The sequence below is a fragment of the Meles meles genome, chromosome 13 (assembly GCF_922984935.1).
Source record: "Meles meles chromosome 13, mMelMel3.1 paternal haplotype, whole genome shotgun sequence".
Classification (NCBI taxonomy): domain Eukaryota; kingdom Metazoa; phylum Chordata; class Mammalia; order Carnivora; family Mustelidae; genus Meles; species Meles meles.
Window position 1 is genome coordinate 78,152,852 of NC_060078.1, and position 256,794 is coordinate 78,409,645.

Here is a 256,794-nt window from a genome sequence, read left to right on the forward strand (position 1 = left end):
GCTTCCAGGACAAACAAAAACTGAAAGAATTTGCAAACACCAAACCAGCTCTACAGGAAATATTGAAAGGGGTCCTCTAAGCAAAGAGAGAGCCTAAAAGTAATAGATCAGAAAGGTACAGAGACAATATACAGTAACAGTCACCTTACAGGCTAATAATGGCACTAAATTCATATCTCTCAATAGTTACCCTGAATGTTAATGGGCTAAATGCCCCAATCAAAAGACACAGGGTATCAGAATGGATAAAAAAACAAAACCCATCAGTATGTTGCCTACAAGAAACTCATTTTAGACGCGAAGACACCTCCAGATTTAAAGTGAGGGGGTGGAAAACAATTTACCATGCCAATGGGCATCAGAAGAAAGCTGGGGTGGCAATCCTTATATCAGATCAATTAGATTTTAAGCCAAAGACTATAATAAGAGATGAGGAAGGACACTATATCCTACTCAAAGGGTCTGTCCAACAAGAAGATCTAACAATTTTAAATATCTATGCCCCTAACGTGGGAGCAGCCAACTATATCAACCAATTAATAACAAAATCAAAGAAACACATCAATAATAATACAATAATAGTAGGGGAATTTAACACTCCCCTCACTGAAATGGACAGATCATCCAAGCCAAAGATCAACAAGGAAATAAAGGCCTTAAATGACACACTGGACCAGATGGACATCACAGATATATTCAGAACATTTCATCCCAAAGCAACAGAATACACATTCTTCTCTAGTGCACATGGAACCTTCTCCAGAATAGATCACATCCTGGGTCACAAATCTGGTCTCAACCGGTATCAAAAGATTATGATTATTCCCTGCATATTTTCAGACCACAATGCTCTGAAGCTAGAACTCAATCACAAGAGGAAAGCTGGAAAGAACCCAAATACATGGAGACTAAACAGCATCCTTCTAAAGAATGAATGGGTTAACCAGGAAATTAAAGAAGAATTGAAAAAATTCATGGAAACAAATGATAATGAAAACACAACAGTTCAAAATCTGTGGGACACAGCAAAGGCAGTCCTGAGAGGAAAATATATAGCGGTACAAGCCTTTCTCAAGAAACAAGAAAGGTCTCAAGTACACAACCTAACCCTACGTGTAAAGGAGCTGGAGAAAGAACAAGAAAGAAACCCTAAACCCAGCAGGAGAAGAGAAATCATAAAGATCAGAGCAGAAATCAATGAAATAGAAACCAAAAAAACAATAGAAAAAATCAATGAAACTAGGAGATGGTTCTTTGAAAGAATCAATAAGATTGATAAACCCCTGGCCAGACTCGTCAAAAAGAAAAGAGAAAGGACCCAAATAAATAAAATCATGAATGAAAGAGGAGAGATCACAACTAACACCAAAGAAATACAGACAATTATAAGAACATACTATGAGCAACTCTACGCCAACAAATTGGACAATCTGGAAGAAATGGATGCATTCCTAGAGACATATAAACTACCACAACTGAACCAGGAAGAAATAGAAAACCTGAACAGGCCCATAACCAGTAAGGAGATTGAAACAGTCATCAAAAATCTCCAAACAAACAAAAGCCCAGGGCCAGACGGCTTCCCAGGGGAATTCTACCAAACATTTAAAGAAGAACTAATTCCTATTCTCTTGAAACTGTTCCAAAAAATAGAAATGGAAGGAAAACTTCCAAACTCATTTTATGAGGCCAGCATCACCTGATCCCAAAACCAGACAAGGATCCCACCAAAAAAGAGAACTACAGACCAATATCCTTGATGAACACAGACGCAAAAATTCTCGCCAAAATACTAGCCAATAGGATTCAACAGTACATTAAAAGGATTATTCACCACGATCAAGTGGGATTTATTCCAGGGCTGCAGGGTTGGTTCAACATCCGCAAATCAATCAATGTGATAGAACACATTAATAAAAGAAAGAACAAGAACCATATGATACTCTCAATAGATGCTGAAAAAGCATTTGACAAAGTACAGCATCCCTTCCTGATCAAAACTCTTCAAAGTGTGGGGATAGAGGGCACATACCTCAATATTATCAAAGCCATCTATGAAAAACCCACCGCAAATATCATTCTCAATGGAGAAAAACTGAAAGCTTTTCCGTTAAGGTCAGGAACACGGCAGGGATGTCCATTATCACCACTGCTATTCAACATAGTACTAGAAGTCCTAGCCTCAGCAATCAGACAACAAAAAGAAATTAAAGGCATCCAAATCGGTAAAGAAGAAGTCAAACTATCACTCTTCGCAGATGATATGATACTATATGTGGAAAACCCAAAAGACTCCACTCCAAAACTGCTAGAACTTGTACAGGAATTCAGTAAAGTGTCAGGATATAAAATCAATGCACAGAAATCAGTTGCATTTCTGTACACCAACAACAAGACTGAAGAAAGAGAAATTAAGGAGTCAATCCCATTTACAATTGTACCCAAAACTATAAGATACCTAGGAATAAACCTAACCAAAGAGACTAAGAATCTATACACAGAAAATTATAAAGTACTCATGAAAGAAATTGAGGAAGACACAAAAAAATGGAAAAATGTTCCATGCTCCTGGATTGGAAGAATAAATATTGTGAAAATGTCTATGCTACCTAAAGCAATCTACACATTTAATGCAATCCCTATCAAAATACCATCCATTTTTTTCAAAGAAATGGAACAAATAATCCTAAAATTTATATGGAACCAGAAAAGACCTCGAATAGCCAAAGGAATATTGAAGAACAAAGCCAAAGTTGGTGGCATCACAATTCCGGACTTCAAGCTCTATTACAAAGCTGTCATCATCAAGACAGCATGGTACTGGCACAAAAACAGACACATAGATCAGTGGAACAGAATAGAGAGCCCAGAAATCGACCCTCAACTCTATGGTCAACTAATCTTCGACAAAGCAGGAAAGAATGTCCAATGGAAAAAAGACAGCCTCTTCAATAAATGGTGCTGGGAAAATTGGACAGCCACATGCAGAAAAATGAAATTGGACCACTTCCTTACACCACACACGAAAATAGACTCCAAATGGATGAAGGACCTCAATGTGAGAAAGGAATCCATCAAAATCCTTGAGGAGAATGCAGGCAGCAACCTCTTCGACCTCAGCCGTAGCAACATCTTCCTAGGAACAACGGCAAAGGCAAGGGAAGCAAGGGCAAAAATGAACTATTGGGATTTCATCAAGATCAAAAGCTTTTGCACAGCAAAGGAAACAGTTAACAAAACCAAAAGACAACTGACAGAATGGGAGAAGATATTTGCAAACGACATATCAGATAAAGGGCTAGTATCCAAAATCTATAAGGAACTTAGCAAACTCAACACCCAAAGAACAAATAATCCAATCAAGAAATGGGCAGAGGACATGAACAGACATTTCTGCAAAGAAGACATCCAGATGGCCAACAGACACATGAAAAAGTGCTCCACGTCACTCGGCATCAGGGAAATACAAATCAAAACCACAATGAGATATCACCTCACACCAGTCAGAATGGCTAAAATTAACAAGTCAGGAAATGACAGATGCTGGCGAGGATGCGGAGAAAGGGGAACCCTCCTCCACTGTTGGTGGGAATGCAAGCTGGTGCAACCACTCTGGAAAACAGCATGGAGGTTCCTTAAAACATAGAACTACCCTATGACCCAGCAATTGCACTACTGGGTATTTACCCTAAAGATACAAACATAGTGATCCGAAGGGGCACGTGTACCCGAATGTTTATAGCAGCAATGTCTACAATAGCCAAACTATGGAAAGAACCTAGATGTCCATCAACAGATGAATGGATAAAGAAGATGTGGTATATATACACAATGGAATACTATGCAGCCATCTAAAGAAATGAAATCTTGCCATTTGCGACGACATGGATGGAACTAGAGCGTATCATGCTTAGTGAAATAAGTCAATCGGAGAAAGACAACTATCATATGATCTCCCTGATATGAGGACATGGAGAAGCAACATGGGGTGGGAGGTAGGGGGATAGGAGAAGAATAAATGAAACAAGATGGGATTGGGAGGGAGACAAACCATAAATGACTCTTAATCTCACAAAACAAACTGGGGGTTGCTGGGGGGAGGTGGGATTGGGAGAGGGGGAGCGGGCTATGGACATTGGGGAGGGGAGGCGAACCATAAGAGACTATGGACTCTGAAAAACAACCTGAGGGTTTTGAAGGGTCAGGGGTGGGAGGTTGGGGCAACCTGAGGGTTTTGAAGGGTCAGGGGTGGGAAGTTGGGGGAACAGGTGGTGGGTAATGGGGAGGGCACGTTTTGCATGGAGCACTGGGTGTTGTGCAAAAAGAATGAATACTGTTACGCTGAAAAAATAAATAAAATGGAAAAAAAAAAGAAAAAAAATACAAGATTTCAGGACATGATGAGGAATCTGAGAGCCAGGCCCACCGATGCTAGAACCTACACTCCCTGTGAGCAAGGCTGTATGTTATTCTAGGAGTAGAGGGTATCATGCAGCCAAGGAAGAAGTGACTCCTTTTCAAGGGCCAGAGATGAGCCAAATCAAAAGTTAGAGTCGTCAGCACTCTCTTAGGCCAGAAGCCTGGAGACATTTATTACCAAAACAAAATAATGGCAATCAGAACAAAACAAATATTCCGTATGGTTTAATCTTTATTTTTACAGGATTTGGCAGGAGCCGTAAGGTCTGGAATGGTGGGTCTTTTGGGGAACTCTGTATTTATTAAAATGGTCTGGACACTGGCTCATATTATTCTTTCTCTTCCTTTGAAGTGGGAATGGAAAGTCTCCTGATAAATGGGCAGCGCGTGGTCCAGATTTGGGTAACTAAATCATCTCATAGTCTTTTGTGCTCTAGTACCAAAATGTACCCCTACAATTTACCTTCTTGAGATTCTAAGTTCTCAGCTACCTAAACTTGCTAAAAATCCTGTGCCAAGTGGAGCACATGGACCGTTGGTCATGTCAACAACAGGACAAAGTTTCACCTGGAAAGTTTCATGTCAAAGAATCTTATAAATATTATAAATTTACTGCAGGGGATCTAATTCATCCTTCTTAGAAGAAAGATGGAATTTATATTTTGTTCTACAAGTTCCATACAGTTTACGAAGTTAACTTCGGCCAAATACTGAAATTCAACTTCATGAAATAGGGCAACAGACACCCAGGTTGCTCTATCATAAAGTAAGCTTAATTTAAAAATTATTTTAAATATTTAACTGTTAAAACACACATAAGGAAACCTACCATCTTAGCCACTGACAATGTACAATGTTGTCGTGTTGCATATAATCACACCGTTGCGCAACCAAATACCCAGGACTTCTTCATCTTGCCAAACTGAAACTCAGTACCCACAAAACAACAGCTCCCCCGTTCGCCTTCCCCAGCCCCCAGCAACCACCATTCTGCTCCCCATCTCCGTGAATTTAACTCTTCTAGCCATATCCGTGGAATCACACGGTATATTTGGCTCTTTGCAGCTGGCTTGTTCCATTCCACATAATGCCCTCAAGTTCATTGATCCTGAACAGGTTCATCTGAGTTGTAGTGTGTGTCAGAACACACTTCCCTTTCAAGGCTGGCCAGTATTCCATTATGTGTCGTCACGTTTTGTTCATCTGTTCATCCACGTGAGGACACTCCAGCTCCTCAACCCCTAGCAACCGTGATCAGAACTCGGCCTACAGCTGTGTCACTGACATCCGGCTTGCGGTTCTTCTGTATGTATAGCCACGAGGGGAATTGCTGGATATACGGTAACCCTATTGACTTGAGACACCCGCTTATAGAAGCACTGTCGTTGTTCATTCCCACAGTGCACAAGGGTTCCAATTTCTGCACATGTTCACCAACACTTGCTCTGTTCTGACTTTGTTTTTACAGTAGCCGTGCTCTGAGGAAGTGGTTCGATTTTTACGTTGAGCGTTTCACAGCGCGACGAAAGGCTAGCTCAAAGAAATATCAGGAATCGGTAAAAAGACGTAGAAGGCATTCTCTTACCTTTTTCTAAGAGTTTATTCTAAAGTATTCTCTTTACCGAACATGGGGCTTGAACATACAACCCCAAAATCAAGAGTCGCACACTCCCCCAACTAAGCCAGTCCAGGCATCTCTAGCTTGTCTTCTTTTAGGAAGGAATGGCCTTTGCCAATTACTCAGCCAGACCGGGCCACTCTGGAGAGCAGACTGAAGCTGGCAGGCCCGCGAGGAGCCTCTTACGCCGGCTGAGGACAAATGGGGCCCACAGACGTTACTAGCATCAGGGGAACGAAACCACCGAGATGCACAAACTACATGGGAGATGAAATGGAGAGGGCTTTGCAAGTGACTCTGTGTCGGACACGAGAGATCAGACTCCATGATCCCGCCGCACCGAGCTGCCGTGAATCAGCTCAAGAACGAAGGTGTCGGCAGGTAGAAGTGGGAGCAGAGAGGAGACGGTGGCAGGCGACCCCCGATGACACCACCAAAGGTGGTAAAAAGAAATCGGGGGACTCGGTGAGAATAAAGGAATTTTGATGCATCTGTCCCACTTGGGCTTGTCCCGCCAACTATGTCGCCCGGAGCAGAGCCAGGGACCCTCCCCAGCTTTGGCCGAAGCGTTCCAGCAAAGGCATCGGCCAGCGCCGGCTGAGTGCTGGGCACACCGAGGAGCGGCTCTTGCCCCGCCGGCTGCAGCCCACACGGGGACGCTCTGCTCCTCCTTCTGCAAAATGGAATCCACCGGGGGCGGCAGGGGGTGTGGGCTGCAGGCCGAGCCCTTCTTGGGAAAGCCAAGCCTGGCTCTGGCTACTGCTCCAGCAGTTGCGGGGCGTGGGGGTCCCTCCTTCTGGGGATACAGGGCGGGCCCTGCCCCTCCTCCCACAGTGAGGACAGGTTGGCAGGGGAAACATCAGAAGATTTGAGGCACCTTCTCTGAGCTGGAAAGGCGCACTACCTTAGACACAAACAACACGTTGTCGACAGAATACAGAATCAGGGGCGCCTGGGTGGCTCAGTGGGTTGAGCCTCTGCCTTCAGCTCAGGTCATGATCTCAGGGTCCTAGGATCGAGCCCCGCATCGGGCTCTCTGCTCAGCAGGGAGCCTGCTTCCCCTTCTCTCTCTGCCTGCTTGTGATCTCTCTGTCAAGTAAATAAATAAATAAATCTTTAAAAAAAAAAAAAAAAGAATACAGAATCAGCTGTTTTCCCACAGAACAGAGTCTGGTGATTAAGTCAGTGATTCAGCCGTAGCAGCAAGGAGAGGATGTGGCGCACAGAAATTGTTTGAATCCTAGCGTTCTGCCTTCTAGAGAACAGCAACAAGCTTCCATTTCACCAACAGCAAGGACCCTTGGCCTATCACACATAATGAATATTTGCAGTGTGTCTGCCTGTCTGTGTGTGTGTCCGTGTGGGTTTGCACGCCACGGCAGACACATTTGGTTTTCATTGTCCTTGACTGACTGGAGGAATAAAAGCTCTCTCCTCCCTGGAGACAAAGTGTGGGTCAGCCCGTACATTTTCCAAGCCCAGCATGTGGTTTCTGTCACATGTCCCTTATTAGAGTCCATGGGAGCTGTGTGGGGGTCGGGGAACGCACGGGCCCCAGCACTTGCAGAGGGAAGGGGGCACTAGGACCGAGTTGGTAGCTAGAGCAACAGACAGTAAGGTGTTCATTCCAGACCCGGTCTCCGTGGTCCTGATGTCAGGGACGGACCAGATCTCCAGCACCCCCCGGGAGCAGGACCTCGCCTATCAATTATGTACTCACGGTCACGCCAAAAAGAGGTGAGCTGAGGACTGGGGCGAGCACGTGCCCTGGGGCAGATGGGCCCTGCTGGCCGGCAGACCAGGGAAAGGCTTGGAGCCCCAACACCAGCCTCATGCAAACGGCCTCAGCGACAATCAGGGCTCCAGCAGAGACGAAAGTCACCTTACACTTAAGAGAGACGTAGGTGGAGATTTTCCGGTTTTGTTCTTACAAAGCCACAATTTAAATAAAAGGAGTATTTGCTTTTTCTTTATCATTGGAAATATGTCCTGGTCACCTTGAGTATCATGTTTCCATATTTCTTTTTTTTTTTTTAAGATTTTATTTATTCATCAGATAGAGATCACAAGCAGGCAGAGAGAGAGAGGGAAGCAGGCTCCCCACTGAGCAGAGAGCCCGATGCGGGGCTCGATCCCAGGACCTTGAGACCATGACCTGAGCTGAAGGCAGAGGCCCTAACCCACTGAGCCACCCAGGCGCCCCTGTTTCCATATTTCTAAAGAAAGAAAGAAAAAGAATCTTCAATGGATATCCATATATATTCTCAAAGAAAAGCACGGAGGGACCTTCGCCGAGAACGCCTAGAATATTAATGCCAGGCATAGAGGGAATTTCACCGGCTGCCTGGCTGGCTTCATTGGTGGAACATGTGACTCTCGATCTCAGAGTTGTGGGTTCGAGCCCCACACTGGGTATAGAGATAACTTTGAAAGAGAAAGAATTTCAAATTTTCCTTGATCCTTTCTCATTTTTATCTTCTTTTTTCCTCTGGTGAGTCCCATTCAGTCATTCACCAAGTGTTCACTGAGAGCCCACTAGGGGCTGTTTGGAGTCTGGTGATAGAGCCGCGGGCAGGCCAGAGCAGACCTCTGCCCCCAGAGCTACCAGTCCACTGATGAGACAGACAGACAGACAGACAGCAGCACGAACAGGAAACACGGTCTGTAGAGGGCAGGCCCCACACAAGAACGCAATGACATTCTCATTGTCATGTCAAAGCCAATGGTTGGGCGCTGATTTAGATAGGGGAACAGAGGCCTCCCCGAGGGGAAGCCAGCAGAGCCAGAGCAGGGAAAACAGCATTCGTGGGGGGACAGACAGTGGGGCCCTGTGCTGTGGGCGGGCGGGTACCTTGTTCTTCCTCAGGCCACGTGAGGGTAGGACACCTGTCCAAGTCCCCAGCTCTCCCGTGTCAGATCCAGGGTGAGAACGAGATCGTCCCCTCATCCCCTCGTTGGCCGCAGGTGGCTCGCTGCCTTCATCCCTTCCCGTGTGTGTGTGTGTGTGTCTGCATGTGCACGTTTTCTTTTTACTATCAAGTCTGTTTTCTTAGCCTTGCCTCCTCTTACCTCCTGTGATGCCCTCACACCTTCCTTCAATTTCGCCTTCCTAATTTCAGTCTTTCCAGATCACTCATCCTACTTCTGTCAACATGTCTTTCTAGGTGCTCACGATCAACGGGCCGCTCTCTTGTGGACTCTTCCCCAGGAACACACCGGTTACAGGGCAAGGGGCCGATGACTGCAGAGCCTGGCTGCAATCACGGTGGCTACTCACCCCTGGAGGAGGAGGGCTGCAGGGACGATGACTCCAGCAGGACCGCCAGAGGAGCTGGTGCGGGGCCGGCAGCGGCTGCTGGGTTTTCTGCCTCTCCCGCCCCCTTTCTCGTCCCCCAGGCCGACAGGTGTTTCTCCGTGGGCTCAGTTCACACGCCCCAGCAGCAAAGACTTCTGAGCCTCATTGTGGACACTGCTGGGCGCCCAGACCCAGAGGCCTGGCGTGCGTGTGGGTCCCAGATGCAGGGCCCTCAGCAGCTCCTCCTACCGCGCTGTGGGGGCGCAGCCCTGGGCTGAGCGGAAACCATCCCACCTGCAAGGTCATTGCCCTCACCTGGCAGGGGGCCGGGTCTGCTGAGCCCAGCCCTGCTCAGTCCCTGGCCTTGTGCCCTCTGCTTCCTCCTTCCCCTTTCCTCAGTGAGCTCCCTCTGTCCAACTACACCCCCTGTCCGAGGAGCCCGGCAGGGCCCTGCGTCTGGGACCCAACGCCCGCCCGTTCCTCTCGCAGACATCGTACTTCCATATCCCATGCACCTGCTCCTCCCCGTCCGCCTCCCCTTCCAGGGACGCCCCTTTCTGCTCTTCGCTTTGATGCTAGCGCCCCCGTTCTTGGGATCCATTTCGTCATTTCCTTCCCTCACTGGTAGCACATGAATTTTGGTTTTTACACTTAACATTCCAAGAAGGAAACGGCAGTTTGCCAAGGAGCAAGGGCAGCCTCCTGCCAACCTCAGGGAGCAGCAGCGGGCTCGGGGGCGGGGAGGGCGAGCTCGGGAAGCCCATGTGCTTATCGAGGTGATGGGCCACAGGTGCTCTGGGAAAGCTGCCGAAGCCCCGGTCAAGGACTGTTCATGCCTTTCTCACGGACTTGTTTTGGACGGGAATTTCTTGGTTTACCAGCCACGTTGGCCGTACACTCTGTTGCATCCTTCTGGGGCTTTTCTTGTGGGGGCCCTGCCTTTCCGTGTGGCCTCCCCCGGGGGGGCTCCTTCTGGGAGAGGCTTAGGACGCTCGCATATTCCTTCCTAGGTCTCCTGGTGAAAACAGCAAACCAGGTTAGCTGATGTAAGCCATAATCTGGCTTGTGCATTTGTGGTGGGTGTTCTTGGTTTCTATCCTGGCTTCTCCTCTCCAGCCATGGCTGCTCCCCACTGCCGTCCAAAGTGGCTCCTGGGGGAGCTGCCCGGGGCGGGGGTGACGATTTCGCACACCATGGCCTGCCAGTGTAGAAGCCCGGCCCTCCCGAGGAGCTTCGCTCTGCCATCTACCCCAGCGCCCATGACTTCCAAATTCTTTATAATTCAGCCAAATGAAAGGGCACCCTGCTCTCTCATGCCCTGTCTTTCTGCCTCCACACCGGGTCTTATTCCATCCCTTCTGCCTGGAACACCCTGACCCTCCTTTCTCAAAAGTGACTGTATGTCAAATCAACTCCCTCCAGAAATGGCTCTGATCGTTTCCGTTAGATGAGAGCTTTCCTTTCTGAGTGTCCCTGGGATTTCGTCTACCCTCTCAGAGCAGTTCTCGTTCTAGTCCATGGGTTTGGGTCAACCCTCCAAGACCGTGGTCTCTGAAGAGCCAAGAACGCGACCACTCTGCCTCTGAGTCTTTAGGATGTCCACGTTCCCCTCACTCAATGACCACAGATTGTCCCCGCTTCCAAAGCCGTCCCTGACACCCTGTCCAAAGCGGCCTTTCGTGTGACCAAACACAGTCCAGCACTCTGACTCCTCTGTTGGCTGCAAACCGTCCGTCTCTCTCGCTGGAGTGAAATTCCAAGAAGACAGGGACTCAGACTTGTTCACGTCTGTGCCACGCGCAACGCTGGGTGCGGGACAGGGGCTCAGATCGCTGCTGGGTGGACAGATGGATCCACCAAAAAACGCACGAACGAAGCTTATGTGTGGGGCTGGGATTTTGCGGAGAACTTTCCGAGAGCCAGCGTGCGGACAGCCCCGGCCTCTGGCGATATCAGGCTGCAGCCCCGTGACATGCCAGGCAGGTGAGGGCCATTCGCCCCGGAACCACCCCTGCCCTCCTGCCAGCTGTAACGGCACGTTCTGCCGCTGGGCAGGCGGCGATTCCCTACAACCGCCGCTGTGTCCTCCCTCTAAGCCGGTCACAATCCACGTGAGCCGAGCAACCCGTGTCACCCTGTGAGTTTCCTGGAGAAGCGGTAGCCTTGTCAAGTCCAGGAAGAATTAACAAAATTTAAGACCAAGTGAAAGGACCAGCAAGGGAATCTTCGAGACGAATGCGGGCCTCATTTCAGCACCTGCACCTGCCCGCTCTTAGGGAAGCCCCCGGCGCCTGAGGTCCCCAGGGCAGGGGACTGGCTCCCCGAGGCACTCGGATGGTGCCGAGGGCTCTCTTCTGCACAGGGACAAGGCCATTTGCGAGGGTTTTCTCCTGCTTTCGGGATCTCAGTTAGGGACAGGCGGGAGGGGACTTCTCCCCTAGTGCAGAGCGCGTCAGGGTGGGTGAGAGGCCCTTTGTGTCCGTTGCAAGAATGTCTCGCCATATGCAAAATGAATTAAGAGGAGAAGTCCAAATTAAATAGGGATTACACTGATCCCCTTTAAGAATTTTCAATTCATATTGGTGCCTTTTTTTTTTTTTTTGGTGGAAGAGTTCTAAACAGAACGGACCTGCCCTCAAGTGCTGGGTCCACAGACCCATTAGGCCAGGAATTCTTTAGACAAAACAGCCAAAGGTCCCCCGACAACTCTTCCCTGAAGGCTCCCCTGCCTGCCAAGACCCGCCTGCCCCCTGGCATGCACATGGGATCCTTTATTCTCTCTCACTGTTCATTCGGCAGCAGGTGACCATGAAGGGAGCTGTCAAGGCACAGGTATCCCCACAAGCAAAATCCTCCCCTCTGGGACAGCTCGTCCCCGTTCACCCCGCCCCCGTGTGAACACGCGGCCGGTGGAACCACGGGCGCATCCCCTGGCGATCACCTTAGTCACCGCCCGTTCCAAGGCAAACAGACTGCGGCTTCTCTAAGGTTATAAAGAGAAACTCTTCACTTCCGTGCATCAAACGTACAGCTCTCCTTCATGGGCATTTCCAGTGTTCTTAATGCGCTAAGAGCCTGCCACGTTCAACCGATCGCACTACGGACCCACAGCTCAGCATTTCCACCCCGTGCTGTGAAGCTGAGTCCGGGGACCAGACTCGTCCAGGGGGCCTGGGAGCCGGGTCTCAGCACCCACCCACCGGACACAGACACACTTTCTCGAGGGAGGTTTCTCCGAGGAATCCGGGCTCTGGCCGGCTCTCTGAGAGCAACGCGCATCATTCCCGTGGCCCGACTTCTGTTGCTTGTCTCGAGCCTTAAGAAAGAATTGTGACTTGAAGAAAAGCCTCGGATATGGTAGACCAGGGGCTCACGGGGAGGTGGCCCCTGGTGTAGACCTTGCAGATTAGAGTGTCTGCAGATGGAAGAGGTTGGAGGTCAAGAAACAGGCAAGAGACGGCCGAGAGTAGGGTTTATGGAAGGGAGATGCAGCGAAGGGTTGGAAAAGGAGTGGGGCATGCCAAGGGGGTGGTTGAGGCTTCATGCGGTAGGTAATGCAGAGCTGTCTGAGGCGGGACCAGGAGAGAGAGACAGATGAGAGTCAGATGTGTGCCTGGCATGAGAACTGGCTGGGAAGGTTGGCAGGCTATTGCAATGATCCTGGTAAAGGGTCTAGGGGCCTGCACTGGCCCAGTGAGGCTAGAGACAGAAAGGAAAATGCTGGAGAGCCTGGGCTGCTGAGTCAGGCCCGGAGATCCTCAGAGCTAAGTCATCCATCAGTATAAAATGCCTTCATGGCTTTCCTTGCAGAAAGACGACTTAATTTGGAGACAACCCAAATGTGAAAAAAATCAAGGATGTGGGAAATAAGAAATACAATTTATATCAAGAACACTGGCCCAAACGGACCAAAGGAAATGTTTACCTTCCCATGCAGAGTTTAGTCCGAGGGTGGCGGGAAGGCAAGAAAGATTCTTTCTGCCCCCTGGTGGCTTCGGGGAGAATTGACTAGGAAGGGCAGAACGGAGAAGGGGGACCCGTTTCTCCACCTTGCGCCCAATGTCAATGGAGCAAACACCGCACCAAACACAAGGAAGACGTTTCAGACGTCCTGACATCTCAGATCTTCCGCCTGAGGTCGGCGAGCAGAGGTCAGGCCCCCGCCAGTGTGGTCTGCTGAGTGTGAGCCTGTGGTTCAGCCCCCCGCCCGGCTGGACAGTGGGGTTGGCCCCAGAGAGCCTAACTCCGCTTGCACTGAGCACTTGCTAGAACGTGACCTGGGAGCAGAGCGTCTCCAACAATGCTCAGGAAACAGCGCCACTGGCCTCCGTGTCGAATCGCACTGGCCCAGGCGCTGGGCACACAGCTCTGCACACAGCAGAACGCACTTTTCATGAGGCTGGGGTTTTCTGGTTTGAGGGGGTGTTTTGGGGAGGCAGTAGAAGAGACCGATCTATTTCCCACTTTCGTCTTCGGGCTCGCCTCTTGTCCCCCACGAGGGCGGCATTCTGCGGTCCTGTATAACATCACTCCTCCTCCACTCGGAAAAATGTGCTTTTGATTTCCTGACCTTTTTGATAACGCTCTTCGGCTAACGTGTGGCCCTGTGAAAAGCCCATTTTAAGAGGTAATGCCTCTTCCAGAATTTGCCTTCATGCAGGGGAATAATGCAGAAGGACGAAGAAAAGCAGGAGCAGTTGGGGGCTGGCTGAAAATAGTCGGTCATTATCACTGAAACTGTAAGTGGATCTGGCAGCCCGCTGTGCGGGGCGTTTGGCCCGGCCTACAAAATGCTGCTGGTTTTCCAGATATCCTGTTGTTTAGTTTTGTCTCAAACAAAACAAACAAAAATGCGCATAATTGTACCGGGCCTCAAAACCCATTTTATTCTCCCAATATACCAAGGAAGTTCTGAATGGTGGCGTCACTGGAGAGCGAGGCCCTCCGTGGGTTCCTCTGAATAATTGTTTATCCACACTCTGTTAGACAGAGGCCAGCCAATAGAAAGCTTCTGCCTCGCTAACATTAGAGCATCCTTTGTGAATGGGCCATTCCAAATGGATTCTAATTCCGTAGTCGCGAAGACCTGTTTCAGTATGGTGCATTTTGCAGATAACTGGAACTTATCCAGTTAACGGAATCTTTGTTACTATCACACTTTTGAATAGAAATATACCCGAATGTGCTTGAACTGTTTCCTCCACCAGTCAGCACTGTCATTACCAAGGTCAACTCTGATTGCCCTGACCGTGTTGTGTGCTCGGGGGCGGTTGAGATGTTCAGGCTTCTAGGCCTTGGATTGGTAGGGTCTACTCTTTCTTTCTTTTTTAATATTTTGTTAAAATATTTCTTCATTACGTTTCTTTTTGTCGTTTCTTCATTACGTTTCTTTTTGTCGACATCTGCTTTGGGCAAGGTGTAATGGGCTGCAGAGCAGGGGCCGGGCGAGGCCACTTCTACAAGGCAACTGTCCTTGACCCCTACCAGTGGGCCCCCCCACCTGCCCAGGTCACCACTCCTGATGAGGAAGCTGAGGTTTGCTTGCCTTCTGGTCCTCGCCTAAGGTGCTACAATTAGTTAAGCGATGCCAGGACTTGAACCTGGTTCAGCTTGTCCCCAGGGTCCAGGTTCCCTCCATGTTTTGATAACCTACTGAGGTTAATGGAAGGAACTGGTTGCTCGTGGAACACGGTCAGAAGGTCACTCTAGGTCTGTGTCGGCCCTCCCTGCTACAGTCCGTCTTCCTTCCTCCAGAACAGGCTCCCAGCATGGCTGTCCACGGGGCGGTGTTGAATGTCAGCGGGCACACAGTAAGAGCTGTCCAGGAGGTGATGTACACCCTGCCACTAACACGCCTCTTCCGCATTTTATCCTTTTCCTTCGGCACCAAAAATTTCTTCTAATGCCACGCGGCCCAAGCGGCTGTTCCATTAATAAGGCATGAGCTCTAGAGCCTGGATTCAAGTCCCATTTTGCTTCTAAGAGGCAAGTTTCTTTCTTTCTTTCTTTCTTTTAACCTTACTTTTGGACACTCTGTTCATGTTCCAGATGGTGGAGAGCCTGGATAAGCAACCTGCAGATAAGGACAGTCGGAGATCATCGTGACTCACAGGGAATGCTGGCACAGGACAGTTTCCATATCTTAACAAAGGCAATAAAGGAGTAATAGAAATGAATAATGCGCTCATTATCGGAAGCTCAAAGTGGTCTCCAGACTTTCTCCTCCCAACGTGAATCCTTTATTACCAAACTTTCTCGACAGCATCTGTGGTGACATGATCAGAAATATTAATTACCGCGAGCGTGAACCACCAGCGGCTGTAGACGGAGAGCTCGTAATTACACACAGTTGGCTACGCACGGATGCTTCTCTGGCTGACTTATAAAAAAGCATATGGAATAGAATTACGCAAATCACAGTATGGCTCTGGAGAAGAGGCAGAGACCCAGGAGACTGGAGACCGTGACCCTTAATTCCTGCAGGCATTGCCCTCACCCTGTGCAGAGCCCCTGGAGGCCGCTGACCAACCTCGGGGGCTCCTGCAGACCTTCCCCCCCGCCCCCCCACCGGCTCCGTTCATGGGTGGCCACAAACAGTCTGGGGAAGTGAATCCAAACAGATGTCTCTGTATCTAAATCCCACGCCTCTGGTGAAATTCCATGAAGATCTCCACGTTGAGGACAATGACAGGCAGTTTGGGTCCGAAGTAGGCTGTACTAGGGGAAAAAAAAGCCAGTATTCAAAATCACCCTTAAAAATACAGTAGTAGGGACGCCTGGGTGGCTCAGTCATTAAGTGTCTGCCTTTGGCTCGGGTCATGATCCCAGGGTTCTGGGGGATCGAGCCCCGAATCGGGCTCCTTGCTCCGCGGGAAGCCTGCTTCTCCCACTCCCCCTGCTTGTGCTCCCTCTCTCGCTCTGTCTCTGTCGAATAAATAAATAAGATCTTTTAAAATAAAATACAATAGTAAAGGCATAAAAAATCTTTAAGGCACCTGTAAATCAATCTAATCTGTCTTCTGGACTTACTCATGGGAGGTAACCACCAGCTGTGGATTCAACAAGACAAGAGAGATGTGTAATGAGGATTGATTTTTCCCATTTTCTTTTGCACACGGGTTCACTGCATTATTTTTTTTGAGAGATGCATATAAATCCTTTTATGGGTACAGATTCAAAGATTTTTATTGATACATTTATAAAAAAATTTTTTTCTACTTGATTGGAATAACCATGTAACTAGAACTAGAAACCTAAAAGAAAAAAATATATATATAAATGGAAATATAAAATGGAAATATAAAAATTGAAATAACAGGGGTGCCTGGGTGGCTCAGCTCAGTTGGTTAAGTGTCTGCCTTGGGCTCAGGTCATGATCCCGGGGTCCTGGGACTGAGCCCCGTGTCAGGCTCTCTGCTCAGTGAGGAGTCTGCTTCTCCCTCTCCCTCTGCACCTCCCCCTGCTTGTGCTCTTTCTCTCTCTCTCAAGTAAATAAAATCTTTTTTTAAAAAAGGAAATAATAGGGCGCCTGGGTGGCTCAGTGGGTTAAGCTGCTGCCTTCAGCTCAGGTCATGATCCCAGGGTCCTGGGATCGAGTCCCACATCGGGCTCTCTGCTCAGCAGGGAGCCTGCTTCCCTCTCTCTCTCTCTCTGCCTGCCTCTCTATCTACTTGTGATCTCTCTCTGTCATATAAATAAATAGAATCTTTAAAAAAAAATAAAATAAAAAAGGAAATAATAGAAGAGCACAAATAATTTAGAGATACTTCTGGATTAATCTCTCAGTCATTCAAGTTATTCATTAAACATTATCTCTACACATATTTTAACTTGAAAGATTTTTTTTATTTACTTGGGGTTGGGGGAGAGGGTGGGAGAGAATCTGACTCGCTCAGCAAAGAGTCTGACCTGGGGATCGATCTCACAACCCTGATATCATGACTAGAGCCAAAATCAAGAGTCAGATGCTTAACCAATGGAGCCACCCAGGCACCCCCATAGTTTAACTTAAATCACAGTGACGTGGCAGTTACATCAAGAAACTGAGGCAGCCTCACGGTAATGAGATACTGAGAATCTGCAAATTCATACATATGGGCAGCAGCACTTACAGATGAGACGAGATCGCTCAACGTGAGTTACACTGAGAAACCAGAAACTGTCAAAGTAAGTTGCCCTAATGTTCCACTGGATTCGCTGCACGGTGCTTGGCCAGGTAGAAACGTATAAAACATATCAAACCATGACATTTTCCTTTTGTTAGATGGCCTTTCTGCAGCACCGTCCACTAGAACTTACAACAGTGGAATCGTTCTGTATCTGTACCGTCCAAGGGGCCACTCTGGTGGGTGCGACTGTGTCCCCCACAGGGGCATGGGGCTGGCTCCGTGGGTGGAGCATGCAACTCTTGGTCTCGAGGTCATGAGTTCAAGTCCCCTGTTAGGCTTGGAGCCTGCTGAAGAAAAAGGAATTGTGTCCCTCTCCCCCCCAAGCCCCTGGCAAAAAGATAGATTGACGTTCTAATCCTCGATGCCTTGCTGACATATTAAGATAAGGTCATATACTACATTACAGTGAGCTCCAAATCCAGTATGACTGGTAATCCTCGTGAGGAGATGACCCAGGGAAACACAGAGACAAGGTGGCCTTGAGAACAGGGAGGCAGAAACTGGGAATGAGGCAGCTGCCAGCCAAGGAACACCAAGCATTGCTGGTAACCAGCCACAGCTGGAAGGCTCCAGAAAGACTCCTCGTGGATCCATCAGAGCGAGCACGGCCCTGTCAATTCCTTGGGTTTGGACTTCCAGCTTCCAGAACTGTGAGAATCAATGTGTGTTGTTTTCAGTCGTGATAACTATTACAGCAGCCCAGGGGCCCCAGAGGGCCCGCTGTGAGCCCCTGAAATGTAGCTAGTGAGGCTGCGAACTGAATTTTAATTGTAACTAAATAAGACAGCCATGGCTCTTGTGGACGGGCAGCTTGATCAGTCTGTCGGACTTCTACACTAGTCCTATACATCGAAACCCTTTTAGTTGACCCGTGAACAACACAGGGGTTAGGGACACCGACTCCCGGCGTGGTCAAAAATCTGACTCCCCCAAAACGTCACTCCTCATTGCCTACTGCTGCCCAGAATCCTTGCTGATAACATACACAGTCGATTAACACATATTTCCCATGTCCTATGTCTCACACACGGTATTCCTACCATCGAGTCAGCGCTCCTAGAGAAGACACAGTGTTCTGTAGAAAATCAAGGGAAGTACATGGCAGCACAGTACGGTACTTATTGCAAAAAATCTGCGGAGAAGCGGACCCATGGGAGCCCGTGTCGTTGAAGAGGCAACTGTATTGAGCTGCTTGTTTGATTTAAAACTGAGAATGATCATACCCTCACGAGTGAGCTTTCATGAAGCACACGCTCTCTCCCACTGTATGTGCGGATACATACGATCTTTGCTTTAATGGTCAGTGAAACAACATCAGCAACGGTTGGCTTCCAGTCTGGCCATCTCCGAACATCCTCAGATGTGCGGATAGTAGATAGAAGGCTCCACATACAACCGAGCTGAGATCCTTAAGCTCTGAATTCACAAACCCCCAAATGCTATTTTTCTTATTTCATGATCAAAAAGCTCCGTGAGCTGAGAGATGCTATTCAGACTCACTGAATACTGAATTAACAAAGTGTGATGAATGGCATTGCGTGAAGTATCCGTGAGTCTTCATGTAACACTAATTAAATAACATTTTATAAAAGGCCAGTGTTAAATGATTTTAAGACCCTGGCACAGACTGACAAAAGCACGAAAAATTAAGGGGCAGGGGAAAACATGATCCAAAAACCACAGAGCTGAATTAGGCAAGCAGGGAGCACAACATTTATACCTTTTTGGTATGATGGCTTTAGCATGCAACCCATAACTGGTTATAGAAGCCACTTTCTGTCTATTGCTTTTAATCAAACTGTAATGATCAAAGAAACAGATACTCGTGCTGGTCACTCGTGGTCTGCTTAATGCATACCAGACAAGTGAAGGATGTCTTTCTCTCCTCCGAGGTGGCTGAAACATGTATTATGGAATTCCATATTAAAGGGTAATTCCTAAAAATCACAAATGCCACATAGCTTTTAAGATTTGCTCTGCTAGGTTTCATTTTTTTTAACAGTACTGGTTTTTTTTTTTGTTGTTGTTTTTTATTTGACAGAGAGAGATCACAAGTAGACAGAGAGGCAGGCAGAGAGAGAGAGAGAGAGGGAAGCAGGCTCCCTGCTGAGCAGAGAACCTGATGCGGGACTCGACCCCAGGACCCTGAGATCATGACCTGAGCCGAAGGCAGCGGCTTAACCCACTGAGCCACCCAGGTGCCCCTAGGTTTCATTTTTTTAAAAAAAGATTTTATTTATTCATTTGAGAGAGAGAGAGAGCACATGCAAGGAGAGGGGTAGAAGGGGAGGGAAAGGGAGAGAAGCCCAAACAGACTCCCCACTTAGCGCAGAGTCTCATGTGGGGCTCTATCCCAAGACCCTGAGATCATGACCTGAACTGAAATCAAGAGTCGGACACTTAACTGACTGAGCCACCCAGGCGCCCCCAGTTTTGTTTTGTTTTTTAACAGCGCGTCCATTTGAAATTTCTTCTTTATATTGCAAGTGGAGAGATCCAGTGAGAAACCCCAGCGATAAAAATCTGTAAGCTATTTTGGAGCTCTCCGTGAATAAAAATTTGGCATACCAAATATATTTAGCAACTTCAGTTCTTGGTCTAATTGAGAATCAGACCGTCAATGGGAAACTATTTCCTGGACAGGACTGGCCTGAAGATACCAACTGTGACAATTAACTGGATACAGAAGCGCCGTTTTACTTAGAATTAAATCTTAAAAAGCCAACATGTTTTTCAAACTAAAAAACTTGGCTGAGCTAACAGTAATAGCCCACCCTTTCCAGGTACCCATTTTGAGGGCCTCTGTTGTATAAAGAATCCGTGAATCAGAACCTGAATTTGTTTTAAATAATCTTAAGCTTTCAAATAAGATATTTTCTAATTGGGAATTTTAGAGGTGTTCAAGCTGTAAAAACGGCAGGACAGTCTCCCAGAAAATATTTAGTTGAGGGACAATGAGAGGAGACGGCACTAACTTTTAAAAGCTGTACCTGGGGGCACCTGGCTGGCTCAGTGGGTTATGCCTCTGCCTTCGGCTCAGGTCATGATCCCAGAGTCCTGGGATTGAGCCCCCCATCGGGCTCTCTGCTCCGCAGGGAGCCTGCTTCCTTCCCCTCTCTCTCTGCCTGTCTCTCTGCCTACTTGTGATCTCTCTCTCTCTGTCAAATAAATAAATAAAATCTTAAAAAAAAAAATTTAAAAGCTATACCTGAACGTTCGAGTTCGGTGGAAATCCCTACTGTCGGGGAAAGGCATTGGATCGAGGAAAAGGAGCGCTAAGATCCACATAAGCCCCGTTTCTCAAAAGATACTAGACACAGCTATTACTGAACTGCCATGAAAACAATTATATTCTTGGGGCGCCTGGGTGGCTCAGTGGGTTAAAGCCTCTGCCTTCAGCTCAGGTCATGATCCCAAGGTCCTGGGATAGAGCCCCGCGTCGGGCTCAGCGGGGAGCCTGCTTCCCCCTCTCTCTCTGCCTGCCTCTCTGCCTACTTGTGATCTCTGTCTGGTCAAATAAATAAATAAAATCTTTTAAAAAATTATATTCTTTATTTATTTTCATGTTCACAAATGGATTAAAATGTTCAAAATTATGAAACAATATACATGACATGATTCCATTTTTATTTAAAAATAAGACAGGGGCGCCTGGGTGGCTCAGTCGGTTAAGTGTCTGCCTTCGGCTCAGGTCATGACTGCAGGGTCCTGAGATCAAGTCCCGCATCGGGTTTCCTGCTCAGTGGGGAATCTGCTTCTCCCTCTCCGCACTACTTGTGTGCTCTCTCTAGCTACCTGTCTCTCAAATAAAAATAAATAAAATCTTAAAAAAAGACATGTAGGTAGAAAAAAGTTTGAGAGCGTACAACATCAAAACATGAATGGCAGGGGTGGTGATTACTGATGGCATGGTAAGTGATTTTGTATTTTCTTCGGTAGATTAAAAAAAAGTCAGCAGGAATTATAACCAACATTTAAATCACTTGGAAAGTAGGATTCATTTTATCCTAAACCTACCAGGGACTCTTTACTGTAAAAAAAGACAAAACGCTTGTAAACGTGTTCCATAAATATACTGTGTACCATTATGAACGATTAAGGCACATTTGCTTTATGGGGTATTTTAAGAGAATTTCTCTGTAAACTAAGCTTTTTAAATTATATTTGAGTTTGCTACCTAAATCCTATGTCTATTTCCTAATTTGTCATGTGAAATCTGGATGTTTTTCTTAAAATGAGATTTACTTTATTTTTTTTTACTCCTGAGAAAGGAATCCATCATGCTTTGATTTAGGTAACCAAATGATCTGGAATTCCCAGAGTTACTGTAAATGAGATTCATACAGCCAATGTTCTACCTCTGTTTTCTGCATATTCATTACAGGTAAAATGTAATAAAAAATTGAGAAGTATGGAAACACATGTCTTTTAAGTATTGATCAGCACAAGCCACTGCAGATAGAAACAGCTTTATTTTTTCATTCAAGATTTATCAAACGGACTGTTCAAAAGGCATACACAAGAGCAAAAAAAATCACATGCAATCAAACTTGTTTTGCTTTAGTCACTGGTTTTCTTTTGGAAAAGAACACACATTTGAGTAACTTCAAACATTATGTTTCCATTTCATTTCCTTCTTTTCTTTAAAGTTAGCAACCACCAAAACCTTCTAGATAACTCGTCATTATATTCTTCCTCATTTTTATTCACACTTAAATAGTACAAAGCCTATACAATCAAGCCATAGACTGCTCAGATATCTGAAAAGGTTCATTTACATAATAGATTCTGCTATGTTAAGAAACCATACACAAGTGATATTTTGCAAAACGGATAAAAAATAGGATACATTGTCTGAAAGCAAAGCTAAACAGTAATGATTTCTTATCTAAATAATTTTAATCAAATGAATAATATATTCATTTGGTAATAGCCTCTTTTATAGAATACTTTAAAAAAAAGTGCTCCGATTACATTTTTTAAAAAATAACAAAAATCTCACAGAACTGGAAGAATTTAAATAATTCTTAAAGAATATTGGCCTGGAAAACCTCGATGACATTTCTGCTCCAGAGACAAGGAAGCAGGTACGCATTTACGTGCATCTGGAAAGGAACTCCAACTCTAAGAGCGTGAATGCGCAGCTTAAAGCCTTGAAAAGATAGAAACTATCTTTGAAATGTTCTCGAGTGTCTTTCTTTGGATGAAAGCCGTGAACATAAAACCAGATTTCTCAGTTAGACTGCACGTCAACCAGCCAAGCTGGGTCACTTGCCTTGCTGTCCTTTTCTAGCACGCTACCAGTACTCAGCCAGGATGCCAAAGAACAAATAATTAACTCATTAGGATCAATACACTGTCTCTTCCCCAAAGAACAGCACATGAATACAGCAACTGAGCAAAAGCATCTTCGTGGCCAGCTCTCTCTGGAGGTTCATTGTAGCCAGCCTTGAACGCCGCCCGCAGGGGCAGGACCCTGGTTCCCAGACACGGACGTGATCAATCACTTTGCTCTGAAGGAACCCGGACTGAATTCTGCAGGAGGAAACCAGAGTCGTGGTAAGATGTGAGTCCGGTTTCCTCTTCATGGGCTACTCAAGAGTTGTGATCTCTAAGGCTGCTATTCCACGTGCCAGTCATGGAGATAAAAGATGGTGTGATGCAGTTGGTAGCATCAAAAACATTCCAAGGCCAAGGGCACCAACGTGCAGCCCCACCCCGCCGACTTTCCTGGTACTCTGATTACTCACACTTCTGAAGTCCTACTTTGAAATTTCTTTCAAAATTCAGCTATGTCCACAACACAGTGTATAGAGCATAATTCCATGTATATTCAAATTAGGTACACAGGTGTGTAGATATATAACAATTCTCTCTTCCTCTAGCATTGTAGAATTTCAGATTATATTTTACCTTCTTATTTATAGTTTTATTAATATTTGAACTGCTTACAGTGAGTACCATTTTGTGATTCTAAAAACATGAAGCTATCTTCTTTTTGGAGGAAAAAGAAAAAAATCTACAGATTCTGAAGGCATTTCCAAACAAGAGTCTATCAAGTACTCTTGGGAGACGACTTTGAAGAACAACATCTCAGAAAAATGCAAAACCCACGCGATCAGAGAAAATGGCTTTCCTCGCTACTCTCACCTCAGCTGGCAAAGTACCTGCGTGTGGCAGGTGTTTTACACACACACACACACACACCCTCTGAATGAATAAATACACCGTTTATTTGGATGTTGAATTTCTAGACATGTGATTTTTAAAATCATTGTTTAGTGACCCTTCTTTTAGCTAACCAAAATTATTTTCTAATGTCTTATCTAAATTCAGTGTACTTAGAAGAAAAGTTTAAAACCAGTAGTAGATTTCAAAGTACTCTGTTTCCTAATACAGTTTTTAAAAAATATTGATAGAAAACAGGCAAAATGGGGAATGGAATGAACTCAGTGGCCAAGCAGCTGGCAGAAGGCCAGGGGTCAGCTGAGAGAGTACACAGAAAACTAACCCTCCTCTGTCATTCGTCGTCTCCAACACAATTCTGTTCTGTGAACCGAGTGGCTGAGTCTCCTTCCTCCCAGCACAGGGCTTGCAACCTTGACCGGGGTGGACAAGGGACATTTGCTGACTGGGTGAGGGGCCGAAAGAAAGTGAGAGGACACGGAGCGAGCATGTGCTGACTCCCAAATCAAAGGGCAAAAAATGGATTGCTCCACCTCTTGCCCTGGAACAGAGGTCAGAATGGCTCCGATTCTTCATTAAACGTGATTTGTAGCACAGCTATAAAAGTAGTTAGATATTAACTAATTTTTAATCAATAACCGAAGACAAGTGTCCTGAGTTCTAAGGAGCGAAAAATTTTGTATATAGTTACTTCTGATGGGTCTTAGGTCAAGGCAGGAGCCAAGATTTTCCTAAAACAGGCAAAAAAAAAGCCCCCAAAACAAAAAGCCAACGAAAACCCCCTCCACAAAACCTCCATTTCTTGGATTTTTAGAAGTAGAACGAAAAATATGTACAACTAGGGTAATCATATTACTTTGCTGTCAAACTGGGATACTTTCGAGAGTAAAATTATTTGAGAGTAAGAATTATTCTAGGAACAGACAATCGTGTCAAGACAACAGACATGACGGCACGGGGGCTGTCGTGGGTAAATGATCCTCTGAGGTTCACAGGCCGCCTTCAAGGTTTGTATTTTCTTTTGCTATCAACTACACAACCTTCGCAGGGATACCGAACACGGAGTGCGCTCGAGAAGAGTCTGCGACTCCCCACCTTCCTCCGCAGCCCTAGGTCTCCTGGCATCAGCCAATGTCAAACGGCTCTGAGCAAAGTCGGCTGTAATTTCTTGGACCAAAAAAGCACGACGGTGATTCAAACGACTTAAGATCCACTTACTCATTTTACTTTCCAAAACATTAACATGAGACGCCGATACCGTATCTTGTTCATAAAACCAACTTCCGGAACGAGAGACCCCCCACGAGGAGGCCAGGTCACGACCCGTTTTTCAAATCTGCACAGGGGCCGGGGATTCTCACGCGAACACTGCCACAAAATGGTTTAGAAAAGCCATAGAAGAGTCAAAATAAAAAACGTCTCGTCTGTGGGCAGGCCGGGGGCGTCCCGGGGGCGCGGGGGGGCGCGGGGCGTGGGGGAGGGGTGTCGGGGGCGCGGGGCGCGGCGAGAGGCGGCGGGGGGCGCGGCCGCCGTCAGTTCCGCAGCAGCAGCATCCGCTCGGCGCACGCCTGCCCCACCAGCCGCGCGTACTGCAGCACCGCCGCCTCCTCGGCCGCGGCCTTGTGCTGCCTCTTGTAGACGCCGTAGGGCAGGATGGCTTTCTTGTGGAACACCTGCAGCCGGTCCGGCTCCTTGCTGCGACCTTCGTCCACTGCAAGGGCAAAGAAGACGCATCAAACCAAGTCACGGTCACGCTACGTTCGCGCCCGAGTGGAACAATTCCCGCGATACGAATGAGGGAGGAAGACGCCGTCCTTCATTCAGCAGGCTGTCCGAGCGGGACGGCCGGGACTGGCACCCGCTGGCAGGAAGAGGCCCTCCCCCGGGGCAGCTGGAACGTCAGAGGAGAACTGTGCGCAGTTAAAACCCGGGCCTTCAACCCGTTGTTTTGTCTGCCGGTCAGGTTTGCCACCGTCCTTCCTGGGTCCGAACTGCACTGACTCTGCGTCTCCCCCAGGCCGATGCCCTGAGGTTCCCCACGCTGCAACGAAGCTTTCTGTAACTCGGAGGCCCGGCGGACCCCAGTGGGGGCAGGTCCTGACCCTGGGGTGTGCAGGGTCTGGGGGTGGAGAGCAGAGCTCACAGCCCTGGGGACCGGGACAGGGCAGGGGTGGCTGGTGGCTGTGGCTCCCGGTTCTTTTTCAGATAAGCAAAGCCCTGGCTTCTACGGGACACACCGGTCGCCTGGAGGAAAGCCTGTGTCCAGCTTCCCCTGCATTGGGTCTGGCCCTGTGACCAAGCTCTGGCCCACGGGACACAAGTGGAAGTGTTCCGTGGAAGTTTCTAGGCATCTTTTAAGAGAACAGCCGGTCTGTGCCCTTCAACCCCTCTTCCCTCATTGTGCTGCCTGCATCATGAAAATCACGGCAGAAGCCCTGACCCCTCTTCCGTCTCTCGCTCTCTCTGTGTCTCTCTTCAGCTTGAGATTAGATTTCCCTTAGGTCAGCAAAAACAAAAGCCAGAAGGAACCCAGGTACCTGAGGACTCCATGTAACACAACTCTAGTCCTGGTCTGCCTATGTAAAGAATTTCATAGAAAAATGAAACGATCTTGTTTAAGCCAACTGACTTTAGATTTTTTTTTTTTTAAAGATTTTATTTATTTGACAGACGGAGATCACAAGTAGGCAGAGAAGCAGCCAGGGAGAGGAGGAAGCAGGCTCCCTGCTGAGCAGAGAGCCCGATGCGGGGCTCGATCCCAGGACCCTGGGATCGTGACCTGAGCCGAATTAGAGGCTTTAACCCACTGAGCCACCCAGGCGCCCCTAACTTTAGATTTCTACTACTGGCAGCTGCTCCTAATTCTAACTAATACAGGGAACAACTTTACACTATCAACTAAAATGTACCTGTCTTTTATCACTGACTCAGCCAGGCCACTTGTAAGAACCATCCTGCAGCTGCGGTTCTCAACCCTGACCACATACTGGAATCATCCGAGGAACCTTTGAAAAATACCAAAAAAGTCCTGGATCCCACCTCCAGACTATCCTGATTTAGGAACTGGTCGGAACAAAACCTGAGCATTGGTATCTTCTCAAGCCTTTTAAAGTGGGTTGAGTTGGGACACCTGGGCGGCTCCATCGGTTGAGCGCCCAGCTCTTGGTTTTGAAATCTCAGGGTCATGAAATCGAGCCCCTGCCCCCCTCGGCAGTCGGCCCGGGTCTTCTTGAGATTCTTTCCATCTCCCTGTCCCTTCCCCTCTGCTCCTTCCCCCACTCGTCCTCTCTCTCTCTCTAAAAAAATGAATAGATAAAATCTTAATAATTTAAAAAATAAGATGGGCTGAGAACAGAGAAACACACACGTCAGTATTTACATGCGGGCATAAGCGTGTTTAGAGCCACACTCAGCGGTACCGAGGACCTGGAAACAATGCACGTGTTCACCAACAGAGAACTGGCCAGATGTGTTAAGGTACAGGCATGTGATAAAATGCTACACAGCTATCAAAAAGACAAAGGAAGGCAGATTGTTAAGTGAAAAAAAAAAAAAAACAACGGAGGCACAAGGTCAACTACTGTTCTTTATAAGCCTAGTATATGCACACAACAAATCAGAGCGAATACGCATCAACATTTTTACAGTTACTTCTCTCCATTCCCTTTGCCTAGAAAGACTCTTTCTTTCCCCCAGAAAAAACCCGGCTCGCTCTCCTGCTTCCTCAGAGGACTTCGGAGATTGGGTCCTCAGGGCCTTCCCGGACTCTATAAACCAGCGCCCAGCTCCCCTTGCTCCTGAACTCCCTTCATTGCACTGACTACCACGTGACATACATAGTTATTGCCTGTTTCCTTTTCCACTAGCAAGTCCTATGGGAATACAAATTAAATGAAAAATCGTGACTGTTTTGCCCACTAATATTTCCTCGGTGTCCAGCACAATGCCCGACGGCTGGTGCTCCATACATACTCGCTGGACGAATGAACGAGTCTACCTCCGGAGGCCGGAGCATGACAGGAGACTTTCACACTGTGGGAAACACACACACATACTCTCATCATTTCTTGGACTTTCTATAATTGGCATAAGGCTTTTATAATTTTAAACAGTTGTTTTTAAGGTTGATTTAGGCATTTAAAAAAATTCATTTGGGTTAGGGTGCTTGGGTGGCTCAGTCGTTGGGCATCTGCCTTTGGCTCGGGTCATGATCCCAGGGTCCTGGGATGGAGCCCTGCATGGGGCTCTCCGTTTGGCGGGAAGCCTGCTTCTCCTTCTCCCACCCCCCCTGCTTATGTTCCCTCTCTCCCTGCGTCTTCTTTCATTTAAATAAATAAAATCTTAAAAAAAATTAATTTGGGTCTTCTGAAGCTGAAAAGTGGAAATGCTAGTTTCCTTTTCAACAGAAGGATTCTTTTAGAAGATTTCTCAGGATCTTTCAGCTATAAACTTCTTCAAATAAAACTTCAAATAAAACTCAGCAAAGTTTCACAACAGAGTTGCTATAAATTCAACATTTTATTGGGTATCTCACAGAAGGCTCTATGTCTTTAAACATTTGAACTGAATTGCATCCCTTTTTTATTGTGAAATTGAAGCAACAATTAAATGTTTATTCTTCCTCAACTGAAGCTGTTTCTTCTACTGGGTATTCATTAATTAGTCTGGATTAATCATCCAGCATCAGTTTCAGAAGAGACAGAAGTCAAACTATGCTTCTGATATCTAAAAGAGAAAGAGACATCACATTTTGGGACTCATAGCATGGGCCAGCTGATCTCAATCAACAGAAAGTGATAAAGTGAGTTAGGGCATTCCAAAATTAAATGCTACATCTGTGCAGAAATTTGTTAGAGGGAGATGCAAGCTCATCGTGTACTATTACCCCCAAAGCCGTTCTCCATTGTCAGAGAACGCCACATTGGTCCACTGAGAACCCCACGTGGGAAGGCACGCAGATGTGAAGGAAAGGGGACACCAATGATGCCAGCCAGAGGGCCTTCATGTCCTCAGAACCAAGTGCCAGTGTAGTTTTAGATTTTCACTTTACCCAGGACACATTTGGGAGAGATCAAGGTGAAGGGGGACAGAATCTGGAGAGGCAGGGATCCAACGCCTCACTACTTGATTTATCTCTAGTGCCATGCCTGGGCCTGTCTGCCCTCCCTGCTTCTACTGCTTGGCTCTGCGCTGTAGGAGGCTGGACCTGGGGGTGGGGGAAGACGGAGCTAGAGTTTCTCCCCCAAACCTGGCCTCTTTCTTTCTTGGCTCTGCTTTTCGGCAGAAGCTCCAGCTACGCTTGAAGTGGTTAAGGTTCCAGTTTCCATTGGTAACCCTGGGGTGGCGCAGGGGTGGCCCAGAAGAGGAAGTGGCTTCCAGCTGTCACTCATCTCTAGGTCACTCTGTCCTTTGCCCGGCTCTCAGCAGCACCACTCTCTGTTATCACCGATCCCCTGCATTAAATGTTCACTGTAGTAAGTACCGGCAGTGGTTTTGGTGATCTGGTTGAACATACCGACTTCAAAATGTGTGTGCTCCATGAAAAAGTGCTCCACATCACTCGGCATCAGGGAAATACAAATCAAAACCACAATGAGATATCACCTCACACCAGTCAGAATGGCTAAAATTAACAAGTCAGGAAATGACAGATGCTGGCGAGGATGTGGAGAAAGGGGAACCCTCCTCCACTGTTGGTGGGAATGCAAGCTGGTGCAACCACTCTGGAAAACAGCATGGAGGTTCCTCAAAAAGTTGAAAATAGAGCTACCCTATGACCCAGCAACTGCACAACTGGGTATTTACCCTAAAGATACAAACGTAGTGATCCAAAGGGGCACCTGCACCCAAATGTTTATAGCAGCAACGTCCACAATAACCAAACTATGGAAAGAACCTAGGTGTCCATCAACAGATGAATGGATCAAGAAGATGTGGTATATATACACAATGGAATACTATGCAGCCATCAAAAGAAATGAAATCTTGCCATTTGCGACGACGTGGATGGAACTAGAGCGTATCATGCTTAGTGAAATAAGTCAATCGGAGAAAGACAACTATCATATGATCTCCCTGATATGAGGACGTGGAGATGCAACATGGGGGGTTAGGGGATAGGAGAAGAATAAATGAAACAAGATGGGATTGGGAGGGAGACAAACAAACAAAGATTAAGTGACTCAATCTCACAAAACAAACTGAGGGTTGCTGGGAGGAGGGGAGGTTGGGAGAGGGGGAGGGGTGTTATGGACATTGGGGAGGGTATGTGCTATGGTGAGTGCTGTGAAGTGTGTAAACCTGGTGATACTCAGACCTGTACCCCTGGGGATAAAAATACATTATATGTTTATTTAAAAATAAATAAATAAATAAAAAATATGTGTGCTCAACAAATTACTTTGTCCAGCTGAAGCAGGAAACCCACATTCTTTAACACAATGAAATATTTTGCATTTGCTAGGTTTCCACACCCCTTATTAGGATAAGTGACAAAGGTAAAGGGCAAGGGCCTGGTTCCCGATGTCAGCTCTGGGAATTTTTATGTCCACATACTGCAACACAAACAACTAACTCCATCACCTGGGTGTAAATGTAGCAAAAAAAAATACGTAGGCTCGAGTACGTTTAGAGTCTAATACAAATAGAAAACTGGTAAAGGTCACTGAGAGCAGCCAAGGAGCAAGAACACCGGCAAAACTGTACAATATCTTCTAAATCTAAAGCCTTTGAATTTTTTAAATTGGAATTTTAAAGTATGTCTGCTGAGAGACAGCAGCAGAAAAATGCTCCCCTTTAGCCCTGAAGGCTGACCTCCAGCCTGCATAGCTCCGATAAGGATCGAATACGTGCCGGTTACTACATTCTTAAAGGGTCTCATGACTGCCTGTACATCTCACCGATAGTTAACATCAGGCTGAATGATAAGCACTGGAGAAACATTGCAGGAGTAGTTTTATGAGTAGAAATTCACGGGTATTTATGATCTAACACTCCCTGCACAGCCCCTCCGCCTTACGCACTAAGCACATAACCAGCAGCTTCCTACAGCAAACACGCACCGCTTACCGCCAAGCCCTGTCTGCTGTCGCAAAAGTGCCTTTTTGCACCAAAATCATCTCATTTGTCAAAACAGAGAGTTCATTTCTCTTTAAGATTACAGGGAACGTTTCCAAATGAAATGGGTGTCAAATCTGGGAGAAGGACTACAAATATGTGAGCTTCAACCACCAAGTTCCACGTTGGCTTGTGACCCCATGCGGCTGCATCCATTGTGAAAACATATATAGTTAATTAATTTTCATAGAACTTCTAAATTAATTTATAGCATTTCAGAGAGCCTTATAGCACAGAAATCAATCAAGCTCCCCAGTTCTTTTTACTCCAAATACTTTTGAGGCCTTGTTGTGAGTCAAAGTAAAAAGTAGGTATGGGGGGGCGCCTGGGTGGCTCAATGCATTAAAGCCTCTGCCTTCGGCTCAGGTCATGATCTCAGGGCTCTGGGATCAAGCCCCACATCGGGTTCTCTGCTCAGCAGGGAGCCTGCTTCCTCCTCTCTCTCTGCCTGCCTCTCTGCCTACTTGTGATCTCTGTCTTTAAAAAAAAAAAAAAAGTAGGTATTGGGGGACGCCTGGTGGCTCAGATGATTGAACGTCTGCCTTCGGCTTGGGGCATGGTCCTAGGGTCCTGGGATCGAGCCCCACGTCAGGCTGCCAGCTCAGTGCGGAGTCTGCTTCTCCCTCTGCTTCTCTCCCTGCTCATGCTCGTCTGTCTCTCTCTCAGAGGAATAAATAAAATCTTAAACATAAAAAGCAGCTATTGACCAGCTATTCCCTTGTTAACATCATATGTGATGACAAAAAAGAGGTAATGATCAATTTCAGAATCCTCTCCTCATCGTCTTTAGTATTACTATACCATGTTATTTGGAGATGCAAATGTATTTGGTCTTGGTGTTTAAATACTTCCGAAGTTTGTGGGGTTAGTGTTAACTGTCATGTTGTTTAACAGGGCGCTGACTCCATCACCAATTCACTTATCTGAAGCTTTTTATTGATTTACTGAAATACAAATAGTTTTCTTAATTGCCTCAATTCTTCAATTTCCCCATTAAAACACTTTGACCTTAAAAAATGCACTGAAATGTGATACAGATAAGCAGCAGCACTAACGCCTTTCTCTCCCCACCTAAAAAAACCTAAATTGCAAGTCAGACTTGAAATGTAACCTAGAATTCTGCCTACCCAAACATGCCAAAGATATGCCTCTAGAACTGTCAGAACAAGGGGATGCAGAGCTACAAGACATATAGTAAGAGAAACAAATCAAAGACACACTTTTATAAATTTTTTAAAACCTGACATTTCGGGGCGCCTGGGTGGCTCAGTGGGTTAAGCCTCTGCCTTCGGCTCAGGCCATGATCTCAGGGTCCTGGGATCGAGCCCTGCATTAGGCTCTCTGCTTGGTGGGGAGCCTGCTTCACCCTCTCTCTCTGCCTGCCTCTCTGCCTACCTGTGATGTCTCTCTGTCAAATAAATAAATAAAATCTTCAAAAAAACAAACAAACAAAAAAAACAAAACTGACACTTCAATAACTTCAACTCATGCAACAAATTTTCTGGGAATTAGTCAACAAAATTACCAAATACTCTAATAAGCACATTCATTCTTAAACTTTATATCTTTTTAATCATAAAAGTAATGCTTGTAAAAATTCAAATAATCTAGAAATAAACAAATAGAGCAATGTCAGCCCTTACACAGAACCCTTTCTCTCCCAACTTCTCCCTGCCTCCCACACTTCCATCCCCATTACCAGCGCTTAACAATTTCAGAGGATGCATTTAGATATCAGGAGTTTGGATCACACTCTATCCATAACTTAGATTAAGGCCAGAAAGTGAAATCAATCACCCTTTCAATGGGTATACTGTATTAAACTTCAGAAACTGGGGGTTCCTTGGTGGCTTGGTGGGTTAAGTGTCTGACTCTTGATTTTGGCCAGGGTTGTGATCTCAGGGTCATGAGATCGAGGCCCACATTGGGGTCCGCACTCAGTGTGGAGCTTGCTTAAAATGTTCCCCTGCTCCCTTCGCCCCTCCCTCCCACTCACATGTGCCTTCTCCTTCTCTCTAAAATAAAATAAAACAAAATAAAAAAACAAAGTCTTAATTATTAAAAAAAACAAAAACAAAAACAGAACACTTCAGAAACCACTGATTATCACAGACATAGACAAAATCGCTTCTGGGCTTAACACTCTGCAGTGTTATTATCACCCGTTAACGTTTGTATTGAAGGCCAATTCTGATTCCTAGCCCATTTATTAAAACCAATTTAAAACCTAAACAAGAAAAATTCTGCCAGATACTTAAAATACCAAAAAAAAGTTATGACTTATTTACTAAAGTTGAAAAAATAAATCCCAATCCTCACAAACCTTGTGTGGCCACACTGACTCACTTGCCTGACAAATGCCATCAATGCTTGTAGACAAAACCCTCCACAGTTCACTCCTATAGCACAATAGGCGTCTTCTTGATAGGATCCCAGAGAGACCAGAAAAACAAGTCATTCTAAGATTAACGACCATTTGCCATCTCATCCAAGGGAAACGGCCAGCTTATTGGGAGGTATTGGAAATGTGTGCCGGGGCGCCTGGGTGGCTCAGTTGGTTGAGCATCTGTCTTTGGCTCAAGTCATGATCCTGGAGTCACAGGATCGAGCCCCACATCGGGCTCCCTGATCAGTGGAGAGTCTGCTTCTCCCTCTTCCACTCCCCCTGCTTAAGCGCTCTCTCAAGTAAATAAAAGAAATCTTGATTTAAAAAAAAAAAAAAAGGAAATGTGTGTCAACAAGGATCTCTTCTACCTTTTCTTTCTCTAATGGATCACAATTTAATTTCGTAAACTAAAAACCAAAGGTAATCCTGTGAACTCTGAGTTGAGCATCTGATCACTGGCAATACAAATGTACTGTTAGATCAATGATGTTTTAGTCTTCAAGGAAACCTCGTCATGAGGGGCCACGACTGCTTTATTTTTAGTCACAAAAGAGGAACGGTGCATCACAGGTATCTTCCAAGGAAAAGAACCTAGAGATCAAGGCTTTACTTCTTCTTATGGGGATTTGACTCGTTCGTTATTCTTATAACATCTACGCTTTCCTGAAAATGATGAAACAGTCTATTTTCCTAACTTCATTATTTATTGCCACGCATTATTACATAAAGATGAAGAGAAGTTACAGACTTAAAGTTTCTCGTGAAGAAGGTGACTCAGGTGGCGGACCTGGCAACGTGAATGAGACTAAATACAGCTGGGGGAAGTTGTGACAGAATGAATGTGAAACTGTGAAGGAAGACATGATAGAACCCAACTCTGAAACCAAACGCAACTCTGGAAAGTTCAAAATCAAATATGATTTGGAATATTCTCAAGTGACAGGAGGTATTAACAAATGTTCCGATCACCGTGGAGGAAGGTGGGGAGAATGTGTGAAAGGAGTGTTCAGTCTGGGGAGCAAAGGGCTCAGCAAGGGAACACGTAGTACCTGTGTAAGAAATGAACTCAGGTCAGTCAGCTAATTCTTCAAGCCCAGCTGGTGGGAGGCTCCAAAAATTGCTTTGAGAATCCCAGCAATCAGGGAGAATTACACATTTTCATCATCCATAAGGAATAATATTGCCAGTCACTTTTTAAAAAAAAGATTTATTTATTTATTTATTTATTTGACAGACATCATAAGTAGGCAGAGACGCAGGCAGAGAGAGAGGAGGAAGCAGTCTCCCTGCTGAGCAGAGAGCCCAACACGGGGCTCGATCCCAGGACCTTGGAATCATGACCTGAGCCGAAGGCAGAGGCTTTAACCCACTGAGCCACCCAGGCACCCCACTTTTTTTTAAAGATTTTATTTATTTATTTGACAGTGAGAGACAGCGAGAGAGGGAACACAAGCAGGGGGAGTTGGAGAGGGAGAAGCAGGCTTTCCGTCAACCAGGGAGCCTGATGTGGGGCTCGATCCCAAGATCCTGGAATCATGCCTGAGCTGAAGGCAGAAGCTTAATGACTGAGCCACCCAGATGCCCTGACCCTTGAATACTCTTAAATATTTCCTATTTCACCATCAGTGTTTAACCTAAGAAAGGTTACATTTAAAAACTGATGACAATATAATGAAAGAAATGTCCATTAAAACACACAAAACATGCCATTACAGAATTTCTCCAAGATAAAGGGGAAGTCGGTTTGCATGGCTGCTGTTGTGTGCAGGGGCTGGGACTGGAGCCAAAGAGGTGGTCTGGCAAGTTCAGGGCCGGCAGGTCTGGGCCACCTCTGACCTGTGTGGTCACGTGATTAGTAACATGCCAGGAACTGGTTATATAAATACATATATTGAGAAAAATGGGAGTCAGATTGCTCTGTCAGAGAAGGGAGAGAGAGAGAGAAGACTAGAACAAATTCTACTGTGTTGGATTAGAACTGGAGGTACTGGCGAGAACTCATGGTTCTTACACATTTTATAGACAAGCAGATGTAAAAATAGAAGGGTGTATGTGTGACACCCGTGCATGCACACACACACACAATTCTGTTCTAGATATGTCTGCTAAGAGGACTTGGAAGCAAAGAAAGCCCTATAGTGATGAGCACACTTGCTGTCCTGATCTTGTTCCGAATATACTGTCCGTGACAAAAATGAGAGCTCCTCCAAGAAAGGCCTGAATACAGAGCTGGATCAGGTGAAGTACGAGACGAGCCTGGAATATCTGGGGCCACAAAGTCGTTAAATGCTCAAACAAGGACGGGGAGATGTGAAAAGAACACAGGAGTCACCTTGAAAAGGTTCCCGCTGGCCAGATCTGAGAAAATGTGCGCATTCACAATAAGTAAAGAGAGCAATGGATTATAATACATTGACTAAAACGCTAGGGTTCCAGGATTCCACACGGATATAAATGAACAAGGAGATTGCTTGTTCATTTATTATTCATTTATTATTATTAAGAATTGCTCTCTCTTCCAGCAGAACGCCAATCAACAGAAGTAGAAGGAATGAAGGAATCAGAAAATCCTCATTCGGCAGCCATCTCAGTAATAAATGATTCAGTAAAGAATCAACGTTAGTGGATGTAAAAACTAGCGACGTAAGTTTGATAGAACAGGATATTTACACTGTCTCAAACTCTCCCAATAGGATATTTATTAGTAATTAACATACGCAAAATATTTACGACTTTAGAGTGGAGACTCTTGGTACCCATTACTTTACCACGGGAGATAAATGCCCGTGCCCAGCAGTGAGCTGGTGGACAGCGTGCACTTCCCACTCCCTGACAGGATGCAGTACGAGCACAGCGCCAGTTCTAGGGCATTCTTGCCAAGACCATGTAACCTACATCTAATTAGGAGGAAACATCTGATGAACAGAACTGAGGAATGTTCTATAAAGTGACTGGAATGTACCTTTGAAAATATCCAGGTAACAAAAGACAGGGGTACATACGAAGAACAGTTCCCAGTTCTGAAAGGAGACTGAAGAGACAGGACAGTAAAGCGGCACACAGTCCTGTCTTGCACCCTGGATTTAAAAAAAAGAAGGAAAGCGGAGAGGAGGTTTGCACGAGTGTGCATGCATTTCTGTGTCATAAAGGACATTACTGGGAAAACCTGGGAAATCGAACCTGGGAAAACCTGGGAAATCGAAAACCTGGGAAAACCTGGATTAGATGGTGGTAACGTAACGCTGCTTGCTACTTTCCTGGTCTGGATGGCTGGTTATGTAGGAAAGTATCCTTGTGTTCAGACAACACACACTGAAATACTTACGGATGATGGAGCAATGTATCTGCAACTTATTCTCAAATAGTTCAGAAAAAAATACAGAATAAAGGAAGGGGAATGAGAAGTCCAGTATTTACAAGTGGGGAATCCGGATGAAGGGTGTGGAGAAGTTCTCTGAATTAGTCTTACGATTTCTCCGTAAATTTGAAATTTCAAAATAAAAAATTAACAGATGCTAAGCTGTTTTCTTTAGCCTCTCATCACATTACACCTGTGGATTCTGAAACCCCAGCCTTACATCTGTACTTTCTAATTGTTGAATTTTGTTCTGACATATTCCCATCACTACAGTCTCTTGAGGTATTTTCAGCTTCTGTTTCTTCCGACATGTTAGAGATCTGGAAATTCAACTAGCAAGATTGAGAATAAAAATCTTAATATTTATTAGATCTGAAAAAAGGCAAAGGAAAGGATAATACTGCTTTTAATGTTAGGCGATACACGGATAGCTGATATTTTGATTATCAAATACACTGAATTAGTTCATTTTATGATCTATGATGTTCAGTTGGTTTGACAAATTAGTTTTTTCTTAATAGCTTTAAATTCCATATTTGACAATTCATGAAAGTTATTACCATGATAACAGGTAATCTCATCGGTAACCTCACTGATATGTGACCTCACTGAGTCATAAAACCATTTACAATGAAAACTAGCCACAATGCTTATTTCCAACAAATGAACCTGGCATTGGGTTCATTCTGATTCCATCCAAGGGACTTGGAATTGAGCTAGAAACTTCCAAAAGTACCTTCAAACAGAGCAAACTTTTGAGAATTTCCAGGGGCATAAAATTCAACTCAAAACTCTAGTATTTTTGCTTTCAGAACAAATACAAATTCTCTTTTCTTTGCCAAAGGTCTCGATCTGGAAAAGTGTCCTCTTCCCCATTCTTGGCCTCAACCCGATCTGCATACAATTGCTGCAAATTACAACATCTCCTGTAATCCATTTTTTTTTTTTTACTAGTTCCTATCTACTACCTTTCACAAAAGCTTAAGACTGCCTTCCAACGGAAACAAACAAAATTCTGTAGTCTCTGTTTACCCTCCAGCTAGTTCATTCCACTTTTCTCTCCTTCTTTAAAGGATATTTACTTAATGGCCATTTCCTCGCCTCCCACTCACTGAACAGTCTATTGCCAAGTGTGTCTTGCTCTGTCAAGTCCACTCTGCTCACTAAGGTCAAAGGTCTCACTGCTCTTGAATATAATGAACACATTTCAGCCTTCATCTCCCTCAGTAGAGTGTAAACTCAGAGGAGCACGTCCTCTTCCCTGAAATCCACTCCAGCCTTTCTGCCAACATGCGCCCCAGGTCTTCTCTTTGCACCAGGCCCGTTCTTCACCAGACCGTCAGATGAGGGGAGACAGACAGTGTTCTGTTCTAGGTCATCCCTGCTTCCCCGCTACACTGTCTTCCTAGGAAACTTCATCCACGTGCATGGATTCAGTTACCATCATTAATCCGACCTCCCAATCCTCAGGTTAGAGCTGAAATCCTGCTCTTGAGCCTCAGAAAGACACAGTAACACCACGTGCAGCTGAGGTTAGGAGGTTGTGGTCTACAACTTGTCTTTTGCCAGGCAAACTCACATGGTCTTAGAGCAATTCTTTTAGGACTGTGTCCTGCAGAAATATTAGTATATGTGCAAAAAGATGTATATTTAAGAGTATGTTGTGGCATTATTCGTAATAGTAAAATACATAAAACTTAAATGTCCATCAATGAGGGTAATGATTACCAATAATACATATCACTGTATATAGCCTTTAAGAAAGTACAGGTAAGGGGCGCCTGGGAGGCTCAGTTGGTTAAGCAACTGCCTTCGGCTCAGGTCATGATCCTGGAGTCCCGGGATCGGATTCCACATCGGGTGGGGAGTCTGCTTCTCCCGCTGACCTCTCTCCTCTAATGCTCTCTCTCTCTCAAATAAATAATCTTAGAAAAAAAAAAATAAAGTACAGGTAATCACACTTATACCATATGGTCCAATAAATATGCTTCTCAGTACTTCCCCAAAAGAGCTGAAAACTTTTTTTCAAAGATTATTTATTTATTTATTTGACAGATAGAGATCACAAGTAGGCAGAGAGAGGAAGGGAAGCAGGCTCCCTGCTGAGCAGAAAGCCAGATGCGGGGCTCGATCCCAGGACTCTGGGATCATGACTTGAGCTGAAGGCAGAGGCTTTAACCCACTGAGCAACCCAGCGCCCCTTCAGTTTTTTTTTTTTAAATAATTTCTGCACCCAAGTGCAGTAGGGCTCAAACTTAAAATGCTAAGATCAAGAGTCCCATGGTCTATCACCTGAGCCCGCCTGCAGCCCCAAGGAGCTGAAAACTTGTGTCCACACAAAAAGCTGCAAACAGATGTTTAAAGCAGCTTTACTTGTAACTGCCAAAATACAGAAGCAAGAGAAATGTTCTGCAATGGGTGACTGAATAAACAAGCCGTAGTACTATCACTCAGTGATGAGAAGAAATGAATTTTCAGGCCGTGAAAAGACATGGAGGAACTTAAAATGCAGATGACTAAGTGTAAGAAGCCAATCTGACAAAGCTATGTGCTACCGTAGGGTTCCAAGTCTATGACATTCTGGAAAGGGTGAAACTGTGGAGGCAGGATAAACATGAGTGGTTGCCAGGGGTTTGCAGCAGGGAAGGGGGATGAACAAGCGGAACACAGAGGGTATTTAGGGCAATGAGACCATTCTGTAGGACACACGTCACTTTATGTTTGCCAAAACTCATACAACGCACAATACGAAGAGTAAACCCCAATGTAAACTGTGGACTTCAGTTGACCATAATGGGTCAATACTGGCTTATCGACTGTATCCAAAGTATCCCATAATGCAAGATGCTGATAATATGGCGAATGGGAGGTGGGAGTTGGAGGGCAGATGGAAACTCTCTGTACTTTCTGCTCAATTTTTCTATATACCGAAAACTGCTCCAAAAAAGTCTATTTAAAAAAAAAAGAATGAGAAAAATGTAAGATACTGACAAGAGGGGAAACTGGGCATGGGGTATGGGAGAAGGCTCTACATTATCTCTGTAATTTTTCTGTAAAGCTACAACTCTTCTAAAAAAGTTTATTTTTATTTTTTTTCCAAAGATTTTATTTATTTATTTGACAGACAGAGATCACAAGTAGGCAGAGAGGCAGGCAGAGAGAGAGGAGGAAGCAGGCTCCCCACTGAGCAGAGAGCCCGATGCGGGGCTTGATCCCAGGACCCTGAGATCATGACCTGAGCCGAAGGCAGAGGCTTTAACCCACTGAGCCACCCAGGCACCCAAAGAGTTTATTTTTAAAAAGAATGAGGAAATCTACTATACAATAATAAAAATTTTTCAAGATAACCTAATGTTAATGTAAAAAACGAGCCACAGGATATTTTTAGAATGATTTAATTTTTATGTATAATTGTATGTTAAATAAATGATATAATTTAAAATTGGAATTAAAAAACATATGCACAGAAAAGAACCCGAGGCCTTCCCACCAAACTTCAGCAGCGCTTACCTCTGCAGAGCCAGGCATGTGGGCGTGTGTGAGCAAGCTCCCTTGCGCTGGGATGCGTTGTGGGATTTTCACTTTCCGCATCATATGTTTAACAATCACAAGCTATTGGGGCACCTGGGTGGCTCAGCGGGTTAAAGCCTCTGCCTTCGGCTCCGGTCATGATCCCAGGGTTCTGGGATCGAGCCCCACATTGGGCTCTCTGCTCAGCAGGGAGCCTGGTTCCTCCTCTCTCTCTGCCTGCCTCTCTGCCTACTTGCGATCTCTAGCTGTCAAATAAATAAATAAAATCTTTAAAAAAAAAAATCACAAGCTATTACCCAATCATGTTTCTGGTAAAAAAAAATTCTTAAACCAAAAGAAGCCACTCAGAGCTCAAGTGCTGGTGAATAAATAAATAGGAAGCATCCAGCCCAGGATGGGTGCTCAGACCAGCAACACAACTGCTACCGCTGATCTCAATAAAGCCGCTCTTCTTAGCACCAACAAGAATGCCCACTTTGGTCACGAAGCCTCTGTTTAAAGAGAGCACTCACATCTGCGCGGCCTTTACCGTGTGAAGCTGTGGGCCGGAGCTGGGTGTGGGGAATGCCTGCTTGCAGAGCTCCTGGAAACGGGAGGGAGCTTCTGAGTCAGCTGACTGGGGCTGCACACGGGGCAGGGACCCCCCACAGGTCCCAGACCGGGACCTGCCTCTGTGGAAAGTCGCCCCTGAGGGCTCATCTAAACTTCCGTGGGAATGAATGGTCCCAGAGGCAGAAGGAAGCGCTGCCAGTCTTCCAAAGAAACCAGGTATCACAGACAGTGAGCTCAATTCTACTGCACTGGCTCTCCATTTTGATGGCATCTTAGAGTCCTGTGCGAGGTTTTAGGGAACTCTGATCCTCAGCATACGCTGTGGGGCCATCAGAGTCTCAGGGAGTGGGGCCCAGAGATAACGGCACAGAAATACCCCATCATGCAGTCAGACAAAGAGGAGATCTTTAAAACACACCAGTGCGTGAATCTAAGGGTATGTGAACAATTTCTTGTAATTGGCTTTAAAAATAGTGCTCTAGGACAGAGAATTAGCAAACTCAAAATCCAACCCCAAAACCAAGAACCAAGACTACAGCAGGGAATTCCAATGCTACCGTCTTCATGTGGCCATTTTTCATTTCTGCTCCCATTAAAGCTTCAGGTTGGAGAGGGTGGACCTCAGGGGTGCCTGGACAACAGCGCAAATAAGAACCTACAAGATAACCCCGTTTGTCTTTTTATATCTGATAGGATAATGTTCTGATCCACTAATTTTGTGTTAGAAGTCAGCAGACTTCCATTTAATTTTATTTGTAACTTGATAAAGTGACTCAGTGAAGACTAAAAAACCCAATACATTAACAAAGATGAGAGAAAAAGAGACATTGATAATTCCTTAAGAACCAGCTTACAGACCGTCAAAACGTGAGGAGTAAGGGTCAGGGGTATCGTCTCTGTAAGTGCTTTGTTACTGTTTAGCTTTATGCTTTTGAAAGTTTTCTTTTCTGGATTTTTAAACCTAAAACTGGTTGCTATAATCTCTCTGAAAGTTCTTACGGCAAGTTAACATTAGTGATACAAATAAGCCTTTACAAAACTTGGATCAGATTTTATCAGGTTTGATTTTTACCAGGTAGTAAATTAACTTCAGATTTTCTCAATTACTCGTTTGCTACATATTAACTACTGGCAGCATGTTTAATATTCTTCCCAATATAGCTGGAAATGCACAGCTAAAATAACAGTAATAGTTTACACATTCCTAACCAGCAAAAAAATAGTTCTGGGGCTTTTTTTTTCTTTTAAATTAAGACAGGAGGACTTCCGCTTCCAGAAGATAATCTCTGCCTACTTCTCCCTCCTGTCCCATAGGACAGAAAACCCTGTACATTATACAACAAAGGTGAGAAGACAGTGAAACGAAAGAAGAGGCAGCCCAGTAGGGACTCTGAGATCTGAGGCACGATAAGGTGAGCATCCTGGGCTTTCCTTTTGCCTCAGGTTTTCCAGAGGGGATACTGGAAAGCTAGCAACCCCGAAGAGCCAGTGCACTGAGACAAAACAAACAAACAAAAAGTAATAAGAAAAACCTCTCTTTAACCAGAGATCCAGGAAAGTGGCAGCCTAGCAAGAAAGGAAACTTTCTGCCAATAATCTCAAAAAAACATAAACTGCCACAACTCACCCAATATGTAAATAGCCCTAAACCTAGTGAAGAAATTGAGTTTGTAATTAATTTTGAAAAAGAAAATCTCTAGGCCCCAATGGTTTCACTGGAGAATTCTACCAAACATTTAAATAAGAATGAAAACCAATTCTACACAAAATCTTTCAGAAAATAAAAGAGAAGGAACCTAAATCAGAGCAAAAGAAAACTGCAAAGCAGTGCCCGTTAGGAATATGGATGTGGAAATCCTTTACCAGGTGTTAGCAAACACAGATCCGGCGGCTGCACGTATTCCCAGGATGCAAGGCCTTGAGTCAGCCTTGAGTCAGTTTTTGAAAGTCTGTCAATATATCTCCCATATTAACAGTTTAGAGAAAACATTTACATAGTCACATCAACTGCTGCGAAAATACACCTCAAGGGTTCAACACCCAACCAGGCATGATAAAAACTCCCAGAAAACTAGGATTGCACAGGGATTTCCTTAACTTGATAAAGAATGAACGCTTTCCCCCTAGGGTCAGAAATAAGGTGGCGCGCCTGGGTGGCTCAGTGGGTTAAAGCCTGTGCCTTCGACTCAGGTCATCATCTCAGGGTCCTGGGATTGAGCCCCTCATTGGGCTCTTTGCTCAGCTGGGAGCCTGCTTCCCTTCCTCTCTCCCTACTTGTGATCTCTCTCTCTGTCAAATAAATAAATAAAATCTTTAAAAGAAAGAAAGAAAGAGAAGGCAAGAACTCGTACCCTCACCAGTTTTACTCAAAATAGTGCTGGAAGTCCTAGCTAATGCAATAGGAACAGAATTGAAAACAGGAACTGAAATGCATGTGGATAGGAAAGAGGAAATAAAACTGTCCCTACTTGCATACGACATAACAGTGTCTGTAGAGAATCTCAAGGGTGCTATAAAACAATCCTCCGAGAACTGTAAATGAGCCCAGCAAAACCACAGGATAAAAGATCAACATACAACAACCAACTGAACTGTAAATCACACACCTCGTAAGGGACCAATATCCCAGATATAAAGAACTCCTAAAACTCAACAACAAAAGAACCCAAATAAGTTGATTCAAAAACAGGCAAAAGACATGAATAGACCCTGGGAAGACATACAGGTGGCCAATGATCATATGAAAAGGTGCTCAACATCACTCATCATTAGGGAAATGCAAATTGAAACCACAATAAAATACCATGTCCCACGCATTAAGATGGTCATTGTCAAAAACCCAGAAAACAGCAAGTGCTGGCAAGGATGTGGAGAAACTGGAATGCTTGCACCACTACTGGTGGGGATGTAAAAGTGTGCCCTCTGGGAAAAACAGTATCAGTCGTTCCTCAAAAAAGTTAGAATTATTATATAATCCAGAACTCCATTTCTGGACATAGACCCCCAAAAATAGAAAGCAGGGTTTTAAAGAGATATTTGGAGGATACCCATGTTCACTGCAGCATTATTTAAACAGCCACAAGATGGAAACAACCCAGGTGTCCATGAATGGTTGAATGGGTAAACAAAATATGGTCTACCCATACAATGGATATCATTCAACCTTAAAAAAAAAAAATGAAGTTCTGGGGCACCTGGGTGGCTCAGTGGGTTAAAGCCTCTGCCTTCAGCTCAGGTCATGATCCCAGGGTCCTGGGATTGAGCCCCGCATCGGGCTCTCTGCTCAGCAGGGAGCCTGCTTCCCCACCTTCTCTCTCTGCCTGTCTCTCTGCCTACTTGTGATCTGTCAAATAAATAAATAAATAAATAATCTTTAAAAAACAAAAAAACAAAAACAAAACAAAAAAATGAAGTTCTAACGCTACAACATGAATGAACCCTGAAGGCATGAATGAACCCAAAAGGACAAATAATGTATGATGCCACTCCTTTATGAAGGACTTAATAGACAAATTCATAAAGACAGAAATTAGACTTGTGGCTGCCAGGAGCTGAGAAAGGAATGGGAGTTATTGTTTAATAGGTACAGAGTTTAGTTATGGGGCCATGAAAAAAGTTCCGAAGACGGATGGTGGCGATGCTTGCGCAACAGTGTGAATGTACTTAATGCACTGAATCACACACTTATGGACTGGAAGATTTTGAGAAAAATATTAATTCTCTCCAAGTTGATACATAGATTTAACACAGTTCCTAACAAAATCTTCGTAAGTACTTTTACGGATATAGGCAAGATTATTCTAAAATTTATACAGGGGGCACCTGGGTGGCTTGGTGGGTTAAAGCCTCCGCCTTCAGCTCAGGTCATGATCCCGGGGTCCTGGGATCAAGCCCCGCATCGGGCTCTCTGCTCGGCGGGGAGCCTGCTTCCCCCTCTCTCTGCCTGCCTCTCTGCCTACTTGTGATCTCTGTCAAATAAAGAAAATCTTTAAAAAAATAAAATAAAATTTATACAGAAAGACTGGGAGAGCTGAAACAACTCTGAAAAAGAATGAAGTTGGAGAAGAATCATTCTACCCAACTTCAAGGCTTGCAATCGAGACCGTGTAGTATTTCCACGGGTGGACACACAGATCCGTGCAACAGGACAGAGGATCCAGAAACAGCACCGCACAAGTCCGGCCAACTGATTTTGACAAAAATGCCAAAGCAATTCGGTGGGGGAAGAGCCTTTGTAATCAGCAGTTTGGGAGCAACTGGATATCCGTAGGCAAAAAACTAAATCTTGATCTAAACTTTCCATCTAAACAAAGGTTAACTCATTAATCATATGTTAATGGAAAAGTATAAAACTAACGAGGGAATATCTCTGATACCTAGGGCTTACTGAAGAGTTCTTAGGATACCAAAAGCATGACTCATAAAAGAAAAAGAAAAAAATGATACATTGGACAGCATCAAAACTAAAGACTTTTGCTTTGTGAAAACCAACAAAGGACAAAAAGACAAGCTACTGAGGACCTGTATTTAAAATACATAGAGGGGGGCACCTGGCGGTCTCAGTTGGAAGAGCATGCGACCCTTTTTTTTTTTTTTAAAGATTTTATTTATTTATTTGACAGATCACAAGTAGGCAGAGAAGCAGGAGTGGGGTGGGGTGGGAAGCAGGCTCCCCGCTGAGCAAGAGAGCCCAACGCAGGACTCAGTCCCAGGACCCCGGAATTGTCACCTGAGCTGAAGGCAGAGGCTTTAACCCACTGAGCCACCCGGGAGCCCCATGCATGCGACTCTTGATCTTGCGTGAATTTGAGCCCCACATTGGGTGTAGAAATTCCTCAAATAACTTTTAAAAACTTTACAAAAATAAAAAAATATATAAACAACTCTTGTAACTCAGCCATATAAAAACAAACAAGACATGGGCTGCATTTCACTGAAGGGAATATGCAGATGGCAAGTAAGCCCATGAAAGGATGATCAACAGCTACTGGGGAAACACAAATTAAGACCACAGTGGGATACTGCTATCCACCTATCAGAACAAAACCAGGAAACCAAAAAACAGTAACAAAACCAATGCCGGCAAGAATGTGAAGAAACACTGTCTTAAATACATGTTGGTGGTAACAGAAAATAGTAAAGCCATTCTGGAAAACAGTTTGGCAGCTTCGTAAGAAATTAAACATATATTTAACCCTACAACCTAGCAATTATATACTCTTGGTCATTTATCCTAGAGAAACAAAAATTAAGTTTACACGAAAACCTGTGTAACAGATGTTTACAGCAGGTTTTTTGGGTGAGAATCCTAAAATGGAAACAAACCAGATGTCCTTCAACAGGTAAATAATTAAACAAGCTATGGTACAACCACGGTCCATACCATGGACTACTTCTCAGCAGTAAGAAGGAACGAATTATTAATACATGAAGAGAGAGAGACACACACACTTATACTCCACCCACCAACCCCAACCGCTCACACATATAAAGAAGGAAAGAGGGAACTCACAAAGGAAATTTAGTTAAACATCTAGAACATCTTATTGGGCCATGTCTTTGTAATTTAGTTATTTTAGCATAAAAATCCCTAGTAATCTGAGATTAGTGGTTAAAGGTAGTATATTTCAGGATTTTACTTATTTTCATAAGCAAAAACAAAACTATAGCATTCTATGTACAAATTTAAAATATTTTCAGGTTTTATTATATATTGTGTTCTTTAAAATTTTCTATCTGCTTTTGAACCTTAAGCTCAATTACTTTCTTCTACTTCTGGTTCAAAGTTCACACACTGCTATAAACCAAATACACTGATCAATAAAGCCAAAGTTCAATAAGTCTGATCTGACTTAATAAAGCAATAACTCATTGCGTTAACTTTTAATAATTTATTTCAAGATGTGTAGGGGATTTATAAGATTATTTCCTTAACTGAAAGAAATGACCATATCAGGACCTTTCATTATGTACTGCAATTAAGAGCAATCTCAAAATGAGACTTTGCACAATCACTGTTTTAAAGAATCTTGAATGAATGAATGAACAGATGTCTAAAACTCCTTAACCATAAAAAACTCAAGTCTAGGCGCCTGGGTGGCACAGTCAGTTAAGCATCTGGCTCCTGGTTTAGGCTCAGGTCATGACGTCATGGTGGTGGGATCGAGCCCTGTGTTGGCTTTGTGCTCAGGGTGGCATCTGCTTGAGATTCTCTCTGGCTCCCTCTGCCCCTCCTACTCATGCTCTCTCTAAATAAATAAATAAATCTTACGACAAACAAACAAAACTCAAGTCTCAGAGCTAACCAGGATATCTATAAGAATGACACTTGCCTCACTGAAGCTCGCAAAAAAATTCAAATAAAGAAACATATAACACTAGCAAATGAAACCAAGGCTGTCAGAGAAAAAAAAGCAACCGAAACAAAACATCAAACTAGGTCCCTCAAAAATCCTCAAAAAAGGCTGAGATAAGTGAAGGCCATCTCTCTCCACTCTAAGTATTGATTATTATTATTTTTTAAATTTTATTTATTTATTTGAGAGAGAGTGCGCACAAGTGGTGGGGAGGGGCAGAGGCAAAGGGAGGAAGCAGGCTACCCACTGAGCAGGGAGCTCGACGCAGGGCTCCATCTCAGGGTCCCGGGATCACAACCTGGGACTTGAGCGGAAGGCAGATGCTTAACTGACTGAGCCACCCAGATGCCCGATTTTTCTGAATATCAAGATAAAGACAATCTGCGGGTTTCGAACCATGCTTAATGCAAACAGAGGCACTGTCTACCTGGGAAGAAAGGCCAGAAGAAGCTCCACTTCTGGCCCCAGATTCACCAGCCATGAACAATCCAGCTATCCTACAGTCCTAAAGCTTTTTCACACTCAAAACACACTTTAGATTTTTTTTTAAAGATTTTATTTATTTATTTGACAAAGATCACAAGTAGGAAGAGAGGCAGGCAGAGAGAAAGGAGGAAGCAGGCTCCCTGCCAAGCAGAGAGCCCGATGTGGGGCTCAATCCCAGGACCCAGAGACCACGACCTGAGCCGAAGGCAGAGGCTTTAACCCACTGAGCCACCCAGGCGCCCCTAGATTTTATTTTTAATCCCAAACAATGGTGGGAATGCAAAGGTCAGTGAACGGGGTTAATGGCCATAATCAAAGTTTCCAAGATCTTTTATGCAAATTAGAGAAAATACAACTTTTTTTTTTTAAATCCTCACCCCATCCATCCCTGGGACCTAAGCCTGCAGGGTCTGATGGAAGCCAAAGTGCTGAGAAGAAAGTGAAACTCTTACATCCTTTTTTAAAAATGCAAAGATTTGCATTTCTATGGATACTGCATATCCATTTCTAATAATTTTTAAATGTACTCACAATTCAGAGACTAAAATGGAATGAGCAATAAATTCAATACTTAAGAAAAATTAGCAATGAGGAAATTGGAGGCAGCATTTTTTTCTACTTTGGCCAACTTTGCCTGGAAAAATGAAATTTAAAACCTCAGCAATTTTGTCCCTGTAAGCCATCTTACTGTCAACTGAGTTTTTCCTTTTATTATGACCACTTAAAAACGGAGCTTTCCTCCACCTAGCTTCACTGAGGTAAACCTGACAAGAATTCGGATCGGGTATATGTAGTGTGTACAGCGTGGTATCCGGATACACGCACACACTGTGAAATGAGTATCACCGTCAAGCTAATTAACACATCTATCAAAAGTGGTTTTTCATGCAGAAAAAGTCTTTTATAGGAAGAGTATTCTGGTTGCGTTTTGCCATTTTCTCTGTGGGTAGCCTGACCAACCTGACCGTAAACTCCCCGAGGGTGGGAAGCAAGTCTCGACTTCTCAGCTGGGGGCCCAGGCACCACATTCCCAAGATGCTGGGGACGCGGAGACACACGCGGCACAGTACTGAGTGGGCATCCCGACAATGTTTGCGGTTCCTGGGGCTCATCTTTCTCCCACTCTAATCCATAGACCAGCAACAGAAGACAGATCTTCAGAGCAACTACCCAGCTTTCATCCGCTTTCTTGTTAATTAGTACCTCATGTTTATTACTCAGTGTCTGAATTCTCCAATTAAATCATTCTTGGATTGTTTTGTTTCTGAATGTGTAATAAATATTGAAATTAATCAGGTCACAAAAGCTTTAAATTGTGTTCTGTGCTAATCCATTTTTAGGACAAGAATGGTATCTGGCATCTTCATAAAATTCCCATTAATTAACCGCAGTAAACTGTACGGAAATGATGTTAACTGCAAACAACCCGTCAAACATGCCCTAGTTTATCTGGAATGAAAGGCTGTGTCTCATGCTCTACATCCTAGTCTAGTCTATGTCTGCTTCTCCAGAGAGACTAAGAATTCTAGAAACAAAGAAACTGTGTGAGGAATACCCATGCTCCAGACCTTTTATGAACTGGCAGAGCTGAACTGATGATTTGTACAAAGACAGGAATCTGGGCCCGAACCCGACAGTGAGCCACAGCCAAAGTGAACAGCGTAAGCAGCATTTAAGGATACTTCTGAGTCAGCCACGAGCTACGAGTTGCTTTGCTACTGCTCAAAGGCCCCGATGCTCAATGGTCCCTAATCCAGTGAGCATAACCTATACCGGAGTGTTTGATTCTACTATCATTGGACACTAGATCAGAACCTGCAATCCACTTTCAGAAAGCAAACTCCCTTTCCTGAGGTGATCAACGAAAGCATGAAACCAAATCAGTTTTGCTGTCTGTTGCTCAGAGGAAGAAATGTTTTCTTTGACCCTCGGAGAGCCACGTAGGTTCCTCTGTTTTTGCTATAATCTTACTAGATCCTTCCACCCCTCTCGTGTGCCAGCGGGCTGGTGGACTCTTCCGTGCACTTCCAGAGCTTCTGCTGTGCTCTCACTGGGTCACATTTGCTTATGATGAAATCCATTTGTTACTTGCTGACTCAGATCTCCCCAAGTGACTTCATGCTCTTGGTTTTCATGTTCTTCACAGTGCACTGAAAAGCTCTACTTTGAAGTAAAATGTTTTAAGAATGAAAATGTGTGCACTATAATAACAACATTAAAACTCCTTTCTTGTCATTAAATAAACTAACCAGCAACCAAATGAGTTAAGGCAAAATTTCACCATCGATACACAGGACCTCTGAACAACAGAACAGAAAAATTCTCTTTTGTTCAGGCCACATTTCAGACTCCTGTGTTCTTCATCAGCTCTGACGGGTCTGACACTGAGTTTTTGTCTTCCTGTTGCTCAGCTACAAGGTTTATTCACAAGCCCCAAAACTTGAGACTTTCTAAAGTCAATTCCAGTTTTTTTAAAGTTTACAATAAATCTCTAAGAACTCTTCCTGTATCCCAACTACTTCTTTTTCTCCTCCTCCTCCTCCTTTTTTAATTTTTTTTAGATTTTTATTTATTTATTTGACAGAGAGAGACAGCAAGAGAGGGAACACAAGCGGGGGAGAGGGAGAAGCAGGCTTTCCGACGAGCAGAGAGCTCGATCCCAGGACCCCAGGATCATGACCCGAGCAGAAGGCAGATACTCAACAACTGAGCTACCCAGGCACCCCCCCAACTACTTTTTTCTAAGACCTGAACTTGTTATAGAACTTTTGAGGGCAACAACACAAGAGGACAGAATCAGAGACCTTTTATAGAACAGTGTCGCTCGGTGCTTTGAATCCAAACATGCTTCTGTTACATATTTTTTAAAAATCTCAACTATTCCTTTAATGTATTTTGAAAAACAAAATAAATAAGTATTGTGACTAAAAATGAATAAAGCAGTGTTACAAAGCACTGTATTTTTAGTCCATACACACTCCTGTCTCTTGAGAACAAATTTGTTTTAAAAAATACAAGCTGATCCTTAAATAATGCATGGGTCCACATATACACAGATTTTTTTTTTTATAAATACAGTACACAACTGTGAATGTATTTTCTATTCCTTATGATTTTCTTAGTATTTTTTTCTAGCTGACTTTGTTGTAAGAATAGACTACACAATACATAGAACAATTATGTGCCATTAATGCTATTGGTATGGCCAAGAGTAGCTCTTACTAGTTAAGTTTTGGGGGAGTCTGAAGTTACACGCTGATTTTCAACTGCATGGGGGGTAGGTACTCATAATTCCTGTTGTCTGAGGGTCCACTGTATTTTCAGAAGTGTGCAGTTAAGAAAAAAATGGCTACAGTGTGTAGTGAAAGCCACGTCTCTGGTTCCAATATTACCTCTAGTACCACTGGCAAATCAGAAAGTGCTCATAAACTGAAAGGTCCCTTCTGATTTTCCTTGCTTTCTTCAATGTAGTTTGAGTGCTTCGAGAACATGTTCGAAATGCCGGGAGGGTGTGGGTGGCTCAGGTGGTTAAGCGTCTGACTCCTGATTTCGGCTTAGCTCATGATCTCAGGGTTACGTTATGAGATCAAGCCTTGTATTGGGCTCTGCACTGGGCACGGAGCCTGCTTGTGATCCTCCCTCTCCCTGTCCTTTGCCTTTTTCTCTCTCTCTAAAAGGAAGGAAGGAAGGAATGGAGGAAGGAAAAAAGTCTCCTATTCAAAACTCCTCATTTTTAAAATGACAATGTAACACAGTAACTGATTAGCAGCATTACGGAAGAGCCTTGGTTTTGTCAAGATTCGCAGTAATGGATTTAACAACAGGGTGTTTTTCAAAAAACATTAAGAAATAAGAGTTCAATTTATAATCACTTTTCTGAAAACAGTATTTTATAGAACAAGGATCGTGCAAATTTAGTGAACTAGCTCAAATCCACTATTTACACTGAGTCAGTACATCACAGCACCTAATCCCCCCTGCTCCCCTTACCCTCTAATTTCGTCGACTTGAAAGGAAGGTTTTCTGGTTTAATTCACAGTTTCGAGGAACTACCTGGCATCACTTTAAGATGCGTATCAAAGCTCCCACGTGGACAATAATTTGCTGCAGGCTGCTAAGGCCTATACAGACAGCAGGTGGAAAAAGTGCCAAGGAGATGTTCAAATCGTACTGGTGTCCTCCCAGAGCCCTCCCAGGCACCTGCAGTGCGGGCGTCCATCAACAGCTGCCACGCTTATAACGGACTCTTCGGAAGAGACAGATCTTCTTTATGAAGGGACTTAACTCAGATCTGAATGTGAAATGAGAACAGAGATCCTGACGCCAAGGCTTAGACCACCGCAGTAAACTGCTGTTGTCTGCTCAAAGAAACGATCTATGCAATTTAACATTAAGTAAGCAACAAAGACATTAAAAGAGGAAAACACAAATGGTATTTATTTAAATTTTCTCTAGCATACGCAAATCAGGTTTACTTAAAGTAAAATACTTTTTAGGGATGCCTGGGTGGCTCAGTCAGTTAAACAACCGACTATTGGTTTTCGCTCAGGTCCTGATCTCATGGGTTGTGAGATCAAGCCCCATGCCGGGCTCCGAGCTCAGTGGGAGTCTGCTTGGATATTCTCTCCCTCTGTCCCTTCCCACACTCACACTCACTCTCTCTCTCTCAAATAAATAAAATCTTTAAAAACACACACACACATAAAATAGAATCTTTAAAAACACACACACACACATATATAAAATACATATATATGTGTTTTTAAAGATTTTATTTATTTGAGAGATAAAGAGAGAGAGATTACAAGTAGGCAGAGAGACAGGGAGAGTTGGGGGGGAAGCTGGCTCCCCACTGAGAAGAGAGCCCAATGCAGGGCTCGATCCTAGGACCTTGAGATCATGACCTGAGCCGAAGGCAGAGGCTTAACCCACTGAGTCACCCAGGTGCCTCTAAAAATATATTTTTTAAAAGGCATCTTTGAGGGGGCACCTGGGTGGTTTGGTCAGTTAAGTGTCCAACTCTTGACTTTGGCTCAGGTCACGATCTCAGGGTCACGAGATTGAGTCCCACACTGAGCTCCATGCTCAGTGGGGAGTCTGCTTGAGATACTTTCTCTCCCCTCCTCCCCATATGTATGCTCTCTCTCTCAAATAAATACATCATAAATATATAAGTAAGTAAATACATGGCATTTTTGCATAATAAAATCAATGGACATAGTATTTCAGTCCAGGGTTTGTCAAGGGCTATAAGCCTACATGGTCACTTCTTCCTCCAAAGGCAGACACATCTGGAGAATCCAGATGCTCGGCAGACAAAGGTAGTTACATTACAAACAAAAGTGAGGAGTTATTTTAAAAATTAGGCATGCAATTGTATAGTTTGCTAAAATACATGATAAACAATAAGATTATTGTATGACACCACATAATACAATTTGGTTTCCTTTTGGACAGTTTTCAGTTAATTATCTAGCTAGGAACATAATCTTTGGCATACCTGACCAGTAAAATTACAAATTTAGACTGTAGTAAAATATAAAAATGTTAGAATCTTGACCAAGACAGTAGACCACTTACAAGAACAGAAAGATCCATGCTAACTCTGTCTGTATGTGCAGCAGCAAAGAGAGAAAAAGAACCAGTTTGTCACTTTGCCAACAAACAAGTGACTTCTCTTACGGAGAGCCCATATACACACGTGGATACACAGAATACAACACAAAATGAAAACCTTGTGCAAAACTGCTGTCTTGGTTACCAGTATCACTGGAATTAAGCAGAGAGAGGCCTGTCAGCCACAGACCAGTTCAAGCTTGTCTAGTTTTTCCTGCCTGTAGCCTAGTTCTCACCTATACTTTCCTCAGGCTTCTGATGAGTGCGCCCATTATTTCAGTCAGGCAAGTTTCATCAGACAGGCTCAAAATATCCATGTAGACCCCCCAACCGAAGCTGTCTAGGGTAGTCACTGGTCATTCAGGGCAGTAATGTGGCTGTGGCGGGCATGTTCCCTGGTCTGACCTCAGTGTTCAGGGATCACTACGTATACCCACCACACACCAATAACACCCACTGGTCACGGTCGCAAAGGACTCTCAATAACCACAACGGTGCGATGTTTACAGAGTAATTTAAAGAAGTCTTCCCCACGACCGATATACTCTAAGATGCCTGCCCATCCCAGCCCCTTTCTATTACTCATCAGTTGTTTGCCTCACGAATATGGGTTTAGAGCAACAGGGTCAGTGTGGGGCTGAAATAAGCATTTAGCACAAAGCACGGACCAACGAATACTAATCACAGCACTCGCTGCTCCCATGGCTCTGTCTCCCAGCTCCGAATTGGAGCACAGCTGGAGCAAGAAGCCAGGGCTTCTCCCCTCCCTCCTCGTCTCTCGGTTGTAGAACAAATAAGAAAATACTAGAGTGCATCACCTGAGTAAAGAGGAGCACTGTTCAGTACTTTTGTTTCAGCTCTGTGTTTGTGGTATGGTCACGGAGGGAAATCCATTTCTTATGGTGGACCACATTCAAGAGTTCTGGTGTCAGCAGTGGGAACAGAGAAGGTGGGTGAAAGAGCGCAGTGTAGCCGTGTAGTGAAATCCAGTGTAGCCGTGTAGTGAAACCCAGAAGGATTACGGCAAATGCTACAATGTCGATACGGTGCATAGCACTTGGTGCTTCAGAATGACATAGCTTCCATTTATGGAATGCGTTCTGGTTTTGTTTTTTTTTTTTTTTAAAGATTTTATTTATTTATTTGACAGACACAGATCACAAGTAGGCAGAGAGGCAGGCAGAGAGAGAGAGGGAAGCAGGCTCCCTGCTGAGCAGAGAGCCCGATGCGGGACTCGATCCCAGGACCCCGAGATCATGACCTGAGCCGAAGGCAGCGGCTTAACCCACTGAGCCACTTAAGCAGTGTGATCCTCACAAAAAATCTTAAAACATTTGGAGGTCACAAAACATACCTTCTCTGAGTGTTGAGTTTTAGAGTTCTTTATATATATTGGACACTAAGCCTTTATTGGATATGTCATTTGCAAATATCTTCTCCCATTCCATAGATTGACTGTGAGTTTTGCTGATCGTTTCCCTTGCTTGCAGAAGCTTTTTACTTTGATAAAGTCCCGATACTTTATTTTTGCTTTTGTCTTCCTTGCTTGGGAGGCATCTAGAAAGAAGCTGCTATGGCCAATGTCAAAGAAATTATTGCCTCTGTTCTCTTCTAGGATTTTTATGGTTTCAGGTCTCACATATATGTCCTTAATCCATTTCGAAATTATCTTTGTGTATGTTAGTGGGAATGTAAACTAGCGCAGCCACTCTGGGAAACAGTATAGAGGCCCCTCAAAAATAGAACCAAAAATGGTTCCTTAAAAATAGAACTACTCTATGATCCAGCAATTGCACTACCCCATATTTATCCAAAGAACACAAAAATACTAATTCAAAGGGATACATGCACCCCAATGTTTATAGCAGTATGATCTACAATAGCCGAACTGTGGAAACAGCCCAAGTGTCCATCAACTGATGAGAGGATAAAGAAAACTGTGTGTGTGTGTGTGTGTGTGTGTGTGTTTTACTCAGCCACTGTTAGTACATGTGCTGCGGAAGCGAGCACGCGTGTTTTACTCAGCCATAAGAAAGAATGCGATCTTGTTATCTGCAATTACACGGATGGAGCTAGAGGGTATCATGTTAACCAAGTAAGTCAGAGGAAGACAAATACTATACAACTTCACTCATATGTGGAATTTTAGAAACAAAACAAACAAGCCAAGGGAAAAAACAGAGAGGCAAATGAAGAAAAAGACTCTTAACTATAGAGAACAACTGATGGTTACCAGAGGGGTGGTGGGTGGGAGGAGATGGGTGAAACAGGTGATGGGGATTAAAGAGGGCACTTGGGGGGCACCTGGGTGGCTCAGTGGATTAAGCCGCTGCCTTCGGCTCAGGTCATGATCTCAGGGTCCTGGGATCGAGCCCCGCATCGGGCTCTCTGCTCCGCAGGGAGCCTGCTTCCTCCTCTCTCTCTGCCTGCCTCTCTGCCTACCTCTCTGCCTACTTGTGATCTCTCTCTCTGTCAAATAAATAAATAAAATCTTTAAAAAAAAAAAAAGAGGGCACTTGGGGTGGGCACTGGGTGATGGGAAGAGCTGAATCACATTGTGTACCTGAAACTAATATAACACTGTATGTTAACATTGGGAATTTAAATAAAAACTTGAAAAAAAAAACAACCCATACTAGGATTCTTAACTTTATGTAGTCTGAATTTCCCACTTCAGAGATAATGAAACTGAGGCTGAGAACTTGTGACCTGTGTGAAGTCACAAAGCTGATGTGTGACAAAACCAGAACCTTTGTCTTTGTATCTCTACTTTAAGTATGCTACTTGGCATTTACACACCAGTTACCTGCTATTCTATGGTAGTAATGGTTAAGTATTAAATATAAAGTTAATAGACTGATTTTGGAAGTTGTTAATGAAGAATCAGAAAATGCTATGAAAGACACTAAAAAGTCAACTGAACATAATATTACTCAACTCTTAATTTGAATGATCCTAAGAACACGACAATGTAGTATGTTGGTCAATATAACAATACCATCGGTTTAGATGGTATTGTTATAGTTAGATGGTAACTTTAGAGTTAGTTAGGAATCAGTGACATAGTTTTTTTAAAAGATTTTATTTATTTGAAAGAGAGAGACAGAGAGAGAGCATGAGAGGGGGGAGGGTCAGAGGGAGAAGCAGATTCCCTGCTGAGCAGGGAGCCCAATGCAGAACTCGATCCTGGGACTCCAGGATCATGACCTGAGCCAAAAGCAGTCGCTTAACCAACTAAGCCACCCAGGTGCCCCCAAATCAATGACATATCTTAAGACGTAAATGCAATGCACACGACAGTCAAGATATACTCTTTGGGGCTTAAGCAATGAAAACTGCAATGAGCAGACAAGAAATTTGCTGAGGAAACACTTGGTCATGGGCTATGTGTCCATCTCTTTGGGATACAGTATCCCTGAAATGGCACTATATAGCTCTGGTGTGTCTTACAACCTGGAAAAACTGAATTAAGAAGGAAAATGTTTGAGAATAAATACTACAGTACTAATAATGGTGTTGAGGAATCTGAGCATATTTGCTATTTTTGGTACTTATAATGTTTGATTGACCTGGGTCCATTAGAATAATACAGATCACTCTCATGATCTCATCTGTCACCGTAACAAACATTCAATCTTCAGTCCGTGAATGTGGCAAATCTCTCCATTATTTAGGTCTCTGAAGGATGTTTTGTAGTTCCCAGACTTGCAGCAGTCTTGATAAATACATATATCTAAATATCGAATATCTTTTATGCTACTGTAAGTCGATTTTTAAAAAAATTCATTTTCCAATTGTTTGTTCTAGTAGGTTAAAAATTCAATTGATTTTTGTATATTAGCCTCATATACTGCTACCTTGCTAAAATTTACTTACTAGTCCTAGTAGATGATTAGTATACTTCTGAAAATTTTCAACGTAAACAATAATTTTTGTCTCCAACAGGAAATGCATAGTTAAATAACTGATTAAGACTTGTTACTTCCAAACTAAGTAAAAATTTAGGTTCATCACCTCTATAAATTTATTATATTTATATCAGAATTTTATTTTAGTCTTCTTTTTTAAAGATTTTATTTATTTGAGGGGCGCCTGAGGGGCTCAGTGGGTTAAAGCCTCTGCCTTCGGCTCAGGTCATGATCCCAGAGTCCTGGGATGGAGCCCCCATTGGGCTCTCTGCTCATCAGGGAGTCTGCTTCTTCCTCTCTCTCTGCCTACTTGTGATCTCTGTCAAAGAAATAAATAAAATCTTAAAAAAAAAAGATTTTATTTATTTGAGAGAATGAGAGACAGTATGAGTAGTGGGGAGGGACAGTGGGAGAGGGAAAAGCAGGCTCCCCACTGAGCATGGAGCCCGATGTGGGACTTGATCTCAGGACCCTGGGATCATGACCAAAGCTGAAGGCAGATGTTTAACGGCTGAGCCACCCAGGAACCCCCATTTATATGAGTATTTTATCAGACAACTGAATTATAGGGAAACAGATTACATTATATTTATAAAAGAAGTTTTAAAATGTTGAAAGATTTAATTAGCATTTTGTAAATACAATCAAACATTATTCAAAAGCCCCTTAAAAAATGATTGCTAAAATGTGCAAAACTTGCACACTGAAAATAAGATTTATAATCTGAGTTTAAATGTCTAAAGAAAGAACAGATGTTATTTTAATAAACTATCACTGTAATGAACAATAAGTTCTGAAATTAAAGTGAACCTTGGCATTGTCTTTCTTGCAAACAAAAATCATGCTCACAGTCACCTAAAACTTACTCTTCAACAGCTGATACCATTATACCCACAAATTTGAAAACCTAATATATAAATCTTTAAAAGCTGAGATAAACCAGTCTTCAAAAATTCCAAGTGGTCATTTTTTAGTGGGTTATTAATCAATGTAGTGGGTCAAGACAGCCTTTTTTTTTTTTTTTTTTGGATAAAATAGTAAAGCAAATGGAGTATATCACATCTAATGAGGCTAAACCTTATTTCATGAAACTTTAGTTTCAACTGCGTATCTGTACGGACGGACACAACACTCGCACGCAGGCACGTGTACAAGGGCTGTGTGCTAGGCGGAGAAACAAATTGTATTTTTCCTATGGGTTGTAGTTAAAACTGTGAAAAAAACAAAGACAGATGTCCTCAACATCACTATCTACACAAAATGAGATTTTTCTAAAAAACAGTACTCTATTCTCGTCATATACTGATGCCTGGGAGGTACTCCCCCCCCCCATGTTTATGTTATTGGGGGCCAGCAGCCTGAGAATTATCTGGTAAATGAAAAGGGGCTTCATTCAGGGACATCACCGCTCCTATATCTAATGGCACCAAGGAATGGAAATCTCTGGCAGGTCCGTCGCTGCTGCACCATGTGGTACAGGCCTCGGCTGTCGTCCTAGTTGAGTCAGTCTTCCTCAGTAAGCCTGTCTTCATTTTACTGTAGCTCCCCAGACCCCAGGCCACAGCCTGACATGCCTCTGGAACTGTAAAACCAGACATTCCTTCTTCTCTGGATGCCATTTCGTATCCTTGATGTGAACTCAGTGAGCCCGTCACCCTGGTTTTCAGAGACGACCAGTCCTGTGACCCTTCCTATGACGTTTTGCTCCATTTGTCCTAGCTTTGGTTCCTTTCTGACTGACTTCAGATGCTTTTACCATATTTCAACCATTTCCCTGTCAACAGCTTTAAATTCTTGCCCTTTCACGGCAACAAACAGCCTGACCAGACGACTGTCTGCCTTCTCCAGGTTGGAGAAGCATCCCATCTCCACAATCACCCTTGCTGATTTTTTTTTTTTTTTTAAGATTTTATTTATTTATTTGACAGAGAGAGAGATCACAAGTAGGCAGAGAGGCAGGCAGAGAGAGAGGGGAGAAGCAGGCTTCCTGCTGAGCAGAGAGCCCGATGCGGGGCTCGATCCCAGGACCCTGAGATCATGACCTGAGCCAAAGGCAGAGGCTTAACCCACTGAGCCCCCCAGGCGCCCCACCCTTGCTGATTTTTAAAGTTGTACTGAAGTAATCTCTAACCCCCCCAACGCAGGACTCGAACTCACGACCCCGAGGTCGACAGGCACATGCGCTTCTGACAGAGCCATCCTGGCCCCCCTCGCCCTCGCCGATCTGGACAAGGACGGGCAACCGGCTCCGTCTCCTGTTCTCGTCCTGCGGCCACCCCCATCACTAGTACCTATTTCACTGGAAAACAAAAGGCATCAGAAGAGAAAGCTTTCAACCTGCTGCCGCCACACTGGTCCGATCATCCTCACCGCACTGAGCCTCTCCTCACCCTCTCCTACAACAGACGAAGCGTCCTTACTCTCTAAGGCTCGCCTTCCCGTCTGTGTGCTTGGCTTTTCTTGTGCTTCATGCCAGAGACCTGCATACACTGGTTTCCAGCCCCTGTTACCCTTACGCTTTCTCTGCCCGAACTCCCGTCCGCTTGTGAAAATACTCAAGTCTCTCTCAGTTCTGAAGGCCTTTAGTCATCAGATTTACCTTTCTGACGGGCGTCTTCAAAATTCAGATTATGTCACCTTCTTAACTTGAACTTCGTTGGGGGGACAGTAGGAGCAGGGGCAGGGGGAGAGGCACAGGGAGAAGCAGGGAGCTCAGTGTGGGGCCTGATCTCATGACCTGAGCCGAAGGCAGATGCCTGACCCGGTGCCCCCTCCCAGGTTTTAAGTCTTGACCCTGCTTCATCCCCCCTGAGCTGAGACAGTTCTTGCTGAGCGACTCCAAAGGTGCTGCTCAAGCCCTGTCAGCAGAATCAGACGCGGCTGCTGCTCCCTCTTCTTGACCAGGCTTCTTGTGACTTCCATGCTTTACACTCTCTTGGCTTCTCCTGACCTCTCTGGTGTCTAGTGGGGCTCCTCATCTATTCGGTCACTCCACGGTGGGCTTCCTCGGGGTTCTCGCCTCAGACCGCCGCTCTTCACTGCAAACAACCGCACTCACTCGTCAGGCTCCTCCGCACGTTCTAATGGCGCCTTCCCAGGCCCTTCATCACTGTCAGGTCTGCAAGTCCAGCTGCCTCCCCGACACCTCGACACCTCGGTTCATGTCTCCAAACACCCTCAACTCAACGTGTCCAAGCTGAGCTCACCGTCCCCCTCCTCCCCCGGATCTGCTGCTCCTTCCGTGTTCCTCATGTCGGAAATGGAGAGTCGGCATTAATTCTGTTCCCGTCAGGCTTGACCACTCTCTTCCCTCACCCTCACCATCGACCATGAACTGGCCAGTTCCGTGTGCCCCATCTCCTGAATATCCTTAGCATCTGTTCGTTCCTGTCCCAACCCCAGCTGTCACCACCCTGGTCCAGGCCACCATCATCCTTCGCTTAGAGCACCGCACGCAAACCCTCATCTCCCGTCTTAACTGAGTCCCGGTCATCCTCCGCATAGAACAGCAATGACAGAACTGCTGATGCTACGCTGCTGCTTAAAACCCTCCCCTGGCCTTCCAGTGTGTTCAAGAGAAACCTCGAAGTGCATCCAATGACAGAGCCGAGCTCTTCACTAGCCGGCTGCCTCTCCCCAACAAGCCCAGCACCCCTGCCCAACTCTAGCTGTGCTCCCCGCGCCGCAGCCCCGACCCAGGCCTCCGAAATATGCCCTTCTCTCTTCCTGAAGCTCTTGTGGTCCCTCCCTTTAAAAATCCCAACAGATCACTTCATCCAAGAAGCACTCCCTGCCCTCCCGTGTCCCAGACTGGGCTGAGGATCCCCCCATGGGAATGAACTGCTTTTATCTCCCCCAATATGCCACTTACACACGTCACTGAACCTGCCGAGGACCTGTCGTCGTCCTCCGCTGAGCTCCCGGGGGGCTGGGATGACTAATTTACGTCGTCCTCATGAAGCACAATACTGGGCTGGATAAACATGTGTTGACTGAATGATTTTATGAATTCCTCCCATTTCTGATTCTAATGCTTGGCTGGCTCCTCCAACTATTTCAAATTAGACTAGCCATTTTTTGTTTTATTTCTTTTTAAATCCACTACTTTCTCCTGTTTGTGGTCCTCACGCTGCCTGTCCCAATTCCACGGACATGGTCAGCTGACACTAGGGATTTGCCATCTCAATACTTCTTCTACGTCAAACACTGCCTGGACACTGCCTCTCATCCCCTGGGCCCCGTCTCTGACTCATGCCATGACTAACGTGCACAGTTCTGCGAAGGGGAGTTGGGCAAGGTCTGTCTTGCTTCCCGCCTTTCCAATGTAGCAGCCTGATCTCCACTCGGACATGTGCAAATGCACAGCGCAGAGACATTATCACCCAGTGAGACCATCATCAGCCAGGGGACCACGAAAGCCAGGGGACACATATGTCTTCCTGCGGTCCTTCGGGCAGCCAATTCTGAGACATCCCTGACGGCTTCCCAAGGGGCTGAGTGCAGTCATGTAAGTGCCGGTCTGCACCGTGCGCACCCACCATTCTGTTATCTCTCCCTCTTCCCTTCACTAGTTCATGGTCTCTGGTCCCCACTCCTGCTCCCGGGAACGCAAGCCCATGTTTCAGGATCTGCTTCTGGGGGAAAGCAGGCTAAATAACTCTTCACCATCACAATTTTTACCCTTGTTTTCTTATTTTGGTAGGGGCTGGTGAAACAGGTAGCTTTACTTCTTTCCCGGTTGTCAACATGTCCTTCCTATTTTCAGACAAATTTCATTTTATTATCACTGAACGCTCCACAGAAGCACGAACAAGTTAAGTTCCCCATAAATGATGTCCATTTCAAATGAATGGCAGCTAGGAAAATACATTTCTTACAAGAACAGGAATTCGACCCCAGTTTCCATGTTTATATTAAAAACATTTTGCTAGCATCACATAAAAGAACACTTATAAAATAAACAGACCATCTCATACCTTCATTTTATAGCTTGCTTATTTTTCTGCTCAGAGCCTGAATATTAACAGACATAAAAGAGAAGCTAAACAGTTTAAAAATACCTTTCAGACAAAGGCAGAGACTTCATTCTTATATTGAAGCTGGGTGTGAATGATATAAGAAACTTTGGATTGTTATGTTTGTCTTTGGGTCAGTTCCTCTAACAGCTAGTAGACACTGTATTATGACTAGCAAATGATGCAGGTTCTGAAATATATCACCAAAATATAACACCACGTATCCTTCAAGAATTTTTTTCAATTAAGCTAATGATTCATGCTCTGTTACTACAGAGGCACAAGTTAAACCAAGAATACTCACTGAAAATCTGCAAGGTTGAAAAATGTTCAGTTAATTGCACATTACTTGGGGCTGATGATAAGCTTGACTGACATCCTGGGATATGATCTTTTGCCCTTTCTTTACTTATTTAATCTTTAATCTTTCCATCATTTGTCAGAGATAATTTAATGGCTAAGCAAAGTTTATAAATTCTCTTTTAGCAAAGTTTTAAAATTTTTAAAATTTGTTTAAAACCAGAATGCACATAAATCATCAATGCTTAAGAAATTTCAGTGCTTTTGGGGTAGTAATAAATTTTTACTTTCATTACAAGAAAGTATCCTTGTGAAGGGGTTATGTGTCTTCTCAAAATTTTCTAAGGTACCTGGGTCAGAGTATTAAAAGAATTCTACTATTATCGTATATCAGTGATAGTAATTTTATTTTTATAAAAAAGCCTTTGAAATCCATGCCTCTCAGCTCTGATACATTAAGTATATGCTCCATTTATAATATACGTAATGCCTAGAATTAAGGTGCCACAAAGCTCCCTAACAAATAAAAACAAGTCTCTCTCACTCTTTTTTTTTTTAAAGATTTTATTTATTTATTTGATAGACAGAGATCACAAGTAGGCAGAGAGGCAGGCAGAGAGAGAAGAGGAAGCAGGCTCCCTGCTGAGCAGAGAGCCTGACTCAGGGCTCGATCCCAGGACCCTGGGATCATGACCTGAGCCGAACGTAGAGGCTTTAACCCACTGAGCCACCCAGGCGCCCCTCTCTCACTCTCTTTTTTAAAAAGATTTTATTTATTTGAGAGAGCAAGTAAGAGAGAGCATGAGAGAGGAGAAGGTCAGGGGGAGAAGCAGACTCCCCGTAGAGCTGGGAGCCCAATGTAGGGCTTGATCCCAGGACTCTGGGATCATGACCCGAGCCAAAGGCAGTTGCTTAACTGAGCCACCCAGACGCCCCTCTCTCTCTTTTTTTAAAAATAGATTTTATTTATGTTTGATGGAGAGTGATAGCGAGAGAGGAAACACAAGCACGGGGGAGCTGGAGAGGGAGAAGCAGCTTCCTACTGAGCAGGGAGCCCAACGTAGGGCTCGATCCTAGGATGCTGGGATCATGACCTGAGTTGAAGGCAGACACTCAAAGACTGAGCCAGCCACCCAGGTGTTCCTAAAAACAAGTCTCTTAAATACTCCATAGATTGCCAGGTGACCCACACCTCCTCTATGTTAAGATTCACATTTTTACACATTCTGATATTTCTGAAACCTCGATGCATCTTACAACTCATGGAGTCATTGTCTAATTGGCAACATTTCTCCTATCTGAGTAGTACATCAAATAAAGGACTGAAATTGACGACAGCTCACGTTGTTCAAAAGGACACCATCGTTCATCCAGCACTTAGACAACAGTACGGGCTTTATTTTTATTCTTTAACTGACACTTTGGACAACCTCTTCATTATATAAAAAATGTCAGTTTTTTACTCAAACAAACCAACAGAGCAGCACTGGAAGACGCCACACAGTACAGCGAGGCTGAATGACCTTTTTATAGTCATGCGCTCAAGCATCACGATCATGTCCAGCTTGCTGGATGGAATGATTTCAAAATGATTATTACTTATTATAGAATTAATTAAATTAAAAACTGGGTGATTACAAAAGGGAATTATTTACTTAAAAAGTTTATCTATTCCATCAGAAAAGAGAAAGGGATCAGAGAAATATTTCTTGAACAACTAATGGAAACCTCAAGTCTACTTCAAACTTCTTCAGAACTACTTCAGTCTGCCTCTGGCCAGGACTCTGGCAACTTCCAGTCATTGGCTCACTGTTCATGCATGCCTTTTTGAGCAAAGACTGGCTGGTAAAAATTTGTAAAGCAGTGTTTTTATAATTTCTCTCATGCAAGACTGGCTTTAAGACACTCAAAAAAAAAAAAAATGAGAACAGTGGTTGCAACTATTGAATTTACTTTAGTAATAAGTCTGTTGCACATTTTTTAGTAGAAAATGCAAATACTAAAATGTTATAATACTTTAGTGATGTGCACAAATATCCTAGGAAAGCCTTGTTTTCTTACTCCTAACCGTCCTCATTAAAAAACCATGTCAAGGGGCACCTGGGTGGCTCAGTGGGTTAAAGCCTCTGCCTTTGGCTCAGGTCATGATCCCAGCGTCCTGGGATCGAGCCCCGCATCAGGCTCTCTGCTCAGTGGAGAGCCTGCTTCCCTTCCTCTCTCTCTCTGCCTGCCTCTCTGCCTACTTGTGATCTCTGTCAAATAAATAAATAAAAAATCTTTAAAAAAAAAAATGTCAACTAGGGAAACCTAGTTTCTAATTTTTAAAACAGGAGTCTTATTAGTGTTACACTAACATCTGGATAAGAAAGATTATCTTTGAAAAACAGGTTAAGTGGGAAAAGACAGAAATAACATAATGAAGTAATATTTTCACATGGATAGAGTGCATTTTGAGCTAATTTTTTTGAAAAATGTAAGGTCTGTGTCTAGATTTAGATTTTTTTTAATTTGGTTGTCAGTCGTTACAGCAACATTTGTTGTAAAGACTGTCCTGGGTGGCTTAGTCCAGTAAGTGTCTGCCTTCGGCTCAGGTCATGATCCCGGGGTCCTGGGATCAAGTCCCACATCAGACTCTTTGCTCAACGGGGAGCCTGTTTCTCCCTCTGCCTGTCGCTTCCCCTGCTTGTGCTTTCTTTCTCTCCCTGACAAATTAATAAATAAAATCTTAAAAAACAAAACAAAAGACTATAACTTTTTATACTTTCCACATCAAAACACATTCTCCGGATTCACCAAATATAAAAGCCAAATTTCCAAAGACATTGGTTCTTTCTCCACCTGGCTACACATCCCAGGACCATCTTACTGGCAACAAAGAATATATGTTTACTAAGTATCCAACAATCAGTATCAAAGTATGTAGGTCAACCCCAAAGCCAGCTTAATTCTATACCTATAATAATTAAAGTCACTGTCCATTTAGCTTTAAGTTCACGCTGCAGCACACTTTTAGGGCCCCTCGGGAGTTCTGGTGATTCTGCTTTCTCATTACGTAGTATTTCCCAGTGATCGGGGGACGCAGCAGCCAAGTCAGGCCCTTTCAAGGGATCACGACCACAGTGTTCAGGAAATGATACCAGGCTCGGAGAAACCAGGCAAGCAGAAACAGGTCAGAGCTCTTTCTCAACCTGATTATTATACACCCGGTCAGAGTGGGACTTGCTCTCTCCATAAGCATATGTGGCAGAGACCCCAAAGGACAGAAAAAGTGCCAGGGACCATGTCAGCAAGAAAGACGAATGGAGTAGAGACAAATGAACGACATAAAATAACAGACTGGAGCCCTGGAACTTCGGAGATCGAACCAGAAGAAAGCTCCTTACACTTGGATTTTCACTAACTGGCTGGGAACTGATCAAGTGTCCTAGAAATTCTCTAACCTGGGGAAAAGCATAAAGCACTAAGACAAAATTAGGTGCCATTATTTTTACAGCATATTTAAATTCAATATCCTTATTATGACTTAGGCAAATTAAGAAATTTCTTACAAACATTTCACATTATGTATAGAAAAGAGGGAGAGAAATCTAGACTAATCTGTGGTAAAACGACTCTACCGCTGCAATTATCAGTAGAGACAGAAATAAAGACCATTCTAATTAGCTCCTTTAAAATCAATACTAAAAATCAGTACTTATAAAAAAGAGAGAACAATATTTGGTTTAAGATTATTTTAAGTCTCTGATTATAAACAAGTATTCAGTGGTATTTTTCCCAATAAATGATATCTGAGGGGGTCGGTGACAAAATATTCCCTCATGTCCTGAGGATCAACTGAGGTCACCCAGGAGGAACCATGGGATGGCACTTGGGAAGTAACATACACTCGGTGATGTCGTCCCTGGTTACAAATTTGGAAGCAAAAGGATTTTACTACCAACAATAAATAACACAACACCTGTACGACATTAAGAGTCAAATCAAACCATAATTTATCATGGTTCTAAAACGAACTCCAAAACATCTGGTTTACTCTGTCAACGACGCTTGTAAATATCCATGTTGGACACAGCCTACCACCCAACTCCTGGCATTTGTCTGCTGAACCCCAAATCCGTGGTCAGGGAGTTTTCGACCTTCCTAAAAGGAGGAAGGAACACACAGCATTCAGTAAAAACAAGAAAAGTGTGAAGGAGGATTCCTGCTGTTTTTTAAAAAATGTACACCAATGTATAGAGAGAAAAAAAGATCAGATGGAAAGCATAAAAACACTGACGTGATTACTGCCATATAGAGAGACGATAGGGTCATTTCAATTTCTTCTTCCCAGGGGTTTTATGCACTTGGATAAATCTACTACTGCTGTTCGCAGCAAACATGTTTAAAAGATCATTTAAAACAAGAAAAGCAAAATCTGTGATGAAGAATTTTTTTTTTAAGATTTTATTTATTTATTTGACAGAGAGAGATCACAAGTAGGCAGAGAGGCAGGCGGAGAGAGAGAGAGAGGGAAGCAGGCTCCCTGCTGAGCAGAGAGCCCGATGCGGGACTCGATCCCAGGACCCTGAGATCATGACCTGAGCCAAAGGCAGCGGCTTAACCCACTGAGCCACCCAGGTGCCCCTGTGATGAAGAATTTTTAAAATTCTATACATATCCAACTATCAATTTAATAAGCAATCTAACAGATTTTTACTCAAAAATCAGGGGAGAAACTTCTAAAATCCTTTCTTTAGAGCCAGCAGAGGTCGTGATTTCAAAAACAAAAGACCAAGATTCATGAACAAAGGGATTTCTTTAGAGTTTTTCAAGTCGCTTGTTTGTCAGCCCCCACCTCCAATATATTAAAGCAGTAAATACAACAGGTTTTTACCATTCTGCAGACTTCCTAGTTAAGCAAATAACCATATAACCCAAACCTCCAAAATGTGGTGGGTGGGGGAGAGGGAGGTTGAGGGCAGGGAGGAATAGCATTTCCAGAGGCTAACAATTCGGGATAGAGGGAAATGTAATTTTTCTTACAAGCGGCCCCGATGCACCTTGTAGCCAAGCTTTGTTTTACAGGAGCCCGCGGTGATCGGCTGTGCCTTCTGCAGAGCACTTTAACTACTGAACAGCTGGGAGAAGAAACAAGATTTAGGGGGCCGGACGGGGAGGGGAGCACCATACCGACTCGCAATGGTGTCCATATTAAGCTCTGTATTTTGTCTGAGTCAGAGTTTGGGTCACATAAGAGTAAAACTGGCCCGAGAGAAGAGAACAGTTTCTCACAGATTGGCGTTTAAATCTCAAATGACCATGTTTCACAGCATGCCCAATACACTCCGGCGTGTAACTGCATTTTAATTTCCTAAAACCACAGGATAGAAGTCTGATTTCAAATAGTGTCTGGACTGTGATATTCAATACTGACAGAACTGTATGGTGTTCTCTGGAAAGTTGCAAAGATTCAGCATATGGAAAAGGATCTTCCTTTTGTTTGAAGCACTATTCTTGGAGAAATTTCCTCCTCTGACTTTTGTAAATGAATTCTAAACAATGAATATTAAGAGCTAAATCTTGTGCCTTAAGAAAGGTAATTTAACAGACTACAGGAGGAGGGCATCCTACATACTCTCCATTCCCCATGGGACTTCAAATTTTGCCGTGAAATGCTCATTTGTGCTAACTTCGGAAAATGAACTTAGAACCTATTAACACGAATGAATCTTTACTTGAATGTCCGTTCAGTGCGTAGAAAGTATTCAGCTACCTTTGCAACTTTACAGAGCAGGGAGAGCCTGTGATGGCCTTAATTTCCAGGCATTATATAAAAGAAGGAAACTTTAAAACAGACAAGAAAGGAAAGAAAAAGGGGAAGGTGAAACTGTGTCTTAAGTTTGGAAGTCGGAAACCAGTTCACGATCACATTACTTAGTTGGAAGGAACTTACACATTTTTGTATGTGAATGTGAAATAATGCAATAAAGATGGTTAGCAGTTTTCACCATAAGGGAACGGCTCTGAGCCACCCTTGAGAAAATTTGTTAAAAAGGAAAAAAAAAAATCTTTTTTGAAGGGACAGTGGATCAAGTATACACTTTCCTCTAAACTACTTATTATTACTGCTTTTCCCTTTGAGCTTGACTCAAATACTAATTGACAAATGCAATAGGCCTGTTTTTAAGCAACACATCTGTTTGATGAGTCTGGTGTAATTTTACTTAGAAAGAAAGGATAAAATTCTGATTAACAACTGAAGGTACAAGAACTGTAAAGCCATGGTTGTTCTATGATCCTAAATACCTAGGAGACCTGGGGGTGACCCTGGGGGCCTGGCCTATGAGTCAAACATCTTCATCAGATTCTAAGCTATAATCATGGGTAAGAAGTGCCCCCTCTTGGTTTTGCAACAGCTTTTGAAGGAGAGACCAAAATACAATGGGACATGAACCAATTTTTTTTAATAAGTAAAAACCTGATTTGTTGGGGGGAAATGGACCCCCTAGAACAGAAGAAATTACTGCATTTCTTTTCTTGTCCCTTTTGTCTTCCTATGTGATTTTCCCATTTATTCCCTTCCCCTCTGCTGGCTTTTTCACTTCTCTTTTCTGATTTTTTCCCCCAAGTTTAGACCATAAATGACTAGATAAAAAATATTTTATTCTTAATTGTGCATCAGGCAATCTCCTCTGGTGGGTTGGGAGGAGTTAGAACCCAGGAAACACCAGGGGAGCACCCAGGCACTTCAGTCTGAGGAAAAACACGCATGGGGACTTGATGCAACCCACGACGAGAGCGTCACAGCTCTCCCGTGCGGAACAAAGTTGCAGTGGAACACAGGGAGGGTGAGGAGGGCCGTGTGGAGGGGGACTGCTGTCAACTGAGGGGGGTCCAGACAAAAGGGAGGTGAGCAGAACTGCACATTTTCTTGGGGACAGGAAATGGACTAAACAAAGGCAGATGCAGACGAAAGCCTATGGTACAGTGTAGGGGACACAGCGGGCTAATTTGCCCAGCAACCAGCAACTCAGCAATAATACGGGGCTATTCTCAGCATGTTTGTCTTACTTTAATCCTCACTACAGCTCAGTAAGATAGGTTCTATTATTATCTTAATGTTGAACGTGATGAAACTGCCTAAGGGCACACAATTTACAGGTCGCTGATGAACCACGAGGCAAATGCAGGCAGTCTGACTCCGGGGCTATACTTCTGGCGTCTGTGCCCACTACCAGTGCACGGAGCGTCCAAATGCGGAATCCCAAGGAGATCAAACATGGCTAGGGCTCTACCGCGCTGGAGGTGGGAGAAGGGACAGGAAAGGAGAAGCACCAGGGATGTATGAAGAAAGTCAACAAAGTATTACACACACACATACACACGAAGAATAAGAAAGCATTTTCACAAAACCCATCCCAGCCTCTTGGCCCTCAGGAAACCCTTCCACAACTTTATGCAATCCAACTGGTCAGTATTTCTACGTTCTTTGCCCTAGCTAAACAATCTAGTGACTAATTTCTATGCACTGTGATAGCTGTAAAGAGAAATAAATGGAAAGTGGGGTCAGCACTCAAAGCATTTAACAACTAGTCACAGAAGAAGACAGGTAGTGAGGAGCAGACGCACAGGTTTCTGCATTTATCTCCGAAAGTGAGAGTGTTGTATGTATGATGCACACGTGTTATCTCCCCGTCATACGCATGCATACACATACACACACACACACACACACACGCACATGTATACACTCATGCACATTCTACAATAGATAAAAAGCTACCCGGACCTTATGAAGAGCCAAAGCCATACCCACGGAACCGAAAAACATTTTCCGGCGAGCTCTGCTCCAAACGTACCTGCTTCTGGGTCCTGGTTGAAGCGGCAGTACTTGGAATTCTCAAGCAGCGACAGGCACTGCTCAATGGGCACCCAAACATACGTCTCAGGACACAACAAATCGGAAGGTCTATACTGACCCTAAAGGAAAGTGAAGGAAAAAAAACCCACAGGCATTACAAACACAGTAACTTCCTGGTTACAAGGCTCCACAGTTCCAGGAAAGGTTTTAATCACCAGTTTAAACAAAGTCAACCAGAAACAGCTTTCTTGTAAATACTAAGTGACTCTCCGAACTGCTTTCCCATCTCAAGAATGCACATTAGATTCCAAAACTCTCCAAAAGTAATGCATCGCTATTTGCGATGCCTGTATTGATCTGGAAGATTCAAGTTTCTACTTTCTTTTTCAAGAAATATTTAATATATGATTCTTGCTTAGCTGATTACAGCGAATACCCAGTTTTGAAATCAAAGTGAAATGTCTTTTCACATATGACAGCATTACAATTTACATCTGGAGCAAACTCTTTTCTGAAATGGAATTTCAGGATGTTTTCATTTGTAGACTCAGTTGATAATACTCATTCCATGGTAATGTATTTAAAAGTTCTGTTTTGTCAAGAAACTTACATGAATAATCTAAACTATTAAATGTAAACAAAGAGAAGTTTAAAAAACATTACAGAAATTTTAGGGAAACTTCTATCATTATAATCCTCTCAAGTTTCTTCCAAAACACCATTTTAGCAGAAATGACTTATACATTTATAACTCAATTATATACCCCAAATCTAAAACAAAGACTATACACTAGATGCTGAAGAAAAAAAATCATTTGCCCATAGGTAATGTAGTAGATAATCAACAGGGGATGGTACAAATTATATGAAATCACTCAGTAAAAATTTTCAGAAGTATCAAAGTTAATTAAAATTCCAAATATCTCTTCTCTAAAAGTCTGAAATTCAAAATTCATTCAAACCCAGTAGTGTTTTCCAACTCTGTTTCGTATAACCTGTAGTAAGAAATACACTTACATGACAACCTAGCAAACACATATGCAAATACAGAACTAGAAACAAACCTTTTGCTATAAAATGTTTACCCACCTTATGTAATCTTTCATTTCCTATCCTACTCTATCTCCTTTTTTAATGACGCTCTTGAACCATAAATACTGCTTTTACAAACAGCTCGTGGGTCACAACCTCAGAGTTTGAAAAACATGATGTGGCACAAAGCCCTTTACAAGGAATAGGGCCACTACAGACCCACGGCCGTTACAGACCCACCGCCGCTACAGACCCACGGCCGTTACAGACTCACGGCCGTTACAGACCCACCGGCGCTACAGCCCCATGGCCGTTACAGACCCACGGCCGTTACAGACCCACCGCCGTTACAGACCTTTTTATCAGACAGGTACTCTGTCACCTGCCTGCTATGTGCAGGTCACTATAGGAAGCCTCACTCAGATACACAAGGAGCACCACACCCTCCCAGCTCTCGAAGTGTCCAGAAGTTCACAAGCGAACGGGGGAGAGCATGCACGAAGAAAGTGTATGCGAATCAGCTCCTGCTGGAGAGGCTGGGAGAGAGGTCAAGGGGGATGCGGAGTTTTACTGGGGATTTAACAGATGACTGGAGTTAAGTCTAGGGCCGGATGAAAAGGAATGAGAACAATCTAGACGAAGGGAACAGGGTAAAGAGGGATGCACAGTGGGGCCTGGTATGAGATCACCCCGAGGAACAGGAAATAGCAGGGCACTGCAGAAATGGAAAGGTAGGTTGGGACAGATTCTGTGAGGCCACAATATTCATGTTTCGGTCTATATTCTAGATGAAATGGGAATGCTTGCTGGCTAAGAGAGAAAGCGTGACAAGAGGGAGGAGACTAGAACTCAGGTGCCTGACCCTGACCTTCCCAGACTGTTTACGGCATTGCTGATGCCTCGAGGTCCCAAGAAGGATAGGCCATCCATAAGGGGAAGCTCCAGGTGGTCCACATATTCATCCAACGTGAAAAATACTAACAGGATTGTTTAGAGATGAGCTAATAATTAAGTAGGTGCAGTAAAGGCTGAGAGTCAATGATACCTATCTTACCAAAAGCAGTGGCATTCTCTCCATTAATTCAGAAACTGTTTTACGGATGGAAAGCAGCAGCATGTGATGCTGACCTCGTTAACAAAGTTGAAAAACTACCACTCTCAAGCAATGGGTCTAAATCTTCTTTATTTTCATTTGGGTCAGAGACCATTTTGAAATCTGCTGAGGGAAAAAGGCTGAACATAAAAGCTAAACATATAAAACTTCTACGAGAAAAAAAAGGAGTAAATTATCTTCACCTTGGAGTACACAAAGACTTCTTAGTGCACAAAAACGCATTAACCATAACAACAACAACAACAAAACCAACAGTAAAAACATCTGATGAGCTGATTTCACGAAAATTATATACTGTATTCAAAAAATTATTAAGAGAATAAATAGGCGGGTGCCTGGGTGGCTCAGTTGGTTAAGAGACTCCCTTCGGCTCAGGTCATGATCCTGGACTCCTGGGATCGAGTCCCACATTAGGCTCTCTGCTCAGCAGGAAGTCTGCTTCTCCCTCTGGCCCTCCCCTTCTCGTGCTCTCTCTCTCTCTCTCCCTCATTTTCTCTCAAATAAATAAAAAATGTCAAAAAAAAAAATAGGCAAGCCAAAGACTAAGAGAAAATATTAACAAAACATATATTGGAAAACAGATGTGTATCCAAAACACATTAAAAAAACTTAACTCAAGAATAAAAAAAAATCCATTTCTTTAAAAAAGGCACCAAATACAGATGAATGCCTAATAAGCATCTGAAAATAAATTCAACATTAGTTATCAGAAATGCCAATTAAAACCAAAACACATCACCGCACACCCACCAGAATGGCTAACATTAAAAAGACTGAATAACAAGTTCTGGCAAGGAACTGGACTATGTACAGCACGGATACGGCGGGTTTACAATGGTATAACCACTTGGGAAAATATATTCTTGGACATTTATCATTTGTGAATATGTTTAGGATAAATTCCTTGAATTGGAATTGATGCGTGTAAGGGTTTTTATGTTTTACAGCACAAAACTATTTTCCATAGAAGTTGTGCCATTTTACATTCCCATTAGCAACATATGGACACAAGTGTTCATTACCCCACTTACTTAGTTAGCAACACAGCGTACAATTGAAACTTTCAATCTCTGCCAATCCAAGAAATGGCAATTCACTGTGGTTTTAATTTGCATCACAAAGCTTTCCATATGTTTAAAGCAATTTGTATTTCCTTTCCCATAATGTTGGCCCACTGTTGTTAGATTTCTGGTCTTATTATTTGAAAAACTCTTTATATATTAAGGAAATTCATCCTTAGTTTGCAAAATATGTTTTACTTCCCTAGTTTATAGGTCTTTTGACTATGCCATTTTCTTTCACCAGGTAGAAATCTGGTAAGTGGTCAAATTCATCATCTTTAAAAATGGTGTCTAAGTTTTCCAACATAATTTTAAAAAGTCACTATCACTCAAATATTATAAAAACATTCACTTTTTTCCTAGTACTTTTATGGTTTCATAATTTTACATTTACATTTATGCTCCATCTGGAATTTATTTTGGAATAAGGTATAAGAAAAGGATCTAACCTAATTTCTTTCAGATGTTTACCAAGTGGCTTCAACATCATTTTAGGACTGTGGTTTCCCCCACTGATTTAAATGTCTTTCTGATAACTTACTAAATTTCCACATACAGTTAGAGTCTTTCAGCGCCTCCCATGTACTTGGATTTACTCACCTGTCTCCTGTGCAGTGCCACACAGCTTTAACTGTTGAAGCCGGACACTGTATTTTAATACCTAGCAGACCTAACCACCCCCCCACCACTGCTCTTCATTTACAGTATTTTCTGGCTCTCCCTGCTTAATTTTTCTACAATTCTGAACTTAGCGGGTACCTGGCTGGCTCAGTCAGTGTGCAACTCTTGATCTCAGGGTTCTGAGTTTGAGCCCCACGATGGGTGTAGACATAACTTATAAAAAATCTTTAAAAATGAATAAATAAATAAAATTCAGTACTTAATACAAAAATGTTACCATTATGAACAATGAAACAGTAATAAAAATGTTATGGTGTGTTTTGTCTACTGTGATGGCAGGACATAAAAGCAGAGAATCCCAAGAATGTTAGTAAAAAGAACATATATGTATCATCTTAACTTTAAAAAAAAAAGGCAACCCAAAACATACAAATGACACCGTTTTCTAATTTAAGGTAGAACTGAATGATGACTGGCTAAGATGCACAGATCAATTATTGGGGGGCAGGGTAGGACGAGGCAGTCAGGCCTCACCTTAGATGTCTTTAAAGATTAAAATAGACAAATTCCCTACAGCTGTGCAAATTCATCCACAGACACCTGAACCCAGTGCCTGGATTTAACAATAACGTTGACATTAAAAAATATTCAGTCAATGAACAGGAAAAGAATCCTCACTATGTGACAGACGCCAGATGCTTGGAATAAAACGATGAAAAATGAATGCATGCCTCTAGATAATTCACCATCTACCGGCAGTGACAGACCCGGACAAAGATGAAATGAACATAAGAACATAGAAAGGGGACGCCTGGATGGCTCAGTCAGGTAAGTGTTCGACTCCTTATTTCAGTTCAGGTCATGATCTCAGGGTCATGACATCACGCCCCACACTGGGATCATGCACTGGGCGTGGAGTCTGCTTGAGATTCTCTCTCCCTTCAACCCACCCCTTCCCTCCCTCACCCTCAATACCTCTCTTAAAAAAAAAAAAAAAAAAAAAAGGAATACAGCAAGTGTAATTGTATACAGTGGTTCAAAGTTCCTAAATTTTCAGAACATTCTTTTTAGGTCATACTTGTTCATAGTGGGTCAGAGACTTTTTTCCTTCTTTTTTTTTTCCCCCAAAGATTTTATTTATTTGACAGAGAGAGACCACAAGTAGCCAGAGAGGCAGGCAGAGAGAGAGGGGGAGACAGGCTCCCTGCTGAACAGAGAGCCTGATGTGGGGCTCGATCCCCAGACCCCGAAATCATAACCCGAGATGAAGACAGAGGCTTTAACCCACTGAGTCACCTAGGCGCCCCCAGAGATTTTCTTTATAACTCCTTAAGTACACTTCATTTATTTCACTGAAAAGTCACAAATATATACACTTTAACTTCTGCTCATCATCTGAAATCAAGTTCCAAAGACTAGCTTAAAACGTTATTTTTCTCTTAGGGTGCATGGGTGGCTCAGTGCTTACCTTTCTTAAGCCTTCTGCTCAGGTCATGATCTCAGGGTCCTGGGATCGAGTACCACATTGGGCTCCCAGGTCAGTGAGGAGTCTCCCTCACCTCTCCCCCTGCTAGTGCTCTGTCTCTCTCTCTCTCTCAAATGAATAAATAAAACAAAACCAAAAAAAACATTATTTTTCTCCAAACTACAGGCTTATCTCAGTGCTTCATATCAAATATTCCCTCATGCCACCAAAGAATACAAAGGGTTTTATGAAATAAATCACTCTGAAATGTTATGTTTTCTAACATTCTAACGTTAACACTAGCTGGTTGAGTGTTAAGAGACCAAAGTGCTTACAGCTCAATTTAAAGTTGCCACCACACAAATGAAAAACGCAGGGGCTTGAAATCTACCCTGCCTTTGCAGCCCGTGTAAGAAAATGAGAAATGTCTGTGTTAAGAATGTAATTACTTAAGGATTTGGACATACTTTCCCATAGCCAGAAGAAAAAAAAATATTTAATCAACTTCTAAGTACATTCATTCATACTGGAACAATGAGGTAAAAGCAGATTATTTCTTTCCTAGGGCGCTGACTCTTTGTAAATAAGAAAATCAGAGTTACCACAGATTTCTCAAGTACTCAAAATTCTGAAAATATAATTGGTCGGACAGGGCTTATCACAATTTTTTTGAGCCTTCTTGCAACTGGATGTACAATTTTAGAAGATGAGCTCCAGACTCTCCACACACCATCTCAAAACCACCACCCAACAAGGACAGCACCCCAGGAAATGTTACGAAGCAAAGGCACCAGTTTCAAGAGGGGGACTCCGGCAGAGGATGACGCAGTTCAAGATTAAGAAGGCTGGGAAAGGTAAAAACAATCTTGTAAAAAGCCTAAAATTAGAAGGAGGAATAACTATTCCTCATTATTAATTACATGTTTCTGGGGAGGGATAACCATTCCATTCGAAGTCATGAAAGGGAGATAAGTTCAGCCACCTCTGTGGTAGGTTCTGTAGCTGTTTACAAACTGTTCTGGACTGGAAAACAAGGGCAAAAACAAAAGACAAAGTGCCTCTAGGTTTTCAGTCGTCAAGGAAGAGGGAGGTTCTGTTCAGAGTGCTCAGTGGCACTCAGTTCAATGATTTTATTCCTTGATTTCATTTTGTTTGAGGAAAACCACTTAGACTACTTGTAAAACCCAAATTATACTTAGACCCCCCACAAAAAAAGGAGAAGAAATTAAAATACAGTCATATTTCTGTCAACTTTACTAGGTTGTCATAGGCTGAAATTCAAGGAAATTCCAAAGTTAAATCTAAAACAGGAAGGGGAAAAAACTAGCTAAATACATTTCCTGCTTTATTTCTATTAAAAATAACTGCTGCTTCTGGAAGAGGAGATCATACAATTGTGGCTTTTGGTCAATGGAATGAAGAGGAATTCCTTTCACTTGCATGCTTTAGGCCATAATCTGAAGAACATTATCATACTGATCTACTTTTCTACCCTATAAAAGAATCACAAAATAAACTAGATGGAGATTAGCTTAGTTTAGCAAAATATATTAATCAAACTTCAACCTAAAAATTACATTCCTCTTGATAACCAGAGGTTAAAAATACGGTGCTTTCCTTTCTTCCCAAATAAGAGTGACACAGCTATATATAAGGGCGCATAAACAGGGGTAAGCATCTGCAAATCCTTAATTTCATAATCATTAACAATTTCAGAAAAGATACTTTGAAACAGATCAACATTCTTTACTTCCAATGAAAACGCAGCCAACGATACTAAAAGTCTTTCCCTTAAGGTATAACTAGTTAGAAATCTGGGTCTTTGAAGGCAAAGCAACATTAAGGAGATGGAGGAAGGGCAAAAAATGGTTCTAGGAAGGCCCCCCAAATCTATCTTTTTGTGTAAATTTTTTTTGCGACACAAATGACGCACCGTAAAATTCACCTTTTTAAAGTGTGTATCTCCACTGTGTTTGGTGTGTTTTGCAGGTTACCCAATCAACACGACGACCTAAATCCACACATTTTTATCACTCTTTTTTTTTTTTTTAAGATTTTTTTGTTTTTTATTTGACAGACAGAGATCACAGGTAGGCGGAGAGGCAGGCAGAGAGAGGAAGGGAAGCAGGCTCCCTGCTGAGCAGAGAGCCTGACGCGGGGCTCGCGGGGCTCGATCCCAGGACCCTGAGATCATGACCTGAGCCGAAGGCAGAGGCTTTAACCCACTAAGTCACCCAGGCGCCCCTTTTTATCACTCTTTAAAAAAAAAAAAAAAAGCCCTGTACCCCGTACCCATTAGCAGTCACTTCCCATGCCCTCTCCCTGCAAGCCCCTGGCAACCATTGCATCTCCTGGCAATCCACTTTAAAACGGAGTATTTGTTTACATTGCCACACTTCCTATTAGAGGCGGAGTAAAACCCAAAGCCACAACACAGCCTACAAGGCCCTAGTGATGTGACCCATGTTACCTTTCTGGCTTGTCCTCCAGGACTTTTCCCTCCTCCCTCCTTCCACCCTGGCCACACTGGCTGCACGATTGCTCCTAGAACAACACATCAAGCCTGCTCCTGCCTGGGGGCTTCTGTCTTCTCTTCTGGCCTTACAGATATTCCTGGGACTCTAAGTTTTCGGGCAAATGTCACGGCAGTGAAGCCCACCTGTCACCTCTACTATTTTTCTTCCATAGGACGTGCCACCTTCTAACCCTTTTGTTAATTTACTTATTTATGAGATCGATAGGAAACTCCTTGCTAGAGCACAGGGTCAGAAGTTTTAGTCTGATGTGTTCACTAACACATCCCAAACCCGCTCAGTGACCACCTGCTGGAGGAACAGTGAACGCAGGACACCGGGCCCACGCCTCTGCCCTGTCTAGACACAGCGGAGGTCACTTTCATACACTTGTCCTGCACGTTAACACGGCACGCGGGGAGCGACCAGTATTTGCTGAACTCGAACTTATGAGGCAGCCCCACCGCATTTTCTCTTCATAGAGACAGTGCCCAACCTTCAGGAACGCTGGGAATTATCACTGAAGACTCACAGTATGTGATCGTGACAGGATCCGAAAGAGTTACTGCAATTAAAAAGGAGGCTCTCATACTCAAGGTTAGAAACTCCTAGTTCATGTCAATACAGCTTTTTCCCCTCAAAGCTGAAAATTTTTCTTTCCTTATTTCACTGGCATATACTTTCTTTTAAAGAAATGCATAGTTCTTCATATTAAGTTTCATTTTAGGAAAGGAGAGCGAAACATGACTTGAGAAAAGGACAACAAGCTCCCCCAGCATTTAAAAACGGTCTTCATGGGGTGCCTGGGTGGCTCAGTTGGTCAAGCATCTCACTGTGGCTCAGGTCATGATCCTGAGGTCCCTGGGATCGAGTCCTACCTCGGACTCCCAACTCGACAGGGGCTGCTTGTCCCTCTGCCTCTTTGCCTTCTCCCTGCTGTGCTTTCTCTCTCAAGTAAATAAATGAATCTTTAAAAAAAAAACCAAAACCATAGTCTTCATAGTCTTCATGATGATTCGCTACCTCCTAGGAGCCCAGTCTCAGAACAGATGACAAAAGTAATGAAAACAGTAATTCCTTCTACGGTGCAGATGAAAGAGTAAGATCATGTAAATGGTAGTGATCTAATGTAATGTTTCTGGAAATGAATTCAACGTAGACACCTGATGCCCATTCTCTTCCTATACCTAAGTTTCAAAATATTTGCAATTTTTAAAAGGATTTTCAGAATAAGTTCTAAAAGCCTTAAAAATCACAACTCACTCCGTTCAACATGCAAAGACTCTGCTCATCATCAAGGATGAAAGAATGGGAAGAGCCTTGTGGTGCCTTCGTGATATGTTGGGGAAAGGGAGGCCGAGAGCGCCAGTAACTTTCGTAGCCAGGGTCAACGCAGGGGCACAGGCACAAGGTCCTATGGAAGCACAAAAGGGCTCTAACATGGCTGTGATATCCGCAGAAACAAGCTGCTGGTCAAACACAAGGAAGATACAACCAGCTCAGAAGAGGTCCCTTCCACGCCGTGTCCAAGTCTGAGGAGCACATTTCCACGTTTGGAGAAAAAGTTAGGCAGTTACCAAAAGCAAAAACAGATCCAAGACCTACATGGCCGGCTCCATCCTGAGCTCCCAAATACATGTCCATCATTATTTTACCAAATAGGAAATGAAATGGAAAATGACCGTTTCAGCTCCACGGATTAGCATGTGGTCCTACGTCTGTGGTTTGTGACGCTTCAAAAATAAATGTCTCCTCAGCCTTGTATTCAAAAGGTTAGGTTAAAGACTAACTCTGTCTGTTCTCTGAACAAATGCCAATTTCCATAAATTCAAATTTCTTACCAGCATTTATCTTTCTTCTTAATTTAGAATGACATATTCAAAGTAACCTTCAAGTTCATGAATGGACCCTACTGTAACTTGGTATTATCTGGAGAAATATTATAAAATTGACAAGTTCAAAATTACATTCTGGGTTTCTTTCATGTTATTATATCTCCTTAGATTCCTACAAAAGCATTTCTTACAACTGAATATACAACTGATCAAAAATAAAAGCTTATTACTAGCCACCCCTTTCTAAATAAATGCACAGTATTAAAAGGTCTATTCTTTGATTATAGCAAATCCAGGAGTACACGATTTTACTAAAGGGCTCCAACATCACTTAAAAGCCTTTTTTTTTTTGCCTTTATAAGACAACATATATGAACTCATATGCATTCAGGACTACAAATGTTTACAAATCTGACATATAAGAATTCTCTTTGAGTACTGCATTTGTCTTTGTATGAGTTTAAACAACATGCAAGTACGAAGTTATTTCTTTAATTAACGTTAAAGGATTTGAGACTTACTTTTCTCAGAAAAAAAAAAATCAGAGAAAAGTAAAGAAATGCTTTCATATGATATTCACCCAAGTTAGCATTCTTGGCTTTTAATTGGAAACATCTGGGGATGGGCTTGGCCGATTGCAATAAAATTGAAGTTACCAATTCACACCCTGCCATTTTTGAGGGTATTTTGTTTTTACAGTTTTCAAATTAAAACCAAACGGACTTTCCTTTGAACTCTGGTCCTGAAGCAAAGATCTCTATGAGATTTCACTCTCAAGAATACTTTATAAATATTTTGAAAAATATGCAGGATTTCGCGCGTATTTGAGGAGAGGATAAACCAGCAGAGTTTATTTTTAAAGTTCAAGTTAAATTAAAATGTAAGAACACTAAAAAGGCAATATTATTTAAATACACACATGCAAACACACACACAGACTAAGCCCCAGCAGCACTGAACCAAGATTCACCAGACTTATTTAAATCTTTTTATCAGGCAAAGTTGATATCAGTATCCTACTTTTCTATGATAAATCTACTGATTTTAGTAAAACCAATTGCTTAAAGAGAAGTTCTAATGCTACATAAACAAAAATAGTTCGAAATAATCCATTAGAGTGGGCTGTACCTCCAGAGAAAGCAAGAAAGAACAAGGGCTTATTAAATCCAGTCTTTTCCCTGAAAGACAACACCAAGGCAATCCCGTCCACAAAGTACTACAGCAGACCCCTTGCTCCCTGATTTCATTACATAAACAGAGATTGACTTTATCAGTCCCCAAGAGAGTGCTTGAGAGGTAACTCTAGCTGCTCTGTTTTCAGAAACTGTGTTTGGATTGTGCCACACTCAGTTGGCGAGGTGAGCAGAGACCAGGGAAGACAAAGGGCCTAAACATCTGAATCCATTTGTGTTCCCCAAATTCTGAAAGCCAACAGATGTACTCCATGTGCTGCAAGGCTAAGCTTTGAAAATTTAAAAATACATATTTTTTCCCCTGACAAACAGAAAGTGATGGTATTCTGTGTTTCTTTAATTAAAATCCAAGGGTTCCAAGGGTTTGCAAAAGGCTCTGGGACTTACTTTAAAGCTTCCTTAAGTCTAGGCTATTTATTTTACTATTAGCAAATAATAGGGAATAAAGATTCTAATTCAGTTTTAATCACAATCTTTGCTTTTATTTTGGAAACCCTGGGTTAATCTTTTTTCTTCTAGAAAATACAAAGAAAGCTTGTGAAGAAAAGATTCAGGGAGTCAACTTACAGCCCAAATTTAATTTCAAACTGAAGGGTCATAAGTTGAAAAGGATGAAGAAAAAAAGAGAATGAAAGACGAAGATAAAGAAAATAAAACAAAAATGAAAAAGTAAAACCCAAAGCTGCTTTAATTTCTGTTAAAGATTAGATATTCATATCAATATTTGTGTGTATGTGTATATTAAATCTGGCCTTCCCCATACTAGGAAGAAGTATCAGGTTAGGTGTTTCCTTTGTCAGGCTTAAGGCTCTTGTGGGAGAAGCAGCAGGGACCGTCACTGGTTCTGCTCCTGCCCAAGATGGAGCCATCCTCACTTGGGGGCAATGGGGGACTCCAACTTCTGCACTGAGTCCATCCATCCTCCTACTGCCAACAGAATAAGAACGACTGCCTCAATGCTCCACTTAAAACCCCTTACTGGCTCTCCAATATCTATAGTAAAGCACGATAATCCCTTCTTAAAGTAAAACAAAACAAAACGAACCTTTGTAAGATACTCCTGTGAGTTTAGTTAGAGCTGATGAGAAATTACATAAGATCAAAAGCAGTACAAATTCATAAATGCTTTTCAATGAGTTTGGATTTTACTAAGGACAACAGAAACTATGTGTTTGCACACTCATCATACTGTACTCATGTGTTTATTAGTCTGCATGCACTATGCGTATAGACTCAGTCTGCTTGTTCCCTGGTGTGGACAGATCACGTACCCTGAGTGCAGGGCCCAAGGCCTACTTATCCTCCTCTCTCCCCAGGCGCACTGACATCTAGGCACCAGGCTGAGGACTCCCTTGGTCTAAATGCCTCCTCCTCTTTGTCTCCCAAGGTCTCCTCAGACTGTTTCCCTCATCACCAGCTGCTCTCATCCTCAGGCAGGATCATCCCCCGCACTTTCTATCCCATAAGTCAGTGGGTAAAATTATTAAATGCCTACTGTCTGCAAGGCTCTATGCTAAGGTCCTGGAAACACCATGGTGACAATTTCTTGTCAGTTTCAGTTCTCAGTTCTCAGGGACCTTCCAGTCTAGAAAGGGAGGTGGCTTTAAGAAAATAATCATACAGAATTTTATATCATTACAAAATGTGGCAAATACTATGAAGAAAAAAACATCAGACAGTACGAAGGGAGGCCTAATTTATTTTTTTAAACATTTTTTTTTAAAGACTTTATTTGACAGAGAGAGAAATCACAAGTAGGCGGAGCAGAAGGCAGAAAGAGAGAGGGAAGCAGGCTCCCTGCTGAGCAGAAAGCCCAATGTGGGGCTCGATCCCAGGACCCTGAGATCATGACCTGAGCCGAAGGCAGAGGCTTAACCCACTGAGCCACCCAGGGGCCCCGGGAGGCATAATTTAGATAGGGAGACTCAGGGTTGGTATCTTTAGTGGATATCTGGGTTTCTACAGAAGTCTTTTCTAGAAGTTAATACAATCTATTAGAGTTGTCTGTTGACATGCTGTTTCTCTCTTACTACTGCAATCCCCCATACCTCCTTCCCCAATCTAAATTTGGGAATTTCCAGACAGCTGGGAGTATAACATTTCTTTGCATTCCTTGTGCCTAGACAGAATTCCTAATATGAACTGAGTTTTCAATAAATATTTATTGAATATTTATCCAATTAAACTGAATGTGGCAAATTGTATTTCTTAAAAATAGATAATTTTATTATTTTTTAAGATATTATTTATTTGAGAGAGAGAGAGAGGGAGAACACAAGCAGGGGGAGGGGCAGAGGGAGAAAGAAAGGGAGAAGCAGACTCCCTGATGAGCAGGGAGACTGACTCAGGGCTTGATCCTAGGACCCAGGGATCATGACCTGAGCTGAAGTCAGACACAAGCGACTGAGCCACCCAGGCGCCCCAATCAGATCATTTTAAAACTAGAAGGGCTGTAGACCTCCCTAGTTAGCATCTAGATTCATTTTAATATTTAAAAAGGGAAGGGGGACTAAACTTAAAAAGCTAAGTGACTTAAGGCCACTTACTGGTAAAGCCAAGATCAGAAGCTCAATCTCAGTATTTTCTGTTAAAATTTCCAAGCTAAAACCAGACCTAAGTATGAACACCTAAAGTGTGTCAGCAACATCCTACGTTACCATTTATGAAAATGTGCCTCATCAGAATTATTTAGCATCTGGACCCGTTAGAAATATATAACTGGCTTTACTTTTCAACATTAAGTTGATATGCTGAGTCAAACAGACGCTAAAAGCAGTTCATGACAAATACATAGCTTTAATAAAGTCAGTAAACTGTATCTGATTGATCATGTCTCTGACTGAAGCTATTATTTTTTCCCAGTAAACATTTTTCAATGCCTGAAAACCTTAATCGTAAAAGTCTGTTTAATTACACCCCTGAGGGAAATAAGAAGTTAGCTATAACTTCATATTTACCCCAAGGGTGTGATCTTTGGTAATCATTCCTTTTTTTCTGCCTGATGGAAAATACATCACAAATGACTTAAATGCTCCTAGTTTAAGGATAACCTTTCCCCTCTCAACTGTAGCAGTAGGAGTCCTGGTAGAATTTACATCCTATCCCCTTGGAAGTCGTCAGTATTCTGCGGCTCTCCAAGGCAGGACTTGGTGGAAGGTTCACATCACGGCTACGTGAAGTGCCCACACTTCAGCTGGCTCAAACACATCCGGTCAGTATGTCTTCCTTTTCTAAACGGTCAGCTCTGTAATGACGATGAACGCAACCCCTTTTAACTTAACCAGTTTTTCACAGGGTGAGCAAATGAAGTCCAGTCACAGAATTTTAGATAAATTACTGTGAACAATTTCTTCTGTTACAAACACCAAATAATCTCTGGCTATGACCTGAGAACCCTAAGTTCTTCATTTCTTCTAAGACTTTCGGCCTAAAATATCATTTTGGTCCAAACTAACCATACTGTTAGAATAAAATTTAGAGTGACAGAGCTCTCCGGGAGCACAGTAATCATCGATGTTCCTGTGAATGTTATACTTTTATTCATTTTTTAGCCCATTACAAAACCATATATGCACCATACACAAAAAATCTTGATGATGTGATAAGAATATTTCATCTTTTTACACATCTTCTGAAAGTGTTATTTAGAACTCAATTTTAAAATATATGCATAGAAAGTGAAAAGTGGACAACAGTTAAACCATTAAAATTCTTCTTTAATGGTATCTCTCACTTTATACAAAAAATATATTATCTTAAAATTTTAAGGAGCTAATCATCACCTTTCTATCAATAACAGTTTGGTGAAATCAAAACAGCGTAATTATCTTGTCAGTTTACCATGTCAGAACTCTCTGGAAATAGTATAAATAAAATTAAACCTGAAATCTACAACTTCCAGATGTGGGAAAGTATAGTTTTGACAAGTTACTATTAGGCAGAGCCTGAAATTGTGCTATCTGTATGGTTTTGAGCCTACAAGTGTGGAACACTGAGGACGTTTGGACGCTATGAATCTACAGACAGGCTGTCAGCTTCTGGCGATGCGGTATCTGGGTAATACAACGTGGGACACAGCACAGACTCTAGCAATGATTCTTCTGTATCTTTACGAGCTCCCAGGTCTAAAGATATTTAATGTGTTTCAATACACTGCAGTTATCCTTTCTGTTGCTCAAATTGTCCATATTTTGGCCAGTGGGAGTCAATTTCAGTCGGCCCCTGAGAGCTTTTGATAAAATCTTCGTGGTTAACAATGACACTTGCTAACTTCATTTCATCCTCACACAGACTGTTTACTAAAGGAGTTTTTATGATCCTCATACTTCACTTTGTGTTTCTGAGCTATAGATTTGAAAAGCTATCCCTGAATAAATTAAGCTTTCATCCAATTATTTAACTTCAGTCTTGGGGTACAGTACAGTCTCTAAGCCTTTGAGCCTCCTTCCCGTAGTAACAGTATAAAGCATTTATAAGATGACTGCAAAGAACCACACAAGACAAAATTAAATGTAAGTTTTCCAAAGCAATTTTAATAAAATATCCACCTTTAACTGAAATGCATAGTAAAGTTGTCTAAAAGCTAAAATAAATGCACTGGGAACAAAAAGGAAACTAATTATATTTTCAGACCAACTTTGATCAAAAGAACTAAACAAATGTTTAATTTTTTCTTTCTATAACCAGAAGTCACTAATTTTTTGTAAAGATTGTATCTACATATATAATTAAATAATGTTCCTATTACTGAAAATCGTCTTAATAACCTAGTACTATGAGTTGGGCACTACACCAACTGCCCTACATGTACTACCTCATTAATCCTCACAATCAACCCATAAGGAATTAGTATTAGTATTAATATTAATTAATATTAATTAGTATTCCCATTTTACAGAGAGAGACACTGAGGCTTAGTCTGTACTTACAACAAGGCATGAAACCAAGATATCTGTGGAGACTTGATCTTAATTCTGCTTTCTCCTGATGAAATGGTAATTAATGTTTAAATTCTGTAAGGAAATATATTTCTAGTTCAACTTTCAACAGTATTTCATTAAGAAAATGCATAAATAAATTTTAAATGTTTGTTAAAAACTGGAATTTTGGAATATGTTTTTTAAAATCCTACTGTTCATAAGAAATTGTGAAAAAGAAAAAGATTCTATCCCTGGGTAAAAGGTTGGGAGAAAAGGATATTCAGTCTCTCTGACCCCACAGATCATCACTCACAAACTGCAAAGGGGAAAATGCTGCTCCATGGACTTGTGATGACTGACACAGCATCAACTTGGTACTAGCCTGACTATAAAGTTTTACCTGAAGAAAATTATGAAGGAATAATTGCAAATTCAAATTATGAGACACTGAACTCTTCCAAAATCCCAGCGGCGTGAAAGGGGGAAAAAAAGCAGTTATAGTCCTAGATTAATTGACTCTTTAAAAAATCCGTAAAACTAAATGAAATCTAAAACCTTTGATAAGATTGAGGCAAAAAAATAAAGGGTATGACTGGAAGAACTGGGAAATCTGAATATTAATTCCATATTTGAATATGAATATATACATATTTGAATGTATTATTGCAAGATTATTAAATTTCTTGAGCACAATCACAGTATATAGTTAAGTACAAGAGTTTCCTTGTACTTAGCAGACCCATGCTGAAAAGCTGAGGATAAAGTATCATGATCTTTGAAACTAACTTTAAAATCACTTAGCAGAAAAAATACACACACACACACACACACACACACACGAAGTCACATATGTATACATATAATGAGATAAATGTGGCAAGATATTGATAACTGGTTGCTCTAGGTAAAAGTGTATTCTTTCAACTTTTCGGTAGGTCGGAAATTCTCAAAATTTGGCAGGAGGGAATCAGATTCAATAAATACATACTTCTCTCCACCAAGCATCTGTGCACACTCTCACAGTGCTCTGCCCCTTTCTTCTAGAACGTGCCACACTTGATCTGGCAGGATAATTTTGTAAGTGTTTGTTTTGTCGAAAACCCCCTTGCAGACAGGATCTACCTCGTCAGGACCAGTAGAGTAGCTCACTCACTGAAGACCCTCCATGTACCTCATTCAAAGTGAGTCTAGGGAATGCGGGCAGGATTAAATATTTGTTTCTTCAGATATACTACCATGTGGGTGACAATAAGAGGTTTTAAACAATACTGAAAAAGACTCACAACAGAAGTATTTCATGGTTGATATACTATACTATATAATCCCTTAAACTTAGAATCATTTAAAAACTATTAAATATCTGAAAAGCTAAATTAAAAAAAAAAGAAAGCATAATCAAAGAATTAAAGAATCACCATTACAGAAGTTTAGTCTAAAAACCACTATGGAATAACTCATGGTATTACCTCATATAGTCTAAGTTTACATTTATGGAGGTAAGAATGCATTTTAAAATTTGTATCCCAAGTTGGTAATACGTATTCTAGAGACAGCAGGGTCATTTTACCATTGAACTTCACATTCCAAATGGTCCCAATAACTGGGTTTCGTCACCTCAGGAGAATGGCTATTTTGTGCTCGATGATGAGATGATGAAGAGGACAGTGACGTTAATTCAGATGGTATGCGCTGGCTCAGCAGGACCACAAAACAGAAGCAGGTTACTGCATCCTGTAAAGCAGGGGTCAGCAAACCACGGCCAGGGGCCCAAACTGGCTTGCTGGTCATGTACATTCTTAGGCCCACAATCTAAGAATGGTTTTTTACATTTTTAATGGCTGAAAATAAGTCAAAAGAAAAATAATACTTTATGATGGATGAAAATTATATGACATCCGACTTTCAATGTCCTTCAATAATGTTTTACTAGAGCAGAGCCAGCCATGCCTGTTTGTTTATGTGTTTTCTGTGGCTGCTTTTGCTACAAAGGCAGACCATATGTTCTGTAAACCTAAAATTTACTATCTGGCCCTTTATAGGATAAATACCAGAGAAAGAAATTTCAATATCCAGTAGATAATGAGGACCCATGGGTATGTTTATCTTGTGATGATAACGGTGCGATACACTTCTGTGGACTTTCTACGTGTACGGTATGCCTCAATAAAAAGGCATCTTAAAAAAAAAAAAACGCTATTATAATGAATGGTATGGGTGTGTGAAAGAGATAACATTTCCACGTTTCCAAAATTAAAGATATAAAATAGTGACTTTCAAAAGGTGCTGTCAGAACCAAGGTTTGACCTGTGGCAAAGAGTCCAGATTACGGATGGCCAGATAAAGGCAACTCAAGAGATTAACCAGAGCAAGTCGGTTAAAGACTCTCCAGAAACTAAAAGCAGTCCAGGCAAATAGACAGTAACAGCAGGACCTGACTCAAGTAACAGACACACCGACGTAGTCTGCGGTTTAACAGGAAGACGCTGGGATCTAGGAGGACTCGAAGAGTGAGGAGAATTAATATGGTTTTGATTTAACACTTAAATGGCAACTATGAAGTATCTGAGCACGAAGCCATGTCCAACTACTCTCCAATCTTACTCAGACGCCAAGACTGAAGGCTTCTGAACTCTATGGCAATGCTTACTGGTTAGACCTATTTAATTACAATTGGCTTGAGTATCTTCAACTATAAATATTACAGAATAATTTACAGCAAAAGCCACCTTATCCCAAGTGAACCAGAACTAGTGGTGAATTAACTGAAAATGCCCTTACAGTGTGTATATGGGAAAACGCATACAAACATGCAGACCCTTAACGTTTTACTGTTTATATCACTCATTCTTTGATTTAGGACCAATCCCTTTCTTTGGAGATGTGTCATTTTGACTTTCAGCTACTGGTTCTTTAAGATACAGTCAGAACTGGGGTGACTGGATCGGTTAGTTGAGCACCCAGCTCTTAATTTTGGCTCAGGTCATGATCTCAGGGTCATGAGATCGAGCCCTGTGTCAGGCTCAGCCCGGTGTCTGCTTGTCCCTCTCCCTTTGCTCGTGCACGCTCTCTAAAATGAATAACATCTTCAAAAAAAAAAAAAAAATACAGTGAGAACTTAAGATACTTATGGAAGTGTAGAATCTTTCCAGATTTTTATGGATTATTTTTTTCCTCAAACTCTTTTAGTTATCTCATCTATGACAAATTTGGCAGTGATTTATATGATTCATCTTTGAGTCTACCTAAAGCATTTAAATTAAGTTTGATGCAAATACTACTTTTAAAAACATCATTCGTCAGTTGACTTCATATGTAATTAAATTATATCATTTCAGTAACAAGTAAAATTGTCATTATGGATAAAAACAGATATGCATGTGTACTAAAGTGGACTCTTCCAGCCATGAACATGAGACTGCCATGGGCTTCACACTGGTAAGTTTTATGGAGGGAATGGACGGCATCAACAGATAAAATGAACACATAAATAACAGGTTCAAGGCACTGGGCAGGGAGAAGCAAGCCAGAGCCGGGGCTCTGACACCAGGGCCCAGCGCTGACCTACGCACACGGTTACCGTGTTCTTAGGTTCCATGGGCTGAGCGTGACACAGCCGACAAGGGGCATGTGCAGATCAGTGACCCGACTTAGGGGTTGTCAGGGAAAACTGGAGTCGTCAGGACGGAGCCACTGCTGCCTGTCGATGGCCTGAGAGGGAATAAAGCTAAAGAAGGGAGAAAACAGAACAAAAATGGCAAAAGACAATGACCTTACTTTCATATTGTTTGATGCATTCCTCATTTGTTCTGGCAGACTGTCCCCGTCAGAGGAATACATTTTAAAAATTTTTATTTTTTAGCTTTTATTTACCTTATTACAAAGAGGGCTGACATCCCCGAGCTATTCCATTTTTCTTATAATCCTCCTGAGGACTTGCAAACTAAGGCTGGGAAGTACTGAAGGAACAGAAGTCACCTTCAACTTGAAATCAAAATAGCCACAAGAGATCCTAAAAGGTAGTACAAAACACACCAGCACCTAGAGAGATCCACGGTGGGAATGGGGGGATTAACTTAACATTTTATCAACTTACAAAAAGAACTAAAGGCAATCAAGTCAAGTGAATTTTTTTTTAAAGATTTTATTTATTTATTTGACAGACAGAGATCACAAGTAGGCAGAGAGGCAGGCAGAGAGAGAGGGAGAAGCAGGCTCCCTGCTGAGCAGAGAGCCCGATGCAGGGCTCGATCCCAGGACCCTGAGATCATGACCTGAGCCGAAGGCAGAGGCTTTAACCCACTGAGCCACCCAGGCGCCCCCAGTCAAGTGAATTTTTAATGTAAAAGTTCAAGAGAAACAGAAAAATTGGAATAGGAAGTCAGCTGGCTTATTTTTCCTGAAACAAAGTGATCTTTATTATATTCCTGTGCACGTATATGAGTCTAATTTTAAGCAGCTTCTGGTATATGACATTCTTCTACTCTCCGTGGAAGAACATTTCCCAAATGAATAGACCCACAACATGGACGGGTCCCTTACACTTAGGACCGTACAGAAGAACTAATTCTGTGATAATATCTCAAAAGAAATATGCAAAAAGACGTTTGCCATGTATTATCCGGAACAAAAAAGTGGAACAAACTTCAACGTACAGTGAGTAGCTCTGTAAGTTATGGCACATTATTATAACATTTACAGTCACTTAAAATGAGGGGTAAACAAAAGATTTAAGGAGAACAGGAAAATACTAGTGGGAAAAAGGTAGAAAAGAAAATTGTATATATCATCTACTAACTGTGAGGGGAAAAGAACCGCATGCATATTTACTAAAGCCTAAGGAAATACCGTAAAATGTCAACCGTGATTAGCTCCAGGTGAGAGAACTGCAGGCAATTTTTATTTTTAATACTCCCTTTATTCCCTTTTCCACAAGAGGAATTATTTTTAAAATTAAAAAAAAGAAAGAAAGAAAAGAATAAGAATAGAATGAGGGAACAGCATATAGAAGGAAGCCAGAAATAATCATTTCAGGGAAGGTGACTCCGAACTGCACAAGCTACTCCACTCGGTCACCTTTCTAATTCTCACAACCCCAGAAGTCAGAACAAATTCCAACAGGAAGGGGATCTGAGATGTCTTTTCAGAAATATTTATATACTTTACTCATGAAAGTTTAGCATGTCTGGACTTCACACACGTCTACAATATTAAATAAAATGCAAGAGCCCCTCCACCCTTTGGAGCCGCTAATCCCAGTATCATCTTCCCTTTCAGGTGGGAAGTGGAAGACACAGACAAGACACACACACACACACACACACACACACACACACACACACGCACGCACGCCGGTGGCCACCACTGAAACAGTGTCCAAGCACACCACCAAAATAGCCACCAAGTTTGCACGCTCCAGTACATAATGACAACTATGTCACCATCCACTATGTAAGACACACTCCGGAGATTTTAAAATAAAAATGAGAAAGAAGTGCATGTCCCAGAGAGGCTGAGATATAGACTTCTATGGCCAGTGATGACTCAGAGGGCTTTTGAAACCTACACCAGTCTTCACACTGGAAGTTTGCTATGAGGGAAGCAGTGCAGCACCGCAGAGCCAGGGATGGCTTTAGCTTGTGTCTCCCTGCGTGCAAATTCTCCGCCATTAACCAGCTGTCTGCCCTTGCGCCCTGTGTGTCCCCAAGCTTCTCATCCATAAAATGGTGAAAATGGTAACACCTGTGTCTGGGGCTGCTGTGAGAATTACCTGTGTAATTATACAACCTACTTGTCAAATGCACCTGGCACATAGTCAGCAAGGTTATTTTAAAGAACCAGACAATATAGTCAACTTGCTTTCAAGTTAACAACAACAAAAAAAGTTAAAAAGATAACAAGCGGGTTGCCTGCGTGGCTCAGTTGGTTGGGCAGCAGCTGTTGGCTCAGGTCGTGATCCTGGCATCCTAGGATGGAGTCCCGCATCCGGCTCCTCGCTCAGCAGGGAGCCTGCTTCTCCCTTTGCCTCTGCCTGCCGCTCTGCCTATCTGTGTGCTCTATCTCTCTAACAAATAAATAAATAAATAAAAGTTAAAAAAAATAAATAAGATGATTATGTATGTGTAAATGTACAACCACACACACTCATACATCTATGTGTAATGGGCAGGAGCGACAGGAGAGCAGATGGAGTAAAATGTTACCAATAAGTGAACCTAGAGAAGGCATACAGTATTCACTGCATTTTTTTTAAGACTTTGTTTATTTATGAGAGAGAGTGCAAGAGAGCGCTAGTGTCTGTGCCTGTGGTGTGTGCCAAAGTGAGAGGAGGGGCAGAGAGAAAAAGAATCTTAAGCAAACTCCCTGCTGAGTGTGGAGCCTGACGTGGGGCTCGATCTCACGACCCTGAGCTCATGACCTGAGCGGAAATCATGAGCTGGACGCTCAGCAGACTAAGCCACCCAGGCGCCCCTCTCTGTATCATTTTTATTCTTGTACCTTTTCTGAAAGTTAGAAAATATTTCCAAATAAATAGCTAAATAAAAACGAATTCTACTCTTTGACTATTAGTTGTAATAATATGGAACTGAGCCCTCTGGTCTCACTGTCTGTTAGAATACTGCCTGAGGGCGCTGGGCCACAGCTGGAAAGGGCACGGTGTCCAGAGCAGAGCTGAACTAAGAAAACGGCATTCACGGCATGCTCAAAAAAACCCCAAGTGAAACTGCTTGCCAGACTCTCATCTAAGACTCATCAATTCTACAAAGCTGACCCCAACCAAGAATTTAATAAATCCTTTAGGAGTGAGTTTATTAGATTTAATCTGAATTAAAGCAATAAAAATACTTAGCATCTCCCTAGATCTTTCTTTCTAGGATTTTATATCTGAAACTATGAAAAACTTTTATCATCCTCATGTTTTCCCTTGTGAGCCAAGAACTGTGCAACTACTTGGGTCTGTCCTAGAATATGGAACCTAAAATACAGAAAAGGCAGAAATTCCCCTTCTATGAGCCTAACTCCAAATTCTGAACTAAAATATATGCCTACGGTCAATGTGACTCCACGAGCATATCAAAGGCACACAAGCACCCCCAGGCATGTTTTCCTCAGTTTGCCCAAAACTCATGGGAAGAAAATGAAAAGGTTAAGAGAAAATCAACAAATGGTAACAAAGAAGGGAAAAATGGATCCCCCAAAAGAAGGCCCTTACTCTCCTGACTCCCCTAGTACTTCTGATTTCCTGGTTCACCAAGGCAGTCTTGTAGCACTTAAAGCCTTTCCCACCTCAAAATTCAAAGAAGTGCAGCTGATTAGTTTGTAAATAAGTTATGCATTTCTAATTTTCATTATTTCAACTTATTATTTTGTTCCCTAAGAATATTATTAGTGAGCTGAAACCTCAGCAGAATACTTTTCTTTTTGTTGTTTCCCCCACAAACCCGTCAGTCTGGGAGAGCGTTGGGAGTGGAAATCATGTTGCCTGGGATGCTGGTTTCTTTGTATATTATATAAAACATACGTAAATGTCTCTCCATTTGGGCTGGGGTTTGCAATCTCCCCTTGGTTTTAGCTAAGGGGAGAGGCCAGCGGGAAGGCGGCCCTCACCCTGCCTGGCATGTGCAGAGACCCCAGCCACTCTGTGTGGGCAGGGTGCTGTCAAGACCAGACCTCTGGGGGTATGGGGGCGGGGGGAACTCTTGGAAGGGAAGAAGTATCACTTCTTCCTCAAGTGGAGTGTTTACACCTTGCTGTGACATTTGAACTTTCACAAGAGATGTAATAATTTTGATAATAAAATTCTTAACCATAATAAAAAAAAGAATATTGGTGAAAAAATTTTAAAAAAAATGCATATTGGCTGGGCGCCTGGGTGGCTCAGTGGGTTAAGCTGCTGCCTTCAGCTCAGGTCATGATCTCGGGGTCCTGGGATCAAGTCCCGCATTAGGCTCTCTGCTGAGCAGAGCCTGCTTCCCTCTCTCTCTCTCTCTCTCTGCCTGCCTCTCTATTTGTGATCTCTAGCTGTCAAATAAATAAATAAAATCTTTAAAAAAAATGCATATTGGCTACTGTTTGATTTCCTACACCAATGCGCTTCCTCACCTACTCCCTCCCCAGACTTCAGTCCTTCACCATAATACAGTTTGAAAAGCAAGTTCAAAACTATACCCTTAGCCACACATGCAGTAAGCACCAACACACCCTGGAAAAATTACTGTTCACGTCAAACTTGGTAGCTCCAGGTGAGAAAAGCAACCATTACATATCCTAGGAAAAAGTATAAACTCAATAGCGCCACCTTGGTCTCAGTTTCCAAGAGTCAGGCGGAAGAGTCCAGATGGCCCTGTCTCTAAGGGACCAAGATCCTATATCTTTGGAGACAATCAAGATCTGTTTGTTATCATTTTGTTTTTCAAGATCCTTGGGAAAAAAATCTCAACCTTAGTAATCTGTTTCAGTATTTTAAAACTTCAGATAACAGAATATTCTCTACAATCTGCTCATATTAATTTTTTATAAAGATTTTATTTGTCAGAGATATAGAGAGAGCGTGCACTCAAGCAGGGGGAGTAGCAGGCAGAGAGAGCAGCAGACTCCCCGCTGAGCAAGGAGCCTGATGCGGGGCTCGATCCCAGAACCCTGCGATCATGACCTGAGCAGATGGCAGACGCATCCCTGCTCACATTAGTATTTAAGTCAATTTTTTAAAAAGTAGAATTTATCTCACTAAATACTACACTGAGTCCAGGCACAAAAATGCTTAATAACTATTCATCTGAACTCCCCATCACAATCCTAAGGACAACATCTTGGAAAAAGGATAAAATGTTTCACTGATGGGAAAGACTAAAAACTATTCCTGAAATGGGTTTTATCTAATTCTGTTTATACAGAATAATTTCCCAGCTCCTTCCCTTCTTATTCTCCATCTCAAACTTGAGTGGGCAAGTGCTTTATTCATGTCGACACGCCTAGCAGGTACTGACCACAATCCTGAGCACCCAAGGAAACGGCACAGCTGTTGGCCTCCCTAGGGCACCCATGCTGCTGGCAGACACGTTTATTAGTTTGGCTCTTGGCCTTGAAGAAACAAAGAAATTGACTCAGGTGATCCAGTAAGTGGTGCATGGGAACACAACACTCTAGGGAGACATATCAGAAACTGAGGGCAGAAATATTACCCATGTGGGGTCAGGCTCCAGAGAATGCCAGGCTGTCCAGAAGAGGAGGAGATCCAGGCCAGATGAAGGCCTCACGGATAACAGGTCATAATTCAAGAACTGGCAAGCAGGTCTAAAAAGAGGTTATCATGTCCCCTCAGCAGCAGAAGGCCCCAATCTGTGTTTTTATCTGCTATTCGTTGACTCTGCTCTGCTCCCCCTAATCTCACTGCCCTCTCATCTTGATATATGTTGATTTACAGACCTCTTTGAAGACCAGATAAAAGAAACCCAAGGACTCTCTCCCCGAGATAAATGTGCACATAAACAAAAGTCTGCCTACAATGCAAACTTTATGGACCTGTGTTTAGGAAGCCTTACACTCACTCTGAGCTTCGGTCACTGTGTGTCTGGGTGGCACTCTGTAGGACTATCCCTACTAAGCACTGATCCTCCCTACGGTCTCAATCCAAACTTCCTTCTAAAAGAGGATCTCATCGATTTGGTGCCCCACTATTCAGTGGGCAAAGCTTTAATGCTGAGCCCTACATGACACTAATCCACCCAAGACTGACTCCCTTTCAGTTAGGCACCCATGCCTAGTCCAATTAATAGCAGTCTTAACAGTCACTAAGAACGGTGACCTAAACTCAAAGGCTGCATTTCTTTTGGTAGAGTCTACAACAAGTTCCCTCAGAAAAGGGTGGACATCTGAGGGCAATGGGCTTCTCTAGGCAAAACAAACATAATAGAAAAAAATGGAGGATAAGTACAAACCCTGACATGGGCCACAGATTAGGTTTTTTTTTAAGGGATGCCAAAAAAAAAGAACAGTAAAGGTAGCATAGGATAGACTATTGGAGTTTGACATTTGTATTGCATTTTACAAGAAAGAAGAAAAATGAGTTGGCAGATAGAATGAATGAAGCCTATGCTGGTGGACAAAGGTGGTCTGAAGGCCAATGGAGAACAACTGGAAGAAAAGGGAACCTTGAAGACCAAGCAAAGGAATCTGGATTTAAGAGAGCTGTGAGAAGGTAACCACAGATTTTCTAGCAAAACTGTTTTGGGCAGAGTATAAATCATCCTTAAACAGTTCTGCGGTTGAAGCTAGACCAGGATGGAAGGGAGGGAGGCAGCCACCACCAGCAATGGGTACAGGGCTTCCTCTGCTTCTCAGCGCGGTCACCTTCAACTCAGTGCTCAATAGCCGAGACAATTAAACTCCTCAAGGTTGCTTCAATTTAGCTAATACACAAACTCGGACACTAAGGCTTCTGAAAGTGTTCCATATGAGAATCTTACAGTTGCCTGCTTTTTACACAGGAAGACCTAAGAACCAAGAGAACATCTACAGCTATAGTATGAAGGAAAGATCTGTGCGTTGATGGAGACACAGGGGGAGGGGTGGGAATTGGTTTCATTCTAGCACCGACACCACGGCAGAATATTCAATGATAAACAGTCGTTAAACACACACGACACCAGTGCTTCTCTAAGACAGCTAGTTGTGAACGTGCTAGGTTGAAGCACATGAACACAGAATGTGCCAAACCTCTATCCCAGTAAAGCTGACAGTGAGTATAACGTCCCATCTTACAACGTATATGCCAACACTGTGTTATCTGTACTAAAAAAATGAACGAATTTAGCTGCTAGGGTAAGGCTATTATTAAGCTGTCAACTTTCTTTTTATTTCTAAAAGCAAGGGCGCCTGGGTGGCTCAGTTGGTTAAGCGACTGCCTTCGGCTCAGATCATGATCCCGGAGATCCCGGATCGAGTCCCGCATCGGGCTCCCTGCTCAGCAGAGAGTCTGCTTCTCCATCTGACCTTCTCCCCTCTCATGCTCTCTCTCGGTCAAATAAATAAATAAAATCTTTTTTTTTTAAAGATTTTATTTATTTATTTGACAGACAGAGATCACAAGTAGGCAGAGAGGCAGGCGGAGAGAGAGGAGGAAGCAGGCTCCCTGCGGAGCAGAGAGCCCGATGTGGGGCTCGATCCCAGGACCCTGAGATCATGACCTGAGCCGAAGGCAGCGGCTTAATCCACTGAGTCACCCAGGTGCCCAAATAAATAAAATCTTAAAAAAAATAAAATAAAATAAAAGCAAGGAAAACAGAATGATTTATAAACACTAAAGACAGACCCTACCATGCACGTCGGAACTAGAAAAAGAAAGCACCACAGTTTGGAATTTTTAACCTTATTTGTTGTTAATGCTCTCCTTCCGAGAGACGTCAGATTTGCTAGATATATCTCCTTGTACAGAAACATTAAATTATCTTTAAGTTGACATGAAGGCCACCCATAAACCCCCTAAAGAAAACTTACGACAATCCTGGGGTCATCAATGAGTATATGGCTTGCTCAGGGTTAGGAATTAGACACAAGAAACTTCTCTCTAGTGTGTCATACACGATAGTTTGTTTTGAGACTGTTATGGTGAATCCCAAATTAATCTTTCTGGCAATTCCTTTTTGACAGCAGTAGTCAAATTACCCCTGGTAACTCAGCAACCGTAAAGCCCTACAGACTTCAGTGGCAAGGAAGTAACCCTTAAAACAGGGTTTCCAAACCTTGGCACTAGTGACATTTTGGGCCAGAGACTTCTTGGATGCTAGGAGTTCTTGTGTGTAGTGTAGAATGTTCAGCGGCATCGTGGGCCTCTGCCCACTAGATCGCAAGTAGCACACACACCCCTCCCCCACTGTCCCACTGGGACAATCAAAAGGGTCTCTAGATATGGGGCAGGGGTCAGGGCAAAATTACTGAATAGAGAACCACTGTTTAAGAGCAAGTGGGAACAGGAACTCAGAGAGGGAAGTCCTTGATTGCCCCATTATAGCTAAGGTTAGGTCATGAAACAAATAAATCCATGTTAGTTAAAAATAGTGTTTAGACTGTAAATTTACATAAAACAACTATCAAGACTAGAAAAGACTATACTGTGATTTCAAGGGCTTTACATATAATGAACTTTTTTTCAACTGGATACATTCCTAAATCAAGCTTTTTAAAAATAACCTTTTAATTGAAATAAAAACCATGTGTATCTTCATACAGGGTTATCATTTCAGAATTATGTTATAAATTACTGGAAATTAATGCTTTTTCAATTTGTAGAACATATGCAACACAAAAGTATCTTCACTATTTATGTGACAATTCAAATGTAACTTTCTCAGTACCTTAAATAATCTTTTAATAAAGTTACCTTTAATATTGCTGAAATCACAAAAAGATCTATCCTGTAGAAATACCAAATGATACCACTTAAGGATATGCACTTTCCCTCTAACCAATAATCAAATCAGTCATTATTCTCATATTACCATCCATCTGTTCATTCAAAGATTTACAAAACAATTACTATAAATCAGGGATTGCTGTTAAAATTAAATGAAAAATGAACTCAACCTGTATTTCTTGAGAAGCTTAGAGTCTAAGGAAACAAACAGCTGGGAAAACATGTATTTACCATACAATGCCGTTAGGCAAGGTTTCAGAGTGGGAGCAAACAGGAGCTGAATTTTGCAAGGTGAAAAAGAGTAAAGGGAAGCTATCACTGTTTGAATATGTTGGCACAGAGAAAGTCTTTTATTTATTTTTTTAAGATTTGCCGATTTATTTGGGAGGCAGAGCGCGCCACAGAGGCAGAGCGCGCCTGAGCCCAATCAAGAGCTGGGTGCTCAAGTGACTGTACCACCTTGGCACCCCAGAAGATCTGTTAGAGGAAAACGATTAACAAACTGGGTGACCCCCAAAATTTTACCTTCTGTATAATTAAATAAATGTACATACAATAAACAATGATATAAGGTAAATGAGAAAATGGGATGTGACCAATCAATGGTAAATGTTTGATATTACAAGTATTAGTAATACTAATACTAAATACACTGTGTTTTAATCATTCTTGTAACTGAATTTTCACAAAACGTATCATCCTGTTTCAGTGAAGAGATGCTCTGTATCTCTGCCTCTTTTATTTTTTAAGTTATTTGGAAGAAATGTCCAAGAGCAGGTGACTTATTTGCATACCCTTCAGTACTGAAATTAAGAACAGGCTGGCCAGCATCACTCTTCTGGGAGAAATCTAAAGTTAAAAGAGGTATTTCTAATTTAATGGAATCAAGGCTGAGTCTGAAAAAGGGAAAGCGGAGACAGTTTGTTACAGTACAAATGTAACAATGCGGAGTTCATCTGATTGAGATACTAATTAAACTGGTTATGTGCATGCAGGCAGTGCCCTTAAGAAACTAAAAGTAATGATCCATCTGGGAAAAAATTCAGTCTTGACCCTTAGCACAACTATATACCAAACATTTCCCATCAATTACTTAAGTGTGAAAGGTAAAACTATAAAAATCTCAGAAGAAAATATTTCCATGGACATAGGATAGGCAAAATTTTCTTGAACAGGACACAAAGGCCCTACAGATAAATTGGACTACATTAAAATTAAGAATTTCTCCTCATCACGAGATACCATTAAGAGAAGAAAAAGGCCAGCAGCCAAGTGGAGGAAGTTACCTGTAAACAAGGATGCAACAAAGAATCCCTACCCAGACTGCTGGGAGGACTTCTACAAATAAAAGCCAGACAACCCAACAGATAAATGGGCAAAAGACTTGGGAGAAACACTTTACAAATGGCCAGCAGACCTATGACAAGGTATTCAACATCAAAATGCAAATTAAAACGACAATGCTCCTCCCACATGACACTATCGGGATGGGAGGCATCTGGGACTCCCACCATGCTGTAGGCAACAGTGTAAATTGGTACATTCACTTAAGTTATGGGCAGTATGAACTAAACCCACGATCTAGCAATTCCATACCTAGATCTATGCCCATCAGAAATACATATGCTCACCCAAAGACATGTAAACAATGCTCACAGATGCACTTACATTAGCCCAAACCTAGAAAGAGTTCATCCCCAGGAGAACGGGAATACAAGCGATGAGAATAAACCGCTTATTGCTCCGCACACCACATAAATAAGTCTCACGAACAGATTGTTGAATGGAACACGTCAGTCACAAAATAAAATACACGGAGTGATTCTGGTTATGTAACGTATAAAAACAGGCAAGAAGAGACTACTGTGGTTATCTTCGGGGTTGGATCATAATCAATGGGGGCATGAAAGAGGATTAAGCGGGGCTGGAATATTCTGGCTCTGGATCTTGGTGCTGGTTGCGCAGGTGAAGTCCCTGAAAATTTATCAAGCTGTACAATTAAGAACGTGCACTTTTCTGTATGCTCACCATGTTTCACTGAAGTTTTTGGTTTTTTTAAACGCTGCAGCTAGGTAGCAGAGACAATTCTTGGAAGATGTAAACTGAACAATTGAGGCAGGCCTGACTACATTTCTTCTAAGCCCAGTGTTCCAGTTAGAGACCTGTGAAGAAGCCAGATGCCTGCACGCTTCTCATGTGCTGTGCCGCTTCCCTTCGCTTCCCAGCTTTCCTCATTCAGACAGCTGCCCGCCTTCCACAGGCAATGCATGTCAACAAACTCACTGAGCACATTCTATGTGCCAATCAATGTTCTGGGCACCAAGGACAGCAACAGATCAGCCATGGGTTGCTCAGGGACCTGACAAGCAGGAACCATGTCTGATCATATTCCTCTTGCCTTGGCATCTAGCAGGATGTTTTATACAGAGGAGGCCCTCCGGAAACACGGACTAGTCATGTATACCTACAAACAACTGGGGCACAAGCCCAGCTACAGATAACACACTTAGAAATGCCAAGAGGTCACAGGATCAGAAAGACAACCTCCAGCTTCCCTCGGCACATGGGGTGTGGGGTTGGTGGCGGTGGTGGTGAGCAAATACAGCGAATGCCTTCACTGAAGAGCCGGAGCGTGGTCTGGAAAGGAAGCCCAAGCCAGCATGCACAGGGCTAAGTGCAACACCTTTCAGAGGTAGGAGGAAGGGAAGCTCCAGAGCACGGAGGAGAGTAGCGCCTGACAGTGGGGGAATGGGAGCTACGTGAAGGAGGAGAGCAGACTTGCTTTTTCAGCAGGTCAGGGCACAGCTCGGGTAGTAGTATCTTTCCAAAAGCTCCAAAGATGACTGCTGTTTTTCAAAGGTTAGGAATTGTGCACTAGGGGCAGCTGGGTGGCTCAGTGGGTTGAGCGTCTGTCTGCCTTCGGCTCAGGTCACAATCTTAATGTCCTGGGATCAAGCCCTGCATCCGGCTCTCTGCTCAGAGGGGAGCCTGCTTCTCCCTCTCTCTCTGTCTGCTGCTCTGTCTACTTGTGATCTCTCTCTCTGTCAAATAAATAAATAAAATCTTAAAAAAAAAAAAAGGAATCATGCACTATACCAGGCTTTCTATTTCACTGTGGATGCACAAATGAGGAAAAGGATGGGAAAAGGCACATAATTAAATATGCTTTTATCCCCCATTACCTTTACCTTTAACTTTACATTACATTTACCTTTAACTAATACGCAAAATATTACAGAATTATCCAAAATTAAAAGTTACATGCAACTCATCATAAATCTAAAAAATAAAGCCATTTATATGAATTTCAATTCCAAACTCTCCCTTATGTTACTAAAATGAAAATGTGAGGAGTGCCTGGCAGGCTGAGTCAGTAGAGCATGTGACTCTTAGTCTCGGGGTCATAAATCTGAGCCCCACACTGGGTGCAGAATTTATTTAAATAGATAAATAAAATACTTTTAAAAATGTGAGTTAATTCAAACTCTGGGCAAGTTAAGCACTTTGAGCTTCCATTTTCTCATCTGCAATAAGCAGCTTATAACACTTGGCTCTTAAGGAATTGCCTTTTGACTCTGATGCAGCAAATTTCCACATGGGACAATTTTAGAAACAAGAATTTGTGATGAGCCTGTGAATTCTTTTACCTCCCACTGCCTGTAGGAGGCATCAAAAATCCCTTACTAAGATTATTCTGTGGTCATTTTTTCTACTGACCATGTCTAATCCATCACACATTTAACATCCCAAACAACAGATGCTGAATCATAAACTCCAGAGTTGTGTCCTCTGCTGTGGGTAAGCGATGAGATCACTTGTATTTCTTTCCGACCAACGGCAGCAAAGTCACTACTACACGTACCCACATCCATCACCGGGGCTGCAGTGCCGTAGTAAAATAACATTTGCTAGTTTGTCTGGTCAGGAAACTTTGAAAGTGTGGGAGCTTGCGGGTTTCAACGGCTCATGATTTGGCAGATGCAGCTTTGTAAATAAACCCCAATTTTGTCCTGTAGGTACTTTTATAACAGCGATGCCGGCTGCCTCCTTTAGGCAAACTCCTGCAGAATTCCAGAGGTGCCGTATGACCACAATGAAGCTGAGGCACTGACTTGAAGAATGATTAATCACAGATGAATTAGCTTTTTGTTTCTTTCCTGACATTTCCGAACCCTTTCTGGTGTTTCAACGATCTGATGTCTGGCCATGTCATGCTACCAAAGCAGACTGCCTGAAATCACTGTTTACCTTGGCCTGCGTACAAGTCTGGATAAGGATTTAGTCAAAACACCTCTTTCAGATCACAGAAGAGCCTTACAGCAGCACTGTGTGAGACAGCACAGAGAAGAAATTTTAAAAATTATACCTATCATCATTTCTATATACTCCAATTTTTACTTTCAAAGGCAAGCAGTTTTGAATTGTATGGAAAGGGGTCAAAATAGAGAATATGAACTAAGCTTTACAGGTAAATATTAGACATTCTGGAAGCACAAGAAAATCCATTTAAAAAATATTCAGAAAATAAGCCAAATAGATTTAAACCAACAGCCTGATTTTTAAAAGCATATATAATAATACTGTGTGCATACATACATACAAACTATATACCATATAAATGAGATAATCCATATATAAAATAAGTAAGTATGAAGCCACAGCTCAGTTTCCAAGACATACCGGTGGTTATGAAGAGAAAACCTGTTCAGGTGTTCACCATCTGTAGCGCCACGTGTTCCAGGAAGCGACTCCTCCCGTTGCACAAGGTCAGTCCCATCCACCTTGCCAGGGACTGGCTCAAGTACACACGAGAGGCAAACTCTGACAGGTAAAATGAGTGAACTGGGCTGGGAGGCTTCTTGTTAAGGTTTCCCTTAATCTTCAAAAGAGATACGGACAACCTCACCCACATCGGGATAGCTACTGCCAAACAAACCCAGAAAATAACAAGTGTTGGCAAGAATGTAGAGAAATGAGAAACTGCGTGCAGAGCCACTATGGAAAACAGCAGGGTGGGTCTTCAAAAAATTAAACACAAAATTACCATACTATCCAGCAATTCCACTTCTGGGAATATACACAAAAGAAGTGAAAAAGGAAACCTGAACAAGTATTTGTACACCCATGTTCATAGCAGCATCATTCACAATAGCCGAAAGGTGGAAGCAACCCAAGTGTCCGTCAATGGACGAATGCATAAACCAAACGGGGAATATACATAATTTGGAACGTTATTTGCCATAAAAAGGAATGAAATTCGTACACGTGCTACAACATGGATGAACCTTGAGGACATTATGCTAAGTTAAATAAGCCAGTCACAAGAAGACAGATACTGCATGATTCCAGTTATATGATGGGCCTATCAGAGTCGAATTCAGAGTCACCTGTAGAACGGCGGTTGCCAGGGGCTGGCGGGATGGAGCCTGGGGGGCTACTTTTTATGGACACAGAGTGCCAGTTCTGCAAGATGAAAAGAGTTCTGGAGATGGATGGTGGTGATGGCTGCACAGCCCCATGGACATACTTCATGCGTCTAACTCGTACACTTCCAATGGTTAAGATGTTTTTTGTATGTGATTTTGTTATGTGTATTTTGCCACAATTAAAAATATTTGTTAAAAAAAGAAAGAGCAGCACCTGAGTGGCCCAGTCGGTTAAGCATCTGACTCTTGACCAGCTCTGGTCTTAAACTCAGGGTCGTGAGTCCAAGCTCCATGTTGGACTTCACGCTGGGCATGGAGCCTACTTCAAAAGAAAAAAAAAGGGAGGGGGGGAGGGGGACAGAGAGAGTGTGTGTGTGTGTGTGTGTGTGTGTGTGTGTGTGTGAGAAAGGCACAGGAGAGGACATTACTCTTTTCTTATTCTAGCTACTGCTAATGGCCTTCGATGCCCAGATGGGTGGCAACCACGCTGGAACTATGAGAGAAGCAGACCCAGAAGATGGGCATCACTGAGCACGGCAAAAAGCTGCACTGTCGCCTCCTGCCTTAGTAGAGCAACACCTCCAGAAGAAACACCTCTAGGTTGAAAATACAATTTCTCTTCATGTCAGCCAGCTCCTAAGCCCCCAAACTCGTACTGAGTTATGCTAAAACTGTTATCAAATCCCATTAACATGGCCATGATTATTACAACAGTTAATGTGAACAATGACAACATGACATAATCAAGGCCACTTCCTTTCATTAATGACTATTTTCCAGCTCTCAGTGATTCTTCTGTAACTATCCTGCACCTTGCGTCTAAGAGTATAGGCACAAACCAAACACATCTCGCTAAGGCATGTTTATGTCAATCAACCTTTACACATACAACACTACCTAAATCAAAAGCATTCGATAAAAAAGGCATTTTAGGGAATATCATGCACAAAGATATAACGGCTGGAAACTAGCAAACCACAGAGAATTTACGGCAGCACTTGTCATCTACAAAACCACGAAAGATGACCACATGGTGATTTTCATCTCGCAGTGCTCATCATTATCTTAAGTGAGACAAGGAAAATCAAAATTCATCATGTTAAGAAATGCTTTGTAGGCTCAAGTCTACTAAATGAAATGCCTTACAAAGATGACTTCCCGTAAGCCAGTTGGGCACATCTCTAGGTATGACCGCATACGGGCATTAGGTGACTGTGTCAAAACTCTCTCACGCTGAGCCATCAGAAACTTCTCAGATCAGTTCGACTCACTTCAGGGTCAATTCTCAGTCTGCACGGCTCCACAGAGAGTGATTTCTATCTACGCAGACATGTACATCTCTATCTAGTGATCTCCATCCCATACCATGTGTTTTAGTCTTCTGTTGCTGAGGAACAAACCACTCCAAACTGCAGTGGCTGAAAACCACAATCATTTCCTCATGATCCTGTGAGCTGGCTACGGCTCAGGCAGGTGGCTCCTCTGACAGTATCTCCTGGGTTCCATCAGGCAGCCTGACCCAGCCAGCAAGCTCAGCTGGAGTGAAACGTCCAAGATGGTGTCGGGCCTCCCAGGTGGCGTCTCTCGCCAGCCGCAGTCAGTCCTTTTACAGGACGACGGCTGGCTCCGAGGAAAGAGGAAGGGGAAGCTGCCAGGCCTCTGAAGGCCTGGGCCTTACGACCCCCAGAGTTCTCTCCATGGCATCGTGCTAGTGAGTGCAAGCCGGAAGGCCAGCCCAGTCAGGGCAGGGGAGCCAGAATCTACTTCTGATGGACGGAGCAGCGAGCACATACAAGGGGTGAGGCACGGATGCGGGACCCACACCTTGGAAATCATCTACCACGCCATGGTCCTCCCTACCCATAAAGATAGACCCGTCATTCCAGCATGCCCTCAGCAAAACTCATGACTCTGGAAAAAGAGAGCAGGTATAACCAGCTCTTTCTTCTGTGTCTCAGACCTGTCGTTAAATACTGCCATTTGCTCTACTTTACATAAGTGTGTTATATGGCGAAGGCTGTAACTTAACATGTCTAAATCTACACAAGAAAATCCAAACGAAACATTACTCTAGTTTCAGGCACAGTCTGTATCGCCGGGTGCCACTCGGCGGTTATTACCGACACGCCCCCTCGGCTGTAACCGCCACCAGCGCAGAGCCCACATCCACACTGTTCACAGCTGTATTCCCACTGTCTATAGAGGGTACCAGGCACCTAAGACACTGCTGCTTCTCAATTTTTTTTTTTTTAAGATTTTATTTATTTATTTGACAGACAGAGATCACAAGCAGGCAGAGAGGCAGACAGAGAGAGAGGAGGAAGCAGGCTCCCTGCCAAGCAGAGAGCCCGATGCGGGGCTCGAACCCAGGATCCTGGGATCATGACCTGAGATGAAGGCAGAGGCTTTAACCCACTGAGCCACCCAGGCGCCCCTGCTTCTCAATTATTAAAAATATTCCTATTTTAAGATATATTCCTTTTTTCCTTAATACCAGCTAGAAATACACAGATTCTTCCACGTGTATTTTACAGTGTGGCAAAAATAACGCCTTTACTAATGCTTTAAACACTTAGTCATGCTGCAAGAAAGAAGACACACTTTTAATGATTCCTGCAGTTACATGCTAAATTTACCCTCACTGAATCTTGAAAATGAGAGATTTTACGATGGTGTGCAATTCATTTTCTGTGAGTTACTGTTTGTTGGTGTCTAGCTCTGGACCTTCAAATTGCAATGAGAAATATTCATGCTTGAACCAACATCTACCTACAAATTTTGAACAGCACATTTCTGATTAAGAATTCCCATTTTATAAGCAGTTGTGCTGTTGTTCCTTCATAATTGAGGGCTCTCATTTTTTGAAAATATAATAAAATATCCTTAGAAGAAATGAAAACATCTATAAATGGAACAAAATAGTCATTTTATTCTGCCCACAAACATCTGAGCTCAGACTTTTTCTGCCCTCAATGGTCAAGGCCAAAACCAACAGACACCCTGCGGCACAGCACAGGAATTGTTCTGGAGAGGTTCACCTTTCTGCTGCACCAACCCCAGCAGAGTTCAGTGCCAATTTCCACCGAACAAAAGACGGAAGTGTCCACAATCCTGCAAATTTTCATAAAGGGAGGCAGTACTGGCATAGATTAGCATAAGCCTCTGCTTTCCCCCAGCATCTGAACTAAACTAAGAAGCGTGGCTAGTATGGGTGCCTGGGTGGCTCAGTTGGTTGAGCAACTGCCTTCAGCTCGGGTCACGGTCCCAGAGTCCCGGGATTGGGTCCCGCATCGGGCTCCCAGCTCCGTGGGGGAGTCTGCTTCTCCCTCTGACCTTCTTGCCTCTCATGCTCTCTCTCACTGTTTCTCTCAAATAAATAAATAAAATCTTTAAAAAAAAAAAAAAAAAGAAGAAGAAGACGCGTGGCTAGTAGCACAAGCAGGCTGCTTAGCAATCTGCCTGCCATTTATCAGTAGATAAACACAGAACTTTGACAGGTCTCAGCAAAAGTAATGACTTTGTGCATGCTACCCAACTGGGTGGCTTCTATCCTACTAGTCAGTGCAAGAAGATTCTATTCTCAAATTGGGATTTAAAACACACACACAATATATCTGGCTGGCTGTTGGTAGAACATACAACTCTTGTTCTCAGAGTTGTGAGTTCAAGCCCCACACTGGCACAGAGCTTACATTAAAAAAACAAACAAACAAACAAACAAAACCACAATCTATCTCATTTTCTACATCATTCCCATTTTACAGTTCAAAACCATGACCAGATATAGTTAAGCAACTTCTCCAAACCATCATTACACACTCCTGTACCACAACCCCCCTTTGATATCAGAGTACCTACCAGTACTCTACGATATCCAGCGTATTCCCTTAGAACTACCTGTGTATCTTCCTAAGCTCTAACCTATGTGCAAAGCAGAAGCTATCCTAGTCACGCACAATAAATACTTGTTAAACAAGAGGGAGTTCCTAGACCCTCAGCACTAGTATTTCTTCTCATTAATTCACAAATGTGTATTAAAGACGAAACATCTATTGTGTGGCAGGCCCACTTTTAGGTACTTGCATACATGTTGAAGATAAACATCCAGAGTCTCACAAACGTATACGGAGGAGACAGACTTGAACTTTGAGAAGAAACACAGAATGCTAAGGGAGCTGGGGATGGTGGGAGCTGGGGATGGTGGGTGGGTGGTCAAATCTAGTCTTAGTGTCCAGTATACATCACTGGACCAAGTGACCGCTCGGCTGAGAAATAATGGAGGAGGACGGGCAGCGGGAGAGAGGAAAACGAGACATCAGTTAAGGGTAAAGGCCCCTGGGTGGGAAACCCAGCTGAAAGACTCCGGTTGGCCAGTCTTTAATGTTCCCAGAACCCAGATAACAAGTGTAGATGGGAGCTTCTGCAGTATGAGTGATTCTCAATTTAATAAACAGAAAATAGCCAACTTTAATATGAGAAATAATCATCCTTCCAGTTCATTATCACGCTCTCGGATGTGAAAAAAATTAATCTAGTGCAGTGGTTCTCAAGCTTGACTTCACATTAGAATCTTCTAAGCATTAAAAAACAACAAACAAATAAAAAACACCCATGGTTTGACCCCCAGCCAATGAGTCAAAATCTCAGAAGGTAGGGCCCACATATTGGTACTTTTTAGAAGCTCCTCAGGTCATCCTAAAGTACGGCCAAAATGGCTAACAGCAGCAACTCCGAAGGAAAAGAACACCAGCTGTCCTCCGGTCTCATCCTGAAATGATCCCTCAGCTTCCCACTGGCTGACTTCCTGTCAATCAAACCTTAGTCGAAACATGCCTCTGAGAGGCGCCCCTTGACTGACTCTGAAGGAGTCACACCTCCTAAGTATTTACCACATCACACAGCACTTATTTCTGTCTGATTATCTGTCTTCTTTATTAGCTTGCAAGGTCCTGGAGTCTAGGGATCTGGCCTGTGTTGCTCACTGCTGCACTCCCAGTAGGAGTTCAGTCAGTTTTACGTGAATGAAGGGAAAAACGAGAGGTGGGCATAGGGGTATCTCTTATGCAAATGGAATTTTAAAAAATAATATCCTAAAGCTCTAATTCTGACAAATTTCAGTTGGGTATGATTAAGCCAAACGGACTGAACAGTAAGGAGAGCACTTTTTAATTCTTAACTAACAACTAGCTATGAGCCAGACTTCTATTTCCAAGCAGAGCTCAACCTAAGAGGGAGACTGAAGAACACACAGCATTTGGTCTGGACTGGAGTCAACGAGGCGGAATATAAAGTCTTCATATGGAGAAAGGGGTAATGAAAATATGGTCAACATTTCCATGAATAACAACAACAAAAAGAAACAAGTTAAAATACAGAGCAATTAAGATTTTAGCTTAGGCATAGGAAAAACTAAAGGAAAAAGCCTGTGACACTAACGTGACCATTACAGATGGGAAGAAAAAGTGAAATTTCTCCAAGTCCCTAAGATTGGCATAAAAATACTTCTGTTTAGAAGGGGTCATGCACAAGTACATAAATATACAGGGTGAACAAATATATAGGGTGGCTAGACTTTTCTTCTGAGTGTTATTATTATACTACAGTACCTAGAGCATTTGAGTTTCCTATCCTGAATTTATTTAGATCTGGTACCACAAAAATGAGCTAGGAGGAGAGAACACTAGTAAAAACAGTACCAAGTAAGTATTTTTGGGAAAAGAGAAATACAGTCATGCTTTTCTTTCCACAGAGTATAAATGTTTAGACCTATCAACTAAATTAATAATTCAGGCATCAAGGAACTATTTAAAGGATTAGATTCACAAGTTACATACAATGTACACTTAAACATGGGATTAAATGCCAGCAGGACACCTTGGCCAGAAGACTTGGGCCGTGTCGGCACAAAACCAGCAAGACAGTGTATATCACTCTTCTTTCAAAGCCAGCTTTGCTCCTAGGATCCATAGTTTCTAACAACGGAAGGGTCCCTTCCTCAGACATTCAGCACCTGACCTCAATGCTCTAGAACCACTTTTGTTCATTGCCACATTTAGTTAATCGACAAGTTTTGTGGATTATTCGTTTGCACAGAGGAAAAAAAAAGAGAAGGGGGAAATTTATGGATTAAAAAGATTTACAAGACATACCAATCAAATGTACAGACCCTGTGTGGGTTGTAAGTCAAACAAACTGTAAAAAAATATTATGAGGCAATCAGAAAATATAAGCACTGACTGGAGATAGAGGAGGATATTTAGAAATACTGTTAATGCTTTTGAGGTGTGATGCTAAGACTTGATTATGTTTTCCTAATGCTCTTATCTTTTAGAAATACCCGTTAAAAGATGTACAGTCGAAATGGTATTCTGGGTTTGTTCCAAAATAATTCAAAGATGATGGAGGTAGGAATGGGGCTGAAAGAGCAGATAAAATACGAGGACGACCGCGAACTCCTACAGCTGGGTAATGGGTACAAAGGGTTTTGATTACACTTTTCAACCTGGTTTATGCTTTTAAAATACCCATAACTTTTTTTTAAAAATGGTAATTTATACATATGAATATGTTCTTTGAGTTCCACATGCCATGCTCTTGGCTCTGAAAACTTCAATGACTCCCAACAGCATAAATACCTCAGAATAGCTTTCAAGTCCTTCGGAGTCCTTCGGTTTCCCCCTTTTTAATACGACTACATCACAGGCAAGGTCCCTGGCAAATCCTTACTTGTCTGCTCCTTCTCTTTGACCTGTGCTTCCCCATCTGCCTACTGGACATCAGGCCACTTAACCAAACCATTACCCTGACCTGCTTTCATGTAAAATACTCCCAATCCTCACCAAGATTACAAGTTTTAAGAAGAAGATTCAAGTTTACATCTTTTTGCCTCTTCAGAGCTGAAAGCAGAGTTCTAAGTTGAGCAAAGGTGTTCTGTTCCTGTTTTTAAGGTGGGCGGGATGTGGGGAACCTGCTCCTTTACACTGCTCTGTAGGTTTTACATACAGTAGGCTGCTAATCCTTAGAGAACATCAAAGAGTTTAATTAAAGAGAGTCATAAAAGGTAAAATTTTTTTAAAGGGAATTTCTGACATACAGTTAAATCTCATAATAATACAATAAATTACAAAGCCAAAGCAGTAAAGGCTGTGGTTCTCCTACAGAAAGCTTCGTTTCTGAGACAGCAAAGTGATTTCCTTAATTAACCCATTCGTCATGCCTTCAAAGCCCAAGTCCTATATGCCCCAAGAGAAAAATCATATTAAGGATTCATTTTTCTTTGATAAAAATCTTACAAACATTTGCATTATTACTACTATTTTTATTATTGAAAATACCTCACTGCTTACATTGAGTTCCAGTTTTTCTGGACTGTGACTGGGTCCAAAGGAAACAAAGCTAAAATGGAGGGGAGGGAGAAAAAAATGGAGGGTGGGGGGAGACTTAGGATGCACCCAGACAAGGAAGACTCCCAGTGGGTGTACTGTGCTACCCCATGTTAGCAGGGCCCTACAGAATGTTCTAGAAGAGCCTGGATCTCTGTATATTTGGTTTGTTTCTACAGATCAACCTGTAGTAAGCAAGTATTAAGTGTCTATGTGTCCAGCACCATTTTAGGCAATGAACAAGCCAGAGTCCATGAAAAGTTTAAAACACCTTTAAAAAAATTCATTATATACATTGTAAACATATAAGCAAGTTAATATGATGAGAAACCATGAAAGCACTAATGTCGACGAACTATATCTCGAGCAGAAACACATGAAAATCAGCTTTACCTTATATTTCATCTTGGGACATGAATGAATGTAGAAACCCATATAATAATAGCTGAGTTGAGATGTTTTCTGATGAAGTTGCCTAGTAAAACCAATTTCTCTGCCAAAAGAAGAATAAAGATAAAGGTACAGTTAAATCTAGGTCCAATCCTCAGAGTATATGTAATTTGATGTCAAATATCTGATAAAATCCTAAAAACCAATTGCTAAGCTATTAAGGAACTTCAAGTGTTGAAGCAGAAAAACTTTAGAAAATACTTTAAGATAGCTTTTACTAAAAAGACATAAACAACTCTAAATTATTTGAGCAAATGCATCTAAGTTCACATTTTATACTTTATTGAGCATATTAGTTGATCTGAAATTCAAACAGCATAAAATAGATCTGTTTAATACATTATGCATTACCCCCTTGAGTTCTCAAAAGGCAGTGTTTATCAAGTGAAAAACAGTGCAGCAAGTTTTATAAAACTGAAAAACCGACACGTTTCAGGAAGAATGACTGTTATGACCATTAACATGCAAACACTTGCAACTGCCTATGACGTGTAACTCCTTCCTACATCTAGATGCTACTCTAATATTTATTCTCCCTAAAACTAAAAAGTGGAAAAAACTATGCTATCTCACCACTTTTTCTCTTTTTGTTGGCATAGGCAAGGATTAACTGAACAAAGACACTCTCAGCAATGCCCATGCTTGAAATGGTTTTAATTTGCATCCGGATAAATCTGGGCACAGAACTTCATCTCACTTGCCCACATGAATGACTACTTGTATTTGAGAGTTTTAAGGGAACTTTAGTACATTTCTAAAGTAGGAGAAAAGTTGTTTGTTTCGTTTTTATGTTTCTTGAAGGCCTTCTTTTTCTTTTTCTTTCTTTCCTTCTTTCTTTCCAACGAATGTTTGAAATTCAAGGAGAAATTTTTTAAGTGAATAGTCTGTGCATTTTGCAAGTTCCAATTTAAATCACTGAAGGGCTGTGATCCTACAAACTCATCCGGAAAAGAACAGTATTTCTAAATCCAAGCAGACTGAACATTATTAGCCTGTAACAGAATAACTCCCACTATTCCTAGAATGAATCCACTTTCACGGTTCAAAGGGAGGAAGAAAGCACTGATAGGACCAATGCGGGACCACCCACCGCTGACCACCGCACTCCTTCCCTTGGTCTTGCATGGCCCCTCTGTTCCCTCAGTTATCCAGGCTCAAACCTAGAACTATCCTGAACTGTTCCTCTTTTCTCGCTCTCATGTCCAATCTGTCAACAGGTCCAGCTGGCCCCATCTCCAAAATATACCCTGAATCTGACCACTTCTCGCTACCTCCATCTCAGCTGTTCTGGTCTAAGCCGGCAGAATGGTTCCCCTGGATGACTGTAACAGCTTCCTGACTGGCTTTCCAGTTTCCACTCTTGCCCCCTCTATAAATCCCACGGAGTGGTCTAAGTCATTTTTTACAGTACGAATCCGATCAGGTAACCTCCTCAAACCCTTGGCCTTCGAAGTGGGTTGGTATCACACCTAGATAAAATTGAACGTCCCTAGCGTGATCTGTCAAGTGCAGCTCCCTCAGCCCCTCCTCACCAGCGCCTCCTGCATCCCCCTCTCCCTGCCCAGCTCCTGTCTACATCTCACCCCCATCCCAGCCCGACCACCTCAGATGCTCTACTACCCATACTTCTACCCTCACATTTCATTTCCCCACTTGGGTGCTTTATTTTTTCTTGGCTCCTCAAATGTCACGTGTCCAGAGAGGTCTTTCCTGACCACCCTATACAAGAAGGACCTCATGCCTGCCACTGTGACTTTATTTTTGTCACAGTATAATGGAGTATTTAATAGAGTATTATGTTGGCTTCTAATTTACTGTCCGCTTTGACAAAGCTGGAAACCCTTACTCATTTCTATGAAATGTGTCCAGGATACATAGGTTCTTATCAAATGAACATCTGTTAAACAAATTAATTCATTTCTAAAATTTATCTTGCTAACAAAACATAAATAAATGCCATGCTCATGATCCCTAATTCAAAGATTTTTTTAAACCTACAGGCTAGGTTATATAAAAATCTGTATTGATTACAGATTAAAATATAAAAACTATATTCACTGTACAATTGCTTAAGAAATTAAAGAAATGGAGGGAAACTAGCTAAACAGATTTCACTGAAATACACTATAATCAATAACAAAACTGGCAATTTATAGCATATTCTCCCCAATTTTGCTTGGAAATATCAATCTCCTGGCTGCCTTTCCTCCTCTAGAAAACTCAGCACTCATATTCTCAAGGACACTAAAAGGAAATGACAAGACTATAATGCAGAGGGAACAGCTTTCAGGCTCCCAGGCTCCTCTGCTGCTTCCTCAAAGCTCTCCAGCTCTAGAATTTCAAGAGACATACCAAAGCAATAAACAAAACTCTTACTAATTTTGCTGGGAATTGTATATTTACTATCTCGAATGCAGTAGGATTTCAATATCCCTTGGTTTATTGAGATATGAAATGGTATGTCATATACAGGCTGGGATTCACTATGTGGTTATATAAACATTCTCGATATTTACCTGAGAAGTCTAAACAAATCCAAGGATACACACTGTAAAGTGACAGATATAAAAGCAAAACAAGAAGGAAAATGGCAATACTTTCAAAGTGTTGGCTGATTTTTGTTCAAAGAAAAAGTAGCTTTTCTGAAATAAATATGAACTTCTAAAGTTACAAAATGTAAACGCTTCAAAGTACCAGTTCCAATATCATTGATGTCATAAGTGTCATGAATATTCTTAATTAGTGCATACACAAATACAATTAAATACATAAGAAAAAGAAAAATTATTCCAGAGTACGGTTACAAACACTGTATAATTGTGAATCTGCTCGAACGTGGCATTAGGAGACATGTCAGGTTGAAAATACCTAGATGGGGATTTTTCGTCATATTACAGACCACTGAGACACACAAAAGCAATTATGGGCCAGATTATTTAGAAAAATCAAACGGAGATTAAAGAAAAATACCAACTCTTCCACTTTTATAATTCAGAAAAAAGCACATACACAACAAATGAATAATCTCAAAATTCATCTTCCCAAGATGTGAGAATGTGACGGCTGCACAGAGACTGAGAAACGAGAAAACAATGACACCATGAGAAAGAAAGAGTCTCAAGGTCCCAGACAAGCAAGAGAAAAATACTTTTCTTTTTTTTTTTTTTTTTTTTTTTGTGGAACAAGAACTTTTTAATCCTCCTTCTCTTCTCTACCACATATACATGCAGACAAGAAGGAATAAAAATAGAACAAGTATTTTTCAAAGAATAAGGCCCTAATCTTTTTACCATAAGGATGATGCAAAATATCTGTGTTATGCTGTGTATATTTGCAGCCATGGACATAAAAGAGAAATAATCTTTTGATGAGAGCCACAGAATTAAGTGGACAGTTAGGGCCTTCTAGTCCTGTTCTATATACTTTCTATCATTATATATCTTTCCAAAAGACTCACATTACTTACATGAGATTCATTTAACCTTTAATCATGAAAAAAATATATACAACAATGACAAAAATATGTAAATACTGTAATATTTAAGGAACATTAAGTTGTTCTTGATAGAGGAGCTTAAAGAAAGGCACAAGCAAAAAAGCACCCCACAAATACAGTGACTTGTCCTATCCTGGACGAGATGGATAACTTAAAAAACTAGGGAATTACCATCAGACATTGGCCTCAGTCTAAACACCAATACGTAACAGACTACTATAGCAACAAATATGCACTGTCCAATAGGATTTCTGCCAATACACGATGAACTCTAATCAAATAAGGAATTATCTGAAGTTCCACCTGACCCATTACCACTGTCAAAAGTAATCTTACCGTAGTGCGGAGTAGACACCCAAAGACAGGAATGAATAATCAGGATCATAGTACAAATAAACAGACGATACACAGTATGGAAGGATGTCAATCACTCCCACAGCAATGATTTTTCCATCAAGCCAGTACTGCTGGTGAAAGGAGCCATAACCACAATCTGGTCCATGAGGGGGGTTCTCAGCCTGTTGAGAAAGCAGATAGACACATGAACATTTTTTTATCTTTATATTAAAAATCTTAATAATTACGTAATATACTTTTATTTTCCTTTGTGACTACTAAAATTTCCCATGTTGCCATCATCCTCTGCAGTCACACCCTATAAAACTTTTTACTTGTATAAACACTGACCCAACAAAAGAATGAGAAAAAGAAAGAAACTTAAGATTTTTTTAAGTTGTTTAAAAAACATAACAGTAGGAAATATAAATTTCACAGGATAAATAAATATTAAACTATATTTTTCTGTTCCACATAAAAGTTGGGAAAGAAATGGTGTACGAGTGAAGACGGAGAACATAAAAGGAGAGGGGTGGGTGAGAAGAGAGCTGCCGCCATACTGCCGGCCAGGCCTGATCTGTGATGAGCCCACACTGATAAGGCATATGACCCCATTACTTTTTCTAGGTAAGAGTTCCTGCGTAAATACAAAAGGGCTATAAGACTTTCCCTTTCTGGCCTAAAGAAAATAAAGTTATTTCCTTACCATTATCTTAATGTAACTATAATCCCAGTGACATTTTTCATTTTAAAATTCAATATGATTTCTTTTTAAGATGTATTTATTTACTTTTAGAGAGAGAGAAAGAGCACGTGGGGGAGTAGGGGAGGAGCAGAAGGAGAGAATCTCAAGCAGACTCCCTGCTGACCATGGAGCCTGATGGGGGAGCTCAGTCTCCCAACCCTGAGACACCGTGACCCGAGCCAAAACCAAGAGTACGATGCTCAACCTGACTGAGCCACCCAGGTGCCCCCAAAATTCAATCTGATTTTAAATATAACTGTTCCTAAATGAAAATCATAAAACAAAAATGATGACCATCATAAAACAATGCTTTGCTAGAGACTAAACAGGCATGTTAGAGATTAACAATTTAAGTGAACAAATACAACAGAATCTGTATATCATTTTCATACAGCTAAAATCACAGATAGTATGTATGGATGAAAGCAGATGAAAATGAAGAAAAATGAAATAAGTTGGTCTGCTAATATTAAAACCAGAAAAAAAAAAACTACAAGATAGGAAATCTACAGATCAGTATCTCTCATAACACAGGTATAAAAAACTCCCACCGAAGTATAAGTAAATCAAATCCAAAAATGTGAAAAAAGAATTATATATGTAAGTGACAAAGTGGGATTTATTCCAGGTACAGAAGGCTGGTTCAACATTAGAAAAGTAATTTTTTTAAAAAGGCAATTAATGTATTCCATCATGAAAAGAGGCTAAAGGAAAAATCCTATGATATATCAATTGACACAGAAAGTACCTCTGACAGGGCGCCGGGGTGGCTCAGTGGGTTAAGCCTCTGCCTTCAGCTCAGATCATGATCCCAGGGTCCTGGGATCGAGCCCCGCATCGGGCTCTCTGCTCAGCAGGGAACCTGCTTCCCCCTCTCTCTCTGCCTGCCTCTCTGCCGACTTGTGATCTCTCTCTCTCTCAAATAAATAAATAAAATTAAAAAAAAAACAAACACCTCGGACAAAATCTAACATCCATTCATGACTAAAAACAAACTAGGAAGAGAAAGGAATTTCATCAACTTGGTAAAGAACATATACAGCAAATCTACAGCTGACATTATACTTAATGGTAAGAAAATCAGTGCTTTCCCAATAAAATCAGGAACAAGGCTATGATACCTCTCTTATCACTCCTATTCAACATCATAATGGAAACCCTAGCTAGTGTAATAAGAAGGAAATAAAAGGTATAAAGACTGGGAAAGAGTTGCTGGGGGGAAGGGGGTGGGGAGAAGGGAGTGGGGTTATGGACATTGGGGAGGGTATGGGCTATAGTGAGTGCTGTGAAGTGTGTAAACCTGGCGATTCACAGACCTGTACCCCTGGGGATAAAAATACATTATATGTTTATAAAACAATAAAAAATAAAAAATAAATTTTAAAAAAGGTACAAATATAAATATAAGTAATGGGAATATAATATACAGCATGGTGACTATAGTCAATAATACTATATTGCATATTCGAAAGTTATTAAATCTTAAAAGTCCTCATCACAAGAAAAAAATTTTTGTAACTACCTGTGGTGACAGGTGTTAACTAGACTTACTGTGGTAACCATTTCATAACACATACAAACATGAAATCATTATGTTGTACACCTGAAACTAATATAACGTTATGTCAATTATACTTAAATTTAAAAACTCTACATACAAAAAAAAAAAAAAAGACTGGGAAAGAAAAAATAAAACTGTCCTTATTCACAAATGACATGATTTACTATGTAGAAAATCCAAAGAATCAATAATAAAAATGGAAAAAATAAGCAATTATAGCAAGGTCACAAGATACCAAGTCAACAATCTAAAGAAATTTGCTTTACTATTTACTAGCTATAACTAGAATTTGAACTTAACAACCCAATACCATTTATAAAACTAAAAAAAATTACATGGCTAAGTACAAATCCAACAAAATACGTGTAGACTATATATGCAGAAAATTCTGACAAAAGGAATTAAAGAAGAGGTAACTAAATGGAAAAATATTATATGCTCATAGATTGGAAGACTCATTCCTCCCAAGCTGGTTCACAGACTTAATACGATCCCAATCCAAATCTCAACACACTATTTTGTGGATATCAACAAATTTATCTAACATTTGTATAAAAGGCAGAAGACCTAGAATAGCCAACATAATACAGAAGAACCAAGCTGAAGGACTGATACTACCTGATATCAAGACTTACAATAAAGTTGGGGCGCCAGAGTGGCGCAGTCAGTTAACAGTCCAACTCTCGGTGTCTGCTCAGGTCATGATCTCAGGGTCATGAGACAGAGCCCCGTCCAGGTTGGGCTCTGCACTCAGGGCAGAGTCTGTTTGAGATTCTCTCTCCTTTTTCTTCTCCCTGCCCCTCCTGCTTGTATACTCTTTCTCTCTCTAAAATAAATAAATCTTAAAAAAAAAAAAAAAAAAGACTCACCAATAAAGCAATGAAGCTACAATAGTCAAGACAGGGCGATCTTGGTGAAAGAACAGGTGAGTAGAACAGTGTAACAGAACAAAGAGCCCAGAAACAGACCCACGTAAGTATGGGTGACTGACCTCTGACAAAGAAGCAAAGACAGTTCAACAGAGCAAGGACAGTCTTTACAACAAATGATGCTGTAACAACTGATACCGAAATGCAAAAAAATCTAAATCTAGACACAGACCTTACATCTTTCAAAAATATTAGCTCAAAATGCACCATAAGCCTGAATGTAAAATGCAAAACTATAAAACTTCTAGATGATAACACAGGAGAAAATCTAGGTGACCTTGGGTTTTGCAATGAGTTTTCAGAGATGATGCCGGAAGCACAATCCATGAAAGATATAACTGGCAAGATGGCCTTCATTAAAATTAAAACTGCTTTGGAAAACACACTATTAGAAGAATAAAAAGTGAAGCTACTGACTGGAGAAAGCTGCGACACACATATTGGATAAAGGACTGGTATTCAAGAATAGAAAGACTCTTAAAATTCAACAGTAAAAAAACCAACAGCCCAGGGGCGCCTGGGTGGCTCAGTGGGTTAAAGCCTCTGCCTTCGGCTCAGGTCATGATCCCAGGATCCTGGGGTTGAGCCCCACATCGGGCTCTCTGCTTAGCAGGGAGCCTGCTTCCTCCTCTCTCTCTCTCTCTGCCTGCGTCTCTGCCAACTTGTGATCTCTGTCTGTCAAATGTATAAAATCTTTTAAAAAAACCCTTAAAAAAAAAAAAAACCAACAGCCCAATTAAAAACTGAACCAAGTACTGGAGCAAACACCTCCCCAAAGGAGAGGTACAGGTGCAAATATGCATTTGAAAAGATGCTCCACATCACTTGTTCGGGAAGGGAAAAGAAAAACAATGAGATAGTACGACCCAACTATTGAAATTCAAAAACCTGAGTATTAAATACTGGCCAGCATGCGGGACAAAAGGAACCCTCCTTCCTTGATAATGGAATGTAAAGTGGTACGGACACTTTGACCAGGACGGTTTGGGAGTTTCTGACTAAACTAGGTATGGTGTTACCATATAAAACAATAACCACATTCACAGGTATTTTATCCAGTTTGTCAGAAAACTCAGGTCACACAAAAATCCAAAAGCCTGCATGCAAATGTTCAGAAGAATTTTATTCATAATTACCCAAGCTGGAAGCAAGTAAGATATCCTTCAGTAGGTGACAGACAAATCATGGTACAGGGAATACTAGTCACCAATCAAAAGAAATGAACTATCAAGTCACAAACACACAAAATGAAGAAACCTTAAGCACATACTGCTAAGTGAAAGATGATAGTCTGCAAATGCTACCCACATACATTCCAAATATATCCTGTAAAAGGCAAAACTACAGAGACAGCAAAACGATCGGTGGGGCCATGAGTGTGCGGCACGAGCGGATGAAGCACAGGGACTCACGGGGTGACACTCTTCTAATTCTGTCCTGGTGGATACGTGACATCATGCTCGGATCAAAACTCAGAACTGTACGACACAAAGAGGGAGCCTTGATGGAGGCAAACTAAAAGAAAATCATTTAGGAGGTGAAGGGATCCCAGGAAGGAACAGAAATGTGACAAGAGAATCTAACTGTATCACAAACGTAAGCAGCGGCTCTTTACATTCATTACATTCATATTCATATTCATATTCATTAAAAATGTCTGGAAGTGGCTGGGAGGGGAAAGGTGCTGACCTTAGTAACCTTTGGGTCCAGAAGAATGAGGGCAAAAGTAAATCTGCCATAAGGACTGTATTCTGCCTGATAAAGCTGTTTTACTTGAGACTACAGGTTAACAATTCTGACATTGATAGACGTGTACTGTAAAGGGATGGAGGTTTCTCACTATTGGGAGTGGCAATTTACAGATTACAGATAAGTAAGAAAATCCATGGGGTAACAGATTAGAATCAAGGACAGGAGCCCCCACTATATTAAGCTAAACTGTTTAGGGATGCCTGGGTGCCTTAGCTGGTTAAATGTCTGCTTTCAGTCATGATCCCAGGGTTCTGGGATCTCAGGGTCATGGGATCAAGTCCCACATCAGGCTCTCTGCTCAGCGGGGAGCCTGCTTCTCCCTCTGACTCTGCCTGCTGCTCTACCTACTTGTGCTCTCTCTCTCTGTGTCAAATAAATAAATAAAATCTTAAAAGAAACTGTTTAGCCTATAGAGATGGTTACATACAGAAACATGTATAGGCCTGTATATATCAAAGATATGTTCATACATTAACAGTACACATATATTATTTCTTTACTCTGTCAGATGAGAAGGCCTAAGGAAATGACACCCTAGTAGCAACACGCATGCACGCCAGTACCCAGATCTTGTTTTCTCCATTCTGTAGTAAAAGAACAAGCCTCTTTGGGAAATGGCTGATTCCAGGCCTGGGACAGGAAATAATATGAGCCTGGCTCATCTTTTTAAAGATTTCTTTATTTCAGAGACAGAGCAAGCAAGCAAGTGGGAGGAGGGGCAGGGGTGGGGGAGAGAGAGAGAATCCCAAACAGACTCCACACTGAGCACAGAAGCTGACGTAAGGCCCAATTCCAGGACCCTGAGATCACGACGCAAGCTGAAACCAAGAGCTGGACAGTCAACCAACTGAGCCACCTGGGCACCCTAAGCCTAGGTCATCTTGTAGTGTCAAAAAGTAAGAAGGTACTTGAAGAACAAAAAGAACACACTGATGGAGTTCTATGAAAGGGACAAAGGGGACAACTAAAAGAGCTCACAGGGCCAAAGCTGGAACAATTTGAGCAACAAAATAAAGCAGGATTAGATTACAATCCAAAGTATAAAATAAATATCCATGAGTCCATACTAATGTATATGACTGAAAAAAATTAGTGAATGAGGGAGAAAGACAAATTTCCCATGCAGAAGAACTCCAAAGAGTTTATGTAAATACTCTGCCCTAAAGGTAAGGGAGCGTAACTCCCTCCTGGAGTATGGGCTGCACACAGGAATTCCCTTCCAAAGAGTACAAGTATGGGAAGGGGTTTAGGAGAGTAACTGCACAGGTGATCAAGGTCAACAAAAGCAAATGGGTTCCAGCAGTATCAGTGATTTCTAAAACTTCCACTGCTACAGTTAAAATGTTGTTTGGGCAAAAAATATATCTTTAAACTTTTAAGAACATCCACCAATAATGATAATGTTATTATTATTGGTCAAACCCCAGTTCTAGCATTCACTGTCACATATCCCTTTGCTCTTTAAAAAGCCATGGTTATCTCCCTAGAAATGGATATAGTTTGAGGAGTAGAACTGGCAACAAACAGAAGCAAAAAAAAAAAAAAAAGGAAAGGCTATTCATCTGTTAAAACTACAATACCTGAACTGACACCAATACTCTAAATTCATAATGGCCCTGAAGTTGAATAACCTGTCTCAGAAGCCAGACTACTCCAAATACGTCCACGAATTCCTATGTATCGCTCAATTTTATGAAAACCGTCTTTTAGATATAAGCAAACTCTGAGGCTCATAGGAATGAAGCTCCTGCCTGTAAAAAGAACGAGGCAGGAGAGCAACCCGGCAGTGACAGGGAGCCAGAGACAAGCTGTAGTTTATGCTATGGAAGGCAGGGAGCCGGCGGCCAATGTCAGGAAGCTCGCAAGGCAAAAGCTAACTGGATGACTTTGAAATGAATCGAAATTCCTGCATGATTTCAGTTTATCATTCTAGGACTCATTAAATCTAATGTGTGCATTCATTCACTAGAAATGTGCTTATGAAACACAGAGTATGACTTAATAAGCATTATCTCAATAAGTAAATGACCAAAAGTTTATGTTAACCCTAAATATGACGCAGCCCTGCTTGTTGAACAAGCTTGGAATCTTTTTTCCAAATTGCAACTACCTTTGTGGTTTCCAATTTTAATGATTTCATTCATTCCCTGGACCTCCCATTTAATAACCTGCTTTCACTTACTTTACTTGTTTGTCCTCCTGTCAGTCCAGTCACAACCAATGTGTCCTCCCACCACCACTCCCATCATTCGATGCAGGTGGAAATCAAGGGTCTTCTCCATCTGCAAAACCCTATTTAGCCTTATAATTACTGAGGAAAGAATGAGTCCTTCAACTATGTATTCTGACCCCCACAACATCACAGATGGGGAAACAAGAAACCCAGGAGTCAGTTCAGCAATACAATCAATGATCATTAAATCACGGATTGTAAACTGACATACAAACTAGCCTCCCAACCCCTAGGTCAATGCTAGTTTTATGCGATCCTAAGAAAATCCGCCAAACACATTTAAACATCTTCACTTTTCGAATATCCCTAGGATATCCAAGTCAGCAGGTAAGGCAACATGAAAAACAAAGTTTTTCAATGCATGGTTTCCAACAAGCTTTCTTAAAACTTGTTTTGCTGTATTCCCTTTCTTTCCAACGTGTTTTCTGACAATTAAAAAATGAATGATTTCCTTCACTCTCTTGCGGGAGTTTCACTGACCCAATTTTAAAAAACAGATTTAAAAAGTGGAAAACAATCTAAGTGAAGGCAGAGAAGAAGCTATTTTCCAAAAGGTACATCTGGTTGCTTCAGCACTACTGATTAATAATGACTTACGGTTCTCAGTTTGGTAAACCAATTAATACTTCTAAGTTTTTCAACAGGTACGTGGCAGCTGTGGGAAACGGGTTGAAGGTGAAGCTGAATTACTGCTTGTCTTGGCCCTCCATGAAGAGATGGAGCAGCCAGAGCCCCCAGATCACTCCCTTCTGGCTGGGAAATGTGGAAAAAATTCAGTGCCTACCATGTTTCCAATATCATAAACTGAACTGATTTCACCAACATGCTTCATGTTTGTGAACACACACACGTCTGTTGAATCAGTATTCTTCTTCCACCTGACATTAAACTGCCATAACAGGCTTTCCCTCAAATAAGATCCCTTAGGTCAAATTATTTAACACTAAAACATGGGAAGAATACAGAAATTTGAGGGACAGAGTGAAGGTGGTAGAAAGAGAAAGAACAGTAAGTCACTCTGTGAAATCAGAAATCAGCAGAACTCCGGTTATGTCTCTCTAGTCACTGAACAACATCCTTGACATCCAGACTCACTGAACTTTCTCGTGCCACATGCTTCAACATGCTAGTATTTGGATACCTGTTGGTTTTTATGAGCAGCAACTAGAGATCACCTTTTTTACAAATGTGTGTATGTTCAGCTAACACAGATTTGTCACCGTCTCTCCCACTAGGTCAGAAAGATCCACATCTTAAAACAGTTCCTTCCCTTAATTCTCCAAGGGGCTCAGTCCCTCGGCATCCAGTCAATGACTAGTCTCTCTTTACTGACTGCCTGGAGAATCCTATTTCAATACTTGGAACTGTCGCATTTCTTCAACCTCTTACTTCGTTAAAGCCTATTAATTGTTAATAAAACAAAACGAAATGAAATGGAATACAGCCTATTAATTGTTATTAATTGTTAACATCCTTCAACTGTTACTTAAAAACACAGAAGGTGATACAATTACAGATTCTACAGGAAAGGAGACACTTTGGGAAAGAGAAAGTAACAGAGGTACGGGAAGGATGTGAATTGGCAGCTCTCACACTTCTTGGTCTCCAAATCTCTCTACACTTGCAGAACTTCCTGAGCATGGCAAGGAGATTTTGCTCATTGGAGTAAGTTCAGGAGATACTTATTGTACTAGATATTAAAACTAATATTTTTAAATTTTAACAAAACCAAAAGACAACTGACAGAATGGGAGAAGATACTTGCAAATGACATATCACATAAAAGGCTGGTATCCAAAATCTATAAAAAGCTTAGCAAACTCAACACCCAAAGAACAAATAATCCAATCAAGAAATGGGCAGAGGGGGCGCCTGGGTAGCTCAGTGGGTTAAAGCCTCTGCCTTTGGGTCGGGTCATGGTCCCAGGGTCCTGGGATCGAGCCCCGCATCAGGCTCTCTGCTTGGTGGGGAGCCTGCTTCCCCCTCTCTCTCTGCCTGCCTCTCAGTCTACTTGTGTCAAATAAATAAAATCTTTAAAAAAAAAAAAAAAAAAAAGAAAGAAAGAAAAAAATGGGCAGAGGACATGAACAGACATTTCTGCAAAGAAGACATCCAGATGGCCAACAGACACATGAGAAAATGCTCCCCATCACTCGGCATCAGGAAAATACAAATCAAAACCACCATGAGATACCACCTCACACCAGTCAGAATGGCTAAAATGAACAAGTAAGGAAACAACAGATGTTGGCGAGGATGTGGAGAAAGGGGAACCCTCCTACACTCTTGGTGGGAATGCAAGCTGGTGCAGCCGCTCTGGAAAACAGCATGGAGATTCCTCAAAAAGTTGAAAATAGAGCTACCCTATGATCCAGCAATTGCACTACTGGGTATTTACCCTAAAGATACAAACGTAGTGATCCGAAGGGGCACATGCACCCGAATGTTCATAGCAGCAACGTCCACAATAACCAAACTATGGAAAGAACCTAGATGTCCATCAACAGATGAATGGATAAAGAAGATGTGGTATATATACACAATGGAATACTATGTAGCCATCAAAAGAAATGAAATCTTGCCATTTGCGATGACGTGGATGGAACTAGAGGGTATTATGCTTAGCGAAATAAGTCAATTGGAGAAAGACAACTATCATATGATCTCCCTGATATGAGGAAGTGGAGATACAACGTGGGAGGTTAGGGGAGTAGGAAAAGAATAAATGAAATAAGATGGGATTGGGAGGGAGACAAACCATAAGAGACTCTTAATCTCACAAAACAGAGGGTTGCTGGGAGGAGGGGGGCCGGGAGAGGGTGGTGGGGTTATGGACATTGGGGAGGGTATGGGCTATGGTGAGTGCTGTGAAGTGTGTAAACCTGGCAATTCACAAACCTGTACCCCTGGGGCTAATAACAGATTATATGTTTATAAAAAATTTTTTAAAAAATTTTTAAAAAGTATGTATTTGTTATTTGCCTAAAAATAACAATGAATAACACTTGTTAAAAAATAACTACTATATTTTCCAAAACAAAACAAAAACTTAGTGAGAAAAATGGCACTCATTTCCATTTCCGGAATCTCTTTAATGTCTGGTTTGGCAGAGGATAGCTGGAGCTCATACATGCTTCCGTATTTGCTGTCACCATGCAGCCTCTGAAAAACACCCCATATGCCCATAAGAGAATGAGAGAGAAAACGGCTAATAAAATATCATTTTGACCTCAAGGATCCCTTGCTGAGGCTTCAGGGACCATCAAGAATTGCAGGACACTTTTGAGAGTACTCACATAAATGAATTTTTTAAAATACAGGTAGTGAAGGAGGCTATGAAGTATAAGCTATAAAAAGAAAGGGAGGACCGTATAGTGACTTGAGTCCAGTATTTGGAATTAAAGTAGCTGGAGATGAGCCTTAACTTCACTGCACACTTTCTGGCTATTTTACCTTACCAAGGCAATAGCTACTTTTAAACTATCCATTTCTGCATTTTTTTAAAAGTAGGCTCCATGCCCAACATGGGGCTTGAACTCAACGACTCTGAGACCAAGATTCCCGTGCTCTACTGTCTGAGCCGGCCAGGTGTCCCCCCATCTCAGCATTTTTAAAACAGGAAAAAAAACTCTTCACCCTCAAAGGTCGTTTTGAAGAACAGATGATAATGTACAAAGAAAAGCATCTTGCAGACTGTGAGCAAATCTGGGTCAGTTTTAGCTTTTCATTTTAAGGGGTCTGAATGGCACACCCTAAAAGATTACACCTGCGATATCACACCGGTAGCTCCTGGAACAGCAGCTATTCTAATTAATAGCCGCTATCTGAATTTCACCATAAATCAGGGATGTGATCAATAATATCTAATAGTTTACCTTCCTCAGGCTTGCATTTTGCACATTCTGGCTACGTGAAAGAATTAACAAGCAAAGTTATTTCTCAGAAGTTCTCCACTGCAAGGATTTAGCTGATAACAGGAAAAAATGTAATAGAGCTCACCACTAGCTAGACAAAAGAAAAAACATCTTAAAGGCTGGGGAAGAATGGCGAGGTTTATGGATGAGTGAGCTCTGCAGCAGGACACCAAAGGCGCCCTGTAGAAATGGCATCAATAGGCCAATTTCAGCTTCTACTTAAACCGCTCCCCAAATGGGTGTATATGTACTCTGATAGTACACCTGTCTCCTGACCCACCTGCCTTCACGTACCTCATTCAGGCCTAAAAAAACACTGTTAAGACTCAAAGGAACAGGGCCACCTGGGTGGCTCAGTGGGTTAAAGCCTCTGCCTTTGGCCTGGGTCATGGTCTCAGGGTCCTGGGATTGAGCCCCACATCGGGCTCTCTGCTGAGCGGGGAGCCTGCTTCCTCCTCTCTCTCTCTGTCTGCCTCTCTGCCTACTTGTGATCTGTCTTTCAAATAAAAAAAAAAAAAAAAAAAAAAGACTCAAAGGAACGGAAAAAGGGGGAGTCATGTGCCAGGGACCAGAGGCAGAATTTATTTGTTGGGGAGACTTAACCATGCGTCCCAAGATAGTATTATCTTTGAACAGGGAAGGTCTTCGGGACCTTTAAGAAAGCAGAACCTGCACTGTCCTCCCAAGACATCCAAAAGTACCTCTCCCAGACCACGCCTGTTCACACAGAAATCTACAATTAAACAATTAGTGTCCTACATTTTTTTTTTTAAGCAGCAGTTCATGGAGGCCCCCATTTTAAGCACCTGATTCGAAGTCTGCATTGTATTGAAAGAACTTATTCCTGCAATTGTTTTTTGTTTTGGTTTGGTTTTTTTGTTAAGTTTCACGAAACACTGAACTGAAGTTTGGATTGATTTTATTTTGTTTAAAAAGATTTATTTACTTAATATGAGAGAGAGGGAGAGAAAGCATGAGCCGGGGGGTGGGGGGAGAGAGGGCAAGACAGAATCTCCAGCAAACTCCCCACTGGGCGCAGAGCCAAGGCAGGGCTGGCTCTCAGGACCCCAAGATCATTATCTGAGCTGACCCCAAGATCATTATCTGAGCTGAAACCAAGAATTAGATGCTTAATTGGACACTTAACTGACTGAGCCACCCAGGCACTGCATCGGGATTTATTTCAAAAATAAAAACACAAAGATGTGCTAAACCACTCTAATATCAAAATCTACCTAATTTCTTAAAAAAGAAAACTCAAAGCTAATTTGAAAAAATATGGTCTATAATTAAGAAATAAAGAAAACATGGGGGCGCCTGGGTGGCTCAGTGGATTAAGCCACTGCCTTCGGCTCAGGTCATGATCTCAGGGTCCTGGGATCGAGACCCACATCGGGCTCTCTGCTCTGTAGGGAGCCTGCTTCCTCCTCTCTCTCTGCCTGCCTCTCTGCCTACTTGTGATCTCTTGCTCTGTCGAATAAATAAAATAAAATCTTTAAAAAAAAAAAAGAAAACAAATAAATTTAAGTTGGAAAATACAAATAGCAATACTCATGGTTACTACCCATCATGTAGTCTTGTATAAGTGATTTAAAAATCAAAGGTGGGTCGGGACGCCTGGGTGGCTCAGTTGGTTAAGCAGCTGCCTTTGGCTCAGGTCATGTTCCTAGCGTCCTGGGATCGAGTCCCATATCGGGCTCCTTGCTCGGCAGGGAGCCTGCTTCTCCTTCTGCCTCAGCCTACCTCTCTGCCTACTTGTGATCTTTCTCTCTCTGTCAAATAAATAAATAAAATCTTAAAAAAAAAAAATCAAAGATGGGGTGCCTGGGTGGCTCAGTGGGTTAAGCCTCTGCCTTCAACTCAGGTCATGATCTCAGGATCCTGGAATCAAGCTCTGCCTCAGGCTCTCCGCTCAGCGGGGAGCCTGCTTCCTCCCCTCTCTCTGCCTGCCCCTCTGCCTACTTGTGATCTGTCAAATAAATATATAAAATCTTTAATAAAAAAATCAAATGCAACCAATTCCTAATTTGTTGGCAATTGGTACACTATAGATGGCCACCAATTTAACACACTTCCTGGCTCAGAGCTCTATTATAAGGTAGATATAATGACAATCTACCTGGAAGACTCCAGCCCTGGTTTCTAGTTAGGTCCAAAAATATGTGAAATTAAAATACTTTCAGGACCAATTCTGAGAAAATATATGGTGATTGGAGTATCCACCGAAGAACATTCCACTTTCCTCTAATCAGAATCCTCTAAATGTCAGGAAAATGAAAACTTCATGACCATGTACTTCCATTCACTGACACAACACTCATGTAGCTCGAGTCCCTGCTCCCCTGACAAAACCTCCACCCCCCCACCCCCACCACCGCCAAGAAGACAACTGTCGCCTTGAATTAGCTGGGAACATTACCTGATGGGTTTAGCTAGCAATAGGCATTGCAATCACCACCACCAAGAAATATTTTTATCTAGGTTACTTTTTTGGGAGCTCATTCTGACAGTAACAGAAACTGTGAGTACCCTGATTTGATATCCTGCTGAATGTCAATATTTTACAATCCTGCTTACATTATAGGGGACAAATTTATTGATCTTAGCCTTCAAAATATTCAATTATCTTAGGTATTACAAATTAAATAATGCTAATTCTGTAACAAGCCTGTGCCACAATTATTAGTCTATCCAGGCTTATTCTGATCTGATTATTTCCAATCACCACTTATATTCCAATTCAAAGACAACTACATTTAAATGATGCTAATGAAAGAAAGTGCATGTAAAAGTTACAATATTTTCTTTTGCTGTATTTTAAGCAACACTTCCTCTGCCCATAAAGCATATAAAAGTTGATTTTGCTAAGTAACATAAATGACTTATTTTTTATAGCCTTAGAATTAGGAAGAATTCCTATGATGTTCCTATTCAAAGAATCCTCTGTAATTGCTACACAGTACTTTATATTGGGTCAACTTCTAAATGCCTCAATTTTGTCAGAATCCCTGAGTTGATGAAGATTAGCTGGTCATCGGAGAGGAATGAACTATACCAACTGCCTCAATTTCTGTTGATAATCAAATAAACAACTCATTAGCATCTAACTTAAAAATTTTAATCAGCTCCTACTATGTCCATGACACCGATATCATGAAAACGTCTATGTACTTCCAAATTGGGAGAAAGAACCAAATTAAACAAAATTGTAAGATAAAATAAGCTAATTACAGTACATTCATATGAGAAACTATTATGTAATAAATAAAAGCTATTTTTACCAAGAATTTTTAGTAACATTATAAACATTTCTCCAAGTCAAGTGAAGACAATATAAAATGCCATGTATGATCCCAACCAGATGAAAATTTTCTCTCTCTACATGTGTACAGCACACATACATAAACTGATAAAGATGGGAAGAAACATCGGGTACTATCAGTACAGGGTTCGTGGATGATACTCTTTTCTCCTTTTATTTTTAATAAAAATGCACTAATATATAATCAAGAGTTTTAGAGACTGAGGTTGAAGAATTATTAGTATGTGTTAAAAAGAACCAGTGATACCTGAAATTTGATACAGGCCTAAAAAAAATCTGGGTATTCTTTTTTCATTCATTCACTCATTTATTTATTTATTTATATAATTTATTTAATCTCCCTTCTTCTTAAAGGCTGCACCATTTGGTTTACGGCCTGAGAGGCAGGCCGGGGGGCAGGGGGAAGCAGGCTCCCTGCTGAGCAGAGAGCCCGTTGTGCGGCTCAATCCTGACCTAAGCCCAAGGCAGAGGCTTTAACCCACTGAGCCATCCAGGCGCCCCTCATTTATTTCTAGATACAATTTAGTTAACATATAGTCCATATAGTGTATCATTAGTTTCAGGGACAGAATTCAGTGACTCATCGTGCGCAGGTAACACCCATTGCTCATTCCATCACGTGCCCTCCTTAATGCCCATGCCACAGTCACCCTGTCCTTCCCCCACCCACCTGCCCTCCAGCAACCCTCAGTTTGCTTCCTAGAGTTAAGAGTCTCTTATGGTTTAAGTGCAGTTCTGGGCTTGATTATTCTAATCAACTTAGCAAACTCATCTCAACCCCTGATTAAACTGTGTGTGTGTGTGTGTGTGTAACTCAGTATCTATATTTTCACAAATGCTCCTTGCACCAGCTTTACCGTTTCCGATACTGGCACTAATTAACGTGTTCATGCTCTGTTTGTATGGTTATCAGGCTCTTTCCTACCGACAATGTAGCTGAGCAGTTTTGGAGGTGACCTACTGAGAAGCTCAAGCGACACTTACTGGAGCTAAGAAACGCACAAGGGCCCTCATGGTCTGCGATGCCCAGCCTGTCTGGTCTTGACTCTCGACGACATTCCCACTGCTCCAGCTGTGCTGTGTTTCTCTGTCTTTTTCTCCCTCTCCACTAAGTTTGTGCCTTCGTTTCTGTTTCTGTTTGATAAGCAGTAAGTTAGCCCCTCAGTGGCCGCAGGAGTTTAGATTCGGTTTACAGTCTGTTGGATGAATGACGTAGATCCATTCTCTGTTGATTGAGAGGAGGCAGAGACTCTGGTTCACCAGGGGTATTTTTTGTCTGTGTATCTGTGAGCTCAGTCAGTTAAGGAGAACAGTTTTTTGAGATCTGAACCCATGAGTTTCCATGTTTACGTGTGATCTGTAGCTCAAGTTGCAGAACTGGAGCTCAGAGCTCTATGTCTGTGAATTTGTGATTCAGAAAAGTCTTTATTTCTTATTATATGTGTATATATATTAATGCATCATAACATCACATTTCCTTATTAGAGGAGCTCTGTAAAATTAACTTATAGACATAATATAAATCAAATATTCTCCAAATACACAGAAAATAAACTCCTTATAGAAACTGCTACCTCAGAAACATTTTTAAAATAAGTTGAACTGGCTTAATAATTTTGGTTTAAAAAGAAAAAAGGGGGGGCTGGATGGCTTAGTTAAGTGTCTGCCTTTGGCTCAGGTCATGATCCTGGGGTCCTGGGATGGAGCTCCCCGCTCAATGGGGAGTCTGCTTCTCCCTCTCCTTCCCTATTCCCCCCAGTCATGTCCTCTCTAATAAATCTTAAAAGAGAAAAAATAAATAAAAAAGCATGTCTTTCTCAGATTTATTAGTATTACATATAATATGTGAATAGATTTTTTTAAATTATGAGTTAGTTTGAGTTTGCCAAGTATTTCTGTATCCACTAAGCAGTAACTCCCTCCCTCCACCTTCCCCAGCCCCTGGAAACTCTGTTCTACTTTCTGTCTCTATGAATTTGCCTATTCTAACTACTTCAGGTAGGTGGAATCACATAGTCTTTGTCTTTTTGTGACTGGCTTATTTCACTTAGCATGATGTCCTCAAGGTCCATCCATGTCATAGCCTGTGTCAGAGTCTCCCTTCTTCTTACGGCTGAGGAATACTCCACGGGATGCACAGACCACATTTTGTTTAATCTCTTCATCTGTTCATAGACACTTGGGTTGCTTCTACCTTTTGGCTCTTGTGAACAATGCCTCTATGAACACGGGTTCACAGTACCTGTTTGAGCCCCAATTTTCAATTTTTTTTTTGAGTATGTACCTAAAGGAGAAATTGCTGGGTTATATGGTAAATCAATTTTTAATTTCTTAAGGAACTGCCACTCATTTCCCATAGAGGCTGCACCATTTTACATGCCTACAAGCAAGGCACAAGGGCTCCAAATTCTCCACATCCGTGCCAACATGTATTGTTTGCTGCATTTTTGATAACAGCCTGATGGGTGTGAAGATGGTATCTTATACACAAAAAACCTCTGACTTCCTAAAACGCAACAATTAATAGCCTAGTATTGACAGGAAACATAACTGATAAAAGAAATAGTCAATTATTTTGTGTTATATGTATTATATACTGTATTCTTACAATAAAGCTGGAGAAAATATTAATAAAATCATAAGAGCAAATATATTTACAATACTGTTCTATTAAAAAAATCCACGTATTAGTGGATCCATAGTTCAACCTGTGTTGTTCAAGAGTCAACTGTACAAAATATGTTAAAGTGTTAGCTAAGAACACTCAGCTTGAGGGAGCTCTTCATTTGAGATACTCTCAATCATTTTAAAAATGAAAAAGTGAGGGTTGAGGTGATAAAAGGGCCTGTGCAAGGTCACAAGACTCATTTTAGATGAACGAGAAGAGCCCAAACTTGGAATTCTCAACTTCTGGTGTTTTTCTCACTGGACACTGCTTCTGTGGTGGCCCACATCAGAACAAAATCACAATATGGTAACGTGTTCTATTTAATGTAATGAATTAAGATGCTTCAGCAACTTACTAACCCAGAGGATGAATCAAGAAATGTATTTCTCAATGACATAATTCTTAGGAAATGAAATGCTTCAAAGCAAGCAAAAAAGTCCACCCTAATACTTATAACTTAATCTAGAAGCACTGTGATGAGAAAAATTTGAACTTTACACAGCTTAAATCACTGAAGAATGATTTACAGTAAATGTGTTTAATAAGTGCAACAGAAATAAGAAAGGAACTTATTTTTGCATTTCTATTGCAGAATACAAAAAAATTAAGATGTTAATCTGTTAACTGTTTACTTTGACATTTCCTTATATTTTTAAAACCTAACTATCCAACAAAAAAGACTTCTACTGAGGCACCACAAAACCTTACAAGGAAAAGTAACAGAACCTCAAACCTCACAATTCTACAGATTAGTCAATATTTATTGAAGATGGGAGCCTGGATGGCTCAGTTGGTTAAGTGCCTTCAGTTCAGGTCATGATCCTGGAGTTCCAGGATGGAGTCCCACATCAGGCTCCCTGCTTGACAGGGGGTCTGCTTCTTCCACTGACCTCTCTCCTCTAATGCTCTCTCTTACTCATTCTCTCTCTCTCTCTCTCTCTCTCTCTCAAATAATAAATAAAATCTTTTAAAAAAATTATTGAAGACTACAACAAACACCTTAGAATCAAGAGTAACTACCTTAATGAAACTTACTTAACATCGTTCAATTTATGACCTGTTTTTCCGGTCTTTCTTACAGAGGGGAAAAGCATCCCCCCAGTGACAAGCCAGCCTGATATTTTTATTTAAAACTGAATGACTGCAAACATCAAACAAGACTGACATCCCCATGGAAACTAATCCACCCCAGGATTTACCATTCAAACATTTTCGGAAGCATTCATGCACATGTAATGGGTAATGAAAACTGTCAAGGCAGATGACCTTAATTTTGAACACAGCTGAAAGATCCTTGGAGTAAAGATGAAAACCGTTAACTACTTGCTAAAGGAAGACTAATCCGGCAAAAAGGTACCTGGAAAGGACTTGGATTTTAAGAAGCCTAAGCTAATCTAAGCTCCACGCCAGAAACATCTTCAACAAGGAAATTTATGGCATTTTCTCTCTTTAAGGTCTGGGTTTTTTATTCTAGTACCTTTTCTCTTATTCTCAGAATAAATTTTGATATTTTTATCACAGGAGACTGGTTTCCAGAAAAAGACTTCCAGTTTATACAATTTCATTCTGAAACATAAAGTTTCAAGTAACTGGCTCAACTGTCACGTGATACCCAGAAGCACGCTGGAATTCCACCAGCACTTGCTGGGTGTGAGCCCAGGGAATACTCTTCCGACTACCATATAAAAGATGCTTGTGCCCTGCTTACTGAAGTAAATAGAGGGCAAATAGCATATGTCTTTAGTTTAACTGATTTTTTGCCAGCGGCCTCAGTAGCAGTCCCGCCCCAGCCGCAAGCGCCCAACGCCCTTCAGACCTAAAGGAATGGAAGCGCAATCAAGTGATAATCCCAATAATTACCTTATCTCTAGAATTCTAAACTGGTGCCTCCGCCCAACACTACTCCGCCCGATTCTACGCACCCAGCCTGAAAACTACAGGACTCTTCCCTAACCCACATTAGCTAGAAAAAACAGCACCTCTCACTGTAACTCCCTTTCACCCAGCAGGCACAACCCAGTTTTCCTTTTTAAATTATTCTGTACCAATAGCAGCCTGACAACCATTCTATGAGATCTAGCCCTCGGTCAGAAACCTCTCTCTGCCCTAGTCCTGGCTCTCTAAGCACAGCTGGTGCTCCCAGGCCCCAGACCAGACAGCAGGTGAAAACTCCTCTAAGTCACCCAGCTGGACCCTCTTCCCAGCCTTCTCTCATGGCTCTCCACTTCAGGCCAGCTCCCGGGCTATCAGATCCTCAGCATCCTCCTTGTTTGCTAAAACTGTTTTAACTCCCTTTCCAAGTTTAACAGCTCAATCTTCTCCACGTCACCCCTTGACTACGACCTCTGCAAGCTCGCTTCAACTATACAGAACCCAGTTTGGTAACAGCCATTCCCTCTTCCAAATTCTGGCCACTGGAGATATCCTGACATCTACCAGAGCCACCCCAAGCGATGATATTTCATTTGCTTGCAGATTAAAGAGATGGTTAGGTTTTTAATGGTCCTTTGTTTCCTGCTATTACATGCAGACTGCAATCAGTGTACACAGAGGCACCTAAGTGTCCACATTATTCCAGTCTATCGCAGAGCTCCAAGTGAGAAGTCGCTCTCAACTTCAAAAAAAAGTTTGGAAAGATGGTTTTACAAACTATCAAAATACACTAATGGCCAACACTTAAAATTAAGAGTATTAACAAGCTAATATTCCTTCAAACACATCTATTTCAATATATAACACTGTCTTGGGGAATACTAAATCTGCAAACACTACACGACAACTAGGGGTATAGTAAGGAAGTAAGATACCAAGTTGAATCAGATCTTTTCTACAACATTTTAGAAAATTAAAGGATGAAGAAATGATATAGGCCTTCCCCCCCCAGCTTTATTTACACATGATAAAAACTCACCCATTTTAAGTGTAAATTGTGTGATTTTCAGCAAATTTATAGAATTGTGGAATCATCACCACAATCAAATTTGGGATTATCTCTATCATCTCCAAAACTCCTATGAGCCCCCTATGTACTTAATCCTTCACTCCTACCTCTAATAACACTCATCTGCTTTCTGCCTCTCTAAATTTCCCCTTTTTGAGTAATTCATTAAAACTGAAACACAGTATGTAGCCCCGTGTCTGGCTTCTTTCGCGTAATGTTTTCAAGGTTCACCCACATTGTAACCTGTATCACAACTGGTGCCCTTACAGCTGAATAGTACTCCACTGTACACACAGACATTTATCCACTCACCAGCTGACGGACATTTCAGTTGTTCCCAGCTTCTGGCCATTATGAATAATGCTACTATGAACTTTCACATCCAAGTCTTTGGACGTCTATTTTTCATTTTGCTTGGATATTCCTGTATTTTGGAGTCAAACAGTAACCCTATCTTTAATATTTTGAAGAAATGCAAAACCATGGCTATACCATTTTAACCGTCCCCACAGTGAATAAGGTTGCCAATTTCTCCACATCTTGCCAACACCTGTTACTATCTTTTGATTACAGCCATTCTAAAGGATTTGTAGTGGTGTCTCATTGTGGTTTTAATCTGCATTTCCCTAATGGATGGTGAGCATCTTTTCATGAGCTTATTAACCATCTGCATGTTTTCTCTGGTGAAATATATAATCAAGTCTTTTGCCCATTTTTTAACTACATTGTCTTATTACTACTGAGCTATGAGTTCTTTCTATTATCGAGTCTAACAATTCCATTTTGCTCAGGGATGATTTCGACCCTTCTCCATTACTGAACTCTGTATAATGGTACAGCATCTGATCTTAGGGAATGTCCCCTGTGTACTTGAAAAAATATGTCGTTTGTCACTGTTGGGTACAGTGTTCAGCAGAGGTCAATGAAGTAAAACTGTGTGATAGTGCTGTTCACATCTTCTGTAGTCCTTCTAGTTTTCTAATTCTTTTGCCAGCTATAGAGAAAGTTGTCCTAAAGTCTCCAGCTATGACTGTGGATTGGACTCTTTCTCCTTTCGGTTCCACTGGCTTTTGCTCCAGGTGTTCCCGGGCTCTATTATTGTCTCACACTTTGGATTACTGTGTCTTTGTATGATGAACTGACCTTTGAGCTCTATGAAGTGTCCCTCTTCCTTTCAGATGCCAGCCCGTGCCCTGAAGTTTGCTCTGTCAGATATGAATATAGCCACTCCAACTTCTTCATGATTAGCATTTGTGTGGTTTGCCTTACTCTGGCCTTTTACTTTTAAATGATCCATGTCAGCACAGTTAAGGTAGATCTTGCCTTTTTTTTTTTTTTAATCTAATCTGACAATCTCTAACTTTTAATTAGAGTGTTTGGATAGGTACTGCCCAATAGGAGAGCCACTGGCCATATGTGGCTTCGTAAGTTCACTAAAATCTTAAAATTTTCAATTCAGATCCTAAAAATCTCGGTATCTATGTACTACCACTAGCTATATATGTGCTTGGGACAGTGTAGATACGGAACATGTCGATACAGCAGAGTCCGGGCTCAGATCATTTATACTGAATGCAATCAGCAGGGCTGGACTTCTTGCTATTTGCTGTCTCACTTGTTCTTTGATCACCCCTCCTTTTTCTGCCTCTCCTGAGACTGAAAACATGCCATGCTGGCCATTATCTTCACTCTTGGCTTATCAACTGTATCTCTTTGTTTCTAAGGCTGCTCTAGGGCAGTGGTTTTCAAGAGGGAGTCAATTCACCCCTCTGGGACATCTGGCAGTCTAGAGACATTTTGTTTCAACTCAGGGGGCGGGTGCTACTGGCATCTATCAGGTAGAAGCTAGAGATGTTGCAAAGAATCACACAATGTACAGGACAGCGCCCACAAGAAAGACTTACTGGATCCAAAACGTCAGTAGTGCCAAGCTTGAGAAATCTTGCCCTTGGGTTTACAAACTACATCTCGAACTTATCACTTCACATAGTGTAAGAATCTCATAGCATTACCAGAGGTGGGGAGGAGAGAGGGTGAAACAGGCGATGGGGACTAAGGAGGGCACCTGTCACCATGAGCGCCAGGTGACGCATGGAACGGCTGAACCACTGTATGGTACACCTGAAACTAATATGTGTTAACTAACTAGAATTAAAATTAAAACTTTAAAAAAAATATTATAGATTATTTCATTTTCTCCTTTCTGTCTTGTTATTATTGCCACATACCAACAGCTGTGATGTTGTGCTCAACCAAGGTACCTCTCCGGGCTCAATTTTCCTTAGAACAAACCTGGGAATATCTACCTCACAGACGCTCTATGAGAATTAAACCACATAAGCAAAGAGCTTAGCATAGCAGCCATCCACGACAGGTGCCAACATCTGGTAAGTTACTGCGGTACCTACTAAATGAAGACTGTAATTGATTCGAAATGAAATAGGAAGGACATACCTTAACAGAACCCAAGCCACCTACATGCACACACGGTGAAATGTCTTACAAACACCTCTCCTGTAGCTCTCCGCCTCCGAAAGGCTGACAAGACTGCACCCTACTGGACTGGCTGGCAAGGTCTGATTCGGAAGAGAATTTCAAGAATCTTTTAGCCTCTGATACATAATCCCCTTTATTTACCTACATTTAATTGAAGACATCTGTAGGTGGTGCCACACAAAATGTAATTCAGACTTAGAAATGTCAATAAAAATGTCTGTAAGGAAGAGGGCCGATGCAAACCTAGTAGGGGAGTGCACATCAGCAACCACAGAGCCACATGAAATTAGGAATATAATGGAAATATGTTGCCTGACTTGACGAGGTGATAAAAGCTCTTTTCCCATAAAGCTTAATGAGCTCTATTAGTCTTCAGCTTACAGGAATGTAAAAGGGTCAGCCCCACAGAGGGAGTAACTGACTCTCCACACATGGCTCCATTCAAAGGACAGCAGATCAAGTTACTGATGTAATTACTACAACCTGACAATTTCGTTAGATTCATGTGGCAGTTAACTGTTTAGGACTTACAACAAAGGGACATGGCTCATTCATTCCAGTTTTGTGGACCAAGTGAAGTTTAAAGTATCCTTCGTTTTCTGCTGCAAGACTCATGTATTTTATGGTCTCTACCAGATTTTTCTTTTAATCAAAATTAGGGAAGTGTTTGGGTATTTACCACATGTGTAACTTTCCTTCTCCAGCTAAAACATGAGCTCAATGGCAAAATTAAGCATTTGGGACTCCTAACACTCTCCTGCTTTGGCTTTACTTTGGCTCGCAGGCTCTGTGAGGTGGCAGAGGAACAGAAGGCCGAGCCCAGTGCTGTTGAAAATTTGGGGTAGCAGCCACTAACCAGGTCATCAGGAAGCCCCTGCAAAATTCCAACAGAAAGCCCTCAAAGTGTATCCCAAATACTTCAAGCAAAGAAAAGCACATCGGTCATCTGTAATTTTGACTTTTTTTTCCTTTCCCAAGTCCGTAAGCTCAGTAAGAAAAGAGATATTTAAACAAGGTAAAACACAACTCCAGATCAGTAAGTGGAGAAAGCAGATCAGACAGAAAATGACAGAAACTATCACTAAAATTTGATTATACTTTCCCTCTACTTTTCACCAAAGAGTAAAGCTTTTGCACACAGATTCTCAATATTTAGCCAGATATAATAAAAAAAATATTTGTTTGGCATAACTCTAGCTGTACAATTGGTAAACTCCAAGCCCTATCTATACCTGAGAGCGTCCGAAGATGAAAAAAGACAAAAATCCTGATCTTAAGTAGCTACAATCTTGCTAGAAAGACTGTTAACCATATTGCAACGTAAGTATCAGGCCTTGTGTGTTTTTAGCTGACCGATGCCAAATTATGGTAAAACCCTATTCCTTGCTGCCTCAGCCCCACCTAGCTCATTCATTCATTCGTCCATCCATTCATTCAACAAATATTTATCCACAGCCTCCACTGTACTATTTCCTATACTAAAATCAGACACACAGACAAAACAAGAAAAACAGGGTCCTCTCTCACTGGGCTTACATCTGAGAAAAGTCTATCGGTGAGGTCTGTTTAGAAGGGTCTTTGCCCCAGTAGAGCCGCAGACAGCAAGCTCCAGCCTCCTGACTCACGCCATGTCCAAGTAAGCCAATGCAGCCTAAATGTCTTCTGCTCAAAACCATTCTTCCTGCTTACCCCTCAGAGCTCTTGCTGAAATCAGAGTCCAACCTTAGATCTTAAGCAGCATTCTCTTCTCCTAAGCTCCTGCAATGTCTCCCCACCCCACCTTTTTCCTACAAAACTAGACCCTGTTTGCACATCAATCAAACTTGCCTGATGTACTTCCCAAACACTGATGACAAAAGCCACGGCTAAAAACCTAATAAGGTTTCTCTTCTCCCCATTGTGGCTCCTTTGTGGAAGAGCAAAGGGTCAAACGATTTAACATCTTGTCTATCTTCTTTGTAACTGATTTCTGTATGCTTAAATTATTTTTGAAATGAGATTTACATGTATAATTTTACATCCTACTTCTATCCCTGTTTTGTTCATCAACACACTCATGAATATGTATATGCATAATTCCCACTTTAATAGCTGTCGAGTGTTCTATCCCTAACACGGCTGTCTGTACCATTATTTACTTGACCTTCTCCTACTGCTGGACATTTAGACTGTTTATAATTTTTTTGCCATTACAAGTAATGCTGTAATAAACATTTATGCAAGTTTTGTCCTCACTTCTGATTATTTCTCTGGTAGTGATTCTTAGACTAGAATTACTCGGGCACACAACCCACAGATATGAATTTATATAGATGACCAAACTGATTTCTCTAAAAGACAAAGTTTAAAAACATTCCATCCTCTCAGATCTTCATAAGCATTCATTAAAAAATATATATATATCTAAAGAGGTAAGCAAGCATTTATCACTGTTCTTTTAAACTATACTTCTTTGATTACTTACAAGGTTAAATTCTTAAAACATTTATTACCATTGGTATTTCACCACACTATCTCATAAAATTCAACCAAAAGTTATGGGAAAGAAAATAGTACATTTTAAAATTGATTCCAGGAGATCATTAGGTATAATAACCTTATCACACCTTCCCCAAACTGCCTTCTAACTATATACGTTTTAATGAACAAAATTAAGGATTACTTTTTAAGATTTTGTTTATTTATTTGACAGAGAAAGACACAGGGAGAGAGGGATCACAGGCAGGGGGAGTGGGAGAGGGAGAAGAAGCAGGCTTCCAGCTAAGCAGGGAGCCCAACGTGGGGCTCGATCCCAGGACTCCAGGATCATGACCCGAGCTGAAGGCAGACACTTAACAACCAAGCCACCCAGGCACCCCCAAAATTAAGGATTTTTAACAGAAGCAAATCTTATTTTTCAATCCTTTCCTTTGTGATACTTCCCATCCTACTAATAAAATGCTTCATCAACTAAAGAGTAAATTACATAATTTATACTGTCTCCAAATTTCTTATGGTTTGCTTTTTTTATTGTTCTTGCAATAAACTTTATTTAAAATTCTATGTGACAGGCATTGTGCTCAGTGTTTGTCACACACTGTTTCATTTTGTTTTAATAACCATAAAATATCACCATTTCCATTTTTAGATTAACTAAAAGATGAAATAACTTGCTCATGGGCCGACATTTCAAAGCCCATAGTCTGTCCAAACAGAGCTTTGTTTCCCCCTTGATGCTGGATTATTTAGAAAATGTAACCAAACCGGGATGGTACTCTCTGGCCTCGTCAGTTTCCTCTGGCGATCGATCATCCAACTGGTCTCTAAGAGTATTCAATGTGCCAGACTGGGCTACACCGTATACCCACAATGCTTCAGTAATTTCGTGAACACAGCGTCACAGAAGCAGAAAAGGGAACAACTGCCTCTGTGTGCAGAGGTACAGAAGGGCCGTGCAGTGGACAAAGCAGGTAGGCTCAACTTGGACAAGCTGGGAACGGGGGAAGGGAACATAAAGGCAATATAAACAGAAGCAGAAGGAAGAACAAAGGAAAGGCAGAGAACAGCGTCTTACTGTGTGGGGCTGCAGCACAGCCCAAGAGGAAAATACGAAATATTACTAAGGTCTGAGTAGCACTTTATTTACTAAATCACTTGAACTCATGACCCTGGGATCAAGACCCGAGCCTCAGCCACCCAGGTGTCCCCGAGTAGCACTTTAAAAATGCTGCTATGGGGGCACCTGGGTGGCTCAGTGGGTTAGGGTCTCTGCCTTCGGCTCAGGTGGTGATCTCAGGGTCCTGGGATCAAGCCCCGCATCGGGCTCTCTGCTCAGCAGGGAGCCTGCTTCCTCCTCTCTCTCTGCCTGCCTCTCTGCCTACTTGTGATCTCTGTCTGTCAAATAAATAAATAAAATCTTTTAAAAAAAAATGCTGCTATGTCCGCTGCTTCATTGGACAGGTAGGAATTATCAGCTGCATTTTAAAGATAAAAAAGCCCAGGCTCAGGGAAGTTGCGATTTGCACGGTGTGGCCAGTAAGGGAAGGAAAGCTCTGAAACCCAGCTTTGCTTCTGAGAGCAAGCGTCTTGCCACACACTCCGCTGCTTCCTCCGTCCTCCTCCTTCCTCCAAGCCTTACCCAGCGCGTGTCAACTCACAAGTCAGACGCTTTCCTATATATCTTTATACCACAGTGTTATCACTGGAAACTCAGCTCCACGCTGCAGAACGAGTATGAGGACTCAGGGTGGCCGTGCACTGGGAGGGGGAAGGGAAAGGAGAGGAGAGAAGTTGGGGAGGGAGACAGAGGACGGGAGCTGCCTGCGTTTAAGAAAAACAACCAGAGGGTTTTGGGGGGGGGGGGCGGCGGGAGGTTGAGGTACCGGGTGGTGGGTAATAGGGAGGGCACGTACTGCATGGAGCACTAGGTGTGGCGCAAAAACAATGAACACTGTTACGCTGAAAATAAATAAAAAAAATAATAATAATTAAAAATTAAAAAAATAAAAAAAAAAAAAAAAGAAAGGCTCAGTACCAGGTAAGTCCTTTGTTCTTCCCTTATCAATTCAGGGGTCTGAAAAAGTGTTCTCAAACCAACAGCACCCCTCCCCACCGCCCCCCACAACTCCTCCCACTCTCAGTTAATGCCAGGGCAGTTAAGACAGAATAAGGCTAGTGTCAACAGCTGCGAAGGAAACATACAATAAGGCTCTTTTACAATGCAAGACTGATTTCAGTTTACTTAAAAAAAGAAAATGTCCTTAAAAGAAACAATGACCTGTTATGAAGGTGAGCAGTTCTGTAACTTACAGAAATTCTTATTCTAAAAAAAGTCCGTATTCATCTCGTTACCATTATTGAACAGTATGCGTTAAAACAAAATGATCACCTCTAAATTACCAAATAAGTGCCTAACAAAACATGCCAACAGTGATGTCCCATTAGTGATCCTAGTATTAAGGTCAGGGAGTAAATAAACTCTTACCTCCAGAGGGGAGCTGCAAAGGAACCTTGTAAACTGCAGAGTCACGTTTGAATATCAGGATCAGTTTCATGCAATAAATGCGCAGCAAAAGACAACAAAAAAGGAAAAATTATTATTACATCTCTTTTCAGTAACGGCATCGAAAGTAAACTTCAAAGTCTGCAAAATTAACATTTTTGATACATTGTGTAGTTCATCCTCAGAGTAAAGCGCAATCTACCCCAGAGTGGGTATCCAGCTATTTGAATTAAATAAAATCTGTATAAAAATGAATTTAAAGCCCAACAAATTAGTCTTAAAAGCTTTCCTTTTTTAAAGTTTCATCTTACAACCCCTACATAATATAACATCCTCCACAGCAATCTTCCTGACGACGAATGCCACAGGCAAAATTAAGTAAAGGCCAAGAGAAGGCAAAGATAGAAACCAAAGGGGAACCAAGAAAAGAAATAAGAAGTCCAGACCTGGCAAGGAGGCTGGGGAGCAAGAGTGAAAGAAGGAGAGGCCCCGCCCACTCTGGTGCCGGGCCACCGCGTTCACCCTGTTCTCTCGCAGCACACATGCCTCCTTGCTCTCTCCACTATCTCTTTCTCTGACACATGTCAAGGCTTACCGAATCTCATCTGAAACTAAGTGTTACACATGCCACTGCTCAGCATTTAAATAAAGAAACATAAATTTTGGCAGGGTAGGGAGGAGTCAGGACAAAGCAAACTGCAGGTCAGCTCTGGAGTGAAGACTGTCACGTAACTCCACATACATTCGTGATGATAATTCATAATGTTTTTTAGCTGTTATTTATAAAATCAACATTTCAAATCCTTTGAGAGTTACTCGAGTAGTAAAATACCCAAGTAGTATAAACTCTTGATCTTTCTAAATGCAAAATAACTACAATAAAATGCAGTAACAGGCTTGTTTCCAAGCACTCTTGAACTTCCTCTCCACAACAAAGCTAGCTAGTACTCACAGGGAATACAAAAAATTTGATTCTCTTTTAGAAATACACATTGAAATACTTCTCAGTGAAATTACATGATGTCTGGGATTTCCTTCAAAATCACTGGGGGCTGTCAGGAGGGAACTATTGTAGGATAGTGTGTAGATAAAACAAGACTGGCCATTATATTAAACTGGTGAGGACAGGAGATGAATATAAGCAGATTCCTTATAGAACTCTTTCTACTTTGTGAATATTTCTAGTTTTCTATAATAAAGTGTAAAAAGTGTATCAGACACTTCCTCCCCACAAAGCTAAAGCAAATATGTTTGTAAAACATTACTAGTGCACACCAAAGCCATGTAATCAACTACTATCATACAGGTCCCGTTACTTAAGGAACCTTTTTCTTAATTTAAATATCAATATACAATTTGATTATATTAACTGTTAAGAGAACTTTCTGAAAGTGCAAGATATACCAAAATTTTAAGGGCAACCTTATGATCTTGGATTATTTTCACAGTAGCCCAACACAACACTAACCCTACCCTTCCTCCCAGGACTAAAAAGAAAGAACTGAAAGACTAGCCCGTTTTAACAGTGGAGAAAAATGAGGGATGGAGAATTTTTTTTTTTTAATATTTTATTTATTTGACAGAGAGAGATCACAAGTAGACAGAGAGGCAGGCAGAGAGAGAGAGAGAGAGGGAGAGGGAAGCAGGCTCCCTGCTGAGCAGAGAGCCCGATGCGGGACTCGATCCCAGGACCCTGAGATCATGACCTGAGCCGAAGGCAGCGGCTTAACCCACTGAGCCACCCAGGCGCCCCGGGATGGAGAATTTTTATCTCAAAAGGAGAAATAGAAAAAAAAAAAAAAAAGGAGAAATAGGCTCTTGCCCGGTTTCTGGCCACTATGTGCATATCAATGACGTGGTACACATTATACTTTGGGACTTAGAAGTAGTTCTGGTTCAGTAGTAACTGACGTGTCAGTGAGGATGGAAGTCACTTGACTTTAGTCCAGAGAAACGTACGATTACTCTCCAAGAAAACGAAGGTCTCCCCGTGGGCCCAGTAACCGACCCACACCTTTGTCACATGTATATATAACTTTCCTGTCACAGCTTTTTCAAAATAGACCTAAAAATCCCTACGCTGCTTGAAGCTGCCAACACATGAAGTACATAAGTAGAAGTTCTCGATTCCCAAACCAGTAAGAACAGAATAGCAAATCACAAGGTGCACATTCACTCTCCTACTCAAAGGACACGGAAAATGTCCAAACATGCTATTTCTCGATTAGTATACCAGAAAACCCATGGCTAGTTCCCTTCAGTTAATTAGTCAGTAAATTTTCATTCTGAAGTGACACATATTCTATTCAACACAAATGGTTATACTTTGAAAAAACTATAAAAAAGCAAATTAATTACAAAATATATTTGTACATACACTGTAACTGACAGTAGAAATAGATGCCTTTTAACAGACACCATCAGAATGTCTGCTCAGTATAAAAATGGCTCAATGATGCCGTTACAACAACAAAAAAAGAGTATGGCCACAGTCGATAGTCCACATTAACACCACTTCTCTAACACAGTTACACTAATATGGCTATTTAAAAAATATTATGTTATGGGCATAGTTAAGTTTAAGTAAGTTTAAGGGGAAGATCCTATTTTAGATATTTAGGCAAAATGTTGAGAAACTAGAGAATTTAATATGTTTACAAAACATCTTACTCATTTTACAAACAGGAATATACTTCATTCTAGAAATAACTGGAAATAAATATAGCCACAGTTTTTATCTATTTTATCTATTTTAAAGACTACTTCTAAGACATGTTGATTTAATACAGTTGAAAATAGGAACAACCTCCCTGACATCTGGCTTTTCAAACGCAAACAGGTTTCTCGTTACAACATCCGTAACATTACTACCTGGACTCACTTGCTAAAATTCATAAAAATGTTGTCAATTATCTCATCTACTCTTGAATTTTTAAAAAGATTTTATTTATTTATTTGATAGAAAGCAAGAGAGCATAAGCAGGGGGAGCAGCAGAGAGAGGGAGAAGTAGGCTCCCTCTCCTGAGCAGGGAGCCCAGTGCAGGGCTGGATCCCAGGACCCTGGGATCATGACCTGAGGAAGGCAGACGCTTCACCGACTAAGCCACGCAGGCGCCCCTGATTTTTTTTTAAATAAGAAGTACGTTCTGTATTTAGCATTCAGGCATAAAGGGTATCAGTACTATTTTAAAAAACCTTTCAGACCTCTAAAAAGGGAAAAAGGAGAGACCCAGATCAGCTCTCATGTTCCACACTACTTACTGACCTTGCTTCTCTTAAGTATTCTTACCACTTCTAGCACCATCCGTAGCCTACATCGTAACACCCTCTCATTCCTTCCAGAGAAGCACTTAGCGCTTACCAAAATTTTCTCAACAGTTTTCCAAGCACACAAAATTGTAGCTAAACTTCTTGTCAGTTATGATCAGGAAGTTCTTTCTTTTTCCACGACTTGTTATTAACCATGCCAGTTATGCTGGGGGGGGGGTGGGTGGGCAGGGACTGGATGGGGGAGAGGAGGGGAGAGGGAGGGAGGCAAGAAGCAGAGAAGAATACTGGTTTTGTCAAAATAGCCTGGTAAAACTATGATCAACTATTTATCTGTGCAATAGAAAACATTCAACATGTAAGTAATATAAGCTACTATATTCCTGAAATGCCTTTTCTTTTTAATAAGGAACCATGTTATATCCTGTATTTTAACAAAAAAAGAAACAATAAACAGCAATTTTTTTATAAGGCATAACTTTTTTCTAAATCAAAGAATATAAGTGAGTTATGACTACTTGTCAAAATGGAGTTCAAGTCTTTCATGTAACTGTTCACACCGATTACCCAAAGTGTCCCCGCATTAACCAAATACTGCCGCTGCTCCTGCTTCTGTGATCTTTCACCCCCGCACTGGTACTTACAAACTGTCAGGGGACAAGTCTAACGACTTTAGGCTATAACCTGACAAAATCTTTATTTAAAACCTGTATCATAACTCCATGTAAGATGCTAAGTTTTCCTACCAGGAATTTGGCAGTTTTGATTCAATTAAGAGTCTAAATTAAGTTAAACGAGGCTCCCTTTCCATTCTCCCACAACTGCTGGTACATATTTGGACTACTGGAAATTGACTGTTTTAAGGCAGTGCAGGAACTAAGTTTTGTTAAGAATGTGTTTCTCCTGAATCTCCAACTCTTAGACATTAATCTGATTCTACAGAAGAAAACAGTTTTCTTATTTCGTTTCACTGCAGAAAAACAGAACCTTCAAAAGCAGCCTACACAGCTAACACCCATTTAACAAGTCATCCGGAGAATAGAATTAAATCTGTACTTAGCAGGGAGTGACAGCTAAGGTCTGAGGACAAAGATCCTGTTTACCCTGACTTTAGCGGGGAGAAAACAGAACAGATTCAAGCAATCCTTAACTTCCTTTCTAGAGCTGCTCTCTAATCCACCTGCCGGCAAGGTGGCTGAAGGGACTAACACTTGAACTGGCTTATTTGGTTAGACCTGGAACCCTTGGACTAGCCATTAAGCTTCAATAAATCTTAAAAGATGACAAGGAAAATCATACTTACATCCTAATGTATTTAAATCTATGTCCCCTAAGCCACTAAATGCCCTTCTTTTGTCAATAGAAAGGAAGAACAATGATCTCAGAGTCGATCTGGAATCTCACTAGATTCATCTACTTGAGTGAGTACCTTCAATTATTGGGGCCTTAGTTTTCTACCTGTAAAATGACTTCAGCCAAACCAGTTTCACCAAAAGGTACTGTGGCACACCCAGTTCCTGAGGCACTCTCTAAAACATGACTCCACGGCCAACGAGGTTCAAGAAATATTGCCGCCTCGCCTCTCCTTCCTCATCCTAGAGAATTATAAGGTGCCCTGACAAATTGAACGCTTCAAGAATTCCTGCCATTAAAAACAAAAAACCCTACAAGATGAGTACGTTCTGGGGATTGAAAGCACAGCACTGTGATTATATGTAACAACACTGTACAATATAGTGAAAGTTGCTTTAAAAAAAAAACCCAAGTAGATCGATCTTAAGTGTTTTCATGACAAAAGAGAAACGGTAACTATGTGATATAATCAAGGTATTCGCTGGCACTATGGTGGTCATCACGCTGCCGTATACGGGTTTCAAATCAGCATGTTGTAGACCTCACACAATACTCTATTGCCAACTATATCTCAAAGTTAGAAAAACAAAATCTCTTCAACTTTCTTTAATCTAGTGCTTTCCAAAGCTACATGACCAGAAAGTTTTGGTTTTTGGTTTTTAATTTCACGTAACATTTAGTAACATTCTATAGAATATTCTATAAAACTCATCCTGGGAAACACTGCCAGCTCTGACTCAGTTTCCCCAATCCATGTTTAATAAAAATGCTCACTGAAAATATTCCATATGCCTGTTTACAGTATGAAAATCTAATACAAACTATCAGTGAATTACTGGCCCCCTTTCCCTCCTTTTAAGAGGTACGGTTCCTATCCAAAATAACCCCTCCTAGTATAAGATTCTGCACTTTAGATTGGTGAACGGCTTAATGCTCAAGCCAACACCACGGAAGGAACTAAAATAAAATGCCTCTTGAAAGATTGTAGTATCTTCCCAGAATCACAAAAGTCCATAACACTCATACAAAGAGCTTCACAGCTTTCGCTGTGTTGAGTCCAGTTGGCTAACGCATGCCCTAAGTAGTGAGCTACTTTGATGCATACTCTTTTACTATGCCAATTTCCAAGAGCAGCAGAGATGTGGGCAATAACTGAGTCATTCATTACCACCTACCTCACTGCACGAATTCACTATAATGACACTTGTACGTCTTACCGTGACTTAGTATCTATTAACACAAATAACATATATTTGAACTTATTAAAAATTCATTTATTATTTACTACCTCAAGTTACGGTGCTTCCATTCCTAAAATTAAATGGTGAAGACTGCAAGATGAATCTATAATCCAAAGAAGAATATAATTCTACAGGCTTTCCTTCCCAATCCACGATCAGCAGTGGAACCATCGCCAAGAGGCAGATTTTCATGAAAACCCTCACAGGGAAGACCATCACTCTAAAGGTTGAACCCAGAGATACAACAGAAAACGTGAAGGCCAAGAGTCAGGATAAGGAAGGAATTCCTCCTGATCAGCAGAGACTGATCTTTGCCGGCAAGCTATTGGAAGATGGACGTACTCTGCCTGGTTACAACGTTCAAAAGGAGTCCGCTCTTCATTTTGTGCTGGTGCTAAGAAAAGGAAGAGGAAGTCTTATACCACTCCCAAGAGTAAGAGAAAGAAGGTTAAACTGGCCATCCTGAAATACTATAAGGTGGATGAGAATGGCAAAATCCGTCGCCTTCGTCGGAGTGCCCTTCGGACTGAGTATGGTGCTGGAGTCTTCACGGTTAGCCACTTGGACAGACGTTATTGTGGCAAATGTTGTCTGAACTGTTGCTTCAACAAACCAGAAGACAAGCAATTGTATATGGGTTAATAATAAAAGACATGAACTAAAAAAAAAAAAAAAAGACACATATACATATATATATATATATATATATATATAATTTTGCAGCTTGAAGAACTCAAAGAGAATGGAATTTAAAAGAATTTCATTGTTTTACAAAACTATCAGCACCAAACAAAATCACCATAAACAGAGGTCATATCAAAGGGCAAAGAAAAGTTCTTGGCAAAGTCACCAAAATGAACACCCACTAAAAAAAGACTCATGTGTTGGTGACATCATGTGCTGAGTCCAGAATCATGGGCTTCTCTAATGTAGGAATCTTTTGGAGGCACCGGGGTGGTTCGAATGGTTAAGGGTCTGCCTTCAGCTCAGATCCTGATCTTGGGGTCCTGGGATCGAGCCTGCGTTGGGCTTGTGCATGTGCCTGTGTGCTATCAGATAAATAAATAAATCTTAAAAAAAAAAATCATTCCGCCACAAGATCTAATAACCTAAAGGCAAGCTTGTTTACAACATTTACATTAAGGACTAGCACAAAATATTAAAATAGATAACAAGAAACGTGGAAATAATTTAAAAGTGTGTTTATGAGGAAAAATATCTTGGGATTTTTTTTTAAAATGAACATTGGCAAATTGTATAATAAGAAAAATCTTTAAACCTGTTGCTCTCTTAATCTGTAAACTGAGTGGGGAGGCGTCAAAACTAAAGTCTTAAAACTGCATTCTTCTCACTGTAACATTTTCTTAAGTATTGCATACAGGTTACTTCCAGATTGGGAAAAAATATTTAAAAGACACATATATGTGAAAAGACCCCTAGCCAGAGAATACAGAAAACTCTTGGCAATCTGTAAGGAGAAAAGACATGAGAGCCTAATTTTTTAAAGGTGAGGCAGACTCCTAAACAGGCACTTTCCAAAAATGAGGATATTCAAACGGCTCATACATTCACGAAAAGGTGCTTGGCAAAAGGCAAAGTAAAACTTCAATCTGATACCGCTAAAGAGACCCACCAGAGAGGCTGATTAAAATGTCGTACGCTACCAAGCGCTGGTGAGAATGTGAGGCAATAAGAATTCTCGTAAGGTCCAACCACTACGAAAAACGGGCCGTATGCACAAAAGCTAAGATATCTTTACGCTATGGTTGAGGGATTTAATTCCTAAGTATACACCCAAGAGAAATGAGTATCATGTCCATCAAAAGACAGGTAGAAGAATGTTTATGGCAACTTTACTCGCGATAGTCCTAAACTGGAAGCCATCCGCATGCCCATCAGCAGGAGAAAGGACTGACTGTCCGCTACCCGCACCACGGAAGACTACACAGGACTGAGAGAAAACTGCTCCAGGATGCAGCACACGTAACTCTCACAACAGATGCGGAGCAAGAAGGCGACACAGAAGAGTGTATATATCGCACGATTGCATGTATATGAAGCTCAAGAGCATCTTAGGGTCCGAAGAGGAGCTGCCTCTGGGTGAGAGCGTACTGACTAGAGAAGGAGCCTTCTGGAATGCTGAAAATGTTCTTTTTTAATCCGAGTGGTGATTAAGGGGCATATACAAATGTAACATTTCAATAAGTTGCACACTTAAAATTTGTGAGCTTTGCTGTGTATAAATATAAAAATTAAATTCAAAAAAGAAAATAAGATGGGAGGAGTCAAGATGGCGGAGAAGTAGCAGCCTGAGACTACATCAGGTAGCAGGAGATCAGCTCGATAGCTTATCTAAACATTGCAAACACCTACAAATCCAACGGGAGAGCGAAGAGAAGAAGAACAGCAACTCTAGAAACGGAAAATCAACCACTTTCTGAAAGGTAGGACTGGCGGAGAAGTGAATCTAAAACGACGGGAAGATAGACCGCGGGGGGAGGGGCCGGCTCCCGGCAAGCGGCGGAGGAACGGAGCACAAAATCAGGACTTTTAAAAGTCTGTTCCACTGAGGGACATTGCTCCAGGGGCTAAACCGGGGTGAAGCCCACGCGGGGCCAGCGTGGCCCCAGGCCCCGCAGGGTCACAGAAGGATCGGGAGTGTCGGAGTGTCGGAGAGCTCGCAGCTATTAGAACGGAGAAGCCGGCTGCCAAGACAGAGCCGAGGACTGAACTCTCAGCTCGGGGTTACCTTGAACTGGTCGCGGGCTGGGTGAGCTCCGAGCGCGGCTAGAGGCTGGGGATACGGGAGTGATTGGGTGCTGTCCTCTGGGGGCGCACTGAGGAGTGGGGCCCCAGGCTCTCGGCTCCTCCGGGCCGGAGACTGGGAGGCCGCCATTTTCATTCCCGTCCTCCGGAACTCTACGGAAAGCGTTCAGGGAACAGAAGCTCCCAAAAGCGAACCCGAGCCGATTACTTAGTCCGGCCGCCGGTAAGGGCGGTGCAATCCCGCCTCGGGCAAAGACACTTGAGAGTCACTACAACAGGCCCCTCCCCCAGAAGATCAACAAAATATCCAGCCAGGACGAAGTTCATCTATCAAGGAGAAAGCAGATTCAATTCCTAAGACAGCAGAGCAATTCCAGAGGAGGAGAAAGCAAAGCACGGAACTCATGGCTTTCTCCCCATGATTCTTTAGTCTTGCGGCTACTTCAATTTTTTTTTCTTTTTTCAATTTTTTTTTCTTTTTTCAATTTTTTTTCTTTTTTCTTTTTTCTTCTTCTGCTAAATTTTTTAAAACTTTTACCCTTTTCTTTTTTAACATTTTTTGACTAGTTCATCTAAATATATATTTTTTTCTTTCTTTTTTATATTTTTTTATTTGTTTTATTTTTAAAATTTTTTTCTTTTTTCTTTTTTCTTTTTTTTTTTCAGAACCTGTTTTTATCCCCTTTCTCCCCCCCACAATTTGGGGTCTCTTCTGATTTGGTTACAGCGCATTTTTCCGGGGTCTTTGCCACCCTTTTAGTAGTTTATTTGCTCCTTCATATCCTCTTATCTGGACAAAATGACAAGGCGGAAAAAATCACCACAAACAAAAGAACAAGAGACAGTACCGAAGGCTAGGGACCTAATCAACACAGACATGGGTAATATGTCAGATCAAGAGTTCAGAATGACGATTCTGAACATTCTAGCCGGGCTCGAAAAAGGCATGGAAGATATTAGAGAAACCCTCTCTGGAGATATTAAAGCCCTTTCTGGAGAAATTAAAGAACTAAAATCTAACCAAGTTGAAATCAAAAAAGCTATTAATGAGGTGCAATCAAAAATGGAGGCTCTCACTGCTAGGATCAATGAGGCAGAAGAAAGAATTAGTGATATAGAAGACCAAATGACAGAGAATAAGGAAGCCAAGCAAAAGAGGGACAAACAGCTACTGGACCATGAGGGGAGAATTCGAGAGATAAGTGACACCATAAGACGAAACAACATTAGAATAATTGGGATTCCAGAAGAAGAAGAAACAGAGAGGGGAGCAGAAGGTCTATTGGAGAGAATCATTGGAGAGAATTTCCCTAATATGGCAAAGGGAACAAGCATCAAAATCCAGGAGATGCAGAGAACCCCCCTCAAAGTCAACAAGAATAGGTCCACACCCCGTCACCTAATAGTAAAATTTACAAGTCTTAGTGACAAAGAGAAAATCCTGAAAGCAGCCCGAGAAAAGAAGTCTGTAACATACAATGGTAAAAATATTAGATTGGCGGCAGACTTATCCACAGAGACCTGGCAGGCCAGAAAGAGCTGGCATGATATATTCAGAGCACTCAACGAGAAAAACATGCAGCCAAGAATACTCTATCCAGCTAGGCTATCATTGAAAATAGAAGGAGAGATCAAAAGCTTCCAGGACAAACAAAAACTGAAAGAATTTGCAAACACCAAACCAGCTCTACAGGAAATATTGAAAGGGGTCCTCTAAGCAAAGAGAGAGCCTAAAAGTAATAGATCAGAAAGGTACAGAGACAATATACAGTAACAGTCACCTTACAGGCTAATAATGGCACTAAATTCATATCTCTCAATAGTTACCCTGAATGTTAATGGGCTAAATGCCCCAATCAAAAGACACAGGGTATCAGAATGGATAAAAAAACAAAACCCATCAGTATGTTGCCTACAAGAAACTCATTTTAGACGGGAAGACACCTCCAGATTTAAAGTGAGGGGGTGGAAAACAATTTACCATGCCAATGGGCATCAGAAGAAAGCTGGGGTGGCAATCCTTATATCAGATCAATTAGATTTTAAGCCAAAGACTATAATAAGAGATGAGGAAGGACACTATATCCTACTCAAAGGGTCTGTCCAACAAGAAGATCTAACAATTTTAAATATCTATGCCCCTAACGTGGGAGCAGCCAACTATATCAACCAATTAATAACAAAATCAAAGAAACACATCAATAATAATACAATAATAGTAGGGGACTTGAACACTCCCCTCACTGAAATGGACAGATCATCCAAGCAAAAGATCAACAAGGAAATAAAGGCCTTAAATGACACACTGGACCAGATGGACATCACAGATATATTCAGAACATTTCATCCCAAAGCAACAGAATACACATTCTTCTCTAGTGCACATGGAACCTTCTCCAGAATAGATCACATCCTGGGTCACAAATCAGGTCTCAACCAGTATCAAAAGATTAGGATTATTCCCTGCATATTTTCAGACCACAATGCTCTGAAGCTAGAATTCAATCACAAGAGGAAAGCTGGAAAGAACCCAAATACATGGAGACTAAACAGCATCCTTCTAAAGAATGAATGGGTTAACCAGGAAATTAAAGAAGAATTGAAAAAATTCATGGAAACAAATGATAATGAAAACACAACAGTTCAAAATCTGTGGGACACAGCAAAGGCAGTCCGGAGAGGAAAATATGTAGCGGTACAAGCCTTTCTCAAGAAACAAGAAAGGTCTCAAGTACACAACCTAACCCTACACGTAAAGGAGCTGGAGAAAGAACAAGAAAGAAACCCTAAACCCAGCAGGAGAAGAGAAATCATAAAGATCAGAGCAGAAATTAATGAAATAGAAACCAAAAAAACAATAGAAAAAATCAATGAAACTAGGAGATGGTTCTTTGAAAGAATCAATAAGATTGATAAACCCCTGGCCAGACTCGTCAAAAAGAAAAGAGAAAGGACCCAAATAAATAAAATCATGAATGAAAGAGGAGAGATCACAACTAACACCAAAGAAATACAGACAATTATAAGAACATACTATGAGCAACTCTACGCCAACAAATTGGACAATCTGGAAGAAATGGATGCATTCCTAGAGACATATAAACTACCACAACTGAACCAGGAAGAAATAGAAAACCTGAACAGGCCCATAACCAGTAAGGAGATTGAAACAGTCATCAAAAATCTCCAAACAGGGGCGCCTGGGTGGCTCAGTGGGTTAAGCCGCTGCCTTCGGCTCAGGTCATGATCTCAGGGTCCTGGGATCGAGCCCCACATCGGGCTCTCTGCTCAGCAGGAAGCCTGCTTCCTCCTCTCTCTCTCTGCCTGCCTCTCTGCCTACTTGTGATCTCTCTCTGTGTGTCAAATAAATAAATAAAATCTTTAAAAAAAAAAAAAAATCTCCAAACAAACAAAAGCCCAGGGCCAGACGGCTTCCCAGGGGAATTCTACCAAACATTTAAAGAAGAACTAATTCCTATTCTCTTGAAACTGTTCCAAAAAATAGAAATGGAAGGAAAACTTCCAAACTCATTTTATGAGGCCAGCATCACCTTGATCCCAAAACCAGACAAGGATCCCACCAAAAAAGAGAACTACAGACCAATATCCTTGATGAACACAGACGCAAAAATTCTCGCCAAAATACTAGCCAATAGGATTCAACAGTACATTAAAAGGATTATTCACCATGATCAAGTGGGATTTATTCCAGGGCTGCAGGGTTGGTTCAACATCCGCAAATCAATCAATGTGATAGAACACATTAATAAAAGAAAGAACAAGAATCATATGATACTCTCAATAGATGCTGAAAAAGCATTTGACAAAGTACAGCATCCCTTCCTGATCAAAACTCTTCAAAGTGTGGGGATAGAGGGCACATACCTCAATATTATCAAAGCCATCTATGAAAAACCCACCGCAAATATCATTCTCAATGGAGAAAAACTGAAAGCTTTTCCGTTAAGGTCAGGAACACGGCAGGGATGTCCATTATCACCACTGCTATTCAACATAGTACTAGAAGTCCTAGCCTCAGCAATCAGACAACAAAAAGAAATTAAAAGCATCCAAATCAGTAAAGAAGAAGTCAAACTATCACTCTTCGCAGATGATATGATACTATATGTGGAAAACCCAAAAGACTCCACTCCAAAACTGCTAGAACTTGTACAGGAATTCAGTAAAGTGTCAGGATATAAAATCAATGCACAGAAATCAGTTGCATTTCTGTACGCCAACAACAAGACTGAAGAAAGAGAAATTAAGGAGTCAATCCCATTTACAATTGTACCCAAAACTATAAGATACCTAGGAATAAACCTAACCAAAGAGACTAAGAATCTATACACAGAAAATTATAAAGTACTCATGAAAGAAATTGAGGAAGACACAAAAAAATGGAAAAATGTTCCATGCTCCTGGATTGGAAGAATAAATATTGTGAAAATGTCTATGCTACCTAAAGCAATCTACACATTTAATGCAATCCCTATCAAAATACCATCCATTTTTTTCAAAGAAATGGAACAAATAATCCTCAAATTTATATGGAACCAGAAAAGACCTCGAATAGCCAAAGGAATATTGAAGAACAAAGCCAAAGTTGGTGGCATCACAATTCCGGACTTCAAGCTCTATTACAAAGCTGTCATCATCAAGACAGCATGGTACTGGCACAAAAACAGACACATAGACCAGTGGAACAGAATAGAGAGCCCAGAAATCGACCCTCAACTCTATGGTCAACTAATCTTCGACAAAGCAGGAAAGAATGTCCAATGGAAAAAAGACAGCCTCTTCAATAAATGGTGCTGGGAAAATTGGACAGCCACATGCAGAAAAATGAAATTGGACCACTTCCTTACACCATACACGAAAATAGACTCCAAATGGATGAAGGACCTCAATGTGAGAAAGGAATCCATCAAAATCCTTGAGGAGAATGCAGGCAGCAACCTCTTCGACCTCAGCCGTAGCAACATCTTCCTAGGAACAACGGCAAAGGCAAGGGAAGCAAGGGCAAAAATGAACTATTGGGATTTCATCAAGATCAAAAGCTTTTGCACAGCAAAGGAAACAGTTAACAAAACCAAAAGACAACTGACAGAATGGGAGAAGATATTTGCAAACGACATATCAGATAAAGGGCTAGTATCCAAAATCTATAAGGAACTTAGCAAACTCAACACCCAAAGAACAAACAATCCAATCAAGAAATGGGCAGAGGACATGAACAGACATTTCTGCAAAGAAGACATCCAGATGGCCAACAGACACATGAAAAAGTGCTCCACGTCACTCGGCATCAGGGAAATACAAATCAAAACCACAATGAGATATCACCTCACACCAGTCAGAATGGCTAAAATTAACAAGTCAGGAAATGACAGATGCTGGCGAGGATGTGGAGAAAGGGGAACCCTCCTCCACTGTTGGTGGGAATGCAAGCTGGTGCAACCACTCTGGAAAACAGCATGGAGGTTCCTCAAAATGTTGAAAATAGAACTACCCTATGACCCAGCAATTGCACTACTGGGTATTTACCCTAAAGATACAAACATAGTGATCCGAAGGGGCACGTGTACCCGAATGTTTATAGCAGCAATGTCTACAATAGCCAGACTATGGAAAGAACCTAGATGTCCATCAACAGATGAACGGATAAAGAAGATGTGGTATATATACACAATGGAATACTATGCAGCCATCAAAAGAAATGAAATCTTGCCATTTGCGACGACGTGGATGGAACTAGAGCGTATCATGCTTAGTGAAATAAGTCAATCGGAGAAAGACAACTATCATATGATCTCCCTGATATGAGGACATGGAGAAGCAACATGGGGGGGGGGGGGGTAGGGGGATAGGAGAAGAATAAATGAAACAAGATGGGATTGGGAGGGAGACAAACCATAAATGACTCTTAATCTCACAAAACAAACTGGGGGTTGCTGGAGGGAGGTGGGATTGGGAGAGGGGGAGCAGGCTATGGACATTGGGGAGGGGAGGCGAACCATAAGAGACTATGGACTCTGAAAAACAACCTGAGGGTTTTGAAGGGTCAGGGGTGGGAGGTTGGGGGAACAGGTGGTGGGTAATGGGGAGGGCACGTTTTGCATGGAGCACTGGGTGTTGTGCAAAAAGAATGAATACTGTTACGCTGAAAAAATAAATAAAATGGAAAAAAAAAAAAAGAAAATAAAAAGCAAAAACTACGAGTGAGCTCCCCCTATGGATTTTTCCTAAAAATTATTTAAGCCACAGAATTTTATGGTTAAAAGGAATTTGGTAATAATCTAGTCCAGCTCCTCGAGCTTGCATCTGGATAAACTGAGGCCCACACGTGTTACACCCAGTAGTCCGTTAGCAGCAAAACTAGAAGCCTTTCTAGGTTCTTGCTCTCCTTCCATTAAAACAAGGATTCATTACCACCATTAATCAAACTCACACGAAAGCAGTAACACCCAGAGATACCAAATCTCCATGTTATAAAACAAAACTAAGATACGGTGATAAACAGATGTTCACGTAACAAGGACACAAAGCAGCTAACAAGTCTACAGCAGAATGCGTCATGTTTATGATAATGACAAATTCAGCCAACAAAAAGGCAGGGTTTTAAAAATATGTGCACAAGCAACATAAATGAGGAAGACATCCTGTGTCCCGTTTCCTGGCCTCGCCAGTGCCAGTCCTTACGTGAGCCGCTCACGCCTCTGCCGTGGCCCTGAAACGTACCTTCCGACAACACACGTGGGCCTGTGCTCTCCATCCAGGGGTCTGCCAAGGGGCCCCTCCCCTCAGAGCCTCTTCCCGACATCGTTCCTTAACCATCACCACCACCACTCTCTAACCCTCCCCTTTTCTTCATCAACTGTTAGCACCTATTACTCCGATAACACACCGCGCATACTTCCTCACCGGTGTGTAATCTGAGGGTAAGAAATTTCTGTCCTGTTCACTGTGCTGCACACCCTGGAGTCTAAAATAATGCCTGGCACACAGCAGGAACTCAATATTTGCTGCTTACGTGCCTACATGCATTCATGCATGACTTGAATTAATCATGAACGAATAAATGAATATTCATAGTCTTTCCTTCTTCCCTGTGTCTCTTCATGGCCCCTGGCTACTTTGTAGAACTGGGTCACACCCGGTCAAGGTGAAATGCCATAACCAGAGAGAAGCGGTCACCAGTAACTAAGAACTGCTGTCACTGAAGAAAACACCTGTGCCCTGCTCATTTGATCTTCCCAGGAGTCCAGAAACACCTTTAATTTCCTGCAGAGAAACTTCCAGTAAGTACTTCTGAGGAACAACTACTCAAGTGACTTTGGACAAAACCAGGTATCATTAAATGACACTAAGTTGGGCAAAAAGATTCAAACTGACCTTGAAAAACTGGGTGTCTTTCAAAATCTGAATGACCTGAATTAAGGATAAGCAGAAAATACAAAGCCCAGAAATAAAAATTCACAGGAAACCAACTGAGACAAAATTTTAAAAGCCTTCTGGTCAAAATACTAAGAAATAAATATATTATTAGTAATTTAATCATTATTAAAAACTAATAGTTGATTTTATTAACAAATATTAATAATAGTTTTAGGTACTTCTTGCACACTTATCAAATCAACTGATTCCAAGCAAGATCACATATCTCCACATCATACCAGGTACATATATACCCAATAATTTTTTTAAATTTTTATTTATTTATTTGAGAGGGGGCAGGGGGCCAGGAGTTGGGGGGGGGAGAGAGGGAAAGGGAGAGAAGCAGACACCCTGCTGAGCGAGGAGCCTAACATGGGGTTCGATCCCATGACCTGGGGTTGAAATCAAGACCGGGATGCTCAACTGACTTAGCCACCCAGGCTCAGGTACTATTTTTTTTTTTTTAATAAATGTATTTATTTGACAGAGGGACATCACAAGTAGGCAGAGAGTCAGGAAGAGAGAGAGGGGAAAGCAGACTCCCTGCCGAGCAGAGAGCCGGATGCAGGGCTCGATCCCAGGACACTGAGATCATGACCTGAGCCGAAGGCAGAGGCTTAACCCGCTGCGCCACCCAGGCACCCCCAGGCTCAGGTACTATTAATATAAAAATTATTTCCAATAATTTTTAATATTGATATTTTAACATTTTTAACATTAATGCAAACCTATGTCAGGATGTTTATTAAAGTATTTTTTAAGCAATTTTTTAAAGAATTTTATTTATTAATTTGAGACAGAGAGATACAGAGAGAGGGAAAGCATGAGCAAGGGGAGAGGCAGATGGAGAGAGAAGCAGACTCCCTGCTAAGCAGGGAGCCCGACGTGGGGCTCGATCCCAGGATGCTGGGATCATGATCTAAGCCCAAGGCAGACACTTCATCATCTGAGCCGCCCAGGCACTCCTATTAAAGTATTATAAAATTCATTTTATTTGTTAAATAAAATGAGCAAAGGACCATGTTGCGCTCATGTAAATATCCTTAGGACCTACCACAGTGACTGAAACATGCTAAGAATTCAATGTTTATATGATTGGTTGAAGAGAAAAATCACCCTCTTCCACAGCTCAGAAGAAAGGAACATGGAGCCATTCTAAATATAAAATTTTGCACTATTTCTAGAACGACTGTCACAGAAAAACATGTAACACACATCAGTATTTATAGACCCACACAAATATATCTCTCATTGCCCTTAAAGGCAGAATTATGCTCCGGCAGGCATGTATATTTTTTTAACCTTTACAACTAACTATGAACTAGAATAAAATCAACTACTTTTTAATCATGCAAGTAGTTACCTAAAATTATTTGGCATAGCGAATGAATTGCCAGAGCAAAAACAAACTTCCCGGTTTAGACTAGTTATCAATAGGCAGTACTGTCCACTTGTCAAGTCACTACCAGGAGGTCATAAAACTTGAGGCTCCACAGATTTAATGGCAAAAGCAGACCTAGCTAGCACACAAGAGCTGAAGACGAACGGTGCTCACAAGATTATTCCTATCGCCTGAGCTTTGCACTCACTAAAATGTGCTTAACTCACTGTAGGTAAATTTCTCAACACTCTCCTTCAGGAAATTCAAAACAGCTTTTACTTATTAGAGAAGGACAATTGTCAGGAGCTTTTGACATCCTGTGAATTCTCCTTTAGCTTCCTGAGCCGAGTTTCAAGAACATTATTTTCTGAGTAGTTTTCCACTGGCAACGAGTGAGCTCTCTTTCCAGCTGTTTCTCAAGAACAGGCAACCTGGCTGCCCGTTCACGCGGTGCGCATTCACTGGGCAACTACTCTGTTCCAGACACTCTGCTGGGCATCGTGTATTTCTTCTGATTCTGGAACCATATTTTATAGGTAGGTAAAACAGCACGAAGTATGCCATAGATTATGGTAGATTAATGAGCTAATTTTTCAAAAGTAGAGATGTACCCTAAGGAATAAGCAAGAATCTCTATCACAAGAGTAAAAGAAGGAAAAAAATAAAGGCAGAAGAATTCAGTTCCTTTCCCATTGTAAGCAAAGCAGGTAAGAAATACATGTACAAATCTTCACCAACTAATCCCTTTTATAAGTTTTATGTGGTATCATGAGATTTTAAAGACTCAAATTACATACTGGTGAACCAATTTGGTTTTGAACTTTTTTCCTTTGAAAGAACTAATTCAAATTTAGTATTAAAATTTCAAACGTGTGATCTTTTAATTCAAACAAATATTGGAATTACAATGGAAAAACAAAACAAAAAAAGAAAAAGAAAATTTCATTTGCAAATGCTCGAGGGATGGGCCAGAAGTATCCCTTACTTGCCCTTGACCTCAGTGTTCTCTGAGGACTCCTAATGGTTTATGATCACTGCTTCCCAACGACCAAAGTTTAGTCAATGATTATCCTCATGACAAACCCCACTGTACTATTTCCCCCGTGTTTACAAATGAGGAACCTGAAAGAATAAAGCAGAAGAATCAGAAACTTGCTCCAAGCCACACAGACACAGGTAGTAAGTGGGCAAGCTTTTTTTTTCCTTTATTGTTCTCTTCTGCGGTTTTGTCTTTAGTTTCAATGTCTGAAATTCTGGAGTAGCTCGATAAGTGACTGCTAGTTATGTAAGTGTAGCGGTACAGAAAACAAACATAGAAAAAATAGTACAGCAGGGTTTGTCATGAGGATTAAATAAAGGTAAAGGTGCTTGGTTAAATAATCATTGACTATATTTGGTTGCTAGAATGCAGGTGACCATAAACTGTCAGGAATCCTCCGAGAATACTGAGGTCAAGGGCGAATAAAGCAGGAATGCAGAGTCAGGTTAACCAAGAATCCACATCCAGGGCGCCTGGGTGGCTCAGCTTGTTAGGCCTCCGGCTCTTGGTTTCAGCTCAGATGGTGATCTCAGGAGCCATGGGATCGAGCCCTGCTGGGGGCTCCCAGCTCAGCAAGGAGTCTGCTCGAAGACTCTCTCCCTCTGCCCCTCTGCCCACACGCACATGGCCCCTCTCTCTCTCAAATAAGCAACTGTTAAAAAAAAAAAAAAAATCAACATCCATTCATGCCAAACACTCCCCTTGACAGCCCAGCATGCCATGTCACTGCCCTATCCTCAGGTTTCAGAAAACAGTGCAAGCATGTATATAACTGGGAGTTCCTGTTACACTGACATAACTAGCAGTCAGTTATGAAGCTGCTCCAAAAATCAGATACTTAACCTAAAGACAAAACCCCAGAAGAGAACAAGGTCAAAATGAGGATGCAAAACAGAATGTTTACGTCCCCAACTCACAGAGAAATCTAAGCTCCTTTTCCCATGTTCCTCCTGACCACTACTTCACTAACAATGAACTTAGCGATCTAGTTTGCAAGCCAATAATTACTCTTTCCACTCCTCCCCTATCCCTGCTCTACTTTTCCTTAATACGTATCCCCTGCTAACCTACTACATAATTTACCAATTTATTATGCTTATAGTTTAAAGGACTGTCTCTGAGCACCTACTCCCCCTCTGAATGTGGGCCCCACAAGAGCAAGGGATCTTCCTGGGACTCACTCACTCATTTGCCAACCGTACCAAGTGCTTCCGGGAGAGCATGAGGCACACAGAAGTGCTCAATATTTTAACAAAACATCAAGAAAAAAAAATTTTTAATTTTAAAACATTTTTTAAAAATCAAGAAACCACAAATTCAAAAGAAAAAGAATGCTCAAGCTAGACAAACTAATACAGTTAACTACTGACAGCAAAAAAAAAAAAAAAAAAAAAGGAAGCAAGATTAAAACAGAGAAACACTTGAGAGAAAAAAGGAGTCATCCAGGGCATGTACCACAGCAAAAACGGCAAGCACAGAACGTTCCAAAGGGACTACAAGAACCACTAACAACAGCCAAGTCCTGCGCAGTATCCTGTGTGAGAAGGCAGGTAAGATCACCAGACATTTGGGAAAGGAGATCATTTTAACTGATGAGAGTATATAAAAACCTTAGTAACAAAAATGTTCCAACGATCGGAAAATCTGCTTATGCTGAACGTTCCATTCCCTGACGTCAGTTATTCTCTATTAATGGAATACTTAGGCCCATTTTCACGTTCTCATAAATGAGCACGGTGGTCTAGCATGAAAAACACGGAAACGTGCAGACACTGCTCTGCCACTAACCACTATGGTATCTGGGAAAACCTGCTTTAATTCTCTAAACAAGAGAATTTACACAATCACTAAGGTCCTTTCATTTCTAATGTCGTATAATACTATGATGTTATAATCCGAGATAAGTTGTAGATATTATTGACAAAATGAAATTTAAGGAAAAAATGTTTTGAGATTCATTTATTTTAGGGAGAGAAAGCAAGAGAGACAGAGTGCAGGGGAGGGGGCAAAGGGAGAGGGAGAGAGAGAGAGAGAGAATATCAAGCAGATCCCCCTCTGAGCACAGAGCCCAATACAGAGCTCAATTCTAAGACCCTGAGACCAGGACCTGAGCCAAAACCAAGAGTCGGACACTTAATCGCCTGAGCCACCCAGGCACTCCTTAAGGGAAAATATTCTTAGTGATAGCTGTAACTCCACCCCTTTATATCTCCCCCAAATTAATAATATCCTGGGGATATAATCGTGCCTCTGTTCTAATATATTTAGGTAGGTGATTCAAAAGCTTTAGTAATTTAACTACTACTAGTGACAAATGTCTTGAAACAAACTTAAGACACACTACAATACTAAAGTCCCTTTATTTAGGGGCTGTTCGTAAAAAGTGACTTTTTTAATTGATTGTACAAATAACCATCTAAGCCTTCTCCTTTATTCATTCAAGTTCTCCCCGGCCTTAAAAATAAATAACAAATATATCAAAATGCTGAGAACTTGCCATCATTCAAATTCTGTATTCAAATTATGTAACAGTTCTTTATAAAACAGTACATGCCTATACATGTCTGATTTCTCTACATAATTGAAGAAAAATGTCAGTCTGATACAGTGAATACCTTTTTTGGGGGGGGGATCCTTCCCTTTTATATTATAATGAGTAAAGATTCTTGAGACTGAAAAACGAGGAAACCATTGTGTTTATCCCTGACTGTAACAGATTCATTTCTTGCTACGACCACAGCGAACACTTTTCTAAACATAAGTCATTATTTTCATATACATAGAGAAAAACTATTAAGAGAAAAATGGTCAAGGACACCGTGGTGGTTCAGTCAGCTAAGGGTCAGCCTTCGGCTCAGATTATGATCCCGGGGTCCTCGGATCAAGTCCCAGATTGGGCCCCCTGCTCAGTGGGGAGTCTGCATCTCCTTCCCCTGCCACTCCCCCTGCTGTGCTCTCTCTCAAATAAATAAGATTTTTTAAAAAAAAATGTTTAATGGCTTCTTTGCGTTAAGTTCCAGGAAATATTTAACTCTCTAAGAAGCAAAGACTCATTTATAATGACCATATTCAATGCCTCAATGCAAATTACTTCCAACAAACGGCAAAAGCTAAGCACTTATCCCAACCTCACAGGCAGTGAGCACACAACTTGCACAGCTGGCTCAGGGACAGAGCAGAGCGAGGACGTGGACCTAGACCGCCACCTCGTGGCCGCAGTGAGAAAACAATCCAGTGTTGCAACCTTTCACGGCTCCATGGACCCATTACAACCACTGCCCCTTTTCTTTATCACACTGTCGAAACATAAATGCCTGAATGAAGATAACTTTCCCCAAAGTAAGTATTCTTCTCTCCTTATATTTGAGACTCTCATAGGAAGTTCCCTGAGCTAATTTAGAAAACGGCTTTCCAGGAAAGCACAGTAGTTTGAACTAACCTCAGTCCTAAGTTTTAAATTAATAAAAGACCCCCTGATGGAATCAGCAAACAAAAAAAGGTATTTGTAGGTAAAAGGGCATAATTTCTGGAGCCTGTTTTTGGAAAACCCCAACAAACAACAAGTGGTAAGGGGGGATCAAGGCTGTGGGGACAACGTAGGAGCCCAGTGGTGGGCACACGGGGGTTGACCATACTGTCTTTATCCTATGAATGCCTGAAATTTTCAACTTTAAAGTGTTTTAAAAATAAATCATTCAGATTTACTTATTAATCTTAGGGCTATGTCTTTCAAGTAATATGTGAGCTTCTTTCAAAAAAAAAAAGCCTTTTAACCTAAAACTCCAAAAAAAAAAAAAATTAGTCATCTTTTTAAAAAGTTTTTTAAAGATTTCCTTAAAAAACAATAAATGGTAACACTGTGGATGCCTTATTACGAACAGAGGAAAAACTCTCCCGATGTTATTCACTTGGGTACTTACGGCCTAGCGTAACACTTCCACTTGTTTCATGCACACAGTCAGTGAGTGCGCTGTGTCGTAAACAATCTGAACAAAAGCAAAGACGATGTGCTGTGTAATGAAGCCAAAGAGTGGCTCTCATGCTGACGAAGACTCCTAGCAGGGGAGAAACTACTCTCATCTTACTACACTTTCTAGTTACTAACTTGTGAATGTGTTACATAGAGGAAGAATGAAGGGGTGCCTTGGTGGTGCAGTTGGCTAAGCCAACTGATCCTGATTCAGCTCAGGTCATGATCTTGTGAGCTCAAGCCCTGCATTGGGCTTTATGCTCAACGTGTAGTCTGCTTAAGACTCTCTCTGCCTCTCCCTTTGCTCCTCTCTCTGTACATGCACTGTCGCTCTCTCATTCTCTCTCTAAAAATAAATACATCGTTTAAAAAGAAGAAGGAAGAATGAAAACACAGAACAGGGGTGATCATGAAGCCTGAGAACTTTGTTAAATCAGATAGAGAATGGCATGCTCACAAAAGGAAACACTTTCGTGATCTTTGATAGGAATTTATTAAAAGCAGGCAGGTGTTAAACTGCCAACAACAAAGCCAGGACCAAGCAGTTTAAGAAGGGGTCTAGTCAATACCATGGAAGGAAAATAAAGTCGGAGAGATCATGATCCACGGGCAGCAGCGCCCCAATCCCTTACTCTAGCCCCAGGGACAGCAGGCAACGGAGAGGGCCCCCAGAAGGCCCCTTCTGCTTGACACTGGGTGTGCTTCAGTGTGTGACCACACAGTGACTTATAAGCAAATCACACAAGCCAGGCTTACTTTCTATCCTCCCTAACTCTGCCTCAGGTAAAAGACTCGACCTCATAATCAATCAATCAATAAGTAAATGGAAAAGTAGGAATGTGTATTTCTCTTAAAATTTAAGTAAAAATTCTTTTAACTCTATAACAATGTGACTATGAGATTATGTGCGCATATATATAAATATATATACACACAAAGTCACACGTTTATTCCACAATGAAGGGGAAAGGGCAAGTATGTCTATCTCTTTAGTGCAAATGGAACACTTCATACAGACCGGTTAGACCAGATCTTACTTCCTGCTGCTTAAATATTTTTATGGTAAGAACCGGGGTTCAGTCACTAAATCTATCAGAGCTGATTCATACTCTTACTGAGAAAAATGTTATAGGTCATTCAAGAGGCTGTCTGTCAGAAAGATAACCTTGAAACCTCAGAACTCACACTCCTAAGAACCTTCCTAGTTACTCACGACAATCAAGGGATGTCATTTCTGTCACATGCACTTGACTGTTCACTTCCGTTCATTTTTCTGTTGCCATGAGCATCCGTCTGCCACTGTTCCCCAAAACAAAATTCTCTCTAAATATTTCAGCCTATGATTGCAAAATAAGACACTTCCTCTAACATCTTCCCAATAATTTAAAAATTAAGCAGGGGTGTATTTCTCACCTGTCATCAAAAAACCAAAAGTCTGGTACCATACTCTGTAGGGTCTGCTGTGGAGTAAGGCTCTCCTGTAAGCTGTAGTGCAGAAGGGGACAACATCTGGGAAGGGAATTTGGCAAAATCTAGCAACACTGTATGAACTTCTGCCCACTGACGCACTCTATGAAATCAACCATAAAAGCACACCTCTACAACACACATAATGACAAAATTATACTACCCACAGCAGCACAAAATGAGAAATAACCTAGGGGCACCTGGTGGCTCAGTCAGTTGAGCGTCTGACTTGTGATTTTGGCTCGAGTCATGATCTCATGGGTCCTGGGTACTGAGCCCCGTGTTGGGCTCCGCACTCAGCAGGGGAGTCTGCTTGGGATTCTCTCTCTGCCCCTTTCCCCACTCAAACACTCTCCCTCTCTGAATCTTTAAAAAAAAAGAAAAAGAAAAAGAAAAGAAAAATAACTTAAATGTCCATTAGCAAGAGACCATTTTAATAAACTACACATCCTTTCACAAAACAGCAGGTAGCTAAAATAACGAAGAATTAGGGTTCTCTATGAGATGCTAGGACTGTGACCTTGGGTATGTTTCTAGGGAAAAAAGAAAGGTGCCAGAAAGTGTACACAAGATGTTTTTCTTGATGAAAATAAGAAAAATAAGATTATTCATAGCTATTTACTTTTCCAAAACCAAACATAACACCAGAAGGATAAACCAGAAACTCATCAAATGGCTATTACTGGGGGCACCTGGGTGGCTCAGTGGGTTAAGCCACTGCCTTCAGCTCAGGTCATGATCTCAGGGTCCTGGGATCGAGCCCCGCATCGGGCTCTCTGCTCAGCAGGGAGCCTGCTTCCCCCTCTCTCTCTGCCTGCCTCTCTGCTTACTTGTGATCTCTTGCTCTGTCAAATAAGTAAATAAAATCTTTTAAAAAAAAATGGTTATTACTGGAGGACAGGGAACAGGCTGGAGGAGACATGGAAAGAAGACTTCTCTGAGTGGATCTTTTTGGGTGACTCTGGAACCACATAAATGCATCACCTATTAAAACACCAAAATTAAGAAGTAAACCTCAAATTCAAAACAAACTGAATAAATGACCATAAGTCAGTCTAATATCGCAACCACATAAGAGAATAAAATTATTCATGCAACTTCTGAACACAGTATTCTGATGGAACATCTGAATGGGATTATGTCCTAAGGACAAAAAGAATCACAAAAGAATCATAAACCGCATTTATCAGCTATCATTAGTACTGTTATTGATACTGCAATATTGAATCTACTTTTTGTGTATCATAATACAAACCAAGTTCATAAATATGCTAATGTAATCAAGAAACACAAAAAAAGAGAAACACATAAAATCAGAAAAGATAATACCACGTATTAAATTTGAATTGGAAATGTCAACATAAATTCATACTACCTAATTCTTCTTGGTCTCTAAATTCAATCTTCATTACGAGGAACCAAGGCTTCTTGGAAAACTGGTTGGCAGAGCCAAGACTGGGTTGGGGGATGCGTAAGATGAGGTTGGGGTATCGTTCTGTTCCAGAAAGCATGAAGGCTCTCAGTACTAAAGGAGCCTATCAGAGGACAGAGGGGATATCTAGATGGAATGTGCACGGAGCAAACCTGGGACTGTTTGAGCATCAAAAAGAATAATGACTGTGACTACAAAGTACTGAAAAAATATATATATCCAGAATTTTGCAGTGGGGAAAAAAGGAGAGGAGGGAAACTAATTTGTCACCAGCTCCTTTCTCCAAAATTTGTAATTAAGGTGAAAGACTTCAGCATTTGCCTTGCCTTCTTAGGAGAAACCACAGGTTATCTCTGATTGGTTAGGAAAATCTTCTCCAGCCTTTTTAACCAAGAATGGCTATTACTGCATGTATTACGAGAAAAGGGAAAGCTAAGCAAGTATCTGTTTAAAAACCAACGGTGGGGGGCGCCTGGGTGGCTCAGTGGGTTAAGCCGCTGCCTTCGGCTCAGGTCATGATCTCAGGGTCCTGGGATCGAGTCCCGCATCGGGCTCTCTGCTCAGCAGGGAGCCTGCTTCCCTCTCTCTCTCTGCCTGCCTCTCTATCTACTTGTGATCTCTCTCTGTCAAATAAATAAAAAATAAAAATCTAAAAAAAAAAAAACCAACGGTGGAATGGACCCAAAGATCACCAACAGACACTAACACCATTACCTAAAAGGCTGCTGAAGAAAGGGCATTCACCTGTGCTGTAACACCCCTTACAGATGACTTGCTAATCACAAAGGGGACATCTTATCCTTAAACTGAAGAGATCTAGAGGTCACCACCTTAACGGGCTGTTCAAAATTAGTACTATCAATACTGAGACATGCCATCATTCCTTATCTTCTGACATAATATGATGTATAAAAAATTACCTAATGAATTAAACATGCCAAAATTATTTTACCTGAATCTAATCAAGATTTAGACTTAATTTTTAGTCTGTAGAAGATTGGAGCCACAAAGGAATAAGTTAAATTAGACCAGGAGGAAAGAGTAAGACAAATGCAGGATTTGGGACATCCTGTAAGACAACTGGCCTGGACTTTCAAAACCCAATGCCATGTACTGCCATAGTAAGAAATAAAACCAGCACCCTACTTAAGGCATAAAAATATGACTCTACACTGAAATGAACTGGAACTCCTTGAAGAAAAGGCAGACTCCAAATCTGGAAGGAAAAGCTACAACATGAGTCTAGAACGTCCTTGTCTCGTACCAGATAAAAAGGAAATTCTTGACTAACGGGGTCATAGCATAAGGTCATAAAGGGAATCTTAGTGGCCAAATTTGGGGTAATTTAAGCATTAAAAAAATTATGGCAATGGATTATAATAATTTAAAGGTTTTTTTTTAAAATCCATAAGCCCACAGACACACCAAAAGGAAAAAAGATGGTGGGGGGGGGGTGAATGGAGAGCTAATGATCTTTTTTACAACAAATAAGCAATTTCAGATCATAAACGAGGTCATAGGGACGCCTGGGTGGCTCAATGGGTTAAACGTCTGCCTGCGGCTCAGGTCATGATCCCAGGGTCTGGAGACTGAGCCCTACATCAGGATCCCCGCTCGGCGGGGAGCCTGCTTCTCCCTTTCCCTGCTGCCCCCCCACCCCCTGCCAGTTTGTGCTCTATCTCACTCTGTCAAATAAATAAATAAAATAATATTAAAATAAACAAGGTCATAAAAGACTGTAATTCAATTTGATAAATCACCATTCTGCAGCCTCTCCCACCTTCCCATAACTGATTCAGACCAGGATTATCAAAGGACATTAAAACAATTGGCTGATACGCTGTTATACAAAATGCCTCAAAAACATCATCTCAAAGATTACTGATGGTACCTCGCATTTTACAACAGAAGGATCTAATTAGAAAGGTAAAAATGTCACTCAACAATAAAGAGATCTGGGGGCACCTGGTGGCTCAGTCAATTGAGCATCTGACTCTTGGGTCTGGCTCAGGTCATGCTCTCAGGGTCCGGAGACTGAGCCCATGCAGGGCTCCGCACTCAGTGGGGAGCCTGCTTGAGATTCTCTTCTGCTTCCCCCGCCCCTCCCCCAACCCCACCCATTCATTCACTCTCTCTCTCTCAAATAAATAAATCTTTAAAAAAATAAATAAAGGGATCCTGTGGCTTCCATCCAATCAAGCGAGCAGACCTAGCATCACAAACAAGGGAAAACCTGACACCGTGTGCTGCCGAGATGACGCTGCGGAGCCAAAACACTGGCAAAAGGGCGAGAGCAAACCGGTGCTCTCTGGAAGCCGAGTGCCCACATGTCCCGTGACACAGCAGCTCCACGGCAGGCACACGCCCCACAGAAACACACCACGTTCACTAGAAGACGCGTACAAGGACGGACAGACGCCACACTCGGCACGGTAGCCCGAAGCCGGAACTACTCCAATTCCCATCAACAGCAGACGTGGTGAATTACGGTACATTCACAAGTAGTACACCACACGGAGATGAGACCGGACCCACTACAACACAAACACCGGTGAATCACACAAACATGCTGTTGAACAAAAGACCAAAAGCAAAGGAGGACACATGTAGGACTCTATTTACGTAAAGCACAAAAGGGGCAAAACTAATCTGCACGCTTACAAGTCAGAGAGACTGGAAAAGGACGAAAGGGGACTTCTGAGGGGCTGGGAGTAGTCAATTGCTTGATCTGAGAACTGACACACAAATGAGTTCAATTCATTAAAATTCACCGATCTGCAGACGCCTGGGTGGCTGTCGGTTAAGCCACTGCCTTCCGCTGAGGCCCTCACCCCAGGGTTCTGGGATCGAGTCCCACATCGGGCTCCTTGCTCCGCAGGGAGCCTGCTTCTCTCTCGGCCTCTGCCTGCCACTGTGCCTGCTTGTGTGTGCGCTCTCTCTCTCTTTCTCTGTCTGACAAATAAATAAAATCTTAAAAAAAAATTCACTGATCTGAACACTTACATGCATTTTTCTGTATCAACGTTATACTCCAATAGAAAAATAATTTTTTTAAATACACATCACCCACACCTAAAAACATTTAAACTGAATCTAATCACTAGAAAACACTCAAATCCTGAACACAGGCCATCCTATAGACAATCAGCCTAAGCTCTTTAAAAATGTCAGCCATAAGAAAGACTAAAGAAACGACAGCCATATTATAAACACAGGATAAATACAATAGTTGAGGCAATGCATGGATCCCGTATTTAAAAAACAGGCGATAATGAAAAGTATTTTTGGTATAACTGGGAATATCTGAACATGGATTGTGAAGTTACAGATTTCTGTTAATTTTTTTTTCCATTTTATTTATTTTTTCAGCGTAACAGTATTCATTCTTTTTGCACAACACCCAGTGCTCCATGCAAAACGTGCCCTCCCCATTACCCACCACCTGTTCCCCCAACCTCCCACCCCTGACCCTTCAAAACCCTCAGGTTGTTTTTCAGAGTAGGAATGATAGATACTGTGATTACGTAGGAGAATATACTTATTCTCAGGAGGCGCATGCTCAGTATTTTCAGGTGAAAGGTTGTAATAACCACAACTTACTCTCAAACGGTTCAGATAAAAAAAGAGAGGAAGAAAGATAAAGCAAATCTGACAAAGTTGTTAACAACTAGTGAGCCCTGGTGAACAGTATGTGGGTGTTCACTGTTATCTTTCAACTCTTCTGTTTGTAAATTTCAAAGTTTTCCAGTAAAAAGTTGGGCAAAAAATGGTAATATCACAAAAAAAAGCATTTAAAAGATAGTCTTTCTAGAATAAAAAATATAATAACGAAATAGAATATAAAAACCTAGGTTGGGGGCAGCTGGGTGGCTCAGTCAGTCAAGCACCCAACTCTCAATTTTAGCTCAGGTCAAGATCTCAGGGCTGTGTGCTGGGCATGAAGCCTGCTTGGGATCCTCTCTCCCTCTCTCTCTGCCCCTCCTCCCTACTCAAATAAGCACATGGTCTCTTTCTTAAAAAAAAAAAAACAAAAAAAACAAGAAACCTAGATTGTATACTCTTTTTTAAAAATGGGAAAATGTAAATAAATATAAAATTAGATATTAGATGACATCTGTAAATCACTGTTAATTTTCTTATATGTGATAATGACATTGCATTTTGAGTAAATACTTATTTTTCAGAGATGCGTGCTAAAGAACTTAGGAGTAAAATGTCACGTGTACAACATAAATTAAAATGACTCACACACAAAAAAGATGAGGCAAACATGGAAAAGTATTATTGAATCCAGGTGATGAGTATATAGGTGGTCCTTTTTGTTTGAAAGTCCATAAAAAACAATTCTGTCAGTGCCTCAAAACGTGAAGAGACCATTATAGCTGTAAGTACAGTCTGTTTTTCAGTGAGGTTAGGAAAGTTGAGGTCAATTTTAATTATTCTAAAGAATCAATGGCACTTAATAAATGTTATTAGATAATGGTGTTTTCTATATACAGTATCAATAAAATTCCAGCTAAGATCCCACATTTATATACGAAATTCATGGTATTTTAAAAAACAAAGATTCATATATGCTGGTTTTCTATTGTATTATACAAAAGACAGGTCACAAATTATACCCATTTGATTTATATTATATTATTTTCTGAAAATCTGGTATCTATCTGAATGATTGAAAACAGGAATGGAAGCAAACATGCTGGAGGTAATTCATCAAGTCCTTTACAATCTTGCTACTTACAATTAGGTGCTACTTCTCTAAGATGTTACTAAAAAGAACTGACTTGCTATTTTATATATCAAAGCAAATCTATATTTATCTTCTCATCAAATCTTTAAAAAAATTATCCACTTTTTGGGATGCTGAAATGATTATTTTATGGTTACCAATAGAGTTAAAATGGATTTTATGCACTGATATGGTTGCTTGAAGTCTCCAAAGTTACTATGCTGACTTGCATTTACTTTAAATGCTTTACAACTGTGAGAACAAAAAATGTATTTTCTTCAACACAAGTGAATTAGTTTCACCCATTACATTAACAAAACCACACCAGAGTGAGCTGCTGCACAGAGCCCTTAAAGCAAGTCAGAAGGACACTTGCACTTTTCAGAGGAGAACTTTTTTTGGCTTCTTTTCCTGAATCCGAGCACAGGAACACTGGCCATTTAATCATGCAGAAAACTGTACTGATATACAAGGGGTAATTACTTCTGCACTCGGTAACGAATGAAATGGCTCCTTCAGAACAAAACACCACACTTCAAGACTGGGAAGCAAAATACTATGTTCAGATCAGTTTCTCAAGGCAGCCAACCTTGCAGATGGAGTGTGCCTACTCTCTACCTGTAAGCAAGGGTTTTGCCACATGAAGTAAGAATTTCTAGGATGAAACACACTAGGTGAAGGACCTCGTTTACAGCAGTGACCCTCTCCTTACATGGAACCATCTCCGAGGCAGCTCACAGGCTTGAATTCCCTATTAATTAGCCCCAAATTTAATTATGTTACTGAGAGAAAACGTGAGGTAGTGCTCCTGACCACCGCCCTGCTTATAAAGCAGGGGTATCACTCGGAGAGAAATGACCGTGTTCAACTCCTAACTCCAGAGTGGTGGCACAATGAGGCACAAGGGGGCAGGCCACAAAAATAGAGACTGGCTCACCAATTCCCAAGGGAAGTAACTGTATTTGGAACAGTACAAGGGCAAGTTCAAGTCTAAGGGCGTTCTTAAAAATTGAGATTTTGGTGATGAGCAAAGAAGAGGAGACCAGCAGTCTCATGAGATGACATGCAGGAGACCAGCGGTCTCATGAGATGACATGCAGGAGACCAGCGGTCTCATGAGATGACATGCTTTAGCACAGGCCCAGCTAATATAGCAGACAGAAACAGAAGACGCAGCTAGGAAGAGCCTTCTTGGGGTCAGAACAAACTACAAAGAATGGCCTCAAAAACTGTCCCCGCGAAGGGGCACAAATTTAATTAAACCAGACTACAGAGCATTTTATGCCCTGGGACACTGTTGAAAACCACAGAGCAACCGGCCAGCAACTGGTGCAGCCTAAGAGCCAGGTCTGATAGCATAAGGGACAAACATCCTAACAACAGATCAGGGAAGAGAAAGCAGAACACTGGGGAGACCGCTAGCACCCCAAGGTAGCTGCAATGCTCAAGGCTGAGACCTAGCGAGTGACAGCAGAGACCTCTCATACTTTACATAAATGGATACTCTGCTCTCTTCCTTACTGATTTTAAAACCAATTGTATAAAAGAGCATAATTGTGCTGTTGGAACAATGACATACACACAAGAAATGTATCTGATAACATCATCCTACAGAAGGGGGATGGGAACAAAGCTTTAACACAATAAGGAAATTACACTAGATGGTAACTCAAATCTAGTCCTAGACATATTCCGAAGAGAAATGAGTATGTCCACATAACACCTGTACACAAATGTACACAGTATTTTTCTTTTTTTTTTTTTTAAAGATTTTTTTTATTTATTTATTTGACAGAGAGAGAGATCACAAGTAGGCAGAGAGGCAGGTAGAGAGAGAGGAGGAAGCAGGCTCCCCGCGGAGCAGAGAGCCCGATGCGGGGCTCGATCCCAGGACCCTGAGATCATGACCCGAGCCGAAGGCAGCGGCTCAATCCACTGAGCCACCCAGGCGCCCCTACACAGTATTTTTCAAAGGAAAAAAATGAAAGCCACCCAAATCCCCACTGATGGGTGGAGAAACAAAGTGTGGTATGAGGAAATATTATTCATTCATAAAAAAAAAAATACTGGGATATGCTAAAATGTTAATGAACCTTGAAAACACTATGCTGTGTGAAAGAAGCCAGTGAACAAGAGACCACATACTGTGATTCTGCTTGCATGAAATATCCAGATTAGGTAAATCCAGAGATAGAAAGTGGAATAGTCATTGCCTAGAGCTGGGGCATTCAGGAAAAAATGACTCTGGTCATGTCTGGATCACATGTCTCACCCAAAAGCTTAGGTGGAGGAAGGTGCTTATTTGAACCACATGTTTTCAGAAGAGTAGAGGAGTGGTTCCCACAATAGTGTTAGCCAGGTGGAGGCGTCTGCGGCGGGGGGGGTCTCGTTTCAGAGTGGTGAGACTTGAGGCAGAGCGGATGAGGCATGATGGACTTAAAGTCATACTGGTAGGAAGAGGATGGAGAGGGTACAACAGATACTTTTTACTGGTTCAGGGATAAGAATGCATCTCAACTTGGGCCAATCAGTACCTTCCTCGGGACTTCTTACTGAAAAAACGCGCGCATTATTTTTCGCTGACATCACGTGCTGTGAAAACAACGTACCTTAAACTGGCAGTATTCATCTCTGCCACCACGTGCCTACTTCAGACTCCCAACCTCACAAAGAAAGCAAGCTGGGAGACCACAAGCAAGAGACGCTAGTGGTATTTTCCTGAGATCTACTGAAGCCAAAACTTCTTTGTTACATATGCAAATAAATCCTTTCTTAAAATCAATTCCACCTTGGTTTCTGTTGCCTATCAAGTCCTAATACATTTCTTAACAACGAAATGGAATTCTCTAGCTCCACTATCTAAAATCTTTCAATCATTCTTTATTACTACTAAGGTTAAAGTCCAAGACCTTAAGGTCTACAAATTCTGGCCCCTTGATTATATGATGGTATAATAACCAACTTTGGCACTGCAAGACACCATAAGCAAAGTAAAAAAAAATAAATAAATAAATGGCAAACTACAGAGGAGTATCTGCAACTTTTGCCCCAAGGGCTTAGGTTTTTAATATATAAACAGTTTCTAAGAAATGGAAAGGAAAGTATTCCTAGAAAAACAAGCAAAACTATGACCATGTGGTTCACAGAATATAAAACTCAAAAGGATTTTAAACATAAGAAAACATGCTCAATTTCATTTACGATAACAGGAATGGAAATTTAAATCACACAAATTTAATTTGCATATATATGGCAAAAACTCAAACTCTTACAAAATCTCAATGACGGAGGCCATGGAGGAACGGGCAGGTATTCACATAGATTGCTGGCTACAAAAGGGTACAACCCCTGGGAAAAGGAATCCCTCTGGAGACTAAATGACGACCCAGCAATCCGGAAGCTTCTAACAAAGACATAGTGACAAAAAAACAAATGATTCTATGTACAAGGTACTCACTGCAACACTACACAAGGGTAAAAGACTAGACACTGCCAAACGGCCACCAGTAAAGTCAGAATGAAGAAACCATTCTAGTACTCAGCAGCTAGAAAATGAAGCTCTCTATATATTGCTCTTTTTTTTTCCTATATATTGTTCTTGTGTGACCTCCAAGTATACTACGTTCATATAATAAATAGCGGGAAACGTGTGTATCTCAGTATATGTACTGGTATGTTGTAAAAACACACATACACACGCACACTATATACTCAGAAAGATCACACACAAGCACACACACAGATACTGCATGTATATATGCTTACATTTTCAAAAAGTATCAACAGAAGCAAAATTAATTCTAAGATAAACAACCCAGTTTCTTTAAAAAATGCTATTAAAAACAAGAGGGAAATTTACTTTAAATTAAAAGATGTTCAACCAAATGAGATGTATAGATCTTACATGAATCCCTATCCAAAAAAACCAATTATAAAAAGACACTAAAAAAAAAATTGAGAAAACTAAAGAAAACTGAGTATGTACTGGGCATGAGAAGGCATAATTTATTGTTAAGCTTGCTGGGCGGATTATGGCACTGCAGTTATATATTTTTTAAAGTTTATAACTTTTAATCTAGACATTTCCCTTTTAAAGAAGAAAACAAAACACTGTTTATTATATATTTGTCTCACAGAAATGCCCAGGTATCATTTTAAATAATCCTTTATCACTCGTATTTTTTGTGAACTGACTATTCCATCTAGAAGCTTATAATTCAGGTTCAATTTCTTCAGCAAGAATATTCCATAGGTGGCATTTTATACTTCTTACATATAGCCCTGTTGCCAAGGATGCCATTCTCCTTTTTGGCCCGACAAACATTCACTTACTCTTTAAAGACATAGCTCAGAAGTTACCTCCTTCGGAAAACCTCCGTAACCTCCAGGCCCATACTCAGCTGGCGTCCCCTACTAACTAATTCAATAGCTAACCCTAATGGCACTGAACTGCCTGCCCCGTTGTCCCAGTCAGGCCGTGAATGCCGTTAGCAATGGACTAGTGCGCAGGACCAGACTCCACGGAGGTCTGAGGCCTAAGTGGGCGAAGTTCCAGAAAGTAATCTATACCCAGTACACACATCAGATCATTGCCTGGTGTCATGGCCCAACCATTCATACCTGGTAAGCAGGAAGCTCAGGGCCAGAATCTCCAGGTAATACAGGAAGTAGTAATGTCCAGAAGGGGTAAGACCCCTGAGAATATCAAAGGGAGTTTTTGCACCTGGCAGACTCCTTACTATTTGTAAACACTATCTCCCACAGCTGCATGTCTCAATGGGGAACTTACAGAAGCACTTCCCAAACCGGAATGGGCATTCAAATCGCCCAGAAACCCAATTCAAAATGCAGATGTGGATTCAGCGGGGCTTAAGTGGGGCCCCAGATTCTGCATCCCAGGTGGATGCTGTTGGTCTGCAGACCACACTTCCCCCAGTCAGGTTCTGGGAGACCTGAGAGTCAGCCCTCTCTCTGGGCACATCCAGCATTAACTCCTGTCTCTGTCTTACTAATCATCTCTTTTCATCTAACACAGTCTGTGTCATTAAAACAAACAAACAAATCCAAACTTTAATTCTTCTGCACCTGTTGGCATCTTCCTTGTAATATATCCCCCCCTGACAACTCTGCCATCTCTCCCCATCTACATCTTTCCAGCCTGGAAAACACAGGCCCTCAGTAAATGCTTGTTTATGTCATAGTCTACATAATCTCAACATACTTAATTCTTTCCCACTGGCTTCTTGTTAAGATATGTTTGTTCACTGGTCCATCTTTCCCATGTGTTTATCAACCCCTCGAAGGCAGAGACTCTTCCCTTCGTGCCCAGGGTCAGGTCTGGCACATAAGCAGCATCAGCGGTGTTTGCGGACTCAGCCTTATGATGAACACATAAACACACTACGCCAGGTACTTGGAAAGAGCCCTGAATACGAACCTCTCCTTTTTCCTGCAGGACTTAAATGCTCACATGTAGGGCTGGTTTTCATAAAAGTTTAGTTAACATACACCGAAAAGGATCATCGGCTCTACTTAACAAATAAGAAAATAGCAAAAGAAAGTTCTATATTATCCTTCTTCAGAGACAACCTCATCAAGATAGGAAAAAATGTTTCACAAAAGGTACCTCCGTCTTCCCACATTCATCAGGCGGATCCTGGTGTATGGCCATTTGATACTTGACATATAAAGAAAATGACTGGCTGAAGGACGACTTGAACTCTGGGTCCTCAAAGGAGACAGGTACTAACCTCACCTTCAGAGCAAGGAAAATACAAGCAAATGCTGTTGAAACATCTCTCCCCCCTGATGTGCTTCTGAAGGTGAGGCTAGAGTAAGATCTCCGCAAATCCACTTCCAAAGCTCAGCGCTGGAGTTTTCAGGCAATGAATTAACCCCGGAATGTGGTGACTGGCCCAGAGCCTAAAGCGCCAACTTTGTACTAACACTTAGGAAAATTTTTAACTTCTAAGGGCCAGGACAATTCATTTTTCTTTTGTTTTTTACTCTTTCTACGTATTGTGATTCTCTGCAGAGTCAACAGTGTGGCTCATGGTAGTGGCCACTACTTCTGTCCCCTCTGCTACTATTAAGTGTATTAATGTTTTTCCCCTTCCACATTTTTCTTGGGTATTCTGATTTATAAAATGACAAGCATATGAGAACTTCTATCAAAATATTCTCTTATCTTAAAAAAAAATTCTACGATCTTACTTTTCTAGTCCCACTCAGTTGTGTATGGGGATGACATCAACAAAGTATAATTTAGCTGTCATGAACTCTGTCTACACATGACTTTGAAAAGGAGATAAGGCCTATTAACCATGTCATGCAAACATGCCTATCGTAAAAATACAAAGACTTTTTTGTTTTTTCTCATAAGTATTTTATCTTTGAGCTCCACTTATTACTAATTTTTAGATAAATACATCCAGACACAGCAACGTTAAAGACAATTCATTTTACGTGCTACTTTCCACTTTGCAATTACGCGTGACTGGCACTTCGCATGTCCTAGGTAAAATCTGCACTTTCAGAACGTTCGTTACTCCACATCCCTATCCTTTTGCAGATATGCTGCCAATTGAATATAAATAAAATGTACCACAAATAAATCAAGTTATAATACAATGGTATCAAATGGAGGGGAAAGTTCCATTTGCACAGAAAAATTACACTTGGCCTGCTGACCTGGCTCACAGTTGGTTTATCAGGTGGGTCCTGGTGAATAACCATCTGGTAACGTTTATAGACCTGGTAAGACTCCTGAAATGTGGCTTTGAACTGAGAACTTGGTGGAGATGATCTCACCACCCTCACCTTCAGAAGGAGTTAAAAAACAATGTTCATTAATTATTTATTCCACAGAATACACATTAACAGTCACTCCCACCCAAAAAGAACCCAAAGTTTCCACACAAATATTAAAGCATGCACATATAATATTTTAACACTACAAATGAACAGGAAAGTAAATTTTTCTTTAAAAAGTTACTTCTCCAACTTCCAGACTTATTAAAAAGGCAAAAGATCCTATCTAAACTCTTAAGATTTTTTTTTTCTTTTTTAACATATAATGTATTATTTGTCTCAGGGGTACAGTTCTGAGGACTACGATCTACGACTGAAGTATGGAAGATTGACTCTATTGGAAAATGGCAGAACACTTCTGGCACTCAAGACACAAACACAAATAAATACTCCTAAATTCTAGTTGTATGCAACTCACCTTCAGTAAATCATTCAGAGTCCAGAGTGCTAACCATTACACTATGGAACCCTACTCAGTAAATCATTCAGAAAAACTAAAAATGGGAATATATTTTTTAGACATTCTTTATGCATCACTGCTAACTCTAAACTTAAAATTTTTTTTCATAACTGTGAAAGACAATCCTCAAAAAGTATTCCTATTTCATGGCATAGCTAAGAACAAAGACCCTAAAGTTGGATTTCTCTTACTCAAATTTTCATGTCACCATCTTGGTCAAGCAGATAAATTTGCCTCTCTGTGCCCTGGTTTCCTCACACACAAAATGAGGATGAGTTAACAATAGTAGCGGCACAGTAACGGTGAACACTTATTTTAATAGTGATTATTACTAACCAGTTAAAATGTGTTAGCAAAACAGAAGAGTCAAACGGGAAATCAAATGAAATGTAACAAAAAGGCTAACTGGAAAATTTTCACATGTGCCATAAGAAGTAATTCTTCTGCAAACAAAGAGTAATATAAACACACGGTGGACAAAAAAACCTCTGCCCATCCAAGGTATAGTTACATTAAAAAAGTAAAAGCCGCCTATTGTAGAACTGCTGTTCTATACTTTAAGGAGCATGTCCAATTCTCTTTACAATTTGAGAACGAGAAAGTCAATACCAAAATCAGAGCAGCTAAGGGATTAGAACAGTCAAAGTTGTTAAGATTTCTGTCTGATAATATATATATGATCCTAAGGTTTAGAGTCTGTTAAAGTTAATTTTCAATATCAGGTCCTTAGTGAAGCTCTCAGATGGTATTAAGCTACAAATTCAAAGGCTGAGCAGTTATGAATGAGATATGAGAACATAATAAAATCATTATCATTAATATTTCAGGGAAAAAATGTATAAATACCAAATACTGAAGAATGCAGATTTAATCTGGAATGTAAATCAAAAATAATGGGAATACTCTAGAAGTAATCATACTATGCCTACAGAGGTTTGAGAGCATTACTGAGAGAAGATTAAAGTAGTGCCACCGAGTACTACTTAGTCAATTCCTAACTGCTGGCCGGCACGGGTGCTCCCACTAGAGTACCCACTAGAATGGGTAGAACCGTGATCTGCTGGTGTGACCTGTTCTCCTTCACAATCGAACCAAACTGCTAAAAATGAAATTTTAAATGGCATACTAAATTTCAATCAAGGGATACAATAAGCCAGAGTCCCTTACACAGTAACATGCTAACACAGTAACTGGAATTATTTTCACAACTTCAGTAACCGAACCGCCTGAAGTATTTATTTTAAATCTTAAAAAAATGTTTTTCTCAAATAGCAGTTAACTTAGTAAATACAAATGCTACTTCATCCCAACTCACTATAATTTCCCATTATTTAAATAGCAAAATATCAACTGAGTAGGATAACCTCAAATGAAAATAAACAAGGTATCAACAACAAATAAGTAAAATTAAACACCCTCCAAAGTACCTCTAACTTGTGTGATGCATTCTCTGGTAGAGATTCAAAAATTAAATCTTCAAGTGATTTGGGCTGGTTGGATTTATTAGCCTTTGGTGGAAACAAAGATGGTGGTTCATCTTGAGCCTGGAAACCCTCAAGTTTTCCAGCCGGGTTCTGCTGCATGAGTTTTAACCTTTTCCTTTCTTTTCGGATTTCCTTTGCTTTCCGACATGGAGGCTTACTCAAATCTGCCCCTTTGCCTAAAAATAATTGCAAAATATTAAACCAATCACGCCTGACTCTGAATTCTTTTGTTTTTCCCCAAAGTCTCAAAGATTCTACAGAATTAAATCTAGAGTTCCAACAGTTAGGTTAGCTTTGTAGATAGGTGTTTCAGAAGATTCTGATGTAGAGCCTTAAGTTGATCTTAAAATTCTAACTTGGATGTAGGAACTGTCAAAGAAAGTAAATAGTCACAGAAACTTTTCACACAGCTCTTACTATGAAAATAAAAAAAAATTAGTATTCATCCACTTTTCTGCCTTTGTAAGTTCAAAAAACATAATCAAATGTCTTCTACTCTAGGACATGGCTATTTCAAGCCCATCCTTGAGGGACATTCCTCTCAAAGCGCTGGTGGACATAAATACATGCTTAGGACCTGGGTGTAAGAAAACACTCCAGCAGGTTTTTTGATGAAAAAATACTCTTGCTTACTTGAAAGTATTTGTGTCTCTCCATCTAACAAATGGATGGGGTCTCATTTGTTCAGCTCCAGTTAATGAGAGTTTTGTTTAAATTAAAAGAGCAAATACCAAATTAAAAGGCCTTTAAGATATGAAAATTTTAACTAAAATAAACCACAAATTTTAGTAAGTGCCCTTTCATCTAGCAGAGTCTTCAGGGACTTGATGTTGAGAAGATCATTAAGAAGTAGAGGCAAATAATGAACACAAATGAAAACTTCAAAATAATTTAAATGCCCAATAACAGAATAATTATACAATTTTTAAAACAGTTAAACCACAGACTATCAGTCATTAGAAATGCTTAGAAATTTTCAGGGATTTGTCATTACACAAGGTTAAAAAATAATTCCACTTACGTATAAATAGATACATGAAAAATACTTTTAAAAAAGCCTAGAAAGAAACGTAACAGTCATTTTACATGGGTCTAGAAGTAGAGAAAGGACTGTTCTTGTTTTTTGTTCTTGCGGTGTTCTCTTTTCTCCAAATTCTCTAACAATGAACATACTTTTGTAATTTTTTTAAGGTCATTAACAAAATAAAAGTGTTATTTTAAGATCCTAAAACAGGGGCGCCTGGGTGGCTCAGTGGGTTAAGCCGCTGCCTTCGGCTCGGGTCATGATCTCGGGGTCCTGGGATCGAGTCCCGCATCGGGCTCTCTGCTCGGCAGGGAGCCTGCTTCCCTCTCTCTCTCTCTGCCTGCCTCTCTATCTACTTGTGATCTCTCTCTGTCAAATAAATAAATAAAATATAAAAAAAAAAAAGATCCTAAAACAGTATTTACAAATCATGTAAAAGTTAGCAATATGAAGTTCTACAAGACTAGCAAGTTCAATTTTATAGAAAAGAAATTCAAGACTCAGGGTGTTAAGGGACTTGCCAGAGACCAAGAGCTGGTCAAAAAAAATGCATCTGATACAGGGTGCCCAGGTGGCTCAGTTAGTTGAGCGTCTGACTCTTAATTTCGGCTTAGGTCTTGATCTCAGGGTCATGAGATGGAGTCCCGGGTCTGGCTTCATGCTCAGCACAGAGTCGGCTTGGGATTCTCCCTCTCCCTCTGTCCCTTCCCGGGCTCACGCATGTTCGTTCGCTCAAATAAAAGTCTTATTTAAAAACAAATTTGATGAGAAAATAGTGACTTCACTAATAGTAAAATCATATTACTTCACTAACATGTTTTCCAATTTAAAACAAACTTTACATATAGAAACAGACTTTGAATAATTCTAATAACCAGGCAACAAAGGACTGATTCTATAACTAACCATTATTTTATTGCATTAGAGAATGAATTTTCTTTGGCCCGGGAATCTGTCTTCCTCAAATTTGTTCTGAGAGGCACAAGAACATTTGTTGAAGAGCACGCTCTCTGACATGGGCTGCCTGAGGTCATCTCTGTCACTGGCTAGAGGACCTTGGGCAAGTTTCCTTGTCTATACAAATAAGATAATAACCAATCCTACCAATGGAATTCTGTGAGGATTAAATGAGTTAACACATATGTCGCTCATAAAACAGTACCTACTACTGGGTACCTGGGTGGCTCAGTTAGGTCTGCCTCCGGCTCAGGCATGATCCCAGAGTCCTGAGACCGAGCCCCGCGTCAGGCTCCCCACTCCGCGGGGACTCTGCTTCTCCCTCTGCCCTTCCTCCCCACTTGTGCATGCTCTTTCTCCCTCTCTCTCTCACAAATAAATACATAAAATCTTTAAAAAAAAAAAACCCCACTATTTAATTAGGGCTATCTATTATTAGCTATCATATGCACCACCAATTCCTACAATGTTTTACCTATACAGGTATCCCATAAATTGTAATAAGGCAAAAACAAACAAACAAACACACACACACACACAAAATCCCTGCATTTTCTAAAAGTTATCTAAAACTACATTCCCTACCAAAGTTGCAAAACTATGAACAAATTATGAAACTGGAGTGAAGTGAGAAACAAGTTTTCAGCATTTTTTCTCAGAAATCCCACCTATGTCAGCCCCACACTAATTAATTCTTTGGACTAAGCAAACAATACTTACTGTGGTTGCTTTACTCTACACATATGTACTATCACATTACCAACTGCAATAGACAGCAAATTAGGATTTCAGCTTATTTAGGGGATAAAGATTCCCCCAGATCAGTAAGATCCTTCAACAGAATGGGAACAGATCAATATAAAATCAATACACCATACCAACCCCGCACCACAGAGGCTCACACCACTCAAGGATCCTAGATTAGTCCCAAGAGTTTTAAATAGAGTTCAATAGACCTGCATAATTTCTAATTATGTTTCAGGAAATATACTTTTAACATTTTTAAAATAAAAAGGAGATGCATGCCTCAGGAGAAAATCCAGAGGTTCCTACATTTTAAAATCGTCTCAAGTTTTTAATGAGAAATATCATAAAGGGAAAAAAACAGCAAACTTTTTTCTTAGTGTTTTAGTAATCACATGCTGAAGATCAGGCTGGAATTGTTATTCTAAAACTTTGTGTTTGATAGGGTAAGGCAAGTGCGTAACTGCAATATTCTAATTCTAATTCTAATTCTACCATTCTCTGTGTCCTTGAGAACCAGGTTTCTCAGTGTGGAAGAAAAGAAGATCTAAATGTCAAACAAACATGTAAAAATATGATAGTCCTGAATTTGAACTGCAAGTATCAATACGATACATACTCCTTGGAGAAATGGCTGTACAAGATGATCCAGGAGCCTCAGGTCATAGGAAGCTGCATGACTACTACCATTTTATCCCCCCAAAAACTAGAAGGCAACTTAGAGAAATTCCCACAGGAGCAAAGAATTAAGACACAGCCAATGTGTTTAGATCCATGAGTTCACAATAATACCAGAAACAAAGAAAGAAAGAAAGAAAGAAAGAAAGAAAGAAAGAAAGAAAGAAAGAAAGAAAGAAAGAGAGAAAAGAAAGATTGATTAACTAGTCACTGTTAGAAGAGTTATTTTGTAGGATGGACAATAAAATGCAAGAATCAAGCATTCCTCTTGCTTTTCTGAATTCCGTGGGAAACAGATGAGAAGAGGTTCTGTTTACGGAAGTATCCAGCTAGTAAATGAAAAATGAATGACAGAATATCTAATGGATCAATGGATTTAGGCATTGAGCACTGACCCATGGCTATTTGCACTAACAAAGAGAGGTACCCAGACATTATGTGTCTCCTGAAAGAACCTCCCACCACCCATGAAGTAACCTTACCCCACTCAAATAAATAATTTGAACTTGAATCTGATTAAGACTTCTCTCTCTTCCTGAAAAAGCAAAACAAAACTGAAACACCAAAAACCAAAATACAATTTAATCTTAACTCTGAACTGATTTAATCTTGACTCTCTAGATCCAACCATCAACTTACAGGCAGGTAAAGGAGTATGTTAAACTGCACTGCGGATGTAATCAGACAACCCAGAACAGCCAACCTAGTTTCTTCAACAAAGTGCAAATAAAAAAGTGGGAGTGATGGAAGGAACCTACAGAGCTACAGGGGTTTTCTAACTGTGTCAGCCAACTGCAATATGTGGCTGTGTTTGGATCCTGATGCAAACAAATACTAAAAATTGAGAACTCGAACACAGACTATTCAGTAACAATAAGGAATCTTACTTAGGTGCAATGGTGGTACTGTGAATATGTATTTGAAAATTCTTTTATTTTTTTTAAAGATGTATTTATTTTAAGATATCTTTTTTTTTTAAGATTTTTATTTATTTATTTGACAGACAGAGATCACAGGTAGGCAGAAAGGCAGGCAGAGAGAGGGGAAGGGAAGCAGGCTCCCTGCAGAGCAGAGAGCCTGATGCGGAGCTCGATCCCAGGACCCTGGGATCATGACCTGAGCCGAAGGCAGAGGCTTTAACCCACTGAGCCACCCAGGTGCCCCGCTGGATACATTATTTTTATAAAGATTTATTTGAAAGAGAGAAAGGGACAGAGGAATAGAAAGACTCTTCAACAGACTCTGCGCTGAGCCCAGAGCCAGAAATGGGGCTTGATCTCAGGACTAAGAGATCATGACCTGAACCGAAATCAAGAGTCAGACACTTAACCAAATGAGCCACCCAGGTGCCCCAATGTTGGACACATTTTTAAAATCTAATTCTTTTACAAGTGAAAATATAGAAAAAAACTTTTTGACCTTCTTAAAGGTGAAGTTAAATATCAAAATTTGGAAATTTTTAAACTAAAATTCATTATGATCCGTAAAGAAATCTAATGACAAACTAAGGAACTTTAATGTCTGTACTTTTGAACATGATACCCAAAATTTACTTTTTCTCATTTCACACCAAAAATAAAAATGTTTAGCAGCATATCTTTTCACAGATAAAATTTGATTCTCAAACCTCTAGGATCCTAAGGTAGTAAGAAGAAATGGAACTCTTTTAAAATATCTGTATTTGGAGATAATAAAACTATTATTGCAGGCTTTTTAGACATAGCATTTTTTAAAAATATGATCTGTCCATCTAAATCCAGGTAATACTAAATTGTACAATATATGGATCTATTTTGCAGCTTTCACATAATTCGTGTGTTTAACTGATGGGAGAGCCCAAAGGCTACAAAGTCTCAAGCACAAAGAAAATCACCTACTAGGATTTTAAAATGACCACAGAGCAAACTTGCCTTACCTGGCTTAGGAGCCATGTGCACTTTAACTGGATGGGATGGCTCACCAGAGCCCAACTTCTCCTCTATATGTTGTGATTGAATTAATTCCTTAGGTTCTTCTTTCTTTGGGCTTTTTCCTTTCTTCTTCTCTCCACTCTCAAAGGTCTCTTTGAGGTCATCACTAAGTGTTTTAAGGTCACACTGTATATCCAATTTATTTATTAATGCAAAGTCACCTGCAACGCTCTCCTCCATGGTGGGCTCCATGGGCTCATCTACAAATCAGAAGAAGTCAAAGTCCATCAGCTAGGCCATCTGACACAGTTAAGATACACACAGGAAAAAAAAAATACCCCTTCTTTCCCATGTGGAAGAAACTATTGTGTGTGCATAAAACCCATTCTCTTGGCTTCCAAAGTAACACAGCTGTAGTTAAGACTGTGGCACCCAAGCAAGGATATGCACCCCAGTCCCTCTGCAAGTTGTGACCAAGCTCCCACCAATGGAACATAACCAAATTGATATGCCCAATTTGGCCTCACTTGTTTTTAAAGTAATTTTATAATCCTGAACTTTCACTCTTTATCCTACCCACTGGCTGGATTAGTGAAAACCAGAGTGACCTTGGAAATCACACACTGAAGAGAGTCCCACAACGGATGGGGGGAGGGAGGGGACAGAGTTGCAGACTAACATGGAACACCCATGCTGGATGGTTACATGAGGAAAGAAACAGACTTCGATTACTTTTTAGTCATTGCATTTTGATGTCTTTCTGTTACGGCTGTTTACCATTCTATTCTACACCATTCTTATGAATTAAGCTGCAGACATAAATAATTTAGAAGCCTGTAACAAGTCAAATAAAGAACCAAATATAAAAGCTATGTGTAAAGACAAGCAACCATCAATTTATAAATGGAAGGCACCTTGAAGCTTATCTGAATATTAATTTTGAAACTCAGAACAGGATTCCCAGCCACTGAAAAAAATGTTTGACTAACAAAACTTAGTCTTCATGATTACGTACAGACAATACTAACCAGAGCTGCACCAAAATTCTGATGTTTCCAATGCCCATTTGCCCCTGAACCTCTAGACCCGAGCCTTCCCGCCTCTTTACTGCTCATAGTTCTACCAAGTCTGTCTCCAGACTGTCCTGGATCTTGGTCTGTTAAGGACAGTATAGGAGGACAAAGAACTTACCTGTCCTGCTGGACACTGTATCACCAGTGCTTAAAACAGAGACTGGGCACACTGTGGGCACTGAAAACACACTTGGGCCATATTAACAAGTTAAAACTGGGATGGGAGGTTCCCAGGATTAAGTACTTTCTATGGCAGAAGTGAGAAAGAGCTCTAAGGACAGGCGGCATTCCCAATTATTACGCGCATGTATTCGGCACTGCCTGCATGAAAACTTTAAAAAGGAAAAGACAAGACACTGAAAAAACCGAAAAAGCAAAGTATCTGTAACGAAAGTTCACTAAATGTTTCTAATTATCTTGAAGGAAATTAACTCACAGTTCAAAATTTATCACACAAATAAGAAAATTTCAGATACTATGATTTACTGAAGTAAGGGCTTCCTCCAACACAGAAAACCTGAGCTTTACGCATCATCCAAAGCGACTGTGCAATCTTGTGTCAGATGCACCGAAGCACCTGTTTCTCGGATGTAACACCACCTTCCACTTACCTCACAAGGTGCTATCAGGATCAAGTAAGGTAAGAGTTGTCGCAGTACTGTGAAAACTAAAGTTCCAATAAACTCCAAGACATCACAGTATCATCAAAACCGTCCTCCACCTTCTTCCGAGGCTAAACTTTCCCTGACAGACAGTCCCCATGTCCCTGACTTTCGGGCCAGTGGTAACAGTGACAGCAACACCAGCAGCAATCCCCCCCAGCAGAGGAACGGCACTACCTGACCGCAGTAAGGACCCAGTCCCCTACTTAAGAAATACCAGAAAGGGACCACCTTGGAAATCTACATCAACTGCAGGTAAAGAGGTTTTAAAGCCCCAACTCATCTTACCCTCACAATTTCCTTTGGAAATTTCCCCTTTAGCCAGAAATTTCAACATTTTTTTCAAAACCTTCTTGTGAGATTTTGATGGCTGAAACTGTAAAGGTCGGCACCTAGGAAAGCAAAATAAATATTTAAAAAGTGAACTCAAACTAGAAGAAATAAAATGAGTTCTGGACAGTAAGGCAAAACTCATGCCTGGGATTTCTGGGTAAAGGCAGGGCTTGACAGAGCCTCTAGTTCCACCCCAAATCTCACTAAAACTACCTAAAGGAATGGGAAAAAAAGAAAAAGACAAAAATTACTGAAAGAGAGAGAAGAGGAGAAATGCTGAAGCTGCACAGAGCAGGCACAAGTGGTAATTGAATTAGCAGCCAAAGAAGGGTTAATCCTAAGCCAACAGTGGGAAAAGCCAGAATGATAACTAATTTTCTCTGCCTTACCCCTACAAATTTTAGGGACTGGTTGACACCTGATACCTCAGGAGATAAGCGTGAAGGCGGTCTGAAAATAGATCTCTTGAAAGTCTATTCTGGAAGCAGTTAGATGTCTGATGCCCTCCACCACTCCACACAGATGACTCCCCACACAACCCAGGAGAAAGCGGCACACTGAGTAAAAAATAGGGCCTCCCACATGAGGATGCAGGCACAGTGGAAAGCAATGGAAATGTACTAGAAACAGGAAGCTTAAATGAAAGTGTACCTACTGAATGCTGAGACCTCCAACCCATTCCCCAACCCAGCCACAAACACCAGCACTTTCTCTCCAGAATGTGACTAGACCTCGAGATCCCTCAAGATTCAAGGATCCCCACCCCTGGAAAGTCAGAATCGTCAAGAAGAACCTCTCCAAAGACAAGTAACAACAACACTGGAGAAGGTAGCAGGATACCCAGGGAGAAGAGAGCCTAAAAATGCAAACATCCTAAGAAGAACAAGCTCTTCTTTCTCTTTAGCTATTACAGCCACACAACAATGGGAGGTTATTTAAAAAAAAAAGAGAGAGAGAGAGAGAATCCAAAGAAAATAAACAATTAAACAGCAAGGAAATTTTCCAAAAGATACAACAAAGGGGATGGAAAACTGAAGAGAAAAAAAAAAATTAGGGGCTCATTCTAAAAGTTCAATATCTCGGGCACCTGGGTGGCTCAGTCGGTTCAGCGTCTGCCTTCCGCTCGGGTCAGGATCCCAGGATCCTAGGATCGAGTCCCGCATTGGGCTCCTCACTCAGCAAGGAGCCTGCTTCTCCCTCTGCCTGCTTCTCCCCCTACTTGTACTCTCTCTCTGACAAGTAAATAAATAAAAGTTGAATATGCGAATGAAGACATTATAAAAGAAGAGAAGAAAAAACGGCAGGGAGGGGTGCGCAGGAAGAAGTTCAACAAAATAATAAAAGAAAATTTCTGTGAAGTGAAGGATACGATAGGAGGCCCCAAGTAAGAAGGGCCCCTTAAGTCTGTATGCAATGGATGCAAACAGACACATCATTAGATGTGAAATATCAGAACACTGGGGACAAAACACCTTACAAAAAGAAAGAACATTCTGGACAAAGGAACAAGAATCAGAGGCAAAGCCTTCAAAATTCTAAAGCAAAATTATTTCCAATCTACACTTCTATGGCCTGGCCAAAGTAGAAGTCTGAGGGGTGAATCAAAACATTTCAAACAGGGCGCCTGGGTGGCTCAGGGTTTAGGCCGCTGCCTTCGGCTCAGGTCATGATCTCAGGGTCCTGGGATCGAGTCCCGCATCAGGCTCTCTGCTCGGCAGGGAGCCTGCTTCCCTCTCACTCTCTCTGCCTGCCTCTCTGCCTACTTGTATCTCTCTCTGTCAAATAAATAAATAAAATCTTTAAAAAAAAAAAAAAAAAACATTTCAAACAGGGGTACGTAGGTGGCTCAGTTGGTTGAGCGTCTGACTCTTGGTTTGGGTTCAGGTCATGATCTCAGGGTCATGAGATGGGGCCCCAAGTCAGGCTCTCTGTGCTGAGCATGGAGCCTACTTGGGATTCTCTCTCTCCCTCTCCCTCTGCCTCCACCCCAACTCGCGCACTAGCTCTTTCTCTCTTAACAAAATTTTTTTTCAAACATACAAAGTCTTAAAAAGGTACTTCTCATGCGCTTTATCTCAAGAAAGCTGTTGGAAGATGAGCTGCACTAAAACAAGGAAATAATCCAAGAGGTCAGAGGAGAAGGAAAGCATGAGATCCAAAGAGAGTCCCGAAGACGGCAGTAAACAGAGATCCCAGGGCGAGAGCGATGTGTCCCCTGGAACGACAACCTGTCCAGCTCCCAGCAGCTCAGAAGACAGCACGGAGATTCATCAAGAGGACAGAAGTGACAGAGGACCTGAAGCATCTCAACAACCACAGCTGTGGGAAGTTTTTAAATCGACTGGTGATGGGTAGGTACCCAGAAGACGACGCAAACAAAGACAGACTATGGAAAGCAAAAACTTGTGAAGGAAAGAAAATGTAATCCTAGTACACTGCACGGTTTGACCATATGGCACATTTACAGGCCGTGGTACAGCAACTGCACCATTCAATATTACGATCTTCGGAGCTGAGAAGTTAGCAATGAGGACGAAAAGGAGCTTGAATATGACAGGGCGCAACAGGGATGAAGTGAAATTAAATCCTTATCTTCCAAAGAGAGAAATTCAGAGATAATGAGAAAAAATAGAGTTGAATCCTTACCTTTTAAAAAGAGAAACCCAGAAATATGAGAAAAACCCAAAGGTAATGAGATAAGGTTTCTGTAATTATATAAACGCATCACTTAAAGGTAGAAAGAAGAAAAAAAAAATCAGTTAAAAATTTGAGAGTACACTGGGAAACAGGAAATAGGGAGGTTCAGGGGACTGCAATTTTGCAAAATAAGTTTATGGAATTGTTTGATTTTTAAATTACTAGCACATATAATTCTATATAAAAATAAAAACTAAAAAACAAAAAAAATTCATAGCCAAGGAAGTTCATCCTCACTTTCACTCACATACAGCCCCTGACATCTAACAAGAAGCTACGTTGTAGGTTAGAATTGCCTTGCCTTCACATTAGGTCTCATTAGAACTACTGTCGTTAACAAAGTAAAAAAAAAAAAAAAGAAAAAGAAAGAAAGAAAAAAACAGAACAGTAAATGACTCCATAATATCAATACATACAATGAAGCTGTGTAAAGGATAGCAATTCAGGAAATGTTTGTGATTTCATGAAAAAAAAAAAAAATCACGTTTTATAATTATTTTGGTTTTGCAAGGTTAACTGAATTCCTTTTCATAAAAACAATATACCTAGAGCAGTGCTTTGCATTGAGAGACACCCAATAAATTATAGAAGCTTGGTCATTTTCTTTAACCCACCGAAACGGACTTTTTTTTTTTTAACCTTTTCTGATTAGAGATACTCAGGGTTCTAGCAAATCAACTCCAGACTTATTTAAACAGAATCCTGGCCATAATTCAGTAACAAATTGTTATTTGAAGGAAGAGGACTTCTGTCTTTGACGATGTCACTGCTTCTTAACCATTAAAACTGCAAGAGGACATTTGGGGTGCCTGGGTGGCTCAGTGGGTTAAGCCTCTGCCTTCGGCTCAGGTCATGATCTCAGGGTCCTGGGATCAAGCCCCACATTGGGCTCTCTGCTTGCTGGGAAGCCTGCTTCCCACTCTCTCTCTCTGCCTGCCTCTCTGCCTACCTATGATATCTCTTTCTCTCTCTGTCAAATAAATAAATAAAATCTTAAAAAAAAAAAAACAAAAAAAAAAAAACCTGCAAGAGGACACCACAGCTGTCCTGGGATAGTAAGTGAGATGATGTCAGTAAACCAGACACCCAACTTTTCTCTTTATTGCTCCAGTCCTATGAGCAGTTAGATAAAAGAAAGGATTCTTAACCAGGAATTAGTGGAACGTTGTGAGCCCACTGGGAGTCCAAGATCATCCTAAAATTAGTATGCAAGATGTTATTGCGTATTTTTATCTATACACCCCCTCGTTTTTGTTTTGCTTTGCTGCAGAGAGGATCTGTAACTTTTCATCAGATTGTCAAAAGTCTTTAATCCCAAAGCAAATTAAGAGCAACTAAGGGAAAGATTATGAGGACCAGCCAAAACATGATGGATACAACCGTTGTTTGCTTTTTTATCTGGAGATTATGTTCACAATGAAACTGTAGACAATGCTTAACAATGCAACATACTTTCCCTATTTCGTACCAGAAGAAGAGGAAGGCAAGGAGCCCAAGGGAGAAGAGGAGGATCTTTGTAACTTGAGAAGAAAACTTTTAAGTTTTACAATGAGGAAACCTGGACTCTAAATGTATGGGGCAGATTCAACGTCAGCCCTCCCCCTCCTCTTTCGACAGATCCTACAGTACTGTTGGAGTGTGACAACTGTATCCAGCCAGACACCAGAATGTGGAAAGCCCCAAGCTAAATTCTATAAGACAGTTGATATCTAAAAGTAATTTGAGTATTTTCTAATATTCTCACAATGTCTGAAATCATTGACAAGACGGCTAAATAGTATGCTTTTTCATATCCTATTTATACCCAAACTATTAAACAGTATTATTAAAAGCTACTGATGACGTATAAATGTAGCATCAGTATGTAGAAAAGATACAACTCATTTGCTTTTCTTTATAAAGAGTCTAGCTGGAATGAAAATTAACATGTAAAAAAAGCAAGATGTCACTAAAGAATTATACATACTCTTCAAATTATATATAAATCCGGGGCGCCTGGGTGGCTCAGTGCATTAAAGCCTCTGCCTTCAGTTCAGGTCATGATCCCAGGGTCCTGGGATTGAGTCCCGCATCGGGCTCTCTGCTCAGCAGGGAGACTGTTTCCCCCCACCACCCCCTGTCTGCCTCTCTGCCTACTTGTGCTCTCTCTCTGTCAAATAAATAAATAAAATCTTTTTTAAAAAAAATTATATATAGATCCTCTTTCTTACCTTATCGTGTACTGAGGACAGCATGTTTGATTCATGACAGGCTTGTACACATATTTCCCACTTCTAAAATTAAAAAGTAGTTTTGTTAATGTCTTACACATTTCTCACTTGTACCAAAGAAGACTAGTATAGGAGCACAAAAATAATTTGAGTAAAAATCTAACCAATAACATAAAAACATTTAGATTTACTCTTCATAACCTAAATCATCCTGCAAACATAGACAAACCAAAGACAGAGTACAGCCTTTTCCGAACCCTTGATGTCTGTACTCCAAACTTCTTTACTTCAGTTACCCTCTCAGCAGCACCTGCAATCCTCCCACGTCTCAACCCACCTTCAATCCTCAACACCATAAAGGCAATCAGAGGAAAATCTACTCAAACTAAGTAACAGATGACATCAAAGAACTACTGTGTAAAGGATGATAATGGTATCATAGATGCATTAAAAAGGAAAAAAGAAACCTTTCTTAGGAACATGTATACTAATAGGATACACAAAATTGCTTTAAATTATTTTGTGGGGGAGGAAGAAACATCTTAGTCTGTTCAAGCTGATATAACAATATGCCACAGGCTGAGCGCTTATAAACAACATAAATGTATTCCCCGTAGTTTGGTTGGGAAGTTCAAGACCAAGGTGCTATCATATTCTATGTCTGGTAAAGATAAGCTTCCTGGTTCATATTTTTGTTGTAAGCTCACAGGGCAGAAGGGGCAAGGGAGCTCTCTGGGTCCCTTTTACAAGGGCACTAATCCCATTTGCGAGGACTCCACCCTCTGACCTAATCACTTGGCCCACCTCCAAATACCATCAAATTGAGGATGAGGACTGAGCCCATGTACTTGGAGAGGGGGTGAGAATGACACTCACATTCACTCCACGCAGGGAGCAAGGAGAATTGATGAAACAAGATTGGCAAAACGTTAACAACTGTTGAAGCCTGCGGACAGGACATGAGGTTGGCTATACCGCACTCTCTACCTTTATGTGTATTTGAAGTTCTCCTAATAAACATCTTTAAAAGGAGAGAGAAAAGAATCACTACACAAAGAAATATAATAAAAAATTTTCTTAAAAAAAAAATTTCTTAGACCTCTTTCCAAAAACAGGAAAACATTTTAAAGGCAAACAGTATTTTGCAATTACAAGAAGAACCTGAGTAACAAGAGAAGTATCTTTGCATTAAAGAGCTTTACCTTCGCCATCCGCGATCTATAAGATCCTGATAATCCTGTACGGTCATTGAATGTGCCCACATGCCTGAAAAAATAAGTGCCATGTGCCGTGTTAATTACAGCAAGTTCAACTTTTTAAAAAATTTTTAAATTCAAAATCTTTATTTCAAAATGTGAATACTGAAGCAAAAAAAAAAAATCTAGCTCACACTGGAGAAATGAAAGTCTGCACATACTTCATACTTGTTTGACATACAACACAAACGGAAAAGATATTTATCTTAATTCTATTCATTTATTTATTTATTTTTAAAGATTTTATTTATTTCTTTGACACAGAGAGAGAAAGCGAGAGAGGAAACACAAGCAGGGGGAGTTGGGAGAGGGAGAGGCAGGCTCCCCCCCACCCCGCCCCTCCCCAAGCAGGGATCCTAATGCGGAACTCAATCCCAGAACCCTGGGATCGTGACCTGAGACGAAGGCAGAGGCTTTAACCCACTGAACCACCCAGGCACCCTATTTATCTTAATTTTAAAAATCAAACATATCAAAGTGATATATTTAATACAGGATTAGCCAATAGTCTCTATGACTTCATATATTTAAGGTCCTTACTGCAATCAGATTAAATCACACTTATAAACCATAATAACATCCCCAATAATTTAATAAGCTGGTCTCTCCAGAAAAAGTGAAGAGGAAATGTTTTCTTAAGCATATAAATTTTCCTCATTTTTATGTTTTTAGCATAGCTTTGGATATTGAAAATAGAACAAAAATATAGAGCAATATTCCTTTTAAGTATAAAAACTGAAAGTAATCGAAATGCCCAGGAACAGAAAAATGATTACAGGGACTATGATATTATCCATATGATGGGATAATTATGCAACCATTAAAAAAATGAAGACAATGAGAAAACAGTAAAAGATATATTTGAATTGATGTTAACGGAAAAGTAAATTTTTCTCTTGTAAACGGCAAACTGCATCAAAGATACGTAGATAGAGGCAGGCTTGATAGTACAAAATATATTCAGAAACAGAAAGGAGCTTGGCAGGCGCTCACTGAGTTACTTCATGAGCCTCAAATTCATCATCTATAAAATAGGAATAATAAAACCTACCTAATAGGTGGGGTGCCCTACAGTAAAGATAATCAGAATTAAAAGAAACATAATGGAAATTTACATTTCTCTCTTTAGATGAAAAGGCAGAAAGCAGGTTTCTTCCACAGGACTTTAAACAAAGGACATCTATATTAATCAATTTCCTCTTACAAAATTACTGGGAAAATAATTAAGGATCTAAGAAAATATTCATTTTAGACACCTTTAATACAAAGTGCTCATCACACACATACTGGAGTCACAATACTAAAATTCTGAAAGCGGGAGCAATCTCTAATACCCTAAGGCGACCACTGCCGCCAGCTGGTGAGTTTCTCCTGGGTTTTTATCCTCCCAGAAATGTGATCATGTCACCCACGTCATTTGCAGCCTGTTTTTCTCCCTTAAACAGCACACTCTCAACATTTTTCTGCTTAGCTCATCTTCATAACCATCACTCCTAATGACTGCATTATATTATGTTCTGCTCCCTCTTACCTACAAGCATCTAACAAACAATTTCAGTTAATGAGTAAATGGACATACTATACTCGTCCAAATCATTCCCCTACTGTAGGGCATTTATACATATACGTATATGTATATATATACATATATATGTATATATATTTAAATGGAAACTATCTAAATTTGTATCTTCGTGGTTATCCCATTTTCCGCAATGCTGGGCTATTCCTTAAAACAAAAAATTTTTTTATCTGCCAATATGTGACAGGGCAGGAAATAAATACAATGTTTTGTTTACAAATAACAAGTCTTCAGAAAGACACTGAACTGTGACAGGGTGGGGGGAAGAAAAACAAAACAAAACAAAACAACGTGTGTAAGCTGGCTTTGTTGTCGTTCTGGAGGTGGGTGGAGGAATGACAAGGCACAGAAGCACCTGGTAAAATTTTCAGACACTTTAGTACAACAGGCTCCCTTGCCAGCAGCGCCTTGGTGGGTCACCAGCGTCTTGCACACGCTTCCAGACATTTTATCCCGATGCCCATGCCCACGTATGCACACACACCTCTTCCTGCCCAAACAGCCCACCCGACACGCCGCATTCTGCAGAGAAAATCGGGGATGATCCCACTTCGGCATCCGCACTTGGGGGTCCGCCCCAGCGGAACTGACCGCACTGTCGTGCTCCCTGGCACGGTATGCTGTCACACATTTAACCGTCTCCTAAGGACTGAAGACGGCCACCTGTTTCCACACTTTGGGCCACGGCGAGACAATCATTACGTAGCCCGTCCGAGCACCTGCGTGAAGGATAAGCACCTAGAGACTTCCCTGATGAATCAGAGTTCATTTTTAATTGGCAGCCACGGCCCAAACCCGCGAGCCGCGTTCCATACACCCGCCTGGGACAGGACCCGGCCGGAGACTCCAGCCGCCGCGCGTCCCTAGAGCAGGTCGGCCCGGGTCAAGGCGCCGCGACCCCCGAGGACGCCCGCCGGCGGAGGCCCCGACGCCCTCCGCCGCCCCTCTCACCATTGGAGCGACTGCCCGACTCATTCTTGCAATAGCCGCAGCGGTAGGAGTCCTCGCCCTCGAAATACTCCACGATGCTGGGCGAAAGAGCGGCCCAGGAAGCCATGACCCCGGCCCTCCAAACGCAACGCGACCCAGCCCAACCCCGCTGCCGCCGCCGCCGCCACCCCACAATCCTCCGCGCCGCCCGGGAGTCCGTGAGGCGCGCGCGAAGCTGCTAGGGCGCCCGCAGGCCGGGTTCGCCAGGAGTCCCGCCCGTTGACGCCGCCCGCGCCATCTTGACCGAGGGCAGCCTTCCGCTATTTCCGTTCCTTCTCTAACCGGGACCGCCATCTTCGGTGAGGGTGAGGGTGAGGAGGAGAGAGGGCCGTGAAGGGAAATGGTCTGAGAAGAAACGTCTGGGAGAGGGGAGTGCGAGTGTGGGGAGCCGGCCCTGTGCGCTCCCGGGCGAGGGGCTGGCGCGGGGCGCGGCGGGCGGTGCTGGAGTCGGATGTCGGCGGCCGCGCCAGCCCTGTCCGTTGGGACACTCACCGCAGGACACCTTGCCCTCCTCAGAGCCGCAGTAGCCGCAGTGGTAGCTGGCCTTGAGCCCTTTGTATTCCACCACCGAGGCCATGGCCGCCTCCAGGGTCCGCCAGGGCCGGCCACGCCTCTCCGCGCCCTGGGGCAGACCTCGGCGGAGCGCGGGGGCCCGCGGCGGGGAGGGGAGGAGAACTGAAGCCTGGCGGGTGCGTCCCAGCGCTCCGACCCGAGCTCCTACCGCCTCCTCCGGGCTCCGGGCTCTGCTGGTGCCGGGGCCTGCGGAGACCTTGCGAGGGTGGTATTCGTGCCCCTGAGCCCCAAGTTAGGGCCAACCCTTTGCATAATTCCTCTTCAAGCAGTCGCCAAGCATCGCTCATTGTCAGCGCCGCTTCATAGGAAACTGAGGCACGGAGGTTGGGAGTCAGTCATTTCCCGCAGGGCTCAGTGTAAAAGTTACTATCTCGGGCGGTCCCTGACAACCATGTGGGTAGTCAGCTCGGGTTTCTTCCAAACAAGCACGTCCACTCTTACCTGCCATGTGCAGGTACACGCGCAGGTGTTCTGTGAGTGGCCGGCGTGGATGAATTGAACACTTTTTTTTTTTTAAAGATTTTTATTTATTTATTTGATAGAGAGATCACAAGTAGGCAGAGAGGCAGGCAGAGAGAGAGGAGGAAGCAGGCTCCCTGCGGAACAGAGAGCCTGATGCGGGGCTCAATCTCAGGACCCTGAGATCACGACCCGAGCCAAAGGCAGCAGCTTAATCCACTGAGCCACCCAGGCGCCCCTGAATTGAACACTTTAAAGTGTTTTAAAGCAAACAACTTTTGGAGCCAGTAGCCGCCTTCTGATGCTATAAGCCTATTGCCGCCACATCTTACAGCTTTGAAAGAGAAGATCTCGATTTTTTAATGTTCCAATATTTGTAAATGTTATTTTTTTAAAAATTGTAACTGCAAGCAAAACAAAACATTTATGTAGGTTGAATTCAGCCTCTGGACTTCCCTATGTTAAAAAGGTATTTATTTGACAGACAGAGATCACACGGAGGCAGAGAGGCAGGCAGAGAGAGGAGGAAGCAGGCTCCCTGCTGAGAAGAGAGCTGGATGTGGGGCTCCATCCCAGGACCCTGGGGTCATGATCTGAGCTGAAGGCAGAGGCTTTAACCCACTGAGCCACCAGGCACCCCTTAAAGAGGATTTTTTTTTTTTTTTTTTTTTAGGGAGTAATACTCCGGAGCAAAGTATAAAAATGAGTACTGCCAACAAGGTAATATTCCTTAATCTTAGTGCATAGGTAATTTAAGATTCTCTTTATATTTTTTGTCAACAAGCTGATTATCTTTTTTGTAGTGTTTTAAAAAGTGAAATCATGAACCTTGGAGAAACAGAGGTAAACTTTGAGGTCAGTTTTAACATTCGTGACCGCAAGGTGCACTATGTTGGATATATGCATTCTTAAGTTGAAGGGGTTTCTTGTTAGCCGCATGACCTGTTATATTACTAAGGATCACTTGTGCCTCACACGACAGGAAGAACCTCAGGGACAGCTGTAGCATGTAGGAGGTTCTCAGGGCTCTAGGTTTCTCCAGTACTTCCTGAAACTTGAAGTTTTGGTACATATCAGTACCCATTAAGACAGACTTCCTCCATTTTGTCCATTATGGCAGATTTGAGTATTCCTGGTCCTTTCCCAGGCAGGCTCTCATTCTGGAAGAAAGTAAAGGCTTGTGGAATGAAACAAAGACAGCAGATGCCATCCTCAGAAAGTAGGAAGCCAGGAGGCTTTTTGCTTTTTCTTATTGTAGTCCTTTACCAATTCCCTTATGTCCCTTTGTCCCAACCTTATCCCAAGCCTTAGCCCAGCCTCTGCCAGGGAATGTCAACCTAGAGCTATAATGCCAATGCCCTAGGCATATGTGTTAACTCATTTAATCTTACAGTAACTTCACAACATTGGAAATGAAGACTAGAGAGGCTAAGTAACCTGATCAAGATCACACGGCTAGTAAGGGACATAAGACAGTTGTGTGTGGAGGACAGGAAGAGACCAAAGATAGAGGCAGGTCACTCCAGGTTGGTAGGTTGGCAGGTTTTTCGTTTGTTTGTTTTTAAGATTTATTTATTTATTTTAGAGAGAGGGTACGTGTTGTGAACACAAGTGGGAAAGGGGAAGGGGCAGAGGGAGAGAATAGCCAAGCAGATTCCCACTGAGTGTGGAGCCCAATGTGGGGCTCCATCTTATAAGCCATAAAATCAGGACCTGAGCCGAAGCCAGGAGTATGATGCTTAACCGACTGAGCCATCCAGGTGGAAGTCATAAGTGGAAGCCATAGGTGGAAGTCAATAAGCAAAGGGAACTTGCATATGAGGCTTGCATTGGGCAGCAGCAAGATGAATGGATCCCCACACCACCACACTAACCATGGCTATTGAGTACTTAAATCTTAAAACTTTGTATAGAGAGCCTCCTAGGTGGCTCAGTTGTTTGAGTGTCTGCTTTTGGCTTGGGTCATGATGCTGCGGTCCTGGGATGGAGCCCTGCATCAGGCTCCCTGCTCAGTGGGGAGCCTGCTTCTCCCACTCCTTCCTGCTCCTGTTCTCTCTCACTATCTCTGTCTCTCAAACAAATCTTTAAGAAAAAAGTTTGCACATTGGGGCGCCTGGGTGGCTCAGTGGGTTAAGCCTCTGCCTTTGGCTCAGGTCATGATCTCAGGGTCCTGGGATCGAGCCCCACATGGGGCTCTCTGCTCAGCAGGGAGCCTGCTTCCCCCTCTCTCTCTGCTTGCCTCTCTATCTACTTGTGATCTCTCTATATATACCAAATGAATAAAATCTTAAAAAAAAAAAAAGTTTGCACAGAGAGAGGCCTTAACTGGTTCAGTCATGTGCCCTATGCAGGTGTTCTCACCATCACATCATTATCTCAAGGCAATATCCTTGCAGCAACCTCTGGGAGAGCAAAAGGCAAGTGGGACCCACATTCCAAGGACAGGAGAGGCGACAAGCAGCCTCTGATCACCTGAGTCCAGCTCATTCATGGGTTAACTTGTGGTCATGTCTTTTCAATGACCTTCCACAAGAGAGGGAGAAAGGTGATAAAAATAAAATTGTGAAAAAGAGATCAACAAAGACTATAGGGCAGTGGTTTCTAGATGTCTTTATTTTGCTGAAAGTTAGAGGCAAGTTTTCATCTTCAGGTCTAAATGAGAAAAATAAAACAAAGCTTTAGTTCCCCCCTTTTGCAGACAGACATGGGAAAAGGACATTATTAGAATGTTCTTTTATAGGGGCGCCTGGGTGGCTCAGTGGCTTAAGCCTCTGCCTTCGGCTCAGGTCATGATCTCAGGGTCCTGGGATCGAGCCCCGCATCGGGCTCTCTGCTCAGCGGTGAGCCTGCTTCCCTTCCTCTCTCTCTGCCTGCCTCTCTGCCTACTTGTGATCTCTATCTGATGAATAAATAAAATCTTTAATAAAAAAAAAGAATGTTCTTTTATAGAAAGAACAAGAACCATATGATACTCTAATAGATGCTGAAAAAGCATTTGACAAAGCATCCTTTCTTGATCAAAACTATTCAAAGTGTAGGGATAGAGGGTACATCCTCAATACCATCAAAGCCATCTATGAAAAACCCACAGTGAATATCATTCTTAGTGGGGAAAAACAGAGCTTTTCCACTAAGATCAGGAACACAGCAGGGATGCCCATTATCACCACTCCTATTCAGCATAGTACTAGAAGTCCTAGCCTCAGCAATCAGACAACAAAAAGAAATTAAAGGTGTCAGAATCAGCGAAGAAGTCAAACTCTCACTCTTTGCAGATGATATGATACCTTATGTGGGAAACCAAAAAAAACTCCACTCCAAAACTGCTAGAACTCATATAGGAATTCAGTAAAGTGTCAGGATATAAAATCAGTGCACAGAAATCAGTTGCATTTCTATACATCCAACAGCAAGACAAAAGAAACAGAAGTTAAGGAGTCAATCCCACTTATAATTGCACCCCAAACCATGAGATATCTAGGAATAAACCTAACCAAAGAGGCAAAGAATCTGTACTCAGAAACTATAAAGTACTCATGAAAGAAATTGAGGAAGACACCTAGAAATGGAAAAACGTTCCTTGCTCGTGGATTGGAAGAACAAGTATTGTGAAAATATCTATGCTACCTAAAGCAATCTACACATTTAACACAATCCCTCTTAAAATACCATCAACTTTTTTCAAAGAAATGGAACAAATAATCTTACATGTGGAACCAGAAAAGACCTGGAATAGCCAGAGGAATGTTGAAAAAGAAAGCCAAAGCTGGTGGCAATACATAATTTCAGACTTCAAGCTCTATTACAAAGCTGACATCATCAAGACAGTATGGTCCTGGTACAAAAACAGACACATAGATCAATGGAACAGAACAGAGAGCCCAGAAATGGACCCTCAACTCTACGGTCAACTAATCTTCAACAAAGCAGGAAAGAACGTCCAATGGAAAAAAGACAGTCTCTTCAACAAATGGTGTTGGGAAAGTTGGACAGCCACATGCAGAAGAATGAAACGATCATTTCCTTACACCACACACAAAAATAGACTCAAAATGGATGAAAGACCTCAATGTGAGACAGGAATCCATCGAAATCCTTGAGAACACAGGCAGCAACCTCTTCAACCTCAGCTGCAGCAACTGCTTCCTAGAAACATCACCAAAGGCAAGGGAAGCAAGGGCAAAAATGAACTATTGGGACTTCATCAAGATCAAAAGCTTTTGCACAGCAAAGGAAACAGACAACAAAACTGAAAGACAACGACAAAATGGGAGAAGATACTCACAAAGACATATCAGATAAAGGGCTAGTATCCAAAATCTATAAAGAACTTACAGACTCAACACCCAAAGAATAAATAATCAAGAAATGGGTAGAAGACATGAACAGACATTTCTGCAGAGAAGACATCCAGATGGCCAACAGACTCATGAAAACTTGCTCCACATCACTTGGCATCGGGGAAATACAAATCAAACCACAATGAGATACCACCTCACACTAGTCAGAAAGGCTAAAATTAACAAGTCAGGAAATGACAGATGTTGGTGAGGATGCAGAGAAAGGGGAACTTTCCTACACTGTTGGTGGTAATGCAAGCTGGTGCAGCCACTCTGGAAAACAGTATGGAGGTTCCTCAAAAAGTTGAAAATAATGCTACCCTATGACCCAGCAATCGCACTACTGGATATTTACCCTAAAGGTACAAATGTAGTGATCCAAAAGGGCATGTGCACCTGAATGTTTATAGCAGCAATGTCCACAATAGCCAAACTATGGAAAGAATCTAGATGTCCATCAACAGATGAATGGATAAAGAAGATGTGGTATATATATATATATATATATATATATATATATATATATATACATATACAATGGATTACTATGCAGCCATCAAAATAAATGAAATCTAGGAAGGAGGTGTGGCATGAACAGAGACAGGGAGGTGGATAGGAACACCAGGGGTCTCAGGTGCTGGTGATGGTAGAGTCCTAGAAGATACTTTCCTTGTGGGCCATTCACTGCCAAGAGGCTCTTGGAGGACTTCTCTCTCCACCATGTAAATATGCACTCTCCAAATTAGTAGTGCAAAAATTAATAACAACCTCATTTAGAATGGGGGTGGGACAGCTCTCAAGCCCTACTACTTAACATTAATTGCAGACCAAACAGGAAGAAACATCTTGCAGGGTGGATACTACTTTACTATCCAGGAGGACAAAGAAAGTTCCTCCTCTTCCCCAGCAACAACCCAACCAATGAAAAGCCACTCAACTTCAAAATTCCAATGGACTTTTTATTTCCACCCCCCAACTTCCTCCTTTCCTCTATAAAAGAGTGTTCCTCTCCTTTGTTTTCTGGACCAGACTGTGGTTTTGCTGTGGCTTGCTTATCCCAGATTGTAGTTCTCTGCTAGCTTCAAATAAACCCATTTTTGCTAGGAAAATAACAGCCAGTTTTATTTTTAACAGTAGCCAGTAGCCACTGGTGGGTATTGAGCACCTAAAATGTGGCTAGTGTAGCAGGGGTACTGAACTTCTTATTTTACTTTATTTAAATTTATTTGAATTTTTGAATTATAGCAGTGTAAAACACCTGGCAGGATAAATGCAAAAAATCTACATGTAAGCATTATCATATTCAAAATGCTTGCAATCAAAGATAAGCAAAACTCTTGAAAAAGCCAGAGGAAAGAAAACCCTTGCTAACAGAGGAGCAGGAATAAGAATTACATTGGACATTTCTTTGGAAAATATGCAAGCAAGAAGAGAAGGAAGTGAAATATTTTAAGTGTTGGGGGGGAGGATCCCACCAACCTACAATTCCATATCCAGCAAAATTATCCTACAAAAGTGAAAGAAGTATAGCCATACCTCGGAGATACTGTGGTTCAGTTGCAGACCACTGCAGTAAAGCAAATATTGTGATAAAGCAAATCAACTGGATGTTTTTGGTTTTCCAATGTGCATAAAAGTGAATGTGCAAATGGCATTATGTCTTTTTAAAAGGTACATTCATTAATTTAAAGTGCTTTATCACTGAAAAATCTTAACCACTATCTGAACTCTCAGCCCATCATCATCACTGATCACAGATCACTATAACAAATATAATAATAACAAAAAAAATTTAAAGCATCACAAGAATTACCAAAAGGTGACACAGAGACATGAAGTGAACAAATATTGTTGGAAAAATATTGCCAAGAAATTTGTTCCGTGCAGGGTTGCCACAAACTTTCAATTTATAAACAATCTCTGCAAAGCCAGTGAGGTGAAGCACAATGAAACAAGGTATTCCTGTAAAGACTTTCTCAGTAAACAAAAATGGAGGGAATTTGTCACCAGTAGACCTGATTTGCAAGAAATTTTAAATTCATCAGTAAGAAGGAAAATAATATAGGTCAGAAACTAATCCACATAAAGAAAGGAAAAGCATTATTAGAGAAGGAATAAATGGAGATAAAGATAAATTTTTCATTTTTTAAAAATTTAATTGCTCTAACGGATAACAGGTGGTTCAAAATAATAATGGCAACTTGCGTACAGTAATTTTATAAGTTTATGGGTAAGTGAATAAAGTGGGGCATTACATGATGATAAGTGGTCAGTTCTCCAAGAAAACAACAATTTTAAATGTATACGCACCTAGCTACAGAGTGACAAAATATGTGAGGTGAAAACTGAGAACTGCAAGGAGAAATAGATGAATCCACTATGATATTTAGAGATTCCTATACCCGTGTCTCAGTAGTTGACAGATCCAACAGGCAGAAAATTTGTAAGGACGTGATTGAACCCAACACCACCATCAGTCAGCTGGCTCTAACTGACATCTTTAGGACACTTAATCCAATAGTGGCAGAATACACACTCTTCTCAAGTTCACATGGGACATTTACCAAAATAGACCACCTTCTGTGCCATAAAAAAACAAGTTTAAAAGAATAGGAACCATGCAAAGTAGCATACCAAAATGGAATTAAACTAGATACCAGCAACAGAAAGGTGGTAGGAGAAATCCAAAATAATTAGAGATTAAACAACACATTTCTAAATGCTTTGATCAAAGCAATTCAGAAATATTTTGAACTAAAGGAAAATACAGGTGACCCTTGAACAATACTGGGGTTGGGGTGCCAGCCCCCCCAACACACAGTCAAAAATCCACATATAAATATTGACTCCCCCAAAACAATTACTAATACCCTACTGTTGACAAGAAACCTTATCAATAACACAGTCTTAATATATATATTTTGCGTTACATGTATTTTATTCTATATTCTTACAGTAATCCAGAGAAAGATGTTATTAAGAAAGTTACAAGGAAGAGAAAATACATTTACAGTGCATATTTCTCAAAATCCACAAATAAGTGGACTTCTGCATAAGCGTTCAACGGTCAGCTGTACAACTTACCCAATTTGTGAGTTGAAGCAAAAGCAGTGCTTAGAGGATATTTATAGCATTGAAAGCATATATTAGAAAAAAGATCTAAAATCAATAATCTAAGCTTTTACCTCAGGATACTAGAAGAAGAAGAGCAAATTAAATCCAAAATAAGCAGAGGGGCACCTGAGTGGCTGTCAGTTAAGCATCTGCCTTCAGCTCAGGTCATGATCCTAGGGTTCTGGGATCGAGTCCTGCATCGGGCTCCCTGCTCTGTGGGAAGACTGCTTCTCCCTCTGCCTCTGCCTCACTCTCTCTCTCTCTCTCTCTCTCTCTGCCTCTGATGAATAAATAAAATATTTTTTAAAAAGAAAACAACAAAAAATAAAACTAAATGAAACAATACGAGAAATCAATAGAGAAATTCAACAAAACCAAGTTAAGTCTTTGAAAAGATCAATAAGGTTGATAAACTTCCGGTGAGGCAAATTGAAACAAAATGAGAAGACAAATTGCCACAGTCAGAAATGAAAGAAAGACCATCATGACCGATCCCATGGACATTAAAAGTATAACAAATGAATATTACAAGCAACTCTATGTCCATACATATGATAATCAACAGGAAATGAATTCATTCTTTGAAAGATGCAATCTACCAAAACTCATACAAAAAGTACATAACATGATTACACCTATATGTAAAGAAATGGAATTAATAATCAATAACCTTTGAAAACAGCCCTGGGGCCAGATGGGTTCATTGGTGAATTCTACCAAACATTTAAGGAAGAAAGTATACAAACCCTCTGTAGTCTCTTCCAGAAAATAGAAACAGAGGGAATTTTCTAACCCATTCTATGAGGCCAACATTACCTAATACCAAAACCAAAGACATTGCAAGAAAACTACAGACCAGTATCTCTAATAAACGTAGATGTGAAAATCCTAAAAAAGTGTATTAATAAATGGAACTCAACTATATATAAAAGGAATTATATACTATTATACCTTTCAAAACAATGTAATCCATGTCATTGGTGCCCTAAAGAAGAAAAATCATATGATCATATCAGTAGATAAAGAAAAAGTGTTTGACAAAGTCCAACACTTACTCATGATAAAAGCTCTCAGGAGGGGCGCCTGGGTGGCTCAGTGGGTTAAGCCGCTGCCTTCGGCTCAGGTCATGATCTCAGGGTCCTGGGATCGAGTCCCACATCGGGCTCTCTGCTCCGCAGGGAGCCTGCTTCTCTCTCTCTCTCTGCCTGCCTCTCTGCCTACTTGTGATCTCTCTCTCTCGCTGTCAAATAAATAAATAAAATCTTTAAAAAAAAAAAAAAGCTCTCAGGAAACTAGGAATAAAGAGGAACTTCCTCAATTTGATTGAGTGAAGAACATCTACAAAAAACCTCACTATTATGAAAAACTAGTTGCTTTCTCAATTAGACCATGTACAAGGCAAGGATGTCCCCTCTCACCACAGCTATTCAACATCATGCTGGAAGTCCCATCTAATGCAATAAACAAGAAAAGGAATAAAATATTTATAGTTTGGGAAGGAAAGAAGAAAACTATTTTTGTCCACAGATGACATGATTGTCCAAATGGAAAATTCCAAAGAATCAACAACAATAAAAATCTGGAACTAATACCCAATAATAGCAAAGTTGCAGGATACAAGCTTTATATAGCAAGAACTAATCTCTTTCCTATATATCAGAAATGAACAATCGGAATTTGAAATTAAAAACACAATACCGTTTATATTAGTGTAACCACCCCTCAGAACAACGTACTGCTTAAAATATGACCTATGAGAAATTATACTAGTTACCAAGCATGCTTAGATGTAGCCATAAGAAAAACATGTATTGGCAATAGGCCTCTGGGGGAGAGGATGATACACGTCCTTGAAGTCAAGCAGCTGGGAATGCCCGGCCCTCTCAGGGCGGAAGGCCACCTGCTTCATTTTTCCATTATCTCTCCTTCCCCCGAGAGCACCCGCAGTTAGGCGATCCTTTCATTTGGGCTTGCTCACTATAGGTCATGTACTACATACCCAGACATGTTTTGCCTTTTTTCTTCCGTATCTACAAGACTCATGATCAATGTGTAATCGATAACCGCTTCTTTGCTGGTTGTTAGGCACTTTCTGATAAATATGAGACTGAGGAGTTGTTCGGGGAGAGTTTTTCCCTCTGTCATCCCCTGCTCCCTTTCTCTTGCAGCTGACTTGTTTGTGCCTCATTCATCTCCTGTACACCGTCAGGAGGCGGCATATTAGCACCAGAAAGAAAATGAAATAATTAGGTATAAATCTAACAAAATATGTATAAGATCTATAAAAGGAAAACAACAGACCTCAGATGGAACAAATCAAAGATCGAAATATATGGAGATGACCCATGTTCATTGACAGGAATATGTATACTTTTACGATGTCATTTTGTCCCAACTTGATCTTTAGATTCAATGTAATCCCAATAAAAGTCCCAGCAAGTTATTTTGTGCATATAGGCCAACTGACTCTAAAATTCATATGAAGAGGTAAAGGACTCAGAATAACCAAAACAGTGTCAGAGGAGAAAACAAGACCAGAGGACGGACTCTACCAGAATTGAAGACTTTTGCAAAGCTACAGTAATCAAAGACAGTGTGGGATTGGTGAAGGAACAGACAAATGGACCAACAGAACAGGACAGAAAGCCAGAAACAGACCCACACAATTATAGCTAACTGATCTTTGACAAGGGAGCAAAGGCAATTCAGTGAAGAAAGGATAGTCTTTTCAACAACGGTGTTGGAACTGGGCATCCACATGCAAAACAAATAAATCTAGACACAGACCTTATACTTTTAATAAAAATTAACTCAAAACAGATCATAGCCTAAACATAAAGCACAAAACAAACCCCTACAAGATAACATAGGAGAAAATCTAGGTGACTTTGGTTTTAGCGATGACTTTTTAGATAGAATGTTCAAACATGGCCCATGAAAGAAAAAATTAAAAACTTCTGCTTGGCAAAAGACACTGCAAAAGAATGAAAAAAGAAGTCATAGACCAGGAGAAAGTCTTAGTAAAACACATTCCTGCTAAAGGACTGGTATCTAAAACATACACACACACACACACAATCTTAAAATTCTCAGCAAGAAATGGAAAAAAAAAAAAAAATTCTCAGCAAGAGAATAACCCAACTAAAAATGGGGAAAAGATCTGAACAGATACCAACCAAAGACAAATAAATGGCAAATAAGATTATAATAAGATGCTCAGCATCATATGTTATTAGCAAATTGCAAATTAAAATAACAAATTAGCATTCACACCTCCTCCATGGCTCAAATTCACAACACCGACAACACTACGAGGCCGACAGGAACGGGTCATTCGTTGCTGGTGGGGAGGCACAATGCACAGCTACTGCTAAGATACTTCGGCAGTTCCTTAGAGTAGTAGACATACACTTACCATAGGATCTAGTAGTCCTTGGTATATAACCGAATAATCAAAAGCTTATATCCACACAAAAACCTGCACACAAATGTTAATAGTAGCTTTATTCATAATTTCAAAACTGGAAGCCAGCAAGAGGTCCTGCACTAGGTGAATGGATAAAACAACGATGGAATGTTGTTCAGCCATAAGAAGAAATGAACTATGTATGAAGCCATGAAAAGACATGGAGGAACATGAAAAGCATATTACTTAGTGAAACAACCCAATCTGAAAAAGCCTTTTCAGCATGGAAAAAATCACACTGTATGATGCCAAGGATATGACATTCTGGAAAGGGCAAAACTATGAGACAGTAAAAAGATCAGTGGTTGCTGGGGCTTAGGATGCGGGATGGGGGAGTGACAAAGAGTTGGAACATGGGATTTTTAGGGCAGTGATACGATTCTGTATGATGCAGTAACGATGGACACCTGTCACTGTACATTTGTTAAAACCCATGGAATGTACCAGACAAAGAGTAAAACTCAGTGTAAGCTATGGACTTTAGTTAGTAATAATGTGGCAATACTGATTTGTCAGTGACAACAAGTATACCATACTAATACAAGATACAAATATTAGGAGGAACTTAGAAGGAGAGAGATGACTTTTTAATCAGTATTCCTGTAAACCTATAGGTGCTCTTAAAAAATTAAATTTATTTTAAAAAATTAAATTTATCAATGAAAACAGAACAGCAGTGTAAAAAATTGAAATTGATTCCACGTTGAAATGACAATATTTTGGATATATCATGGGTTAAAATATGTCACTAAAATTAATCTCACCTGTTTCTGTTTACTTTTTTTAACGTAGCTCCCAGAAAAAGTTAAATTACATCTGACTTACATTCTATTTTCATTGAACAATGCTGGTCTAGAGCCAGGTTCTCACAGTACCAATGGACGAACGCAGTTTTCTACTTAATCTCTGCTTCTAGTCCCTATGGTTTCAGGATCTTGTCTCTCATGCCAGTTCTTTTTACTAATTTTCATATTAACATTTCATAGTTCTCCATTTGTTTGGGGAAGTCATCATAAATTCCTCTCTATCATATTCTGACTCCATTCTTTGCTCCCCACATGGGGTACCTGCCTGTGAAACTTCCTCTGGCAACCACTGACAGAGTCACCTCTTGCTTCTTTGGTCACAGGAGCATCTCCCACGTTTCTGCCGCTGTACTCAGAATGTGCTCCCAGCAAGTCCTCCATGTTCAGGTCCCCCTCATGCTGATGACTCCTGCCCTTTGTTTTCACTCCATCCTTGTGCAAGGCCGTTATATGGCTACATCATATATGTGCACTTGTGTCGATTTCTTGCCTCCCTCACTGGGTTGTGAGTTCCACAAAAGCAGTCTGTTTCCACCCCTCCCATTTTCCAAGGTCGGATAGGATAGCATGTGCAAGATCACAAGCTTGGCTTTTAGACATCCATGTTCAAGTTTCAGTCTCCCGTTTGGCAACTGCGTGGCCTTGAACAAATCACGTAAGTCTCTCAGCCACGCTTCCTCCCGTGGAAAATGGGCAGAATAAGAACATTGAAGTGTCAGTGTTTTATGTTTAGATACAATCAGAGGCACTTTTAGTTTTTAAGTCTGTTTTCAAACTCCTGCAAAATGGGGCCAAGGGACAGCGTGTGGTTTCCAAAGCCAGCAGTAAGTCTGTGACGGTATTTGTTTCAAGTTCCATGTCATGAGAAGTGGTTAATGACACTTTCAGCTCAGGAACCTCTATCCTGTCCTCCCCCAGTGAGGATTTCTCATGGTTACTCAAACACATTTCATGACTTTTTTTTTTTTTTTAAGATTTTATTTATTTGACAGAGAGAGAGATCACAAGTAGGCAGAGAGGCAGGCAGAGAGAGGAGGAAGCAGGCTCCCTGCGGGGCAGGGAGCCCGATGCGGGGCTGCATCCCAGGACCCTGAGATCATGACCCGAGCCGAAGGCAGCGGCTTAATCCACTGAGCCACCCAGGCACCCCACATTTCATGACTTTTGACAAATGATTAGAATTTAGGTATATGATAAAATATTTGTTAGCAAAGTGTTCTTTTTATATTTCTCACAGAAAGACACAGCTCAGGCCACCTTTTGTTTATGTTAGGGCAAAGTCTAATCTTGCCAATAGTTTGTTTCAACCTGATTTGCTATCGAAAATGTTATTTATCTCCCTGACTTAAAGTCTTCATCCCTTGTTTCTCTTATCAGGAAAAAGGAACAATTCAAAGCATGATACTTAAATGAAAAGTACTGTTAGGTCCACATGATGGTCTTTTTTGTTTTATTTCAATTAAGCTGATTCCTTACTTAAAAAGAGGCTCATATTAGGAATTGCGTATTTTTCTTTGTTAAAAAGGAGGCTAGGGACACTTGAGTGGCTTAGTTGGTTAAGCATCTCCCTGACTCTTGATTTTGGCTCAGGTCGTGATCTCAGGGTCGTGAGATTGAGCCCTGTATTGAGCTCCATGCTGGGCGTAGAGCCTGCTTAAATTTCTCTCTCCCTCTGCACCCCCCCACCCTGCTCATGCTCACTCTCTCGCAAAAAAAAAAAAAAAAAAGACTATATTCAGTTTTCAGGAGGGTAAAATAAGAGATTACCTTTTGGCTTTTTTTTTTTAGAAGATTATATTCATTTATTTGCGAGAGAGCACACAAACAGGAGGAACAGCAGAAGAAGGAAGAGAAGAGGCTTCACACTAAGCAGGGAGCCCAGTGCAGGGCTCAATCACAAGACCCCACGATCATGATCTGAGCTGAAGGCAGACACTTAATTGACTGAGCCACCCAGGCGCCCCTTCGTTTTAGCACTTTACACAGTGCCTGGCTCATAGTCAACGACTACTAGGAACTTGGGGTAGTACGATGCTGTCATGTCGCACGCAAATACAATTCTTGGCTGAATTAATAGCAAGTAAGTTTGATATTTGAGTGACATGACATTTTATCAATGTTAAATGTTATCTTGTGAATATTAAAATGTAGGTTGTAATGCAATTCAAGGTTTTGGTATGAAAATCAACAGAAATCGCTGTCATAACAATGTTTGAAATTCTTTTGATTTTTGATAAAATACCCATATTTACTCCATAACTGTTTCATTTCTTTTCTAAATGAGTTCAGGGCTGTGGTGTCAAACACAGCCCTGCATATAACGTATTTGGGGAGGGATAGATTTTATTCTTAATAAGTAAGAAGCCAGGTTCTAATTAATCACTATATTTTCTCCTTTCACGTTGTAAGAAGTAGAGACATTTCAAGAAGTAAAAACAGGACTGGGGTGCTGGGGTGGCTCGTCCTTGGATGTCTGCCTTCGACTGGTGCCCTGATCCCAGGGCTCTGGGATTGAGCCTGGCATGGGGGTTTCAGAACAATGGGAAGCCTGCTTCTCCCTCTCCCACTTCCTCTGCTTGTGTTCACTTGTGCTCCCTCTCTCGCTCTGTCAAAAAAATAAAATCTTAAAAAGAAAAAAAGAAGAAACAATGAGGACTTTATTTGGACAGCCACAGCTCAAATATATGGTAACAAGTGTCTTGAATATGCAGAATCATTTCATTAATGTGTATTTTGACATTGGAGTATCGTCTGCTTCTTCGTCCTTGAGTAATGACCAGTTATGAGCATAATTAAACATGTGGCTGAAAGGCTGAAGAGGGGTAGAGCTCAAAACCTGCACAGCAGCAGCAGCGTTCAGCTGAGTGATGGTGAGAACACGCGACCAGGCCACCCGCACACTCACCCACCCTCGGCCACTGGGACTGTGCGTGCAGGACCCGCCCCTCTCCCCAGGCCCTCCATAGATTGTATTTCTACGGAAGATACATAATATATATCCACCCTCGTAAAAAATAAAAATAAAATCCCAAAATGACAAAGACGCTCCCGTTGCCTTGGAAGACGCTTTCTGCAGCTGCACCAGAGGGGCTGTGCTGTGACGCTCGGCCCCTGGGACCTACTGTCGCGGCCACTCGGCGCAGCTCACACCGGTGCATTCCGCGCCAGCCCCGCGATGTCTTCACTCCCACCTCACAGTAGTCTCAATCTGGGACGGTGATGACACACACAGACGCTTGTGACTGTCTCTGGTTGCCCTAGAAATCCAGCCGAGGCACGCGGGAAGGCTCGGCCGTGCAGAGCCGGAGCCCGGGAGGCGCCCGTCGGAGAACCGAGCCTTTGCAGGAGCAAGAACGAGCCTGGCACGGGGACAGCCGACGCCGTGACGCAGAGAGCGAGGAGGCAAGCGCGTCATCCTCCAAGCTGGCGACGGACAGGGCAGCGGCAGAAGAGGACGCGGAAGAGCCGCAGCACGAGGATCCTCGAGGGGTGGCCGGGGGACGCCGGGTGGGGACGGTGACCGACTGGCAGCGCGGCCCCCACCCTCACGCGGCCCCCTGGTGACAGACTCGGAATGGCTGGATCTGAGTGTCCAAGAACAGTAGGTATTATTTCCTTCCATGCTGGGTTCAAGGCCGGAGAACATCGTTTATCCGCAAGGAGCGAAGCGCAGGGACGAGTCGCGCAGGCGCACTCCTGCCTCCGAAACGGACGGTCCCGGGCTTCTCCCGCCTCCGCGGCCCTCGCAGGGAGGCCTGGCGAGTGCCCCGCTGACCGCTCGGGGACCGGGTGGAAGGACCCACTTAGGCCCCAGCACGTCTCCCATGAAGCTCAGTAAACGCTGTCATGGAGATAATGCAAGAACCTCAAAGAAAAGAAAACATGAAAGCAGGAGGAATCTGTTTAAGAAATTAGCTGTACTTACACGGTTTATAGTTGTGTTTTTTACCCAGTGGATGTTATAAAATCCTCCTTCGCTGCAGAGAGAAGTCAGAGAGGGGCGCCTGGGTGGCTAGTCGGTTAAGTGGCTGCCTTCGGCTCAGGTTATGATCCTGGGTGCCAGGATCGAATCCCCATTGGGCTCCCTGCTCAGCAGGGAGTCTGCTTCTCCCTTGGCCCCTCACCCTGCTCTCGGGCTCTCTCTCACTCTCTCAAGTAAATAAAATCTTAAAAAAAAAAAAAAAACAAGTCAAGAGAAACAGAACATTTACAACCTAGGTTGTTAAACACAGAACCTATTTACTAACTAAACCCATTGAGAAATAAGAGTTCTCCGGGATACCTAAATGTGACAGCAAATTTTCTCGGCTGTGTTTTTCTGCATTAAATTAAAAAAAAAAAAAAAAAAAAAAAAAAAAAACAAACCTTTCCTGCCATCAAATTGTTTTATTGGCTATCTAAAATGTAAACGTTTGGGGCGCCTGGGTGGCTCAGTGGATTAGGCTACTGCCTTCGGCTCGGGTCATGATCTCAGGGTCCTGGGATCGAGCCCCGCATCGGGTTCTCTGCTCCGCAGCGAGCCTGCTTTCTCCTCTCTCTCTCTCTCTCTGCCTGCCTCTCTGCCTACTTGTGATCTCTCTCTCTGTCAAATAAATAAATAAAATCTTTAAAAAAAATAATTAAAAAAATAAAATGTAAACGTTTGACAAGAATTATGAAATGTTAGTTAGCTGTTGTTAGAAATTAATGATAGCTTATACTATTTATAATTTTATGCATAACTGAACTTAAAAGGGACTTACCAGCTGTGAGAACTTATTCTCTCATCAAAGGTATGGTTCTTTGTTCTACCAACAATTATACAAACTGTGGTTTGTGGAATTTGAATCAGTAACTCAGCTCCCCTCTCCAGTGGTCATAAGTATTTCTGTTCGTCTCAACCTCAAACTCAATATGATTCTTTGTTCATACTTTTATCAGAGAGCAGTCCTTCCTTGTTTCAAGGAAAGCTACAAGTTAGCCATAGTCCTGCCCATCGGCACAGAGAAATGCCTCTTGCTATTAAAAAGCATATGACAAGCGCGTGAACAGTGAGTCCCAAATCAACTCCCTCCCTGGTTCACATGAGGGCCATGTTTCCTGAAACCTTCCTCCAAATCCTAGTGCAATTTCTCTTTTTCATCTTCCAGATTGGTCTGGGCCAAAAACACTCAGGACCCTCGGATTGCAGTGGGTTCCCAGTCCCCACTAGAAAAGAATATTAAGGTGAGGAAATACATTTGCCGTGAACTTTGGAGCCAGTAATACCATCATAAAAAGTTTATCCCCAAGGTAGGAAAGGGCCTGAGTGTTTCAAGCCAGAGCGCTCTGTCTCTTAGGTTCGGCTCCAGCTGGGCAACCCCGGACAAGACAAGCATCGCTTGTGTCCCCACAGGGCCGGGTCAGGTGAGGGACACGGACACGAAACACATTGTGATAAGGGTCAGGAAAGATGGGAAATTTTTTTTTTTGCATGAATACATGGAAGGTCTGAGGAAGTAACATTTAAGCTAAAACCTAAAGATGATGTACGTAAGTACTATAGAGTTGCTGTGTTGTGTGTTTGGGACTTTATGAAGAAAGAATATGTGAAAATACTCGGATGGCAGAGAATATGGTTTTCGAGGAACAGAAGAGTCAGGGTGGCCACAGCAGAGTGGGCAAGCAGTCAAGCTGAGAGGTAGTCAGAAGCCAAATTATGAAAGCCATACTGGGATTTGGGATTTTCTCCTAAAAGCAACAGGACACTATTCTAAGGTTTCAGTGTAGGGAAGGGGCATGCTCAGGTTTGTGTTATACAAAGACCCAGCCAGTTGCTGTGTCCATGGTCTGATGGGGCTGGGAGGCAGAGAGAGAGAGAGAAGCGTGGAGTCAGGGAAGCTAGTTAGGCTGCTACCCTAGGGTGGGGACATTCTGAAGTTAGTAGGGACAGGACTGAGAAGGGGGAAAGGGAAGGAAACATGTTGGAAGAAGAGCCAAGTGGAGATGTTAAGTAGATCGCGTCTAGGGGTGAAGTTGAGAGGTGAGTACTGGGCAGTCTTGTGTGTCTCGATGGTCTCACTCATCTCTCCTTGCTCCCTCTAGAGCAGTCCCTGACACACGGTAGGTCTCCTGTTGAGTGCTTGAGACTGTCCATGCCCACGAAAGTCTAAATGAGACTATGCTCATCTTTAGTGACAATTTCTGTTGTATTTTCTTACATTACATTCAAAAGACAGAACCAGCAAAGCAGGTGGAAGGGCGTGGCCATAGAATGAAGGGCTATTCGGTCACCTGGGGGTATTCGACGACTGGCTGTGTTACAGTCTAGGGGGATCCAAGATAGCCTCGGTCATATGCCCTTGGCCACAGCCTGGAATCCAGAGGAGAGTAAAGTGCTCAACTCTGTAAAATGCTGCTGACGTCAAGGATGACAGGGAAAGAGACTGGACCACTGAATTTGTTGCTGTGGAGGTGCCTCACGACCTAGACGAGAGTAGTCTGGGGGCAGTCAGGGCCTGGAAACCCACCGGAGGAGAACCAAGGGGGAACTGGGAGGCGGGAGTGGGGACGGTTTCTAGGTGTCTGCTTCATGGCACATGGTGGAAGGAAGTCTAGATGGGATGTGTGGCAAAGGAAACGTTTTCCTTTTCGGTTTAAAGATGCTAGACATACTGGAACATATTTTTATGCTGACAGGAGGGAGCCAGTACAGGGGAAATTTTGAAGCAGGAAAGAGAATTTGGTAATTGCAAATTGAAGTTCCTGGCGCTTCACAAGGACAGGTGGGAGAACTGGCCTTTGATAGGGAAAGGGGCAATGTTTCCATTGTAAAGGCAGAGTCCAGGATCGATGCACGGTGGTGGTTCTGGCAACGGGAAGAGGAGGGCGTTCCTGACTGTGTGCTTCTGCTTTCTCAAGGAAGCCTAAGGTGAACTCGTGAAGGGGACCGTCGGGGAGGAGAGTGTGGGAGGTTTGGAGAGAAAGCCAGGGAACATGACTAGGAGACCCCTGACCAGGGACATGGCGTCAGAGTACCAGACACTCTGTGATCTAGGTCATGGCCTGCAACGAAGGACGTCCAACTTAAAAACCTTCTAATCCTTCCCTCTGACAAGAGTTTAGTGGTGTCCATTCTTCAAAAGTGAGGAAATTTTTGCTCCGAAAGTCTCAGCAGGAGAATGAAACCCTTCGTCAGCTCAAAGCCATGTCTTTTGACTTCCAGTTTGCCAAAGCGGAGGAGGATTACTTTCGATGGCATCAGACAACGACGCTGAGAGGAGCATGGAGATACACGATGGCTCCCTCCAAGGTGGGAAATTAAAATAGAGACCACAAAGTGACAAGACAGGAGATGCTAAGAAATGGGACTATTTAGTGTCTGAGAGGGAGCTGAATCACATAGAGAAGCACATCTACCGAGCCGAACGAGCCAGAGGCCTCGGAGACCACAAGTACCGGCTCCTCCCTCAAAGGGTTCCAAGTGAAATGGTCATCCCCAAAATACTTAGCCCAGGGAAGGAGGAGAAGACTGCAGCTGTCCAGAAAACCCACAAAACTAAGACCAAAAAGCACAGTGTGGCCTGGGCAAAGGAACAGATCAAGGGACATCAGGATCGAATGATTCGGGGACAAGAGCTCACAGAGCAGAGAAGTGAGAGACTGTGGACCTGGAAGGTCTCTGCTCCCGCTCCTCCTCTCCACAGGCCTGCAATACACAAGGAGGAAGAGAAAGAATTCGAACCGATCGCAGCCTACCCAACTGCCCAGCCTTACCAGGAAGCACTCACAGAAGTGATCATTCTCATGGAAAAGTCCAGAAAGGAGGAAAACATAAAAAAGCCACTCCGACGAGAGCTCTTGAGTATGCCACTGTTTTTGAGAAGTCCACTAGAAAAAAAGGACGTTTAAGTTATTTTATGGATGATTCTATTTCTTTTGCAGGCTGGCATCCTCTGACAACTGTCAGCGCAGTGAAATCCCATAACCCCCGAATTGTGTTTCTAAGTTTGTTTGCATCAAACTTGGGGTGGGGGGGAGTTAAACCAAGTGTTTGTTCCACCTCTCTGTATGATTATCCCGAAACTCAGTGACTTAAAATGACCACTATTTTGTTGTATCTCCCAATTCCGTAGGAGGAATTCAGAGAGAGCTCAGCTGGGTGATTTGTCTTCCCTGTCCTGCACGGCCAGAGCTGCTTGGGGATGATCGGGTGACAGCTGGACAAGAGGGCACAGGCCACATGCCCTTGGGGTTGACTAGCAGGCTGGGTTTAGCTGGTCCCAATCCCTGTCTCCTCTCTCCATGTGGTTTCTGGCGTTATTTCCCTGTGACCAGGCTCCAGTGACCTGTCAGACGCCACAAGATTTCTTGTGACCGAGCATCCGCAGTCCCAGAACGTCACTTCTGCCATATTCTGCTGCTCAAAGAAGTCACCAAGATCAGTCCAGACTGGAGGGCAGCGGGCAGGCGGGGGCGGGGGGGGGGACAGACCCTTCCTCTCAAAGAAACTTGCAACGAGCTTTTACTCTACTATCGCAAGGCTCTGAAAAGTCTATCACACACGTCTATCCTTCTTTACCCTTTCCACTGTCTTTTAATGTTAATACTACTCATAAACATGAAACAAGTATTTTTATAAAAAGAAACCAACAAGTCCCTAGCTCCTGGGGTGATCTCGACTGAAGAGAGCTGGCTCCCTCCCTGGAAAAGTAAATACAGATCGAGGGTTTAAAAGCCTGTTGCAGGCGCGGCTGGGTGGCTCAGTTGGTTAAGCCACTGCCTTTGGCTCCGGTCATGCTGCTGGAGTCCCGGGATGGAGCCCTGCGTCAGGCTCCCTGTTCAGCGGGGAGTCTGCTTCTCCCTCTGACCTCTCCCCTCTCAAGCTCCCTCTCTCACTCTCAAATAAATACATAAAATCTTTAAAAATAAATAAATGCCTGTTGCAATTATGCTGACAACACATTGTCTTGTATTCTCCAGGGCACCTAGAATTTTATAGGATGTCGGAAGCCTAAACCCTAGCCCTGAGAGAGACCCAAGACTCTAGGACTTAGCCCCTCAAGGAGCTTACAATCTACTTGGAGAGAACACAAGTCAAAGCAGCACACGCCCAGTTCTGTGCTATGAAATACTGGACGGAGAATACGGAATACAGAGTAGGGCAGCATATGGGCAATGCCAGCCTGAGAATACCCACCCTGAGTAAGAAGCACTTGGGCACGGCAGTTAGGACAGGAAGGCCTGGACCCAAACCGGCCACCGTCAGCACAGAAGTAAGGCACACCTGGGCCCTGGGGGACTCCACCGGACAACAGGTGCCAACATGACAAGCACAAAGAGGGGAACTGAGGTAAGAATGATGCTATTAGAACACTGAATTCAGGAGGAAATGAAAGACGTTGGGGACGTTACGTGTGTTTGATATTTAAATGATAACATGTATTCTTTGGTTTTTTCCTACTCAGAAGTTTATAACTTTTTAAGTAGGCTTATACCCAACATAGAGCTTGAACTCACCACCCCAAGATCGACCCTGAGATCAAGAGTTTGATCCAAGTGTCACGCGCTCTCCCTACTGAGCCAGCCAGGTGCGTCTCCTATTCACAAGTTTGAAGAAAGTGGCCCCTAATCTCCCTGCCCAGAGAACTTCAGGTGATACTTTTTTTTTTTTTTTTTTTGAGATTTATTTACTTGAGAGAGAGAGAGAGTGAGAGAATGTGAGCAGGGGGAGGGGCAGAGGGAGAAGCAGACTCTACTGAGGAGGGAGTGCGACTCCGGGCTCCAGCCCAGGACCCTGGGATCATGACCTGAGCCAAAGGTAGATGCTTAACTGACTAGACACCCAGGCGCCCCAGTATTTTTAAAATAATGAAAAAGGACACGGTTAGAAAACTCAATTATAGAAAGGTACAAAATGCCAAGTGACACCTAGGCCACTTTGGTTTGTCAAAGGTCATCCCTCATATTTTTCTTTTTTAAGATTTATTATTTGAGAGAGAGAGAAAAGCACACGTGGGAGGGGCAGAGAGAGAAGGAGAGGAGAATCTCAAGCAGATGCCACACGGAGCGTGGAGCCCGACACGGGTCTCGATCTCATGACCTGCGCTGAAACCAAGAGTCAGATGCTCAATGGACTGAGCCACTCAGGTGCCTGCTACATTTCTGACATGAGCAGAGTTTGAAGCAAGCAGAAGGCAGGCCAATGAAGGGGAAAGAGGAAGCAACTAAACCTGCGTGCTTGAAAAACCATAGTCTAGGCCAGTGTGTGATTCCATTGCTGTGAAATGTCCAGAATAGGCAACTTCTGTCAGAAGGTAGGTTATCGGTTGGGGCTAAGGGATGAGGAGGCGGATGTGGAAGGGCGACTGCCCCTGGCTGGGGACAAGAGTGTTCCCCATCAGGCTGTGGTGGTTACAGAGCCCTGTGAACAGACTGAGCCAACCATGAATTATTCGCTTTAAGTGGGCGAATGACACGGAACATGAAGTCAACCGAGATGGAAGAGAAAGCCCGAGTCTGGGGCGGGTAGTTGAGCCTGGGTGGAGGCAAGGAGCCCAATCATGTAAGGCCTCCACGGGTCTGCAAGCTGTGGTCTTTCAAGCCTTGGAGGCAGTGGGGAGTCAATGAGAACTGACAAATGGCTCTGAAGATTGGAGGGGACGCGAAGGGCAGCTAGGAAGCGGGGACACCAGACAGGAGTCTGCAGCAGGAATCTGGGGGGGATGGAGAGAATCAAGACACCAGATGGGATATTATGACCAATTAAGTAGGGGCTATAAGGGAAAAGGAAAAGAAATCCTAGTTTCTTTGGAGGAAATAAAGTAGTCGAAGTGCCCCTGTAGCGATTAAGGGAGGACAGATTTGGGAGCTGTTTATACATAACCCAGACCCTGTGTCGCCAATAAGCCAGGGTCCACGAATGCCTGTGGCTTTTCAGAGTGGAGTCAAACCAAGTTTGGAGAATGTTGAGGACATAGATACAGTAGGACACACGAGGGTAAGACGGGGGAAGGGAGCCAGGGAAAGCACCAGTTGTGAGGATGTATAGCTTTCCAGGAGTAGAATTTTTTAAGATTTTATTTATTTATTTGAGAGTGAGTGAGCAAGCAGGGGGACGGAGAGGGACAAGCAAACCACGCTGAGCAGAGAGCCTGAGGCGGGGCCCGATCCCAGGACCCTGAGGTCATGACCTGAACCGAAATCAAGAGTCAGACGCTTAACCAACTGGGCCACCCAGGCATCCCTCCAGGAGTGGATTTTTAAGTGTCAAATGCATAGCATTTAACCCGGGGATCAAACTATATAGGAAGGAATCCCCAATTTGGCCTAAAACAGCCTCTGGGGAATGCTGGGGAAGGAGGTGCTCCTCCGCCCGGGTTCCAGGATGGCCAGAAGGCGAGTGCGCAAGTGATTCTTGTTCCAGGAAGAGACAGGACAGTAACTAAAGGTCACGACAGTTGTTTTATGACGAGAGATAACCGTGGTTGAAGGGAAAACTTGAGGGTTGAAGGGAAAGGTTGAGGGGAAAGGTTGAGGGGGGCAGACACACCCGCGCACCAGGAAGGGCTGGGACCCAGAGGAGGAGGATGTAGAAAGCTGGGGAGTGGGAAAGGGGATGAGGGAGGGGGAGGGGTGAGAAAACATCAAAGCAAGGCCTGAGGGGCCAAAGACGGGAAGGGGGGGCATGGTCCACCCCGCAGGATGGTTTTCCTTTGTGGTGTGTGTGCAAACAGGACTGCCGCTGGGGACAAGTGTCCAGCCTGGCCTGGGAGACGACTGAAAGTTTCCTATGTCTAAATCACAGGCTGAGCCTATAAAACTGCTGATAGGTGACTGTGTTTTCCTCACAAAAACAACAACTTCATAGAGTTCAACCTAAGATTTGTGGACTTGACCAGCTAATTTTACAGCTAAAGAGGCGCGAAAAGAACCGTAGTGCTGTACAGGCTGTAACAACCTAGCCAACAGTTTCAGTGGGACAGGACTGAAGAAAGGACAGACTCTGGCATGATGGGAAAATAAAGAGTAACTACAATTATTTGTGAATATGGCAGTGAATTTCCTTTAATCAAAGACAACCATGACAAATTCATTAACTATCAAAAGCTACATTTTACTAAAAACAATCTGTCTTTTAAAAATGTTTAATCATACAATATATACAATACATGCTGCTTTCCTTTTTGGATCTCATTATCCATTTGAGTCCTAAAAAAAGAGGGGAAAATAGCTAGTTAACAGTTTATAAATGATAAAATGAATCAGAAGTTTCCGTAATACGTGAACTTGATATACGTCAATAGGATCTAACAACTAGTCCTTTCTCTCTGAGTAGGGCCCTGGTCTACCCACATTATATATCTTCTGTCTGTTCGCTTTCCCTCCGTTATCTTGGAACAAAAGCAGCTCAGTTAATTGAGGCAAATATTAAGAGTTTACATTAAATATTAAAAGCTAATTTTAAACTCTCAAAATTATAGAAAATTTGTGATACTAAAAAAACCTTAATGATCTAACTCAAAATCCTCCCATTTTACAGAGAGACTTATAGACAAAATGAAGCTGAGTAAGATTAAAAGGAGCTTTCAGTAATTTTAAACTAAGGGGACGGAGCAAAGAGCATCCAGGTCTCCTGACTTCCACCCACAAGTAAATGCCTGATCATCACGAAGATTTCCTTCTAGCACCTTCTCCTTCATAAAAATGAAGAAGTGTTTCACAACATAAATCAGATTTCAGAAATGCCCATTTACTGACATTCTTCCAGGTCATTCTGTCCTAATCCTCCTTTTCTACTTCCTAGCTGTAAAACAAGCACATCGAATCGGACAGTGAACACAGCTGATGGGAGGGTTCAATATTCCACTTAACCGTAATCCGTAGAAGGGGACTTGGAGCCGCTGGGCCCAGCGCTGCCTGCCTCACCGGCACAAAGTTCTAAGAATAGAGCACTATAGGGAGGCAAATCCCAGTTTCATCCGAATGCAAAAAAAAAAAAAAAAAAAAGAAGAGGGTCTGGAGCGCTAATTAACATTTAATACCAGGTAGGAAATCTTACCTTTGCTGGTGTCAGGCGCTTAGCCTTGGCTGGCTCTGGCCTGACGCGATCACCGGCTCTGAGATCTCAAAGGTCTTCACGATCTCCTGGCAGAGAACAAAGAACATGTGGGGACGGTTCACAGCAAATGACGTGGGAGGCAGAACCACCCGGGGGGGCGCAACGTGCCGAGCTTTACCTCCCAGTCCCGGTAACTCAGAGCTATGATTCCTTGATTCCTAATTTGGGTGTTTTGGTCAATCCCCTCACTTTCTTCATTAATATTAACAGGCTCTGTTTGAAAGACAAAGTTTTCAAAGGTTATCAAATCGTAAGAGGGACTCTGAACAGAAACTGATGAGAAGGAATGAACCTGTATCGAAAAGACACTTAAAATATTACATACTTTTCAGGATTCCATGCATCACTGATGTGTTAAAGAGTTACTACAGCAGCAAGTAATCCATTCGTTCCCATTAAAAAAAATACCTCCTGCAGCAGAGTTCCGTGTGGCAATCGTTTGAAGACCTCTGCCTGCCTATCTACCCGCCTCAGGGCTGAGCCCTAGTGAGTCCAAGAGAGGCTGAGAACTCGTGAAGTAGCAAGCAGGGCTACGAAAGTACTCGACTCTCTACAGGGGACCCTTAGAAAGGGCTCACCGAGTCAGTGAAATGATTCAACTACGAAAGATTCTCTCAAGAAGAGGGAGGCAGCTTCAGGGGAAAACAGAAGGAAAGAAAGTACAACGGTAACTATGATTACAAAACTTCTCAATTAGAATTGGAGGGACTTTCTTGTTCATCTTAATGGCCGCGGATATTGACTCAATGATACAGACGAACCCCTGGTTCGAACCGATGACCGTGTCTGCAGTATTAGTCAGCTGAGCAGGACACAGCCTTGTGAAAGCTACCCGGAATGTCAACTCGGTTCCGTTCAGAACACTGCATTCCATGAACTCGAATAACACGTTTTCTCTAAAACTAATTTCTCTTCACATACTATCACTTACCTATTATCGGCAGTCGGTCTTGGTCAAGCTTTATTCTTGCAAAACCGTCCTAAAACACAAACATAATTTTAGATTTAGAGTCAAAAGCCGATTTAAAAAATTAGATCCAAAACCTATAACCCTTGGCTAGAAAACATTAATTAGGAAACTCCATACCCCAGAGGGCACCTGGGTAGTGCAGTCGGTTAGGCCCCCGACTTGATTTCGGCTCAGGTCATGATCTCAGGGTCATGAGACTGAGCCCCACATTGGGCTCCACACTCAGCGGGGAGACTGCTGGAGATCCTCTCCACCCCCCGCTGCTCCCCACTTTTCTCTCAAAAACAAAAAACTAAACTAAAAAGAAAAAAGGAGACTCCATATCCTAGACAATCAGAATGTACCATAAGAGATTACGTGGATGAGACTACATGAGGGCCCCTCTCAAGTTCCTCACCAGCGTCTGTCCTAAGGTCTCCTAAATAAAACCGAAACTGCCTGGGCTCTTAAAACTTGGCCCTTAAACAGGATTCATGCGTATTTTTGGACACTCGGCATCTTATTATGCATAACTCATTTACCACTGACAAAATACACCTTTATTATCGTATCTGGGAAAAAACTTGGGTCGATAAAAGATTTCTGACTGAGGTTAAAATCAAATTCATCTTCCATGAGTGGGAGTACAACCTGCTGTAAGACTAAAGAGAGTCGAAAGCAAATTTCCACAGTGTATTTCTGAGCAGGGGTTTTCTTTTTCTTTTTTTTTTTTGGAACCTCTATTTTGAAATAATTTCAAACTGAAAGAGCTACAAGGCTACTGTAAAGACCTCCCATGTATTTTCCCCAGCTTCACCCCCTGTTCAAGTTCTGCCACACCATTTCCCCTTCTCTACATACGTATCGGGAATTTTCGTGAGAGAATAAGTGATAGACAACCTGCTCCCTTTCCTCAATACTTTGTGTATATTTCTCGACAAGAACAAGATCTTTTCTTACAGGACAACTATCAAATTTGGGAAATTCCACAGTTATACCATACTGTTATCTAATCCCCATATTCAGACTCTGTCAATTCATTCTGTAAATAATTCCTAAAATATAAAGCATACGATTTATTTTTAAGTTCATTATGTTTAGTAATCTCTATACCCAAGTGGGGCTCAAACGCACAACCCTGAGATTAAGAGTCGCACATTCCACCAACTGAGCCGGCCGGGCGCCCACAGGCAGTTCAGCTGGTTCTGCCTGTGTGCCAATGCTTTGCTGCTACGGGTCTACCATACATACCGGTCAGTACAAATACCTTTGCCAGCTCCCATCCACAGCTTTTACTATTTACCCCTCTTTTCTGAGTGGACAAGAGAGGGGTAGAGGAGAGAGAGACTCTTACGCAGGCTCCACGCCCAGTGCAGAACCGGACATGGGGCTCGATCTCACGACCTTGAGCTCTCATGACCTGAGCCGAAATCAAGAGATGCGTAACTGACACAGCCACCGAGGCACCCCTATCATTTACCATTTTAACAGCTGTAAAAGAAAAAAGAGAAACAATCTTAAATCTTACCCTTATAATGAAGGAAACATGAAAGATGTTTTCCACTGTCCGGGGGAAAGAATGTGGATCAACCACAAAGTCAAAGAAGGACATAGGAGTATCAGCTACAGACGAAAGGGGAAAAAAAAAAAATTCTTCAAAACAGGAAAGATAATTTTTGCCAATCAGCAAGACCAGTATTCTCTTGTGTTAGCAGCGGAAGGAAATGGGCACTCGACCTGTCGTGGGAATGAAACCGATGCAGCCCTTCCGGGGCGGCAATGTGACTTATCTATTAAAAATGTGTACGCCCAGTGATCTGACAACCCTCCTCCCGAACCCTGTCCTACAGAAGTATCAGCACTTGAGTACGAAGTTGTGTACCACGATTTCCCACTGCAGCGGGTTTCCCAGGAATAAAATGCTAAGAAGAACCTAGTCGTCCACCCACTGATGGAGGATACAGCCATACGACGGGAATCGCTGGAAAGAGTTAAGTGAGATCTGCGCGTATGGATATGGCCGAACGTCCATGAGGAAAACTCATGTTGCAGAAGAATGTGTATGTTATGATTAGCTTTGCAAAAAGCTAAAAAACCAACAAAAATCCCCAATTTACTTATGTGCATGGTGACGTGACTGAAGGTCTGAAAGCAGACAAGCACATCGTACAGGACGCCGCCTCTGGGGAGTGAGGGAACGCACACTTGACTCTATTTTCCCCCTTCTACGGCACCTTTTATTTTGTAACAGGAGAAAATACGTCTTTTAAAAGCAAAAATGGAAAGTTACTTTGCCAACACTCTCACACGGGATTGCTAAAGGAAAGACGCTTCATTAAACATACGTGCCAAAAAGAGAATCAAAATGACTCAAACATTACGTATAACTGAAAATGCTTTTTAGAAAAAAAAAAAACAAAAAAACAAACAACTTCTCAATGCAAGTGATACGTGTCTAACTGATAAATACAAATTGCTCTACTTTGAACTTGGTTATCACACTTACGATCTTCTCGAAAATATGTTTGCAGCAATCCCAAAATTCTTTCCACTTCTTTTTCTGTTGCTTCTTGATGAGACTCTTCCATTTCATTTAACTGAAAATACAAAGTTGGTACCAAGCACACTGACCTACTTGCCTGCCCCTTCACGTTTTCTGCTCCTGACATATCCAAACTCCTCTAGCTGTCTCGTATTGGGGGATTGCTAGCAGTTTTTATCCTTGTCTTAAAATTTACAGTTAAGGGGCACCTGGGTGCCTCAGTGGGTTAAGCCTCTGCCTTTGGCTCAGGTCATGATCTCGGGGTGCTGGGATCGAGCCCCACATTGGGATCTCCACTCAGCGGGGAGCTTAATTCCCCCCACCCTCTACCTGCCTCTCTGCCTGCTTGTGATCTCTGTCAAGTAAATCAATAAAATCTTTAAAAAAAATTTACAGTTAAAAAAAAAAAAGATTTTCTAGTTTCAGTAACATTTTCATATTAACTTTTTAATAGAGCAATGACATTACCAAATCAACCATTTTCAGGTTGGACACCAATAGCAAAATACACAAAGTGCAGTTAAGAACAGTGGTCTCAACTGAGAGCGATTTTGCCTCCTGGGGACATGTGCTAGTACCTGGAGATGTTTTTGGTTGTCACCACTGTGGGGCTGGGGGGACGGAGGCTACTGGCACCTAATGGGGAGAAGCCAAGGTTGCTACAGGGGGTCCTACAGCACACAGGACAGCCTCTCTCAACAGGGAAGGACCCAGCCCCCGGTGTCGACAGTGCCGAGGCTGAGAAGCCCCGGTTTGGGAGAACTGATCCAAACTACAGACGTGGGTTAAAACTAAGACAAGGGGTTAATCCAATAAAATGTTTAAAAACTAAAATATTTAAGTAATTATTTAAGAACCAAACCTGACTCTAGACCCTACAGCTTGGGAAGATGGCCAGATTGCCTGAACATTGTATTAATGTAACCTGAGGTGTTTTTAAAAAACAAACCTGGTCAGGCATTGTCTTCTTCTCTTCTGTCCTGGGACCTTTTCTTGGACGATCACTTCGTGGCTTTGGCACAGGGAACTCTCCTTGTATTGAACCCAACCTAATGAAAAATATGCTTTCATGTCTTTTTTTGTTTTTAAACGAACTGATTGCACTAACCGGAAGCTGTTCCCACGGAATGGTCGAATTCAGACCTGGCTCCAGTGATATTCGAACTGACATGGACCAAAACTCTTGTGACTTTTTGTGACATCCTCTCTGTTCCCTTTGTGTGTCTCCAAGGACTCCTAGGAGCTTTACTGAACCACAGATGCCCCCTGAACGCCTTCCTATTTTGCCCTCAACAGTAAACTGAGAAATATGCCTGTGGTCTTCCCAGCTAGCCCAGTGCCTCTTTGGCAAAGCCAACTTCAGATCCGTGGGAAGGCCGAACGCGTGGGGGAGGGGAACAAAAAGGGGAACAAGCTCTGGGGTTCTTTCTTCCTTTGGACTCTCTAAAAAAAAAAACCAACACCCTACTGTAGACTTCAGCTATAATAATACATGTACCACGCAGAGACCAAGGCCCTGCGAGCATAGACCCACATGGTCCCTGCCCTTGAGCAGCTCAAAGCGTGCAGTGTAGACGGACAGATCCAATTCCACACACACACACACACACACACACACACACACACGTCCATCTCAGCATAATACACTAGATCCTACAGCGCTGTGCCAGGGTGATACGCAAGTACTCCGAGAGCGTGGGGGCAGAGATCTATCCAGACATGGGAGGGATCAGGCTGGCTCTCTGATGTTACAATGATGCCTTTGTCTGGAGAAGTTACTGGAAGCTTCCAAGTTAGGGCCTGGGAAATGGGCAAACCCTCCCAGATGGAAAAGACGGGGGAAGACTCTGTAGGCCAAAGTAAGAGCAAGTGCTAGGACACAAAGCTGTGAGCGATTCGCTGCGGACACAAGCTGTGCGAGGTGAGGAAAGTTTAAGGCACAGCACCCAAGGCTGCATTTGGAGCCTGGGATTTAGGACAGAGCCTTGAACTCAACAGCAGAGAACAGACTTGGCTCTCATCCTGTAATGAAGAAGTCTGAGCTTTACGCTGTCACGTACGCAGCGGTCCTGGGCCCCGGGGTTAGCCGACAGATGCCTGGTCCCACACCTGGGCATCTCCAAAGCCTCCTCACTGAGCTACTCCCGCCCTCCGGAGCTTTGGGAGGGCGAACCGGAATAGAGAGTCGCCGGGGCAGCTGACGTGAGTGACTGAAGCGGGCTTCAAGTCCAAGTCAGTCGGCGACCATCCAACAGGCAATTACAATTAATGGCACTTTACAGACATCGGTAAAATCTTAAGAGACCCTCCCTAGAGGTATCATCGGCCTCCGGGATAAGATTAAAGACGACAAAACAGAGTCACACATTATGCCCCAGACCCAAAGCCTCACACACCAGAAAGCAAAAGAGCCAGCAGAGCCCTGTGCTAAGAGCATCTGGCCCACAGCCTCTCCTGCCCAAATTCAGAAGGATGCGGGCCCAGCCACATCGAAATTTTATGGGCTTTTCGATCAGAGTTTAGAAAAGTCTCCAAAAAATGGCATCCTGACCGTCACCTTCACCCTACCAGATAATTCTCATTCCTACAATAGAAAAACTTAAGGTTTACAAATGGCTGGTCTGGCAGATTTTTAAAAGAATCTTACAGAAAGTGGAATGTATGGGTTTTATTAAAGGTGTTTTCTGCTGTTTTGCCTGATATTTTCCAGGAGTCATAGACTATGAATTCAAAATCAGAACTATCTTCATCACGGATGAGTTCTTCAGCTTCTAGCGGATTTACACCCATATGTGTCAGCTACAAAAATGAAGGGAAACAAAAAACCCCAGTTAAGCCACAGGCAAATCATTCACCACAACCAATAATCTCTATCGCTAAACTTTAAGAGGCCAGAGGCAAAGAGCCTACTCAGCGTACTAACATGTTGGCTACATTTCTTATTATACAAATAATTTTATATAAATTCCAACTTTCAAAGGTAGAAATATTAGAATGAATGAATCCGTAGCCCATCAAAGTATTAGGAAAGCTGTACCAACATACAAATCTGAAATCACATCCCTAGTCAAAGGCTCCAAGACGGAACAGGCAAGTTTAGAGGGCTTTCGGGACTTTTCGTTTTTAGCCAACCTCCTAGAGACCTCTACTCAGCTTGTGTCTCGGTATATGCAGACAGCAGTGTCCCAGAGTCAGAGAATCGCTCATCTTACAACTGCCTTCCTGGGAAGAGTTGCTAGAAGTCTAATAATTCTCTTATCCTACACTATCTCACAGAAAATCAAAGTATTACATTATGAAATCATAAAATACCCACAAGTTGTCAAAATAAAACAGTAATATCAAACAAACAATAATCAAAAAGCCCTCAGGAAGTTTGCCCCTATTAGAAGCAATCAAACTCTGAAGAGAAGCTTCGAGAGCCTGATCAGAGACGTAAGGTCAGCAAGCCTCCGTCCCTGACCGCCCCCCCCACACCGTGTCCCCGTCCATTTCTGCCTGGTCAAATCTACCCATCTTTTCTTTATAGTACCTATACATGTACTCGGAAGGGCCCTCCTGACCCAGAAGATTACAGAGCTGTAATTTAGGGTTTTACACCGAATGCCTTAAGACTTCCAGAATTAACTTGGATTTGTTACGGTACACAGCTCACCTAGATAAATACCAGTAGTTTTAAAAAAGATAACCCAGCACATGGTCACTTTATTCATTCAGCTACATGAGTGTGCATTTTCCAAATGCATTATGTCTCGCAATAAAAAAGTTACAAGAAAAAATTTTAAAGTTTTAAATTTCAGTAATTTTAAACCATTTAAGGTTTTAAAAACAACAGAAAATTCATCTGTCTCCTGCCTTTACAAAAGAATTAATGTACCTGGACCAGTCTCCTGGTACCAAATCATTTTAATAACCATTTAACAAACATGCAGTCAGAAATGCTAGGACAGAGGTTAGCTCAGAGTGGAACCAAAAAACAGAAAACAGGGGCGCCTGGGTGGCTCAGTGGTTTAAGCCTCTGCCTTCGGCTCAGGTCATGATCTCAGGGTCCTGGGATCGAGCCCCGCATCGGGCTCTCTGCTCAGTGGGGAGCCTGTTTCTCCCTCTCTCTCTGCCTGCCTCTCTGCCTGCTTGTGACCTCTCTCTCTGTCAAATAAATAAATAAAATATTAAAAAAAAAAAAAAAAAAAAAAAAAAAAACAGAAAACAAAAATAAAAACAAAAACCAACCACAACATAGTAAAATGCAAGGTCAGCCTCATTGTCCTTTTTTGGTAAATCCACCAAGGAAAAGTGTAAATATTTTAGCTAACAACCATTCAAATAAAGGTGACTAAAACAACAAAAGATCCACAAAAAAGCAAAACCCCAAGTATATTCACAGGGTCCGAAAATACTGTCAAGGACCGATGAACTCATGCCCAACCAGGCCTAACTCCCCTCCAGCTGAGCTCTGCCCACCTGCAGTGTAGGTTTTGCCCAGCCCAGGACAAAGGTCCAGGATCACTGAGAATGAAAAAATGGCCATTTCTAAATAAAGGGAGCACCCAGAGTCTTAGAATGCTAACGGATTTTTAAACCTCTAAGCTGCCACCCTAAATTCTAAATTCCTCAACAGGGCTCTCCCGTCAACCTCATCGTCATCCTCATCCTTTAACTTGGTGAGATCTCTTGGGAGGAATCTGAGACATGCCCCCGCCCCCCCGCCCCTCCCCCCCAAAAAAGGAAAAAGGAAGTGAAATGCATTTGCATACAGATCTAAGCAGAGCAGACAATTATACAATATGTAACATGGGAAGCATTTTTTATTAAGATTCTGTAGCTTTGAACTTACTAGAGTTTCAACATATCTTAACATGTCGAATGAGTTCAGATCAGAACGCAGCTGCTTTGCTTTCTCTTTGCCCAAATCTGAAGCCAAAACAAGAAACTGGGCATCCAGCACGGCTTCTCTTGCTCGGGACACTATTCAGAAAAGGAGGAAAATACACATTACTACATACCCACTACTCACAGGGACTTTCCCCAAATTTCCACCTACGTACTTGACATTCCCCACTGGACAAAAGAAAAAAAAAAAAATTCTCGAACATACCCATCTCCCTTGAAAACCTGCCTCCTCGACCCAACCCACCAAAATCCGGAGTCACAGCTGCCCAGTCCTCCTAAAAGCCACTCTCCCTCCAGGGTCCTTGCTCCCCCGAACTTGACAGCTCCGGTTCCACAAAGCCTCTCTCCTCTCCCACACCGGCTCTTTCCTCTGACCCCAGCAGCCCATCTCTGCCATGACTCCCACCGGTGCGGAGCTAAGTCCAAAGGGAGGCCTGCTCCGTGTAAGGCAGGTGACTTATTGAGGGGCAAGAGTAAATCGTCGAGGAGGCCTCACTCCTTCACTGAAGGAAGAGAGCGGGCTTGGGCAGGGAGCCTAGGACCCCCGCCCGGCGAGGCAGCACAGACCACCAGGTCAACAGTCTACAGCAGGACAGCGACTGTGAGGATGGGTGACCTGAAAACGTTTGACAGGACCCGGGACTCGAGATAAGCTATAGAGAGAAAAAGATTTCAACAGAAGGAGACAAGGAGTGAGTGAGGCAGGGAAACTGAGGAGGAAGTGGGGGAGGGGACGGACAGGGCCTGTGGAGTAGAGAGCAGGCCTGATGGGCCCCGGGAGGGAGAAAAGTGCTGTGGGAACACCTGGAAAGGCAATCTGGAAAGGGAGCCAAGAAGCGGGGAACGGGGCAACACTCGATCCCAGAAACACCTGTGCCTGGCTCACTCCTAAAGGCCTCCTCACGTGGATCCCCCACTTCCTGAACCTGCTTCAGGCCGCTGAACTGGCTGCCTCTGGGTTTTGTTTGTATACATCATTTTCCTCCCATTTTGTTCCGGGAGCAGGGCAGCAGGGGCCACCGCTGGAGGCTCATTCCTGGGCTGCCCCTGGGGGCCTCGGCCACCCGCCTCCCAGCACGGCTGCAGAGAAGAGCGCAGACTTCTCTGTCACAGATGGCTTTGAGGCCTCCACCGAGTTAAAACCATGAATGCCAAGGACCTAGAATTCTCTGTTTGCTGAGCGACTCCCAAAGCCCAGCTGAGTGAGTAACTTTGCCTTACAGAGTGACCCAGTTCGCAGGGCAGAATCAGCCGAGGGCGAGACGATGTGTGGCTCAAGATTAAGACCCACAGTAGAACAGCAAGGCCGTGGACGAGTCCAGAGGAACCTTGAGGACACGGACTGGGAGTCCAGGAGTGAAGAGAAGACAGAGCTAAGGACGGTGGAGGAGGGACGTAACCAGGTGGAGGGGAAATGCCCCGTTCTGGAAGGATTCAAATGAGACTCAGCAAATGTGGGAGACCCACCTGGGGAATGGTGAGGACACTGTGACCAGAGCTAGAAAGAGACTCATTTGAGAACAGGCAGACAGAAAAACGTTAAGGGCGGTCAACAGGTGAGCCATTAGTCATACTAGGACATGACCAGACGTAAAGCTTCTGGTCCTCGGAGAACATGGAAGAAATCGTGTTCTATTCACCAAGTGCATCCCGGGGATACAGCAGTCAATACCACAGACAGATAAACAACAGCACATATGAAGTTCTCAAGCCTGATCAAGCAACAGGACCACCTGGGGCGGAGGGGGGCTTTCTGAAACAGGCAGCTGGCTGCACCCCCAGAATTTCTCATAAAGCCTTCAGGGGGCCTGAGGGGGTGGCTAAGTGCAGTAACAGCAGTATCACCACTACAACCAAAAAGCTGCCAGCACCAGTAAAGCACTATTATATTACGTGGGGACTGCTTGAGGTCAGTAATTTGGCTCTTCTATAAAACTGATCAAAATTATTCGAAAACTTATAATATAAAGCTCCCATACATAAAATAACGAATTACCTCCATTAAACAGAGTGTTGGCCTCTTCGAGGACCTCTGTTAATTTGTCGCTGGCATTCAGTATATCCTCCCGGTTTTCTATGTAAAAAAATACAAGGTTAGGGAAATGTGCTTCTAAGGCACGAACAAGTCCTTGACAAAGCGATCACCGATTGGAGTACAGCCAAGCCCGGCCCCTTGCTCCCGGGGAGAGGGGGGCTTACTTCACACAGCTCCATCTTTTTAACCCAAGTGGCTCGGAAAGAGAAAGGTGACCGTCCCTTTAAGCAGCGTGAACTTCAAAAAGGGGCCTGGCTGCCTTGAACCTTCCCCCAAGGGGCTCCACGGCGTCTGCAGCCTCTGAGGAGCGCTAAGGGTGGTTCCCAAACTTCACAAGCCAGAGGCCCCTAGAGGGTCACCCGGCCGATGGGCGGGCCTCCCCGAGTTTCGGAGTGGGGAGGTCCGGGGTGCGGCCCGAGGACTGGCATTTCTGACAGCTCCCCCGGGGGACGGGCGGCCGCGCGCCGGACCCGCCGACTGCCCGAAAAGACGCCCGGGACCCCCGTGTCCCGCCGCCGCCGCCCCTCCTTCCCGGCTGTCCCGGCTCCCGCGGCGCCGTCCTGCCCCCTCCGGGTCCGCGCGCCCCCGCCAAGGTCGCGCACTCGCCAGCCAATGGAGGCGCGGCCGGGCGGCGCGGGGTCGGCCCGGGCGCTGTTGCCCGGCTCGGGCGCCGTTGCCCAGCCGGGCGGCGCGGGCCTGCGTCCGCCACCTGCCCCTGCGCGCGCCCCGCCTTACGTTGGACCGAGTTGATGAGCGCCCGGTACTGATGGCGGATCTGGCGGCACAGGCCGTGGTCGGTCTCCGCCTCCAGGCTCGCGGGGTCCACCATCTCGTCCCCGGAATCCGACGGCTCCGTCTCCTCCAGGCTCGGGCGCTCCGGGGCCTCCCTGCGCTCGGGCGCGGCGCCGCGGCGGGACAGCGGGGACCGCGAGCGGGAGCGGGAGCGGGGGCGATCTCGGTGCGGGTCGCGGCCCCGGCCCCGGCCCTCGGACCGGCGGCCGCTGCTGTCCCCCGACATCGCGCCAATTCGCCGAGCAACTTCGGAACGGCGGAAGTTCGCGCCAGAAACTGAAACCCCTGCTCGGCGCGAGCGCCGCTCCCCGCGGAACACGGCTCCCGGGCCAGCGCCAGCGCACAGCGACGCCTCTGGCGGGAGGCCGGCGGCGGGCGCGGCGCGGGGCGCTTCCGAGGCGCCGCGGGGCTGGGCGCGGACCCTCCGCGCCCGGCGCAGTGGCCGCACCGGGGACCCGCCCCCCGCGCCGTGCGGGAGTTAGAGCCTGGCCGGGCTGGGCCTCCGAGGCCCACCGCACGGGCCTGCGTTTTCCCGGGTGTCTTTGGCTCCCCCGGACCCAGCCACGGCCCTGCGACGTCAGGGCTCGCGGAGCATGTGTGTTGGCGGAGGCCGCTGCGTTGGAGCTGGGCGCACTGGGCTTGGAGACAAGAGAGGTGGCTCTGGCACGTCAGTTTCCCCGAGCCCTCGCGCCCAGCGAGGCAATCCGCCCGGGCAATCCCACTCTTGAAGACAGAAGAACCACAAGCAAAAATTAACGACAAGGATGGTTTTTCTCCTAGTAAACTGTTTACGATCCCTTCTGAATGTCTACATCTTGGCAGTTTATGTTCACAACAGGTTCTCAAACAAATATTCTAAAAGATCCTTAACAAAGTCTAAGACAGATGGAATTATATTCAGAAAATGCCTAAATTTCATTCTTCATCTTTTGAGTTCTACTGCAAATGTGGTTTCCCCAAAGCACAAGCAAGCAAAGACAAAAATAAAGTGGAGACCAGGATTGTGGTAATTCGCAACAGTAGGAATCGAACAGTGGTACCTGGGATGAGCAGCCGTGGGAAGACCTTACTCTTTCTGGGCCTGAAGTGTCAGAGCGAAGAAGCAGTGCTACGGGAACCCGATGAAGGTTGAGGCCATGGAAAAGGGGCCACCAGACAGGAGCTGTGGTCCTAGAGGCATGCAATCATGCCAAAAGAAGAGGAAGTGCTGAGAAAAGAGGAAGTGGGGGTAAAACACCTTGGTCTCTCTCTCCCCAACATGTCTTCAAACAATTTTACCTCCCATTGGCTAAGGCCAACATGAAGCTAGAGGGCAAGAGAACCTGTGCGATACACTCGGTAAATGAGTCTCTGAGCAGAGCAAGGCTAAGAAAGGTGGGGATTAATTTGATGTAAGGCTGAGGACAAATGGAAATTAACCCAAATGATGGGTAAAAGGTGTATCAGGGTCCATTTAGCTAGGTATAATAGAAACTCCACTACAAGGCCTTAGCCAAAATAGTTAGAATTTTCCTTGTGACTTCCTTCTGGAAGTCCAGAAGTAGACAGTCCAGGATTAGTGAGTTGGCTTAATTGCGTCAACCTGGAATGTACGCCTGTCACTGCTGCTCATAGTCCATTGGCCAGATCTGGTCACACGGCCTCAACCCCACCACAAGGGAAGATGGGAGACATATCTTCTATATCTCTGTTTCCCTATCCTTTGTTCTCTACTGTCAAAGCCCCCTTTCCACCACAGAGGCCAAAAAGCAAACAAACGAACAAAACCAGATATTCACCTGCCCTCCCAGCTGTGGAATGGAATATGGCGCAATCCTGACTGAAAGGACTAAGGAGAAGTCTACTGGAGGTCTTCTCAGAAATGTTTTCTCCACATTAAAAACAGACACTGAAAGGAAATGCTCCCCTCTAGTCAAAGGTTGTCCACCTGTGTTCTTCAAAATGAGGCAGCCATCTGGTGGCCACATGAGGACAAATGAACAAATTAACATTACAAGGCAGAAAGACCCCAAGTCCTTGATGACCTAACAAACTTGCTGAACCCAAGCTGCAACTGTCCTCCCCATGGATATCTTGTCACAAGAGGTAATAAGCATCCTTGTTGCTTACGTCACTTTTCACCGGGTGTTCTGTGATTGGCTCGCAAAACAACCCAAATGATGCATTTCTTTCTTCCTTAAGCCAGTTTGGTTTAGATTTTCTATTACCAAGATATAACGTGCAACCAGATGGATCCAGAAAGGAGGAACTGTGCCTGAAACAGGAAAGACTGATTAGCACAGTAGTCACGCAGTGTAATCAGAAACAGAGCGTTACAAGATGAGGGAGCAGAGACCAGTGAGGGGAGAAGAGCTGACTGGGTAGACTCCCTCCTCCCTTCCTGGGAGATGAGCTTCTGGGTCGCCCTCCTAACTAACATGATAGGACAGTGAACTATTGCCAAGTGAGGACTAACCCAGACGGGGGGCATCTGGAAAACAGGCCTTCATGACCACCAGGCAGAGAGGAGGGATGCAGGAGAGTTCCAGCTGGGGCCGAGGTAGAGGCAAGGAATGGCCTGGTGCACAGAGTCTCCACCAGGCTGTAGCTGGGCACCAGCGTTCTTGCAACTCAAATGGAAAAACATGTAGAATCTTGGGTGGGTAACAGATGTATGATTGTTCTGGCACTGAGGAAGCCGGCCAGCCACAGGGGGAATCCTTCCAGTCCGATCTGATTTGATGTTAGGAATTCCGGATTTGGGGACTGTATATATGTCCAGGCAGGACCCAGTTAGGTCATCTACAATGCGTTTATAGTGGCTAGTGTCGTAACAGGTCACTTGGTGTGATTTGATATTTAGTATATCTCTCAGGGAGATCTTGGCTCTCCTCATCGGCCAGGCTCCAGGAGAAGGTAGAAGGTTAGTGAAAACTTGACCCCTTCGTCCTCCAGTAGCGCCGGCTCTGCTAATGATGACATGAGTCAGTGATGAAAATCTGCCCCTTTTCTGGGTGCTTCATTTGTTAATGCATATTTATCGAGCACTTAGCACTAGGTGCTAAGCCACGGACTGGAGGCTGGACGTACGGTATTGAAGACGGCAAACAAGGCCTAAACTCAGGGAGCTGACGGCTTTTGGTGGCAGTCGGATGTCAAGCAAGTGAGACAAAAATGAATATAGAACACCTGTTGGGTTCAATGCTCGGAAGGAAAGGATTTGTAGCTAGGCAGGAATCTGACCTGGGTACAAGAGTCAGGGCCATTGAGGGAAGCCCGTGTCATGAGATGGGAAAGAGCCCAGGAGGGAAGTCAGGGGTACAGGCGGGGAGGAGAGCAAGGGTTTGGCAGCTGGGGCATCACGTGGTGTTTGGGGACCGCTTCGTTCAAGGTAGAAAATAATCACACATGTCCAAAGAGTCTCGTGCTATGAAACGACTCAATCCTGTATATGCCATATTTTGTATGGCGCTACCGGGCTCCCTGAGAATAAAGGGAATTTCTACAGGAACATAAAAGAGAGCCCGGGAGCTCGAGGTGGGAGTTCTAGACACATGAACATTGTCCACCCAGGCCATGGGTGCGCTCTGAGGCAGCGGGGGCGGAGGGCCTGAGCATCAAAAGCCCCGTGACACACACTGCTCAAACTCAAGGGCATCACATGCCCATGAGATGCCAGGCTCTGCGAGCAAGATAGACAAGATCCCTGCTGTCACGGGCAGGTGCCAGCTGGCAATCTTATCAGGGAGAGAGACAACAAACAAGGAATAGATAAATAATTTCAGATGGTGGCAATCTGAGGCAATTAAAAAGCATACTGTGGCAAGGAATTACCTACCAGGCAGTGAGGAGTGTGCGTGGGTTACTTGAGCTGAAGTATAGTCCAGGAAGTCCCCTTTGAAAAGCTGACATTTCAGTTAAGAGGCATCAGCCACGGGGCACTGGGGTGTCTCAGTCGTTAAGCGTCTGCCTTCGGCTCAGGTCATGATCCCAGGATCCTGGGATCAAGCCCCGCATGGGGCTCCCTGCTCAGCGGGAAGCCTGCTTCTCCTTCTCCCACTCCCCCTGCTTGTATTCCATCTCTCACTGTCTCTCTCTGTCAAATAAATAAAATTTAAAAAAAAAAAAGCTTTTGATCTTGATGAAGTCCCAAAAGTTCATTTTTGCTTTTGCTTCCTTGGCCTTTGGAGACAGATCTAGAAAGAAGTTGCTGTGGCTGATATCGAAGAGGTTACTGCCTATGTTCTCCTCTAGGATTCTGATAGATTCCTGTCTCACGTTGAGGTCTTTTATCCATTTCGAGTTTATCTTTGTGAACGGTGTAAGAGAATGGTCGAGTTTCATTCTTCTACATATCGCTGTCCAGTTTTCCCAGCACCATTTATGAAGAGACTGTCTTTTTTCCATTGAATATTTTTTCCTGTTTTGTCGAAGATTATTTGACCATAGAGTTGAGGGTCCATATCTGGGCTCTCCACTCTGTTCCACTGGTCTATGTGTCTGTTTTTATGCAAGTACCACGCTGTCTTGGTGATCACAGCTTTGTAGTAAAGCTTGAAATCGGGTAACGTGATGCCGCCAGTTTTGTTTTTGTTTTTGTTTATTGTATTTGTTTTTGTTTTGTTTTGTTTTGTTTTGTTTTGTTTTGTTTTTGTTTATCAACATTTCCTTAGCAATTCGGGGTCTCTTCTGACTCCATACAAATTTTAGGATTATTTGCTCCAGCTCTTTGAAAAATATCGGTGGAATTTTGATCGGAATGGCATTAAAAGTATAGATTGCTCTAGGCAGTATAGACATTTTAACAATGTTTATTCTTCCAATCCAAGAGCATGGAACAGTCTTCCATCTTTTTGTGTCTTCTTCAATTTCTTTCATGAGTGTTCTGTAGTTCCTCGAGTACAGGTCCTTTACTTCTTTGGTTAGGTTTATGCCCAGGTATCTTATGGTTCTTGGTGCTATAGTAAATGGAATCGATTCTCTAATTTCCCTTTCTGTATTTTCATTGTTAGTGTATAAGAAAGCCACTGATTTCTGTACATTGACTTTGTATCCTGCCACGTTACTGAATTGCTGTATGAGTTCTAGTAGTTTGGGGGTGGAGTCTTTGGGGTTTTCCATATAAAGAATCATGTCATCTGCGAAGAGAGAGAGTTTGACTTCTTCCTTGCCAATTTGGATACCTTTTATTTCTCTTTGTTGTCTGATTGCCATTGCTAGAACTTCTAATACTATGTTGAACAAGAGTGGTGAGAGTGGGCATCCTTGTCGTGTTCCTGATCTCAAGATCAAAAGCTTCTGCACAGCAAAGGAAACAGTCAACAAAACAAAGAGGCAACCCACGGAATGGGAGAAGATATTTGTAAATGACAGTACAGACAAAAGGTTGATATCCAGGATCTACAAAGAACTTCTCAAACTCAACACACACAAAACAGATAATCATATCAAAAAATGGGCAGAAGATATGAATAGACACTTCTCCAACGAAGACATACAAATGGCTATCAGACACATGAAAAAATGTTCATCATCACTAGCCATCAGGGAGATTCAAATTAAAACAACATTGAGATACCACCTAACACCAGTTAGAATGGCCAAAATTAGCAAGACAGGAAACAACATGTGCTGGAGAGGATGTGGAGAAAGGGAAACCCTCTTACACTGTTGGTGGGAATGCAAGTTAGTGCAGCCACTTTGGAGAACAGTGTGGAGATTCCTGAAGAAATTAAAAATAGAGCTTCCCTATGACCCTGCAATTGCACTGCTGGGTATTTACCCCAAAGATACAGATGTAGTGAAAAGAAGGGCCATTTGTACCCCAATGTTTATTGCAGCAATGGCTACGGTCGCCACACTGTGGAAAGAACCAAGATGCCCTTCAACGGATGAATGGATAAGGAAGATGTGGTCCATATACACGATGGAGTATTATGCCTCCATCAGAAAGGACGAATACCCAACTTTTGTAGCAACATGGACAGGACTGGAAGAAATTATGCTGAGCGAAATAAGTCAAGCAGAGAGAGTCAAGTATATGGTCTCACTTATTTGTGGAGCATAACAAATAACATGGAGGACATGGGGAGATGGAGAGGAGAGGGAGTTGAGGGAAACTGGAAGGGGAGATGAACCATGAGAGACTATGGACTCTGAAAAACAACCAGAGGGTTATGAAGGGGCGGCGGGAGGGGGTGGGGTGGTGTGGGAGGTTGAGGAACCAGGTGGTGGGTAATAGGGAGGGCACGTACTGCATGGAGCACTGGGTGTGATGCCAAAACAATGAACACTGTTATGCTGTAAATAAGCAAATAAAAATAAATTAATTAATTTAAAAAAAAAGAATGAAAGAAAAAAAATACATAATAAATAAATTCATTCATCAGTCAAAAAAAAAAAAAAAGCAGGAGTCAGCCATATAAATTTTGTGGGATAGAAGTCTAGAGACTTCTCTTTTCCCCAAGCCCCTCCCTTAAGTCTAGAGGCTGATCCAAAAGCTTCTGAGAGGAAACAAAGCCCAGGACTGGGACATACGTGTCCTATTGTCAAGACCTCAGGGCCAGGTGACCGCAGACCCCCGAGTATGGGATGGAAGGGGACGCATGGCTCCTAGTGCTTCCCACTTGGATGCAGACAAGAGAGAAAGCACCTGTTCTGCTGTGATTTGGCAGGAGAGCAGAGGGGCTGCTTGTGGTCAGATGTATAACACAAACCCAGAGAAAGGCGTCTACACTGAGAATACCGCTTACCCAGGGCAGGAATGGGGAGAAGAGACAGCGAGAGATTATGAAATCTGTACTGTTTCAGTGATGTGTTATTTTTATCATTTCAGATGAGATGTTTAACAAAAAATATAAATTTTTCATCTGTATTGTCAAACAATATGTGCAAATTATTAATCAAACAGTGCAAATGAGTCTTTTCCAGGCTCTCAAGACTTATGGGTCCAAAGGTTTAAAAGGCTTGTTAACCTCCCCACCCCACGGTCTCCTCCCTCTTTTATGGAAAAGAGACACAGCATATTAGTAAACAGCAACGGGCCCTTGAAACTTCTGCACCTGGAGTGATTTCCAGTTGGCAAAACAAACAAACCAGTGTTCGCTTGGGGACATTTGGGAACATGCGTAAGCCTTGAGCCTCATAAGGTCTTCCAAGTTTCTCCCTCCCCTTTTCTTTCATTTTGTTAGCATTAAAGAGGATTTGTGCATAAATAAAAAAGGCCTGTGAATTAATTTTTTTTCTAATCCCATGTTAATAAGTGTCTTGATGGGATCACAGCTGTTACGTACTTGTCACCCCAAAACTCAACTACATGCCCTCAGTAACGCTTTACACCAGTGCTTTCCAAATGTTAGTGTGCATTTGATTCACCTGGGGATGACTGTGAAAACTGTAGATTCTGATTCAGTAGGTCTGGGAGGGAGCCTCTAATTGGCCATTTCTAATTCCCAGGTGATACCCAGGCTGCTGTTCGGGGACTATACTCACACCTGCCGGAGGAACAGAGATGCAAGACAATTTAAATATGTTTACATACTTCCGAAGGCCAGAGTGAGATTTATTGTTATTATTAATGATCTATAATTCACCTGCCGTAAAATTCACACTTCTTAAGGACACGATTCAGTGTTTTTTATTATGTTCACAAGAGTGGTGCAGCCATCACCACAATCAACGTTAGAGCATTTTCATCCCCTCAGGAAAAAAAACAACCCATACCTATCAGCAGTCACTCCTCACTCTCCCCAAGTCCTATGAAAGGTTTAGAAGAATTTAGGCTAAGGGTAGAAATGCTGAATGCAACTTATTTTAGATATGATGGGCAGGGACATCTTCTCTGAGAAGGGGACATTTGAGATCCAACTTGATGAGTCATCTGAAGATACAGGGAAATCGTATTCTGATCAGAGGGGATGGCAAAGAAAAGTCTTTGAGGATAAAATGAGTCTGGCACATTCGAAACTTTAGGAAGACATGCATAGCTGGAGAGTGGTACCCAGGGGAAAGAGTGCTGGATGGTGAGTTTGGTTTTGACTCTCATTATCAGCTATTGACATATATTGTTTTGTTTCTAGAAACATGTAGGGTTGGTGGTGAACTGAAGACCGCCGGTGAATTCTTTGACACTCCTCCCACTGAGAGAGCGGATTTCTGTCTCCTCCCCTTTAACGTGGACCCCACAACTGCCTGACGAACAGAATACAGAAGTGACCCTGTGCCAAGTTCTGGACCGAGGCATTAAGAGATCGGCCGCTTCTACGTTCTGCTGAGTGGAACATTTACTCTTAGAACCTATTCTCCATACTGTAAAGAAGCTGAAGACACAGGGAGAGGCCATGTGCAGGTCACAGGTGAGCTGCTAGCCTGTGTGACCCGCCAGCCATGTGCATGAGGCTTTGTGACATCCAAGTCCACTGAGCCCTCAGATGGCTCTGGTTCTAGCTGTTGTCTGACTGCAGTTCCATGAGAGCCCTCCCTCCACACGAGAACCACCCAGCAGAGCCCAGCCAACCCCACAGAACCATGAGAGAGATTTTGAAGTTACTGTGCTGGGCCCTTTCGATCTGGAGCTTCACCTCCTTCAACTTTGGAAAATATTCTTATATTACTTCCTTGATCATTTCTTCCTTCCACGTTTTGGTTCCATGTTTGCCTCTCTGTGAATGTGATATGGGACCTCATGAATTGATTCTCTAAGCCTGTAATATATTTTTTTAATATTTTAAGTCTTTCATTAATTCTAATTTTTTGACATATTTTTTGTTTGCCCTTAGCCTTCTATTGAGTTTTTTATTTCAGACTATGTGGGAAGTTTGGTTTTTGTTTGATTTCAGCTTTTGTCTGCTCAGCGGGCATCAGGGGAGGCACACACTGTGCTTAGGCCTGTTTTTAATTTTCAAATATTCAACCCCAGTTGTGTTCCCTCCATTGTTCCTGGGATTGCAGAGCCTGTCCTGGGTCTGCAGTGCAGACTGGGTCTTGTTGGGTCTGAAATCCCACCACCTCCTTTGAGACTCTAGGCTGAGTCTCCTGTGCCCTGATTCCTCCATGACCAGACTGCAATCCCCTTCCCAGCGTCCACAGACATGGACCAATCGCTTGACCGAGGTACTGTCCCAGTTTGCTTTCTTAGGGCCCCAACAAACTTAAAAAAAAAAAAAAATCCCTGCTGTCACTTCAGCAAACTCTCAAAGGAAAGGAGCTCTGCCTGCTTCATTAACGAGGGTTTCCTTTTCACTGTGTAGGGAGATAATAGGCTATAAACATTATCTTTTTATTTTTATAAATCCACCTGTTTGCTGTCATAACATCACTTTGAATTATTTTCCTCTCAGAATTTTAAAATAATCACCAGCTCGAAGCACTGCCCGAGAAATGTTTTTTCTCGTGTTCTCTGCCATATGCCAGTCATTTTCAGCAAGGCCGCATTTATGCGAATTTACATGGGGCAAGTAAGTAATACGCAATAAAAATATTAATGAAACAGCACTTTATGGGCAAATTTGAAAACATTTCAAATCTCACCAGATTAAAACAATTTTTTGCTTTGGGTAATTAATTAGAGTTTGAGTGGCGAAGCATTTCAAGGCTGGCGGGTCACAGGAAGGGTTAAAGCGGCCCTGACAGTGTAGCCACACGGTGGCGCCATTTCAGCCGCTGAGCCACTCCTGCGCTTTCTTATGGGAAACGTGGGAACCACCCTGTTCCTGGGCACGGGGACTTTGACTTGGGATCTCAGCGTAATTAAACACCCAAAACACGCTGAGAACCCTGGTCGCATTAAGTGGGAACCGAAGGTAGAGGCAGAAGAAAAGACCCAACCACGGGACATGTCAGGAGGCCACTCACACGGGCGCCCCGCACAGCGGAGGGGTGATGCTGGGGACATCACAAGTGGTGCTAAGGAGAAAACCCGCCCTGGCGACCGTAGACCCAGGCCCTCTGGAAATAGCTGCTTTACCGCTATGCTTGTGCTGGCGGGAACATTGGCGTTCTGAGGGTTGAATTACCCAAGAACTTCAGAAAAAAGTCCTGCCAAATGTGATCACTGCGAACAATTCTATTCCTGAATAAAGGCTTTCTGTTTGCAGAGAGCTTTTCTGGTCAACGTCTTGTTTAGGCCTTGCTGGGCCCGTGGAGAAGGTGGGCGGTGAGGCAGTTCCACACGCGATGAGGCTCGGGACACCTGCTCCAAGTCATGGCTGCAGAGGAGATGAAGGAGGGTCCAGGCATCCAGCCCTCCGACTCCTCCTTCGGAACCCACAGACGGGGCCTCTGTATGACAGTCTCCTTACAACCCAATCAAAGATGTTAAATATATAAAAATAATAATAATAATAAAGTGTTATGGTCAATTGGATTCAGTGCCCGAAAAGCAATTTTGAAAATTAAACATGTCCATTGGAAATTAGATTACTTTTACAATTTTCTTTGAAAAATTACTATTCACATGAGATACAATTCCTAGAATAGAAAAACATGTGGGGAGACAAACTTCCTCTTTTCCTGTCCCCCAGTTTCCACCCCTTCCTGGTGGCAACCACTCACTGCCACCAGCTGCTTGTGTGAAGGTCATTATTTTATATATTTTTATATTTTTTATAAATTAAAATTTTATTTAATTTATAAATTAAAAATTATATATTTTTACACATATTATAAAACAGTGTAGGGCACCCAGGTGGCTTAGTCAGTTAAGCGTCCAACTCTTGATTTTGGCTCAGACCATGAACTCAGGGTCATGAGATCGAATCCTGTCTCAGACTATGTGCTGGGCATGGAGCCTGCCTAAGATTCTCTGTCTCCTTCTCCCTATGCCTCTGCCCCCCCAAAAATAAAAATAAAAAATAAAAAATATATATAGTGCAGTATGATTTTTCTCAGAGCATAGAATTAACATACTACATATAATGTAGCGTGCACATAGATTTATACCTTTTTTACACCATTGGTAGCATTATACATACGGTTATGTACCTCAATTTTTTTTTCCCACTCACCAGTGTATCTTGGAAAGTTTTCACTGTTGGCACCTAAAGGGCTCCATTCTTTCTAACGGTTGCTTTGTTTTCCATCGTACGGCTGCACACCGAATTCATTCACTACTGAAGGAATTTTAGGTAGCTTTGCCATTTAGAAATGCTCTAAGAGTAACTGCTCGTCCTCCCTTTCTGAAGGGAGAACACTCACATTTTCAAAAAGGACAGCCCGATTTTATGAGGTCAGGAGAAGCTGACAAAGACCTATTCCCGTTTACCAGAAGCACCTCTAATTTTATAGTTTTTCATTTCATGCGGATTTTAAGGTTGCTTTGTTTTGAAAAGCGGCTGGTCCAAGCCAAAATACAGAACTGCCCCAAGCAAATGAAATTGCAGCCCCAGGCGGTTGAGATGGGATCAGGGTCCCCCACAAAACGTAGAGTGAGAAAAATAGGGAGCTGCGGGCTCTGGGCACCTGCAAGCTTGCTGGCCTCTGTTAGTCCCCCTCAGGGGTGCAGAGCCTTCTGGAAAGCTGCTGCCTAGCCTGGGTCAGATTGCTTACACGCCGCTGCTTCCCGGGCCAGCTTTCCCAACCTTAAGCCAATGCACATTTATAGAACACTTCCATGTGATCCTGTGGGAAGACAGACCACGGGCGGAGGGCAGCGCTGAGAAGTCCTCACATCAGGAAGAGAAGGCCTGTTCTCAGCTCTCCGCTCCTCATGCTCAGAGCACCCTGGGTAAGTACGTCTCAGACGGCCAGCTTTCTTCCTTTGAACAACGTGTGGCTTTAAACTGGTTTAACTACTGAGATTAGAGGGGATAAATGCATTTCTTCCTTTTCTTTCCTTATAAAGGGAGATGAAAGGCACATTTGTGCTTCTTATTGCCACATTCCCCCACTCCATGGTCTCCTAAGCTGCATGAAATGTATTTTTTCCTTTCCAATAAGTTACTGTCTCCTTTTGGTAGGATGAGTCCCTGTGGATCTAGACCTTGGTCCCCTCATTCGTAAAAAAGGGTTTTTCGGTTGGAGGAGATTTCATTCTTCTGGCCTCTGTTATGATTCTTCCCCTTGCAAATTGGATTTTCAAGTATTTATAGTTCTGCAGAATGATGGTTTCATAGACCCCCTGAGGCCCCAATACACCGAGATCTTATGGGCACAAGTTGTTTTAAAACTCCTGATGGTGTTGACTTTGACATGTTTGCAGTGTTTCTCTAGGCACACAAGTACCTTTTCCAACCAGTTTTGGTGCTGTGGCTGCCAACTCGAGCCGCCATGGGATTTCAGCAAGCACTGTGTTTCTGAGTCTGACTTGGTGTCGGTTAGAACTGACTCATCAGGCCACACTGAAGGAGGGCAGAGTGCTAAGCCTCATTTGAAAATCTTACAGCTTAGTGAAACCCAGGGTAGTGTGTGTGTGTTGTGTGTGCAGGTGGGGGTCTATTTCATAGGACGTTCCATGGAACAGAAATGACCAGACTCAGACCACGTGCCCTCTCATGCGTGATTTCTGCATATGCATGTGTGCAGGGGGCAAATCTCCGGTTCTAGCTGCTGCTCCCCAACTGGCACGCTGTCCTTGCTAGTGAGTACCTGTTGGCTACTTTGGGACGGTCCTGCCCTCAGGTCCAGCTGGCAGGGCCCTCCAGCTTCCGTCCGTGTCCTCCTGCACGGACACCAATCCAAGGTGGATCTTGTGGCTGTTGGTGGTTGATGTTCAGGACAAGGCTTACTGTCAAGTTTTGCTTTAAAAGTCCACAGGGTTTGGTTTTCCTATCTTGTTGCTCTGTTTATACAGGGAGATTTGGGAAGATCCAAAAACTCTGCACCCACAATGTTCCCAGAGTGCCCCTTGTCAGGTTTGTCATCGCCGTCAGGAGACTGGCTTGCTTCTGCAACAGCTCTAATGGGTAGTGATAAGGGTAAAGGGAATGGGAGTAAAGTAAAGGGAATGGGAGGAAAGGGACAGTGAAAGACACTCCCGGAAGGAAGAATCCAGAGGTCTTCATGAATGTGTATCGGAGAGATGAGGAATGAAACAGAGGCAACATTAAAACACAATCATTCATCCCTTCCGTCCTTTCAGCAAACACTCAAGTGACCCCATGTACCAGGTCCTGGGAATGAGGGTATCATTGTAAGCCACTCTCACGTGACCCCGGAGCCCGCGGAGCACCTGGGCTGGAAGGGAGGCAGATACCGAGCTGAGATCACTGTGAGACGCAGAATTACCATGAGGGCCCCAGCGGATGTGACTGAAGGACCACAGTCCTGTCAGTGGAAGTCAGGGAGTCAAGAGACGGTTTGGGTTGAAGAAGAAAGATACACATTTACACTTCACGAGGTTAAGTGTGAATCATCTAAGTAGAAATCTCCGCCAGAGTTGAAAACACAGTGGGTGCAGGAGGAAGTGAGGAACGGGGGCCTAGATCTGGAACCTTCTGCCTGGACGCTGTGGAGGAAGTTATGGGAACAAAGGGAAGCTTCTGAGACCAGGCTGGAAGACCAGAGCCTGGGTCTTATTAGACGGTTGCCCTGAGAGGGTGGGAGGAGCCACTGGAGAAGGCCAGGGAAAGCGGGTTTCATAGCGCCTGCATAAGGGGACAGAGGTACAGGGGAAGTGGGGGCGACAGTGTCACAGAGGCTGTGGAGATACTGAAGGAGGGTGAGGATGGAGCAAAGGCCACAGTCTGCAGATCCTGGCCACTTCTGAGCATGGTGTCCATCAGGGAGCATCGGGTGAAAGAAGCAGAAACTCACTGTGAGTTGAGAAGACACTGCTCTGGGATGTAGCAGCTCCTTGCATCCGGGCTTCTCGGCTACCACCGGCTTCCTTCCGGTCTGAGGGTGGGCTGCGGTCGCTTCCTTCCGGTCTGAGGGTGGGCTGCGGTCTGCTTCCTTCCGGTCTGAGGGTGGGCTGATGTCTGCTGGGCTCCTCACCTTGCTCCTCTCTCAGGTCACCACGCGTCGTCTCCAGGTCTCCCTGACGCTGATCCTGGCCTCATTCCTCATTGCCTGGCGATTTATGCCCCCGCCCCCCATCTTGATTAACTTCCAGGACCCCTATTACATATCAAGAGAGAAGATCTGACTGGCCCAGCTTAAGCCCGTCAGCAGTGTCTAGGAAGGAGGTGGTTTGGTGGGGTAGGCAGGATGCTGCATCCGTGGGAGGTGGGGAATGAGGGAGAATGAAAAACGAGCCATTTTCAGAGCAAAGGACAATGGCAGGCCCTCAAAAGTTGCCTGCGCAAGCGTCTGATCTTATGGGGCTGCAGCAGAGACGCTGGTTGCAATGATGGGTGCCGCTACGCAGACACAAGGATGTGCACCGAATGGGCCAGGGGAGTGTGGGGCGTAGAGGCAACACCGGGGGGGCCAGGGGAAATGCATCGCACCAGACTGTGAGGTGCTGACCTGTAGAAACCCAAACTCACTAGGATCCGGACTGTGCTCTCCATCGCTGATTCCCGAGGAGATCAGAAGCCCGGGTGAGATGGTCCATCCCAGCACAGGAGGTCCTTTCCTTGCACAGAAGGCAGGGCAGGGGACCGAGATCCAGGTGGCGACACCAGGGAGCAGCTGACCCTGTCCAAGAAGACCGCACTTCATGGGTTTGTCTGAACCCTTTGAGAGTCACTGGACTGTCCACGACCTTTGTCCTGGGGTCCTTAGCTCCTCTGTGGTAGATATCTGTGTGTTTTTATAGTCCTACCTGGTGCGGCAAGTCTGGGCCTGTGTTTGAGCCTCGTGAAACGGCTGCATACGGCAGGAACAACTCAAGAGAGTTGCCCCCTCGCCAACCTTTCGTAAATGTTGTTAATGAGGGTGTTTAAAATTGACACGGTGGAGGGAGCCGCTGGGATGAGTGAGCGCTCTGAGTTTGTGACCTAAAAAGGGGAAATTCTGCTCTGCTCTCAAGTCAGGGAACGGCCTCAGCAGAGCCCCGTGCCAGAATTGGTGCCAAAGAATTATAAAGAGATTAAACCCAGTGAGACAGGCTGTGTTGTTCTAGCAAAGAGAGCTAACCTTGTGTAGTCGAGCTGCTCCCATGGGTTCGGGAATGACTAAAATTGGTTGTGTCTCAGTATTCTGGGGCTCCAAAGAAATTCCCAGCCTCTACCAAAGGACTGCCTTTCCTCAGAGTCGTTGCCTTTCATGCTTATTGAATCCTGAGTTGCAAGGCTTAGACCATGAATGATTTTTCTTTCTGGCTGTGCTCATTTTGGGTGAAGGGACAATAAAGGGTATGGTGTGGGTACGGCTGGAGTGGTCATTTGTGAGTGGGGACAAGTTTTTCATTTTGAGGGGACAGGGTTTTATTGGTCAGTCTGGGGGCTTCACTTCTGGCCATTCAAAAGCCCACTCCTGCGAATATGTTTCTGCTGAAGCAGATAACAAGGCTCAAGTTAGAATCTGACAGAGTTATCTTCGCGTCTCGTGTTTCAAAGCGAACAGATGAGACAACCAACCCTTGAGTCCTGGTCAGTCACAAGATCCTCCTCTCCTGTGTTCCAGTTCTTTGAAGAACATTTGGTGATGTTATTGTTTGCATTGCCTGGTGAAGTTTCGCTGTTCGGCGTGTCTTGGATACGCTTCCTTCTCTCCCAACTCCAGCCTGCTCTACTGCCCCGGGACTGCCCACGCTTTTGCAAATACCTCTCCCTCCTTGAGCCTAAACAAGGAGATTCAGGTTGACTTGTCTTGGTGAACAGATGTGAGGGGAAATGACGCAACCACAGATGCCCACCTTGGAGAGCCGCTAGATAGAGGAGGACCGATTCCCGTGGGCAGTCAGTCGTTAGTACCAAACCTTCTTATCAGCTGGGCAGATCCTACCCATAGGGAATTCAGGAAGTTATCCTTTGGGAGCTGTGTTTATACACGGCAAGATGAGCCCTCAACATCACGTTCTAGAAGTCAGGTAGTGGTCAGACACATGGTCTTAAGAACCAAACCAGGCGGGAGCTGGTGAGAGAGGGGCTGGGGCTTGGGAAGCAGTGCTTGGGGTGAGCTCCCCTGGAGGCACCGGGTCCCACATCTGAAGTCCAACCAGGAAACTTAATCATGAGTTTTAGCTTCCTTCTGTCTTCTCTGCTGTTTTCCTGTAGAACTAGGTCTTCCTGTGATTTCCACAGATTCATGGAGGGCCGAGGTGGGCACATGCGAAACTGCACTCTGAGATTATCTGACTTTCCTCTCGTTGTTCACAGTTATTTTGAAGAGTGCTTAACTGTCTCTATTCTGATCTTCAAGTTATCCTGAGGGTCTGGTGGTTATACACACTGACTTTCTCTTTCTCATCATTTTATATCTTTTTTTTTTAAGATTTTATTTATTTATTTGACAGAGATTACAAGTAGGCAGAGAGGCAGGCAGAGAGAGAGGAGGAAGCAGGCTCCCTGCGGAGCAGAGAGCCTGATGTGGGGCTGGATCCCAGGACCTGGGATCGTCCTGGGATTGTGACCTGAGCTGAAAGGCAGAGGCTTTAACCCACTGAGCCACCCAGGCGCCCCTGATTTCTTTATATCTTTTGGGGAGGAAGCATTGGGATGTAGGTCACTACTCCAAAAGTTAATTAGAAAAAAAAAACAAAACAGGAAAATATGATTAAGATGTTCTTTTTGTTCTTGTTAGAAAGCATTATAGTCTGAGCAAATGGGACTTAACAAAGTCTTATTGATAAGGTAATTATTCCTAACCTTACATTTTAAAAGATGAGTTTACAACAAAATTGTCTGAAGAACAAAAGGATTAAAAAGCTATGTTCTATTCTACATAGTAAAATTGCCTGATGTTATCTGAAACTCTCTCTAAGGGCTAATAATTGCATTTGTCATATTATGTCATATAGAAGGCAAATACCTTTAATTTCTTAATGCAGCTCTAACATATGGCTCATCAGTATAATATCTTGGCTCCAGTATCATTGGCACTGATATCCCATCCACACTCAACATTTCTGCCGGGTCTGCCTTCCCACCCCCTCGTCCCATCTCCTCCCACCCTCCCCTTGGCCTGGTCCCCAATTATGTTCATACTGTATTCAATTTCCAAAAATGACAGCACAATTTAGCATTTAGATTCAAATGATGTCTGAAAGTTTGCGGGTTTCGGGCGCCTGGGTGGCTCAGTGGCTTAAGCCTCTGCCTTCGGCTCAGGTCATGATCTCAGGGTCCTGGGATCGAGTTCCGCATTGGACTCTCTGCTCGGCAGGGACCCTGCTTCCTCCTCTCTCTCTCTCTGCCTGCCTCTCCGCCTACTTGTCATCTCTCTCTGTCAAATAAATAAAATCTTAAAAAAAAAAAGTTTGTGGGTTTCAACAGCTTGTTTTCATATGAAATATGGTTTTGATAATATCCAGTGTGCTTAGGACCATATGAAAATCGTGAGCAAAGAGAATCTTATATTTGAATGTGTCATCAAATATCTGTTTTAGCAGGAGGAGAAGAGACCCCTTACTGCAGACCAATATGTGCCTTCACGTTTCCATTTTGGACTAAGGGACTGTGCACTGTTTCAAATGTGGGGTGCTCAGAACATAATCCTCAGAGAGATATAAAGCAGTGATACCCAGTCTGGCATGGACCAAGATGATGCTAATGGCCAGTAGTCAAGGGGCCATGCTTGTAAATTGTTATTTTACCAGGGAGAGGAATAGGACCCTTCCCCCGCTCCTCCGTCATGGGCCGTCCTTTGCGCTCGGACGCACAGATCTTCAGGACGGCCAGCCAGGGTTGGGTGTAGGCTGGTATAAAGGAAAGTGAATGGGCCCTCTGGGGGAAATCTTATCAGTTAGCTTTTGCCATGTGACAAACGACCCTCATAAAACAATAATCATTTATTTAGTCTCTGATCCTGTGGGTTGGCATTGGGGCTGGGCTCAGATGCTCTTCTGGGTTGTTCTCTTGGTCTCGGCTGGGATCCTTCAGGTGTCTGTGGTCAGCTGTGGGCTGGCTAGCTTTTAACAACTATTCATCAGTCGTAAGGCTGAGAGAGTGCGGATTCAGAGGGGTCCCAGAAGGCGGCAAATTTAGGTTGACCCTTGAGTAAAAGGGCCAGCCCAAGATGATTGTTCATAAGGTCAGCCAGATTGTCCCTCTTGTCCTCAAGCCTCACCACTGACCATGGAGCAACCCAGGCCTTGTGGTGTCATTATTGTCCAGAGGCCCGGGACATGATCTCCTGGAATCATGGGTGGGACCTCAATTATGGAGCAAAAGAAAGAACTTCCCAGAAACCCAGTTATCACTCTCTCCAGAGGGAAGCCTCAGGACAGAGAACTGCCCATCACTGGAGGTATCCAAGCAGATCCAGAGAGTCCATGATTATTCCCAGGTTCTGGCTTAGACGTGCAAAACTTAGAAAGCATCATCACCAAAAGTATCTGGCCTCTGTTGCCCCCCAAAGAGCCAGATTCCAGCTGATGAACTAGGCCCTTCAAGACCTGTATCATCATCAGACCTCAAACATCCCAGGATGTGATTGCCAGTGGAGACCCCAGGTCTCTCCATCAAAAAGCTGCACGTGGCTACAATGCTCTCCTGAGACAAGAAGAAGCTTCTGTGCTTCTGGAGATGTCCTCCATCCCCACATTGGCAGCAGCCCTCCCACGGCCTCCAGCCACACTGTGTCCTTGCTCATCCAGCCCTCCACCTGCTCTCCGCCCTGATGGTCCCTATCTCTGTGCTTGATGCTGCCGACCTGATTGGGCTCCCAAGTCGGTCCCCCATTCACAGTTCTCTGGACTCAGTATTTTCCTGCTTGGTCTAACTTGCAGCAGACTTCTCACCCTGCAACTTCTTCGACCATCCAGGACGAGACAAGCATACAAAATGAGATCTCCAAGCAAGCACTCGGAGACAACTTGCTGTCCACTGTAGCTATTAAATCGGATGTTACAGGCATGAGGAATTGTTTTCGATATGCCGCTGAAATGGAAAACAAAAAGAGTACGAACAGGGGTGCCTGACTGCCTCATCTGGAAGAGCGTAGGACTCTGTCTTGGGACTGTAGGTTCGAGCTCCACGTGGGGTGTAGAGATTCCTTAAAGAAAGAAAAATCTTTAAAAAACAAAACAAAATTTTAAAAAACTCAAATGAGTACAAGCAACATGCATGATCCCCAATTTTGACTTTGTGGGTTTTATTTAAGTTTCCAAATGTCTGCTCACCCAGATGTTGGCTGGTGTTTCTCTGCGCCTGCAGACTCCAGCTCAAGCCCATGCCTAATGGATTGCCAAGGTGCACCCCACGAGTTCTGTGAACCCTCCAGGGCCTGTATACTCTGGTCTCCTCTGTTCTCAGGTGCCTACTTGGCTACGGTGCTGACCCAAACATGAATGAAATGCAGCTTCTTCAGGATTCAACTCTCCAACCCTTGCCAAAAGTAAGACGCAGCAGAACAAAGCGTTCACAAGGGATTCGTGACTGTAGTCGTGTGACGATCTGGGGCCCGAGAGGAGGGCTGTGCGCTACAACGGAAGGAAAGTGACGTAGGGCGTGATCATTCAAGTGTCCTCCGCCGCATCCAGGGGACGTTTCCCTGACTCTCTTCCGTTGTTCTCTATCTCACACCAATGCCCAGGTCCTTCCTCTGCCCTCTGTCCTCTTCTCTGACCTTCATCTCAGGAACCAAACCTCCTTACTCTCATTTCACACGGGGTGCCCCTTAGCCATCTGAGCTGCAGCTCCTGCCAACCCTCGCCACTTACACAGACGAAATTCGGTTGTTTGCCCAAAGAGTGTTCCTTCCCAAGAGGAATTCTGGTGCCGGGCTGTGAATCAGCCTGACTAGGCAGCTGGAGGGGGAAGGGGAGCAGAGATTTAAATTCGGGTAAGCTACCAAAGGTCTCTGGCCTAGGCTGGTCATCTGTAAAATGGGGGCGTTAGATTAGGTCCGTGCTTCTCCAGGTGGAGCAGGGCTCACTCGTGTGCAGACAGGCCATGGGTTCGCCAGGATTCCAAACCCCTCAGCTCTCGGTGTGGTCAGGTGGAGCCTGGGTCACCGGGCTGGGCATGAGGCTTCACAACCGCCTTGTCCATGTCCCCAAGTCAGGGGCGGGGCACATGTCTTCACAGTAGAGTATGCAGGCCAAGACGTGAAAGGTCGGGAAGCCCCACAATGAACAAGAGCTATCGGGCACCCCGATTCTAACAGCTGCTGGTAGAGACTGGCATTGGCGTGACAGCAAGTGTATGTTGTGATTGGGTGACAGTGGGTTGCCGGGGGTGGTGGGGAATCCTAACCACATCTTCCTAAAGTCAGAACTGATGAATGGAGGGAACCCACCTTGTCATTCGTCGAATGGAACACGCGATTATTGGATTCCAAAGCAGGGAGTACGGAACCAGGAGAAAGAAGATCTTGGGTTGGAATCCCAGCTCTGCCAGCCTCTCAGCCGGTGGAGTTAGAAGACGGACACGTCCTGGTTATTAACAGAGAGGATTGGTTGTAAAGAATTGTTATCTAGGTAAATAGCAAGGCAGAAAAGCCAGCTCAGAGTTTTAAGGGAAGGCGGCCCCTGCAGGAGTTGGTTATCAACTCAGGACTTAGGGAGCAGAGAGAAGCTGGAATTATTAAAATTTAGAGGCTTGGGCGGGGGGGGTCCCACAGAGGGGAACCTCAGAGGGAGCCCTAGCCATGAGGCAAGCTCTGTAGGCCTCGAGACAACTGCACCTGGGACCCCAGCGCTGGGCAGGAGGGGACTATCCTCCCCCTGCCCCCCCAGGGGAAGCCGAGAGGCTGGACACTGCTCCCGGAAGTGGAAAAGCAGGCAGGAAGGAGTGCGCTCTCCTTCCCCCCCCCCCCCCCCCCCCCCCCCCCCCCCCCCCCCCGCTGGAACACAGTGGGTTTGAGGCTGGGAAGCAGAAATTCAGCATCTGGCCCAGCTGCTCCCCAGCAGCGGGGCTGGGTGACGTGGTCTCTGGTCTCGGGGGCAGGACAGACGATTTCTGAGTCCCCCCCCACCCCAAGTCCCCAGGTTCCACGAGGCTGGGCTTGTCCCATCAGAGTTTCCTGGCGGCCTCAGGGATGGGGGAGGGGAAAATATGGGAGGTGGGGGTGGGGGGTGGGGGTGGTGATGGCAAGTGGCGAGGAAGCGCTGTCGTGTCACTCAAACCCCACATCGCTGCCAGGTCCCCGGCAGACCAGAAGGCAGGCAAGGTCTCTCCGTAATTCCCCTTCCCAGGCTACGGCTGTTTGTTTGTATCAAAACGGGAACATGATAACGGAGCTATAAGTAGCTCCACGCTCAGCTGCGCGAGGCCCGGAGCTGGAACAACCGAACTCGGCCACCGGAGGGAGAAGATGACGTCTCCTGCCTGCTGGGGCTGTCTGTGGGAACAAGCCGCTGGCGTGTCCGGCCGCCAAAGTCACCGCTGGTCCCGTGAACCTGAGCTCACCTTCACGGAGCGGACACAACTGGACGCCTCCAGTCATCGCCTCCCACACGCTCAGCCTTCACAGGACCCGACTGGCTGGACGCCACTTGGCCCGAGGGCCATGCCACAGCAGGGAAGGCAGGTCTCGGCTGACCTTGCTGGTCTCGTCCTGAGGGTACGGCAGAGCCGGCAGAGGCCCGCTCAGGGGTCGGCTGTTCGCAGGAAGCACGCCTGTCCGGGTCTAGATCGGGCTCCGGGCCCTGCTCCCTGGGAGACCAGCATAGTTCATTCCCACCCCCTGCGCCTCGGCTTCCCCGTGCTTGAAGGAGGCGTCGGTGCAGATGATCTCCAAGCTTCTCCCAGCACTGACAACCGAACGTGCTCAATGCGGAGGAAAAATCAAAACTTCTTAAGCCTTTAAACCAGATACATTCCCATCACATACACAAAAGAGGTTTTTTTAACCTAGAGAATAAAAATCCCTACGCAGAAAACTCGGTACAA

At 42.7% G+C, this 256,794-nt stretch overlaps 2 protein-coding genes, 1 long non-coding RNA gene and 1 pseudogene across 7 annotated transcripts; 2 read left to right on the top strand and 2 right to left on the bottom strand.

The window, feature by feature from the left end:
- Positions 1-21,953: 21,953 nt before the first annotated feature.
- Positions 21,954-198,597, bottom strand: ATE1 (arginyltransferase 1). Of its 5 annotated transcripts, none has more exons than XM_046027786.1 (12): positions 198,392-198,597; positions 195,274-195,337; positions 194,072-194,134; positions 189,120-189,223; positions 187,102-187,356; positions 181,727-181,959; positions 179,720-179,848; positions 142,927-142,959; positions 115,403-115,584; positions 111,514-111,613; positions 70,149-70,269; positions 21,954-25,397 (listed from the first exon to the last, which is right to left on the bottom strand). In XM_046027786.1, the coding sequence occupies exons 1-12, from the start codon at positions 198,474-198,476 to the stop codon at positions 25,219-25,221; spliced, it is 1,548 nt and encodes a 515-aa protein (XP_045883742.1). In that variant the 5' UTR covers positions 198,477-198,597; the 3' UTR covers positions 21,954-25,218. The 5 variants fall into 5 exon arrangements, with proteins under 5 accessions (XP_045883742.1, XP_045883745.1, XP_045883744.1 ...); XM_046027789.1 differs by lacking the exon at positions 179,720-179,848 and adding an exon at positions 178,656-178,784 and having other exon boundaries at positions 198,392-198,594; XM_046027788.1 differs by lacking the exons at positions 179,720-179,848; positions 198,392-198,597 and adding exons at positions 178,656-178,784; positions 197,861-198,134.
- Positions 147,677-149,447, top strand: LOC123955546 (annotated as a pseudogene).
- On the top strand, positions 198,075-220,647 carry LOC123955587. Its single transcript, XR_006821310.1, has 3 exons — positions 198,075-198,198; positions 215,787-220,269; positions 220,598-220,647. It is a non-coding gene; the product is annotated as an uncharacterized LOC123955587 (long non-coding RNA).
- Positions 220,648-222,652: 2,005 nt separating this feature from the next.
- On the bottom strand, positions 222,653-235,363 carry NSMCE4A (NSE4 homolog A, SMC5-SMC6 complex component). Its single transcript, XM_046027792.1, has 11 exons — positions 234,887-235,363; positions 234,113-234,190; positions 232,061-232,191; positions 229,874-230,025; positions 228,176-228,275; positions 227,191-227,281; positions 226,213-226,307; positions 224,667-224,715; positions 223,854-223,948; positions 223,676-223,761; positions 222,653-222,825 (listed from the first exon to the last, which is right to left on the bottom strand). Exons 1-10 carry the CDS (start codon positions 235,167-235,169, stop codon positions 223,687-223,689), a joined length of 1,149 nt encoding a protein of 382 aa, XP_045883748.1. The 5' UTR covers positions 235,170-235,363; the 3' UTR covers positions 222,653-222,825; positions 223,676-223,686.
- Between the last annotated feature and the right edge of the window lie 21,431 nt (positions 235,364-256,794).

Coding starts and splice junctions, on each gene's coding strand:
- ATE1 (XM_046027788.1), bottom strand. CDS start 197,966: ATGGCTTCCTGGGCCGCTCTTTCGCCCAGCATCGTGGAGTATTTCGAG. Junction 181,960..187,101: donor GCACATGGCTCCTAAGCCAG/GTAAGGCAAGTT, acceptor AATTATTTTTAG/GCAAAGGGGCAGATTTGAGT. Junction 142,960..178,655: donor ATGAATGTGGGAAGACGGAG/GTACCTTTTGTG, acceptor GTGACTCTGCAG/TTTACAAGGTTCCTTTGCAG.
- NSMCE4A (XM_046027792.1), bottom strand. CDS start 235,169: ATGTCGGGGGACAGCAGCGGCCGCCGGTCCGAGGGCCGGGGCCGGGGC. Junction 232,192..234,112: donor CAACACTCTGTTTAATGGAG/GTAATTCGTTAT, acceptor TTTTCTGAATAG/TGTCCCGAGCAAGAGAAGCC. Junction 223,949..224,666: donor AGACCGACTGCCGATAATAG/GTAAGTGATAGT, acceptor TCTTTCAAACAG/AGCCTGTTAATATTAATGAA.